The sequence below is a fragment of the Onychomys torridus genome, chromosome 2 (genome assembly GCF_903995425.1).
Source record: "Onychomys torridus chromosome 2, mOncTor1.1, whole genome shotgun sequence".
NCBI lineage: Eukaryota > Metazoa > Chordata > Mammalia > Rodentia > Cricetidae > Onychomys > Onychomys torridus.
In genome coordinates, this window is record NC_050444.1 from 8,865,767 (window position 1) to 9,154,124 (window position 288,358).

The window sequence follows — 288,358 nt, forward strand, 5'->3', positions numbered from 1 at the left end:
CCATGAATCTTGTCAAGTCTTTTCTACCATCATGGGCTGAATCTTTTCAAACTATGAGCCAAAATAAGGCCTTTCTCACTTACGTTCTTTCTTTCAGGTAATTTTTTTCTCACAGTGATGAGAAATAACTAAATGTACTAGAAAAGCCAGTTACATGATAGTATAGTTCTATTAGTGCAATAGCCCTCGTAATATGTTTATTTCCTCTGAGTTAAAACAGTCTCTCCTAGAGGGATGCCCATTAGTATTTAAGAGGAAGATAACATTTAGAAGTCTCAGAAAGCTCCTGAAACTTATAAGACACACAGGGTCCCTGACCAAGATTTTATAAGCAGTAAGCAATTGCTGAGGAGGAGTCTCTCTTATCAGCTAAGATGCTTAAAAGTTCTTCAGGGATCTACAGGGATGCAGCTTTTATGATTTACCACCCTTGCTTGTACCAGTTTGTTTTTGTGTGTATGTGTGTCACCATGCTTTTTAAAATAACCCTCATCTGTGTTCACTCTTTTAATTAATCCTAATAAACTTGTTGGTTTAATCTAGAATTGACTGGGCTTGTTTGTTTGGTATCTCAATGGCATCCTAGCTGGGGTTTGTAAATGTTTGTTCATATCTCCCTAGGAAAAGTCACATGACAGTTCCATTGATAGTTCTACATGATGACATATGGAGACAAGGGAGAAAAGGATGGGTTCCTGTGAGATTATGGATGAGGTTATATGAAAACTATGGAGGAGAAGAAAAATGCTGAGACTCTGTGTTCCCATTGGGCTCAACTTCAAAGTTTATATTTAACAATAATGAATTTCAAGACAATGACAGGTCACACACACCCAATTATGCTCTTCTAAGCCTGAGGTCTTTTAGAACTGCAAAGGGCACTTGCCTGTGAAGCTGGTGCCGTCTGCTTCTTTGTGCCTGACCTTAGTCCTTAGTGCTTCCATGCTGTATGTTTATTATCCATCCTCTCCAGTGAGAAGTTAACTCCAGTGAAGAGAGGATTTTGTTCTCTTCTTTATGTGTCCTTAGTGCCAGTAGGATAAAAAGGATGATCTTCAATAACTCCAGACCATGGAGTAAATAGTGACTGCTTAACTGAACCTCATAATACCAAGAGTAGTTCCCACTTAGCCTAAAACACCCAGTGGGTACTGCAAATCACAGATAGTACTGACCCATGTTTATACTACATGTAATAAAATTTAATTTATAAATTTTGCATAGTAAGCTATGCCTCATAACAAAATAAAGAAATTATAGAAATGCATTACCATAAAATTTATGTGAGTGTAGTGTCCCTTTCCTTGCCATGGAGAAGGCAGTGTCAATCTGTCACACCAATGACACAGCAAAGCAGAGGGTGGGAGAACTGAATAATTTAAACTTTAGAAATCGTTTATTCTGGAACTTCCTATTAATCTCTTTAGATTGTAGTTAACTGTGGGCAGCTGAAACAGTGATATGTAAAAACATGAATAAGAAGTGACTGATGTATCTGAAACCTAAAAAAAAGTCTATTCAGATCCAGCCTCAAAACACTTGTATGAAATACCATGAAGGTGGCAAGTTGTTAAATGAATAAACAGCATTAAAAAGCACTTAGATAATTTCTGGGAAAATGTATCCATGTTATTCAGAAATTTTAAAGTAAAATAAGAATGTTTAAGAGACTTTAAGGGAAGACTCATAAGATAATAGCATTTAAAGCTCCATAGAATTCGATCAGTGTTCAAACTCTATGCTGGTGGCATGGTCAATCAAATCCGGTCTTCTTTCAGGCTCTGTTCCTTGTGTTCTACTGTGGAGCATTCTTTAGTACCCTGATCTTGGAAGTCTGAGAACATACAAAAGAAACAAAAGACCAGAATTCCATCTATATTAACTTCAAAATGTGACTTTGAATAGATGCCACCTATAACTTTTAATTAATTTCTACAGATATTAACTCATACTGGGAGAAGCGGTTTCATTTGGAATAGCTGTGTAGAGCACTTGAATGAGATCCACAGTTACAAAAGTAGAACAATTCACCAAAGAGAAGTGAGCACAGCTTTCCATTCTAGGGAGGATCCAGGGTCAATGGATGAGAGATGTCTATGGATGCCTCCCTGGAGATTCAGTGTTACCCACCCTCTGGTTCAGTGAGTGATCTGATTCCACAGTAAAGAATACCTTTAAAGCCCAAATAAACGCAGACATTGGAATAAATTCAGTTTTTAGATTTATAATCAGATTGATGTTTTAGTTCCTAAAAATCTGCAGCATCATGGAGAAATTAAGACATTGTGCTAAGTTGGAGACAATAAAGTTGACTTCTTCCCTTTTTAATAATTTGTACAAATGCCATTACTAAAACAAATCTTAAAACAGAAAAAATTTCCATCATATTTTTTCTGGAAAATCTTGTTTATGTTATGAAGATTGAAACACATGCTGCTGGAATTAAGATGATGTTCCATCCTTATAAATCCTCTGCAAACTGAGACTATCATAGCTGAGAGGATGTTATCTGCCAAGGCTCCAGTACATCAGAGCATAGAAGCACATCTGCTGCAGAACATCTGTGGGTCCCTCTCTGATGGAATTACTAACTGGGAGCAACGACTTTCTGCTGCTGCCCAGAATCATAAGAGAAGATTCTCCCACATTATCGCAGGCTGGGAGAAGATACCTACCTATTCAAAGCTGAAAGATCATATTCTATGGGATGCATATTGTCCTTACACTATCATAAGTTTAAAAAAGTGTAATTTGAACCATAATAAATTGGCAACCATTTGTACATTAATTGAAGTTTGTCTATGATTTGATTATGAAGTGTCCTCTGTAGGATATATATGAAAGGCTGGTCTCTAGCTAGAGTGATTATTTTCGAAAGTGGTGGAAATTTTAGGAGATAAGATATAGTTAGAGGAAGTAGAACACAGGGGTGTGTTTTGGGGGGGTTGTGTCTTGTCCCTGGCACCTGACCCCTGTCTTTCCTTCTGCTTCCTGGTTTCCTGAGGCTTGCAATCCCTTCTTTCACATGATTCTGTGCCATGATGCTGTGGCTCATTTCAATCCCAGATCATGGAGCCAGCAGGCTTTGGAGTGAAACCTCAAGAACCATTAGCTGTGGTTAACCATGAAACAGTTAAACGATTCCCCTCTTTTGTCTTTCTCAAGGATTTGTCACAGTGACAGTGTAACACAGAAAATGTGTTGCCTGAATAGGGCCCTTACAGTGACAATCTGACCATGTGCATCAGAGGCCTTGGGTTGGCTTACAGGAGGAATTTAGAGGAGTTTAGAGATGAAGCTAGAGAATCTAGAACATAGTGGGGAGTTCTATTGTATGCACTGAGGACCAGAATGCTGGTAGGAAAGTGGACAGTGAGATGGCACCCCTGAGGTTTTAGGTGGAAATGGGGACTATATCAGAAACTGGATTAAAGGCCATTGGTGTTTCATTCTGGCAAAGAACTTGGCTATATTTTGTCCATGCCATGAGGCTTTAAGTGAAGCTGAGTTTAAATGTGATGAACTAATCAATCAATCCAGAAATCTCCAAGAATCCCAGCATTCAGGCTATATCATAGATTTTGCTGGTTCCTTTTAGTCAGGTATATGGGTAGAATTAAGAGTCAAAGGCAGAGTAGTAAGTTGGAAAAGCTGGCATGTTGGCCAGAAAAGACTTGTGTGCCAACTCCACATCTGAGGTCCAACATAGTTATGATTGCTGTCATCACCCATGGGCTCCAAACCCCTATTCTTCCCTCCAGTGCAGACTCACAGCAGGGCTTCTCTAGAGACCTCTCTGTACTTTTATTCAGCTTTGGACTAGAATTATGTTATTGTTCCAATTTATTATAAGTATTCTGGTTTCTTTGATGGAGTCATTCCTGGGTTCTTTTGATCTCCAGTGCACAGACAGCCATTGTGGACTACCCAGGAAAAAATTGAGGAAATTAGTTCAACCAAGTAGACTAGTCAACAGCTTCTAGCCATCTCAGTCTTGACTGAGTTAAACAACTTAGATGCTTTCATTTCAGTTCATTGCTATTTCCTTACTCAGCCATCTTCTTCTATGATGTTCTTAAAACTTAGAACAAAAATTCTAAGAATTCTTATTGACAGATTCATAGGAATGCTCCTGGCACCTCCATGATGAACTTAGCTGTGTTTAGCTTATTAACTGTTTACTACAACCAACAAGAGAATTATGGAGGTTCATTTATTTCATCAATCTTTTGATGTTTTTCCAAACGGTAGGATTAATTTTGTATTAGATTCTGAGATTTCATGTGGACGTTACATCTATTTTTACATCTACTTACCTATTCCTGTAAATTCTATAGTAAGTTAAAATAAAAAAAGAATGCCAGACATCAGGCAAAACATTGAGTTTAGCTAGAAAAACATTATAGAAAATAAAAATAAATGTACTTACTAGGACAGTAAAATTTTTACTTTAGATAAAATCACTAAAGATATTGTTCAGCATGTGGATGTAGCTTTACTTCATGAGACTATCAGAAAAATTATTTTGAACATTTTCTGTATTGTAACCATGTAGCTTCTCCAGGAAAACCTTGGAATTCCTCTAGAACACCCACAAGGTATTCAGAATCACTGGTGAAGAAAATAAAACAGGTAAAGGACTGATGACTAAATTCACTTTGAATTTAATGAGGAGGGCTTGGATTTATGATTTAGAAGTGTGTTCCATGTTCTAAGATATAGCACAGGAGACATAGAGAGAAGAAGAAGAGGAAGAAGGGGAGGGAGAGAGGGAGAGAGGGACTAAGAACAGGCTGGTAGAAGCCAGACAGTGGTGGCCAATGCCTTTAATTCCAGCACAAGGAAAGCAGAGGCAGGTGGATCTTTGAGTTCAAGTCCAGCCTGGTCAACAGAGTAAGTAACAGGAAAATACCAGAGCTACACAAAGAAACCCTGTCTCAAAAACAAAACAAAAACAAAAACTTTAAAAAAGAGCAGGCTGGTAGGCTGGAGAGCCAGGGAACATCTGATGTAGTCTAGAATCCGGAAACTGAATGGAACCAGAACCCTCATGCCTCAGGGACCACAGTTACTTGTCTTAGCATCTTCACCAGGTTGGATGAATCCTACTCAGATTATGTGGAGCAGTCGGCTTTGCTCAAAGTCTACTGATTTAAGTGTTTATCACTTCAGACAGATAGCTTTGGGTCAACACCAGACTAGCATTTGGCTGAAAACAAAATTACAGCTTATTCAAATTACTCCATGAGATACATCTTCACAGGCTATAACTTTCCTTCACTAGTTATCAAGCTAACAGGAGAAAGTGATGGTGCCTTCCTGCTGCACCTCTATAGGGCTCAATTGTATATAACAGCAACAGTGTCTATCATACTTCTGACTGGACAGCTTAAGAGAATCAAAATGGGGGATGGAGAGGTGGCTCAGTGGTTAAGAGCACTGGCTGCTCTTCCAGAGGTCCTGAGTTCAATTCCCAGCAACCACATGGTGGCTCATAATCATCTTAATAGGACCTGATGCCCTCTTCTGGCATGCAGGTATACATGCAGAGAACTAATACATAAAATATAAGTAAATAAAAAAATTTTAAAAAGAGAATCAGAAGGGATATATGTAATAGGCCTCCAGACCTTTGCACAACTGACGCCATGATGGAAGTACAATTTGGGCCATGAAACCCGGCACATTAGGCAGCACCACCTGACAAAACAAGAACAAAACCCTAATCCATCAAAGTCCACAGTTCTGGGAAAGTCCCTAAATGTACTAACCTTGCTTTTTGGCTTCTATTCCTTCTAACTAAGTTGTCTCAAGCCAAGATGTGGTTTTTGTGCTTAAAACCTTACCTGAGGAAGGCTCAAGACTGCACTGGAGTCTTTTAACATCCAGTATAGTCTCTGGCTAGTTAAAGAAGACTTTCTATTGGCTTGAACCCATGTCCAAATAGTCCTTTGTGGTGGATACTCCACAACAAATGAACACTAGAAATTATTAGTGGGAATGCCCTGAACTGAGGTTGAAGACACTAAACATCCAGGAAGAGAAGACAAGCCATTAGAAATGAATATTAAACAATCTCATTATTATTTCAAAGCTGCAATATCCATCAATTCATGTGAGTCAAACAGAGGGTCAGTGATTTTTATAATATCCAAGCTGTGTATTTATGATGAAGCAATTTACTTTAAAATATGTGTATATGTACACTAAAATATTAGTAATCCATGTTCCACTAATCAAAAGAAATAACATTGCTGTGCTTTAGTCTTCATTCTTTTCAGAAATGAAAAATGTCCAGCTATACCTGGTGGTTTAAGCCTGTTGTATTAACTACTCAGAAAGTTGAGGTGGCAGAATCACGAGTTCAAGGCTTGCCTGGGCGACAAGGTGAGATAAAGACAATCTTGAGTAAATTAGTGAGATCCTATATAAAAATTAAAAAACACAAAGGGATGCGGACATAGCTCACTCATGGAGTACTTTCCTAGGATTCACAAAGGATGGAGACACAGATTACTCATAAAGTACTTACCTAGGATTCACAAAGGATGGGGCTACAGTTCAGACATAGAGTACTTTCCTAGATGCATAAATGATGGGCTATAGCTCAATCATAGAGTACTTTCCTGGATACACAAAGGGATAGGACTATAGTTCAGTCATAGAGTACTTTCCTAAACACACAAAAGGATGAGGCTATAATTCAGTCATAGAGTACTTTCCTAGATACACAAAAGGATGGGCTATAGCTCAGTCATAAAGTACTTTCCTGGATACACAAAGGGATAGGACTATAGTTCAGTCATAGAGTACTTTCCTAGATACACAAAGGGATGGGGCTATAGCTCAGTCATAGAGTACTTTTGTAGACACACAAAAGGATGGGCTATAGCTCAGTCATAAAGTACTTTCCTGGATACACAAAGGGATAGGACTATAGTTCAGTCATAGAGTACTTTCCTAGATACACAAAGGGATGGGGCTATAGCTCAGTCATAGAGTACTTTCCTAGACTCACAAAAGGATGGGCTATAGCTCAGTCATAGAGTACTTTCATAGATACACAAAGCCTTGGGTTTAGTCCAGTGTTGCTCACATATACTACTACTGGATATTTATCCAAAGGGCTCCAAGCTAATGTGTCACAGAAATACAGGCACATCGTTGTTTATTGCAGCACTATTTACAATTTCTAAATTATGGAACCAATTTATTTCTCTAACAACAGAGGTCTGGATAAAGATATACACATGTGATAGAAGTTCATTTAGCTATGAAGAATAAAGTTGTTATTTGTAGGAAAATGGATGAAACTGGAGATAATCCCAAAGTGAAATAAGCCAGTCTCAGGGACAAATCTTGCATGGTTTTTCTCATTTGTGGTTCCTACATTTTATATTACACATCAAGTGTATGTGCTTATATAATTAAAATAGAAGACAAATTGTTTAAAGGGACAAAGTATAGTAATAAGAGGTGGGAGGGAAAAGAAAAGGATATTGAAGATAATAGAATCAAAATATAATATATACTTGTATCAAAATTTAAATTTATTAACAAATTTAAATTAAAATTATTAATGAATTAAAAAAAATCTCTTTCAGGTCAAGACTTGAACCTCAAATCAAAGTCAAATAAAGTACTGATGATCTGGCTCCAAAGTGAGCATGAGTGAATATGACTTTTGATTTCTGTAATCCCAAAGACTAAGAGGGAGCTGATGAAGCAATGCCTAAAGCTAGTCAGACAGACAGACACTCAGTCTGTCATTTGTCATTTCTAGAGAAGTCCCCCTTATTTCAGCCTTCCCAGTAGATTATCTTCATCAGGCAGTGGTATACAAGCTGTAATCCTGTAACTCCACCAGAGTGAGGTTAACTCTTTTAATTGGACTCTGGACCACACACACTAAGTTAAACAATAAGTTATTTAGGTGAGGCCAAGGCAGTATGCCTTAAGTTTCACAGAACAGTATCAGTTCAAGAGTTGCGAGATAATAATGAATGGCTTCTCAATTAGAAATATTAAAGTAGGTGGGCTTGTATTGAATTTCCATCCAAATCCCTTTAGGTATTTATTACAATGCACATAAATCTTTTACTTATTTGTGTGGTTTTGATGGTCTGATATTCTTATTAAGTCCTCATTAGTGACAAAAAATAATGTGATTCAGATTCTAGAATATGTGTAAAGATACAAATATTTATTGTGCTGTCAAAACAAACGAGTCCTTTTTGGAAAACCTGTGGGAGAGATTAGAGAGAAACATCAGAAAAGTGTCACTTTAGGTCAGTTGTCTGTAGATCAGTAGTTCTTAACCTGAGGATTGTGATCCCCCACACAGGGAATGCATATCAGAAATTCCATATATCAAGTATTTACATTATGATTCATAACAATAGCAGAAATACCATTATGAAGCAGGAATGAAAAAATTTTATGGTTGTGGGTCACTACAACATGAAGAACTGTATCAAAGGGTTGTAGCATTAGAAAGGTTGAGAGCCACTGCCACAGATGATGGAAATGTGGTTACATTGCAGATTGTGTCTACACACAAAGTTCCAGAGAGAAGAATATATGGAACAGAAATCACTAAAATGCCAAATGCCAAAAGAATAAAAGAAAGAACAGGATTTCTAAGAGGATTGGGTAAAAGATGATTCAGGATGAAAGAGATGAATGTGAAGAATGATTGCAGAATTCTGTAAAGAACTAACACCCCATTGATCAGAATGCTCCAGAAACAATGAGGAAGACAATTGCTATTCTCTTAGTCTTTTTTTAATGAGGAATTATTAGACATGTAAGTCAGTGCTATATACTAAACAAAACAGTTCCAGATGGTAGCTTATCTTTGGGAAAGTCACAATATGGTGCACCAAAGGAGACATGTAAATAGTTCAGGAGCATAAGGTCAATGGTCTACTATAATTATATGCTGAAGAGAAGAGCACAAGAGCTGGGGGAACAGGAATGCTCAGAGCTTTCTTAGAGAAGGTAATGAGGAAAGTATTCAAGTGGGAAAAGTAGGCAGAGATATTACAGATTAATGAAGAACATGGCTAACAGAATAGAGATATTAGATTGCAGTGCTTGGGGGAAAGACAGATAAGCATGGTTCAAGAATATACATGTGTAGAGCTGAACACACACACACACACACACACACACACGCATGAACACACATGTGAACATACATTGACACATGCACACACATGAGCACACATGCACATCCCATGCCTCCACACTCATATACACATGTACTCACACACACTCATACATGCCTAACACATATACAAACACAGAGGCACACTCACTTACATGTGCGTGCGCGCGCACGCGCGCGCATACACACACACACACACACACACACACACACACACACACACACCTTCAGAGCACAGGTGAAAGTGTCATAGATATGTGCTATACGAAGCTTGAATTTCATCTGCACTATAGTAAGTCACCATTGGAAGATTTTAAAGCAGGATTGGAACACTTTTCCTACTTTGAAATGTCTCCTAAGTGACATAAAATGATGGACAATGAATATGAGGAGCATTTGTCTACAAAGGCCCAAATAATAAAAATGAGGAGTGGGACAGAGGGAGCAATGGTGGAAGGGAGGGGAGAGCAGACCGAGGAGATCTTCTGAAGGGTTTGTGATAACCTCACTGCAGGGGAGAAAAGAGGAAGGTGGCTGAGGAAGCTTTCTGTGTTTCATCTTGGAATCAATGGGAAGAGATGGAAGGACAGATGTTTTCCACTGAGTAGGAGCATAGTAGGAAATGACTTATGGAAGATGGACAGAATGAGTTTAATTTGGTCCATGCCACAAATACATTACCATTGCATCCATTAATTGGGAAAGCCTTTGGTGGTGATAGAGATAGATGAGAGAACAGAGCAAAAGCTCTGAAAACAGAAAAACAAGACAATGACAAACTGGGGTGTGGTGGAGCAGGTCAATCTACTATCTTTCTGTGGTTATTATTAGATCTCCAACTGTAAAGACAGTTCATTCTTTATTGTAACTATAACTGAGAAAGGGTTAATTTAAAACAATCAGGAAGACAGCTGGAAATATTTTTCTACAATTTCATTCATGCTAAGTGACTACTCAGGGTTATTATGGTATAATCCTTTAGGAATCACTCTAAATAAGTAAAGCACAAAATGAAACTTGGAAACTAAAGAATGACTCTCTTGCCATTATTTCAATGCTGTGATATGAACAGGACAACACAGGTAATAATTTTGTTGTGTTTTCTAATGAATGAAGGTTGAAACAAATTCATTGTGTGGGAGCTCATAAGGCCTACACAGACAGCTCTATCCTTGAATTAGAAGCTGGCCTTCATTTTAATGTCAAAGTAACTCAATTCTCTGAACAAAATGGAACAAAAAGTCCATCTCTGAGGTGTACATGTTCTTAACAACATGTTTCTATTGGCTCCACACCCCAAGCCCTGCAGGGGTGGGAGGACTTGTCTTCCATAGCAGATTTTATCTACTAGAGAAAATGAATAAAAAAATAATGAGAAAATCAGGCACAGTGCCCAGAAGTTTCCACACCAGCAGAGGCGTTCTCATATTTTAGGAAGCTGAGAGAAGACAGACATGTAGAGCATCATTTGCAGGAGTAGAGCTGTCTGACTATATTTGGTGGAATCTCCTTAGAGTTCAATGGGATTGTTCTCTGTCAGTGTATCTCAAGAGATAGCATCCTAGAAAAACACTGCGATTTCATTTTATCTTACTTTGGTTTTGTTATGTAGTCTACATTGGCCTTGATCTCAAGATCCACTTGCCTCCGACTCCTGAGTGCTATGATTACAGGAAGGTACCAGATGGAGAGCTGAAACATGGTGGCCAGCTTGTGGACTCGAGTCAGGTGATAGAGAACAAGATAGGGCTGTTTGGGTTCAGACAACAACAAAACAACAAATCAAAATTGGAATTTGTGAGCCATAGTCTCTGCTGTGTCCTTGGTGATTTGTTTTGTGTTAGGCAATGGATTCCATTGGGATGGATGGGAAAAATTAAAGAGAAGGCTGTGTAGATTTCTCTGTGTGCCTGTTGTAAAAAATGATAACCTAGGTAGGACAGGGATGGTCTTCAATTCAATTTAAAAGCTCCTGTCAGATGCAGAGAGGAGGCAGGGGCAGCATATCAAAGGATTAGAAGTCCCCAGAAAGTGGAAATATCTGGCAGCTTTATTGTATTTCTGGGTGGTTTGAAGTAAATTAAGTGGTTTTTGGATGACTGAGATGTCAATGGGAAATTGTAGATTAATTTGGGAGAAATCTATCATCAGGGGACAGGGTGAAAACAGATTTAGTGTTTATGAAACTCCTGGCTGGTTTGCATTGTCTTTTATTTTTTCCAGAAAATTCTTTAAAATTCCAAAGTCCATCTTTCAGTGTTTGTGTTCCTTCATCAAAGTACTAGTTAAGTTGTTTGGAAGCTCTAGACTGAATGAAATCAATCGTGTGAACTCTTGTTCAGCTCTGGACTGCTTGGGTCTCCCTTGATGTTGGATGTAAGGGAGATCATGTGGCAGATAAGGTCACCCTTCTAATAAAAGGCCCATGTGGAAAGCAATTGTTTACCTTAGACAATGCTCTTTCCAGAATGATCTTTGATGAGATTATATCCACTCACAGTTCCTTATCACTTTGGCAGCATCTTATACCAAATGTGACCCAACTACACTTATAGGTGGCATCTTCTGGTCTTTCTTTGGGTGGGACAGCCTATGGGCTGGACAGCCTTTTTGTTGCTAAATAATTAGTTACATGAGTCACCAGAACACTTGCTTGGACTCCTCGCACAAAATATGTCAACCAGCTTTTCTTGCTTCTAACAAATGCTTTTCCAGTCCTATTTCCAAAGAAGGCATACTATGGACCACTCCTTTATTCTATTCTTAGGGACACTCAAACAACTCATCTTATTTATTTGTGATAGCAGACTTATGGAGACAATGATATCTCTTATCTTTGGCACTGTCACCTGTGACTCCTAGGGTTCCACTTCTCTGCCTGTTGAGGATGGTGTTGGCCCTTTATTTCCCTGCACACTTCAGGATAGTGAAACTGTGCAAGCTCTTGGGCTCCTGTCCCTAGAACTCAAAACCACAATCTGCTAGTAATTTCCGTATTTCACTTCTAATTTCTAGTTATAAATTTTAGCCAGCCCTTAAACAGGAGTGCACCCTGCAGAATTCTATTTCATTAAAACTGTGAGAGCTGGATAGATGGAAGCCCATTATTTCCTTGATTTATGGATGAGAAAGAATGACAAGTCTTGGAGTTTCCTTTTTCCGAAATGGCATGCCCATATGATGTGAGGTGTGTGAACAATGTGTTTTCCCTGTGACTCTCTTCCTGAAGATGGGATATGACTTCATAAGGAGGCTTCCTAACTTCAGTGTCCACCAAAACTTCTGGAACAGACCCAGAACTTCTGTCTGGCATAATGTATTTTCTAATCTTATCTATCTAATCTTAAACAATAGTCTCCTCTTTTCTCAACCCTTTACACACACACACACACACACACACACACACACACACAGACGACAAGCTGTCATCATAAATCTAAGTAATATGACAAAGTAAGACATTAATTAGAAATTATTTATTGCCACATAATTTATGTTGAACATAAATTGAAAAAAATGGTCCTTTTCAGAGTGTAGTGTAGAACTGTGATGTGATGATACTGCAGCTTAATTGAAAGTCCTGCAGCTGATAGAAGTTGCATTGGGCAAACCCACTCTCCCAGACAGACTTCTATGCTCTCAGATCCTCCCTCTCTCATTTCACTCTCCTCTATCTTTCAACAGCATTTATTAGGGGATGCTACCAAGTCCTACTGATCATTCATGAGCCACCAGCTTCCTGCTAAGGCACAATGTGTTCTGAAGCTCTGGTGTGAATGCAAGATGTTTACCTCCTGCAGTTTGTACAGTCTCAATTGGGTGAATTAAAAAGGAAAACTAAAACCAAAAACGTTCTGCTTTCAGTGGGATGCTGCCAGTCAGAGAATGCCTGAAGAATGAGCAGGAGAAGGCCTCAGGGTTACTTTAAGTGTTTTAGTTGAAATTTCTGCCTTTCCTAGTTGGAGTTCATTTTATTTTACTGAGAATAGATTTTTTTTTCAATAATTTCATCAATGTAGTCTGAGTATGCTTCCCTACTCCTCCCATTTCATCCCAAACTCTCCTCCTATCTGGATCCATACCCTTTTTGTATCTTGTTAGAAAACAAGCAGAGATCTAAGGAATAATAATAAAGTAAAATAGAATTAAAACAAATTAGAGTAGAACAAAACAACCAAACGAAAAACGAGCCAAAAGTTCAAGAAATGTATGTAGACACACACACACACACACACACACACACACACACACACACACACACACTTGCACATACAGGACTCCCTTAAGAAGAGAAAACATGAAGCCATAATATGTATGCAGAAGATCTGTAAGGGGTTTATTTCTTTGTCTGTTTTTTGAGGCCTGAAACAACATCATGAGACAAAGCCCCTCTTAAGATGCTGTTGAGTTTGTTGGGATTTGCCATCTACTGCTGGGGATAAGATCTACCCCTAAGGTGTTTTGTTTTCACATGAAACTCCCCTGGACAAAACTAATTTTTCATTTGCAAGTGGCTATCGGTTGTAGACAGTTTCTGAGTTATGGACGGGGGCATGGGTCCATTTCTCCTTTCCATACCAGGACTCTGTCTGTGAAGATGTGTGCATTTCCTTTTTATGCTGTCATAGTGTCTTTGAATTCATGTGTGTGCCAACCCCGTTGCATCCAGAAAACCTTGATTCTTTAGTGTCCTTCATTCCCTCTGTCTCTTTCCCCACCTCTTCTGCAGAATTCCCTGAGCCCAGAGAAGAGGGATTTGGTGAAGACATCCCTTTCAGGGCTGAGTGTTCCAAGATTGCTCATTCTCTTCACATTGTCCAGCCGTTGGTCTCTGTATTTATTTCCATGTACTGCAGGAGGAAGCTTCTCTGCTGATGGCTGAGCAAGGCATTGATCCATGAGTGTAGCAGATGTCATTAGGAGCCATCTCACTGTCATGTTTCTTTAGCAGAACAGTAGTATTTGGTATTCCTACTAGGTCTGTGGCTTATCTAGTCTTAGGTTCTTGGCCACACAGGCATCAGTGGGTATGGATTCTATCTTGTGGAGTCGGCTTTAACTCAAATAAATATTTGTTGGTTTTTCCCACAAACTTTGTGCTGCTATTGTACCAGTATATACTGCAATCAGGTCACCATTGTAGACTGAAGGGTTTGTAGCTGGGTTGGTATTTATCTTTCTCCTTTGGTACTGTGAATAGTACCTTCCAGTACCATGAACACTAGTCTGTAGTAGTGGAGGCTCTAAGTAGGTACCAGCTTGAGTTCTCTGTGTTTAATGAGTTTTGTAGATGTTGTCTTCCACAATAGGGCCTTACTGTCAGCTTGTGGAGAAACACCGAGAGACTTTGGTAATAGCCTGGGTTCCCATGGGACTCCTTTGGACAAGAGCTTGATCAAATGTAACCCATTCCCAGTGCTGGAAGAGTCATTTGGTGACAAAAGATTTCCAGGCGTAGGCTGTGTTTCCTCTGTTACTTAGATATCACACACACACACACACACACACACACACACACACACACACACACACATGCACGAAAGCTTGTATTGTATTAGGTTTTCATATGACCCCTCAAGTTGTAGGTGTATCTCCTATATTTCACTTCCTCACCACTCGCTGTTTGATCCTCCTATTCCAGGGGTTCCTGTCCATCCATAGTAGTCTGTAGTCTGAAGGATTCTCCAGTCCCACCAAGCCCCCACAGTCTCATGGCCCCCTTATAAAATAATCACTCAGAGACTTAATATTATTTATAACTGCTTGGTCACTGGCTCAAGTTTACTACTGACCAGCTCTTATACTTGAACTAACCCACAATTCTTATCTATATTTAGCCACATGGCTTGGAACCTTTTCTCAGTTCTGCCTTGTCATTTTGCTTCCTCTGTGTCTGGCTGGGGACTCATGACTCAGCCCTTCCTCTTCCCAGAATTCTCCTCATAGCTCAGTCAGCCTACTGGCCAAGAAGTGTTTTTTTAAACCAGTGTACAAGAGCATTATCCCACAGCATTCCCCCTTTTCGGTCTCATCAAATAGGAAGGTTTTTAACTTTAACATAGTAAAATTACATGTAATGGAACAGTAGTCAAACAGGAATATACAGTTACAATATCAAGTCTATTTATATTTGGCAAAATTAAAGAAAATATTCTATCTAGTCTTCAACTACATCAAACATCAAAAGGATATAATATTACCTAAGTAAACAGGATAGCATTGTAAGCAACTTTTAAAAATCTAGAATGACAGAGACAGCTGGCTTCCTGGATAGTCACGCAAGTTCCTCTGTAATGTTGGGGCATCCATCTTCAGCCTATAGGTCTAGAATCTCTCAGTTTGTTTCTCCCTATGTCTGGCAGTCTTCTCTGCAAAGCAGGAACCTGAAAGATCATTTCATCTTGTTTTGGCAAATTCAGTGGTCATTTTTCCATGGGTCCTGCATATCCAGTCAATACAACATATTGTCAAACACTCCAGGCAAGAAGAGTCTCTTGCCCAAATGGCCATTTTTGCCAAGAAGAAGATAAACTCAATATAGAATGTCTTTGATGCCCATTTTTCTCTTTGAAGTAAATTGGTGCTGCCAGGAGCAGACATGTCTCACTGTCCAGAAAGTCTAAGATTTTTAAACATTTTAAATGCCATATTTTGTAGGTCTTTGAAGTGTTGGAAGATTATTTACTGAATTGAAATATAGCTATACATGCCTAGAAAACTTAACTAATATGACTATAAGTTTGATCATAGATGACTAATTATTAATCTGTATTTCTTAAATACACATTACAATTTCAAATGAGCTGTACAAACGTAACACTTTAAACAAGATTAGAAATAGACATACAGTATAACAAAATTAAAATCCATAGCAACATAAAACATTTTAAACAAGTTGTTATTCTTTATCCTATCATATTTGAACTATCCCCCTTTCTTCTTTAGAAATAGAAGGACATCTATGTTGTTTCCAATTTCTAGCTGTGGTGAGGGAAGCAGCAATAAAATGGTGGAGCAAGTAGAAGGATGATGTGTCATTTGGTTAGATGCCCAAAGATTGTATAGGTGGATTTTGAGGTAGATCAATTCCTAGATGTATAAGTTTGTACTCCCTCCAGCAATGATGTGTGTTGCCCTTATTCCAATCCTTACCAGCATGGGGCATGATTCGTTTGTTTTTTGTTTGTTTTGTTTTTTGTTCTGGCCATTATGACTAGTTTACGATAAAATCTTACAGTGCTTTGATTTGCATTTCCCCAATGACTAACTAAGGATGATAGACATTTAACTGCTTCTAAGCCATTTGAAATTTTTTTTTGTGAGAATTCTTTGTTTAAATTTGTATCCCATTTTTTAATTTGGTTATTTTTTCTTAATGTTCAGTTTTTTGAGTTCTTTATGTATTTTGGATATCAGATGTGAAGTTGGTAAAATATTTTCCTATTCTGTAGGCTGCTGCTTTGTCTGAGTGATGGTGCACAAGCTTTTCAGTTTCATGAGGTCCTATTTATTAATTATCCATCACAGCGCCTGTGCAATTGGTGTTCTGTTCAGAAAGTTGTCTCCTATGCCAATGAGTTCAAGGCTATTCCCTCACTTTCTCCTCTACCAGGTTCAGTGTATCTAGATTTATGTTGAGGTTTTTGACCCATTTGTAATTGAGGTCTGTACAGAGTGATAAGTATAGATCTATTTGCATTCTTCTCTATCAGTCATCCAGTTTGACCAGCATCATTTGTTGAAGATACTTCCTTTTTTCAGTGTGTATTTATGGCTTTTTTATAAAAAAAAAAAAAAAAATCAGGTGTCCATAGTAGGTATGTGGATTTACTTGTACGTCTTCATTCAGTTTCATTGATCAATGTGCCTATTTTTGCCCCAATACTATGCTGGTTTTATTATTATATCTCTGTAGTACAATTTGAGATTGGAAGTGGTAATACCTCTAGCAGTTCTTTTATCATTAAAGAATATTTTAGATATCATGTTTTTTTATGCTGCCATATGAAGTTGAAAACTGTCCTTTCAATATCTGTGAAGAATTGTATAGGGATTTTGATGGGGATTGCATTAAATATGTAGATTGCTTTTGGTCCTGCTGATCCATAAGCTTGGGATATCTTTCCATCTCTTGATAGCCTCTTCAATTTCCTTCTTCAGTGTCTTAAAGTTTTTAGTCATGCAAGTTTTTCACTTGCTTGGTTAGAGTTACTCCATGATATTTTATATTTTTGCGACTATTATAAAAGGTTTTTTTTTTCTCATCTTTCTTGGATCATTGGTCATTTGTATATAGGAAGACTTAATTTTTGTGTATTAATTTTATATATTCTGCTACTTTGTTGAAAGTGTTTATCAGTTGTAGTAGTTTTAAGGATCACTTTGTGGAATTTTAAGGATCACTTATGTATACTAGTATATCATCTACAAATAAAGATACATTTAGGTTGATGTTAGCTGTGAGTTTGCTGTAAATTGTTTTTATTATGCTGTATTTATTATTTTATTATGTCCATTGTATCTATAACCTCTCCAGTACTTTTGTAATGAAGAGGTGTGGGGTTTTGTCAAAGGTCTTTTCTACATCTACTGGGGTGATCATGTGATTTTTATCTTTCAGTTTATTTATATGGTGGCTTTGTGCATGCTTGCCTCAACCAACTAATCTACAGACCTAATCCCAGGAAATTTTAATGTTAGAAAATGATTGAAAGCAAGTAACTGAAGGTTAGGTCACTCATGATTGTTTTGTGTTGAGTGACAGACCTAAGTCGTGTACTGACTTCTGTTGCATTGACCATTTCCAGAGAAATTTCTCCCTCCTCCTTCCAATGGCTTGGCATGGAGGGTGGATCCCAAACATAGTCTTCAATATCTGTCATGCATCTGGGAATCTGCCTGATTTCTGATCACAGAACACTATCTCCTTGCCACCACCCTCACTTTGACTGAGACCACTTTTCAGCTAGGATATCTTGAACCTGTTTCTCAAAAGGGATCCATTCCTTGAACAGCCTTTCTAATAGTTTGGGAGTCAGGATTTCCATTTGCTGTGTGGAGGCATTTAGGAAGATCATGTATCCATAGTCAAGAAAGGCTAGGCACAGAGGAAAAGATTTATTGCAAGTAAGCATGTTAAACTTTCCATTTCTACAATTTAAGGCTTCTTCTGCATGTTCTTTCTAAGACCTTTTTCTGGACATATATCTGTAGGTCCCATGAAGGGCTTGTGATCCATGTGCTACTTTGGTATATGCTATAGCATGATCCTTCTTTAGTTTTCTTTCATGCCATTTAGCAAATATGAGGATTAAATGCAAAATAGGAGGAGTGTGCTTATTGCTTATATCATTCTTATAGGAAGACTAGAAACCTGGAGTACTCTAAATACCTGGGAGGAGGGGCTGGTATCTTTCTCCATTTTGCAGCTCAGCTTGGAATTCTATAGTACTGACTTGTGAGTGCAAGGAAGTGTTCTATGTCTGCAGATACAGAGTCTTATGAACACAAGCTTATTTCTCTGCTCTTTAGCTCTTGTTCATATTTCTTCAGGTCTTCAAGATAGATCATGATCCTAATAGCAAATATAAATAATTTCTTGTTCTGTGAATTTCATTCACCCAGTTTCAATTTTACCACTAATTTACTATGGTTCATAATTTAAAAGGAAGGATTTATGTGCATATAGCATTTTCAAAAGGGAACTCAGTATCTATTACTCCATAGTGTCTTTCTTCCCTTGAGCTTACTTTCTTTATAGATGATAAGAGCTACATCTTAAAGGGTATTTTTCTGACTTTTCCAGAGAACTTCTTTTCACACTGACTTGATTTAGAGAATTCTTATTATCAAATCGAGAAACATTTGTATAATTAGAAGCTGGAGGCTTTCCCTCCAGCAAGTCTGTAGAGAGCTCTATACAGAAAGAAGAAAGGTCAAATATGAGAGGGATTTCCCTTCCTTGCATACTCAGCCAAAGAACTGAGCTATGAGCAAGGTCTTCAGAAGAGAGATGCATTGAAACTGAGGCCCAGGGTCAACATAGAACAGCCCTCTGATCACCAGAGCCCAATGGAATTTATCCCCTCCCTCTTTCCCTCTCTTCCTCTTTCTTTCCTTTCACATCTTTTTTTTTTTTTTTTTTTTTTTTTCTTGAGACAGTGTTTCTTACTTGCCTGGAATTTGCTAACTAAACTGGAAAGCTCCAGAGACCCACCTGTTTCTATACCCACAGTTCTGAGATTATGAGTGTTCCAAGCATTATTATTTATTTATATAATTTATTTATTTTATGGTAGATTCTAGAGGTTAAACTCGGATCCTTGTGATTGAAAGTACTTTACCAACTAAGCTTTCTTCCTAACTCTTGTGGTTTCTTTTGCTCCTTCCACACCTCCATAGAGGGTCTTTACTCCTCGGACCCACCAACAGTTCAGTAGGTTTACATGAACAAGTTGATGCAAACAAATGAATGTCTCCCCCTTCCCAGAATAAGTAATACCTTATCAGATGTTTGAAAAAAAATAGGCAATTTAAAATATGGATGTATATAGAGAGGAAGGTTTTTGTTTTTGCTTTTGTTTTAGTTTTTGTTTTGGTTTTTTCCTTTCTGGTTTTTCATGACAGGGTTTCTCTGTGCAGCTTTACGCCTTTCCTGGAATTCGCTTTGGAGACCAGGCTGGCCTTGAACTCACAAAGATCCGCCTGGCTCTGCCTCCTAAGTACTGGGATTAAAGGCGTGCACCACCACCACCTGGCTTTTTAGAGAGGAAGTTTTAAGAAAAGTAATTATTAAAATAACAGCTTAATGGTTCTGTTCTCACTGGCAAAATAAAGCCCATGTCCCCCAGGCTAGTGTGGCTCTGAGTTTTCTGAGTCATCATGGCTGGAGGTTGGCATTGAGTTTCTCATTAGCTCACTCTAATAAGAGACCTGCCTTATTCATATTTGGGCATGTTTAACATATACTTTATTATTATTGCTTGCTCTTTTTTTCTGAAGAAGCCAAATAGAGAAATAGCAAGTTGTCTTAAGTTGGATTTGCCAGGAAACAGACTCTAGGATGGCTAATATGTTTGTAAGAATATGATTAGAGAACACACTGGGCATCATTTCTAAGGAAGGTGAAGGAATGAGGAAAGTAACATATATAGAATGACCTCCACATGGTTACCTCTAGCTGAAACTGGAGAGCCCTGGGACTAGGATGGATATGTGGCCCCTGAAGACAGGCACAACCATGGAAAAGGCAGTTTTTGAGTATGCTGTCTATAGGGTTAGTGCTACTGGAAGGTATGGAACATTTAGACTATGGTGCTTCCTGGGAGGTACTTAGGTTATTGGGGCATGTACTCAAAAGGACTTGTGGACCCCCAGAACTTTTGCATTCCTCTTAACTTCCTATATTAAGATGGGAGTGTCTTTGCTCTGTCACACACTCCTGTGCATGTTCTACCTTCTCAGAGGCTTTGACAAATGGAACTGCTTGATCATGAACTAGAAACCTTAGAAATATGAGCCCTTCTAATAAGTTCTACTCAGATAGTGCCATATAATGGTGAAAACTGACTGATACTCCTACTAAACTGTTTGTCTGATTGACTTTGAAATTAAAATTCTCGTATGTAAAGTGCATATGAATATGTGCACTTGTATTTTGACATACATAACTATATGTATTATAATATCTGCATGATCTCTATCCATCTGAGCATATTCTTCTAGAATGCTCAGAATTTATGGGTCTTCAAGGATATTTGGAAGTATACAAAAGACCAGAGAGAAGAGGTATGTCTTAGTTTCCTTTCCCCTTGCTGGGATAAAATATGAAGACTAAAACAACATAAAAAAGAAACAATTCTTTTGGCTCAAAATTCTATGTCACAATCTACCATTGAAGGGAATCCTAGGTAGCAGGAATTTGAAGTAACTGGTGACATCACATCCATACACAAGACCAGCGACATTAAATTAATGCATACATACTAGAACTTAGCTCCATTCTTATGCAAGCCAGAATCTCCTGTGCAGCAAATGATGTCACTTATAGTGGGCAGTTCTTTCCATCTTAAGGGAAATGATCAAGATAATCCCCTATAGACATGCCAACAGGACAATTTAATTTAAATAATTCTTTATTGAGACTCCCTTCTGTAGGTGGATGTTTTCCTTTTTGATTAGACAGGAAGGGGAAAATGCTGTGGGATATCCTTCTGTATGCTGTGAATGTGTGTTGGTTTCATTGGTTTTGATTGGTTTCCTAAAGCTGTTTTGGCCAATAAAGCCAGGCAAGAAAGGTTAGGTAGGAAAACCAAACTAAGGAGGGGATAAAGAAGCATAGAGTTGGAACAGTCACCAGCCAGATGCTGAGGAAGCAAGATGAGAATGCCATACTTAGAAAAGGTACAAAGTCATGTGGCTAAACATAGATAAGAATTATGGGTTAATTTAAGTTAAAGAGCTAGTTAGTAATAAGCCTGAGCTACCGGCTAAGCATTTATAATTAATATAAGCCTCTGTGTGGTAATTTTGAAAGCAGCTGCCAGGTACTTTGGAGTTGCTGGCAGGACAGAAACTTCTGCCTGCACCTTTTCCAGGTGACTCTAGACTTTATTTAAAAATTGACAATCAAAACCAACCATTTCCAGGTACTTTTGAATTAGTTTTTAAGTGTATGAGTTAAGAATCATATGCCAGATATAGGTTTCTAGGACAGAGTGTGCAGACCTAGCTACTGGGGTGTAGTGACAGGGTGACCAAGAAAGCATTTCCCTTAGCAGTTCATTGACCACTCTGGAGTTTGGAAAGTGAAACGAGTTCTTAGATCAGAAAAACACAGTCTTCTTTGCTCAGAGGTCTTAGTACATAGAACCACCAAGTTCTAGGGAACTGTCTGTGTGGAAAAATTGGAGGCAGAAAGCTGCTCGACAGTGGGTGAGTTCCTGCCATTGAGGGACACATTTTCATGTATGTAAGACCTGTATCATGCTCCCTTATCTTTCATGGGTTTGCTATCAATCTCTTATGGGTCAGAGTGTTTCTGATTTGATTTTAGAATGAACAAATAGAAACTCTATGAAGTCATAAATGGACTATGTGCCTCAGAAGAAGGGTGTGCATATATCCGGGTTGCTCAGGGTGGTCTCACTTCTGCTTTTTCAGTTTCTTGGTAGTACCCTCTTCTTCACAAGGGACTCTTATTTTACATTGTACCAAATATGCTTTTGAGCTCAGGCCTCTTTTAATAAATTTTGTTCTTTGACAATTATATAGATGTAAATAACACATTTTGGGCCATCTCTTCCACCCTCTCTTATTTTCCTTCTAATCCTGCCAGCTTCCCTTTTTCTTTACAAATATCTTTCCCATATTTTCTAGCTTTTTGTTGTTGTTATTGTTTTAGTGTACTACAGAGTAGGGTCATCTGTGTGACCTAGAATTTTGAATGTTAATTGGTTAGTCACATCAAGCCTGGAGGGTTTACCAGAGAATGAAGTACCTCTCCAAGAATCTGTTAGTTGCTGTCTATATAAAGGAAAACATTTAATTGTGGTGATTGGCTTACAGTACAGACATTTAGCCCATTATCATCGTGGAGGGAAACAAGGCAGAATGCAGCAAGACAGGTGCTAGAGAAGGAGGTGAAAGTTGTTACATCTTGACTCACAGGCAAAAAGAAGTGATCTGTCTCACTAGGCATGGCTTGAGCATATATGAGACCTCAAAGCCTGCCTCCACAGTCACACACTTTCTCCAACAAGAACACGCCTACTCCAACAAAGCCACAACTTCTAATAGTGACACTCTCTTTGGGGGCCATTTTCTTTCCAACTACCAGTTGCCAATAGATCATTGGCAAGTTGTAGATTCCTGTGAGCCTTTTCTCCATTCATGGCTGACCATTAGGAGGTTCCTAATTATATGGGACAAGTGCCAGTAGGCACAACTGCTGAGAGCTTTTGATTGCCATGGTGATGTCATGCTAAGATGAAGATATTTTACAACCCTTCACCCTATCTCTTAGCCCTTGGAGTCTTTCTTCCTTCTCTTCCACTGTGTTTACTGAGCCTTAAGGGAGTGGTATAAATGTCATGTCGAGGGCTGAACACACAACTATCCTTTATTTTCAGGGTCTTGTGCAGCCATGGGTCTCTCTGTGTTTACCTCTTTTCAATGCAAAGAGAGGTTTCTCTGATTAAAACTGAAAGCAGCCTTTGGCTGTAGGTACAAGCATTGGTATTTAGAGGGTGACTTGACAAACAGGGAGGAAGAGGAGAATGAGAGAGGGGCGGAGGGGGAAAGAAATCTGGAGAGAAGAGAGCAGGAGAAAGAGAAATGAGATTGGGAAAAACTCATATTTATAACTTGTGGGAGAACAGCAAGTCTCTTTTGAGCTTTCACTTTTCATTAAAACACACAGATGAATTAGAAAATGACAGTGTTCCCACAGGAAAACTAACACATAAATCTAAAGCAAAGGCAGAGCCAGGAAGGCCCCCCACCACCCCCAGTAGCACAGACAGCCTGCACAGGCCTGGCTGCGCTTCAGCACTGAGCAGAAATTGGAGTCTTCAAGTAAAACTTTCTTATACAGCAGCAGGGGATAGAATTGTCAGTTAAAAAGATGTCTCAGTGAAGGAGTAAAAGCCTTGGAAAAGGCAAAGAAAAATTACAAACAAACCAGGAATCAATGAGTTGCTGTTATTCTTCTCCTGAATTACTTCCCTGGGAGATTTAGAACAAACTTGAAGTTTCAAGTTAAATATGGCCCCTATTTGGAAGGATCACAGGGACACGTCTCATCTTCCAGGGCTCGATGGAGTGAGGATAGCGAGGTCAGCTCCACTTCCACCCTAGTTTTTGGGATTTCTGTCTTCAGAGGCATGCTCGGGATTTCTTTTCCTCTTTATATTCCCATGGGACTGTGGGATAAATTTAGTTGAACAGATCATGTTTAAAAGAGACATTTTTGTAGATCAGTTGGTAGAGTGCTTGCCTAGCATGCTTAAAGCTCTGGGTTCAGTTCCATGCCCAGCACTGCACAAACTATGGGTAATAGTGTAGATGTAAGCCCAGCATGGTATTTAGAGGAAGGAAGATCAGAAATTCAAGGTCATTCTGGACTACTTTCTAAGTCCTAAGTTAGCCTGGGACCTATGAGGCTCTGTTCCAGAACAAAACATTATAAAATGCAAACACATCACCACAAACAAACATCCTAAGATGAGCAGGTAACCAAGGAATCCTCCTTTCATTTGGGTCACAGATTTTACTCCATTCTTTACCCACTTTCTTTCTGGTTCCAATCTTGGTAAGACTCAGGAATGGGACAAATGTGTATATAGTTACCTGAGTTAGTGTGCTAGCAATTAAGTATTATATCAAAATACCTAAGGCTGGTATCTATGTTAAATAAAAGGGGCTTATTTAGTTTGGAGGCTCAGGAAATGGTACCAGCTCTTGTGAGGGCCTTGCGTCCCATGGTAGGACCCCGTGGAACAGGAAGCAATCACTGCACCAGGCAAGAAGTCAGAGCAGTTTTAGAGAGGTAGTTGCAAATGGACTGGGTCTCAGAACTGTTCAATGTTTTCTAATACCATACTCCAATGACCTAAGGCCTCTCTCAAGATTCCCCTCTTTAAAGGTCCCACCAACACAAGGAGGCTTAAAGTCAAGACACATTCAAATGTTAGTGATGGTGACCAAGGTTTGCTTTTATATTTTCTGTTACCTGTTATAATATTACTGCTTTTAATTATCTATCCCAGAAATGCTTGGCTTGAAAATAAGTCAGCTCTCAGCTTAAAGAAAAAAAAAATGTGTGTGTGTGTGTGTGTGTGTGTGTGTGTGTGTGTGTGTGTGTGTGTAGCAGGTACACTTGCCCATGTGTACATGAATATAGTGGTCAGAGACTGACACCACATGTCTTTCTCTACTGCTCTTCACGAGCTCACAGTGCACAGTTTTAGCTATTGGCTGGCCAGTGAGTCTGTGGTGGGATCTACCTTTCTTTGCCTGCCTCCCTAGTGTTGCTTTCCAGATGTGTGGCACTGCATCTTGCTTTTATGTGGGTGCTGGGGATGCTAACTCTGGTCCTCATGCTTGCACAGCAAGTACTTTTCCCACTGAATCATCATCTCCTCAGCCCTGAATACATTTATTAAGAAATAAAATATCACAGAGACAGCCAACATTGCTATATAAAGTTCTATGACTCTTCCTTGCCTTCTGAGAGAAAGAGGCTTTCAGAAAAAATTCATTACTCTCATATATGTTTTAATACTTTGCATATATATGTTGCTACAGTCAATATATATTATTGTATTATATGCTTTCAACTTTACATAACTGATATTGTGTATGTGGCTTTATTATCTGTATTTTTAAATTCAACATCAACACACATAGTGCTGGATTACTACCCAGTATATTTTATTGTTGTTATATGAAATAAGGTTTTGTTATAGTGCTCAGGCTGGCTTGAAACCTGTCATGGCCTCCTGGAGGCTTAGATTATAGGAAAGCATCTCTATGTTCAGTGTCTAGGTCATGAATAATTGACTACAATGAACTGTATGAACATTCTATATTTTGTTCACTTTCCTTGTAATGAAAATTTAGATTGTTTTTGGTCTTAGCAGTCATATGCAATGCTGTTATGAGCATTTTTTCCATTTCTCAAAGTTCACATACCATTGTATTCTTAAAGAATATATGTAAAACAACAGAGGCTACTCTATCTCACCCAGAGCCAGCCACACACTCACACTGCTCACTATTGCAACTAGCCCTTCCTTTCTCAACCCTCTTCATCACCCCATCTGATGTGAAACCTCTCCTTCCACCTAGAACTATCAACATTCATTATTTTTTCCCTCTGGCCAAATAGTTCAGCTCTTTCTTACCCTTACTCTTAGTTCCTGGTTTATCTTTGCAAATACAGTTCCACTGTGACTGCAGAACAGAAAGCAGAGGAAAACCAAACCATGTCTTTTCACAGGATTTACTTAGTCCCTTAGCTGTGAATGTACAAAGCATGTTCCTCTCCTATTATGTTTGCAAAAGGACTTCCTGCATCATTTGCTGAAAAGGAGCCTGGAAGAATAAAATGTAGCATTCAGTCAATACTTGATGTACATGTTTACCTGGAACTGGACTTATGTATGCTGGAATAACCACAAAGCTGCTGTGGAATTAAGTAAGCAGCTCTCAGTCTAGTGGAGGAAACAATCCAGAAGCAAATATTTATGTTTAATTTTTTTTTCCAAAAGAGGAACAGTGTTGCAGAAATGTTAAAAGGGGAATGTGCAATTCAACCAGAGAGGAGAATTCAGAGAGGAGACACAAGAGAATGATCACAAGGTGCCGTATATTAGAGTCCTGAATACTCAGGACTGACAAGTAGTTTAATCATCGAATTCTAGAATTTTGGGATGTACAGTTGAAGAACAGATGCAAGCAATGTGGATTGTTGCCAGAGTTTGTGAGGCTGTATATACCTGCTTCCTATAAACAAGGGAGGAGCCATGGGAATTTGAATAATGACTCCTTGTATTAAAAAACACCAAAAAGCTGGGTGGTGGTGGCACATGCTTTTAATCCCAGAACTTGGAAGGCAGAGGCAGGAGGATCTCTCTGACGTAAAGATCAGCTTTGTCTACAGAGAGAGTTCTAGGACAGCCAGGGCTACACAGAGAAGCCCTGTCTTGAAAAACAAAACAAAATAAAACAAAACACCAAAAGCTGTCTGCAAGCAGAAGTGAGGCCCCATATGTCACCGTTTTGAGGGTCCAGAGGACAATGCAGAGAGATGACCCAATGGTCCTGGGCAAGAACAGACAGACAATAAATACTTGAAGAAATTTAAGAGCTGAGTAAAATTCCGCGCTTAAATAGCATCTCACCTCTATGAGACGTGAGCGTAGGAGGAAGGATCCTGGTTCAGAGACGAGGGGTTTGACAGAGTCATCATTCAAGGATCAGGCTTTGGGAGAAGACGGCACCATGACTGGAAGGTTGTGAGTTTGTTCTAGACAGATCTTCATGAGGCATAGAGTAGTGTTGTGCATTTGTGGGCCATTGAACTGTAACTGAGTATTTAGAACAAGTAAGACAGAAACCTTGTAGGAGGGTTTCAGCATTGTTAAGAGCAGCAGAACTGGTAATTAGGGATGCTCATTGGTAGTTTTAAAGAACGGAGTCAGTAGGTTATCCAGAGGTTGGCGTGGTGGGTGCTGGCAATTACATTGGATAGTGATTCTCTCTGCCTTCCTTGCCAGTAGAACACTAGTTTGACAGAGCAATGAGCAGTGAGTGATGACCATGTGAAACGTATAAGATGCAGGATCACCTCTGTTGGGGATTTCTAGAAACTTGGTGGTTTTCCCACAGGCAGTGATGCTGTTCATTTGCCCTCTCTGTTCTCCTTTCGCCTTCCTAACTAGACACATCAGGAGCCAACCAGGATGAAAGGGATGTCTGATGCAGGTTGACAGTAACAAAAATGGGTTGGTGAGTACCCTCTCCTTCTCACCTGTTTAGCTCTGAAGGTCTTGTTATGTAAGACAGCTGAAGTATTTTAACAGATGATCTAGCCAAACAATAGCGGAGCATGTTTTCACTGTCAGTATACAATTCCTCATGTTGATGCTGACTCTGCATCAGCATCAGAGAGTCTTCACAGTTGATGGCAAGTTTAGTTTGGCCTCTTCTAATATAACTGTCTGTGGACTCCTCTGTAGGGATGCCCTGGTGGGAGCTATGAAATTGCAGGTGTAAGCACATCCTTCTTGGTTAGATGCGTCACACTAGTAGGAAATGGAGCCAAAGAATCTACTAAAGTTTGAGAGGTGAAATTGTAGTGTGTGATTCCTCTACAGCACTTTCAGAGTCATGCATGGAGGCATATAGTTTACATTTATGGGCAGCAGCTACAAGTAATCTCATGTCCATTACAGTGAGGGTGTGTGACTATGCTTATAGCTGGAGGAGTTTAAGGAACTCATTGAAGAGCTAATTCTAAACCTAGTGGTCAGCAACACCAGGCTTAGATGCCAGCACTTGTTAGGTTGCTCTTAGTAACATCTTTCAGTCTTTAGTGCCTTTAGGTTTTCTGAGGGATTTGGAGATAGTGCGGCATGCTTGCAAGCCTAGCAGCCAGGAGGCTGAGGCAGAAGGATTGCAAATTTGAGGGCAGCCTGGAGCAGGTGATTCTTATTAAGATCTTGTCTCAATTGCCTCACACCTCTGCCAAAAGTGTGAGAAAATGGGAATTGTCTGGGCTACTGATACCTGAAGGGGAAATAATCAGTAATGTCCTTCATTTTCCTTAGCACCAAGTGCACAGGTGAATATAAATACCTCTTAGGACAATAAAGTCAGCAACTCCACCAAAGGGAGGCTGGGAAGAGGGACTATGAGTTGACAGTCAAGTTGGATCACTCATTCTCTGTGTTTTGAGAAATTAGTCAAGTTTTCATGCTATCCTATAGTTCTTACTGTGTAGGTGACTAGAGTCCGTCATTATACAGTTCAATGCAATATTTTATAATTTAAATAACTTAGAAGATCTTTTTTTTCTTCTTGTGCTAATACAAGAACTGAGCCTAAGGTGACAGCAAGCAAGCCACTCATGAGAGGGCCAGGCAAATATCATGACAGGCCCATAATAACTCAGTTAAGAACTAGGCCCTTAAGTACTAGGCCACAGTTCCTGAATGTACTAGGTCTGGGCTAACCCCTCCCTACTATAGGAAATAACCAAATAAGGACAGAGCCTGGGACTTGACCAGGCCTGCCCCAAAGTGGAAAAGCTGTAGCTCTGATCAGTCCCTAACTAGCCCTGGGCCAATTTGAAGATACTAATATGACTGTCACTTGCTTAAGCCAATCATATCAAATGACCTATTTGCCCCAGGTCCTCCCCTTGGCTGTGCTTAAAAGAAGCCCACACGACCCTCTCAAGGTCATCACTATCTTGTTGGTGAACAACTCCACATGCATGTGGTATAATAAATGCTCTTGGTGATTGCATTGTGACTAGTGGTCTTTTGGGGGACTTCTCATGGACCCTAACAGTTTACAGCTCTTCACAACATCTCAAAATGGTAAAGATTTGAGTTGCTTATCTGGGCTCTCTCTCTCCCTTTCAACATACATTCTCTGAAGTGTTGTTTTCTATTCTCTCTCCAGGATAGTATGTTGTCCAAATGGAAATATTCTCCAAGTAATGACATCAAAATAAAGTGAGAAAAGGTGCCATATCTGACAGAGCCTGTGTGGGGCCTCACTGAAATTGAAATGATCAAAACTAGCATCACAGAGAAATGCAAACTCTCATGAAAACGTGCATAAATCAAATCTGTCCAGCAATTCTTGTGCCGTCTTTAAAAGTAAATCACCCTTAGAGAACCCATCAGATCCATTGAAGTCCAAGAGTTTGCTGGGCACAAGAAGAGATGATCAAAGCCAGAGACACAGCAAAATTCTTTACACGTACCAAAAAAAAAAAAAAAAAAAGAAAGAAAGAAAGAAAAAGAGAAAGAAGAAAAAAATGAAAACAACCCTTTAGGGAAAGTGCTAAAAATAGGCTCATTTTGGTGCAATGAAGCTGTTTGAATAAATGAAACTAATAGTTTTTATCTAAACCATCTGTGGTGTGAAATGGGAAGTCATATAGAAAAGTCCTTGGAGACTGATCACACTGCATTGTAGGAAAGGGGGAGGAAAGAAAACTGCTTGTTCTCCATTTATCTGGGAATTAACAAAGTGATCAGCAAAGGGAAGCTGGGGGCCAGTGGGAGCTAGTGGGAGCCTGAAGAAGGCAGTCTGGCTCCTCCAACTGTGGATGCCTGGAAGCTGTATGTTCTCAGAAGCAAAACCAGAATCCTGTCAGGAAACTGACACATTATGGAGAGTTGCAGATTCTGTCTCCTGCAAGGAAAGTAGATAAACAGAACGAAAGGAAGGGAAAGGAGGAGGGGAGGAGGGGAGCAAGAGAGGGTAAAGAAGGGGAGGGGAAGAAAGAGGAGCCGGAGACACCAGGATGGGAAACAGCTAATCAGGGAATCTTTCAAAAGAATTAGGGAACTGGGGTTGAAAGGACTTCATCGATTTTATTTTGGTTTGCTAGAAGCATGTCATGAAGGAAGAGACCCACTCAGGTAGGTAGAGTCCATGCAGCACTTGCCTTGTGAGCAAGAGGATCTGAATTTTGAATCCCCAGAACCCAAGTAAAAAACAAAACAAACAACAAACTCTTTGTGGTGGCATGCACTTAGAGTCCCGTGACAGAGTGTGCAGAAAAAGAGATGGCTGGGTTCACTGGCAAGCTAGCGGGGCAGCCTACTCTGCTTGGCTAGTTCTAGGCCAGCAATTTTTCTAAAAAAACAATCCTGAAGAAGGATGCCTGAGATTGTCCTCTGGCCTACACACACACACACACACACACACACACACACACACACATACACACACACCCCTCTCATACACACTCACACAAAATCTCTCATACATACTCACACCCTCACATTCACATACAATCTCACACACACATTCATACACCATGTCTCATGTACAATCTCTCGAAACTTCACTCAATAACTAGAATGGCTTTGTAGGCATATGGTTTTAAATGTTATCTGGAATTGAAGTTCAGTTTAGAGACACTGTTCTTTCTTGTTGTATAAATCTCTGGCCAGATTCAAGTTTCTGAGTGCTACCTTCCTTTAAAAAACAAAAACTAAAAACCAAAAATATATCATGGAAGTGGTATAGTCTGTGGGAGTGAATTCTGAGGCTTTCTCTTAGGCTGAGGGAATTGCACACTACTGCCAGATAAATAGAACAGGATGAAAGTGTGGGCTACGGCCAGCCTGGGGCAATCTCTACATGCACCTCAGCCCAAGAACGATAGTTTTCTAATGGAACAGCAATGGAGCAGTAGCTCCTGGTGAAAGTCAAGAAGAGATTGAGGTGATCAGCTGTTGCTTTGGTGTGAGGTTCAAAGAATCCTTGTACAAAGTAAGTGGGTGCATATCTGCCCAGCCCATTCTTTGGCCAGATTTCTCTGAGGGATGAAGGCCCTGGGGATGGCTCTCTCCTCAGGAAGTGGCCACAAGTATCCACACATCCAGAGTTATGTTAGGACTTAACTCCCCACTTCCCCTCCACAGTTGATTATTAAGTAACTTCTGCATTTGTCCCCAGGTTGAGCTTTGGCTGTAGAGCCAGACTCATCCTGGCTGATGCACCTGGTGCCTATTGTGTCTTGTCACTATATTTCTCTCATCCACTCATGGTGCGAGGTGAGGTCTGAGTAGGCACACAAGCACATACTTGGGAGTTAGCACCATGGCTCATTTGTTTATACTTTAGGTTCTGTCTAGATTTCATCTTCATTTAAACATCAAGGATCTGACTGCACCAATAGCTGGCTTCAAAATACAATTGCGTGGGATTCAGTGAAGTTTTAGCACCTGTTTTAAAGTCCTTTTAGAAAGGTCATCTCTTAGTTCAATTCCTCCTTGTGCTAACGTGCATGAGAAATGCCAGCAGAGGAATATTAGGGACCGCCACCTCCTCTTGAGTCTGCTCTAATAGCTCATCAAAGCCCAATGCATAGAGTGGTTGAAATGAAGCCTCACCACAGCCATACTGGGAAGGCTGACATGGCTTCCACCACTGTGTTGGATCTTTGTGGTTTGGTGTTTAGAGTACTGCAATGTTGTTTTTTCCACCTCTTGTGAAAGACCTTGGGTCTTGGCCCGGTACAATTCTCAATTTGCTTTTTCTTTTATAGACATCAAGTGAAGTGGCCTCATCCTGTAGTTTTCCACTGAATGAGAGCAAGGAATGTGTTTGCCAAAGGGCTTGTCCTTATTGGGAGTCCCAGAAGGCACTGCCCCATGCCTGTGCTGTGGACTGATGGGTACATTCCAACATAGCCTCCATTTTTCTTGGCTGGTCTCTTTCAAGTGATGCAGCCTATTGCAAGCTGGGGAAATAAGATGGTGACTTTTGGAACTCCAATGGCTCTAAACCTTTGATAGCACACCTCCTTTTTAAAAATCTTTTGTCCACAGCAGTCGCAGGCTGTGGTTTTCTTGTCTGTGTGAGGTAACTAACAGGGCAGCACTTTACAGGGGAGCTCTGCTCACCTAGCACCCAAACCACCTACTGGTTTCCTGCTCCCTTTATCAGCTAAATCATCAGGCCTGAGCTGACATTTCAGCTCTGAGTGGCTCCCAATCCCCATCAAAGAAAAAAAATGTGGCAGGAGGAGGGAAAGCTCATTTGGCAATACTTGTTCTTGCCGTTTGGCCTGGAGAAAGACGTTCAGAATGGAGGAAGACTGTGCAGTAACAGCTGGCGAGCACCGGGGTGTGGGGCTGCTTTTCAGCGATGACAGCCACTTACAGGAATGCTGCCAGATACAGCTGTTTAAAAGCCTTAATAAACAGCAAGTCAATACTAATCTTTGCCAAATTAATCTTTTCCCTGACAGCCCATCACAGCAATTATGTTTGGGCTTATTGTAAACACACAATTGTCAAACAGGGACATGGCAGACTTTAAAAATACTGTAGTTTTGTTCACAGAATGTTTAAAACGATATTTTTATTTTCCCTGTAGAGTTGTCTTTCCATTTTATTGTCTGGTCATCCCCCCCCCCATCCCCAATTTCTGGCTTCATGTCAGTGTGAGTGAAATTTCACTTTTCAAAGCTTTTGCTGGCAAGTTGTTGATAAATGTGAAATAATCACGCAGGTGGGTTTCTATAATTGGCCCAGGCTATAATGATGCTGAAATACAACCCATCACTGCTTTGTGTGTCCATCAGGGGGCAAGGACTTCAACTTCACTTTGCATCTCCTCTGAGGCTGGATACAAAGGTTTAGCTAAGTATAAAACAGCCAAGGCTATCTGTACACACTAGATGCCACTGCCTCTAAGTCAGTCCTGAAGGTGTTTCTTCTCTTGGGGTCCCAGCCTCCTTCCCACTCTTCTTTCCCAAGTACCTGGAGATATATTTGTTGGGAAAGGTTTTCCCACAGAGAAATGGTGCCAGATGAAAGCATGAAAATTGTCTTTGACTATCTTTTAAATGTAGTATTATTTCTTGTGTCATTTAGGTAGGATCCAGAAAATGAAACTTTCTTTATGTTCCAAATCTCCCCACAGTGTCCTGTTCTTCTGTCAGTGTTTGGATTTAGCATCCATACATTCGTTTCCTGAGATTTCTCTCTCATTCTCAGTACTCCTACGTGTCTAGCACCTTTCCTTCCCTTGCATTTTCCGGTGTGCTAAGGGTGTATATCTTCTGCTTGTCACGACTAGAAAAGAAGTCCTTCCTTCCTTCCTTCCTTCCTTCCTTCCTTCCTTCCTTCCTTCCTTCCTTCCTTTCTTTCTTTCTTTCCTCTCTTCTTTCTTTCTTTCTTGTCTCTCTTCTTTCTTTTGTCTCTCTTTTTTCTTTCTTTCCTTTCTCTTTTTTCCTTCCTTCCTTTCTTTCCCACCTCCCTCTCTCCCTCCCTCCCTCCCTCCCTCCATCCCTCCCTCCTTCCTTCCTCCCTCCCTCTCTCCTCTCCTTCTCTCTCTTTCAGGAAATTTTATTCTTTAGTCCTTGTTGGCCTGGAACCTGCTATGTGAACCAGGCTGACTTTGAACTCCCATAGTTCCTCCTGCCTCAGCCTGCTGGGATTAAAGGTGTGTGCCACCATGTTCCACTTTTTCAAACTTTTGTAGCCTTGGATTTCTTGATAAAGTATTTCTATCCTTTCCCTTCATAATGCTTCCCTTTAAGCAAATATTTAATTTGTTTCTATATTTAAAAGGAAGTATCATACAATTTATGTTGATGTTAATTTGTGCTATTTTCTTGTTGCTGTAACATTACATTTGCTATGCAATATTATGTGCTATTGTATCCCTGTTAGAGATATGAAAACCACTTAATTTCAAAGTCAGACAGACAGACAGACAGACACACACACACACACACACACACACACACACACATACACACACACTCTCACTCACTCATACACAAAGAGCAAGAGAGAGAGAGAGAGAGAGAGAGAGAGAGAGAGAGAGAGAGAGAGAGAGAGAGAGAGAGAGAAAGATATTACTTGACTGTGAGTGACTTACATACTTAGAGGCTGAACCCACTTCACTCTTGGCCTTGCTTTGCCACCGTTTCCATGTCCAATCACAAGCAACAGACTTAGGGCGTTTCCATCCTCACTTTCAATGAGAATTAACAGTAGAATAAAAATGTAGGCCAGTTCTACAAACAATATTTTGAGAATGACTATGTGTAACATGTTTTCATGTTTTAGTAGACTGCTGTATATCATTAATTTCTACATACAAGTTCCCTCTAATAATGACACTGTGATCTACTGGAATCTCTCAGTTCACTACATTCTTTCACAGGTCATAGATTTCTGAAATGGATTCTAAGTGGAGTAATGTATAAACAATCTGTCAGTTACTTTTTGAGTGTTTCCCACTTAGTGCTTTGTAAAGTACCTCAAATTGCCTTAGAAATTATATTTAAAGGTACAGCTGAAAGCATAGTTATCTCTAGTTCCTACATCATCTTCTGGTGGACCATATGAAATGGCTTCTTGTGCACGTAAAAGGGTGAAAACTGTCCATGTCACATGGGTCAACTAATGACTTTTCATTGAGTGGGGTAATTCTTGAATGGAAGATGGAAATAGATGGTCGCACTAATTCTAAGTTTTGTGTTCTTAAGTTTAAAAAATTTCTTGGCAGTGAATCTGAGCTAGGACAGTACACATTGCTTTTGTAATCCTGGTATTCTGTTCATAGTTTATGGCCCATGTAGAAGGGTTTCTTGACTTTAAGAGGCAGATAAAAATTATCCTAGAAGACAACTTCATCTTTAGCTGTGTTCCCTAACTGGATCTCTGGCAAGTCATTATTTGACTCATTTCCCACTGTCACCTCTCTCTGTTTCAGATGGAACTCAGGGTTTCAGAGCATCATTCCTTCATTCTGTTAGAGATACAATCCAGTCCTCCTGCTGACATACGTCTCTTCCTCTGCTTAGCTAGAATTCTGATTTTGGATATGCTTGTGAACACACTTTATGTTCAGTACCATTGCTGAATCTTAGAATGACTTTGCTCTCTACTCAGGAATCACTGCTTCTCCGGGTAACAAGTTAAGTGAGTCTAAGATGTCTGTGTCTGAAGAAGGCAGAATTAAAAGGAGTGGATTTCTTTGGTTGGTGAGAGACACTCATGGAATTTTGGGAAAGAACCTTTGAAGCCATTACAGCTATTAACACCTATTGTGCTCAGTCACTTCTGACCTGAAATGTACGTGAGATTCCTCATTTGACTAGGCATGTCCTTTAGAATACGAGGAATCTCCAAGTAGAATACTTCATATGCTGTAAGAGTTTTACTGAAAATAGATTTTCTTATTTGGTATATTTGTTCTTCTTGTCTTGATCATGTGCCTGCTGGGAAAAGCTGCACACAGTTTCCTGGACAAACCTCATGGCTTAGCTGGTAGGATTTCTTTCTCAGTTTACACTCAGTGCAGGAGAAAGCTGTACTGTTTCATAATATAATAAATAAAAGACATTAGTTAATTAGTAGTGCTCATATATTTCTAAAATACTAAACAACCAAACAATAAACTGTGAACTTAATCACATGAGTTCTTATACAATATCAAGACAGGAAAATTTGAGCTCTCAGCCCCAGTCATTTTAATGATAACATTGGATCTGCATTATTTATTAGTTATTACATGCTGAGTGATTCTATGTTGTACAATGCCCGAAAATCATTCCAAAGCAAGCAAGTCTTTTGTCTTTTTAATTCTGACTGGATTACAGAATGTATTTGTATTTAAATTGCTGAAGTTATCTCATACATTCCACGAAACAGCTCTTCCCTTGATTTCCAACCAGATTAATTTACGTGATACAATCCCAGTGGAAGGGAGACATTTGTTCACCCTCCCTTTTGTTGTAAAAGCTATGCAAACCCCTCTTAGCAAATCTCAAGTAGGTACCTAGGGTGTGTGGAAAGGAAGAAGGGAGTGGAGGCCTGAGCGATAGCAGGACTCTCAACTTCCAGCAACTGCTTCCAGTTCTGGCTGCTTTTCTGATTTCTTTGGCTGTCTAGTTACTCACTCACCTTTCATTTCTAGGTTGATTCTAAAGACTATGCCTTCTTTTGATCTTTTCCTGAGCCCTTGGTCAATTCTTAAATTGTTTTCTGGATGCTGTAAAAAGCATGTGGCTTGAGGAATTTTTGGTGACTCAACTTGAATTTGTTTTTTAATGGGGAGATCATGTTTTAGAATTGACAAGTGAGAACCCATTCATTTTAGGAAGAGGGTACACTGGTATTTGTTTAGGCATAGAGTGTGGGAGGCTTCTGGGGCATTTTTCTGTTGTATTGTGCAAGGAAAGAAGGTTGCTAAGTAGAATTGTATTTCATTTATGTCAACAAAAGATATGCAGAAATATGGATTCATTACTCTAATTTGCTACTAAATGAAAAGCAGATTTGGTTTTATTCATGTCACTGTAAGAACTAAATAATAAGTATTCACACCAAGCATGGATTTTTTTGCCAGCAAAAATTAAAACATCAATGAAACCTCTTTCAAATACTAACAAATTTACTTACAAACACCTATATTTATTATTTCATAAATAGGCGCAACAAGTTCCATAAAAAAAAAAAAAAGATTAAATACAGACACGGTATGAGGAAACAATAATACAAAGCCATAAAGATGATCGTTTAGCGCTTTCCAACCTGGTTCTGCAGCTAAGATACCGGGTGAGCATTTGGCAGCTTTATACATAAAATGACTTAGATAGATGACATTTACTAACCATTACACAAAAGTGATACAAAAAAGGATTTTTTTTTTTTTTTTTTTTTTTGCAATACAAAATAAATGTGTTTGCGCTTCCCTCCCTCCACACTAAGTTCTTGTCTGATCAATAAGACAAAGCCAATTTGTTTTTTAAATTAAAATCATTTGGGAATATTTTTTCAAGTATTTTGAAAATATAGAACTATTAGTCAGTTGTTTTTAAAAATGAAGTAAAAATATGAATGTTTGCCAATTTAACCCCTCTGTGAAATAAACAAACTGGGGTGTAAGCCAGTTTCAAATTACGATTTAGCTACAAAAACATTCACATTTTATACTCTAGGAGAGTGTAACATAGATGCTATTTACAAACTTGCTATGACTGCTACATCAAGCCATTTAAAAAGTCTTTAGTAGTTTCATATAAACACCCATTATGAAAACCAATGAAAACCCAGGACCATTACCCCAGACATCTACCGTAGCTAAGGCAGTTACTAGAGCGCAGTACTTCACAGCAAACCCAACAGAAATCAGAACAGTCCATACTTCCTTCACGGAAGAGGAACAATGTCCATAAAAGATTAAAAAAATAATAACGAAGCATGACTATTTCTTCCAGAGTGGGTGACCCACAAGCTCACATGGTCCTAAGTGCTTAGCAACTTGTATTTTCTAATAAAATGAAGAATTGCCTTGAGTGCACAAAGCAATCCATGATGAAAAGACTTCCCTGAATTCCTCAGTGGAAATGAGACATGTTGAGATTTTTCAGGTGAGGTACAGTGCTTTGTCCCTCTGCATGCCCCTGTGTGGAGAAAAAACATAGTTACAAGAAAATCAGAACCGCAGTGGGTGGGGGCGGGAATGGGGGGTGGGGAGTGGTGAGGGTCGTATTATTTGTTCTAGCTACGGGGAGGGAGATAAGACGGGCGCGGCGGAGGCACACAGGTAGTTGACCTAAGTCCACAGCAAAGAGAAACGTGAAGGCATCTGCTCTTGGAAAGGCTAGAAGATGGCTCCACGCGTTTTTGGACCTTACTTTCCTGAAGCCTTCCTGGCCATGGAAGCCTTGCCCATGCTGAGTTCATGCTATGACACCCTCCACCACCAGGTGGCGATGGCCGGCTGCTTACCCACTACTGCAATAGTCGTTATTCCAGTCCACCGGCTGTGGGGGAGGGTTTCTGCACCCAGAACGCACATACTCCATTGCTTGGGTGACAACTTGTGCGGCTGTGGATGTAGGGTTGATAATAGTCTGATAGTCGGGTTGAAGAGTAAATCCCTGAGGGGAAAGCAAATCCACACTTGAGAAACACAGTGCCTTTTAAAAGAAAGCAAGGACATAGTTAGCCACGCCTGCAGACATGGTAGGCCCCCACACTTCTGCAGGAACCCGCGGAAGCAACCCCCTCCCCCGACCTAAAGTAGCAAAGAAGCACCCACCACGTCATTATTCTTACCTTTCCTTCGTTTAACCACGTGTCAAAGTCCTTTCATTACACCCTTGGGCAGATAAACTGAGTTGGGAACAATTTAAAATATAGAAAAGCCAACTCAATCCAAGCAAAGGGAGAATGACCTTAAGCCCCTCACGGTTGATGTTTTCTATCAACCTAAAGATACATTAATAGTTAATCCTCAGAATAAGCAGCAGTCTTCCTGAAGGATTCAGGCAGCAGGTGGCTGAGTGTTTTATTAGACTACACCTATTCACATATTGTTCTCAAAACCTCTTTCTTCATTCAGTCACAATGGGGCCATCTGCTTCTTCTTTTTATTTGTATTTCTCTATTGGCTAAAAATTTCAACCAGAGCTTTTTTTCATATCGGTTGTTGGGCTAATACAGGGAAAGAGATGAAAAACAACTTGCCATTGGAAAACACAGGGAATAAGTAAAGACAGCAAACATTTTTAATTGAAAAGTCTCTTAGCTGGCAAACAATATTCAAATTTCCAGAGGATTTTTTTAATGCACTAGTATGATGAAGTGTTGACTTTTAATGCCAGTAAAGCTATTAAAAATTCAAGGACAGGCTCTCTGAAGCATATAGCTATATCTAGTAAACAAAAAGCATTATACACAATTTATTTTTCGCTTATCTGGTGAATTGAGGAGCAGCAAAAGCAGGCTTTGCTGGAAGTGACCACAGAAAGCAACTTAATTAATCTCATGGTTGTCTTTGCAGCAGATTCAAGCCATGGTTTTTAACACCCAAGAAATCAAGATTACGAATGCAAGTTTACTTGCAAGCAGCTTTGGAGGCGAAATATTGTTGATGACTTTCCTTACATGCAGCATGGGGGAGAGAGGGGGTGGATTTTTAACTAAAGATATTTCCTCAGATTTTTACTCATGTGTTGTTGGTCCCTCACATAGTGATTTGAAGACCACATCTCAGATCAATTTGCCTTAACCTTCTGGTTGGCTTTAAGGGGTCCATTGATTTGCTGTTCCAATGATAAAGACTGCAGACTCATGTCCATGTTTACTCTCATGAAATTGTGGAGAGAGACAGAATTCAGGATGATGTGAAACAAGTCACCAACAAGCCCAGAGTTTAGTCATACTGGTTGTGGCTTCAGTGCAGATTTAAAGCAATAGATTTCCTAAGTAATAACTGCCTTATAGGAAGCATTCCTGAATAGAGACCCCTGTAGCTCAGGCTGAAAGCATCTTCCTGGGGGAAGGCAGTTTCACCTTCCTACAGGTCTTCCTGGATTTCTAACATAGAAGGAGGCTCACTGACCTCAGTGAAATACCTTCACTCCTCTGGTCGTGTCCTGCTACCCACCTTCTCAGTTTCTCTCCCTGGTGTCCTGTGATACCAGGTGGAGAGCAGGGAAAGGTTCTGAGAAACCCTGTATTGGTTTCTTTCACAATTGTGCCCATCTCCAGGGTGCCTGGGGGGACACTGTGATCAGTGTTTGTAGTGTTTACTAGGTCATCTCAGGGCATAGCCTACAACAGTGGCTCAATAAATCATGTTTTTTGAGAAATAAAGACCATTTGATGCTACTGTAAGAAAAGCAAAAATGAACATGTAAATGTCAAGGCTTATTTGTCCTTTTAACTTAAAATGCTCCATTGGATTTTCCACACAATTGACAAAATGTAAAAGCAAACAAGGATCAAAATAAAAAGTAACTGGAAATATCCAAGTTAGATGAAGGTCGGACACATGGAAGACTAATACACACAGTGGAAATAGTTCCACAGACTAAGTCAGAATGCAAGGGAAACATTTCTAAATCACTAGCTTAATACAAAGCCAAGTGTTATCTATAAAGCTCCAAGATGGAGAATTATGCTACCTTCAAAATCTACATTTAAATAAATCACTTCTGCCCAAATAACAAAGGACCAAGAAAAATACAGGTATAGACCAAATTAATAGTATTAACATTATTTTACTTTCAAGATAGAAACATTCCTCAGAACAATGTATAAGGAGATGCTGAGGTCAACCCTTGAGCTAAGTACACTTCTGTTATGGATGTAAATAGAGAACAACAATATGATATAAATTTTTTGAAAAATGTTTGCTTAGCAGTCTAATTAAACGAGACTGAATATTTTGCATTTTAATGCTCAGGAGAAAAATCACCAACTGTTTTGTAGCATGCCTGGAATTTTAAATTTCATTTTCTGGTGCCAGATTGAAATAAAAATAGGAAACATGATAAAGATTAATTTGATGTCAGAAGGGACATTTGCTCTTTAATTAGATTCCTGTAGCCCTCACAGTTTTGTTTTGCTGCATAGCAAGTCTGAAAAGGCCTGTAGCACCACCAAGCAGTGATCCTCATAGTCACACTTTACTGCAAACTAATTCCATTTCCTGCCTGTCTGGAGAGGTATTTTCAACAGGCATCAATGTTTTGTCTTTATGACTGATTTATTCATCAATCTCAATGTGATTTAAAAAAAAAAAACACCTTAAATTACACCCAAATCCTACAGCAGCTGTTTATTACACAAGGAAATTGAAAATCTGTCTGTGATACCTTACAAAGATTTTTTCTTAAGGTTATAAAGGAAAGTGACAGATATTAATGATTTTTTTCTCTTGACCTCATTCCACAATAAAAGTGCACTGAGAGACAGAAAGAAAGCTGAAACAAATAAAGTAGGACCATCGACTTAGTGTATAAGATATTCTTAAGAAAATCATGAACTACCATTGCTGGTACACTAACAGTCATTTTTGTTGTGGTTGGAAACATTCTTTTTCAAAGGGATAGGACAGTATCTAGAGTAACACTGAAATGTGAGACTATCTTTAAAAAGTAGCCAACAGCTTTCTTTTCTCTCCTTCTTTTGGCACTTAGGTAGGAATGTGGTAAATACACTAGGAAACAAAGGGCTTCAGGTTGAAGGTGGATTGGATGATGAACCCGGCAGGTCAACTTGAATCTGCAGGCAAAAATCTCACTCATGACATGAATAGCGGGCCCAACAAACTGTTGAGAGTGTACTGCATCACATCAGTTGGTGCCAACTTTTCCATCTTGACCTTAGGAAGGCCGGCTGACAGTCCCTCTGCTCTGCAGGCTCATTGCTCTGTTAACCTGCCCACAATGCAGATACAGCCCCCGTCTTTTTCATCTCCTGGGACCTACTTTTCTGCTTACTAGTCTTTGCTGGAGTGTCCTCACACCCTTCCTACCTCACCACCACCCACAGTGTTTAAATGTTGCTTTTTCTTTGCATTTGTGGTCCCTGAAGCTGTTGAGTGGGCTGTGAAGTGCCCTCTGCCATTCCTCCATGAGCTGGTGTCTTCCTGTATCTTTGCCATTGGATTTTGATTTATTGTCTTGTTACCATCACTTCTCATGCTCCAACTCCAGGAAGCATGAGTCTCTTTCCCTGGATTGCTAGATCAGTTAAGTTTAGGAGTCCAGGTGATGCCTGGCACATGTTAGGATTTGTTTAAATTATTTTTTACCATAGTAATTTTTTTAACTTCCAACTACAGCCAAATATACAATTTCTTCAAAAAGTATAGCATACTAATCATTTAATTCATTAGAGGTCTATTATTCCACAGTTATTTTATTAACTGCCTATATGTTCAAGGCATCGTTGAGAGTGATTTTAGTAATGCCGTCTTTGTAGCTATTTTTTCTTCATGAATTCCGGCCACTATCTTTTATTATGAGCTCTAACCCCAGACACTTTTTGAGATATACTAATAAAGCTGACTTGTAGATCGATAAATACCTCATTCAAAACAATATGAGTTATCCCCCATATTTAGATTCTGTATAGTGAGATAAATCTCAAGGTTTTATAAGTAGCCCTTTAAATTCTCAAATAGCAGAAAACTATTTATGATGGACATTACCTTATCCAAGGTGTCAACATAAGGAAAAGAAGGAGCTATTCCTGAGTAGATAAATTAGGAAAGGGTCTCCCTTTTGGATTGTCTGTCTCTTTCCCAGCAGGACTCTTTCCCTTAGGAAGAAGTAGATGTACTACAGCATAGTGATCAGCACCTGCGCCTGGAGCCCACAGCACCTGCAAGCTGGTGTCAATCCATCCAAGTGAAGGTGACAGCCCCACACTGCTTATTCTTCAAGCAGATACCATTGACTCACTAAAATACAAAGGCATTCAGTACTGTTCATTCCCTTGTGAGTAGTGTCTGATGCACAGAGTGAGGATTCTGTCCCATGGCTATCTCTTGGTCATAAATGCATTGTGAGACAGGACCAGAGGTTGGAAATCGTTACCATTGTGGTCTTCCTTCCAAGTGACTCAGCTTCAGCAACAGATTGTGGTGTGTAGGTATGAAAGTTAGCTACTCATATATTTGCTTTAGGAGCCAAGAAAGACAGTGAGATGATGAATTCCTTATGTTTTATAAAAGATTTGACTTTACAAGTTCCTAAGATTAAAAAGCCCTCTAAACTCTTAGAAGACACAGGCTTTCTGAAACAAATCTGTTAATAATCTACAAGAAAGTATGAGGCTGAGAAGTAGTCACTGAACATTCAGAATGATGCTTCTGAGTTCTGGTCTGATCTGGATTTGAACTCCATCTCCCAGCTTGTGAGTTCAGTACTCTTACATGCCTCAGTTTCCTTACCCACCAAATGAATATCAACACTGTGAGTTTTCTGAAAATTTAAGTGCTAAGTACTGGGTTTGCTGTAGTCAGCTCTTAGAAACCTGTCTGTAATAATCATAATAAAATACGTTTTAGGCCTTCTAGACATGGTTCATATTTCTGCCTCCCTATCCTTACTCTTCCTAGGGTAAGCATGCATTTTTGTACAAACAAGATATGAATTTTGCAGGAGACTGTGCTTATGGGTTTACTCAAAGCTCTAGGAAAAGCATAATTGAATAGTAAAGATGGTGGTTAAGTTGGCTATGACTGGTAGTTTGTCTATTTTCTAAAGGGAGCTTTCAGGGTTTTTTAATATTTTATGTTCCACTGAGTTTATAGATGCTCCTAATTCTCAAATCATGAAAGAGCATTAAAATCTAAAAAAAAAAAACCTGAAAAGAAAATTAGATTTCAAATAAAAACTAAGCAAGATTAGCCAAATACCTCTCCTGTTTTCTTATTTACTCAGACACACACACACACACACACACACACACACACACACACACACACACACACACACACTTGCAATGGTAGGGATTAAATCCAGGGCCTGTCACATGTTGGCAAAATACTCCTCTCACCCCAGGCTCCTTGTATACATTTCAAAATGAAGCTCCAGTTACTATTGGTTCTTAGTGTTTTTAGGGCTCTACTAAATTTGGTATTGAATCTGATTTCATTTATACCAATTATTGAACTCAAGGGTCATCCTAGTCAAGAAAGCCTCATTTCCTAATGGCATGAAGAAGCAATTATAGACTCTGTTTCAACAAGAGCCACGATACACATGGCATCTTAGCACATGTTATCACTACAAACAAAGGACCAACTGGCAATGGAACACCCAGTTAATATATCTTGGGAAAGAAAGAGGTGATTAGAAGGAAAGTGCTATCAATGCCTGGGATGGTGATCCTGACAATTGCCACTTGTAAATTACACTTTCCAGAAGTAAGTCTGTCAAATGCCTGCAGTTCTCTCTCCATTTCAATAGAAAAATCACTCTTCCCTCCTTTGCTTGACAGACACTCTTCTGTTCCCCAGACCTCCAGAGGTTTACAGAACCTAAGTGTACACACTTACTTGTTGCATGGTGGGCGAGTGTAAGGCAGACTGGACCTGCATGGGAAGCTGGCTCCCAAGCGGCTGCTGCATGGCAAGCGGCTGATGCTGCTGCATGCTGAGATGCTGGTGAAGAGGTGGGCTGATCTGGAGGGGCGGTGGTGGGGACACAGCCATGTTGGCTATGGACACAGTCACTGGCATTTGGTTATTCGGCTTGGGTGCTATGTTTCTGGGGAGGCTTGGGTGTATGGCGGTGAGGTGAGGATTCATTCCTGGTTGTTGGTGATAGTGAGAGCTTAGGTACAGAGCTGAGTGGGCCTGGCTGGGCCCATGGAACACTGACGGCTTTGAGTTGACCAGCTGGGGTGGCTGAGATGTTTTCACATCAACAGGATCACTGTAGCTCTACAAAGAGAACAAGGAGAGCAGCGTTAGGAGACAGGTCTCTGAGCACAGAGCTTTTCCCAGGATGTCTGTGAATTTTCTCATGGACTTTCATGAGTATCAACATCCATGACTATTCCTGTGGCTTTTATCTAAGGATTCTTCCATCATTATTTTTAACATAACTTAAACAACACTGAGTTTCTAACTCCTTTATGAAATCTAAAGCATAGTGTAATGACATTTCATTCCTTTGCCTTTGCCTGAATGCTCTGCTCTGACTGACTATTTTGGTCATCCAAAGACAGATAAAAAGATGCAGGAGGACACCATTATCACCTTAAGTTATCTCACTTTCAAGGTCATTCAGTTCAGCTCTCCTACCGATCACATGCTTGATATCTTCTTTTTGTGTTCTCGCAGAGCTTTGGCCCTAGATATTTCCACAATGAAAACAAAGCTGGATGATAGCAGTGGCTATGGAAGAGGTCTAAAATACCTTCCAAAAGTCATGGAAAATCATACTAATATGTCCTCAAAGGAACCACAGAACTTACCTTGATTTTTTTTAAAAGGAGATGGTGATAAATTATTCCTACTAATGAAGTGGATAAAAATAATCTCTCTTTGATAATTTAGACACCATAATAAATTAATATAATCTTGCCCTAATTTTTCCACACCTAATAACCTTTTAATTGACTTAAAAACCAGACATTTCAGTGGAAGCTGAAAGGAATCAAAGATTAACCCTATGGGATTACCTCCTGGGGAAGAAACTAGCTCTTCTTTTTCTGAGAGAAGAGATGGATGGAATAAGTGCAGAATGTGAATCCAACAGGAAGGGAAAGGGTCGATTGTGCTTCCAGAGAAGAAGGCCACCCTTGCCAATTCCCAGTCTTGGGAATTTACATATACTTTTACTTTGTGACCTTGATGTGGTGCCTCTTTGGTTCACAATTCAATGTCGTGCTTAAGCTCTCCCCATCACCAACAGCCAGGGACGAATCCTTGTTCAGCAATGCAGGGACCATGTGTCCATGAGGGCCTTGATGTCCCTCCTGCTCTGACAATGCTACCCCTAATCCATAGCCCATACTGTCTATGGAAGTCAAGTTAAGCTTCTGCTTTTAAATAATTGTATAAAACAGTTAATGATGCAAAGCAAAGTTCAAAGGGTTAACTGAAATGAAATCATGACATTTTCAGGTAAATGGATGGAATTGGAAAATATTATGTGAAGTGAGGTAACCCATACTCAGAAAGATAAATACTGCATGCATGTTCTCTATTTGTGGTTCCCAGCACTGAGCCTTATGTTTGGGTACATGACCAAAGTGACCATGGAGGCTAAGGAAGCAGAGGTGCTGTGGATATGGATCTGTGTAAATAAAATTCTGATTGGCCAGTGGCCAGGCAGGAAGTATAGGCAGGACAAGAGAGAAGAGAATTCTGGGAAGTGGAAGGCTGGGAAAAAGAGACACTGCCAACCACCGCCATGATAATGAAGATGTAAGGTACAGGTAAGCCACGAACCAAGTGGCAAAGCATAGATTAATAGAAATGGGTTAATTTAAGATAGAAGAACTAGATAACAAGAAGCCTGCCACAGCCATACAGTTTCTAAACAATGTAAGTTTCTGTGTGGTTACTTGGTTGGTTCTGAGCATTTATGGGCCTGGCTGGTGAGAGAGATTTGTTCTGACTGTGGGCCAGGCAGGAAAACTCTAACTACAAATGGCGCCCTATGTGTTGGCTAGAGTTTCCACCTAAAACCTGAGAAAAAAAGATTCTAAAATGGAGCTAAAAACAGCTTCCTAGTTGTCTCTCTCAAGTTAGTGGCAGCCTGCTGGTTTGAGCTACTATGGTGGGTTCCTGGCCTGCAGTGTGGAGGGAATGAGGAGTCTACAAGCGACACTTTACTCTGCTGCATGGTGGATTTAGTCTTTGCTAGTTAAAAAAACAAACAAAAAAGTTTCTGGGCTATGCACTACTTTGATAGAACTGCTTCAGATAATTGATGGTACACATGGCTCCAGACCCAGATCTGGTGGTAAACTGTACCACCGCCATGCTGGGAAGCTGAGTTGGGCGGAGCCAGCAGCCACAGCAGTGTTTCAATCTTACAAAGATGGATATTACACAGAGAATCTGGTTTGTGTTGTCTTTGAGATTTTTAACTACAGAAAAAGATTTGATTGTAAAAGCTGTTGAGTTAAACAAATATATAAATTTTAAAGGTAACTTGACTTCAAAATTTAGATATAAGGATATGTTGCTTTGGAAAAGAGTCTCTGCTTTTGTTTCCACAGAAAACCAGAGGCTGTGGATTTGTTCCAGATTAAGATACATCAGGTTTGATCAGCCAAGACCACCTGAAAGGTCTCTGATGACATCATGGCCCAGATGATCCAAAATCCAGAATGGTTTCAAGACAACTGGCTCAGAGGTTTACACTCATGGACTACTCCATAACCCTAAAATTTTCTTTGTGTCCCCATAAGATACAGCGCCCCCCTCCAGTAGGAAGTAGTAAGAAAAAATATGCCCAATTTCCCAAAATTATCAAGCTGGCTTTGGAGATAGAATTGGTTCACTCCTTCTCTAAAGCCAGACATACAGCTAAAAGAAAAGGTTAAGAGATTTTTGTATCCCAAATCAGAAGAGCCCTCTGGTGTGGGACAGAAAAAACCCAATATTTTTATTTAAAGCAGGTTGATTGTAAATGCGATCTCTTTCTAAAGAAGAAAAAGGGATATGATATAGATATAATAGGATGAAAGGTAGATTAAGGAACGTACTTCTAAAGAGCAACAATTTGTTTAAAATGTTTTACATTAGTATAGATTTTAGTCTATTGATACAAACTTAAAGTTAATTTTGTTATACTGTGTGTATATTTCTACTTGTGTTTAAGGAATTATGTTTGAATAGCTCATTTTAAATTGAAATGGATAATTAAAAATACATTAATAATTAGTCATCTATGATAATCATACTCATAGCCATGTTAGTTATGTCTTCTAGATATACATAGAGAGATTTCAGATAGATAGGTAATCTTCAAATACTTCAAAGACCTACAGAATATGGCAATTAAAATACTTTTAAAATTGAGACATTCTGGACAGTGAGACATGTCTGTTCCTGGCAGCACCAATTTACTACAGAGAGGAGGATGGGCATTGAAGACACTTCATATGGAATTTATCTTCACCTTGGCAAAAATAGCCATTTGGGCAAGAAACTATTCTTGCCTGGACTGCTTGATCAACTGGACATGCAGGACCCATATAAAGGTGACCACTGAACTTTGCTTGACAAAATGGTCCTTCAGTTTCCTGCTTCACAGAGAAAACTGACAGACATTCTACAGGACACTGAAAAAAGTGACCAAGAGACTCTAGCCCTGTGGGCTGAAGACAGATGCCCCAACTTTACAAAGGAACTACAAAGGACTATCCAAGCTGCCATCTACCTCTGTCTACCCTGCAAGACTCCCAAAAGTTGCTTGCATCCTTCTCCCGGTTCTCAGGTAATATTATATCCTTCTGAGGTCTTTGATGTGGTTGAAGACTAGATAGTTATAATTTTCTCAGTTATGATAAAAGATAAGTTAGATATAAAACCTTGGACTCACAAATATAAGATAGATAGGATATCTTCTTTAATATTGTAACTGTAATTCTTGCTTGATATTGTTTCGTTATATGTAATTTGACTATGTAAAAGTTAAAACCTTCCTTTAAAAAAGAAAAGAAAAGAGGAAGTGCTGTAGATATCGCTCTGTGTAAATAAAATTCTGATTGGCCAGTGGCCAGGCAGGAAGTATAGGCAGGACAAGAGAGAAGAGAATTCTGGGAGGTGGAAGGCTGGGAAAAAGAGACGCTGCCAACCACCACCATGACAATGACGATGTAAGGTACAGGTAAGCCACGAACCAAGTGGCAAAGTATAGATTAATAGAAATGGGTTAATTTAAGATAGAAGAACTAGATAACAAGAAGCCTGCCACTGCCATACAGTTTGTAAACAATGTAAGTTTCTGTGTGGTTACTTGGTTGGGTCTGAGCGACTGTGGGCCTGGCTGGTGAGAGAGATTTGTTCTGACTGTGAGCCAGGAAGGAAAACTCTAAGTACACAGAGGTACCATGTGGATGAAGGTGAAAAGGAGTTCTAAAGAGGGGGATAAAAAGATACAGGTGTTATGAAAAAAAGGAATAAATATGGTAGGGGTGGGGTGACAGGAATGAACTGAGGAGGCAGGGAGGAAGAGTAGCACAGAGGGAGTGGAAGGACAGAGAGAGGAATACAGATAAGCAAGCTGGACAAAAAGTATGAAAATTTATAAGCTTACTTAAAATGCATACATAGTGTGTGTGTGTGTGTGTGTGTGTGTGTGTGTGTGTGTGTGTGTGTGAGTGTGTGTGTGTGTGTGTGTGTGTGTGTGTGTGTGTGTGTGTGTGTGTGGTTTAAAGGGAGTTAGGCCACATGAGGACATAATGTTCCCTCTCTGAGCTATAGATTATGGAACAGAAACTCCAGAACCAGGTATAGAAACCCCATCTTTGAGTTGTTATTCAGAGGAGTCCAAGAGACGCCTCCAAAGAATGAAGGCTCCTGCCATTGCCCTCTGTTGCCTCCTAGAACTTGAAAATAAGACTTCCATTGCTCAAGACAACATATATTTGGACATAGGACTTAGAGGAATTGAACTAGAACTTTCTGGAGGTAACTCCCTATGGGAAAGCTTTTAAGTATGGGAGGGTTCTTCTCCTTATGGATATCTAAGTGCAAAACATTATCAGCCATTTGTCGTTTATGTTCTTCACAATAAAGAATGTAAAGTCCAGCTTGTATCATAAAGCTACTTTGGAATACTAGGAATATTTACTCAATGTTGTTTTCTCAAACTAAGTAGATTTCTAAAAACAATTTGCACAACACTTGAAATACGATTTTTGACACAGAGGGAGAACATTAGGAAGCTACATGTTGCTGTTATTGTCATTTTTCCTTACTTCATAAGCAGTTGAATTTCACATAGTAAGTAACATGTTGGGTCATTTCTGTATCCACCACAGACATTCAAATATGAGTTCTCTTACTAAATTGCCATTGGACCATTCTTGTATCTACCACAGACACTCAAGTATGAGTTCTCTTACTAAATTGTCTTTTTACTAAGATGTCATTGATGAACGAAGAGATCGTTTCAATGATGGGGACCTGCTTCTCTATGATTCATGCAGCTACAACAGCTTAAAGAACACACATTTGCTGAATGAATGCATGACTGACTGTTCTTGGGCAGTAACCTTCTCAGGTGCTGCTGTCCTTGCTGAGATCTCTTACGTAGACATATCCTCCTGTTTCCCAAAGACTATAGAAGAAAGGCTTGAAAATACCACCATATGTCCAATTGCTCTGCTGTGTTTGCTTTTTTACTTTTAGCATGCACTATATTCTGCCTGAGAGAGAAGAAATGCCAGTTCTTCATGCTGTCCTTTGTTCAGACACACCACTCTTCTACTTAATTGTTGATTATTAAACAAATGAATACAACTTGCTCAGTCCATATAATCTTACTTGTATGTGTGTTTTCAGGGCTGACAATTGGGTATTGGGTAAACAATAGGTGTGCTGTGTCCCAGGGAACAATTCTCCTGCCCTCAGCATTCCTTAGTGGCCTGCAGTTCTTTGTCTGGGGTGTAGGCTTGTGAATTTTCCCCTTCAACATTAGCAGGTCTGTTGGAGTCATCCTTATTCATGTTATGTTTGGGCAGCCATGGGTCATGACAGGGATGCTTGCAATGTCCCATCCAGATGTGGAGAATTTGTGTCTTTATGCAAAGATTAACCATTTATAGATGGGGGAAAAGCCACATTTTAGCTCCAATTTCAACCAATTATTAATTAGACCAGTATAACTGCCATCCATTAATTATAGAGTGACTTGTGTTAGAGATGGGTAGAATACATTCATTTTAAATAGCAAACACTCATGAATTCATATTGTCACTAAATAGAAATATGATTAAATCATATATTTAGTATTCCTTCACTGTTCTTCCAATCAAAATGCAAAAGCAATCCAACAATTCTGAAAATCAGGTGCACACATATAGGTCTCCATACCTGCCAATTAGAAGTCAGAATTACTCTCTCACATGTGTTCAATACTTAAGTTTGTTTCTACTTCCAACCTTTTTCATTTTTCACTGTTTCACCGTCATCATCTGAGAAACACAGTTGTTACTAGTGTAAACTGCAAGTCAACCAAAGAATTTGGTATTTTTAGAGGAGAGATGTGTTCTTTAAACATTTTTTTTTCCGTGCTGGGGATTGAACACAAGACCTCTTGCATACTAGGTAAAGGCTCTACCACACATCATGTCTGAACTGTCATTCACTATGGGTGTCTAACGATGCTCTCTGTCCTCTTTGCATTTGAACCACAAGATCTGGTTGACACCTTCTTTAGGGAAAAAAAAGAAAGCTAGTAACAACAGAAACTTCTAGGCCTTATCATGAAGACTTCCTTTGATATGTGCAAAACGCACAAAGAGTATAGCACTAAATGCCTTAAGAAGAGTTCTTATTAAGCAAGTTGATGACCATCTAAGAGAACTGCATTCTCATTTACTTTGTATAATGAAGATGATGCTGCAGAGTGTATAAATGCCCTCATTCTGGCACAATGTTTGCTATAAAAATGAACGATTGCAAAAATAATTGTTATTTAAAATAGCGAAGTATAAACACAAGACATAAAGCTCAGTGGAAGCAATAATATAAGAGTTGCTGGACCAAATCAAATTAATTGTCCATCTAATTTGATTCTTGTTTTCAGTACTGACCAATACTTGATGCATTGACAATTAAACAAAATTTATGCACCTCCTCTATTGTACATTGTTACTTCTGGGAAGCAAATCCTCCTTGGCCCTTGCAGGTGATTAACTTACACCCTGAAGCATGAGATTTTATTATCTTTAAATCATGATCTTGGCTCAGAGCTTCAAATTTTATGTTAACAGTCATAAAATGATCCATCCCATTTGCAAATTCGCACTTCCTATTTGTATCAATTGTTCTCTACAGCATGATTTTTGTGTGTTTATCTCATTCTCCCAAAAGAAAACATTTCTTTGTTTCTAATTTACTCTCCTTTAATTGAAACCAGGTCTTGACTTTCTTTATTATTGATGATAGCTTTAGATAACTTAATTAACTTACTTAAATACCATCCTGTTCTATATGTTTTCTTAAAGAAGTGTTTTTACTCTGCTTTCTAAGCTTTGACACCCAATCCTTCTTAAGGTAGAGAGGAAATCTCACTGGTTGCAGCAACAGCAAGCACCTATTTTCTCAGTGCAACTACAGTGTGGTGGGCAGAGACAGGAGAATCCCAGAAACTCACAGGCCTGGAGAGTCCAGCAGCGAACAAGACAGCCTGTCACCAACAAAGTGGCTGGGGACCCATACTGAGATTGTCCCCTATAACATGCATCACTGTGACATGCACCCCCTTATACAAACATGCACACATGCACATTGCAGGCACACATGCACACCACACACACACACACACACACACACACACACACACACACACACACACACATTGATTTGCCCCTTGTGCTGCCTAGTTTTGACACAAGCTAGAATCATTGGAGCAGAGGGAGCCTTAGTTGAGCAAATGCCTCTATATGATAGGGCTCTAGGCAAACATGAAGGGCATTTTCATAATTAGTGACTAATCTGGATGAGCCCAGTCCATTAACCCTGGGCTAGTGGTCCTGGGCTCTATGAGAAAGTAGGCTGAGCAAGCCATGTGGAGCAAGCCAGTGAGCAGATCTCTTCCCTGGCCTCTTTGTCAGCTCCCACCTCCAGGACTCTGGGTATGTAAGCCAAATAAACCCTTTTCTCCTCAAATTGCTTTTGGTCATGGTGTTTTTTCACAGCAACAGTACCTTTAATGCCACTTTTACATAAAAGAATGTGTCGCACATACTATGGGTGGCCTCAAACAATGAAGTGACGACTTTTACTTATCAGCACAAGGTTCCCAAATACTTTCTCCTGAGCTGGCATCTGAGCCACCTTCTCATCTGGGACAGCCACCTTCTCATCTGGGACTGCTGCTTCTCTTCAGAGTCTGGGGGACACTATTTTACATATCCTCACACAGCTCTTTTGTTTTTTAGTAGTGAGTTCAATTTTTGGAACTAGCTAAAAGTGAGTTGAAGCCAAAGCTGTGGGCTCTATCTTGGTGATGTTTGGAGAAAAGAATGAGGTGTGAAAATAATGTAACAAGATTGATTTTCTAGAGAGTTTCATAAACGTTTCCTTACTGCAGTTCTACACAGGAGTTTCAAAAAAAAATCTCTGGAACCCTGGGAGCAATAAAAAAGAATGAGTTTCTGGCCTCCCAAGGTGACTTTTTTGAATGCAACACTCACTTGGGGAATATAAATCCTGGTCTACAGTGAAATGAAAGCATTTCCATTGCTTTAAAGTTCTGTATTGCTTTCAACATAATGATTTAGACTCATGTCTAGGAATTTCTTAGTCTATGGAAAAACTATATTTCCTTAAGCTGTACTTAATAGTCCAATTCAATATGACCTTCCATTGTGAGCAAGGCTGACTAAGCTCAGAAGAGTCCACTCTCCTCAGGGTCTTCTTCACAGGATTCAAAAAGCCTACTTCAGTTAAGAAGCCGACACAGACAGATGTATTTTTGTTTATGTTTATAACATTTTTTTAAAATCTTTGTAAATAGGATGGAGCTACAGACCAAAAAATTAATTAATTGTGGTGGTATTATGTTCCCCAAAATATTTTGCACCCTAATAAGCTTATCTGGGGTCAGAGAACAGACAGTCACTAGATACAGAGGCTAGAAAATGGTGGCATTCACGCTTTTAATGCTAGCATTCCAGAGGCAGACATCCCTCTGGATCTCTGAGTTCAAGGCCACACAGGAAACAGCCAGGCATGGTGACACACGCCTTTAATCCCAAGAAGTGAGCCTTTAATCCCAGGAGGTGAGGGCAGAAAGGAGAAAGATGTATAAGGTGTGAAGACCAGAAACTAGAAGCATTTGGCTGTTTAAAGTTTTTAGGCTTTGGAGCAGTAGTTCAGCTGAGATCCATTTGGATGAGGACTCAGAAGCTTCCAGTCTGAGGAAACAGGATCAGATGAGGAACTGGTGAGGTGAGGCAGCTGTGGCTTGTTCTGCTTCTCTGATCTTCCAGCATTCACCCCAATACCCAGCTCCAGGTTTGTTTTTATTAATATGAACCTTTTAAGATTCATGCTACAATTAATATTTAAAAATAAATTTAAATAATTAAATTAAAATTAATAAAAATTATGTTTGTAACCTTTAGAGTATCTTTATAAAAAGGTAACTTTGCAACCAAATTGAAACTATGCTTCAGCTAACTTTTCAACCAAACACAGTTCTTTTTCTACTACTATGCATACTTAACAACAATATTAAAATGTAGTTACGAGTTATTTGCATTTACTAAGAATTTCCCTTGCTCAACATCCTAAACCAGGCCCTGACTTTTACACTAAAAATTTATTTTACTGTGGTAAGAGTACTCACCATAGCTTCTACTCTTTTCACACATTTTTATGTGGGTGAAAGTTACTGTTGCCCATTGCAGGCACAGCTAATTCATCCTGCTAGCTGGAACTTTATGCCTGTGGGCTAGCAATCCCTCGCTCACCCACGGCAACTAGCAACCATTTTTCTTACTTTTTAAATCTATGACCATGACTATTTTAGATCCTACTTGTGGTGTCATCCAGAACTTGGTCATTATGTCGCCAACTTACTTCATTTAGTATAATGTCTTCAACTGTAACATTAAGTTACGTAGATTTACTTATTTTATTCTGGAAAGTTCATTTAAAAGGTCCTGTGATCTTCTCTGCTTAATACTGGAGTGAGCTAAACCTTGGGATGTCTAAGTAACCGTCTGAGGACAAGCAGATAGGAAATGGTTAAGCGGAACTGGAACTCAGGTTCCTTTGCTATCAGTGGCTGCTGACTTCTCTGCCCTTTTGCCCCTGAAGTTTTTTCAGATTGACAATGGTGTCCTCTATGAAGTCCTTTAAAATTGTTCCTTTAATGACATATAGAAAAACAGATGGAAGTACCTTAGAACCCCCTCAAGCTGCTTAATCACAACCTTCACTTTTGCTTGTAAAAAGTTTCAAGGAAAAGAGATAACTATATCTAACACTTTGAGACTTTGACAACCACCCCTGCCCTGGGGCCTCTCCTTTAAAACGCTCCCTCACTTGTTCTACAGTCAAAGCAAATGCAATGTGGGTAGCGCTCTGCCCAGTGTCCTGTGTGAACTCAAACATCCTCACGTCTATGTGCATGAGTATAATAAATGTAAATCGTCCTCTCTATTACTGTTTTTTTAACCCCAGGCCTTCCAGTATTTTTCCTTTTAAACTTCTTTTAAATAATAGTGCTTACATTAATAATTCCTGGCTTTCCCAGCACTGTTTGCACACAGAACTCAAGTTGAAGCCCCTGTAGTTCTGGCATACTTGGGCAGTAGGAAGAGGCTGGTCTTATGGTTCTTTCACTGCCCTGCTTGATTAGGTAAAGCACTACTCATTTGGAGTACTGTGATGCTGGGTGGGGATTCCAGCATTGTGCAGGTCTCCCTTCCTCAGGCCTCTGGTTAGACTCTGACAGTGGTGGCATAGTGTTGAGAGGAGATAGTCTTCAAGACGCCAGTCTTGTTTGAGCCAAGGCAGCTTCCCTCTTAGTAATAGATAAGAGCTGGCATAGAATTTTTTTTTTTTTTTAGGAACAATGGAAGAGGTATAGGTACTAAGAGAAAAGCCTAGAAGCTCTAGAATAAGACTCCACTGTGAGTCCTCAAGGTAGGCAAGACATCTATCTGATTTCTGCTTGGAGTGAGACCTAACCCTACAGAGTATGGTGGTTCTGATGTCAACAGGATTCTAAGAAAAGTGCCTAACATGAGTGGCTTATGAAGGGCTACTCAGCAGCAAGGAGCCATTTCTACTTAGGTTATTTTGGGGGGGAAGTTCCAAGGATGTATCAGGACTGTGACTTTGAAGAACAGAGGTGAGAATAGTCACTTACTATCCTTGGAATATTTTCTTTTGGGTAGACTTCAATTTCACTCAAGCCTGGGGCAGTATTAAGGGGTATGTGGATACATTCTATGTCATACAAGTAACCTGAAGACTAAGAAGTGCCATTGCCACAACTCAGCTCACTGATATTTCTATTTTTGATTGTATTCTGTTAGAAGCAGCAGCTAATTTTAGAGAATAACTTCAAGTCTTCTGAGTATCAAGAAACATTCCACAGGGACCTGCCTATCTGTGTTTGTCTTTCAGCACCTTCCAGTGAGCATGACATGCAGCAGCATTGTGCAGGCTTGGGCTGGTACACAGTTTGGCCTGGAGTGGAAACAGTATGCAGTAGCAGACTTAGTTATGGCCACACATGAGAGAGATCTATCAGCTCAGCATGCATGAGGAGTGGATACACTAAACAGAAAATAACCAGGCCTAGTGTGGGCTTGTGGAGATGAGAAATGAAGAGGCTGGCAAGGACTCAGGAAAGCAGACATGAAGCTAACATAGTGATTCATGGATGGAGAGAGGGAGGGAGGGAGGGAGGGAGAGAGAGAGAGAGAGAGAGAGAGAGAGAGAGAGAGAGAGAGAGAGAGAAGATGCCATGTCATGTTCTAACTTCAAGACAATGGGGACTTGGAGGGTGAAGGACAGTGGTGTGTTTTGGGCCCTGAGTAACATGGCACAGAGAAAGACAAGGATCAAACAGAAGCAATGCTGGCTGTCTTTACATGACTCATTGTTTTCATCTCCAGTGGAATGCTGGTAATTAAGCCTATTCCAAGGAACAAAACATGTGGATTAAGGGAGCACTTTCTCATAAAGGGAGCTTTTAAATCTCAGTTCCCTACCAATGTCCATTCAGCCACTTCCCTTTGCACCCGAGAACAAGTCCTACCTCCTTTCAAGGTCTTGCATAGCATCCATTCAGTCCCTCTAATCATGCAGGTCTGACCACACTAACCTCCTCTGAGCTGCTATCCTCCTTTCCCATTGAGTATTTTGTTTCTGTGAGGTCTAGTCTTCTGTGGACCCTCAACTCCAAGGGCAAATTTTCCAAGAGGTCTCTGCAAATCAGTCTAGCCAAACTTTTGCAATGTGGCCTTGTAGTGGCCTTCCATGACCAAAACATGTCTTTTATAGAAAGAGTATAGGTTGCTTGTTGTCTACTGCCTGTCATAAGGTTACATACACATGATTGGGAAAATTTGCCAACATATCCATGAATTAGTGGACAAAAATGAATGGAGCCTGACTGGTACATGGTGAGTTCTTGGAATTATAATTACCTGTTTGTTGCCTTAAATTTATAATATGGCACAAGACTATAACATGGAAAGACAGATGTTTCCATTTGAGTGGTCCTTCTTTGCCTCACCATAATTAAACTGGAAAAGCACTAGATTTTTACACATGATGCCATGTGCTCTGGGAGGTAGGCTGTGGATTTTCTGTAGTTGTGGAGAAGGCTATGTAGCAAATATTTGCTCACATGTGGCATTTCAGGGTCATCTCTCTGACCCATGGAGACCAATTGAAACTTTCCTTCAATTTGTACACACATCATAGAGAACCATATATAAATAGAAATTCAACAGCTCCAGCAAAATTCCTAAAGAGAGGAAAAATGTCAGAGTAAGCGGTAAAAAAAATGTGCTTGTTTTCTTAAATGTAGAAATGGCAATTTGTAGCATTTATATAAATTGCCATGTTCGGAGACTGAACAGGGAGTAAAGCTGCAGCTAACAGCAAAGCTGGTGATGCATGCTTTAGAAGTGAAGGCTTAGTCAGTACTGTGGCACCATTGTGGCAAGATGCATGTCATTAGCTAGAGGGCTTTGCATGAGGACTGACACGTCTCATGTTGATTTTCTCTAATGGAAAATCACTCCAGCTATATTCTCTTATATTTGGGGCATATGAATTTGCTAACATCACTGTGGCTAATGGTGAGATGGATCCCACATGTGATGGGGGCTTCCTTAAAAATTTCTGAGTGGTCTCTGATTTCTGCATGTACACTGAAATGTGAGTTCAGTTGAATATACAAGTAAGTTTAAAAGGAGTTAGACAAATTACAAAGTGGGGATCTGGAATGGCACAGTAAAAAAGAAAAATCTCATTTAAAAACATACACAGTAAGTTTCCTGCAACATCACTGCTTTGATGTGAAGCAGATTGGAGAAGAGCAATACGGTGCTGGTGTCTTTATGCATTTGTAGTTTGCCTTCTTTTCTCCTCCCTGCACCATCGTGTTCAGTATTCTGTTGATAAACACCTAGTGTGTGTGCCTTTTAGAGGGTTGCGAGAACAGAAGTGGATACTTGTGGATGAAAAAAGGAAAGCATTTTTCGTGGACCAATGCAATGAAGCCCAGAGCCTATGGCCACAATGAACAAAAGACTAGCAATTTGAATCTTGACTATGCTATGTCAAGTCCTAGATGCAGCCCTGTTGCTTTGTAGTCACCCCCTTCCCCCAGAACTCTATGAAGGGAAATGTGTTTTTAGCATCATGAAACCGAACACAGTCAACTCTCTAGTACTGAGTAATAAGCAAGGACTGACATATAAGATATTCTGAAGCACAAAGTATTTTTCAGTACACTCATTTAAAAACAGAACGATAGGACTTGGTGTCCTGGTTCCATTATAATGAGACTAGAAATAGAAGTTGGTGGTATCTCCTCAGGAGAGGTCCACACCGTGGAAGGAAGGTATGGGTTAGACTAGGGTCAGCTCCTGATTAAGACTGTGCTGTGTTTAACTGCAAAACCAACAGTCTACAGGTAGACGTGTCTACCAAAGCTACAGCTCTGGTCTTCCAAGGGTGAAAGTATCTCCACAGCACAGAGGATTGTTTAGGAGCTACTTTTTTTTCTAAAAAGAAAATAGTATGGAAATGCTACTATTATCATTTATGCTTTTAAGTGACTATTAGAGTCTGCGTGGAGATGGCCGCAGTCTGTCACAGTGTCACCCAATCGCATGTTACCTTGGACACGAGGCTGGCTCTGTATGCTGCTAGTTGCTTCAGGTACTCCTTCTTTGCAGCCTCGGTTTTCTTCTTATAGACCTGTGACAGCAGCAGAAAGTCTGAGTTAGACCAGGCATTTGCTTTTGCTTCGAGGGACGGACAACACAGAATGGTAATTGTACACACATACAGATAATTTTACAATAATATATAGCTCCCAAAGAGTGTGTTTTCTTCCTGAAACAGGTTGGAAAGGAGAATAGACTCTGTAAGAAAAGAATCAACAATTGTAAAATTTTGCATTTTTCAGAATGTGTATGAAAGGATCTGTGAGCATGGAAATAAATGGCAGCATTGATGAAGCTTCCTGAGGAGCCTCGCCCAGGAATATTTATACAGCAGGCAGTAATTCAACAGCATAGTCATATTCTAACACTTGTGCTCCATGCCAAACACAAAGCCGAAATGGGATTCAAGGATGATGTGTCCTACTTAGTATGAAAATCAACAGACAGGTATTGGCAGTTGTGGGATCATCACAATTTTAAGAGCCTCTAACTTATATTTCCAAGGATTTGGGAGTCAAGAGTGGCAGGCAAGGGTACAGTAGGATTGGAATGGGATGGTGAATGGCTAGGGACACAACCTGCCATACCGTGTGACCTGCACATCATGTACTTTCCAACAGGAACATGGATGACATAGATGACAGCTGTGTGGACCTCACAAAAGTCATCTGCAATAAACAGACACTCATAGAGGCTTGAAAACCAAAGTAAAAGCAGTGGAAACTGAGACCTGAGAAGTGACCAGCCAGAGGTTACTATGCTTTACTTAAACAGAGGATACACTGGGGTATAAAGGGGTTCATCTTCTTCCCTGAGGCTGTTTTCAAGGTTCCGAAGTTCTGCAATCTTTTAAAATCAGCCTAAATGAACAAAATCCTCATCAACATTTATCGTGGAAATGGAAATGTGTTCCCCCTGCTGTGACTGTTAGCCAGACTCAGTTTAATATTGAGAAGTGGTGTAGAATCTGTTGGGGCAGTTAAGGATGTGCCTAAGGCCAAGCAGCCTGCAGTAGAGGGCAACCTTTACTTTCTAGAGACTGGGTTTGCTGTGCCGGACTCTGAAATTTGACATGTGAGAAGTATTATTTACTCATGAATTTATTATTGTAACTCCAGCAGAACATTTTGCCCAGGTAAACAAATAACTACACTTGCAGCCAAATTGTAACAAGACCTACAAAATGAATGTGATTTTTCTTCTTAATAGGGAGGGGGAGCCTGCAGCTTTGACTTTCACATCTACAGTTTTACATAGAAAAACTAATTAAAGCAAAGATGCATTAATCAGTGCAATATTATCATTTGGTCATCCTACTATCTTTACTAAATAAGAAACCAAAGAAGATCAGAAATCCTATTTAGGAGTTTTCTTATTGTTTGTAATAAAATAGTTAATGTATCTTTTTATTGAAGCATGGGAGTGTCGTAGATTTACAGGACGATTGCAGAATTCAAATTCCAAATCTTGTGCTGAAGTTCTCATGTGACTGCTAGAGTAAAGCATTTGAACATCATGACCCGACTTGGTCCAGCCACACGAGAAAACAGAGCACTTCTGATCTTTATTGATTGATTCCTGTTCTTTTCTGCAAGAGAGATTCCTCCTGCTAGTTTTTCCTTAAGCCCATTTCTCCATGACACAATTTGTAAATAATGGCTTTAAGCACACTCTTTACTCTTATTACCTTAAAGTGGTTCTGAGGGGGTTGGAGTGATAGCTCAGTGTTAAGAGTGCTTGCATACTAGTATGCGGGCTTGCTTTTGAATCTCCAGGACTCTGTAAATCTCTCAGCATGTCTGTGCATGCCTGTGACCTCAGAATCATGGGGTAGAGACAGGGAGATCTTGACAGCAGAGCTTGCTGGCCAACTGGCCTAGCAGAAATGGCAAGCTTCCTGTTCATTAAGAGACCTTGTCTCAAGGCAGTGAAGGAAGAGGTGCAGAGACCTTTTCTGATTTATGCATGCATGCATAAGGGTATATGTGCCTACACACCCAAGTGCATGCACGAATCACACAACACACACACACACACACACACACACACACACACACAAAATGGTTTTGAGAGCTATTTTCTCCCATACATACAGACAACTTAGAAACTTTGGAGAAAAATATTTAGTAGACAAATCTTTGACATTTCCAAGTGTCCTAAATAATTATATTATTATTCCAATTAATATGCTATGCTGTGTGTCCCATTAGCTAATTAGCATTCATTTAGCTTTTAGAGAGAATTATAACATATGTTGGTTTCTAGATGAATGCAATCCCAAAGTATTGCTTGCCCAAAGTATTGTTTCCTAAGTAGTAAAGGTAAGATGGCATGATTCTAGCATTTCCTGTCTTTCTTTCATTTGGTTTCTATTGGAACCACAACAGTGTAAGCATCCAACAAACATCACACAAAGTGTTAACATTCCAGCAATGTGTTGATGAACAACTCAGACAGAGAGATGTGTAACTCCTCCACTTCAGGCTGAACATACGGCGTGGTTCCATCCAGGATCAATGCTGTTATGGGATACCTGACTAGCATTCAGAGATCCCTGTTTCACAAATGGCTCCCCATTGGCTATTGATGATTGGCTATGTTGGGATCACTGTGTAAGTGCCTAAACACCACTTTAGGGACATGTAAGCTCATCACTTCACATTATGTGGATTGATGGGCCCACATGCTCCCAAATAGCTGCAGATGTTCAGAGGGAGAATTCAAAGGGGGGTCATTTCAGGAAGTGTATTTCTGTAATTATGTTTAAGGGAGAGTAGCCCAGATCAGAGTGAAAATCTGAGGTTGTCTACCCAGTAATAATTAGACCCTCCACCTTCGAGAACTGCTTAATGGTTCCAATACTACACACTGTGTATGCCTCTGGACTAGGGTGCTGTTTGAATCCTATATTAATGGAAATGTCCAAAGACCTAAAAAAAATGATATTCATATATAAGAATTTCACATGTAAAGGAAGTGGGGGAAATTCTCACTTTAGAACAGAAATTTCAAGATAACCGGTAAAATGTTCCTAAAAGATGTTTCAAACCTTCAAGTTACAGATGGAGAAAGCCCTTTATTTGCAGAAACCAAAGGGGTTGTAGGATTGTATTCAGCAGTGAGCAATCACCTCAGTGATCAAGTACACAGGCCTGATCTGCGAGAATGGATCTGATTTATGTCAAAGTTAAGTTTGGGAAAGACACAGTTTCTCTCAGGAAAGACAAATATTTTAAAGGTATGTGCTTCATACAGTAAATATTAGTGTTCTGCTGAGCTACAAAATGGCTTCCAAATGGGCCACAGCTGTTTGAAATAAAGTCCAAAGTTGGCCAGAAGTAGATTTAAAAATCATAATACATCATTTATCATTTCCCCAACTCATCCAAACACTTTTGAATTCATCCTGCCTTAACATAGTTATATGCTGTGGTTTGTTATTCCAAGAAAGCCACCATTTCCTATCTAAGGATTGCATCTTGTTGGTTAAACTAAAACATATATAACAGCTAACCCAAAGCACACACAGATAGACATCAGATAGCAGTTCTGGAGAACTCAGATCCTGTTCACATGATTCTGTGTCTCACCGAATGCTCTAAATACCACTGAGTACATGTGTTTTTATAGGCTGATAATCCCTAATTAAAATCAGCGGTCCAATGTCAGTGAATATGACACACTTAAACAGAAATATTTTATGAAATCTGTCAGTTCACTCTTGCATTCTTCCACAAACAATCCCCCAGCTAATGGAGAAAAGCAAAATCTTATACATACCAGCTAATTCCCTCTTCCTTCCTTCTTTCTGGCTCTGGCTCATAATCTCTAGTCAGTTTACTTCAACAGTTGTTATAATCATAGAAGAAAAGGTGCAAAGTCCTTCTCGCTTTGAATTCTACTCAAACCCCGTTTAAAACTGACAAGGTGTTGTCCTTTTTGGATGAGCACAATTGTCTTTTTGTTCTCCTGCTACCATTTCTTACTTATAGAAAATGCTTAGCAACAGAATTATGTGTGAATAAGAATAACGTCATCACAATGGCAGAAACACAGTTCAGAAACCTCTCGTGCACACCCCCTTTCGGGGATGCCTTATTTAGCTCAGTCGGAGAAAACACATCAGTACTTTACACACAGCGTGGTCCTAAGTATGGACATCTATCCATCTGGTCTAACTTGCTTACATTTTCTTAAGGGTGCCCTAACTAGAAAGGCTTGAGGTAGTCTTCAGAGGATGGAAATATTACAGGATGTGACAAAAATCTTGCTATTGATTCCTTCTGAAGATGGTCTGATACAACTGAAGGGTCACGGCCATGTTAATGCCACCTGTTCCTGGCTGGTAGGGATCAGAAACAGGCAGTTTGGCTTTAGGGATGGCTATAAAACATATCTGCTGATGTAACCAATGAAGATGACTAGCTGAATATCATGTTGCTCAATTACTCTTAATCAATAGACTGGCTCCTATGTGCCTAATGTATTGTGAAGCGCTAAGGGTACAGAAACAAAATAACATTTGAATTTATGCTTTGGTTACATATTTCTTGTTTTTGTGATCAGGCACTTTCATTTATACATCATCATTAGTTCCTCCAACAAAGATGTTGCCTTGGTATTATTTTACAGAACAGGAAACACACACACACACACACACACACACACAAAAAAACAAAAAAACAAAAAAACAAAAAAAAACAAAAAACAAAACAAAACCAAAAAAAAACCCAACAAACCAAAAACAAACCCCAACAGTGAAATACGGCAGAATCAGAAGTGAATCAAAGAAATCTGGTGGCAGGCATTTGTGTTTGCTCACTGTCTCCCCCTAGCTGTGAAAATACCCTCAGGTACTTCTTGAAATTAGAAATTAAGAGAGTCTGGTCTCTTTCTCATGGCAGAAGCCCAGCATGCAGGACAGCATCTGATACATAATAGGTGCTCAGGAAACACAGTCAGACAGGGTTCTGAGAAATGTGTCGGCAGGTGATACTGTCACAGTGTTGATATAAAAGGGTGCACTTACATAAGATATGACAGCTGCAATGGCATTAGACTGTATATTACATAAGACCACTGCTGTCCACAAAGCCCGTATCAACAGAAGTAGTATTATCCAGCCCGTGACATTATTTGTTGAATAAAAGTTCCTGCAGTGAGGTTTCACGTTTTATGAGTCAGCATAAGTTTGGATGGTAATGATAAGTTACTAAATTGCATCTTCTAAAATAAAACATACCTCATTGGGAACAGAGAAGTTAATAGACAGCTATATGACCTATCCCAAACATATGTACAAGTGATAAGTTGTAACAGACTTGAATGGAATGAATATCATGTTGGAGTTATCTCCTCACCAAAGCTATGAAAATTTTCCAATGAATTATTAGCTCTTACTGTGTATAGCGTATAAATATTCACACACCTGTATTACTCATGTTTATGCCCACAGTGCTGTGAAACATTCTCATTAATGTATCAGCATGTATATGTATATTTAAATACTTGGCTTTAGAAGTAAAATATGCTTAACATTTCAAATTATAATCTAATTGCTCACTTGCAAATTTCTATGAATATAAATTTTTCTTACATGATATGGTCTTTATTTTTTGCTAATTAAAATTTTCTTCATACATTATTTGAATAGTATATGTTTTTCAAAAATAATTTTTTTTTATATTTTATTGTTTCTTTCCAAGACTATCATATATGAGTACAATGTATTTTCATCATATCTACCTCTCCAAATCCCCTCCAATTCCTCCTGTGTCCTTCCTGACATCTCCCTATCAAATTCATGTCCTCTTCCTCTATGAAAGTGTGTGTGTGTGTGTGTGTGTGTGTGTGTGTGTGTGTGTGTGTGTGTGAAGTCCTGCCCTGTATACTTGGGTGTAGAGCCTAGGTTTCTGAATGAACAATTGCTTTATCTATGCTTTATGCTTCATCTTTTAGAAAGTGGGAAAACACAGCATGTTTACAAGTAAATGGCCAAGATAAACTTACACATGTGCCAGTGCTATAGTGTGGTAGGGTTTTCATTAATCTTAAGTATGGCTGGCATAAAATCCAGACTTTGTCCTAAGATAAGGAGCAAAAACCACAGCAGCATTTATATAGTGAGTGTCTGAGCACCAATGAGGAGTAAATGATTTGATTCCGAGGGCTCCAAGAATTTGTCAGCTGCTTCCGAAGTATAATTCTGGCTCTTCATATCCCTGCTGCTTCTAATTTAGCAGGACAGGCTCATAATTGAAGCAAATTAACTATTTACACTTGCCCATCTACTGGGGAAGAAGACACAGCAGCAGGAAGAAGAAGGAGGAAATTACATTCTCCCACTTGTGTCAGATCTGCCCTTATATAAACACATTAACAGTAATTTCATGAGGCGTCAAACATAGGAATAAATACTGAGAGATAAAATAATGAGGTGCTGCTATTGAGCTGAACTGCTGGGGCTAATATCCTTGGATATGAATTATGCATCCCGAAAGAAGGCATATGCTACAATATTCAAACGCCTTCCCTGCAAGTGATGTCTGCTCGTTAGGCTGTGCAACTCGAGGTAAATCCACTCTCTTCTTCCACAACAGGAGCAGCATTTACAAAAAATACCCTCTCCAGGCACCGTGGGCTGCGGTTTCCCTTGAATACCATGAGCTCAAGCAGGCTTTCCACTCCCTTTTTAGCACAACAGCATGTTTATTTAGCTTTTGGCTGCAGCTTTAAAGCCATTTAACGTAACGTAAACAAGAACATTTTGTTTGTAATTTGCTAAATGTCTTACAGCCCGACTGTGTCTCCAATTAGGAATGTAAGGTTCATTTAGTAATTTACATCTGGTTCTGATTTAAGGTGGCTTTCTCTGACTTAAAGGAACTCAAGAACCCTTTCCAACTCTCTGGGCCAATCTGTTCTGTTCAAAGCTGACCAGCCCTTTTATTTTATAGACTTTGAATTGTCTTACATTGTCGGCATAAGCTCGGGTCCTATACCACAGTGATCAGCATCAGAGCGATGAGAAATTTAGATGGAGCCTTATAATAAAGATGTCGAGGGTTGCTGAAATTCCAGGGAGCCATGATTCAAGAGGATGATATTGTTTACTTATTTTTTCTTCCTCTGCAGGTTCCAGTCAGGGAAAGATAAGTAGCAAAACCCGGCATCACAGCAATACTTGTGTTTTATCCCCTTTCTCCATCTGGTGCCTTTTAAACAACTTGGTATGCTTCTGTAATGGGTTCTCCATTGTCTTGCAAGTCATTAGCATTTAAAACCCCCAGTTGGAATCCCAAGCACAATTTTCTCTGCATTCCAGATTCAGTATTGTCTTCCCAAGTATTCAAAGGGAGCCATCTCCCAGTGTGTTCAGTGTCTTTGGAGGTAAAGATTCCTGAAGGAGGTCCTGTGTTCCTTGAGAATTGTTGTTAACACTTCTATTAGCTTTCTTTTGATTTCTCCTCTTTGCAAGAGTATTTGTGGAACCAAAGTACCTACAGTTTCTCACTCAGCATGGATTCTAAAAACTAAAGACCTGACCTCCGTGCTGACTTTTCACTCCTGCATGGACTCCACACTGAGCAGGCATGCAATGGAAACACATTAGGCATGTTCCTACTGGTTGGCAGAAAATTATTCAATTATAATCTCACTAATGATGTTTTCCCATAAATATTGTAATTTTCTGAGTCCCCAATCAGTCATAGATAACTGTCCATTTCCCCCAGTTTGTGTTTATATTTGAGGCCGCTCACGGTTTTGGGTTATTAAGACAACAGGGTTTTCAAGCAACTAAAGCACAAGAAATCTCCACCTCCTACCCAAACTGCCTACACAATGCAAAACCATCCTGTGGGCTTGTCCAAACTAATTTAGGAGTGTTCCTTTAAAAATACAGAGTATTAAATGAGAGTTAAGTACAGTTACTTTAAGTTTGAAGCAGATACTACAGTGTGTCGGCACAATGAGTCAACATAAAGGGAATGGACGGGTGGTAATGCAGCAGATGTAACATTTTGGGATAATTTTGACATTTTTTGGAATCTCTAGAGTGCCCTTTAGGCAGGCATGTTTGCCTCGCTGGCATCTCCTGCAAACAGTCTGCCATGGTGCAGCAGAGCAGAGGCTGGACCAAAGGATGCCAATGGGCCTGGGCCCTATGTGTGTTGTATGTAGTGTTGTAATCCAGCAGTTTGAGAACAATGTGCAGTCTGTGTCTTTATTAAGCAACAGCATCTTTAGATGAAAAGAATCAGTACTTCTGAATTCCTGTTACATCAACAGGGAACATCAGGCATGGCCACAAACCATCTTGGGGTGACCTAAATCGCTTACAACACCCAATTTGGATAATTCTCAGACAAGTACTCAAATTTCAAAATACTTGTATCTTTCAAGAAACATAAGATAGAAATATTTTCTTAGATGATCTTGGCATAAATCTGTTTTAGTCAGTAGATTTTAATTCTAGGATATGAATCATGTTGTCCAACTATTATGTAAGTCTGTTCTTTATTTACTAAATACAGTTTCCTTCCAACACTCCTCCATAAACCTCAGCTACCTCTATAAGCAAGAACCCCGGGGGAGACTCATTTTGAGTTACTTATAAAGTGAGAAGTAAAATGCAAAAGAGAAGGAAAAACATCTTGATGTTATAGGTGTCTGATTAAGGAGTCTTGTCTATTACATTGTAACTATAATCACATGGGAGTAATGTCCTCTTTTAAGATGACAGTTGATCATAGCAATTCTAATCTCTCTCCTCTCACTCTCATATGCATATCTACAGCTATAAAATCTCTCATATGCATATATATATAAAATCTCTCATATGCATATATGTAATCTCTCTCTGCACATGACACACCACACACACACACACACACACACACAATTAATCTTATACAGCTAGGCAAAAAGAATGTTGAAAGATATTTTAATAATCTTCTCTTGTTATAGTCAAAAAACAAATCCTCACTGTAATCAGTGGATGAAACTTAGCTCTGTACACTTGCTGTCTTTTGGAATTATCTGGTTTTGACTGCATGAACATAATTTTTTTTCTCCACCAGAAATAAGAGTGCAGACAGTTATTTTTATATTGGAAATGCAATAGCTCTCTCTTGAAAATCCCAGGTTTGAACCTAGGTAAGTCTTAGGACAATTGGGACCACAAAGATAGGTAGGAAAGGAGACTAAGTGTTAGCCTGAGAAAGGGACATTTTTGAAAGAGCAGAACAAAGGGGAACCATGTATTCCTTCTGATGAACGAGGGTTGCTGTGCACAGTCCCTGGGGAGAAGGCACTTTCTGGAACTTCCTCCAGGAAATTTAATCTCAGAGTGGAAGAGGACAGGGGTTGATGCTCAGGACTTCCAAGAGTATGTGAGGATTAGCAAAGCAGCAGAATAGGTAGGCATGGGTGCGACATTGTTCAGAGTATAGGGACAGGGCTGGGCTCTCTCATCCATGTGTGCTTTGACCATCAGTCAGCAATCCCTGCTGACAAGAGGAAAGATATCTGTACAGCTCCACCCTCAACTGGAAACCTCATCTAAGATCTGGGAGTACAGAAGAAGATTGAACTGAGTTAAGGACCATCTAGAAACTGGCTCCAAAATCCTGAAATGATCATGAGAGGTTTCAATTCAAATTAAACAATACAATGTTACCTGCTCTATTTACAGTCACATGACTGCATTAATCAAGTGCACAGAGTTCTTACAGTATATTCACCACCATTAAAGGTGGCTCTTAGCACCTCTTACTCTACAGGGAAGGTTTTGTTGGCATTCCCTCTGCCTGACAACCTTGAAGACATAAGGAAATGTGTAGAAATTTTGGGTTGTGACAGCTGTGGAGCCTCCATGGGACTGGACTAGGCCCTCTGCATAAACGAGACAGTTGTGTAGTTTGGTCTGCTTAAGGGACCTCCTGGCAGTAGGATCAGGATCTATCCCTGGTGCATGAGATGGCTTTTTGAAGGCCATTATCTATGGTGGAACACCTTGCACAGCCTTGATGCAGGGAGAGGGGCTTGGACCTGCCTCATCTGAATATACCAGACTTTGTTGACTCCCCATGGGAGGCCTTACCTTTTTGGAGGAGGGAATTGTGGGTGGATTGCAGTGGCGGGGAGAAGGCTGGTGGGGAGGAGTAGGAGGAGGGAAGAGAGGGGAATCTGTGGTTGGTATATAAAATGAATAAAAATTTTCTTAATAAAAAATGAAAGGCAATTTCCAGTCATGAAGGATAACAGACTTAGCAGTAGTTGGTGATGGGAGGTTAAATTCTGTTTCTTGGCATCTGCTTTTATCACTGCAACCATCATTGCTACTAAGTTTGTCAGGAAGAGAACTGTACGTTAAATGGCAAGTTCTCCTCATAGTAGCTATGTCCCAGATATGTAAGCTAGAGATATCAACAGCAGAGTGGAGATGTATTTGTCTTGCTTATTGCCAAATCTATTTTATCTGGACAGTGCTTGGTAAATATATGCTCAAAAATATTTGTTAAATAAGTGAGTGAACTTAATTTTCCAGGCTCTATTTAATAGATTCTGGACAATTCATTATTCTACTGTGAGTACTGAGTAGAACAAAGGAGATTATGCCAAATGTCTTTTAATAGTATAAATCCTACTTATAATATATACTAAGATTCCTATAGAGCCTGTAAAGTTTTCTTTTTTAAAGTCCAAATCTACTCTTTACTGTGTGTGTTTGTGTGTGTGTGTGTGTGTGTGTGTGTGTGTGTGTGTTGTGTGTAGGGAGGGAGGGAGGGAGGGAGGGAGAGAGAGAGAGAGAGAGAGAGAGAGAGAGAGAGAGAGAGAGAGAGAGAGGATCTGTATGAATATGGTCCTGTACATGCCAGGCACATGTGTGGTGGTCACAGGACAATTTCAAGTGCTGGCCATTCCCTTCCATGTTGTTTGTGGCAGGGTCTCTTGGTTGTTATCTGCTGTGAACGCCAGCCTAGATGATCCCTGAGCTTCCAGGGATCTCCCTATCTCTGCCTGCATCTTACTGTAGAAGTGCTATCATTTCTGGCTTTATATGAGTCCTGTTCTTTACTGGTTTTGAACTCAGGCCTTTATACTCGTGTAACAAGTATGTCAAACATTCTTCTCTGGACATGGTGAAGAGCCACAAACATTTCTTTCAAGAATCAAATGTGACCCTAAAACATGATTAGTGCAGTAATTTTCATTTCACAATAGCTGTGTTTATGTTGTCATGTTGATAATTTATTCATTATCATACTTATTTAATGTTTGTGGCAATAATTCTCCATTTCAACAATGGCCATCTAGCCTCTAGTTTAGACAGAGGATTGGTATTGCTTCTTCATGTGGGTAAGCTCCATCTACTTTTTGAAATTTTATGCCTCACCCACTTGAAGATCTCCTACGTGACTCATGGCACTGCTGGTATGTCTCACATGTCCTTCCCTAAGCATGGCCCTCAGTCACACCATGGACATCCATAAGTAAAGACAGGGAAACCAGCCATGGAGACAAGGGCAAAATATAAGTGAGGGGTTGAATAACATATTGGGGTGGTCTTTAGGGAAGGGTGGAGGCTCTTAAACTTTAGGTCCATTTTGCAAAGAGCACAAAGAGTTTGATGATAGGGTGGATCTGAGTGCTGAAGAGAGGCATGGACAATTTTCAAAGGTGAACTTTTAGTCTCTATGCTCACACTGCAGCATTAAGATGTAATCCTGGCTGGGGTAAGTGGAAGTCCTTCCAAAGGTAGCTACTCTATATGAACTTTGAAACAAGGAAACTAACATACTACTTATGAAAGAGTATAAAGAGAATATAAGATTAAGAGCCCTCTGTTAAAGTCTGGTTTAGGTAGGGACATTTTCTGAGTCACACTTATGGCATCTGACCATTTTCCCTGATGCTCACCAAAGCTCTTGTTTGCAATCAAACTGATTCAATCCATTTCAAACCCTTCTTACCTGTTTCTGCTCTTCTCCAAGGCCATCCCACATTGAAGCCACAATCTTAGAGACTTCACCAAAGGTAGCATTTGGATTTTGGCCCTTGATGGCAGCCTGAGTATCACGAAAGAACAAAGCATAGGCAGACACAGGCTTTTGGGGTTCATTAGGGTCCTTCTTCTTCTTTTTTTTTGGAGTTTTTGGTTTTTTTCCCATATCAGAGGCAGGCCGCTTCTCTCCACCATTGATCTGAAATAAAAATCAACACAGATTATGGAGGAACTGAGAAAATTGTTGGCTGAATCATATTTCTATTCCTCCTTGACACAGACACAGAATGCCACCCAGACAACACCCACACACAGATATTTCTACAAGGATGGAGGGAATTGCTGGTGTCATTTTACACATAAATCTTCATATTTTGTTTGGGGTAGAACTAAATGGTAGAATGCTTTTCCAGCTTGCTCAAGTTCTTAGAATTGATCCCTAGTGTCACAACACAACAAAACACTACAAACAAAAAGACAACGTATACATTCATGTAGTCTCCATACTCATCCTTTTCTCAGTTCAAATGACCCAGCTCTAACATCTTTGAAGCCTTTTGTAATTTTCACTGGCTATGCCATGCCTAGCTGAGGCATCTGTAGTTTTACCTAACTTTGCTTTCAATCTTACTGTAGAAGTGCTGGGGTTACAAACCTGTGATAACACTTTACATGAGTTCTGGGGATTTGAACTCAGGTTCTCGCATGTGTCAGCAAGCACTTTACTACTGTTAAATGCTGCTCCTTCTCTCCCTTCACCCTTTTTCTTTCACTGTAGCTGTGACAGCAGCAACCTGCTCTTGTAGTGATCTTATTGGGTTTACCTTCTTCTGTGGAGTTCTGACTTAGCTTCCTAAACTTTAAACATTGGGTCAGCATCTCTAACAAAGCTTAATTGTTCTTGATTTTAACTGAGGCTAATGGATGTGGTTGGGGGTGGGAATCCAGCAAAGCTTATGGTTTACAGAGTGGACAGGCTCTAGGATCTAGAACTTTCTGCAATGATGGCAAAATTTATTTTTTTATTAAGAATAATTTTTTATTCAAAGATCCCCTTCTTCCCTCTTCCCACCTTTCTAGCCTCCTTCTTCCAACCTACCTTCCATTCCCTCCTACAAGAAAGTAAGGCCTCCAATGGGGAGGTAGAGGCAGGTCCAAGCCCTTCCCCCTGCCTCAAGGCTCTTTGAGGTGTCCCATCATAGATAGTGGGCTCCAAAAAGCCTGCTCATGCACCAGGGATGGATTCTAAGCCTACTGCCAGGGGGCCCCTTAAACAGATCAAGCTACACAACTGTCTTGCTATACAGAGGGCCTAGTCTAGCCCCGTGCAGGCTCCATAGCTGTTGATCTAAATTTCATGAGTTCCTACTATTTTGGTTTGGTTGTTTCTGTAGGTTTCCCCATCATGATCTTGATGCCCTTGCTCATAGAATCCCTCTTTCTCTCTTCGACTGGACTCATGGAGCTTGGCCTGGTGTTTGGATGTGGATCTCTGCATTTGCTTCCATCAGTTACTGGAGAAAGGCTCTATGATGATGGTTAGGGTATTATCCCATCTGATTATTGGGGTAAGCCAGTTCAGGCACCCTCTCCATTCTTGCTAATAGTCTAAGCTGGGGTCATCCTTGGGGATTCCTGGGAACTTCTATAGTACCTGGTTTCCCCCTAACCCCATGATGTCTCTCCCTATCATGGTATCTCTTTCATTGCTCTCCCACTCTGTCCCTGTTCCAGCTTGACCATTCCGTTTCCTTATGTTCTCATTTCCCATCCACTACCCTCCATTGCCCACTGCTCATGCCCAGTTTACTCAGGAGATCTCATCTATTTGTCCTTCCCAGGGCGATCCATGTATCCCTCTTAGGGTCCTCCTTGTTCTCTGGAGCTGTGGATTGTAGTTTGGTTATTCTTTGCTTTACATCTAGTATTCACTTATGAGTACATGCCATATTTGTCCTTATGAGTCTGGGTTACCTCACATAGGATGATATCTTCTAGTTCAGTTTGCCTGCAAATTTCATGTCATTGTTTTTCTCTGCTGAGAAGTATTCCATTGTGTATATGTACCACATTTTCTTAATCTATTCTTCAGCTGAAGGGCATCTAGGTTATTTCTAGGTTCTGGATACTGTGAACAGTGCTGCTATGAACATAGTTAAGTATATGTCTCTGTGGTATGATTGAGCATTCCTTGGGTATATACCCAAGAGTAGTATCATTTGGTCTTGAGAAAGATTGATTCCCAATTTTCTGAGAGACCACCACACTGATTTCCAAAGTGGCTGTATGAGTTTGCACTCCCACCAACAGTGGAGGAGTGTTCCCCTTGCTCCACACCCTCTCCAACATAAACTGTCAGCAGTGTTTTTTATATTAGCCATCCTGACAGGTGTAAGGTGGTATCTCACAGTCGTTTTGACTTGCATTTCCTTGATGACTAAGGATGTTGAACAATTCCTTAAATGTGTTTTGGCCATTTGAGATTCTTCTGTTGAGAATTCTCTGTTTAGCTCTGTAGCCCATTTTTTAATTGGGTTGTTTATTATTTTGATGTCTAGGTTCTTGATCTTTATATATTTTGAAGATCAGCCCTCTGTCAGATGTGGGATTGGTGAAGCTCTTTTCCCATTCTATAGGCTGTTGTTTTGTCTTATTGACCATGTCCTTTGCTCTACAAAAGCTTCTCAGTTTCAGAAGGTCCCATTAATTAAGTGTTGCTCTCAGTATCTGTGTTACTGGTGTTATATTTAGGAGATGGTCTCCTGTGTCAATGCATTCAAGACTACTTCCTACTTTCTCTTCTATCAGGTTCAGTGTAACTGGTTTCATATTGAGATCTTTGATCTACTTGCACTTGAGTTTTGTGCATGGTGATAGATATGAATCTATTTGCAATCTTCTACATGTTGACATCCAGTTAGATGGCAAAATTCTATAATCTACACTGTCCTATTTGGCTTTCACAAGCCATATGATGGCAATGAATGCTTAAATGAATGATATGAGTTTTATCCTTTCTCAAATTCAACTGGAGACCAGTATCCAATGGCTAATACATTGAAGGCTTCACTTGCAAAATTTAGATTCCAGAAATTTTGGAACAACTTAGATCAGCATTTTACTCTGTTTAAAAATAGATTCAATATTTCTCCACTGTTCTGAGATTATTTAAATTGTTATTCTGATACAATCAGAAAAGATACACTGAGTGTGCTTAATGTACCTAGATGTGAATAACATATTTGTTGCTAAGTAAAGATGATGTCATTCAATTCATCTCTGTAAAATAAGGATTCTAGTGAGGATTTCGTTCCAGCTCTTAAGTCGTATGACTTGAAAGGAATATATAATGTTGTTACCTGTGAAGATCCCTGCTTACAGGGACCTGTCCCACTGACCTGAATCCTGTTTACACAATCTCCCAGCAATGGCTACTCTCACAGCTGTTCTGACCTGTATCTTCTGTGGTTGTTTTGTACTTTTCCTACTTGTGGATACTGTATGACTTATTCACGTAACATGATTGGTGATACAGGTGTGTAAAGCCCACTGTGCACAGGACACACATTCAGTCAAGAGTCCTATGAATATGTCAGAAGATCTAAACTCACACCTTCCTTCAGTTAACCATAAGCTCTGTTGTCTTTCTTAAAGCAATTTTCCTGAGCTCCTGTTTTTCTACCATAAGTTAGTTCAGATCTATTTTTTATAATTACTGTAATGTACATATTTATATATTTTAAAACTTTAAAAGCATATTCAAATACAGGTGATGAAACTTTAAAAAAATTAACTCATCAAAGAAATGCAACAACATCATCTTTGTTTTTGATAATGTAAAATTAATTTAAAAGATTTGTTTAAGTTCCAACAAGAAATATGAAAAAAGCTTAGCGAATTATTTGGCTTGGTTTCTATTTGAGAAAGACAGAGACCTGAGAATGACAGTTAAGATGACAATTATTGACAACTGATGATTGCTGTAAGTGGGACAGCTGATTTTCTACAGGGATTTGGTACTGGGTGGCTACCTATGCTCCACTACATGGTCCTATACCCTTGTGCATACACATAACACTTAGTGGACCTAGTGGGTTTCAAAAGAGTACATAAAGTTGGGAGGTGTGGTGGTTTGAATAAGAATGACCCTATAGGTTCATATATTTGAATGTTCAGTCACTAAAGAGGATAACTGTTTGAAAGGATGATAAGGTTAGAAGGTGTGGCCTTGTTAGGGGAAGTGAGTCCCTGGGGGTAGGCTTTGAATTTTCAAAGCCCATTCTAAGCAGGAGTCTCTCTCTGCTGCCTGTAGACCCAGATGTAGAACTCTCAGCTACATCTCCAACAATATGTCTGCCTGCATGCTGCCATGTTTCCTGCTGTGATGATAATGATTAACCTCTGAAACTGTAAGTCAGTCCCCAGTTAAGTGCTTTCTTTTGTAAGATTTGCCTTGGTCATGGTGTCTCTTCACAGCAATGGAACAGTGTTAAGACAGGAAGGAGAGTGAGAGAGGGTACAGGAGAGGAATTAGGCAGAGAGACTGGGGGAGTTAATCACTATACATTATGTGAATATATGAAATTATTGAACAATAAAAAATTGTTCCACTTGAAAAAAAAAAAGAAATTGGCTACTCTGAAATTGTCTACTCTAGGAGATCAAGAACCCCATAGTGACACTATGTTCTGAATCAAGTTAAGATATTCCAGATTACATTAATCTGAGGAGTGATCCAATGAAACTGTGGAGCTTCCTATAATTCTGTCAAAAGAGAAGGTCAAACATGGCTGCCCATGGAGAAGCTTTAACAGTACACCTAGGCATGGGATGCTGATCTCATCCAGAACATCTCAATTCCATTTGACTACCTGACACATAAATGTACTGAAAGAAAAATAAGCTATCCCTTTTGTCTCTGCTAAGACTACACATGCTCATATTTTTCTCCTTTTTATAACCAATTCCTCAAAGTACTTTCCTGTGCTGGCTGTGCATTGTCTTTTATCACTTCCTGGTACCTCCAACTCTCGTAGCTTATCATAAAGTCACCATTGCCTTCACTGAATAACCCAAGTTCCCTGGGAAGGTGCTTCTCTTAGTCTTAGGACACCAACCCTTAGGTTCTTCTCTTATTTTGCTGGCCTTGATGGTCTTAGGATCATTTCTTTGGCTCATCTTTTGTTGTATGGTCATTTTGTAGTAGCATGCTTTACTGAGTTCTGTGCTGTAAACTCTCTCCCCTTATGAATCTTATAAGCTCATAGGTTTCTATTACTATCTGTGGTTGGATGATTGTGAGGTCTGGGCTTCCCTGATTTGACATGCATATGAGCAACTATTATGTGATGTTGTTATCTGAAAATCTTAATTAATTGTCAAACTCAAGTCAGGCTCCTGTGTTTGCTGAGTTACCTAGGTTTCTATTCATAGCATGTAACAGACGTCTAATTACACAACAATGTGCACATGGTTGCCATGCTTTTTTCCCAGCCCAAGTGGAAGTGTTACCAAGGTAGGGTCAGTTTTGCTTATACTAGCACTTATGTGATTCCTGAAACACACAGTAAATACTTAACAGTGGCTATAGTACCAGTAAATAAAATAATATAAACTAATACTTTGAAGGAAGGATGAATTAATGTAAATACAAATAGTTTCTGTTACAGGAAATTACTCACAGACTTACTTGAGCACTTTAGGCTAATAAACAAATATGCATTAAAAGAAAAATCATGGAAGGTTTTATTTTAAAAGTATTTGAAATATTACTAGCAATTTCATTTCATATAGGATGTATCTTTGTTACTTTATTCTTTATAGTTTTTATAATGTCTAATTTTATAAATTTTATAATTTATAAATATAAAAATTTATATTTTTTGTCATTTACATTCATAACAATACAATCTTTAAAAAATAAAAGGAGTCAATGAGATTGACAATGAAGAATGTTAAAGCTGAGTGTGTGAGCCATCTTTCCTGGAGAAGTGTAGTTACCACTCCTTAACAAAGAAGTCACTCTTTATAGCAAATGGAGACCAGCATATAAATCCATAACTGCATACAATGTAGAGATCACCAGATCATGGGGAACCCAGGCCCAACAGATGCATCAACCTCACAGCTCCTGCATCTATGGCTCAGGGGACATGGAGGAAGAGGGAGCCGAGAGCTTGAGAGAATCACAATACCGGGAAGTCTGCTGTGAGCCAGTCTTTCCTAAAAATAGCTGCATAAACAAGACCAGAAAAATGGCTATTTCATTGACATGCTTATGTGAAAGAAGAAATATATCTCAGGGTCCCACCCCTAGACAAAGAATTATAGGCAACTAAAGACAGCTGAGAGAAGAAGAATTAGCCTCTCCCAGGGATGAGCCCCCTTACTACTTGTCCAATGCAGAGTGATAAGCTCTAAAAATCTCAGCAGGTTATATCGATATATTTGTGCATACACATATATATATATGTCATAATCAAAGAAAAGGAAGCTATAAACTTGAGAGTGGAGGGGACATGGGAAAGCTTTGAAGAAGGGTAGCTGAGAGGGCATGGAGGGAGAAAGAGAGAGGTGAAGTGATGTAATTCTATTTCAATTCAAACCATATTTGCAAAATATGATATTAAAATGGAGTAGTCAAAGTAGATAAGTATTCAACTATGGATGACTGTTGAGGATATGGCCAGCAGCATGGTCATCCCAGTAAGCAAAACTATAGTATACATTTAAAAGTTGCTGAGAGTATATTGTAAACATCCTCATTAGCAACAAAACAAACAGCAAAAAACAAAACCCAGTAACAAGAAAACAAAAATCAGTGACCAGGTAAGATAAAGTGGTGGGTGTTAATTAATTATCTTGACTGTTATAATTATTTCATAATATACATATACATCAAATAATTATGTTGCATACCTCATATATAATTTTATTTGTCAATCACAGCTTAATAAAGCTAGAAATAAAAGAGGTGATTGTGACATTTAAGGGAATATTTCATCAATGGTGGGAATAATTAGAAATGGAACAAAGCACAGATAAGTCCATGCTTATTCATAGAGAATATTACCTATATCATTTTAAAATTTAATTAAAATAGTAATGATTAGACAAATTGAAATAGTTACAACTGACAGTTATGCCACTCTTCCCAGAAGATAGCCAAATGTCAAGAGATAAACCTATCATGTAATAAATTTTTTATAAAGGATATCTCCAAAATTATTTAAATAATTTCCTCCTTCCAACCACAAAAATTCAGGCTCATTTCATTGTAGTTTTCCTGGGTTCCATCTGGTCCACAGCTGCTTAGACCCAAGTAAACACACAGAGGCTTATATTATTTAAAACTACTCTGCCATTAGCTCAGGCCTTCCACTAACTAGCTCTTACACTTAAACTCAGCCCATTTTTGTTAATATATATGTTGCCATGTGTTCCATGGCTTTACCTGACTGCCATTACATGCTGCTCCTTGGACAGCAGGCTGGCATCTCCTGACTCAGCCTTCCTCTTCCCAGAATTCTCCTTGTCTGTTTATCCTGCCTAAACCTCCTGCCTGGTTCAAACTTGTAGTTATATTAGGTGTGTTTTCAAGGTCAAGCAGATATATATTTTAGATAGACAGGTCATCTTCAAACACTTCAAAGACCTACAGAATATAGCATTTAAAATGTTTTAAAAACTTAGACCTTTCTGGACAATGAGACACATCTCCTCCTGGCAGGACCAATTACTTCAAGGAGAATGATGGGCAATAAATAAACTCATTATGGAGTTTACTTTATTTATGGCAAAAATTAGCCACTGCACAAAGAAAAATGTGCCCTTGCATTGACTGAATGATAATATGGTGTATAAACTGGACATGCAGGACCCATAGGAAGGTGACCAGTTAACTTGGCAAGACGAGGTGGTCCTTCAGGTTCCTGCTTTGCAGAAGAAACTGCCAGATATTCTACAGGACATAGAAAAAAGTGTCTGAGAGACTAGGCCTATGAGCTGAAGATGGATGCCACAACATTGCAGAGGAACTTTGGATGACTATCCAGGTAGCTAACTGTCTCTATCATTCTAGATTTTTGGAAGTTGCTTACAACATACTTTCCTATTTACCTAAGTAATATTATATCTTTCTGGGGATTTTGATGTAGTTGAAGACTAGATAGTTATAATTTTCCTTGGTTATAATAAAAGATAAATTAGAAATAAAACTTTAAACTCACAATTATAGGATAGAAAGAATATTTTCTTTAATTTTGCCAAATACAAACAGACTAGACATTGTAACTACAATTCTTGCTTGATAACTGTTCTATTATATACTTTTACTATGTTAAGAGTTAAAGCCTTCCCTTTGTTTAGAAAGAAAATGGGAAATGCTGTGGGATAATGCTCTTGTACACTGATTGGCCAGTAGCCCATCAGGAAGTATAGGCAGGGCCAACAGAAGAAGAGAATTCTGGGAAAAGGAAGGCTGAGTCAGGAGTTGCCAGCCAGACACAGAGAAAGTAAGATAAGACAAAACTGAAAAAAGGTACCAAGCCACATGGCTAAACATAGAGAAGAATTAAGGGTTAATTTAAGTGTAAAAGCTAGTCAGTAATAAGACTGAGTTAATGGCCAAGCAGTTATAAATAATATTAAGCCTCTATGTGATTATCTTATAGAAGGCTGCAGGACTGTGAGTGAGAGATTTGTCCTGACTGCAGTGCCTAGGCAGGACTGGAAAAAATCTTCCAACTACATTGCATTTTAAAGTTGGTTTTATAATAATTCTTCTCTTTGTTTAATATTAATATTCTATTTTTTGGATGACTGATGTGGTAGTTTGAATATAGTTGGCCCCCATAATCTCATAGGGAGTGGTACTATTAGTAGGTGTGGTATGATTTTATTGGAGTAGGAAGGGGCTTTGTTGGAGGAAATGTGTCACTGGGGGGCAGGCTTTGAGATTTCCTATTCTCAGGATACCACCCAGTTTCTGAGTCTATTTCCTGTTGCCTTCTGATGAAGATGCAGCCAGCACCATATTTGCCTGCACACCAACATACTCCCAACCATGATGATAATGGACTGAACCTCTAAAACTGTAAGCTCCTACTTCAACTAAATATTTTCCTTTATAGAGTTGCCATGGTCATGGTGTCTCTTCAAAGCACTAGAAACCCTAAGTAACACAACTGAATAAGGAAAAGAATCTGTAACAAAAGACACTGAGTGATGTGTAATGAAATACAGACTATAATTATGAAGCAATGCATAGCACATTCTAGGGAACCTTAAACCATCCATGCAACCAACCTTTCCAGTTAGCTGTCTGGAGACTTTCCAGACTTTATTGGCTTGATTTTTAGGGTTGGGCAAACTTTTTGTCTTAATGTCATTTTGTCTTAATGCCAGAGTTTCGTTTAATAGAAGGAAGCATTTCATGATTTCTGATTCTGTATTCTGAGGGTACAGGAAATATAATCTATGTGCCACAGGTATTCCTCTGAATCTTTGGGGACGTGTCTGGTATTCCTAAGAAACAGCTAGGAAGCTGTGATGTCACTCCATCTTTAAGACCAGGTACCTCATATCAGTACATCATCTTTGTTTTTGCTCTGGCTGAAACAAGAGCATAACCATCTTTCAGTTACCAGTATGCCAAGCCTTCCCCTTAGAAACATACTCAGAATTATCTTCCATGCATGAGAACTGACAGTCATATGAGAGGACCAATCTAAAAGATAGCCATTCATTACTCATTACTCATGATTTACTGTCCTTCCCTCAATAATTAATCTAGGCCATCAAAGCTATCTTGGGTGGTAATCTTCCAACTGCTTATAAAATTGCCGGCATGTAACTCAACCTTGCTTTGAAATAATGCCACATTTTTCACTATAGATGTACATGAAGGAGAAAAAAGGTATGCATGAAATATCTTCGCTTTTATAAAAAGAAAATGCATTTTAGAGAGCATTGCTTGTTGTGTTGTTCAGTGTTTTTGTATAAATGATTATTTCATGGACGTGATGGCTTTGCTTTTTAGGATGCAATAAAATAGAATGAAAATTCACTGTCATGGCTTGATGTCTTCTGTATTCTAGTACTTGGGCAGTGATTGGTACAGATATTTGCCTCACAAACACAAGGCACAGTCCTCTGATGTGTGGTTTGTATTGTCACCACCTTTTGTACATGAGACACATGCAGAAATGAGTGACCCTCTTAGAGTCTCTGCTTAATGAGCAGGAATTTGCAAGGCCTACTCTCCAGTGGTAACTTTGTTCCTCATGTGAAAGGCACATGGTCACTGTCTATATGCAAAGCTTGCTTGAAAAGGAGCATTGCTTCAATTTGGAACCACTTACACACCAGTAATGGATTGTGTTTTGAAAAGTACCTGACTCTTTTGACCGCAACTATTTAGAATGAACATAAGGATGATGAATACAGTTGAGGTGAAAAAAAAAATTAGCTAAATGGATTTACAATATGTGCCTAGGTATTGTCTGGATTTTGGCTTCATACATTTATGGATGGAAGCCTGTAATTTTATACCTTAACTTTATAAGAAGTTTTGGGTTCTATAGTACCACTGTCTCATAGAAATTTCTAGAACAATAAGTATGTTCTTTGCCATGTCCAAAGTGTAGCCACTATCTACATATAACTGTAGATCACTTGCATAAAGTGGGTACAACTGAGAGTTGAAAGACTTTGCATTGTAACTCATTAAATATAAATCTAAGCAGCCACTGATGACTAGTGGCTATTATACTGGATGGCACAGAAGTAGGCACTAAACACTTATTCTATAGTATTTATCAAGTTATTGGCGTTCTGCAACTAGAGAGTAAAACTCAATTCCACTGTGTTCCATTTAGATCAAGAGAAACCTAACTATTATGCACAGAATAACATTCCACAGAAGACAGACACACTGAAAATAAGACATCTTATGAATCTTTGAACCCTCTTTTCCATTATATGGTGCTTTTCAGTAACTCACCATACATTTCTGCTCTACATTATATTCTACAGCACTGGGCAAAGGTTTATCATTGCAAAGCAAAGCTTTAAAGTACATTTTAAAATTGTATGAAAATGATAACAACTAACAATATGGCTGAATTGAAGCACTAAATGTAGCTGTGAAATTACAGAGTTATTTCATACTCAAGTAAAGTAATATTGAATAAATACATTCAAAATACATATACAAAATACATATTTACAAAATACATAAATAAATATTACACAAAAGCTTTCTTCAGTTGCACATGCTTCCTCTAACTTACTTAGAGAAAGATGTATTCAACATAATTCTACAATATATTTAGGCTTTTGACAACCCACCTCCTGTCATGTATTATTGTTTCAATATAATAGTGCATTTAACTTACTTATTACCAGGAAATAATAATCTTTTAATTTAAAAGAAGCATGTGCTCAGAATATTGCTTCAGAATACTTTTTAATCTAGAGTTCAAGACTTTAGCAATATCAGGGAAAGAGAACCAGTGGTGGGGTTAGTGTTGGAGCACTTGCCTAGTACACAAAGCACCCAGGGTTTAATCCTTAGCAACACACACACACACACACACACACACACACACACACACACACACACCCCAAGGAAAGAGAATCATCTATATTGAAACATCTCTGGAGAAGTTAGAAATGTCTATAAGCATATTTAAAATAAACTGCCATGGTCCCAAAGCCTTTAATGGAGCCAGGAGAGCTCTTTAATGCACACTATCTTGCAGTAATTACTACAGTTTAAAATAGATTTTAATCAAGCACCATCTGCACAATAGGCTGAACAACCAGCATAGAACTTCACTTATAACTCTTAACATCTAAGGTAAACATTGTAAAATCTTCACCACAGAAATGGGGAACACCACAGCACTTTTGTGATGTCCTGTTTCTAAAAGGGAAAATCTGCTGCTTATGTCCCTTATCTTCTCTTTCTCAGCAGTGCCATCTTATCCCTTATGAGAATGAATTCACATAAACATGGAAAGTGAGCCATCTAGTTACCGCAAAATCAGCAAACCTGTAGCACTTCTTTTGCTTTATGGTTGGGTTTATTATCATTATTAATAATACCAGCACATTCAATGAATGACTCAACACATCAATTATATGAAAACGTGTATAAAGGGCTTTAGTTTTGAAATGGTTCACAACCATGGGGCATTGTAGCAGTACTGGCTTATAAAGGAAATTCATTTTTAAGGATCCTTGATTCTAAAATAAAACAAAAAATAAAACCCTGCATATTTTTTGGATGAGTTTAGCAAAGACACTTAGTAGCCTTATGTAAAACATAAACTTTGGGCTACTGTCCAGCAAAAACTATTCTAAAGCAAGAAAATGGTTGGTTGTAATTACACATACCTACTAGCTTTTTGTGTCAGTCTCTGGGATCCACTGGATCTTTGCTAAATCTGGCTGAGTAGAGCAATATGCCTACTTCTTACTCCTCTGTACTGTGGCTTTGCCTTACAAATAAAATAACACAAGCTATTGAGAGAAGGGTCAGAGGAGGCAAATGCCAGGTGGCTAACACCAAGCCTCATGTTATTTTTATTCCATGAATTATCAAATGTTTTCAGTCATCTAGAATATGTCTAAGAGCATATGCTCTTTGAAAATACTACATCCTAGCATAATTTGAATTGATTTTAGAAACGATCATTCAAATGGCTGAATTTTAACATCTTCCCTTTGCTGGTTTATTATGGACACCATTGATGAATGTGTGTGTGTGTGTGTGTGTGTGTGTGTGTGTGTGTGTGTGTGTGTGATATGTGCATGCATGTGCACACACATATAGATGTGACAATGGATCTAATGACATTATTTAGCATATGGAAGAGGAGAAGGTCAGAAGATCCTCACTGAGGCTTCCAGAGATTGCTCTCTCCTGTGCTTCCCTCAGCTATAAGTGGTCTTTGGTGATGACAGAGTATATGGAAAACAGAAAGCTGAATGGTGCAGCTTCATTGAGGTTGTTATACTTGGTGGAATATGATTTGTGGTAAGGTAGCTATTTGGAGTTCTTCCAGGCTTTTGTAAGTGTAACCTATTCATTTTCTTTAAGGAACCTAATCTTACTTTGATCTGTTAATACCCTATCTAGAGTGAGTAGATGTTTATTTGCCTCTCTCAATATACAGTTAACACAAGAATATATACATATAAAAATGAAGAAAATATTTACTAATTTAGTGGGCATGAGCCTAAGAACTTTGGATATATACATATTATCTCATGTGAATTGTTAATGAGTAATCGCACAATAAAAACACATCAATATGGAAAGTATTTCACTTTCAAGCCCAAATTTTAAATATTATAACCCATTTCTTGATAAAGTAATGTGGCATTTTGTTCTAGCACTGTTTAGTTTTATTTACTGTGTATAGTAGACTTTCTAAAAATTTTACTGTAGTCTAGAAGTCTCTTGCTTCTTCTAGAATACTGCTTAAAAACTGCTCTGAAGGCTTGCTTGCTAATGTAGTAATTTACTTTAGTGCATGGATAAAGCATGTGAAGTAGACTCACCAAGTACCTGATTTTCTTAGTCTACCTGGTATGGCAGAGCACATGCACTGAGAAATCAACAACTTTGTAAGAATGGTTATAAGCAAAAGTTCTAAGTGGAAATAGAGAAGCATGAAGATGATGAAGTGAGCTTTCATTCAAAGGTATTGCTGAACCATCCACAGAAGACAAAGCCCAGGATGTCTATAGCAATGATCTGTTAAAGACACGATGTAAAAGAATGACAATCATTCATCTCAAGGCTGGAGCAAAATAATTCTCTTTGCATGTGTTCTCTCATACCCTTAGGATGAATGCTCTGAGAAGAAAAGTTTCTTGTGATAATCTCTAAACAGAGGCCAGCACTTGCAAGGGGTTTTAGTCTTAGCAAGGTGTTTAGTTAGCAAGGTGGTTGGGTGGTTGGGAGAGGTCAGAAAGCTTCAAGTTAAGTATGGTTCTATAACATAAAGACCCAAGAGACTCAGCAGAAGCAAACTAAAACTCTTTCTGGAGGAATATGTTTTCAAACCATGCCTAAAATAAGTTTCATGAAGTTCTAATGAGTAAAAACCCATACTCTAAAAGCAGAAACTAAAATAAGGCAAGATTAAAACCAGAAGAAGTAGATCTCTGACTTCATGAGTAAGAATTAGACACGGGAGGATGTGGTGGTTGAATGAGAATGGTCCTCATATATTTGAGTGCTTAGTGCTCAGTTAGTGGAACTGTTTGGGAAGGATGAGGATTACCTTGTTGGAGGAGGTGTGTCACTGGGATCTGTTAGGAGAGATGTGTTTGTGTTGATTGCTCTGAGACCTCAGTAGAGTCCTACCTTGGTTTGGGGAGCAGAGATTGTGTTTTGGTCGCTCTATGGATCTCTCAGGTTTATTCTCTAATATTTATCCCCAAGTTTTATTTTTTAATAAACAATAAAGGAATCTTAATAGGGTCAGGCTATCAATTTTTAAAAGCTCCCACTAATCCTGGTTAGCTCTCTCTTTCTGCCTCCTACTTGTAGATAAGCATGTAGGTTCTCAGCTACTGTTCCAGCACCACACCTGCCTGCTGCCATGCTCCCTGCTACAATGGTCATGGAGTTTAAACCTCTGGAACTGTAAGCCCCAATAAACTCTTTCTTTATAAATTGCCTTAGTCATGGTATTTTGTCACAGCAATTGGAAAGTAACTAAGATGGAGGGTATGCAACAAATATATGAATACAAGAGATTAAATATAGGATAAAATATTAAATAACTAAAAATATTAAAGAAAATGTTTAGACATGAGAAAAATAAAGCTAAAAATACATTTGAAATTGCAATCTCCAAAGATCATTTTAATTTCAGATTAGATATATCTGAAAAAAAACCAGTTATCAAGTAAGATATAAATGTATATAAATTAATCAGAATCATAGTGTAGCAGGTAAGGAAGTTGCACAAAGCATGCTGGGGGTAGGCTGTGGAAGATGAGAAGTCTAGCACTAATCTTCTCAGAATTACAAAATGAGAAGGGAGCAAGAGGCACTATTTGAAAAAAAGTGGTTGAAATATTCCAGAAATGATGAAGTACAGAGTTAATTAAATTCAAGATAAATGTGAAGAAGCTCACATACATCACCCTGAAGCTGAAGAACACCAAAGGAAAGAGATTTTCAAGACAATTAGAGACAGTCAGGTTACTTTCAAGGAAAGATGGAGACAGTAGGTCTCAAAAGCAACAGTGGAAGCCAGGGCTCAAAAGACTAATACAACAGCCTCCAAGTGCTGAAAGGCAGTAACTGTCCATCTAGAAATATACTCAGCAGAAAGGCTCTTTAAGGTAGGCATGCTCCAAGAATACCCATGCCAGAAGAATACTTTAAAGCTAAGACAAAGTAATGCTAGATGTAAATGATACATATAAATAAAACTGGAGGAAAAAGAACTACATAAAACAATGTACATGGTATTTTATGAATTTTATTACATTAAGGAATTTTAAAAATTATAATTAAGATGAACCTTAACAAACATATAAATGTATAAATCAGAAAGAAAGTATTTGGACTTAAAAATAACCTAAATAACAATGTAAAGACATCAATTAGTTTACACCTTTCATGTACAAAACCTGTGCAAGCCCAAACCAGATCAAATCTCAATGTAGAAAGAGGAGTTGGGCACACAACCCCACTCTTAGCTGTGGAGCTTGGTACTTGTTAGCTACCAGGAAAGGGAGAAACAGTTTTCTCTAAGAGTGTAGCTACTGACTGGTAAGTCAACCATAATCCCATGGAAGACCACACAGCCAAGAATATTTTGGGAGGACAATTGGCATTGAAGGGATTAATATAAAGGACACAAAGTTGGTAGATATGGAAGGGGCAGGGAATTTGAGATGGTTTGGAGAAGTGAACATGAATAAAATATGTTACAGAAAACTCACAACTCTCAGAGAACTAATAAAAAAAGGAAGAAAAAGAACATCGAGTTTCTATTCTTAAAATCAGAAATAATTGGATGAGAAAAATAAAAATTTTAAAGAAGACAAAACAAGTAGTATAAAATGTCTATGGGGCAAATAGAAAGTAACACACTGAGAAGGCGCTATAGGTCCACATGTTTGTGTAAGTGTTGTAACTTCAATTTCAGAGTATAAGATCATCAAACTATGCATCATTTATGAAACACATATAAGCATTTCAATGGAAAAGTGAAAATAAAAGGAAGAAATGTATCTACTGTGATTCTTAGTGTATAATTAAAGGAACAACTATATTCAAAATACACATGTAATGCTAGATACTTGTCTTGTAGTGTCTGTTAACTTACAGGACCTGGATTACAGACGTGGAGCCACAAGGCTGAGTTTTTATTTCTTTGCCATTTCTCTGCAGGTCTCATTTGTGACTCAAAGCTGTCAATGCCACTTCAGAGCAATCAAAGCCATGGGTGGTGTTTGTAAGGTGATAATTAATTCTACTGGTATATTTACAATATTTTTTTTTCCTGTCAAAACAGACTTATTACATTTAATTGTTCAATTAGATAAACTAGAATCAATATGTAATTGCTTAAAGACAGCATGGTGTGCTAAGAGGGACTCTGAAAGGTGCTTTCTCTGGGGTGGAACTCAATATTCCTGTTTGGTTCACTTGTTAGAAATGATTTCAATGAACTTTTTACTCAATGCTATTTCGCATTTAACTAGATTTGTCATAGTACAACATTGCACACAAACCCTACACATACATATAAAGGTAAAAAAGTAGTATTTAATTCTTAATTGTCATAAAAAATGCCTAGGTACTTTCAGCAGAGGATTTTTCTAGCAGTTTAAGACATGTAAGTTGAATAAATGGCAAAGAATTCTGAATCCATAGTGAGCAACAGCATTCAGAATTGTAATAAGGGGCTGAATTTTCTTAAGATGTGTAAAAGAAAAAAAAGCCATTAAAAACAAAACAAACAAACAAAAAAACCCAAACCAGGAATGTTGATGAGAAATCCATCTCTTCACCCCCCCATACCAAGAGCTCAAGTCACTGCTAAGAACCATACAGGCTTATTGCTACTTAGAGACATTTTGAGATGTAGATATTGGGTGACTAGATAGGAGACTCACTGGTAAAATTTCACACCAGCTTGGAGGTTTATAATATACAAATCCATGCACTGGAACAATTACAAGCTGTATTCCTAGGGGGTTAACAGTGAGTGGTGTGATGCATTTCTAAAAGTCTCAGGCTCCTGTCCACTTGACCACCAATGTAAGTTGAGGCCCCTATAGAATGTTACTGTAATAAAGACATATCCTGTATACCATTGATTATTAGAAGATGCTACAAATTTTGCATTAATTATTTGAATTTTCAGGAAGGAATTCTAGTAAAGATATAGCCCTGATCCACAAAATGGTCATTACTGTGAGCTAAACATTGATCTAACAGTATAATACAACATATATTTCTGGCTAGGTGATTGCCTAGAACCCACAAATCTCTGGCCACAAGCATATGATTGGTGTTCATATTTGGGTCCAGGCAACCACTGGTTGTTAGGTACTAGTAGAATAATCCATATTTTGTTAGAAAAACTGTTTTTGTCATCTAAATAGTCAGTTGATGTTCAGGCTTTCATGAGCCCAGTGATTTATTTATTATTAATTAGAATTTTTATTAAGAGATTTTCTATTAATTTTACATACCAACCACAGATTCTCCTGTCCTCCCTCTTCCCATCCCCAGCCTTTCCCCAACTCACTTCCCATTCCCACCTCCTCCAAGGCAAGGTCTCCCATGGGGAGTCAGCAGAGCCTGGCATTTTCAGCTGAGGAAGGTCCAAGACCCTCCTTCCTGCACAAAGCTTGAGCAAAGTGTCTGGCATCTAAGGCAGCTCACAGATGCCTGTAACTACAGTCCCTATGAGATCCAGAACCTCTGGCCTCCTGGGTTACCTGTACTCACCTGCATATTGTCCACCCAATGCCTATTTATAATCAAAAATAAAGTAAATCTTTAAAAAAAGAATGTAGATAGAAAGACAGTATTTGTGTACTGTTGGACATTTCCACAGTTGGTAGACACACATCCTTCTCACTAGGATAAATCTGGGCAAGGTTTCATTGGTAATTAGGGAGGGAGGGAAGAAGACGGGAGGGGAGGGGAAGGAGTGTTTAGTGTTTTGGGGTAAAAACATTCAGGGTTTTGGTTCAATCATTTATTTTTCTTTTCTCTCTTTAAAATATTATATTTTAAACAAACAATTCCCTTAAACAACTTTAAAGAAATTTAAAGGAAAATTCAGCCAAAATTCATGCCCTCCAAGGGCATTTGAAAAGCAATTTCCCACCCAAGTGATTTAAAGAAAGGCATCGAGTGATAAAGCCAAAAGGAACCACAAAATGTTAGCACCCAACATAGTCTCTGTTCTGCAAAGCCATCTTCTACTCTGTGGGAGAGTTGGGTCAGGTCTTCTGAGGCTGATCTAACAACATTCCAGCATGCATTCTGATCCCCCATTTGCACTCCCTACATACACCCTGCAGGACTTTCACTTCTTACAGTGCATTGGAGCTGGAGAGACAATTTAGCAGGGTGCTTTCCTAGCATCAATTGGATCTCCAGCATTCCACAATGGTGCACACTTTTAATTCCAACACTCAGGAAGTGGAAACAGGGCCATCAGAATTTCACGGTCCTCCTAAGCTACACAGCATTTCAGGAGTTTGAGGCTAGCCTGTGCTACATGAGACCCTTAAAAGGAAAACAAATGGTCCCACAGAGAAAAATGTTTTGGAAGGCAGTAAGGTAGGCTTGGTTGCAGAAGTCAAGTACAACAGGATTTCTTTAGCCCTATTCACTATGTGGACCATACATTTTAAGAGCAAAAACAACCTTTCAACCTTTGTATTATATATATATATATATATATATATATATATATATATATATATTTAGTTTGTGACCTCATGCTTCATTAACCAAGTGTATGCTCCTCACCAATGTTTCTCAATGGGAAGATATGAACATGTTCTCAAAGTGCAAAGGCAGTTGAAACACAGACCATACCTTGGAGGCATCATCACCTTCATCTTCATGCACTGAGCTAGAAGGCGAAGGCGTTGCTGACTTGCTCCCAGGGGGAGAAGGGGAGTTGTGGACAACGTTGCTGCCTCCCATGTTCAAACCCAGTTGTGCACTCAGCTGGGACTGGTTGATGGTGGTCAGCTGACCATGCGGCATCATGCTCGCCTGCTGCCTGATGTCTGTAGGCTGGCCTCTTGGCCTCATGGCTGCCATCTGAGGATGGGAGCCGTACTGAGCTCCTTCAGTGGTCCCGATATCTTGCATCTAAAATAGATGAAAAAATAGACACATTTTCAGAAACGTGCTTCTTAAAAGGTTCTTTTATTTTTAAATTTTGACTTTCTGACAACACCTCTCCCTATGTAAGCCCAGGACGGCTTGGAATTTATGGTCTTCCTTCTGCAGCCTCTTGAGTACTGTGCACATTATCATGCCCAGCCGAAAAATCTTGTTCTTTAATCTGTAGATGGAAAGATGCCCTATTAAGCTGTACACACAGTAAGTTTCTCTGTAGTATAACAATTCTAATATATACATTACCCACCAAAGAAGAGCAAAAGTTAGAGGTTGGATATAGCTTAGTGGTAGAGGTCATGAACTGGCATGGGAAAGGCCCTGGGTTTTAATCTCATTACCACAACCAACCAGCCAAAACCAGAATTTGATAATTTGGTCAACATCACATTTCATCTACCAAGACCAATTCATTGTACTTATACTTTTGTTCTGAAAAGTAGACATCTTATTAATTTATATTCACACATTATAGCATTGTATATATTTATGTGATGAAAATGTCAACATGCTGGTGCTTGTTAGAGTGCCATCCAAATTACAAAATCATTAGTGATTTTAGCATCACAGCCATCCATTAAACCCTGCATTTTAATTCTGATCATTTAAGAAAGTTTTAGGAGACAGTAAGGGAATGAATGTTCTTAGCTTAAATATATTTTATATTTTTGCGGGTTTCACATGAGTTCACTGTACTTGCGTCATTTCTACTCCTCCTTCTCCCAACTCTTCTCATACCCCCATTCTGTATTTATTATATATAATATAAATATATAAATATAAAACATACATATATAAACATGTATACTTACATGTAATATAAATTTATATAAACACACACACACACACACACACACACACACATATATATATATATATATATATACCATACACATATAAAAATGTGTATATTTCTAAAACCTGCTTAGTCCATTTAGCATTGTTTTTATATATTTAGGGCTGGCCAGTGGGGATCAGTGTGGTTATCACTTGAGAAAACTGATGCTGCTTCCCTCACACCCATTGACTATCCACAGCTCCTAATCTAGGGTTGGGGCTTGTAGAGTTTCCTTCATCTTTGTTGGCATGCTGACTGCTGTGACCATCATTCACATCTTGCTTAGGCAACCATATTGTTGAGATTTCAGGGGTGCAGTATCCATGTCATGTCTATAAGACACTCTCTCCCTGCAGGTGCCCTGGTTCAGTTTAATCCTTTATTGAGTATCAAGAACGCTCTCCTAAATACTGTTCTTAGAATGCTTATCGACAGTATTAACCAGCTGATTGACTATAGCAGTGACTTGGCTGCAAGGACAGATTTGAAAGCAAGGCTCTAAAACTGCAAGGTCTCCATATTAATCCATTACGTTATCTGGGTCACTGCTTTTCAGCCTTAACGAGACTCACTCTTGTAATTCAAGCAATGACTTTCGTCTCGGCAGGATTAAAATTAAACGCATTGGGGGATGAAGCGCTTATCATTATCTGGAGGTTAAATGCATTGTGTAAGAGGAGTATGGTGGATTTCACTGAACATTTCTCCAGCAGTTCCAAACCTAAGGCAAAAGGTCCTGGTCTTATTGTTATAACTTGTTTAGCTTCCTGTTAGAGGGCTTGTTAAAAAGTGCTCAAGATAAGAGAACAAGAAACCAGAGGATGGACAAATGTGCAGTGAAGGACTTTATAGCTAAAAATACACATGGAACTGAAAAATCTAATTAATGCTATCTGTTGTTGCATAACAAAAATATTCCACATAGACAAGATGCTTAGTAATTACCCATCTGAAACGTCATTACAACCTGGAAAAACATATGAGGGCTAAAGAACCCAGTCCTGGTCTTTGTTTTTGTTTCTTTTGTATAGCAGTGAAATTATTTCCCATCAGTGTACACAGCCATTTCACAACACTGTTAGATCCCGCTGAACAGAGAACGTAGCTCTGCAGGTCCGGAGCCTCTGGTCCTGCTTCCTAGCAGGCCTCACATTGGCCACTTCATCATGGAGGGCATTCTCCAGCTCTTGGGCAGGCCCCACCCCAAAGTGGCTGCACTTTGGCTTCCTGTTGGTGAAGTTTCCCAACTTCCTAGTCCAACCAACATATTTTTTTAAAAATAAACAGTATTGCTCTAATTATTTAAAGGTAGTTTTATAATTCATGAAGCACTCCCACAGTTATAGGAGAGATGCAGCGTTCACAGATACTCTGCCATTTTTAGAGGGTGCCTTGAAAATCAGAATGGGCTTTTAGAAGAAGAGGGGACTTAAACTACGGTTTCTAAGGCTTGCTCTCAAGTGTATCAAATGTCTATGCATCTTAGCATTTAGAAGAGCATGGAGAAGCATGGGCATGGAAAAGTGGCTGCCTATGAATGAACTCTGCCCTATTGCATAGCCCACTCTATCAATCCTGCATGAGGTAAAGTGCTCGGGTACACATTTAGACTTGGGTATCTAGAGAACACCTTCCTAAGTTCAGAAAATTAGAAGTATTTGCCAGCAGAGTCCGACTTGACCTAGTCATCTTTCTAACACTATGGAACCATTTGATACCTCAATTTCTTTCCATGCATCTCTGGTTTCAAAGCACACATCTGTGTGGCATGTTTTGAGCCCATTTTAACTCATCTACACAGAAATCTGGTAGTTTTAACCAGGTGTTACAGGATTATGATTTCAAAATTGATTTTCACACAGAGCCTCTGGATTTGTGGCAATGAAGTGCTCCTTAAAGAGGTTTAATCTCCCTTATCAGCACCAATTTCTTCTACTATTTTGCAAAAGACTTGTTTTCCCCCCTCATGTTAATTTGTGTTATTGTAGGTCTATATTCCTGCCCCTTCATTAAAGAGGAAGTAGCCTTGGCCACAGTGGAGCAAGGGATCATTGGGTAAGGATGGTGAGATAGATGGCCAAGCAGTGGCCTTTCCCAGAGGTTCACTGTGTCCCCAGTGATGCAGATCAGGCAGACAGCAGTTTTGTTGCTGCCCCAGGAGACAGTTGTCCCATGCAGAGGGTGATAAGCATGGGCAAGAGACCATCCTCAACTCTGCAAGGCCCCACATGCTCATAACACAGTTGAATCCTAGCGCTACCCTGACATTGCTGGTCTACAGAAATGCATGAGTGTTACCTTGCTCTCACGGGAGCCAGTGTCAATTACTAATGGTTAGTATGGGCAGAAGGTTACAGTGAATGGATTCTAGTTATTGAAAATAATAATTAGTAAACTCACACAAGTAAACAAATGCTTTCTTTCATTACCAGTTTCCTCCTGAAAGGCACTGGTTGATTGTTACTCCTTAATGTCAAATACAGAATTTGAACTAGCCAGATGCAGTTTTTGGTTATTCACCATATTTTAAGTTCATAGTGAATAATGCAGTACAGTCACACTTAGTAGTGACAATTTTTTCTCTGTTCTTTCTTTGTTCCTGCTGGTGAAAATGTTGGATGAAAACATCATTAGAGTTTGGAGTTGGAGAAAACATCAGAGCCAACGGGCAGTTCTGTGAGGTGCCTGGAGAGCAGGAGCAAGAGGGGCGCCAGCCTTGGATTCAGTGTAACTTCCTGGCATGGGGGTCTTTAATGTGACCATCTCTGCTGAAGTTTTATTACTATCTTTTGTATGCCACTAAATGTAATTTTAACATACACCATAACTGGGTATAGACTAAAGGATTCATTTCCTTTACCATTGTGAAGAATCCAGCACAGATCTTGTTACCATAGCAGGTATTCATTGTGTTTCCTGAACTGGAGTGAGGAGATGGTGTGGGCAGGCACTGTGGCACTAACAACGCTGGCTCCATAGACATGGCCCAGCACTTCCTCATCACTTGGGGATATAATTTGCTAAGCCCTAGTGCCCAAATGTATTAGAGGTAATAGTTCTCACTTTTTTTTTAAGACTAGCAAGCCTTATTTTTTCTAATGTGACAATATTATATATCATTGGCATATTAACTTCCTGTTTATCTCATCATTTGGGAAATATACTTGATCTGAGAATGGGCTAGATTTCATTCATTCTATATTTCATTTGCATACCTGATCTGTTTCTTTAAATTTTCCTAGCTGCTGTTGTACAACAATCTCTTCCATACTTATGGGAATAAAAATGCCAGTTAAAGTAATGGAGGAAGAATACTATAATGATGAAGAGGAATTTCATATGCTTTCCTTCAAAGCCTTTTCCCAATTAATGGAAATCCAAAGTTCCATTATGATCAATTAGGAAAGAAAAGTAGACACATTCCCTCTGCCTGATGCCCTGCTCTGTGATTGACCTCCTGACTTGCATGGCACATTCCTTCTCCTATGCCCGAAGAGTTCAGGTTGAAGATAGTGTTCAACTGGGAAACAACAGGTACAAAATTTGACACACATTTCAACATGTGTGTATCCTTTGATTTTCTTTGAAAATGGAAAGAAAAACACAGGTCCATGTTGCCCACCTAAGACTATAATTTAAAAACATTATTTTGGTGTGACTCCCAGGAAACCCTTGTAATAGTGTTAGCTATATAGTGACTAATGGTGTTGAAATTGCACTCTAGAATGACATGGAACATTGGTGTTCAAAGCTATGTATGTATCACAATTCTGTCTGCTGATTCTTTGAACATCAGGATCCTTCCTGGTCCAATGTGGGAGCCTGGAAAGCTATCATTATCTCTGCCTCTAGCAGACAATCTATAGTGAAACAATTGTACACATAAGACTCTAACGACACCTTGTCTCTCTTTGCTCAGATCCAGCTGTTTAAGTGAACAGCAGTTGGTGAGCAGAGCTCAGGAGCAGGGCTTGCCCTGAGGCCCTGTCTGCTAATATGGCTCACCAGCTGCTGCATTCTGTGGTCTATGCAAGCAACTCCTGGATTTGTGCCAGATCCAGCAGCAGCAAGAGAACATGAAGAATCTCTGAAGCTCTTATGCTCACCCCTGTCTCAACATTTGACACCCTTCGCTGTGGAGTGCTTTCCCCAGGGCCATGAAAGAACCTCGTGGCTTTGGCTGTGACAAGTGCTTGCTCTCAGCCCCTTTTATGTGCATCATCAAACACATACCATTCTTAGCAGCTAACAAAAAGCTTTAGAGCCTTGCTTGGGGTTGTCCACGAAGCCCTGCTTGATTAATTAGAGTTAGAAGGCCAAGCAGTTTCAGTTTTGATTCCTAAGGAATGATACACTCTAAGAGTCTACAAGAAGAATGTAGATGTTGATATTATTTAAGTCTTCAATTTGATTATGTATTTTACCAAGGATTCAATTAATATGTAAATGTGTATACCAGAACAAATGTATGTATAAATATAATAATCAAATTTTATTTATTATTTTCATAAATACATTTCCAAGAGAGAGCTTAATTATTTATTATATAAACAAATTAATTAAATTATCCTAATGTGATCTCCTTGTGTATTCCATTTATTATTTGTAAATACATAATTTATACAAATATCAGCATTTTGCTATTAGGTGTTTGACACTGAACACCTATTGTTCAAGTTGATATTGTCAAAAGAGACAAAATACTTAAATATTACACAAACTGTATTTTTAAATATGACCAAAAATGAGTTTTGCTTTATTTTTTAAAGATTTATTTATTTTTACTTTAAGTGCATTGGTGTTTTGCCCACATGTATATCTATGAAGGTGCCAGATCCCCTGGAATTGGAACTACAGACAGTTGTAGCTTCCATGTGAATTCTGGGAATTGAACCCAGGTCCTCTGGAAGAGCAGCCAGTGCTCTCAACCACTGAGCCATCTCTCCTGCCCGTGGGAAAAAAAATGAGTTTTAGGAAGGATAGAACATCTTAATGAAAATATTTTTATCTATAAAGTTTCAAGTTTGGATTAACTCGATTTCAACTCTAAATTTCCAAAACCAAATTTGCTTTTGAATTTAGTATTTTGTATTCTTTCTTTTCTTTCAAAACACATTAGAAACTTCTAGGGTTCGCATTTCTTTTTAGTGAAATGTTACCTAATGTGCAATATTTGTAGCGAGGACAAGTAGCTACTGGGAGAAACCCAATTTACTAGACGTTATGCCACTGACACACAATGCTCTCCAGAACCACTGCCCTGGTTTCTTCTAAACTACTTCAAGAAACACAGGTCGATGCTGATGCTGTGGGCCTCTCTAGTTCTCACCCTCCTGCTTCCTCAGCCCAGGTCAACCCCAGACATGGAAGGGACCCTCATTATTCAAGAGATTTTTGCATGTGAGAAACAAACATCACTGATGAGTATTACGCAACTGAAAAGAGTCTCCCACAAGATGACCCAAATAGCATAGTAAAAGGTACAAGTAATTGTGGGGGACCTCAATACTCTCAGTGGCTTCAATGGGCCCTGGCTCTTCTCTCTAGAGTTTGACTTCTATTTCTCTTACAGGGAGCAAGTATGGAGAGAAGACTCTTTGTTACCCTCACAAATATGTCCAGATTCCTTGCACAAACAAGTGAGAGGGCACTCCGTTAGGGTTTACAAATGACATGTCCTCTCAGGCTTATGGTTTGCATGCTTGAGTGTCAGTTCATGGAGTCATATTGAAGGCTGAAGAGCCTTTAGGAAGTGAGGACAAACTGCTGAGGTAGCTTGGTGGAGACAAGCCTTAGATGGTGATGCACACTTCCAATTCCTGTCTGCTCTCCCCATATCCTGGCTGCCACCATGTGAATAAGCCTCCAAAGAATGCCTAGCCACTGTGACCCCTGCCATGCTTTCCTACCACGACATACTGTGCCCTCTGAAACTGTGAGCCAAAGGGAATCTTTCCTCCTAAAGATGGTGAAAGGTGCTTGTCTCAGAGATGAGAAAAGTAGCTGGCACATGGCATGACTCCTTTTCTTTTTTTCTTTTTTTACTTTTCTTTTTCAGATAGAGGTGGACTGCTGTCATGGAGGTACTGCTCATCCAACCATACTGCCTTTGTTTCCAGTCATCTCTCTCAGATCTTATTTATTTGACTATTTTCCCCCACCTTTAAAAAGGGAAGACTTTTCAAATTCTTACTATGCCTACCATGTGGCAGGCATTGGTCTTGGTTCCCAGCAAACTGAAAGTGGCCAACCTGATGGAAAGCTTTGCTCTGTGCAGCTCAGTTTCTGGTCTGCGAAAAACAATGCAACAGTTGAATGTTGTTGATGTGATAGTGATGAGTTTCATAAAGAAATCAGGAGAGGGGGGCTGGAGAGATGGTCCAGTGGTTAAAAGCCCTGGCTGCTCTTCCAGAGGACCCAGGTTCAATCTCCAGCACCAACACGGCAGCTCACAACTGCCTAAAACTCCAGTTCCAGGGGATCTGGCATTCCCACACAGACATACATGCAGGCAGAACACCAATACACATAAAATTAAAAAAAAAAATTAAAAAAAGGAATCAGGAGAGAAGAAAATGGAATATTTGGCATTGAGTGTCTCGAAATAAGGATTAACTAAGATAGAAGATTGTTTCCCTAAGATTGAAACTAGCTTCGTTGTTGTGGCTCATGCTGACATTTTATTTTTGTTATTGTCTTGGATGAGTTCTAATTCATGGAGAGCTATTGACACAGACCAGGAATCCATTCATCCAAGAGCTGCATCTGTGGAGACTGTCTCTGGAATAAGTGGGGCAGCTTATTGCCAGAGAGCCCAGGTGCCACTGGGAGAAAGTACACAGCCTCATTGAAGGCTGGGTTTATAGCCTGTTTTAAACTGCTCCCTGATAAGGCTAAAAGGGTACCTGGTCGATAGACAGTTCAACAAAACTGTAATGTAATTAAAGGAATTATGATTCACAATACATCTTTCTCATTCACAAACCCTAGCCATACACTGTTTCCTGTGCAACATCACCATGGGGGTTATGGAGCATGCCTTTTAACCCTTCAGTTATCAAGTGTTTTTGACTTGGGTTGAGAAAATCCATTTCTGAATGCATCATTACAATACTAATGTGATTAATTAGTAATTGTCCCCCAGTGTGATTTTTAAACTATTGACAGTATTGTCAAGCTTGACCAAACTTTAATAGGCTTCAGGGCTCCCACAAAAAAGGGAAACATGCCAATTGCAGTAGCAAAGGTTTACTTTACATCACCAATGAGTGTTTCTTATAATTCCAATTCATGGCAGGACATAATGGCTCATGGGTGAAGTGTTCTATCTCATCTAGATAATTTAGGGGACCATGTGATCTACCTTCTGTTTCCTGAGACTTATGAATTAGTAGTTTCTACAAAGTTGTATCACTCTGACAATAAGAATCTATAGATATGCTCTTGGTACTCCTGATTAGTCATGAAGCTGTTCTTTTGTGTATCTTGTGACCTTTGTATGTGTATTACAATGTGGATAGTGCTTTGCTCACAAGAAGTGCTACCCCACAAGCCTACCCCACAATGCTGATGCCTGTTCACATCTTCTTAACTTTAATATGCACAGAGACAGGGTAGAATAATGTGTCTTTTTTATTATTATCAAGAAATTTCCTATTCATTTTATATACCAACCACAGACTCTCCCCTCCTCCCTCTTCCCACACCCTAGCCTTTCCCCCTAACCCATCTCCTATACCTAACTTCTCCAAGTCAAGGTCTCCCATGGGGAGTCAGCAGAGCCTGGTACATTCAGTTGAGGCAGGTCCAAGCCTCTACCCTCTGCACCAAGGCTGCACAAGGTGTCACACTTTAATGTCAGGATACATCCTTTTGAGGACTGTTGCATTCAAACATAAAGAATAGCTTGGAAGTGCAAGTGATGAGGAATTGTGCAGTCCTCTGAGGTTCTGCTCTATGAATGGTGGTTTACTGACCAGAACAGGATCTGCATCTTCACAGCAGCCTGCACCAGCCACCACAACACTCCACACTATATTTAGACCCTATTAACTTGTGTTCTCATCCTTTCCACTCGAATGTGGATGGGATTCTGGTAGTAATGGAGATATGAGTGGCATGTTGACCTCTTCACATCAGTTCAGAACAGGGACATTGGAGTTCATCTGGAGGCTCTTAAATCACTGGCAACACAGGGCACCCAGTCAAAAGCACATCTTAGGGAGCATAATTAACACTTTGCCTACATAAAAGAGTTTCCTGGGCAGTTTTTGTACATTTACAGCTTATTAGAAATTTGAAGAAAAGTATGGCTTTAAATTAGACTTTTATTATGTAACTCATCCAATAATCCTTTTAATAATATATTATAAAACATTAAAATAGCATGAAACCCAGATAGGAAAAGGCTAGGAATCTTGTCCTGTCGAGCATAGTATTAATAACTTGGGAAAATCAGTCCAGGAAAATTATAATTCATTCAGTTTCTTTAAAGTGTCTGACTCTGTAAGTGACCTTAAGCTCCTTTAAAACAATTATGTTTTAAATATTTGTCTGCCAAAATTTTATAGCCTGTTAGATAATTGCATGAACATAGTTGTGTACAGTCTCTATGTTCTTTGGTATACCTGATTTAGTTAATATTACCATTCCTCACTCATTTATGGTTTTACATACTTTGAGTCATATAGAGTCAAAGTCTCAAAACTAATCATAAAAACTACTGACTGCTATTCATGCTAACATAATAACCCTTTCTTTAAAACAACCGCCAATAAATTTCATTATAAAAAGTTATTAAAAGGGTTAAAAACCTATTAAATGTCAAAGAATTTGCTTGACTCAAACTTCTAATAAAGAAAAGAGAATAGGCTTTCTTTCTGAATTATTTAAATCTTTACTGACTGTGCATTGAACCATGAAATTAGAAAAGTGTTATTAGAATTGTTCACTGGTTTTTATAAAAGTTGGAGCACAGAATGTATCAAACCATATTCTTTAACAAGACGAGTTAGAGCACTGAGTTCCTAATCCTAAGCACACGGCTTCTCCTGATAGAAAAGTCATAATTAAAACTCTATCCTGTAAAATGGTGATAATAAAATTATGACTAGAGAAGCTCACATGTTCATTTAGAATATGGGATATACATGCTTTAAATTTTAATTTGGGCAAATATCCTCTTTTTAAAAAAATTTTCCATGTTCAGTAAAAAGACCCTCTCAATTAATGCTTAGATTTTAATAGTAGTTAATTTTAAACTAGTGTTAGTTTGGATTTATAGGTTTATCACTTACCAAAGGCATACTAAAATTAGACACTTATGATCTAAAAAGTTAAAAAATCATAATGATATTAATCTTGTATGCAGGTTTAAAAATATATATGATAGCAGTTCTTTCTTTCTTAACTTTTATTTATTTATTCATTATTTATTTATTTATTGAGACTTGAGAAAGTTTTTGCTATGTAGCTCTGGCTGGCCTGGAACTTCCCACATTGACAAGGCTGGCCTCTAACTCACAGAGATTTACCTGTCTCTGCCTATGGAGTGCTGGGATTAAAGGTTATGCCATAATACCTGGCCCAAATAGCAATTATTATTAATAACACAACAAACATCTTTTTTTGATTCCCAGAAAACAATACTTAGCACACACATTTAAAATGGTATGGACCCAGCAAGCAGTTTCCTATCCATTATCTGTTTCCTTGTTGGTACATTCTCAACCTTAAGTAGTTATGGCTCTATGGTCTTTTATAAGTAAAGCAGATAGATATTATATTTTATATATTATTAATATATTTTTAAATACATATTTATATTTTATACATAATACCTATAGATATTCATTGCATACCAAGCACAGTACTCAATGTTGAGGTGCACCACACTATTGATCTCTGTAACAACTAGGGAGATTACCACCAGTGTCAGTGGTACAGTACCATGGTAGTCCAAAGAGGCAATTCTGCAGCCCCATAGAAAGTGAAATTAGTCACAGGCTGTCTGATCTGTAAGCTCGATCACAACCATGACACCTGAACTAGTCACCTAGTATATGATCTCATGGTCACATCTTCTTGTAACAAAAGATGTCTGGAAGGACTTGACAGTGGGGTACATCTAGGACTCAGGGCTACCAAAATTAACATACTGATTCCTTGGTAGGAAATTCTATTTAAATTTGTTTTCTTAACATTCTCTGCTTGGTACTGAAGGGGATCCTGGGAAAAAATGCAGATAGGAAGCATCCTGTGTTCAAGGGTCTCCTAGGCAGCCAAAGATGTACAACAGAGGGGTTCACTGCTGTGATCAAGAGTATGCCATAATAGACGTGTGGAGAACACTGCTCTGTCCATGAAAGAAGTTCAGAGAGCTCTGCTGTGGCCATGATACAAGTGCAGAGAGGTCTGCTCTGGCCATAACAGAAGTGCAGAGGGCATTGCTCCATCAGGGAAACTGCATTGCAGTAAGACCCTGGTAAGCATCCTCTGAAATGAAGAACAGTGTTGAGTGTAGGAGAATCCATTAGAATGGAACAAGTGGAATTTAGCCTATACATGTGGATGGTTACATTTTCATAAAAGTAATGCTGCCTATGAAAATATGAAACATAGTTTTTAAAAGTTCAATGTGTAAAGAAACCACTTAGAAAAAATGTGACTGAGAGCTGTCAGGTAGGGAATTGCATGTAACTGTCAAATGTCACACCTTTGAAGTCTTTGGATATCCTCTCTACACAGTAATAACCGATGTTACTTTAACAGGAGGACATTTACTAGTTCCTAATTTGAGACTAAATGTTCAAAAATAACACAGGGGTTTTTTTTTGTTTGTTTGTTTGTTTTTGTTTTTGTTTGTGGCAAAGCCACCCTGATTTACCCAGATCTATACAACACACAATTATAATAGCTAAAAATGTCACCACATAAATTATGTTTTTATAGACTGTCTGACTCAATCATTTCAATAAAAATCTTTTCATTTTTTTATTTACCTTTTATTTTTATTCTTTTAAATTCATTTTTCATGTGAATGGATGTTTTGCCTGCATGGTTGCCTGTGCACCATACCTGTCTAGTGCTCAAAGAGGTCAGGAAATGACATCCAATTCCCCGGGACTGGAGGAACAGACAGTTGTGATCTGCCATGTGGTTGCTGAGAATTGAACCCAGGTCCTTTGGAACAATAATCAGTGCTCCTAACTGTGGAGCCATCTCTCCAGCCTCCAAACCCTTTACAGTTTGGTTTCTTTTGTGACTCATGTCATCCTGTAATTACTTGGTAGAGTATGTTATCAAGGCAAAAATCAAGCAAAGTGCTATGTAAAGAAGAGTGAAGTGTCCCAGCCTCCATGTGGCTCCATCTGTCTCCTAGATTCTTTGTGAAGCTTTTGAGCACTCTGGGACACAGGGAAACAAGTGTTTAATCCAGATCTATTGTTAGAAATGGACACTCAGTGTGTTGTTTGCTTAGAAGAGATTCACTGTCTCCTTAACAGTAAAGACTAAGTAGATGCTTCCTAGGTTTATGCCACATGAGGTTAATGTTTGAAAAGAACAGGTCTCCAATTCTATCCTATCCTGGGGCTTGGTTGAGAGTTGAAGGAACTTTTGCAAAGATTGGATTTGGAGGTCTGAGACCTAGTCCATGGATTCATAATATTAGGGCGTTATTGGGAGCTGGTGAAGAGAAGAAGGTGAAGGCTGGTGAGAGGAAGGATGGCACTAGGGGATCATCTTGATGGTGACAGCTTGTCTTTTTTTTTTCTATGATACTTTGGCCCCATTTTCTTGACTACCATTATGTGACCTGAGTTGCTTTGCCATGCCCCTGCCATTGTGATGGACTGAAACTGTGAGCCAAAGAAAATACCCCCCCTCTTTAATTTGTTTTCTCAGGTTATTTTGGTCACAGTGTCACAAAAGCAAGCAACTTTTAACAGAGAAAATTTTCTGAACCTATTATAGTCCAACTTTGATGAGTGTAACTCTAGGCTTAATCATTAGGTATCTTCTCCCTATCTACTCTTGGTGAGGAAGTGCTTGTGGGTGAGGTTAAAGAGTTGTTGACCTCAGATGCAGGGAAGCCTACAAAAAGCATTTCTGTACCTCATAAGCTTTCAGAACTCTATAGCAGTTATACCAGAAGAAGGGATAAATACAAGTGTTAGTTATAAGGGCTTTCAGATGTGGTCTGTAGTGGGTAGCCATTCCAGCTTTGATCTGGAGGTTCCAAGCCCCATTGAGGCTTCGGGAACTGTCATGCCTACAAGGCGGGGTGAAGGGAGGACACTGAAGACCCGGGACCTGGATGCAGCACCTCTCTTGGTTCCTGGACTTTGGATACTGGAGGTAGACTGAGCAGAGTTCTCCAGAGAACACTGCCGGACTGCGCAACACCTTTCCCAGACCCTGTAAACTATCCCTTCACTTGTAAGTTATCCCACAAAATAAACCCCCCTTTTAACTATGTGGAGTGGCCTTAATAATTTCACTAATAGTGGTCCCTGGTGCTCCATGGAAGCTAACTCAGAATATGAATGCAGTAAAAGCAAGTTACCTCTAAATGTCCATAAAATATCTGTATCATCTGAAATCACAACTTTAGTAAGATACTCAAATTTTCCCAGAAAAAAAAGGCATCTTCTTCAATGGAATTTGAGTTAAATTGAATATTCTAGTATCCTTTTAGTTTTTATTGCCTGAAATTGTTCTTAAATAACTCTTCCTATTTTTCTGACCCAGCAAATCGTCTGGTTTCTAATAAAGCAATGGAGCTGTGCCATTTTCCTGTGTCTTGAATGAGTTTAAGAGTAAAGTGGGAGGTTCCAACTGGAATGGGAACACAGTGGGGGAACAAGGAAAGAGGTGCCATGATGAATGAAGGCACTATGAGAATGGGGAGAAGCAGAGTGCTAGGGAGGTTCCCAGGAATCCACAAAGATGACTCCACCATGGACTACTGGCAATGGTCAAGAGGATGCCTGAGCTGACCTACTCTGGTAATTGGATAGCCAAACACCCTAACTGTCATCATAGAACCCTCATCCAGTGACTGATAGAAACAGATGCAGAGATCCATGGCCGGGTCCCAGGTGGAGCTCCAGGAGTCCAACTGATGAGAGAGAGAAAGGATTCTATGAGCAAGAGATATCGAGACCTTGACTAGAAAAAGTACAGAGACAACTAGCCAAACTAGTGGAAACACATGAACTGTGAACCAATGGCTGAGGAGCAGTATGGCACTCTGGATAAGTGAGACAATTGTTTAGCTTGAACTGTTTAGGGGGCCCTCAGGCAGTGAGACCAGGAACTGTCCCTAGTGCATGAGCTGGCTTTTTGGAGCCTAGTGCCTATGGTGAGACACTTTGTGCAGCCTTGGTGCAGGGAGGGTCGGGGGCTTGGACCTGCCTCAACTGAATGTACCAGGCTCTGCTGACTCCCCATGGGAGACCTTGCCTTGGAGGAGGTGGGAATAGGGGGTGGGTTGGGATGGAAGGCTGAGGGGTGGGAGAAGGGAGGACAGAGAATCTGTGGTTAGTAAGTAAAATGAGTAGAAAATCTCTTAATTAAAAAAAAGGGTAAACATTATCATCTCAATCGACCTGCAGTTCTGTGGTTATGAACATGGGACAGACCAGATTAATTATATGAAGATATATGGACACATGCTGCCCAATAAAGTTGTTCTGTGTTTAAAGCATTTTGTAGAAGAAAATGAAAGTGTGCAGGAGGCAGTGATAAGAGAGAGGAAACAGGGCAACGGTGAGGGAGGAGTCTGTTTGTCTGGACTCATAATGGATTATTTTAAGTTACCAAGGAAAAATATTTACTCAGAAGTACCATTAAGTTAATTTTATTATTTTCTCTAAATTTTAATAATAGCAAGGACATATTTAAACACCATAAAAGAACTGATATCACCTTGGAGGAGGTCTAATGTCCATTTGAGTTTAAATCCAAATCATGTCCCAACAGTTTGGACTCGGGCATTCAGAGCACTATAGAGAGGGGACAATCATCACGTGCGAGGTCAGCAGTAAAGCCCAGCAGGGGCAGAGCCTTGGCCATCGAATAGGATGTCGTTAGTCCAGATTCTGAATAACTGCTAGACTGATATACCCAATCAGTTCAAAGTCATAGGAATACAAAAGGCATTACTAATTATTATGAAAACCTAATTGCAACAAAGAACAAACAGGAAAGAACGTTCCATTGTGTGTACATTTTGGACACGTCTACATGCTTTCTGTCCTTTTCATAAGCAATGCCTTGAGGTGATGTCAACTTAAGTGAATTTTTCCTAAATGATAACCTACCTCCTGAAAAAAAGAAGTCAAATGAAAGAATGATCACTTATAATAGAATTGGAGTCTTAGTAATCAACTATATATATATATGTATATATATATATATCATTTAACAATTGACCATTGTATATAGTATATATACTTGCCAAGTTCACTGTCCTTTTATTCCTTTAAAAAAAAAATAAATAACCCAAATACCAATGTCAAATTGAGTGGCCTTTAAAAGAATGTTAACTGTATGTTACTGCAAGGCAAGGCATTTCTTGTAAGTTATGAAAAATGCACTTTACTTGTGGGTAACATGTGGTTTAATGACATGGAAATAAGTTCATGGTTCCTCTGTGTTGTATTTACATTTTTTGTTTCTAAAACATATTTAATATCTCTACCTTAATTATATGACCTCTTAGTGACAGCTCCAATAAATAGGAAAAATCTCAACTGATCAACTGAAGGGAAGGGGAGACATTCATACCATTAAGAGCTGGAACTTATCATAAATAACAAGAAAGAATACCCACCCAGCAGTTTTTAAAATTAAAGTCATCTTATCGTTTATCTGCATCTACATTTACGAAAGCTAATAGAATTTCCAGCACCTATTTATTTTCTGACGGAAAGAAAAGAAACGCTTTCAGAAAAGACAAACTCAGACCTTTTGGAAGACAGAGCACATTGTGTCTCATTACTTCTTTCACAGGCCAGGCATATCCTAGTTGAAGACTATTGCTGCCAATTTTTTTAAAGTTATATCCCTTGCTTCCATCTTTCTTTGGCTACTTTTTAATATGGGTGATGGTCAGGTCCCAGAACAGATGGGGACTAGCAGAGTGGAGTAAGTCCATCTCCTTGGGTCTCACCCAAGGGCAATCATCTTGGGGAGATTTTCTCTGGCCTGCTCATCAAAAGATCTATTCTTTCCATCCTAGCACTTTTTTTGGTGGCATAAATACAATCTACACTCATTTCAGGGCTCTGAAACTTTTAAGATGCACCTAACTTCTTGGGGATCCAATTAAAATATTGATGTGATTCAGAAATTTCAGGGAGGGATCTGAAGTCTACATTTCTAACTGACTCCAAGATAGAGTCCAATTGACTTTTTTTAGGGCAGGGGTAGGCCTATCTTATACCTACTGGATGAATAATGGATGAAAGAGCAGTAAAGCGCAGACCAGTGTGGTTCTTGACTCCCCTTTGTCAGCATTTTGTGAACACCTACGGGAGCTGTCTATTGCCCAGGAATTTCTTGTTAGTCTAGATCATACAGAATTGTCTGCTGATAATATGGTACTGTAACATATCTATTTTGTTGGAGGTATTAATAGGAAATTATCTACTTTTGCTACTGAGTTATTATTTTATTAACAAAAACAAGTGATGAGGGGTTCTTTGTCTGGCATGACAGTTCATTGCCTAATGTCAGAAATTCTTCTTTTTCAAAGTATTTCAGTACTTCATAGTACTGCTTTGAAGGTCTATAAAGTTATTTAGAATTTCTCAACACTTTCATAACTTCAGAAATAATTAATTTAAAAAATGAGACAATTTGCAGGATACAACCAAAGGAATGCTTAGAGAAAAAGTCATTAGACAAATCAGAAAATAAGAAAAATACAAAATCTACCACCTAAGCTTTTGCCTTGAGAGGCTGGAGAAAGAAGAGCAATTTTACAGCAATAAGTAGAAGAAAACAGTAAAAATCAGAGCAAGAAGCCAAGAGCTGGCCTCAGAAAGTGGTGGTTGTGGTAGTGGTGGTGTGATGGTTGGTGGTATGGTAGTGGTGTGGTGGTGGTGGTGGTGAAGGTGGAGGTAGAGGTGGTGGTGGTGGTGATGGTGTGGTGGTGTGGTGGTGGTGGTGGTGATGGGGTGCTATGGTGGTGTGGTGGTGGTGGTGGTGTGGTGTGGTGGTGTGGTGGTGGTGTGGTGGTGTTGGTGTGGTGGTGTGGTGGTGGTGGTGTGGTGGTGGTGGTGGTGGTGGTGGTGGTGGTGGTGGTGTGGTGGTGGTGGTGGTGGTGGTGGTGGTGGTGGTGGGTGTGGTGGTGGTGGTGTGGTGGTGGTGTGTGGTGGTGGTGGTGGTGGTGGTGGTGGTGGTGGTGGTGGTGGTGATGGTGTGGTGGTGTGGTGGTGGTGATGGTGTGGTGAGGTGGTGGTGAGGTGGTGGTGATGGTGGTGGTCGTGGTGGTGGTGGTGGTGGTAGTGGTGGTGTGGTGATGGTGGTGGTGGTGAGGTGGTGGTGTGGTGATGGTGGGGTGGTGGTTGTGGTGGTGTGGTGGTGGTGGTGTGGTGGTGGTGAGGTGGTGGTGTGGTGGTGGTGTGGTGATAGTGGTGATAGTGGTGATGGTGGTGATGGTGTGGTGGTGATGGTGGTGTGGTGGTGGTGGTGGTGTGGTGGTGGTGGGGTGGTGGTGTGGTGGTGGTGTGGTGATAGTGGTGATGGTGGTGATGGTGGTGATGGTGTGGTGGTGGTGGTGTGGTGTGGTGGTGTTGGTGGTGGTGTGGTGGTGGTGTGGTGGTGTGGTGTGGTGGTGTGTTGTTGTTGGTGGTGGTGTGGTGGTGTGGTGGTGTGGTGGTGTGGTGGTGGTGTGGTGGTGTGGTGTGGTGGTGTGGTGTTGGTATTGGTGGTGGTGTGGTGGTGTGGTGTGGTGGTGTGGTGGTGGTGGTGGTGTGGTGGTGTTGGTGTGGTGGTGTGGTATGGTGGTGTGGTGTTGTTGTTGGTGGTGTGGTGGTGTGGTGGTGGTGTGGTGGTGGTGGTGTGGTGGTGTGGTGTTGGTATTGGTGGTGGTGTGGTGGTGTGGTGTGGTGGTTGGTGGTGGTGGTGGTGGTGGTGGTGGTGGTGGTGTGGTGGTGGTGGTGGTGGTGTGGTGGTGGTGAGGTGGTGGTGTGGTGGTGGTGTGGTGATAGTGGTGATGGTGGTGGTGGTGGTGTGGTGGGTGTGGTGGTGGTGGTGTGGTGGTGGAGGTGGTGATGATGGTGGTGGTGGTGAGGTGGTGGTGTGGTGATGGTGGGGTGGTGGTTGTGGTGGTGTGGTGGTGGTGTGGTGGTGGTGTGGTGGTGGTGTGGTGATAGTGGTGATGGTGGTGATGGTGGTGATGGTGTGGTGGTGGTGGTGGTGTGGTGGTGGTGGTGGTGGTGGTGTGGTGGTGGTGAGGTGGTGGTGTGGTGATGGTGTGGTGATAGTGGTGGTGTGGTGTGGTGGTGTGGTGGTGGTGTGGTGGTGGTGGTGGTGTGGTGTGGTGGTGTGGTGGTGGTGTGGTGGTGATGGTGGTGATGGTGTGGTGGTGGTGGTGGTGTGGTGGTGTTGGTGTGGTGGTGTGGTGGTGGTGGTGTGGTGGTGTGGTGGTGTTGGTGTGGTGGTGTGGTGTGGTGGTGTGGTGGTGTGGTGGTGGTGTGGTGGTGTGGTGGTGTGGTGGTGTGGTGTTGTTGTTGGTGGTGTGGTGGTGTGGTGGTGTGGTGGTGGTGGTGGTGGTGGTGTTGGTGTGGTGGTGTGGTGTGGTGGTGTGGTGTTGGTATTGGTGGTGGTGTGGTGGTGTGGTGTGGTGGTGTGGTGGTGGTGTTGGTGTTGGTGTGGTGGTGTGGTGTGGTGGTGTGGTGTTGGTGTTGGTGGTGTGGTGTTGGTGGTGGTGGGGAGTCAACAAGGAACTGGCCTCAGTAAGATGTGAGTGGGAGTCAAGAAAGCAAAATAGGTTCTTCGAGAAACTAGTGATGTTATTAATGCTCACACAGTCTAACCAACAATAAGGTGAGAAAAAATCCTGCGAATACCAGAAACAAAGAGGGGCCCTCACAACTGATCCACAAAGAGGGTGATTGAAAGGGAAATGTCAATGGCCATACTTAAAATTTCACATCTCAGAGGAGATTAAAAATGCACTAAAATTAGCTAACCAACAAACAATAAACACAAACTCACACTAAGGGAAACAGGTAAGATGAAGTACCCAACACCCATCAAATCAAGAGAATCTGTAACCAACAATCTCCCAGAAAGAAATCACTGTTCCCAGAAGTTTTTACCAAATTTTATGGAAGAAATGTCTCAGAGCTCTCATAATGCCCTCTCAAATTAGAAGCAAGTGAAAGACTTCACAGTTCATTCTTTGAGAACATAGAGAAGGAAAATTACAGACCTTTTTCTATCCTGTTCAAAAATGTAAACTCAACAAAATATTCACACATTTAACATGAAACAGTTATATGCCACAATCAAGTGGAATTTTAAATCTGTAAGAGTAATCAACATTCACATATCTCTCTATGAAATCTAATGTATCAGTAAGACCAAAATGTATGATCACATCTATACAGAAGGAAAGGCACGTGGCAAAACCAAACATTTATTGGTAATTTAAAAAAAACGAAAAACAAAAAACAAAAAAACTTCAATAGGAAGGAATTTTCTTAGCCTTATTGACAACATGGTTAATAAAAGCAATATTGATAGAAACTCTCGAGTTAAAATTACACTGGAGTTGAGAAACTGCTTCCCCTGTAAGAGCAGAAACATGCCAAGAATTCCCCTCACTACCCTGATTGAGTACAGTATTGAATGTCTGGCCAAATGTAATAAAGGAGAAAGTGATTACATAGATGGAAAAGAATGAGTGAAAATCCCCTTCTCATCACAGATGAATTGCTTTTAAACACAGAACATCCACAAGAACCCTCATCAACAATACCCACCTGAAAACGATAGCAAGTAGAGCAGTTGTGGAGGGTGTGGTGCCTCTTTTTATGCCAGCCACAAGAAACTGCACACTGAACATTTAAAAACACCATTTATAAGAGTCTTCTAAAAATACAATACCTTGGTATAAGTCTAAGGAAACATGTTTAAGTCTTACAGAAAACTACAAACCAATGATGAAAAAAAGGAAACTCAATATTGTCAAGTTCTTTTCAACTTCATGTATGGGACTCAGTGAAATTCCAATGAAATCCCAGAGAGCAGTTTTACAGATACTAGAAACTGAAATGACAGGGAAAGCAAAGGACCTAGATCAGACAATGAAGTCTGACGAAGAATAAATTTGGATCCACACTGACAGACAGAAAGATTTGCTGCAAGGGTAAAATAATGAAGAGTGAACCTATGGTAAAGAGCAAACACAGATCAATGGAGAACAGGAATGGATCCCAATAAAGCCCTTCCTGGTCTTTGGAAAATGATCAAAGGGAATTCAAAGCAAACGACAATTTAAAAAAATGGTAATGACATTGTGTAGGCCTATCCAACATCAGCACTTTCTTCTGTGGTCTTATCCACTTTGTACGCTTGCATACCTTGTGATGGCATAGACTCACCATCTGTGGCATTTTTATCTTGACCATCCCCGTATCCAGTTGAGAATCAGGTAGATAGCACAAATGGTATATCTTTACTGTACACATTACAGGACCTTATTATAGATTAAAAATACTAGTGATTCAAAAAAATACTAGTAATTTCTTAGTTATCCTATGATTTAACTCACCATTTGATTTAACCTTAGCCCCAAGCACTTTAGGTAAGATACTGTCACAGTCAACAAAATAGTGGACATTACATGAAAATGGTCTAAAAATTTCAACTAAAACAACCATGTGACAGTGGAAAATTCTTTAACCTCTCAGCATATTAGGTCTCCTGTGTAAACAACATACAGGTCACACAAAATGTCTATATGTTTGAGTCTCTGTTGTTGCCATAACTAATAATTCTGGGGCTACAGAGATTGCTCAGCAGTTAGGAGCAACCACTAGTTCACAACCACTAGTTCCAGGGAACCTGAGGGAACCAGACATGTACGTGCACAAACATACATGCAAGTAAAACGCTCATACACATAAAATTTAAAAAATAAAGCCTTGCCAGGTGGTGGTGGTGCACTCCTTTAATGCCAGCACTCAGGAGGCAGAGGCAGGTCAATCTTTGTGAGTTCAAGGCCAGCCTGGTCTACAGAGGGAGATCCAGGAAAGGCACAAAGCTACACAGAGAAACCCTGTCTCAAAAAACCAAAAAAGATTAAAAAATAAAAAAATAAAAATAAATAAAGTCTTCACAAAAGCAAAAAAAGGTAATGAAATAATTGGATATTTGTAAGCCAAAAAAGTAAAATAGAATCTTCCATTCAGTATTGATAGGATTGCAAATTGGTGCAACTATCCTGGAAGACAGTTAGGCAATCTTATAACAACTCTTGGTGATTTACTCAACTTACTTGAGTATGTATCCACATCAAGACATCCACACAAATGTTTAACATAATAGATTTAGCTATAAGCACCCCAAAATCCTAGCATTGGTGAATAGATAAATAAGCCATGATGAATCTTACAGTTAAAGTTATTCAATGACAAATATAAAATCAAGCCTCAACAAGATGTGGGGGAAATTTTGATGTATACACCAAGGTGAAAGAAGCCCATCAGAAAAAGCTGTGCAGTACTTTATTCCAAGTGTGTGACATTCTGGAGAAGGCAAAGATTGCTGAAGAAACACTGGCTGCTAAGAATCTGGGGAAGGAGAAGTAATTAAATAGGTAAAGCCAAGAGGTTGTTGTTACAGCACAGCTATTCTATAGCTATTCTGCAGCGGTGAACACAAAGTATCAAATATTTGTTGGAATTCATAGAACTCAGCTTCATGAAAAGTGAATCAAAATGCACAAATTTAAAAACTACTTAGGGGTTAGTAAGTATCAGGATGGGCTGTGTAATGCAATGAATGTATCTTCAGGTGTTGCAAAAATATAAATCTCATTGAAGGCATAAGCTACTAGGGTGCTGATCTAAGTCACTCAAGAAATGCTTTCCCAAAGTCTATAGGGAAAAGAATTGTCCAAAAGTACTGCACCAACCTTCCTAAAGTTATTTCCTGTTTGGATACTGAGTTACAATTCTGATATCACTACATGTACCATGGACTGAAACAAGGAAATAGTCAGGGATGAGGTTGGCCAGATTTTCCATTAGAGTTTGGAGAAATTATAATAAGGAAAGCAAGGGAAGGAAGCTGTGTGGTAAGGATTGTTTAGCTTAACTAGATGGTTATGATTGCATCATGATTTTTTAAAGTATTTTTATTTACTATTTTGGGAATTCCATACAATGTATTTTGATCATATTTACCCCTAAGTCCTCTTCATAACTTTTACCAGGTCATTCCACCTCCATACCTCCTAATATTCACATCCTTTTTTATTTTAATAATCCATAGGCTCTAGTTTGTGCTGTCTCCATATTCCTGGGTGTGTGGCCATCCACTAGAGTGTGGTTGAGCTACTTGAGCTACACCTTAAATACAGCCGAGTCTCCTTCCTCTAGAACCCACCAACTTTTGGACATCATTCTTTAGGAATAGGACCCAGGTTTCCTCAAAAAATGTCTGGTTCTAGGCTAGGAGCAGAAAAGATGTAATAAGCCTGGAGTCATTTGTAGCATCAGACTAAAAGTTATCAAAATACAAAACCAAACTACACATAGAGATGTGCATTGCTGAAGGGACATAAGAGCCAAGCAAAAGATCTCCCATTGGATGAATGTAACAATTTAAACAGAAATTATTTCCTCAGTATTAGTGAATCATAATGCAAAATATGGATTTATAAAGCCTAAACGATTAAAGTAAATGGTTGAAGAAATAGATATATTAATGTGGTGGGGCATAGAAGAGAAGCCTTCAGTGCAGAAGAATTCAAACAGTGTATGTAGACATTCACCTCTAGGGAGGGGAGTGTAACCCTACATGTCTTGTGGGTGTGCTGTACAAAATGACTTTCTCCCAAGAGGATGGGGACACATGAAAGAAAATTGATAAACCACACAGTGGAGAAGCTCAGCAGATACTGTTCTGGAGGTGAGCAGGTGGGTATATCAATAGGGATCCACACTGATATTGATGTGTTGTAATGAGGTTGGCGGTCGTCTATGGTTTTCTTGTCAGAGATACATTATCTCAGTCTAACTGTTAGAAAACAACAGACAAATCCCAGCAGTGGAACAATCTAGAAAATACAAGAACTTCTCAAAACTGCCAAGGTAATTAATACAAGACCAGTCATGTACGCAACAAGAAGTAATGAAACAGAAGCTGTGGATTTGAAAAAGAGCAAAGAGAGGTATGTGGAAGGATTTGCAGGGAGGACGGGAAAGGAAAAATGCCATGATTATATTCTAATCCAGAAACAGAAAAGAAGTTACTTAAAAAACAAGGAAAGTCCGAGAAAAGGTCATAGCTTAGAGAAGTTTAATGATATATGAAGAATCCTGGATGGGTTCCTGGGACCAAAAGGAGACATTTTGGGGAAGCTAAGGCTACCGAAATGAGGTAGGACTTTAGGTAACTGCCCATCAATGCCAGTTTAAAACCTTCACACATGTGACTTACTAATTAATGTGAAGTGTTAAAAACACAAAGCTAGGTCTAGTGTGTGTGGGAACTCTCTGTAGATACGTACAGTACTTTCTAAATGGAAACCTTCCTGAAGTAAAGAATTCATTTAAAAGAAACCAGCCCTACTTTTACTCTCCAAAAGTTGAACTGTGAACTAATATGAAACCAAGTTAGTTTCCAAACATGTTTATGACTGCTGTACTCTGTGATGTGATTAAAACATGTATTCAAATCCCATTTAACTAGATTGAAACAGACTTCATGCAAATTGGATTTCTATATAATTTAGCTCTAGGAAGACTGAATATGGATATCTTGCTAGTAAACTTGTTTAATTTTGACATTCAGCTATAAAGGAGAGGAAATCATGTAAGACTTCACGACTCTTCTTTCAGGTTGACCAGTAAGAAACTTTACGTTATTTTGTACCACTGTAAATAAATCTAACTGGGAAAATTCTCAAAGTCACAGTTTTAGAGATGTTGCTCATTCAACAATGTCACAGAGAAACCACTAGTAACTGGATATTCCTCTGCATAATTGCCTTTTCTACCCTGGTCGTTCTGATCTTGCTACTACATTAGATTATTTTCTAGATTTATTTACTTGTATTTTATGTATATGAGTGTTTGCCTATATGTACTGTGTGTGTACCCTGTGCACGTGGGAGACCACAGAGACCAGAGGAGGGCATTGGATTCCCTGGGACTGGAGTTACAGGTGTGGTGAGCCCCCATGTGGGTGCTTGGAACCAAATCTGGGTCCTCTGCAAGAGCAGCAAAAGTTCTTAACCTCTGAGACATCTCTCCAGTTTCTTATATCAAGAAATTTAATTCTACATAGAAATAAGCTCTCCACATACTTTAATCTCATATATTTGAGTGAAACAGGGCTTGCACTTGAGGAGTTGGTACTGTTGCCTGTTACTGAGCAGGCCCTAAACTTCAAGTACATATCAGTAGATGATGCTTAACTGAACATCTGACAACCTTTGAATTTGCACAGGAGGGAGACTATGCGGCTGTCAGGAGGTCCTTAAATCCCGAAGATTTCTCCTCCACATAAAAATAGAGAACAGAGGTTCCCTGAGTGACTCCACCTTACCAAAAGAAATATAGGACGCCAGGAACTTTCCTCTTGGTGATAGATGAGGGCCTGTTGTTGGCCAGGCATGGCAGAAAACTGGGTCCTATCATTAATCACAGAGAGAAAAATGAAACAAAACAACCCCCCCCCCCACACACACATACTAAGGTGTTTCCTCTAACCGATAGGCCTCCTGTGTGGGGATTCATGCATTTGTACCTTACATCAGTTCTACCAGATCTCTGGGGACTGGCACTGTGTTAACACTAATGCATGGTTTTCTCTTTCTACCCTCCACTCCTTGATTTTCTTTTTTAATAATTTGTTATTAAGTTTCTAGTAAGTTTTACTCTTGGTTTTTGTTTCTGTTAAGTATGAGTATCTGTGGTGGTATTGTGTTCCCCGAAATATTGTGTGTTCCCTGAAATAAACTTATCTGGGGTCAGAGAACAGGATGGCCACAATATTAAACATGAGGATAGGCAGTGGTAGCACATGCCTTTAATCCCAGCACTTGGGAGGCAGAGCCAGGCAGATCTCTGTGAGTTCAAGGCCACATTGGAAACAGCCAGGCATGGTGACTCACACCTTTAATCCTGGAAAGAGAGCCTGTAATCCCAGGGAGTGATGGCAGAGGACAGAAAGATATATTAGGCATGAAAACCAGGCACCAGAGCTCGTTAAGCATTTGGCTGGTTAAGCTTTTAGGCTTTGGAGCAGCAGTTCAGCTGAGAGCCATTGGGATGAAGACACAGAAGCTTGAAATCTGAGGAAACAAGACCAGCTGAGGAACTGTCGAGGTGAGGAAACTGTGGCTTGTTCTGCTTCTCTGATCTTCCAGCATTCACCCCAATAACTGGCCTCAGGTTTGCTCTTATTAATAAGACATTTTAAGATTCATGCTGCAAGTATCTTTTCACAATAATGGGATTTTTATTTTGTTTTGGGGCAAGAAATGGGTAAGGGCTATTTTGCGTACGTGTGGGTAGACAGTGGTTTTAAGAAAAAATTGGCTTCCTGAGACTCTGTGAATATGAAGGTAATGCTGGCTCTAGATTCACCCACTCAAGGCATTTCTGAGCCAAGATGAGAAAAATCAGAGCCAAGGATGCGCATCAACCACTATGTCTTCTTGGGAGAGGAGAGTCTGTTCGTAGTGGACTCCATTTAAGAAGGATGTTTGAAAATCTCAATAGATATTGCAAGATGCAAAATGAAGGCAAGTTTAATTTTAATCTACTTTAATTTAAAACACGATACCATGCTATGAAAATCTTTCAGGGTAGAAAAGTAAGTTACTAGGGGTATAAAAATATACAGTCTAATATAAAAGGCTGGGATTCCTGCTATTGCAGGCAGCCCCTCAGTGGCTGGAGCAGAGCTGCAGAAGGAGAATCTTTTAAAAGTATCTTAGTTACTGTTTTTGTTGCTGTGACCAAGTAAGTGTCAAAAACAACCTAAGGGAAGAAGTTTTACTTAGGTTTTGTTGTTGTTGTTGTTGTTTTGTGTGTGTACATGTGTGTATGTGTGTGTGCATGTGCGTGTGTGTGTGTGTGTGTGTGTGTGTGTGTGTGTGTGTGTGTGTGTGTGTGTGTGTGTGTGTGTGTGTGATACAGCCTATCACATCCTGGAAGTCATGGTGACACGAGGAAGCCTCACTGTATCTGCACAGTCAGGATGGAGAGAATACACAGTAATTAGGGCAGGGTTAAGCACCCTCAAGTCCCACCCTCAGTGGCTCACATCTCTCTGTCTTCCTGTCATGTTTCTCAAGGGACACCTGAGCTGGGGACCAAGTGTGGGTATTTCAGTTTCAAACCGCTACAGACAAGCAAGAAGCACTGAATGCGGTGGAAATTTGTCTTTTCCAGGCAAAAGTATATATATATATATATGAATATCCCATAATCTTTTTGTTGTTCACATGAATGCAATTGGCCCATTTAACACTAGAGTTGTAATACATTTTGTGTGTTGTGTGACTTGTCAAGAGTCCAACAGTCAACACAAATAAAATGTGGCATTTGCTTCTCAGAAGACTAACACACACCCAAGCTCAAGGGTTCCAGAAAAGCTCTGAGTTCCCTGGAGCACACAGAGGAGGACTCTTGTTCTAGAAGTGAGGACACATACCAAGGTGTCTGAGTGCTCCCAGCATTTGCGCTGACCTCCACCATCCCTGGCAATGTTGGACAAGCACAAGGCCTTCCTAGTGATGCCCTGGTCACTCCTTCTACAGCACAAGGGAAGGCAACTAAAGAAATCTTGTTTTGTTCTGTATTTGTCATCTTCTGTGAAGGCAGCAGCAATGGTTTATGGTTTGGTGAGCACACCTGTACCTTACTGTCTCAGGTAAGTCAGCTAATGAATCTTTATAGAAACACATCTTAGGTCACTAAAGAGCCACAGTCCATAAGGAGACCGCATCTATGTGTGGAAACTACTACCACTCTGCATCTCCCTTCTTCCCATCTCCCTCAAGAGTGATTCTCTGAGTTCAGAGATCATTTTGTTCAAGCCAGGCTCCAGAATTGCCTCAGAAAAGTTACTACTGCCAGCTAGAAGAGCTAGAAAAGTTACTCTGGAAAGCAGATTCCAATGCTGTGATTTATGGTATTCTAGCTACACACTAAAATAAGTAAAATAATTATGTTTAAATACATGTGATATTTTGGTGTCATTCCCCATCAATGTGTTCTGTATGAAGTGAAAGAAGGAGATCATGTTCTAGCAAAATTTCTGGAAGTGTTTAAAAATCTTACACAGCTTACTCAAGGTCAGTCCCAATGGACAATACGTTTTATGCCCTGTGTTTTGTCTTTAATTGGCTGAGGGCCAGCGAGATGGCTAAGTAGGTGAAGGTGATTGCTGCCAAGTCTGACAACCTTAGTTCATTACCCCAAAACCACATGGTGAAAGGACAGAGCCGATGCTGGAAAACTGTTCTACACCCCCCGCCCAATACACACATATACATGCACACATACCTATATACACACATATATGTATACAAACATACATACATATGCATACATGCATATACACACAAACAATACACATACATGTGCACAACACCCATGTACACCCACATAAACATACACAAATATACACATACACACAAAATATAGACATGCACATACTTACATATGCACATATACACACATATATACACATATATATAGATAGATACATACAAACACATACACACAATACATGCATATACATGCACATATATCTACATATACCTTCATACAACCACACACACAAATATACAAACATACATACATATACACACATACACACAAAAATACATACACATACATACAAGTATTAATGTTAAGAATTTTTCCTAAGATACAGGGTAAGACATGATGATACTTGACGCTTTGTGGAGACCTGTGGCTCCACAGACAGGGTAGTACTGATTCCAGAAGGCTGTGCAAATAGGAGAATGTGAGCACAGTCAGGTTGAAGGGCAGATTGAGGCTGGGCATGTAGCTCAGCAGTTGAGCACTTTCATGGCTGTGTGAATTTTGGGGTACAAAGTTCAGCTCCTCATACCATGCATACCTCCACACAACAGGACCGATCTCCACACAGCAGGACAGACCTCCACACAACTGGAAAGACCTCCACACAACATGGCAGATCTGGATTCTTATGTATGCATCGTTCCTTTACTTTGTATATTCAACAGTAAATATTAAAGGTATTTCACAATGCCTTATCTGTCAATTGTGGCTATTGCATCAACAAAATACTTTTATATCCTGACATTTTAGTAACAGAAGCATTTTCACAAATCACTCATTAACATATAATATAGCTTCTTTTTGCTAGTCACATGTTTTCCAGCTTTGTTGAGGTGCTACTGATGTGTGTGTGTGTGTGTGTGTGTGTGTGTGTGTGTGTGTGTGTGTGTACATGAGCAATTTCCTCATGTAACTTTTCAAGACAGCCAGATCTCTTACCGCAGATTTCAAATATACAAATGCTTCACAATTTTTTAAAATTTTTGATTGTATATATTGGTTGTGTGTGTGACACAGGGACATTTTATACAAGTATGTACTGTATGTTCAGCATATTCTTCAATATACTTTTAGTTGGTAAGATTGTAGTACATGACATATTTAAGGGAAGTAATGGATGCTCTAAAGTGCTCTGCATGCCAATGTCTTTCAAATGTCTGTTATATGCTTACTTTGTGTCTTTCACAATATCAGAATTTGTGCATAGCCTGTTTGATCCTGAGAGTAAGGTTAAGTGGGCCTCTTTGGCTATCAGAGCAGAACACATTGTGTTCTGTTTAGAGGCTGTCTGCATCAGCTTTGTCACCTGCAGGTCTCTTGGGTAGAGGCTACCATTAGGTGCTCATTGATCTGGGGTCACACAATTTTCTGAAAATAAGTGGAAAAGACAATAGTGAATGTGGGGAGCCAGTCACAGCCACTCACACTTCTCCTCACATCATCTGCGACGATGGTAGTCTCATTGCTTCCCTTTGTTTATGTGATCTGTTTCAAAATGTGGTGTGAAGCAGGTCCGAGTCGACATGGTATTTCCCAGGGAGGCAGAGGCTGGTGGGTCCTATCTGTGTGTATCCAGTGGGTAGCCAGGAAAGTCTCCGTGTCTACAGAGCAGCAGAGAAGGACACTTCAAAGGTTCAAGCAAAACCTCATGCTTTGGAACTTGACTATTCTATAGTTTGAGGAGTGCCCATGACATGCCAGCCACCCTACTTCTTGGATGGCAATACAGACAGCTTTTGTCTAGTGGATGCAATTCTTTTCTCTTCAAGATGCAAATGCACACAGAGGATGTTCTTTTAGACCTTCAAAGGACTCTCTGAATTCTAGTTAGTGTGGTCTCATCAGTATACTGTATTTTGAACTTTTAGGTTGAGGTACATTAATAATTTAGCTTTGAAGTGAACTCAAGTGAAATGACGTAGAATTAAAAGCATCACAAATGCTGCTAAAATATTTATGGAGACTGCATTTAGACTAAAGGACTGCATTTATGGAGTGATTTATGCCCTAATTCCTGAGATTCCCGCTTACAAAAGGAGCCAAAGCTGGGACCAGATTTCACGACTGTGCTTCCACATGGAAGGACTGTGCATGCCGTGATCTTTCCTTAGTTCTGTAAAGGCATGACTCGGTGTGCTACGTCTGTTTTTATAAAAGTACTCGACACACATTTCATTTTGCCACTGTGAAACAGAAACACCAATGTTTTTCGGGAACTAGGAACAGTCATGAACTTTACCACAATAGATGCTGTCAACAAAAAACATGTGTGAGCCAGATATGGCAGCTCCTGTCTGCAATCCCAGCAGTAGGGAGGCTGAGGTAGGAGGATCCCTATTAATGAAAGTCAGTTTGTGCTTCATAGTAAGATTCAATCCACTTAAGTAGTATGAGATCCTATATCAATCAATCAACCAACCAACCAATCAATAAGCAAATAAACAAACAAACAAATAAGGAAAAAGGCAAGGTAGAAAAAGGCAAGGTAGAAAAAGGCATTAAGAACCTAAAATGGTAAAATTAGGTATGAAAGAAGGATGGCTAGGCAGGACACAGGGGACAAGAAAAAGAAAAGAAATGGGGAGCTAAAGGGAATAAAAGGGACAGGGAAATTGGAAGATAAAGGAAGGATAAACACACTAACGCGCTTTGTTAGAAAATATCACATGCTGATTAAAAGGAAGAGGAAAAGCTGGTTGTGGTTGTTCATGTTCATAATCCCAGCACATGGGAGACTGATGCAGTGGGATTTTCATGAGCTCAAATCCATTATGATGTATGTAATGAGTTTCAGCCCAAATGGAATTACAAAGAAACATGCCCTCACAAAATCCCTAAAAATGTATATATACATATTTGTATGCATGTATGTGTATTATTGCCGTGAATGGAACTTCGAACCTTATTTATGCTAAGCAGGCACTCTGCCACAGTGCCATACTCCTACCTCAAGAAAGACAAGAAAGGAAATGCACATGGTATTTGTGGTAGTGTGAGAGGCAGTGCAGGGACCATCACACCTCTCCTTGAACCTCCTTCATTCTCTGTGGGTTCTCTGTTCATTACAAATGTATTTTCTTCCCCAAACTGTGAACTACAGAATCAACAGCCTTCTTAATAACTCTCAACATTGCACGCTGTGCACACACAGTGAACCACAGCCTGCACATATTCCAATAAAGCTCACACCAACCAAAGACCTGTGCAGTCAAGGACCTGAAAGAACATTCTTCAGGTTACAGTTCAGTATCTTTTAACTTGGCTTTCACAAAACAAACAGATTCTTCAAGCAGAAGGAAATGCTTGTTGCCCAATGCAAACATGAAGTGTGGTCTATGAAAAATTTGCAGGTGAATCAAATTTGTGCAATTCCCGCCCAGGCCTGCCTCACTGCAGAAGCTCAGAGACCTTAGGAAAAAGCCTGAATATTAAAAATTAAAAGCCTTATAAATTTGATTTTTTTTCTCAATATATGCTCTGATTGCTTAGGGTAATGAGGATGCCAGAGAGGCTGTCTTAGGTCACCCTTCCTGGTCAACAGAACAGCAACCAAATGCCAATGCCAAGTGTTAAAGGTTCCCAGAATCCAGGATCCACAGGCTCTTTCTGGAGTGTCTGGAGTCAGCTCTGAGGTGCTTCACAGAGAAGGCAGTTTTGCAGCTTTCAGTTCATCACATTTGATATTTTCCTTCCTTCTCCTTCTTTCTTTTCCTTTTTATTCACACCTTTCTTCTCTCTCCTTTTCTTTTTTCTCCATTTCCAAACTCCCCCTTGTCTCTTCCTGATCTTTATTTTGACTTTTAAAAAGGCAGTCTTAGAACTCACTAAGATTAGCCTCAGATTTGCAGTGATCTTCCTGATTCTGCCTCCCAAGTGCTAGAATTGTAGATGTGTACCACCACAACCAGCTCAGATGATCACACCTTGACAATCTCTATCTCTTTATAAGAAGTTGGGAAGAGACAATAATTCAAACTTAGGTGGTTGTTGAGAACACGAGAGCCTAGCATCATTTGTCTCCTAAGTTCACACCAACATCCAGGGCATGGGCTAGTAGAGGAGGAAAGCAGTACTGTACATGTGTCTTCACATGTTCTCCAAGTCATGTTGTTGATGGGAAGAGAGCAGAGGTTGGTGGAGGCCAAGGCCATGCTTCAGTAGCATCCCAAAGAATGTGCCTCAGTAAGAGTCTCCTTTAAAATTCTAAACAATATATGTAATTTTTTTTTGCTTGCCAAAAACCCTTTGGAATCTTCCACCTCTCATCCTTCTCAATCTTCCTTAAGATCACTATGGTTTATTCACTTTTTCCTTTTAGTTGACTCTGAAAGAAGAGGTCAATTTGAGAATAAAGTGTATCATTTGAGAGCAGAGAAATCATCAGTTAAGCTCTGTTTCACAACAACCCTATATAGCCTATATTCTTGGCTCAACACAGTCAGCTTGCTTTGTCATTTATAAGAATTCTATATTTCCAGACTCTTCATGGGTCCTATAACACCCCCATGGCCTTTGTGTAGCTTCCAGCTATCATATAGATGAAAATAAAATTTTTCTTTTCCTCCTTCTTTCCTTACTTTTTTTGCCACTAGACAGGCCACCATAAGAATTGTATAGCAGAAGAAAAGTGAATGAAATCTCATTTCCATTAAAAGCTACATCCATGTGCAAAGCCTTCTAATTAGAATTCTATAAAACTGATGATACTTTGATATTTGAGACACAAACTATATTAGACTCTTGGTGTGATAGCTAAGAATTTTTGTGTTTCTATGGTAATTTAGTTTAGACAGTTTTGCCATAATGGTTAAAATGAAATACCAATTAGTGCACATAATTTAGAAAGTATACTCTAGCCTTCCAGAATTTTAACTAAAAGGCAGATGCCCTTCCAATAGAGTAAAAATGGATTTTTTCTAAAGGGGCATTACCACAATTCAAGAACACCTTTCTAGTTTCTACATAGAGATCAAAAGGAATTACCTAGTCTTATGACTTGGAGAACATGTGAAGAAACAGTTTTTCAGTACTGCTGTTATGTCAAGCAAAAACATTTTATTATAAGTGATAAAAAACTTATATGGCCCATAATGCTCAGCCATGCAATCTAGTCATCTAAGAAGTTTCCTACAGCAGCTGACTAGTCCCTTGGTAATCACCACATTACATTTTGTGCAAAAATCAAGGAACTGCTCTGTGTCAAGGGAGGCAATTTTTATAAACAAAATCAATGCAACAAAAGTAAATCTTGGGTTTGTAGTTGACTAAACTGCAAAGCAAACCAGGATCTTCTGTGACTAACCACAGGACACAGAATTTAATCATTTAGACCTATGAATTAGAAGCAAATGTTTTCTTCACGTACCATACAGCCCATTTCTCTATTTGTGTGTGTGTGTGTGTGTGTGTGTGTGTGTGTGTGTGTGTGTGTGTGTGTGTATGTGTGTGTGTGTGTGTGTGTGTGTGTGTGTGTGTGTGTGTGCTTGTGACCAAAGAAATTTTTATTATGTTTTGTTATCATCAGTGTCTTTAAAACTATTGGGCTACTTTACAACTATACAACTTTAGAACACAAAGACTGATCCTTCAGGAACTCCATTCCTAGGAATCCTCAGCAGTCTACCCAGCTGCCCAACTAGAAGGGGAGACTATTCTCAGAGCACTGAACACTGTAGTCCTGTAGACCAGGACACATGCAGGACTGTGCAGCAGGGTACAAGTTGGTCTAGTTAGTGGATGTAAGGAGCCCCAGGCAATGGCCAGGAGGAATGTGTGGGCAGGAACTTCAGTATCCCATGTGTGCTGGGAACTGAACATGGGTTCTCTGCAAGACAGTATGTGCTCTTAACTACTGAGCCAACACCCATAGTTCCTAAAACTGTAAACTGGAATTAATAAGCCCCAATACTCTGATGCAGTTGTAGGGATTAAAAACAATCATGCTGGAGTCTGAGAACTGTGGTGTCAGACATTTTTGTTATCGTGAGGATACTGCAGACAGTAGGGAAATCACTTTATATGCCTCTTGATGTTGTAAAAGTCACGTGTTGTGGGACCACTTGGGGGCAATAGCAAGACATTCTGAGTGGGTTCAAAGAAAAATAAGCTACAAAGATTCAGAATAGATACACAAACTTTAGGATGTCCCCAGGAACAAAGTGTTTTATGATGGAAGTCACAAAGATTTTCCAACTTTAGTGTTTCTAAATGAATACATTGCAGATAAGGCTACTTACTGTCTTAGCATAGCTGTTTCATGAAAGAAATTATTTCACACAGAGATTCTAATCCGAGGATGACCTTCAGATCCTTTTGTCTCTATATCCTGAGAACAGGAGTTCAGACTTGTGCCGTACCTTGCTGAGGCTCATATAACCTGTGACTGACAGACTCCTGCATTCTACCGTACACACCTCATGGGTCATGATAACTAGAAATGTAACCCCTTTCCCAGCTACAAGAGCCATTATTTTATTAGGGTGGCGTGCTATGGGAGAAAATTGACCTATCACATGTCTCTGGTTGAAATCTTGCTTTTCTAAACTTGCTGACACATCCCCTGCTGTTTTCGATGCTGACTTCATCTTCCACTGGACAGGCAGCCACAGCAGAAGACGATAAGAAAATAAATGCCAATGACACTTATGAGGCATTTTCTAGTGGTCCAGCTTTGCTCCACACTACCTTAGCTGTCTCTGGGATTTAACAAGAATTGAGGCGTACGTACATACAAGACCACAAGAAAATGTGCTCATGAAGGCTCAGATCTGCTTTAGTATGGAATTATCTAAACCTGAAGGTAGCTCAGTTCTTACAATCAGAGTCATCCCTTCTTAGAACACTAAATGATTGTCAACTAAAAAACAAACTATGGTTTAAAAGGCAGGATCAAATACAAAGAAGAAGGGAAGTTCATTCCCACTATTGTCAGTGTTAATGTCACAAACTGGAAAGATGCATGAAGACAGAGTGGTGGTTGGTACTGTTTCACCAGGGAGAGGTAACAGAGCACTGTCAACACCAGAATTCTTCAAACTGTTTCAGAAAAGTTTTACTGGGCTATGAGATTTAGCATACATGAGATAACATATCCACCCAGTTGGTAGAACCATTTTTAAAGGTACAGGGAAACCATAAAATTCACTTCCAAATAAAATCAATAGATAAAGATAAACCCTTAGATTGAGGTGAAAGTTTTTTTAAATCAATTTTTTTATTATGATTGTGTGTCTACATGAGTGTGTACATGTGTAGGGGTGGATGGAAGGAGGATGCACATGATAAGATCAGAATACAACTTTGAGGAATGGATTCTCTCCTTCCACTTTTACGTGGGTTTCAGGGATTGAATCCCAGATCATCAGGGCCTTTACCCACAGGACCATCTCACAGGCCTCTATGTGAAATTTCAATATGAAAAAGAAACCAAGAGACACACAACAAGGCTGGCTCTGAGGTCAAATGAGAACCAACTTGCTTTGTGTTTATTATTGAAACAAATTTTAAAGTTATGTGTATGTGTGGAGATATGTTCACATAATGACAGATGCCCATGGAAGTCACAGACATCCATCTGGAGCTGGAGTTACATGCAGTTTTGAGCTGACCAACATGGGTGCCAGGAATGGAACATAGGTCTTCCACAAGAGCAGTATGTTCTCTTAACTACTACTGAGCCATGTTTTCCTTCCATTCTCTTACCATTTCTTCAACAAAGTCCATAGGCACATTTGCAGAGGTGAGAATGGTGCTAGACTCTCTGGAGTTAACAATCACAGCCTAAAAGTGCCTATTGACGTTCCAATAGCTTGCTCACCACCTGACTGTCCAGCACCCAGTGGGTCACTGTCACCCATGACTTGTGAACATTAAAATCTTTGGCCCCACTTTTCAGTCATATAAAGGATTTTAATTTAGGGACTTGCTTGGTTTTTATAGCTAAGATATACTTAATATTGATTTTATTAGTCTATGATATAGTCCATCAAAAGCTTCAGATGATGCATTCAAAATGATATACTGCGCTATTTCACTTTCTCTGTGGCCGATGATCAAAATGCTGAAACCAAGGCTTCACCCGGCTTTTGTTCTTTTAAAAGCACTTTCTGTGTCTGCAGTGGTGACCATGACATAGTCAGTTACCTCTCCTGCTCATAGAATTTGTCTCCCAAGCTTAAATCTTATATTGAAATTCATCACTGTGACAGCCTTGTAGAATCAAAGCTACATTTTAAACCCAGGACTTCAGTTTCTGATCAAAACCTGTTGTTTTTGAGACACTTTTTTTGATTTTTTTTTTTAAATTTGGGAAAGTAACCCAAGTACAAAATGTATGATTTCTAAGGAAATCATTCATTTATATTGCATTTTAGGGAAAAAAGTACCACCGAGTTTAAAGAAACTGTCATCATGAGAAATAGTGCACAAAATAAATTGAAACTTCCAATAAGACATCTGATTGACTTGAAAAATAATTGGTATCTTCCTACTTAATCTACATGAATGTAAACAATAAATCTTCTCTTAAACAAAGACTGTGAATCTTCATTTATCTTTTAGGACAAGAGAACAAAGGTTGTGGTCTAAATGGAAAGAAGCAACAAGGTCAGGTTTAAAAGCCTCACAGGTCAAATGTCTGACATCGCTGAACATTCATTCTTCTGAAAAGCCCTAACATAGTAATTTCTATTTTAGTCAAATCTCAGGGGTCCTGCTGAGGCTTCTAGTAGGGAGAAAGAAAACACCATAATTTAGTAATGTAGAGACAAGCAATTGGAATGACAATACCCTCTTAGGATGCATTCAGCAGCATCTTAATAGGTTTGGATTAGGTAGATTTGAAAATAATTTTGAAGCTTTAGGCTTTGAAAGCTGACAATTCCTTGTGTTGATAAAGGGAGGAGGAACAGCATATACTTTTATTTTGCATATTCATCAATTTCCCCCCCCCCAAATGGATGACCTCTGTCATCTAGAGAGGTTATTCATAGATCCAGAGAGCTGATCAGGGTCATTAGTAACAATAGTAAACTGATCATCATTGCAATGGGACCTGACAAGTTTCTTTTCAAAGTAGATTCTAATGTATTGATGCCTGTGAAGTTCATTACAGCAGTAATAAATCATTAGTTTCCACAAAGTGATTTATAAGTCTGTTGAAGTGCATTATAATAGGCTACCAAAAAGCTTTGCAGAACTAAGGAAGTCTTCTCCCATGCTCTAGCCCATACTCTTATAGCTAGGAGTGGCCACCAATGACACAGCCAAGGTTATGGTAAGCACAGTAGCCTCTTGTTTGCTTAAAAAATATTCAAATTTTAATTTATCATATCCTTAGTCCTGCTTTGAACTACTACTGTCTTAAAAATAATTTTAAATTCCTTTTTCTCCATTTATTCCATAAAGGTGTATGGCAACCTTTCCTTAAATTTCAATTTTTCCTCTAGTCAGAATTAATTCTGTAAGGTTATTTGCATGTATGATGATATGCAAAGTAAATACATTCAGAAGCATTTAATGTTCTGAGCTGAGATTGTAATAAAGCAATTCAAAGTGCAGCATGAGCTGAAATGCTTATCTATAAACATGTCCAGAAGTGTTTCTCCATTCCTGTAATGGACTGGCCATGCGCTGCAAGTGGCGCCCAGCCTGACCCTCTGCGTGGCACTATGGACCCACACCAGAAGGAGAGCATCAACTCCCTCCAGTGGTCTCCTGATCGGCACATGCATTCTGTGGCATGCATGCAGAGACCACCATGAAAAAGATTAGTAAAAAGTATAATAAAATATCTCTATTTGTTATAAATGAAGATATTAGGTAATTTAATTACAAATTGAATTTTAATCTTATATTTTTAATTTTCTAACATTATAAATATTTTAATTGAAAAAATAAATATTTTAAGCAAAAAAACCTTTTATTTATATAGGAATAAATATTCATACTAAGATTTCAACAGCATTAGATGAATTTTTCAGATACTATGTACTTGTCAGAAAAAGAGGAATAAGCTAAAGTTGAAACACTATTCAACTACTACAGAAAATAGGAAGGTTTTCTCACTATAAGCACAGTTAATTATTCCAGCAGACAGTGCACACTTAAGTCAGGTGTAGACCAAAAACAACAACAACAACAAAAAAGTATTCTCTGTCATTTGTGAGTAGTGCAGTAATAGAAGTAATTTTGTGGCTATTAATACCTCGTTTTAAAGACATTGGTCATTAAGTACCATCTTTGCTCTTAATAGTCGGATGGAATCCCACCCGTTGCTGGTTCTGGTTGAAAAGCTGACACAGACATGCTTATTTCCAGTCTCTTTCTGGCTGGTAAGCAGTGAGGTAAAGTTGCCTCTTGTCCTCTCACCTTCCCCATGCAGGCTGTTGAATGTTTCTCCAAATGAGCCTGTTCTAACAGGAGAGCACCACAGTTCAGTATCTAGAGTTCTCTGTGTTGGTGGGAAAGCAAACCCATATCCCTCCAAATCAGTTCTGACTTCAGAATGACTTGCTGCTTGTCCTTGCCCACGATGTGTACAGCTGAGTTCAAGATAAAGCTGCATGAGCTTGTGGTAAACAGGGGTAAGCAGGAGCCATCTCTCTGTGATAGACTTCCAGTTAGTGAAGAGCATCGCCAGATAAACTGCCTTTCAGAGGTTCATTACCGTGCAAGGACTCCTGAGTTTGTTCTTCAGTGGTGACTTGCTACATTGATCCTATGAACATGGACTGGAACTTCCTCATTGCACATGCATATATATTTGGATATATCCCTTAGGTGCTTCCTAAGACAGGGAATTGGGCCACTTTGGTTATGCTTTGCTATCAAACCTTGACTCCATCTACAACCTGCTCTGGAGATGTTAACCTTGAAGATAATTGCACACCAAGAGTCCAGTGTTTTCACATTTTTGTACACCTCTCATCCTTTATCCCTGATGACCACCCCAAAGTGCATTCTACCAATTGGTTGCTACTGCAGTCTACTGCAGAGCAAGCGTTTGGGCTTGTCAGCTGAGACGACCTCAAGACTCTACATCACAAATAAATTCTCCCAGTCTCATTCAGCAGAACGCAGTCACCAGCCTGCTACTGCCACCTGACACATCCTAAATGTCTATATGTGGTGATATTGTTTTCCCCAATATATTGTGTACCCTAATAAACTTATCTTGGGTCAGAGACAGAACAGCCACTAGATATAGAGGCCAGAAAATGGTGGCACACATACCTTTAATCCTAGCATTCCAAAGGCAGAGATCCATCTGGATCTCTGTGAGTTTAAAGCCACACTGGAAATAGCCAGGCATGGTGATACACACCTTTAATCCTAGGAAGTGATGGCAGGAAGCAGAATGGTATATAAGGTGTGAGGACTAGGTTAAGCTTTAGGCTTTAAGCAGCAGTTCTGCTGAGATTCATTGGTGTGAGGACTCAGAGGCTTCCAATTTGAGGAAACAAGTTTATCCGCTGAGGAAGTGGTGAGGTGAGGTGGCTGTGGCTTGTTCTGTCTCTCTGATCTTTCAGTATTGACCTCAATACCTGGCCCTGGATTTGTTTTTATTAATAAGACCTTTTAAGATTTGTGCTACACCTACACTCTCATTGAAGTGCCACACATAAAAAAAGGTCACAATAGATATGGGGTCAAAAAAGTTTTATTCCAAAGTGCAACCAACTCAACTACTTTATCAAATTATTTGCTTGATTTGTTACTTTTTGTTTTAAAAACAACTGGAATGGCTGACCCCACACTTACATCAGAGGGGAATTCCTGCTAAGGCCCAATGTATAGACTTCACATACCTGAGTCTGAAGAGGGTTTCTAAAGTAGGGAGACTAGTGACAAAGAGGAGCATTTTATTAGCATCCTTTTGTTGATATTCATCACTGAGACTGTCTCTTATTTTAATTTTTTTGTCCAATGATTGTCAGATTTTTAATGGTCCACTTGTGGAGAGATAAATGTCTATATACTTAGCAATTATAAATAATCACACTTGGTGTTCAAGTGTTGGTTAAGTGGCAGGACAATGAAATGTATTCATCAAACAGTTGCTGTGCAACAACTATATGTGAAAAACCATTTCTTGGTACCAATTGTACTAAAGCTATCTGCTGTTTGTTGGAGGTTTGCAACAGTCTTTTGTGTAGATTTTTCCAAGCACCTGACAAGATCATCATCAAGTAAAAAGTTTTGCCTCTTCTTCCCAATTTTTCTCATTAGTTGATTTCTTTTGTGATGTTTCATTGTCTTGTGTGTTAAATGCAGTTGTTGAAAGGGGCATCCTGGCCTGGGTTATTTTTACTGCATGAGATGATCTAATCTCTCTCTTGTAACACAAGGCTGATGCTGTGCTCAGATAAATGTATTTCATTACATTAAGGAAGCAATCAATGAGTCCAATTTTATGAAACTTTAGAAATAAAGAACTGGATAATATGCAGAGAGTGAGAGATTTTGGAGTACCCAGTTCTAGATGGGAAGTCTTAATCAAATCCCTCCTCTCAGGGCTTAGGGAGCTATGTGGAAGAGGGAGCAGGAAGGTGATAAGGGCCAGAGGCAAGGGAGGACTCCAAGGAAACACGCAGTGTCTTCCACAGACAACAGGACTGATTCACAGTCTCAAAGACTGTGGCAGCATGTACATGGCATGTACAGGTTCCAGCCAAACAAGGTCTTAGCACTTAGGAGTAAACGCAAAGTTCCATCCCTAACCAAGACACTATCTGCAATTCATACCTGCAGCAAAGGGAAAATAACTTTTCTTCAGTGGAGTTCTATCAACTAACTCTAAGGCAAGCCTGGTGCCCTAAGCAGTTGGCCAACACAAAATGAACTCCACAGGGCTTGCTTTCTGTGTGTGAATGTGTGGGATTTTTGTTTTGTCATTTTTTTTTATTTGCCCATTTTTTTGTCTTACTGTTTTTTGTTTGTTTTGATTTTCTTCTTTTTCTTTTTATTACTAATTTTTTGATAAGGAGAAAGACTATGTAGTTGGGTGGGGAGAGAGGAAGGGAGGAATTAGAGGAAGAAACAAACAGGATCAAAATATATTTTATGAAAAAATATTTAAAGAAAAAAGTATTAATGTTTTCTAAAATGACTAAGTATTTAGTGTGTGAGTACTATGGTGCTAATGCTTTTTCTAATACTGAGTCCATCCATGCAAGAAACCTTTCTTAGTCTAAAAGCATTCTTATTATTTATTTCTGTTCATTAACATTGTACTTAGCCAAGTTTGGTGGCACAGGTCTCTAGATCAAGCTATTTAGACTTGAGACAGGAAGACTACCATCTCAACGCCAGCCTGGACTACAGAGCACTCAAGGCTGCCCTGAGAAACAGAGGCTTGGTCTCTCAATAAGCAGAGAAGGCAGGGCCAGGATGGAGCTCTGCATCCAGTGCCTGTCCAGTCTGCACAAGGCTGAGCACTCAATTCCCAGGCCTGCCAAAAATTAAAAGCAAATAAAAGTTTTACTTAGGTTTTTCTGTTCATGTAGGTTGGTCCATCATTTAATATCTTTTGTTCCATTATGGTTATTTTAAAAACAATGCTATACTTCTTTCAAACAAACAAACTAAACGTTGCAGTTTCCCTTGATGCTTTCAAGTAGCTTTGACAACTTTAAATATTTGTCACTGCTCCTCTTTAAACCTCATTTTGTGAACGATGCTATTTTTATTAGTAGGAAAACAATTTTGACAAATTATTAGTTTTTAGCTTTCCCTGGGGGAGGATGAGTTTTTAAATAAATTGTATCCTGATAGATATTCAAATCTGTTTATCAAAAATTAAGCAAAGTAACCTCTTATGGGTCTCTCAGTTTTCTCCTATCCTCTGTTTATTTTATATATATTTGATTTTTTTCTTTTTATAATTTTTAAGAACTAGAATTTATTTTCCAGTTCTTTGTTTTTTATTCCTAACAAATATTTTCTGCTTTTATTTTTAATAGGCTTATTTGTTTCTTAAGCTTACTTTGTTCCTTTCCTAATCTCCCTAACTTTTAAATTTAACTTTATAATTCCATTTTATGAACTTTATGTCCATATTGGTAAAAGTATCCAATGCCACAAATCCTCCTATAAATAGAATATTAGCTGCATTTTCTAAATCCTGCTCTGTCTTATTACATTTTCTTAATTTTGAGAAAGCCTCTATTTACATAGAAAAGCCAATTGTAACAGCAACATAAAATATAACTGTTAATAAGTAGCTAGTGATAAGTTTCACAGAACTTGTAAGACATATAAAGAAAACTAATTATAACACTGTTGAAGGTTATACCTGCGCTTCAAGAGAAGCTTGAATAGCACCCAAAACCGTATTCTACAGGTCAGTTTGAAAACACAGTGTGGTGCACAGTGTGGTGCCTAGGGGACTGCGGGACTGTTTTGGTGTAGGGGTTGGGTCGTTGGTCAGAAGGCACAAGCAGCAGAATTTACAGAAGTAGCCAAGAAGAATAATGGACACGGGTTAGGACTAACAGATAATAAAAGCATTAAAGTGCTTGAAGGAAACCACAAGGGTCGAGTTAGAACAGGAATAAACAACGTGGAACAGAGTCCCAAAACAGACCCAAAGGTGTTACAAACCCAACTAGACACCCCGCTGGCGCTCAATTGCAGAACCAAGGCTGGCCTACTCAAGGAGTGACATGGAGTTGGCTGGGGAGCCTACAGGAAAAAGGTTAATTAGTGTCCTTACCTCCTCCTCAACACCAAGCTACCCTTTGAACCCGTTTGCTCCCAAAGACTGCTTAATTATATGAACCAAGTTTGAATAAGTATAATTATATAGCCAAGCTTGTGTGACCAATCAGATTGCCCCAAATCCAAAATTTGATGACGTGAGGGAAAGCAGAGAGCCAGCCTACTGACAGCGTCAGTGGAAATCAGTAGGGCACAGACAAGATGCAGTTAGGTAAACCTATTAGAGCAACAAACCGACATTTTAAAATCCAGAAATCCCACGGCTGTATTTGTTCTCTCACACACAAAAGTTTACACAAGCTCCCCTTGCAGCTTTGTGTACAATAATAAAACACAGAGAAAAAAAGATGTTTTAATAAGATAATAACTAATTGAATTGTGAAGAATTCACACAATGGGAAACCACAGAACAAAAACAGAAGATGAAGTAACCGCTGTCATTTCAAAGTCAACCAAATAAAAAAGACAGGAATTAAAGGATGGAGAGACAGCTCTGAGTTAAGTGCTTGTTGTGTAAGCATGGGGACCGAGTTCAAATCCCCAGAACACGTAGAAAAGAAGTCACTGGGCTCAGTGGCAAACGTCAATAGCCTTTGTCTCTGGTGGAGCAAAGACAGACGCTCCCGAGGCTTCTGGCTAGCTGTGCTAGGAAGACACCTGACATTATCTGGCTTTTCCATTCCCAATCTTGGGTGTATGTGGCTCTGCACATGCGCGCCCGCGCAACACACACACACACACACACACACACACACACACACTTAAATTTTTAAGTGAATAAGAATCAACCAGAATATAATCTAATTTTGAATTTTATTTTCGATTTATTTATGTCTCTGTGGGTCTAGGCAAGTGACTGCAGTTGCCCTCAGAGGTCAGGCAAGGGTGTCAGATCCCCTGGAACTGTAGTGACAGGCATCTGTGAGCTGCCCACATGGTTACTGAGAACTGAACCCAGCCTCTCTTCAAGAACAGCAAGCACATGTAACGACTGAGTAGCTCTTCATTCCCAGAACATAATCTTTATTTTAAACATGTGGGAGCCGGAAGAAGAAAGCACAGGCAGGGGAGACGTGGTTTCTTTGTTTATGTGGAAGAGGTAGACATGGGAGAGAGGTAGAGAATAAGAGAATGTTTTCTGGGTTGGGTTAGGTGACTGGAATTCCTGTAATTATTAAACATATACACATAATTTATACATAATTTTTAAAAGAATTGAACAGAAATATGACATTTATAATATGCAAAAAAAGTGAGTGACAGAGAACTCTTCCACAGCTGCCTTCGGTGATTTCTTATCTTAAGGCATTTACACAATGGGAGCTGGGGCTCAGGAAGTGAATTACCATGCCCAGAAAACTTGTCCCAGGACAATTCCAATGTGTAGATGCTTGAAAATCCCTGTGATACTGCCAACTTTGTATTCTAACACCAACAAAAAAGTTCCTCGTTGATTATTAAGAGTTTAAGATTCAAAAACTATGACTAAAGTGATGTTTTAACATTATAGAAATGAGGTTTCTGATTAAGAAAACCCTAGAGGCTATATATGTTATGACATATGACTCACAGTTTTCCAGATGGATATGTATTATTCAGAAAGGATGGGTGTGAACACGGAAAAATGGGTTTTAAAAGTTATGCTGGTGGAAAAAGCTGACAAGTAAGGTTTAATCATTCTTCACTTTTTACAAAATATTTAATGTCTATAATTTTTATAAATGTCTCTGGCTATTATTAAAAAATATATTTGTTGACATATATCAATTCATTAAATAAATGAACGGGACCATGTACGACAACAGTTAGCATTTCACATTGGCAAGAATTCAAACAAGGATCCCATGTAGCTGTTCCATGCAGAGTGCTTGTGATGGGGTACAGAATGGAAGGCGAGCCTCCACAACGAAGGCAGGATGTAAACAATGGAGGTACACAGTTAGAGCCAAAGATCGAATGTAAACAGTGGAGAGAGGCACACAGCTAGGAGTCCAACTGGGAAGAAACTTAAGAAGTAGAAGAAAGACAATTAGAAATTTCCAAGTCAAAATAATTACAGGTGGGTACACAAACACAGAGAGGGTTTTAACATGACAAGGTGTTTAATTTTCTTAATATTATATTGATTATAACATGTGCAAAGCAAGACAAATGATCTTCATTAATTCATAGAAGTAGAATAGGGCCATATGTGAGATTTTGGAAGTAGAGAGACGGGGCAAACAGTTGAGAAAAACCATAATCTCAGGGAGTTACTAGTATCCATTTAAGAATAAGAGTCTTAAATACAATTGTAAGTAGAAGGAAGTTAATCCAAATTAAAAGGCCCAATACTTAAAGCTGCTAATTTAGACAAAGAAAAATAAACAGGAAAAAAGGAGCAACATCATCATCATCAACAACAACAAAACCCCCCAAAATGAAGTAAAATGGCCTCTTTGTCAGATGTTAAAGGAAAAGAATAGCAAGTCAGTGTGGTGTGCCCTGCATACTCTGTGTGACATGGAGGCAAAGCCCACCCAGGAATGCTGTGGTCATGAGAGGTGGTGAAGGAGTAAAACCACATCCCAATCCTTCCACAACCCTGCTGCCTTCCATATTGCTTATGTAAAAGTGGGGAATGGGCGAAATCTGAGTATATCAGGACAGGAATACTGAAAACAGAAGGACATCTCCCCAGGTTACTCTGTTTCCCTTGTAAGGTGGAAGGTCAGCTCCACTGTGGAGCTGGGAAGCTAAGTGTCTGGAAAGCCTGATTTGAACATGATGCCAGATGCAGGAAGGATGTGAAGTTTATGTGACATTTAAGTCTTATCTGCAGACTTTCCTTGGGGGGAGGTTAGAGTCTATGTTTTTAAACTTTCACACAGAACAAGGCAGTTTCCTAAGTACACAGGATTCTCCCATTAGTGTCACTAAGACTCTGCTGCTCATTTTCAAGACTTTGTGTGTTTGCATTCAAAGCATACCATAGTTGAAGGGTGACAATAAGCCAGTCATTTCAGCTATTTATCATCATCAAAACTGCTGTGCCTCACAGGATTTTACATTTTCACTATGGAGTGTATTTCTATGTACTTGTTCATTACTCAAACTTGAAAACTCTATGCCAAAGTTAGAACTAGAAGAACAATTAGCTTTATATTTGCATCCCTTCCTTGTAATAGTCAGTGTTTTGGTTCTCACTGTTTCTTCATTTTATGACATGCATGCCTGCAGGAATGACGATTGGTTCAGTTTTGAAAAGTACAAAAGTCTGCAGGAGGCAGCAGTGAGGACGGAGGTATGCAGGGCGAGAGAAAGGGGGAGGTAAAGATAGATCTCCAGGCAATCAATCAATAAGAGCTGTCTTCTTCTCCACACAGAGCAGTACTACTTCTCTGGTGCCTCAGTCTAACTGGTTAATATGAAAAAACAGCCTTTAAATGCCCCAATACTGGATTAAAATGTGCTTGGATTATAGTTGCATGATAGATGCTAGGTGTTTTGTGTCTAAAACAGATAAAGAAGAATGTAATCTGATTTGGGGCTCCCTTAAAAGTATCACACTACTAGAGAATTCTGCCTTTGCAGGATCTTTGGTGAGGTACTGTGAGCTAGATAAAAATCACACCAATTATGCCTGATTCAGACTCAGGTTGTATGCGTCAATGTCTTGGCTAAACCTGTGGATTATATAGTTCCCAGAAGATCTTAGGAGAAGTACCATGTTGCCCATCAATGTCTCATTATCTTCAGCCTTTTTACTTCACCTATCCTGCACAACCTTGGCCAGTCACTTAATCTTCCAGCTCTCCCAGTTGCTTAACTAACACAACCCACTGATGCTCCAGAGAGTTACAGAAGCAACTGTAGGGGTTAAACATCAGAATTACAAGGATGTCAGCAACACTATAGGAAATGTGCCAGAACTGTGTGATTGCCTGCTAGCATTTTCAAAACTGAAAATATAATTTAGATTGTATAGCACATATACCTTTTAGTGTATGTGCACAAAACAACTTAATTTGCTACAAATAGAGGCAATTACAACCTTTTGGGGGCTGAATTAGTAGCTCTCTAATAAAATAAATTAGCCCACCCACGCTTTTTTTTGTTTTTGTCTTTTGAGACAGGGTTTCTCTGTGTAGCTTTGGAGCCTGTCCTAGATCTCACTCTATAGACCAGGCTGGCTTTGAAGTGCTGGAATTAAAGGCGTGCGCCACTTCCCAGCTGACCTTAGATTCTTAGAGTAGGTTGGTTATCTTGCCTGATGAACACCAACAAAGTGCTTCATAAGCCTAAGTTGGTTTTCCACAGAAGAAAATAACAAAAGCCTTCAAACACTTCACTTGAAGATACAGCTGAAAACTGGTCTCAACTTCAAACCTGTTTATAGTGGAAATGTGAAGGCTACCAAATGAAAAGAATGAATTGTAAGTACAGACAACATTGAGTTCAGCATGTGCCCCTGTCCCAGTTAGCTGATGGAGATGGGGCTGCCCAGGGTCATGGCTTGGAAGGCCACTTCCTCTAGAAGGTAACTGCACTAGCTTTAAGAAAGTCAGGACTGAGCAAAAAAGCCTATTTGCCAGCATTACCATAGGCTGTTCCATGATACTGGTAGCTTGGTCTGAGAGAAGGGCATCCTTTGTTTTTAAACTATGCTAAGAATCTTCCTAAATTGCACTCTTGTGCTTAGAACTAATAGTGAGCTAAGGGCACTGCTAATGTTTGGTGGAAACACTGCCATGCTGTGAGACCATGGTCAGATTAGGATTTGGGGAATTCTCAATGATTATACATGCTGCTACAGGCAGGGTTTGTACCAGTGTTATAACATTTAGCCCCAGACACCACTGAGGCTCAGCAGAGAACACCTGTGTTATCCTCACTTCTGAGATGAATGAGTAAAGGACTCTTTGAGCTCACTGTCACCCAGTGTTAAGAATGTACTCTTAATAGCATGGGAGTTTTCTTCACTCTTGGGATCACCATTTTTCTAAAAAAAAAAAAAAAAAATCAATCATGATGTACAAGGAATAAGAAAAAGAGCTATGTTTCATGTTTCTTTTGATGTAATGATTTATTCCTAAGAATACTGCTGCAATACTTCACTTGGGAATTACCTTCTCTTACATGTGCATTATTAGCAATTCTGGTGATTTATTTGGAATGTGACCTTCCTATTTTTAAAGAATAGTATTTGAAAAACAGAAAAATATGACTCTGAATTCTGTCTGTATAAACAAAAAGATTATAGTTCCTTACACATAAGCATTTTATATATAGGTAAATTCACAGGATACCGAAACCTTCCATTTTTACATATATATTATGTAAAAAAGAATCTAAACACTGAAATCAATGCACACTGCACAGAAGATGGAACTTTGGAGAAGTGTGAGCAGTTGTGTAGGGTACTAGTGACTCAGGGGGATGTTATTACCACCCAGATTGTATTCATGGTAGATACAAGGCCCGGGAGTTCAGGCAGTTTCTTTCTGTGTCTTGTTTAACTTTTGTGGACTTGAAGATCCAGTGACCCTGCTTCCTTCTGTGCTAAAGTACTGGCTGCTCTCTAACTGTGATTCCCTTTTACCTCTGAGTAGGTTGGGATACTCTGGAAAGAATACTCGTAAGCAGATAGATCTTCAGTTTGTTTGTTTTGTGGAGTTGGGAATGAACCTAGGGTGATATCTACAGCAGACCAACAATCTACTGTTGAGCACCATTCTCAGCTAGTTTTTACATTTACTTTTTGGAGACAGGCTCTCACTAAAGTTCTCACCCAGCCTGTCCTGAACTCAAGATCCTCCAGCATCAGCTTTATTTGAATTGAGTTGCAAGCATGGCCATCAAGCCTGGCTCTAGCCTAGTTTTTAATGCTTGCTTTAATTCCCCTGAGCACCAGTTTCTCTGTCAACAAAACATGGCACTCCTGCGCCTGCCTTTGAGAGATGTTGTGAAGACTAAATACTGTAATGTAGCCATAGAGATCCCAGCATGAGCCTGAGCTGCAGTTCACGACTTCAGTGTATAAATTATTTCACAGAGGATTTGAAGAATATCCTGTAAGTCTGAATGAGACATTTTGTTCACTCTAATTTTTCCTTAGCCCTAACGTTAATAAGATTCTAGTGTCCACATAGCTCTGAGTCCTTATATTTCATTTTCCCTCCATTTGCCTGTGTCAAAACCTTGAGTATAAGTGCTGTGGTCTTTATTTCTTCTGTGATCTGGGCTGTGGCTACATGGAGGCTACATTAGGATGTTGATAACATGTAAAGAAGGGGAATATCATCCTCAACTTGTGGGCAGCTAGTTCTGTTGCCATGGCTCACATAATAGATCATAGAAGAAACATTTCTGAACTGGCCTTTAGAATTTCATATTACTGCAATTACGTTTTCAATTCATATTTAACCATGAGAGGAGATGCCAATGCAGTAAGTCCCTCTGCACCATGTGTTGGCTTAGCACAGCTGTTGGGAGTGAACAAGATGATAGGTTGCATAGAACAGGCAAGGCACTCACAGCTACTCACTCACTTGCATCATACACAAAGACATGCTGAGACTTATTTTAGCACATAGTCGTGAATCACGGATGAGACATATATATTCTGTCTCAAGAGGCACAAAGGCATGTGAAACATGTCTTCATTTTTTTGTTGTTGTTGATTTTTTGAATTTTTTGTTTGTTTATTTGCTTTGGTCAGAGTCCATTTCTTTTCTTAGACCACAGCTGTGAATGCTTAGAATAATACCTCTGAATTCACAGAATATTACCTCTGGATGTAATAAAAATATATTTCTAATAATTGCATCCACCTTCTAATATCACTACTGACAGTGTGAAAAATCAGGTCAATTAAACCTTGGATTACATAATGACTTCTTAGAGATAGAATACTCTAGAATCAAGTTCACCTATATGAAATCATATTTTCCCTAACTTACGACTACCATTTTCATTAATTATCACTTATTTCTTATTTTATACACATTTATTTTATTTTCAATTAATATTCAATTTATTTTTATTACCCTTTCCATCTACATGGCAGCATTCTAGAATTCAGATGCAGAACTCCTGGATACTATAGAATACATTAACATATCAGTAAAACAATACCCTGTGAAGACAGTGTCTTTACAGCACGTTCCATAGGACACAAGCCATATATCACAAGAGCATGTCAACCACAGGGGTGACAGGAGCCCATCCTATGGAGAAAGGCATCACTCAGAATCACACTGCAACACCAAGGAAAACTCAGTAATGTGTCTCTGCTTCTTTTTGACCTTCTGTTGTTGCTTATTTGAAGATCCTGGCAACTGTCAGTGATGGAATATTCATGAGACTATAGTCATTCCAAGACTAAAATGTTAGATTCTGCCACTTTTTCATAGATGGCTGCAGAAGTGGGATTTCATTTAAATAGAAGTCTTTAAAAAACACATCCTACACACATGAGTCAGTAAGAACTGTGGATGAACCATGAATGTGATTTCCATGAATGATAAATCTGCTCGCCTGCCTACCTGGGACATGTCTACTTCTGTTTATAATGTTGGTGGTTTGGCAATCTATCAAAAGATTGGGAAGCTCTTCATTGTTCCTACAGAGAAAAAAATCATTAAATATTTCATATTAAATTGAATAATAATTTGCCATAACCACATGTGATCTAATAACAGGGCCCTAAACTGTAGTAATAGTAAAACAATTGAGAATAAATAAAAGCATAAACATACTTTCAGGCATCTTTCTCCATTAAAAATCCTTCTGCTTGTAAGCACATGGTAAACACACACAGGCAGTGCCTCATAATTCTATGCAAATATCAGCAAGAGTTTTCAATTTGGCTTCCTCAATAGCTACATAGGATTATTATGAGTGTAATAGTTTTATGTTCAAGTGGGATTCTACTTTATTAAACTCATTGTTAATCAAATCAGTCAAGCTCCCTCTGGAATTTTAATTTACACCTTTGCAAAATATTAGTAGTGATTAATGTGTGATTTATTCACATGTTTGATTATTCATATACAGCTTGAAAATGCAGCTTTCACTTCTCCAAGCTGTCTTGATTTATCTTTAGTCATGCTTGAAAGCTATACATATAGTCCTTACAGGTTACACTTAATTTTAGTAACATGACTGTTAATACACTCATGATCAAAACAAAACATACTTAAATATTAGTTTTGAGGAAGAGACTGTTACTGCCTCTGAATTTCAAATGGTTGAGATATTGTAGCAAAGTAACACATGGAGAATTTCAGTTGGTGCAAGCGGGGTGCCCATGAGAACAGTTTCTAACACCAAGGACACAGGGGGCATTGGGGTTACACCTATGTGTGGCACACCTATCTGTGTTCACGCTTTGCATGTGTCCAAATTGTTCTGCATCCAGTCCAGTTCTTGCTCAGAAACAGTCCTATGATTCCCTTGAATGCCAACCACAGGAATTGAAAAATCTACCACCACTCAGAATGGCTTTTAAAGACCTTCCACCCCATGTGTGACTTCATAGCTGCTTTTCCACAGGAAACTCCCTCTCTACTCCAAGGCTCAACACTGCAAATCAACTCCAATTCACGTTCTATCTGTGTTTATTGAGCATTTATAACATTTTTGATTACGTATCTGGTCTTGGGGTTGACACACTACAATGAGCAATACAATTTCCTTTAGAGGTTATTGAGGTCCTGTAGGCCCAACATCGTGGCGAGAATCCACAGTTAGCTGCAGCTCTGATCTTGTCCTGTCACTCCAAACCCACTGCATTTTGCTTGAAATCCTGCCTGTTTAGTTACAGCTCCTGGACCCCTTCCATTAGAGTCTGGATGTGAACATTGAATGCAATCATGTACATGGACTTCTTGGTCAGCTTGATGAGATGAAAGGTGAAGGCCAACCTGCTCTCTACTTATCTTTATGTCTTTGCTTTGCACTGTCTGGTTAATGAGAGTTCATCTGAGCTCATGCTTCACCAGAGAAAGCCAGTCCTAGCATAGCATCATTTTAGGAAGAACAGGCAATCATGGATGCAGGTAAGCACCCTCATTTTCAATTCTTATCAGAATCTAGGCATTAGAAACAAGTTATTTTTCTTTTCCTTTTCCTTTTTTTCTTTTTTGGTTAAAGATAATACTCTTCTCTGTTTTTGCTGCATATTTTGAGACCCATTAAGCAGAGAATGATGTCTGAATCTCACACACAACTGTGGCAGAGTTCTTAGATGAGAACTTCACCTTTGAAAAAGAAAGCTGAATCAGTTGTTTAATTCTGAAGGGGGAAACCTTACTATCTCATTTTAGTTAAGGTAGAACTAGCTAAACACCCTTTACCAAGTGGAGCCAGGAAGCTGTAGTGGGAAAGTCTGTGCTCTCTGATCAACGTTACTGGCTGAAACCACAACCATATTTACCTACTTGGAAATGCTTCAGTGAATATAGGTTAAAACCCAGTTGGACTCTAAAGCTGACTCCAAGACTGTCATTTCAGAATCTGGTCCTTTCATTACTAATCTATATGTATGAATTATTTCCATTTACAGTGATCAATATTATTCCCATTTGTCCCTTTCTCTCAGAGTTCACTTGCTCTAGACATGGTTTGAATAATCCATCTTCTCCTGGACAAAGAAACATGGGTGGCATAAACACTGGAACAACACACCCCCTTTTCCAACCAGAGGTTAGGTTATCATAATGAATCATGTACACACCATTCATGAGCAAGATGTTACATAAAACAGCCACTGGACATGTAATGGTTGTCACTTAAGAAATACAATTTCTAGGCACACAGAAGTAGATGAATAAATGTGCTATGTTTGGCCCAGGCAGATAAAAATACACTATAAAACATCCTAGGTATATATATATTAAGACTATAGTGAAATGAGGAGCCAAAAGAAAATTGTAAATGAGTATGCATATTAAATCTTGTCTAACTGTTTCTTCTTTAAGCTATTTTTTAAACTGCTTTGCCAGCTCTAGGATGTTTACAGTTTCTAGGGACCACTTTAAATTATAAAAACAATCATACCCTATGTTTTGAATTATACTAATACCATCTATTCATGTTTTCTGGGTGTATTTCTTGGGACAAGAGATTTGCAGGGCAATACTACATAAGGCATAATCTAATCACTGTAACAAAAGTGCCTAAGAATGACACTCAGATTATATGTATATATACACATATGCTCACACACACACACACACACACACACACACACACACACACACCACACCACACAGTCAATGTGTATAGCATACCAGATAATGACCACAACAATAAATAAAGAATAAAGACAAACAAAGGAAAATGAGATAATATGTGACTAGTAAAGTTTCTGATATTTAGATTTTTGTTGAAGTGAATTTTCACACATACCAAAGGGAAAGATTTAAAACAATCTATTCTTCCTATGTGCTTCATACACTACAGGATGTTTCGGTAGCTCACATAACTAAGAATCCATTATTTCAACCTTATACCTTGGAAAGCTTCAGCAGGATTATGAATTCTATCAGAGACTGTTCTTAATTAGAAACCAATGTAGAATAGCTCATCAAATATTTTATTTCTTCCATCAAAAATCCACACAGGATTGTTTGGTGACTTTGCTTTGAAGAAAGTGTCTTTTATTACTTATTTTAGTACAACACATTAAAATCAAATATCTCCTGTAGCAAAACGATTCAAGTCCCTGAAACTCAAATAATTTTCTAATAAAAAATGCATGAGACAAATAAATGCACTTTATGTTCCACAAGAAAAGGCAGTTTCAACAGGCTAATGCTCAGAGAAAATTCATTTTATCAACCAGCCATTTCATTCTTTGGTGCTGTTACAAGCTCCTTCCAGTTGCTAGGCAACCATAATTCATAGTACCTTTTAATGGATACTCTGCTACTGCTGAGAACATTAAGGTGAAGAGAATAAATGCCTTGGGTGAATCTTGAAATCTTTCATTATGCATGTCATTCTATTCCTGTAATGCTATAATGCTGAAATGTTTCTGTGGCAGGAAGCACAGTTGCAGTAATTGCATATTCCACTCATATGTGTTTTGTAAGCAGAGCAGCACGTACTTGTCTGAAATGAGTTATTTCAAACATGATTGAAATTGGACTTTTCTACTTCTAAAGGTAGTAAATAAATCTAAAGAAAGAAAGAATGGGTTTAGAGTAAAATGTCTGGAAATTTCCAGGAAGAATAAAGAAATCTTACAGCACGAATCAAAAGTAATCAAGCTGGTTCAAGCTTGATCAGGGTGGTTTATAAATATGTGGCACATACAAGTTGAAATGTAAAAATACAACAATAGGCAAAAAATAGCTTGCAAGCCAGGAATACATAGGCAGGTTTCACAATGAGGTGTATGGATATAAGAGACATTCTGAGTCTAAAGTTTATAGAATAGAGCTAGCATGTACCAGTGTGTTTGCTACAAGTCATGGCTATAACACATTGGGAAATATATTATATGTTAATGTAATATTTTGTTGTTTGTAAAATATACTATTTTGGTTTAACTCATTTTCCTGATATTGATGCCTTATCTGTATTTATTTATACATTGGTGCATCACATACTATCAAAACTAAACCTGGGTTTATAACTCACATCAATCTTCCTTAGAATGCATTTCACTTTCCACTCCATGGCTTTGGTCCGTACTAGCTGCATGTATCCCTTGCAATGTAAAAATACTAGTCTTTATCTGACAGATTCCACACTGAACTCTTTCTTTCTTCATTTCCTTATTTGCCACCATCAACCTCTGAAAAATGAAAACTGTTGCTCTGTCTTTATGCATGAGTGACAAGTGAATACTTTAGTCACCATCTACCTGCTGATATGGATCTTCAATGGTCCAGCTAGAGGAGGGCTATAGGGCAGGTTTGTTTTTGTTTTTTGTTTTTATTTTTTTTCCTTATCCACATCTGTGGAACCAGAATCTTTGGGGATGAGCATCAGCAGGGGAGGCATCTACTTGGGAACTGAAATGCAAGCTCAGAAAACAGTTTCAAATCTGGTGGCTTCTCCCAGTCAGAATCCTGGTATTGCTTCTGCTCCCATCATCTCTGCAGGGATGGAGCTTCCTTGTAAAGATGACTTACACATTCTGGAGAGATGAGGGCACTGATCATTCTATTTGTTAAAAGAGGAGAGGGTAAGATAGAAATATTCCTGTCCTCTGGACACTAGAATTATTTAAATCAATTTTTTCAACAACTGATTGCATTATGTGGTCTGTTATTTCTTAAACATGCTGCTATACTTAAGGCTAGAGACTTTTTATGTGAAATTTCATTGTACTTGATAATTCAGGGGAACTTCATGAACATCTACTTGCTTAGAATAATGCCAGCTCCATTAGTCCTGGATAAGTGTCCTTGCTGTCACAGGGCCTTAAAATTACTTTAAACTATCTTCTGCCATCTACTAAGTGCTGGCTGGCAGCCCAGACTGAACTCTGGAAATGAAAGCAGCTGTCCCAAATAAGAATAATACTGTTTACACCAAAAAGTGTCTTTGGGTAGAGCATAACCTGTTGTGAAAAAATACCAGCTGAGTGACAGGATTCCTATAGTCCACTGTAAGCAACAATCATAGGAATAAACCACTGCAGAAGTGAGTCAGAGCAAGACGACGGGGTCAGGACAGAAGACAGTTGTGTAAGTATGGGAACCATGGAAACACAGCATTAAAAATTGTTCCAAAATGGGTGCTGAGGGAATTGACTGTGTCACACCTGACTAGTAGACTTACTGCCTTTGCATTTGGTGTTAAAATTATAGGTCTCACTCACATGCCATTGGCATCTCATGGCAAAAGTATTTATAGAAAGGGGTGGTTACTCAAAAGACTTTGGACAAATTCCAACAGTGTAATTATATCCTATCTAAATTCCCCCTGTAGCTTCACCTGGATAAGGCATTTTTCATTTCTCATCCAAAACCCATGTGCAGTTTTTTTCTGCCCTGCTAACCAGATGTTGTGTTCCAGTCCCTGGTGGTATTGGAAGTGGAATCAGATGGGCTTTTCCATTGACTCCAGGAATTTTCATCTTGGCTTTCCAGCCTTAATGAGGATCTTTTGAATGATGGCTAATACTTGCATTACTGAAAGCCCCACTGAAGCAGGGATAGAAGGTAAACTGAGAAATTTCCAACAGGACAACCATGGTTATCATCTGCTCTTGTGTCCTTCCTTTGAGGGAGAAAACTGAATTGTTAATGAGCTCACACTGATCCAGGGCCCATTATGTGGACTACAAATATTTCATTAATGAGCTGTACAAAGTTCTAGAAATGAGTATTCTCAGATGCAGAACTCTTAACCTGGATTCCAGTCTGCTGACCCAACACTCTCATCACAGTGTTACTATGATCTCTACATGTTTCTAATAAAATGGATTGTTTTATGCTTGGCCATAACATCTAGATGATCAGGCAGTATAAAAATGGCCACATAGGGGCTCCTAGAAGTGGGATAAAGACCTTTCCCTGGTGCTTAAGCTGGCTTTTGGGAACCCAATCCCCAAGCTGGGTTTCCTTGCACAATTTTGATGCAGGGGGAGGAGCTTGATCCTGCCTCAACTTGATGTGCTGTGCTTTGTTGACTCCCATGGGAGGAGTGAATGGGGAGTGAGGCAATAAGGGTGGTGGGGGGAGGAAACAGGAGGAAAGGAAGGAAGGGAAATTGTGGTTGGTATGTAAAATAAATGTAAAAAATTAATAAAAATAGTACTGTAAAAAATAGCCACACAGGTAATTCTAAAACCATACTCAAGCATAAGAAAGATTATAGGGGCCTAGTAGTTAAGAGCTCTGGCTGCTCTTAAGAGGACTCAGATTCGATTCCCAGCATCCACATGGTGGCTCACAACTGCCTGTTACTCCCATCACAAGGGATCCGACTCCCTCTTCTAGCTTCTACCAGTACTATATGTAAGTGGTGCTACGACAAACATGTAAGCAAAACAGCCTACACATATAATGATGATGATCATGACCTTGTGTTTAGACAACGGGGTACAGATCACACTCTAGAAAAAGATGCCAGGTGTTTTCTAGTGAGAAAAGCATTAAAAAATACTGACTTGACAGATATAAGCAACATACTAAAATGCTGGACCAGTAGACTGACAATATAATAAAATGCAGAAAATGCTTTTATGCTGTTAGAGGTGTGGTTTGTGGTTTTGTTTTTTGTTTTTTGGTTTTTTTTTTTTTTTGTATTAGTTAAATAATGTCTTTCATGCCTAGCTTTACATGGAGGAGGACGATCAACACACACACACACACACACACACACACACAGAGAGAGAGAGAGAGAGAGAGAGAGAGAGAGAGAGATTAGTTTACTGCCCCAGCATACTGCTGAGATGCAAGCTATAGTTCCCAGCAGTCCACACAGTACAACTGTCTGTTGGATCACTTGCAGATTTTCCAGATCACAAAGAAAGTACATCACTCTCCACTCCTCGCCTCGGCCTCCTCAGCCTGCTGGGACTTGCAGAGACACTGTGGCAACACTGCTTCCACCCCAGCAGTCTCTGAAATGCCACAGTTGCCTGTGCTCTGTTGACACAAAATGACAAGCCCTTCCAGTTGATTCCAGACTGGCCTAGAAACACTAGCTACCTGCCAATAGCCACTTTCATTTTTGCTCTCAGGCAGTGGCAGCAGGCGCCTGACTGCGTTAATGATCCCATTGTCCATGCTTCCTGTCCCCACATGGCATGGGCTAAGAAGGAATTCTATTCAACGTTTCTGCAAGCTCACCATGCCTATCCCAGGGGAGGAGGCCTTTGAGCATTTACTGAGTGAATAACTGAAAGTACCCAGAACTGGGTGGATGGAAGGAGTGAGCACTTTGTGGACCAAGCAGAAAAGGCTTAGAGTGTACACCTGTTCTCATGGTTTTCCGTCAGGAAATCACATCAGGTAATGTGGTGATATGAATGAGAACAGCCCCCACAGGCTCATATATTTGAATGTGTAGTCCCCAATTGGTAAAGCTGTTTGGGAAGGATCAGGAGGTGTAGCCTTGGTGGCAGATGTGCCAGTGGACTTTGGTGGGCTTTGAAGTTTCAGAAGCCCACTCCATTTCCAGATAGTTCTCTCTGCCTCCTACTTAGGAAAAAGGAGGCAAGCTCCCAGCTACTGCTCCAGCATGCCTGCCTGCTTACTGCCACAATCTCTGCCATGATTGTTATGAACTCTAAACTTCTGGAACTGTAAATCCCCAATAAACCCTTTATACTATAAGTTGCCTTGCTCACAGTGTCTTCAAAGCTGTGAAAAAGTAGCTAAGACAATGCATAAGCATCTCATACCCCAGTGTTGGGGTTTGTTGGCCAAGGAAGGGGTTGATGAGATGGTCAACAAGGTACTTCCAACATCTGAAACACATAAAAGGTTCACTTTTCAAGTCCTTTTCGTATTGCACAGACAGTGCCCAGGGAGAGAGAAGGGGTGAGGTGATGGAAGGGTAGTAGTTATGTAAGCAGTGAGACAATCCCTCAGGGACAATCATGTTTATTAATCAAATCTCTGCTTTTCTAAGCAGCTATCTCACTGAAGTCTCACTGTCAGACAGACAATGTTTACTGGCTGAACATTTTCTGATTTGTATAGTCTTTATTGGAAAAATAATTACGGTCTACTTAGATAAGTCTTGCTCTCTTTTGAAAATGGAAAGTTCTTGCAGTACTCATGCTGTGCAAGGGTGATGTCTGTCATTTCCAGTGGAGTTTGTCCTTGTGAGCAGAACATGGTAGAGATTGAGATATCTGCTATTGGCTCTGCCGATCTTCCTTCTGATTCTAGAAATTGTTCCCACTTTCTCGCTGTTATGTGCAGTGGATCTCCAGTGCATGGGAGCCATGCTCACACTGCTCCTCTGTGTTGTCAGAAGTGTTCAGGTTGTAATTTGGAGTGTCTCTCTTTCATTAGCCAATCATCAGTGCTGGCATGGTGGCAGCTTAGTTGCATGTTCCTGAGAAAGATCAGGCTGCCTTGTCACAGCTCCAACTGAGAATTCAGAAGCAATGTATAAGTTTGTCTAGCATTTTCAGACCATTCTCCTTTTAATTACCATCAAATTCAATTTCACCACTTTTCATTCTTTGTTTAAGAATGCACTTTCCTAGAAATGTAAAATATTAACTGATATTTACAGTCTGCAAAACCTTCCTATCAATCCTCCCATGAAACAAATTTAATTGTAATCTCAATATTAATTTGAACTTGATGGGGATGACTACTACCTAAATAGAGAAAATGAATTTCCTGAAAGCAACAGTGCTTCCTTCAGCCCTCTGTCTGTTCCAGTATATCTACCGAGAGGATCATAACAACCCAAGAAGAACATGCAAAAGTCGCATTTTAGTTATGCAATGAAAAAATAGTGGCTGTCCAATATCATTTGTCAAAGTAAGAAGAAAAAATGGAAAAACAAAAACAGAGACCCATCCAGTGAAGGTCACAGCCAATAACATTTCAGATAACAGAGAAGGAAGCTGGGGAATCGGATGGAAATTGCCTGCCGTCTGCTGGAAAATGTTAATGGAGTGCTACGTCACATTATAAAATGTTTAATTGTAACCCCATTTTAATAACAACATCTGATTAAATGAAAAGACGCCTTGCTGATCGCAATTACAATCTGTCAAACTGCATATTTATTTACAGTTTGGTTTTCTAAAACCACAAGATAAAAAAAGAAAACTCTATTCAGCTTGTCAGGAAACTATAATTATTGTGTACCCTTCTGTCAGTTTCTGCATAAAACTTTTGGTCCTAAAATGGATCTAATTATATCTACATCAACATTTTTATAAATGCAACATTTTTTTCCTCATCTCAGTGAAATCTTTGTCATTAACTAGGAAAAGCATATTCTCTCTTTTAAAAAGGCATTAGCTAGGCTTGTTTGCTTTCTTGCCTTCAAGATGTTATGAAATAAAACATCCTTTTCAAAATACAAAAATATTTGCTTATGTCTCCTTTCTTCTGGCATGAGATTATGAATAAATCCAACAGTTTGGGGTTTCCTGACAACATGAGTTTTTATTGTCTAGGGTACCATGAAATTTTTTCAATCTGTAGCAACAAAAATGTAAGTCTTTTCATAAACATAACTGAGATGCAAAGCTTAGAAATCTACAGACACCAGCAGAAGTGAGATACTGGGAGCCAGAAGGGAAAGATTGTTCAAATGGGACATTTGAGGTCTTCCTTTCCACAGTAAGCCTTCTGTCTTTCCCTGCTCACTGACTCCCAAAGTGCCCAATGGCTGCACTCTTAGTTAACCACCTTGCCACAGAATTAATGAAATGGTGGGTATAGTGGTACATGTTTATAAACCCAGAATTTGGGAAGTAGAGACAGGAGGCTCATCACAAGTTCAAGGTCAGCCTGGGTGATGAAATAATACCTTGTCTTAAACAAATAAGCAACAAATAAACAAACCATAGACATGTCCCAAACATTGAACACATCACATCACACACACCTGCCTTCTGGCACTTGCACATTCATGTAGATGAAAGAGTCACTAATGTGGTCCTTGGTATTTGCACCCAGATGTATATGAGTGATGATGTGCAGCTCATTCCAGGAACTGCAGCTATAGGCTTTATTTTTTTTTTTTAAGTGAGTAAATTGGTTTAAAGAAGTTCCAGTAGTATTGTTTGTGGGAATGGAGGTGTCACACATGATATTTCAGAATAAGACTGGACTCTTCACCTGTCTGACCACTTAATGCAACATCTATGATGTCCTCTAACAGACTGTTGTATTAGTCCAACCTAGCGTAACTAAGTGAAGATAGATGCGTTAGGCACTTTTCTGTTGCTGTGATGAAACACCATGACCAAGGCGATTAGAAAAAGAATGGTTGATTTGGGTTTACAGTTCAGAGGATGAGAGTCCATGACAGCAGGGAAGCGCAGAGGCAAGATGAAGGCCTGTCACCAGAGCAAGAAGCTGAGAGTTCACATCTTGAACCACAAGCATGAACCAGAGAGAGCCTTCTGAAGCTGTGAGTCCTTTAAGCTGTATTAGCCAACCGGTTTAAGTGGTGAGAGAAGTAAGCAGTGTGCCCTTTGAACTGGGTTGTCAGTGGTTACTCCAGTGGTCTAAAGTCCCACATCCAAACCTCGCACATGTAAGATGTTCCTGACAAATGCTTTTTAAATCTATGCAAATATTAACCAAGACTCACAAAATACAAATGCATTCAGGAGCAGCATTACCAAATCCTTTGGAAGTCAGGCTTAAAAACTGATAAATCTTGAAATTTCAAAAACTATTAAGTTAGAGGACTTAGATAAACTTTAGAAACCAGAATGTAAACACTAGACAGGTTCAAGGGCAATATAACAAAGAATGCACAGACATTTCCTGGAGCTTGTGTCTGTGTCCAGCTGGCATATTCTTGTAGCATAGATATTCTTAATCTAGCACGTGGCACAGCTTGCTGAAACACGTTGTGACAAAATTACCCGGGAACTGGTTTCCTTTTTTTTTTTTTTTTTTTCTGAAATACAACCCTGAAAGCTTCAAGCAAGTTAAAGAGTATGGTTTGATTTCCCAAAATGTATGTTACAATCACCTTTTAAAGAGGTCATTTCTTCCTTAGTGGCCAAACCCTTTAAATTCTAAGCACAGAGAAATTAAGCCTTATAGAAAACTTATTCCTATTCTTCAATTTCAGCTGTCTCCATCCTCTACTCTAGGCCTTATCTCCAATCTGAAGCTATTGTTATTGTTTACCAAGGAGATTAATAAACAGTTGTACATTGCATGATTCTGGTTAGCAAGGACCCCAGACACCTCTTCTCCAAAGAGCATTTTTATATATGAGATTTTGCTAAACATTTCCCAGTTTACCCTTGCCCCTATTCTTTTGATCTAGAAAAATATTCCTTAATATGATGTATTTTTAAGTCTTTTTTACCTTCACTGTCAAGTTTCCTGACCTCTTGGATATCTTCCAAATACTTTGCGGGAATTTATTACATGGTTTAATATGGGGTGAACCATTTCAAACAGCTCCCTTAAAAAGGCTGATGGAGCCTGTTTTAGGTGAGCAAAAGTTAGTTTGGGACAAGGGTAGTTATTGACTTTAATATCAGGTCCCTAGCTGCAGAGGTCAATATAAATATCCAGACACATCAATGACAATACTTGAAGTAGAATGGGGCATCTAAGTACCATCAGATCAACTGGTTCTATCTTAAACATTGCTTCAATGATGTACTGCTTCACTTACTATAATTAGGGATGTGTGTGTGTGTGTGTGTGCGTGTGTGTATATATATATATATAATCTGTATTTTCTGATTACATTCAGTTACTATATTTTAATAATGGCTTAAGTTAAGGAAATGAATCATTTAATTATAGATGAGCCTCTGAGCAAAATGCTGCTGTTCAGAGTTTATTAGATGATATACAGAAGCTGACACTGATCATTTTGGACTTTAGTATAGGATGACAGAATCATCTTTAGCAAAACATGGAAAAATAGACATAATACTCAATTACTCTTCAGTGCAACATCCTATGCTGAGCTGACTCCAGGCTTCTGTAGAAATAAAAATAGAGTATTCATGATCTAGAAAGTGACACTGAAATGGAATTAAATGCTTTCTTCATTTTTCCAGATTTTTATGGTGTTTTTTCCTGTATATGCTATTTTATTTTGTTATTTTAATGAATTTATATATTGGAAAAAGAAGTGCTTTTTTTTCAATTTTTTGAAATGGTTTTAAATTAGGTTTTTGCACAGTCTGATTAGTCTTATAGGCATATGGGAATACGCTTAGGTAACAGAACCAAATTTAATTATTTGCATCTGTCATTATTGGGTTATATCTTCAAAAAAGACTAGATCATACTCTGGCTACAATTCTTCTCTTTGCAGAAAATGGCAGTATTTTTTCTTTCTTTTTTAAAGGGTAGTTTGATTACATCTGGGTTTAGTTCTATTCTGCCTAGGAATAAAGTATAAATAGCTTTTATTTCACCTTAATCCACTCTTGAACAATGATCCTCAAATTTGGGTGGGTGACCAATCACCTGTATGTCTCTGCACCCACAGTTTCTGATTCAGAAATCTGGATGGGGCTCACAAGTGTACATGGAATAGGGTCTAAGACATTGCGGATGCTGAAACAGCCATGGTGTTTGGACAATGAATGCTCCTGGACCCAGCAGGGCAAATGGCACAGGGATTTCTGGCTTCCTTTCTCTTTACCACCGTCATTTTTATACTAAATGAACATTCCTTCTCTTTTTTACTCCAATGAGGTGGCTATGATAACCTTTTGTCCTCAAGGTTGTGATTTAAGGTATGGCTTCTTGCTCCAATCACACTTTGATTTTATGTCAGAGCTAACATTCAAGTGTGAATTCACAGGAAGAGAACAGTTAATGGTACAACTCTAATCACATCTCTCTTATCACAAACTGCCCATGGCCCCCACTGACTACCAAATGAAGCTCACATGTCTTGGTCTCACATTCAAGGTTCTAAATCAACTGACGCTCATCTAATTTCATCTTCTCATCCACATCCATAGAATTGGTGCTTGGTGAGATTTCATTTTTGTTCCCACTCGCTGTATGATGCAAAGAAATGGAAACTTTCTTTGGTCAGTGTCTCTGTCCTTTTTATGTTCTTTCACTAGCATTGCTTACAAGACAAAGTTATTTTTGCAAATGTCCGATATCATATCCATTTCAGAGCATGAAGATGCAGGACGGTGTTTCTAAGAGGTGCGCAGGGAGGCAGCCCAGTGTGCAGGCACAGTGCATTTTCTTTTTCTATTGCACTTCTTCTCTTCTGTGTCACAGTATTTTACCTGGAGGTCATTGTAAAGCCACCTTCTAACTGCTTACTGCTGTAGATGGCATGTTTATGGACCACTTCCCTAGTGTCTGTTGCATAGACTGTTCACGCTGTCACAAGAGCATTATAGCTCCCCTATTTGTATTATAAATGTAGATTCTTACAAATATAGAGTTCTAAGTATTTTATTATCAATACTTAAAATTATGAGGGCATTTTACAAAGCTCTACTCAAAATGCAAGAAATATTTATTGTTTAATTATTAGATGCTTGCAATAAAATACACATTGGATTTATTTAATTTAGAATTTAGAAACCACTGGCTCAAAGTTAGTGTTCACTTAGTCACTTTTCAAGAAAAATATAAATCACCTCCTAGTTCTTAGAATTTTAGGAAACAGACCAGTGAATTGAAAGTGTGCCTAGTGGGGTGGACAGAACTGCAGTGTCAGGAAGTCCACCTGACTTCACTTTGCAGTTGACTAAGCCACAGAAACCAGCATAAGCACTGTCAGAATGGTTACTTGCAAACATGGTGGAGGTCACATTTTAGGTGTTGTGCTGTCAATGGCTGTACCTTTTTATAATCTAGAAGCAATGAGAAATGATGAGAAAAATCCAGGAAGTGTTAGGAGGTATGAGTCTAGTCCTTCCTTCACTAACTGTACAATCTGAGGCACTTTTGATTATCCTAAGAAAGTGATGCACTGGGCTGGGGTGTAAAAAATTTTTTTTAGCAAGCTGTAGTCTTTTGAATAAGAATGGCTCCCCCAGATAGGCTCATATATTTAAATGCTTAGTCACCAAGGAATGGTATTATTTGAAAAGGAAGGAGTGGCCTTGTTGGAGGAAGTGTACCATTGGCCATAGGCTTTGAGATTTCAAAAGCCCATGCCAGGCTCAGTGTTTCTTTTTCTTTCCCTCATCTGTCTGTATGTCTGCTTGAGGATAAGGATATAACTCTCAAGTAGTTCTCCAGCACCTTGTCTGCCACCGTACTCCCTGCCATAATGATAATGGACTAAATCTCTGAAACTGCAGCAAGATTCCAATAAACTGCTTTCTCTTGTAGAGTTGTCTTGGCCATGGTGTCTCTTCACAGCATTAGAACAGGGACTGAGACATAAGCTTAATGATTAGATCCTACTTTTGTTCCTGAGAGACTTGAAACATAAAAAGAAGAATTTCCATGTGTTCCTGAAAATTCCTTTTAGAGACAGCCTATGCATGCCTCTGACTAAATTCTATTCCACATGGACTAAAATGTTCTAACCAGAAGAGTGGTTTCCATGCATACACATTTTTGCCTCAAACCTTTCATAGTGTCTGTAGAGTGCATTGTTTTTATCGCTATGGAGTGAACCTTGATGGGTTCAGGCCAGCACTGCAGCTAAGATCCTACAAGGCAAAGGCTCTATCCCACTCCATCCGTATTTATGAGATTATTTAACCCAAATGAAGTACTCAACCCCAAATGCCAATTGTGCCAAGTCAAGAATTTCCAGCCTATGTATTAAGTTGTATAACACCTCGGTGAGAGTTACTTTGAGGATATGTGCATGTTGCAAGTGGGTGTCTTCCTCAATCACTTTCTACCATATATTTTGAGACAAAGTTTCTTCCTGAACTGTGAGCTCAACAGGACTGGCTGGTCAGGGGAGGCCAGGTTTACCTCCAGTGCTGGGATGAGAGGTGCAGACCACCTTGGCTAGTTTCAGCATGGGTGTTAGGGATCCAGACTCAGGCCCTCCTGCTTGTTTGACAGCTCTCTACTTAGTGAGCCATTATCCCAGTCCCTACTTTTTAGTTTCTGTAATAGTTCTGGGAATATAAAAAGAATTCAATATCAGTTTATTAAATCTAAAAAGCACTGCCTAGTTTAAAAAGCATGAGATATTCTCAGCTCATTAGTCATCCCTTTGAGATAAGATTGTACAGATCCTTGTAGAGACTCGTCGGTGACTCATGGATGGATGACGCATGAGCTGACTGATTAAGTTAAATGTCTAGTCATTGGTGAGCACACATCCTGCTGTGTGTAGAGGCAAGAAGCCTAGAAGGGAAACAGAACCATGAGGCAGTGCTTATTGAGAAGCCTCAGCACACAGAACTGCAAATGAAAATGCAGTCTGGGATTCAGCCTTCTCAACATGTCACATTAGCTATGCTTAATTTTTAAATAAAAATAAAATTTTATTTCTCATTTGCTTAATTTAAAATGGTCAATTTTGGAAGTCCGTTATTGATCTATTGACACCAAGCCTGAAATAACAAAAAAGTCACATAAAAATCCACAAATAACTACAAAGAAATACAAAGTTGATAGAGGAACCCAGACAGGAATGGATAGGACCCGTGTGTCACTAACACTGCTTTTGTAAATTTATATGATAAATTTACCGGTAATAAATCAGTAAATAGAAAGTGTTGTAACAAGAAAGCTATCTACTGGACTGCAATGGGTCCAGGAAGTCAGGTGACTTACCATAGGCTTTGATCCATCCACTCATTCAACATGGCTATCAAACCCAAAATGAATCATTTCACCACTCAATCAGCATTGTTCTCCAAAGCAATTCCCAAGGGCCGAGGTTAGAAAAGCAAGGAAAAGACTTCAAATATTTTTTGGACTTTTTCTATATATTTTGCAGATACTCATGAAAACCATTTGCCAGTCTATCAGAGCTCATCAAAACTTACTAATTTGAAATTTTTGTCATAAAAAAACCAGGTAATTAGAGTAGCTCTTAACTTCCTTTTAGACTCTAAAAGATTATGGCTTCAATTTTCAAAGCCATTTTTTACCAGATACAGTCATCTTAACATTTATTCTTTAAAAGTGCACTATGATTCTACTCAATAGCATCTCTTTTCTTATGATTACATAGACGGAGATTTGTATTATTAAGACTCTCATCAGCTACCTTTGGAATGGTAAAAAGAGTTTTGTGCCAGTGGCTTGGTCCTTGGACTTCCCTCTATGCAAAGATACAGATGCTATTGCTGTTATCTAAGGAATGGAGGCAGAAATAACAATTTTTCATTTAAGTTCTTCCTAAATGCAGGCACTGTACACAAATAAATTCACAGTGGAATAATTAATGTTGTTTGTGGACAAGCCCCTGGATGTTGCAATCATGTTTACAGGTTTTCTTGGAAAGTCCTAAGTGTTTTATTGTTTGTATGTCCCTGGGAATGAAGTTTAAAAGTAAGAGACAAGAGAAAAGAAAGGCAGGATCATTTAAACCAGTATGTCAGTGTATTTGCACAGTTAGTGTGTGAGTGTGTGAGTGAGTGTGTGTGTGTGTGTGTGTGTGTGTGTGTGTGTGTGCAACTCCTACATCTGCTTTTGTGGTATCCATTTTACTAAAGTATAAAGAATGAGTTATCTTATAGTACATTTTTCAAGGACTCTTTAATCCATTCAGAGTGACATTCAGTATACATGTTATTCAACCTGTACCATGAACCTGACTCTGCCATGGCCCTCTTAGCTCTGAGGTCTCTTCAAGTTTACATAGTCAAGTTCTTACCTGCCACAGGGCTTCCCATCTAGCAGTGGGAGGCATATAACATCCTCTAAATAAACCACATCATCTCAATTGTCAGTGTTTCCATTGGTGGGTATGTATGCATTTCTGTCTTACCACATGTGCTTTACAGTGTTAACCAACATCATAAAAAAGGACAATGTGATGAGGTGTGAGCGGCAGGGCAGGGGTAAAGTGCCATTGTAGACTCATTTTTCAAGGGCTGACATTTGAGTGAGAACTAAACGTGATAATCTTAGGCAAAAGTGTTCCCAACAGGGATGAGCAAATACAAATGTCATCAGGTGGGAGGCAGGAGACTGAGAGCCAGGGTGGTGGCTGTGCCTCTTAGGGACACAGTAGTGTGAATCAGATTGGAGATTAGAGGACCCAGGAGAGCCTGGAGATCCTGTTCAGAAATATGGAAGATTTTTCTACTTTGTTCTTGGTGCAAGAAACGAAAATCAATTGCAACCCATGCTAAGAAGGTCATAGTAATGTAAGTGGAAGATGTTTGTGGAAGGAGGAATGTGAGAAGAGCAGATCAGTTTGGGTGCCATGACACAATTCACCAAGAAGAGGGTGATTTGGACCATGGTAGGAACTGAGAAGAAGGCACAAAGAGGGCAGACTCCACCCATTTTGGAGGTAGATGTGCCAAGTCCTGTCATGATCTGGTTGTCTGGACTTAGGCACAAAGAAGAACAAGGGATGAGCTCCAGGTTTTTAGCAGAACATCAGAAGTAGATGGTGATTCATTTCATATCATCACTCAATAAAACTTCCTTATTTCAAAATAGGTTCTCCATTTCTTTCGGTCAGTAATCAAATATGCCTTGCAAACCCTGTTCAAAGTCTATCTTCATTAATTAATGTTTCTACTGATTACCCAAACCATATTTTAAATTCTATTGCATCACAGTTTGAACTGTTTGATAACTTAAAAAAATTGTATTGTTTTATTTTTTTTAAATGTGTTTGTGCGTGCGTGAGCGTACGTCTTTGTGTGTTTGGTGAAGCCTATGTGCTTATGAGTGTCCATGGAGTCTAGATGAGGTTGTCAGACCCCGGAGCTGGAGTTACAGCCAGTGGTAAGCCATCTGATGTGGGTGCTGAGAATTAAACTCAAATTCACATGCTCAGAAAGAGCATTAGCTGCTCTTACCCACTGAGCCATCTTCACGGCTCCTGTTGTTAGCATTCAGCCATCATGCTAGCTTGCCCTTGAGGATCTAGCAGAATACTTCAGCAACCATAACTACTCCCTATGCGCATGCGTTTGCTAGCATTTCAGGCATCATGCTGGCCGGCCTACAGGGTCCTCAGTTGTTAACACTAAGAGCATCCCCTGAGCGCATGCACTGTCAGCTTTCAGACAGATACCTGGACAGCTCCAAGTCTTACAGTTACTGTGACTACATTGTCTGTGCATCTGTACTAAGCTTCCTTTAAAAGCTAGCTCTGCCTGTTCCTCTATCTCTTTCCATTCCTCTGAAAAGGCGGGCTGACCTTTGCCCCTCTTCCTTCCAACCTGCCTCTTCTCTTTCCCAGTAAACTTCTGTTGTATAGTGCTCCTTCTAACTGCTGCCAAACTACACCACCTGTTCCATAACTTCTGAGTCTATACCTTTTGTTTATTAGGCACTTGAAAGCAGAAATGATTCCCATGTTAACTCTTCTGTTCACACCACTAGTCAGCACAATGTCTACTATGGAGTTACTGAGGCATGATTCCATTTCCCTCATGACAGTCCTAGTTGTAAGCCTGATGAGAATTTAGCGACTTATCTCACTCATTCTGTGTTGACTTGGACAACAATACTACATATAGTATATGCCCAATTGCCTAGTTATTGTGAGTTACAGCCCCAAAAGGAAAACTGGGGTTCAGTTTTGGAGTCAATTTTGGAAACTTTCACACTAAAAGCACTATGGAAGGACTCTGTGAATGAAGAACTCAATGCAGAAGCCATGACCTGCTCTCAGAAGTTCATGCTCTTCGCAGGTGGAAATGGAGTACAGAGTAATGTATTGCAGATACTTGATGAATTCTTTGCTTTGAACAAATCTTTGTATTTAAGGTAAAAATAATTTATTGTGGGATATTTGATTAACTATGCAAAAATGTGTTGCATTTGTTTGTGCAAAAATATTGCATTTGTTTGTTGCAGGATATTTGTTTAACTTCGTAAAGATGTGTTTCATTTATTTAATTATGTAAGATGTGTTGCTGTTTTAACTTGCCTGCCTAAGGCACCTGATTGATCTAATAAAAAGCTCAATGACCAAGAGTGAGGGGGTAGGTATAGGTAGGACTTCTGGGCAGGAAGAGTAAGTAGGAGGAGGAATTAAGGCTCAAGAAGAAAGAAAATGAGATGACAGGGAGACACCAAGGTCCAGACATTCAGACATGAAAGAAGCAGGAAAGTAGAACATACAGAATGAAAGAAAAGTTAAAAATAAGCAAACCCAAGCTGAAACATAGATGAATAGAAACAGGTTAAATTAAGTTAAAAGTGCTAGTGGTACAAGCCAAAGCTAAGGCTGAGCATTTATAATTAATAATAAGTCTCCATGTCTTTATTTGGGAACTGGTTGGTGGTCCAAAGAAAATTCCAATTACAATAATTGATAGGAGTGTAATTTCAGTGACACTGAAGTTTATAGAACATATATGGAGGGATTTCCAAGATATGCAGTAAATATGAATTGGCTCGCTTCCATATTTTTACACTTAGTAGAAGTAGAGAGGATTTGAAATGGAATGTCCTGACTACTCTCAACAGAACTGTTGTTACAAGTGTTAGCTCAATGATTATTAAGGAAAAGCACCTGTAACGAGGCCTATTCCATGTCCAAGCATTTAATTGCTTTCTTGGGGGTATAACCCTAATCACTTTCTCTTTTTGTTCATTTATTCCTTAATGGTATCTCTCCAAGAGCCCTCTGGCCAAGATTCTTTCTCCCATGTATAGTACAGCCCTGTGTTCATGGAGGTACTTATCCAATAACTTGTAATAGGGGGAATCCACTATTTTATGCATCATGAAGTTGTCACTGAGGTGCCTGAGGGAACCCTTTTGTGATCCATGATTTAGTTACATGCATTTATCTCCCGATGGGTGTTTGATATTTTCTCATTACCAATGTATTTTTCTCAACATTTTGATAGATTGCCCTGGGAAATTTAATGCCTGTATTTTTTTTCTGAACTATTCAGAAAAGCACTAGTTATTTTCTTTCTTTGTATTTTTGGACTAGTTCTACCTCTTACATTTTGTTTTTTATAAAATCATTCCAGAATGTGAGACAATGTTCCAGGATATAAGACAATGTGAGGCCCAGGACCTCTTCTTTGCTAGAACAATCAAATTTCAAAGACACATCTCCTGTTACCTTGGCATGCCCTCCCTGTCCCCACCTAAGATTCCAATGACAAGAAGAGAGCTTATATTTAACCCAAATGCTTCATTCAATAACCCTGATCTTTCATGTGTTCAGAAATTTGAATCTATTATCTTTTAAATTAAAAACACCAATAAATTTCCAATAAATCTGGGTAAAAACCATTACTGTGCAAATTATTTCAGTATAATTCTTACATTCATATATATGTGAATTTCAGTTTTTATAAGTCTTCACATTTATAAATTACTGGGTATATTCTTGTTTAATCCTCATTGAAACAGGGTAGGGGGAAGTACCACATTCCAGGCATTTCTCCCACTTCGCAAACAGGAGACTAAGGAATGCTTTGCTCCAATTTCTGAACCCAGGGAGGCTTCATGTTTCTAAGCACTTGGAATGATGGTTGGTATTTTTGACACTGTTTGCTAGAAAAATGCCTCAGAGTAATCAGCTTAAAAAGAGGGAAGTTTTATTTTTGGTTAACGGTTTTAGAGGTTTCATACCATGAGTGTTCTGCTCCATTGCCTCTGAGCTGTGGAGCCACACTGAAGCACAGTAGGAGCTCACAGTGGAGTGTGTCTGATCATCCCAAGGCAAGAAGCAGAGGGAGAGAGACAGAAGGTTATCAGCTTCCTATTATCCTCTTTAAGGACATGATCCCAAATGACCTATCTTCCTTCTGCCATGAGCCACCCTTGTAAAGCTTCTACCACCCCCCGCAAACCAGCAGCTGTGCATGAGACTTCCACACTGGGCCCTTGGGACACTGCAAGCCACAGCATGCACCACTGTGTTGTGTTTGGGATTCTATATCTTCAGGCATACAGAGTCTCAATAACATTCTCTTGAATTTTCAGAACATATGTACCTGCACTATGACTCCTCTCTCTCTCTCTCTCTCTCTCCCTCCCTCCCTCCACCACCAGTGTGTGTGTGTGTGTGTGTGTGTGTGTGTGTGTGTGTGTGAGAGAGAGAGAGAGAGGGGTTCAGGGGGTGAGAAGCCTGCACATGCCATGGCATGAATGTGAAGGTCAAATGAAAATTTGTGGGAGTCTTTTCTCTTCTTCTACCATGTGTGCTTTGGGGACTGAACTCTGGTCATCAGATTTGATGAAAAAAATGTCTTGAAGCATGGAGAAATCTCTGCATCTCACACTGAGAAGTATCTTTTAAGTTATTTGAGAAGTAGATTTTCCATAGTTAATGGCACCTGGTATCATGCTGTCATTTTGGTGTGCATTAGCCTGTCTTTTAACTTTAATTTAATTTTATTGTTTATGGAACAGGTTAATCCACAGCCAACAATGGCTTCAATGTCACAGCATTCCTCCTGTTTCTATTTACCATCTGCTGGGATTACAGGGACACGCCAATGTAACTGGCACATACCACCAGAGGCATTTAGCAGGTATTGACAGGACTCCACTTGTAATTTAAAGTGTGTTCCTCCATACTTGAGGATTTGATCTCCCATAGTCCCACATTCTCACCATGTCTTATATATAACCCTCACCTTCCCACATGAATCACCACGGTACCTGATAGTACTTATTATTCTGAGTCAGCCAAGATTCCATTCTTGGAATGGAATTTCGTCATCATGTGGGGAGTCTATCCAAGACCAGATCCTACTCAAGAATTCCCCACAAGCTGCTGATCTTCTGAGCTGACTTTGATTTCCATTATTGTGAACATCTCACAAAATCTGACATGTCTGGCCCCTAGAGTTTCTCCTCTAACTAAGCATGGACTTGGCAGGCAGCTAGCTTCTGTTTGGTGGGAAGACACCAGTGGAATGTTGCTAGAGTGGGATGTTGTACATATGGGATGTATGACATGCAACGTATAGAGTGGGATGATATATATATATATATCCATATATAAGATTCCATATCAGGGATGTTCTGAGCCCTTGAGAAATACTTGATTTTAAGATTCCAGTCACAATATGTATCATTATTGGATAGAATGAAGATTATTTAGCTAAAGTTCATTCATAGGACATCATTTCTTTAACTTTTTATCAATTCCCTGCTGCACATAATATTCAAGTTTTTGAGAAAACTCCAATTGGTAGGAACATATCAGAAAAAGTAGCAGAATTATAGGCAAGTTACCTAGTGTTTTCTCCTTTTTGCTTTTGGAAAAAAATTAGATGCCTTTTGTACTTTATTAAATTTCTTATAATATGACGAAGGGGAAATAATCCCTCAAGATTGTTCAAATACAACTGTGTAGTGCTGGGCGCCATTCCAACTCCTGGCTTGAGGCATAGCTAGCTACAAGAGACCTTGCCTGTGAGCAGAGTCTGCTGATAGTTTAGATGGCACTGCCTTACTTGAAGAAGAGTGGGACAATTTCAGTCCATGGATGTGTGGTCAGTTATCCTCAGCTACAATGCTAATGCATTGTATGTAGTATAGAGAGAATATCTAATCCCTACAATATCAGAAATTCCTTTCTTGTATCTCAATTCCCATAGCCACAGAGAAACCTAAACATTATTGTTGTCACATGTCCCCCACTTCTTTTACAGATAGAGGAATTAAGATTCAGGGAAATCATGTGATTTGCCCAAGTCCCCAGGCCAAACTCTGTGCATATCCTTTAGTCTCAATGGAATATTGGACTGCTCTTCCTACACACTCATTACTTCACCAATGCAAAAATAATGTGAGTTTATTTAAAGAAAAATGTATGTGGCATCTGGGTTGTCATGTTTAGCTTAGCTTGAGCAGCCAAAGCACCAGCTTCATCAGGACTCGTTTCTCAAGACTCAACACAAACTCACTACACTGCTACCATGTGTGAAGCCAGGTCTTTACACGGTATACATGTGAGGATATAAGCACTTGCCCATTTGCCCTGACTAGGATATATCCTGTTCCTCTAGGGCAGGATAAAGATCACATCACCTACAACCTGGTGTGATTGGGGCAGGGAGGATTTATGAGGAACCTGTAGACTCACATCTGGCCAGACTGGCTAGTTTAGCCAGATAGCTGTCCATCTTGTCATTGTAACAGATAGCAGAAATATCAACTTAGAAAGGGGAGGAGCTTATTCTGGCTCCTGGGCTCTTGGTCATATTGCCTTTATACCTCTGACAGAGACTTATGGGGACTACACGGCAAAGGAAACAGCTCCCCTCCTGGTGGCTGAGAGAAAGCAAGGGCTAGGATCCTGATATCTACCTTCAACCTATGTCCCCAGCATGTAATCTCCTTTCACAAAGTCTCATAGCTTAAAGACTCCACAGCCTCCTAAGAGCTCCTAGACTGGCAATCAAGCCATTAACACACGAATATTTGTGGTGCATATGGCAAGAGGTTATGTCTCCAAAGAGTGAGTTGAATAGTTAGTTCACAGCATGTTTAATGGAATATGGAGACCAGTAACTACAAGAAGACTGGAAGGAAGTGTGTAAGAAAAACCTAGGCCACCAGAGATGGAGATTTGGATGCACTGGGGTGGGCAATAAAGCCAGTGGCCCAAAGTTTGCTGTTTGCCTGGTGCTGCTTCCAGGGCTTCACACATACATACCCACTCAAGCCTAACTACTGAAGGAAAAACTGAATTGCCTGCCCAGGCTAAGACACCAATAATGAGATGCTAGACAGGGTTCCAGTGTAGGTCTGTAGGTCATCTTCCTTACCAAACTCTAACTGCTTCTTATAGCTCTGCTGCCACAGGCAGTATTCAGTAGGTGCTGGTGAGATACCACTGGTAATTTAAAGTGTGTTCAGCTATATTTGAGGATTTGATCTCCTGTGGTCCCACATTTTCTCTATGTTTTATGGATGTAACTCTCATCCTCCCAAATGAATTGTCATCTCCTGGATTTTAACATATGCTACATATAACACTTAGCAGATCCATGGCAAAATTAAGACACCAAAAACATCCAGTGAAGGGAAGAAATGATGTAGTGAATCATGGGCTCAAAGAAGACCAACTCCTGACATTTGCTGGGCCAGCTTCATGTAGTTGGAAGGTTTCTCCTCTGGTCCCACCAAGCCCACACAGTCCTGTGGCCCGTTTATAAAACAATCACTGAGAAGCTTATATTAATTATAACTGCTCAGCCAATAGCTCAGGCTTATTATTGACTAGCTCTTATACTTAAATTAACCTATAATTCTCATTTATGTTTAGCCACATGGCTTGGTACCTTTTCTCAGTTCTGCCTTGTCATCTTGCTTCCTCTGTGTCTGGCTGGCAACTCCTGACTAAGCCTTCCTCTTCCCAGAATTCTTTTTGTCTGCTCACCCCACGTATACTTCTTGCCTGGCTACTGGCCAGCCAGTGTTTTATTTATCAGAGGAACACATATTCACAGCATACAGAATGACATCCCATAGCAGCCTCAAGTGTTGCTATAATCAGAAATATGATAGCTTCTGGGCGAGCAAAACCAGGTAGATACTAAGAAAAGAGTATATAAAACAAGGAGATGTTAACCAAAGGTGACATGGCTATTGATGACCACATCACAGTAGCTGGGTTAGCCTGATAGTTCTTTCTTTGTTTATTAATTCTTGTGGGGTGTGTGTGTGTTTACTATATACTATATATATATAATATATAATATAATTATATATATAATTAAAAAGATGCCTCAAAATGCTAACATTATTACTGGGAGTTTTATTTCATTTTTTAATAGTTTTTTTAAAGGAAAATCACTTGTATGACTCCTTATGACTTCTTCAGACAGCTTTACAATTATTTTACTTTTTTTATTTTTATCTTCCTCCTCCTCCTCCATACTAGAGCCTCCCCATTTTTCTCATCTCCCCAGATGAGATCATGTGTGCCCAGCTATTCTGCTATTGTCCCCAAAGCCCACCCCAGCATTTTTTTTATTGAAAATAGATTTTTCCCCATGTAATATCATGATTATGGTTTCTGTTCCTTCTTCTCCTCTGATTTCCCTCTCACTTCCTCTCCTACCTGATTCTACCCTCTTTCTATCTTTCATTAGAAAACAAGCTTCTAAGGGACATTCACAAAACAAAGTAAACAAAACGAGAGGAAACAAAATAACATATGATAAGGAAGAAACAAACACACTGGAATAGGACAAAACAAATAAACAGAAGGAAAACAAAACCAAAAGAGACACAAGAAACTGATACAGACACAGGGACTGCACACTCAGGAATCCCATAAAGAACATAAAACCAAAAGCCATAATATATATGCAAAGAACCTGTAGGGTAAAAAACAAAACAGAGAAAAATACAAAATAAAAAATTTTAAAGGATATAATTAAAAAGAAAAATGCCTGATAAGGCATTATGAGACAAAGAACTCCCCCCACAAGATGCCCATGAGCTTGGTTTCTGTTGGAGGTCTACTCCGCTGGGCATGCGGCTGACCCTTGAAAGTAGTTTGTTTCCCTAATGAGACTCCCTTGGAGAAAACTAAATTTTCTTTTTCAAGTGATTATCAATTGGAATAGTATCAAACATTCAGGGTTAGGAATAGGGCCACATGTCCACTTCTCTCAGCTCTAGGATGCCCATCTAGTACAGACCTGTCCAGGCCTTGTGCATGCTGCCTCAGTCTCTGTGAGTTCACATGTGTGTGTTGATCCTGTTGATTTGGAAGGCCTTGTTTCTCCAGCCCCTCTGGCTCTTACATTCTTTGCCTCCTCTTCCACAGGAGCCCCTGTGCCCTCAGGGGAGGACTTTGATGGAGATAGTGTTGGGAGTTTTATTGAGGTATGTGTGTGGGTAAGTCCTCACATATTCTTAACCAATGTTTTACCACTGAGCTACATATCCAGCACTCTTTTGTTCTCTTTTAACTAAGTTTTCAGCTGTGTATTAACTGTATCCAAGACAGGCCTTGAATTTGTAATTCCCCTGCCTTAGCCTTCTAAATTGGGCCTGGAGCCTGCACCTCTAGGCCTGCTTGGTTTGATTTTTGGTAGCCTTGGCAGAACAGCATTTTTTATCAAGAATCTTGAAGAAAATGCCATCTGGAGAATGGCAGAATTGTCTCACTCACAGAAATTGCAAGTTTCAGTGTAGGAGGGGATGGTCCTATCTCTGCATAGAAACCATCAGTCATATCTGTTGTTGAGTAGACAATGTGATTAGATAGACAATTGAAATACACGAAAGGAAATTTTTTTCACAGTATAATATGTTTTCAGGGTCGGATAACTTTTTATTAAAGATTATGAGGGTTGTTATTAGAGAAAACAAAACTCCCCGAAATGTTGAATATAACATGTTTTGATAAAGTATGTTGCTTATCAAAACCAGAATGCTAACCTGAATTGTAAAGAGGAGTTTAGTGCTTTCTGTTTAAATAGTACTTCTATTTCCCTAGGGAATCTGTACAGTGATTAAACTCAGAGATGTTTGACTCTTGATTTTATGACTACACATTTATCAAGATGTTCACTATACTTATTAGATAAAGAAAAAAAATTCTGTCCTCTGGATGACTACAATATCTGCAACCTTTTAAGGGATCAAAACCATGAGAGTCAAATCTAACGTCCTTGTGATTCAAACAAATGTCCAGTCCCTGCAGTTCTTTGTACTTTTCTCTATAAGCATGTACCGCTGCAGGCAGAGTTAGAGTATAAATGGCTAATACTCAAAGACAAAGATTATTATGTTCCTGCAGGTAACACTTGTCCACATCAGAGAACATGTAACTTTCAAACCAGAAAAAAAAATTAAAGTGGAAAGAAAAAAATGAAAAATGTAATAGAAAAGCAAACCTGATCTTAAAATACTCCCATGTGCTCTGGATAAGAACAGTCAATGAATAATGAAGGAAGTAGTGCTTTGAAATGAGACTTTTTCATTGAAAACACATAGAATGAATCTTCCATGACTCCATGACAAAATGGTTTTATAATGCAACATTTTAATGCCAATAATCCACTTGAACAAACCAAGTTAATGGTAAGTTAAAGAAATAAAGAAACTGTCAACACTGGACATCCAGGCAAATCTCTCAGATATACTCATTTTCTACATTCCTATTTCTCTCCCTTGCCTAAGATTTCGGGGAACCTGAGAGAAATGAGTTCCCTTTAAAGTTATAATTTTGTAGGTAATATAATATTTCTCCATAATACTACCTCTCCTCAGAAAATAAAAGTATTTATCTAAAAAGAAGGATGAACATATATTGTAACTGATTGACGAACACATCATTTTAATTGTTGTATGAGTTAGAGTAACTAGCAGTAACCAATTAAGACTACAAAGCTGAGTTTATGTTTAGGGATGAAACTGACTTAATTAAATGCATTTAGACCCCATGAAACATGCTATTAGTTTTTTTAAACACTGGACTGTTTGAGTTGAGCATGATAGCAGATGCCTATCATCTCATCTGCTTGGCAGGCTGAGTAGGAGGCTCTGATTTTGAGCCCAGCCTGGCCTATAGAATGAAACAAATGAATAAACAAAGGAATATTTATATCATTTTAAAAGACTGAATTGCCTCTTAGAGACAGGTCCCAAATGAGTGCTGAAGAAAAGACCTCACATGAAACGTCACCCAAAGTAGTAACTGCCCTGTAGGTACCTCAGAGAAACACAGCTTTTCAATGGGAACCACTGGATTCATTCATACACTTAGCTAGAAATAGTTGTGCTAGGTTTTTGTTGTCTGTCAACTTGACGAAAGTTAGAGTCATCATTTGGGAAGTGGAACTCTCAGCTGGGGAAATGCTTCCCCAGATGGGACTGCTGACAAGCCTATGGGCATCTTCTTGATTAGTGATATGACTGGGCCCATCCCACAGTGGGCCAAGGGCAGAGTGTGTCCTGAGATTTGGTCAGCAAGGCTATGGACACAGAGTAGCAATCTGTGACACAAGAGGGTTACAAATTGCTAACTTGCACTGTTATGATTTAAAAGAGCTAGAGAACGGAACATTTCTTGGAGACCAGAAACAGTGAGCAAGCAACATGTCAGGAACCCAGTTCTAAAAGCAGGCACTACAAACAGAACTACATAATCATACAGGGACTCCACATACAGCACTGTGGGCTTGCTGGGGTTTTAACCCAGAGTCTTAAGTCAGCTAAGCACAAGATCTGTCACTGAGTTACACTCTGAGCCCATGGTTCTGTTCTCTGATTTTGTACTTAGCTATTTGTGATCTCACATCTGCTGCCTTTCCCAAATACCCACAACAACAAGTCAGAAAGCATTCTACAACAGCTTCAAGGTGCCAGGGAAGGAGCAAAAGCTTGGCTCAAGCCTAGAAGTTCCTTTATAGTGGCCTACTTAGAAATGTTTGTCCACAGTAATTCAGTAATGCCATTTTCTTTTTTCTTTATTTGCTAAGGGCTATTTAAGTAATGGATGCCCAATGAGGGTAGGATGTAGGAGGGAATTCCTTGAAGAGCAACCCTGTGAAAGCTTTCCCAGATATTTGCCTTTAGGATGTAAAATGAATTAAAAAACATAAGATACTAGATACCCAGATACCAATGCTGCAAAAGATACAGCAAATAAGAGTGATGGATGAATCAAAAGTGAAAACATCAGCAATCAGGATGCTATTTAAGACCCTGTAGAAAATCCTTGAGGTGGCAGAGAAGAATTTTAAAAATTCTGAAATTATTCTGTAATCTCTATAAATCTGCCCTCCATGGCTGTCAGCATTCTCTACAATTATAAACATTAAAGGGAAACAATAACAAAAAAGAAGCTAATTTGATATACATGTGGAAATACAATGACCTTTGAAGAGAAGTTGAAGAAATTGAGTTTACTTGGCTTAGGCAAAACTCACCTACCAGAGAGACTTAATAAATGCCAAAGACTTGGACTCATCTGCTCTCCAAGCATTTTGATAGGCGGCCCACAGAGTAAGCAGAAACTGCACCAAGAGATTTTGGGTTAACTTTAATAGGTATTTCCTGGAAGGGCTCTAAATCTCTTACTACAATTTAACATAGTGTTACTAGGTTAATCAAACACAAACAGGCTACCAAGGAAAGCTCTGGAATCTTGGCTCTTGGGTAGGAAACCACACATCTCAACTGGTTTAGGTTGACAGCCGCTCAGACCGAACAGACTGTAGCCCCCTGTTTGCTCACAGAAGATCAAGTAACTGACTTTATAGTTTTTTTGTCTTCTACTACATATGAATGAAGTGCAGATTCATGTGAGTTCCAGAAATGAAGAAAATGTGTAAGGCCTGGACCCCAGTAAAATCTGACTTTGATTGCTTGGTCTACAAGGGAAAATGTTGTTTCTAAATTGGCTCCTTTTCCAGATACTATTAATGACAGCCCCAGTTTGGAATATTTTATTGTAACACTAAAAGACAGCCCAAATCATTGACATACTGAAGCCAAAGAAGTGCTTATCGGTCCCACATTCAAAATGATCTGCTTTGAACAGAGAAAAGGCTTGCGTGGAGCTTAGCATTTAAACATATACACATCTAGTTTGGGTCTTATTAGGAATTTATCAAACACGAAAATGGAAAAAGGAAAAAAAAACACTCATTCCATAAGTGTGGTCAAATATAGGAATAAAAAGGCAGACATTTTTTCATGGTATTAAAGGAGTTTAGGAGACTGCTCTCTATTCTTAGATACTCAAAAAGAATAATTCCTGTGTGGGGGCATACTGTAATGAATAATTTTGACAATTTATGGCATAATTCTAAGTAATTATCTCTATGCTTTTCCTCCAGTCATGATGGGCAGCACCTTTTTTTTTTTATTGCCCTTCTTGTATTTTTTTAGAGAAAGAAACAAACTTCTATGACATTCCCTCCATTATAAATGGATGCACTCATTACTCCATAAGGACATGGGGTGTCCTGAAAGGTCTTCAGCTCCATTCACATTACATACTTTATGCATTACATGAAAGAAAATACCTTAAGATTTTTGAAAATATTTATTTTTAAAAAACAGCAATCAAATTGTCTGTAATCACATTTTTTTTTCTGCCTGGCTTTGAAAGCTGCATTATTCAATACGTCAGTGGTCCTTCCCATAATGGCAACATATTAGAAAGCCATGCTGTTCTTATGCATTTGAACTCCTTGATGCACGACACTCCCCATGGGCCCAGAGGAGCACTCTTGCTTCCATTTCATGAGTCCTGCATGGTACCTACTGAAGTGATGGTTGTCAAAACAGTTGTGCAGTGGCCTTTGAATGTAAAGTCTGCCATGACTGCATGCTACAAATGACAATAAATCTGAGTATATACATTATGCTGGCTTTTGTTGCCTAGAAAAAAGAAGGCATTTGGGAAATAAACCCCCCAATTTTATTGCCTTTTAACATCTTTTTTTTTTCCATTTTAAACTCCAGAACTTGAAATTTGAAGCATTCAAAGAAACTGAAATCTCCTTTGTCGCTTTTTTCATTGTAAATTTCCTATAATGTGCCATTAGAAACTACACTCCACAAAGCCAGGCTTCTAAATGAATCCTTTCTGTGAGGCCATTTGAAAACTTCGCACGGTTTTTCTTTGTATGAAAGAGCTTCTGTTGACTGCACAAAGAATAAGCAATCGCCACATACAGGCCAGGCCAAGCAGCCTAGATGACTTTATACAAGGTTGCACTTTTCGCTTCCACCAATCCATGATTAAGCTCAGCAGTGACTGTTATCAGGGTGAGGTGCAAAAGAGGGGCTCTTGGTTTTAATTTGCAGAAATCAAGGGATTTTTTCTGAAGTCATGAATATTTACCAGGGCCATTCATGTACTTACTTTTCTTTCTCCCAAACTAGTTTCTTTGTAACAACATGAAAACCTCATCTATCAACACAAAGCAACATCACTTCCTTTAAAAAGACTTTATTTATTTTATGCATATGAGTATTTTGCTTGCATGTATGTCTGTGCACCCACAGGCATGTATTGCCCCTGGAACCCAGAAGAAGGCACTGGATCCTGTGGAAACTGTAGTTACAGACAGTCTTAATCAATCACGTGGGTGCAAAGGATCAAACCTGGGTCCTCTGTGCTCCTGACTGCTGAGCTGTCTCTTCCATCACTTCATGTGTGACAGTGAAATGACGTTAGCCACTGCTCAATATCTTTATAACTGAGTGACCGTGGAGGGGAACACTTCAAACACTGGCCAAAGCCAGAGCAAGAAGAAGTGGCCAGATACAACAGTGTGCAACTGCTATCTCAGAACTTGGAAAGGAAGACTTCAAGTTCAAGGCTGGCCTGGGCTACACTGTGAAATCCTGTTGGAAGCTCAACAAGGAAAGGGGAGGAGCAACAGTGAAGTCACTAAGTAACTGTGATGTTCAATCCTGATATTCAAAACTGCAGACTCTGGAGTCACCTACAAGACAAACCTCTAGACAGTGGTTCTCAGCCTCCCTAACACCATGACCCTTTAATACAGTCCTCATGCTGTGATGACCGCCAACCATAAAATTATTCATAACTGTAATTGTGCTACTGTTATGAATCGTGGTATAAATATCTAATATGTGGGACATCTGCTGTGTGAACTCCCATGGGTTGAGAACTGCTGTTCCAGGAGTGTCTGCAATGGACTTTCTAAAGTGAGTTAGCTGAGGTAGGAAGACCCATCCTAAATGTGAGAGGCACCATCCCATCGACTTGGGTCCTGGACTGGATGAAAAGGAGAACACAGCTGAGCATTTGCATCCATTTCTCTATTTCCTGTCTGGTACAGTGTGACTGGACTTTCATGTTCCTAGGGCTACACCTCCCTCACCATGATGGACTGTGTCCTCAAACTGTGAGCCAAAATAAACCTTTTCCCCCATTTAAACTGTGTTTGCCAGGTATGTTGTCACAGCAACAAGAAAAATGAGGTATTTAGTAACTAACTACGCTAGCAAGTCTAGGGAATCGCAAAAGTCTGAACAAGGGGTATGTGATTTCAGAAAGAATCAGGAAACTGCCAGTCTGGAAGGGATCAGAGCCATCAATCAGTCAGTTGTGGGTTTCTGCCTTGGAGAGAGGATCTTTTGTTCAAGGATGCTTTTATAAGAAATGAACCTAAGAGCAACACCAGGAAAATTCTGCCTTATTGTTGTCCTTCTAGGCTTTAGGGAGCTGAGTTTGTGCCACTGAGCAAATCCACCCCTGCTGGTATATAGAACACATCGGGTTTCTGCTGGTTAACATGCCTGTCTGACACTCCTGCTCCACTACATTTCTAACCAGACTTCACTTTGCAGGAAGTGCAGACAGATCAGCTCCCCACTATCAAAACAACTCAGGGGAGTTTTGAGGAATTGGAGCTCTTGCATATTGGGTCATGAATGGCTGTTGAATTTGAACATAGAGAATAAGAACTAATTGGCACCCACCCACCAGTGTGTACTACAGAAATTCTACCTGCTTTATAGCCTGTTCTTGGAACAAGGAGACTTTAAGAATATGTAATCTTTTTAGGAGTGACAAAGACTAAGTTGTTGCTGGAGTTCTGAATAACTACTCAATAAGGAGTCCCAGTAGACTATAAAACAGCACAGACAAGAATTTACAATAAATAAATAAATGGAGGAAAATGTTAGAAGGCTGAACCCTCACCTTGTGTGTGCTGCACACTGTACAAGATTATGGTAAATTGTAGAAGGCAATACACATTTTCTCTGGTAAAAAAAAGTTTTTAAACTGAAAGGCATTCTGGTAGAACAGACTTAAATCTATTGTGAACCAGGCACCATTTAATGGTTATGATCTACCTTAATGATTAGCACATCATGCAATTTAATATTATATTATGTCTTTCTAATTTTATGCTTACTGTTTTAAAAAATGAGGTGTCACTGCACTATTCAGGCTGGCTCCAGCCTTTGGCTATACATCATTCACCTTTCTCAGCCTCAGAAGGACCCAGGGCTACAGCTACAACTATGCAATTGGTGAGGATGCTGGAGTACCACACACAGCTACAGCCATGTGATAGAGGAGATGCTGGAGCACCACACCCAGCTACAGCCATATAATTGGTGAGGATGCTAGAGCACAGAAAGTTTATTAAGTGGCTCAGTGTTATATAGCATATAGGTGGCAGCCCCAGGATTTGAACCAAGGCAATCCAGCTCAAAGACAGCAATGTTAGTTGTGGTAAAACACAGGGGTACTCCAAGGAAAGAAAGGCTTCTTTAGTTAATAGCAGGCTTACTGCTGTCCTTTTGACAGATGTGAAGAAGATTAAGGATCAAAGTATAAATAACTCTTGAAAAGTCTTCACTCTTGTGCATCTTAACTTCCCTGAAAGAGTCACACAGGCACAGGCTTGGGAAAACCATTTTATCGAAGCAACACTTACATAATGCATCCTATGTGCCAGCTAGTGAGTGGTCTTAGCAATCTGTCAGACTCCTTTAACCCCACAAGATAAGGCCTATAATTGTCCCTATTTTCCCAGAAAATGAACCTAGAATCTTCACTGGCTGGGCCAGTGATCAATTGCTAAACTACTTTGAGCCTCCATTTTTCATTTGTAAAACTCAGATACTACTATTTCATACAGATATATATTTTTAGCTGTGGACTAAATGTTTTATGTCTGACATGCTAGATGCTTATGGGAAACTTATTAACAGTAAGACTGTCACTTCTGTAGCCAGTAGCAATAAGAAACAAAATATATACAAGAAAATTTAACTTTAAGATAAGTTTCCACTAAAAATGATGTATTATAACATATCTATCAGTAATATACATAACATATTAATATATTTATAGTAAGCATCATAATATTTAAAATATATGCAGTCTCTAACTAAGAACTAACATATTTTAATCTCTTCCATTCATTCAAATACTAAAGTTCTAGAATGGAAAAACACTGACACAAAGATGGAATCACAACTGTAAGAACAACAGGTTCCATGTGTTGCATCTGGAAATACAGTTGGGGCTAGTTGACTCTATATCTAAAGCGCACTGTGTGGCTTCCAGTCACAGGATTATCACAACTCACAGGAAATTCCTCACTGAGAATCTGTAAATGTTGGCTCTTATCAGCTGTGTCAGTGTTGGAGAAGAGCTTGAGAGATCTCCAAATGAACATAACAATTTCTAGGACTTTAACTCTGAAAAGTTTTTCTCTCACATTCATTTTAACCTCTCCAAAAGAGTCACACAAGAACAGGCTTATGAAGCCCACAGTCTCTGATTTTTGTAGCTATTCGTGTCCTTAACCCAAGCTGCCCTCACTTGTAAACATATGACCAAGCCTGGAAAATCAACTAAAGTTCTGCTGTTTCTTCACTTGATTTTAAAATCAATTTTCTAGTTGGCACATGAAGTTTGTAGACTACATGGGCTTCTCTGTGATGCTTTGCAACACGTGCTCACTTGTGTGATGTTGAATTATATGCTTGGTTTTTTTTTTTTTTTTTATTTACTTTTGTCCATGAATTTTTCTAGCTGCTGTACAAACTTTGTATAGATTTTTTTTTTTTTTGGGGGGGGGGTTTCTGTGATGCATTGCTGTACATATGCTCCTATGTGATATTGAACACTTTGGTGGACTGTGAACCTATGAGCAGGAGCGAAGTTCTTAGGAAAGAGTTTTAGTTTTTTGCCAGAAAGAATGATCATGTGTGAAGAGATAGCCTTAGACACAAAGTCTTTTCCAAAGAAAGTGACCCAAAATGGGGGCTTATGAGAGCTGTTAATCTTGAATCCATACCTACTTGTGGATGATATAATAATGGTATAGTAGCCCCCAAGCACATCCCCTGTCCTCACTACTATCCCAGTAAAGTTCTTCCTCATTTCTCATGTGATCACCAGATCTATACTGCATAAGTTAGTGGTCGCCAGGTACATGTGGCCTATGTCAAGATCATAAAATCAAAGAAAATAAAAGTGTTCTTGTAACTCTAGACACAGGGAGTCTGATGCCCTCTTCTGGCCTCCTCAGACATTTCACACACTTGATACACAAACATTTATGCAGGAAAACACATGTACTCATAAAAATAAATAAATACATATTTAAATAAAAAATTAAAAGATGATCTTCGCACACATTTTTTCAGATTTGCATATTTGCATGCAGTGTTAAGTATTTAACTTCAATTTTTAAGAGGGATATAATCTAGACAGTCTAGCGATGGTGATGCTTTTGACTTCTGACAATACTACAAGAGTTTTCTCTTCTTGGCTGTGCATGTGGAGGCTGAGCTCAGGTCTATCCGCTGTGTGGTGCTACGTTTTGTCTCCCAGAAAAGCCATATCAGGGTTTCTTTTGAATGTCCTTTCAGCCATTCCAATTCTCTTATGCTCATGTTCATCACCAAAATTTCTGTGAAGCTACACAATAGTCATTTCTGCACACATCAGGGTGAATGGTGGTATGGAACACTCTTTCAGAACGCAGAAACAAGGTTATCAGTTTGTTCCTGTGAACCTGTGATAGTGCTGGTTAGTAACAGGAGAGTGACGGCACTTAGACTGTCAACTGGTCAAACAATGAAAGCCAAGGAGTGTGAATGAGAAGTCACTGTTAGCCTGTGAGGGAGGCGGGTGCTTTGCTCCAAATTCCTCCCAAGGCCGCACACCACTGACCTTCTTTGTTCCCACTTCTTGGAGTGTATACCAAAATTATGTTTGTAGATAACATTAAAATCAGAATGAATACTTTCTTGATAAGTTAGTGTTTCTTAATTATGGGATGCTCCTTAGAAATACAGATGCCCAGACTTTGCAGGAGGGCCTGAGAGCTTGGCTTTTTGCTAATTTTCTAGGGGATAAGATTTTCATCTTTAGACACTTCAAAGTAACAGAATGTCCCATTGACTGAGACACCTTAATGGAGATCATTTCAATCAGCAGAATTCTGCTCCCAAAACAACTGTTTCCTTGCTACTGTTCAAAACAAATTTGTAGAATTTCAGGGAGCAAATAACAAAATTGAGGCTGACATAAAGCACTGCTCAGAAGAGACAGGGATCTTACTTGTTGCTAGGAGCCTACACAAGCCCAGAAGCAATACCATTTATAGTGATCTTTTATCTGAATCAGGCCAGCCATTTTTTCCTAATAGCATCATCAACAGTATTTAGTACTTTGACAAATATGAGTGATTACACAAGTTAATTCACTGATTTAAATGTAAAATAAAAATGACTTTAGGAAATTACAAGATCTACAGAGACCATTGCTATAGCTAAAACCTCTCCCTGGTTTTAAAAGGCCATTCACACAAGTTAAAGATCCTTTCATGGAGCTGTCCTTTGCTTTTCCTGAGACTTTCAAGCCCAGCACATTAGACAAGCCCATCCTTACCACAGAGATAGAGTTGGAGAGCAGTGTACCATCCTGGCTCAGCATGTTGGACACGGTGATCTCTGGCAGGTCCATGTTTTGTGGATGGAACGGGAGCAGGCCATTGTGGTTCATGGGGTGACACAGAGAGTGGTACCCAGACTCCACCTCATTCAGGTGCACCAGAGAGTGGTCAGGGAGGGAAGGAGGTGTGATAGGTGGGATGTTAAAGTCTTCACTTTCCAGACTTGGGCCAGGGTAGGACTGAAAAGACAGGAGTGACAGAGATGGTAATTAGCATCCACTTGTTCACTATTGTCGAAGACAGGAACACAGGGCCCTGTGGATATATATACCTACTGGAAGCACTGCAGATTTGACTAGCAGATTCAAACAATGGTTCACCCTGGTGCTTGTCTCCCTTTCGTATGGAAGCAGATTCCCATGAGACATCCTCTTCCCGTGAGACATACTCCTGTTATAATACCTGCCTCTGTAATGTGGCTTTGTTTTCCTAGGAAGTTGAACTCAAACAGATTTCAATGATCTCATTAAAATTTTCTAGAGTATTAATCTGCCTGAATACCCTTTTTCATGAGAATTGTGGGGAAAAAGGCAATTTATAAAATTGTTTGATCAAATATGTTTCGTTAGATACCCTACTGCTAAGATTATGGGATGTAGTAAAAGTGAATCCCACAAGTCCGGGGCAGTTGCTTTTCAGTTTGAAAAACCTAGCTGCTTATAATTTTTTTTAAAAAAAGTTGTTAGTTAAGAAGTAAGTTAAGTCTGTGCTGAAGTGTGTGTTCACAGAAAGTTTGGTACAGTTTTAAAATGCCATTTCATCATCAAAAGAAAAATGAAGATTGCTTTCAAAACTTCTGAGAACACTTAATTGATTTTATCCTAAAGGCTAATACCACTGCAACCATTTAAATTCAGTCCCTTCCATGGTGAAAGATATAAACAATATTAATGTTATGTAATACTAATTGTGAAATAAAAGTTAATCAGTAAGATAAACAGCATTGGCACACCAGAGGCTGTTCTTTTATAAAGTAGCTTGAACACAGGAAGAGATCGAAGAGGAATAGAAAGATTATACAAACATAAGCCTATTTAAGAAGAGAAAGTGGTAAAACTTGAAAATGGTAGAAAGAATAAACATTGTTAGCAATTAGCATCAATACACAGGGTCAGAAAGAACTTATTTTGTTAAACAGGTGTCATAATATGAGAAGAAACATTTTGGCTCAGATAATTCTTACAAGTCAATCTTTCAAATTCCAGGGGCCTTCAATGTTTGTGTGCATGAGTAACAAAGATTCTCTTGTCTAACTATACAGTGACTGCTACAGTGTGTAAGATTTGAAATGAACAGGCAGAGCAGAGGAGCCAAAGAAAGTAGTGTTCTGTGTTCTTTGGGTGTTCAGCCAATAAGCTTTATGCCTCCCTGTCCAAATGCCTGGGGTTATTTTTTCCAGATGGTGTCTATTTGTCTAACAGAAAGAAAATCTTCAACTTGCACTTGCTAAATGTTGAACAAGTTCTGATGTGTTTGTTTAGGTGCCGTCAGAAGGCACAATTAAATGGAGAGCTACTTGGAACATCTGGAGTCTGGAGGTGGTCACAGAGAAGAACGCAAAGGTATCATCTGAAGACTCTGCACAGGAGAGATTTGCATCCTTTCTTACGGATATTTTTTCTTAAATATACAACATTCTGCTTTTTAAAAAGTCACCAGCTCTTAACGTTTAGTCACTACTAAAGTCTTTTATTAATAGTGTAAATTTTTATGTTCAAAAAGCATGTTAGTGCCCTGTGTCCAAATTGATTACCCTGGACATACAGACTTAGCTTGAAGTTCATTGTAGGAGTATTCAATATAAGATACAAAAAGGCCCGAAGAAAAAAGAATGTGCATTTAGTCACTACTATCTCATAGAAAGTACAGGGACGGACTTTTCACTATCTTGTCTTCATGCTAACCTTGTAACTACTTTCTCTGTATGTGGCTGTTATTACTCCTTTTCCTGATGAGGTAACTGGAGTCCAGAAGTTCCTCAGTGATTGACTTAGTCCATATGTGGGGGATGAATAGAAAAGGAAAGAGGCCATTTGTATCTCTTCCCTCCCTCCTTTCTCTGTCTTTGTTGTGATCCAACCCAGGGCTTTGCAGACGTGAGTGTAGTGTACCTGAGCTCCACAGCTAATCGGTACTATTTTATCTGGCTGAACGATACAAAGCACCTTTGTTATACAAAATTTCATATCAACAGCATGTTTTTCCTTATCCCAAATCCTACCCACCAAGATTAAATATTTACTTGACATAAGCACAAGAATTCACAATCTGTGTCTCCACCGGCACTGCAGATAGTTTTTGCAATACAGTGTTTAAGAGGTTAATCAGTGCCTGTTTGAAACTTTCCTCAATAAGGCATAACTAATACAGAGGTAAAGGAAAAAGCTGGCTTTAATTTCAGAAGTGCCATTAACCCTCTGAAAATACTCAGGGATATTTCGCCCAGGGTATACCATGACTTTACATTCTAGAGTTTCTTCAGTAGTTAAGTCTTAATTTGTGGAGTTTTAAAGGAAGGTTTAATTGGTATCGACTTACACTTGGTGATAACAATTGCACTGCAATTTAGCTAAGCTACATGGTTTATTTTCATGTAATTACACATTAAGGTTATTTAATCCATACAATTATATGCCAAAACCACAGACTCCACAACTTAACTGGTAATGCATAGTTATGTGGGTCAAGAATTTTAACAACATAAAGGTTACTTAGCAGTTCTGTCCCTTACATTAGAAGCCATGATGTGGTTATTTGCCATGAGCCTTTTAGAAAGTAATTGAAGCCCTATAAAAGTACCATTGTAATTGTTTAAATGTCCAAATGTGCCAGAACTTTTAAAAAGTGCAATGAAGGACTAATCTCTGTAAATGTGGAAATGAATTAATCTCCAACACTGGCTTCTGTGACATGACAGGTGTACCCTGATTCCAGACCTTATCTGTGATATGTTTAATAAGTGAGATTTGTATTATACCCAGTTTGCAGTTTGAGAGGATACAGCACTATAGGGTATGATTCAGTATTTATTCTCACTCCACATGCAGTGCTTGTTAGAATCATCATTGAATAGTTGCTGAATGAGTACAGAAGAGGATCACCAAGTGCAGCGTTCATGAATCAGTGGATGAGAGAACAATTACTAAACTCAGTCTTTAAAAACAGGAAGTTTGTGAATATATTGCAATTTTGCAGGCTTAAATAACTATTTTATATTCCCAAGACTGCCCTGGCCAGTTCATAGCACATAGGGCAACAGTCATCTCACGCTGTGCCAAGTAGCCAAAGTGTCCTGTGAGAACAGTGGTAGGTTCAACAGACCAAGGAAGGCTGGACAGAGGAGTCTGCAGTCTGTGACTGCACTGTCCTGTGTCTGAGTGTCCTGGGACCTGGTCTGCAAGTGGCTCCCTTGCCATTCCAGAGTTACACAAATGATTCATAATGCAGCGTTTATGATCTCTGGCTCTCAGAGCTGTTGGAACCTAATTCTCTGCTTCTCATGAGGGCAATTGGGGTGACAGCTAGGGAGCCTGGGGTCAAGTCAAGGCAAATCTGATGCTCCATCGTCAGAGAGGGTCTGCTGAGAGGAGTGAGAACTCTAATCATAGCACAGAACATCCCAGAAAGACCAGCCTGAAAAGACTAAGGCAAGGCCACCCTGCTGACACAGGGCGAGCTGTGGCACTTGCACATTAATATGGTCATTTTCTGTTTCCTACTTACTTTTCTCCTCACATTGTAGCCTGGATTTCAAGCAAACAACCATTCTAAAACTCTCCCAGCAACAATGATCATGTGATCCTTTCTAAGGTTTCCAGATTCCTATAAGGTGACAATACCATTTTTTTTTTTTTTAAGCTTGAAATAGAGATTACCTAAGAGTTTATCCCATGTTCTAGGAGGGTCTGTTGGGCTGGGGCCTGGTACAGAATGCAGAACAAGATAGGTTCGGAGCTTCAAAATGATATTGACTTCTTGGTCACATCTATAGTCTTGTATCAGAGGCCAGAATCTAAATCATTTGTCTCCCTTGTCCCCAACAAATGTGGAAGTCACTTTTATGAATAGAAGAAAGTACTTAGGGATAATGAGGGAAAATGCATTCCTATACTTTCCATTTTAGTGTTGAAATTTACCTTGATAAAAGGTAAGTTGGAAATAGGCATGCAAATAAACTAATATAAACTCATCTATGATGATCCAGTGATGCAAAATAACTCAAAACTCCCTTGTTCACAGGCTTTTCACTGTGTACAAACAAAAGGAGCTCTCATGGCAATGCAGGTGCTGGGCTTCACTGTGTCCTGCAGAATCCAAGCACCATCAAGTATGGGGTGGGACAGGGTGTACTAGCATGAGGCTCAGTTAAGTTTGAAAAAATAGATGAACCATTCAGGCTGCAAGGGGATTGTTTGAATCACTAAAGTAGCAATTTAAAAATGGTATCCTCCTCAAGAGAGTAAGTTTGTAGTTGTAAATAACAGAGTCCATGGCTATTGCAACTCATTTTCTTAAAGCCTCAAAAAGGGTATTTGCACATTTTAATTAGAAAGTGCCACCTAGCTCTCTGATAAGAAGTGGACGGGTTTCTTATGGTAATGATTCCTTCAGTGACTAATCAGAGTTGTCACAGAATGTTGGAAAGATTGGCAACTATGGAGCCCAACAGGTAAGTTTGCATCTAAGGTCTTTAGAAGCACTTAGAAGTTTGGTTTCTGAAGTTTTCTATTCCTCTTGAGCCTATTTTAAAACTCAATTCATAGAGTTTTTAACAGCATTTAAAATATACATTAAAAAGTCCAATAATCTATGTTCTCCAGATAAATTGTGCCTGAAAGGGGTTGTTGTTAAATGGATTTATAAATGTGTTAGACTTGGTCATGTCTAATAACAAACACTTCTATACAGTCTGTTGGGGGCTAGATGTTTAACACACTGAGATCGTATAGGCATTTCTATGGATTTGCCATTGGTAAGACCTGATAATGGAGAAAAGTATACCCCATTTATACATAAGGTATTTAAACAAACATTAATGTATTGAAACAAACAGCCAAAATCGTTTCACACTTAGTTGAATGAAATTAGATTGCATGTCTTTCTTGTCATGTGTGTGTGCTTGCATGTGTGAATGCATGCTGGTAGTGTATGTGTGTCTATGGTGTAGGCATGTGTTTGTGTGGACGTGTGTGTGTGCGTGTGTGTGTGCATGTGCGTGTGTGTGTGTGCATGTGTGTGTGTGTGTGTGTGTGTGTGTGTGTGTGTGTGTATGTGTGTGTATTTGTAGAGGCCATAGATCAATGTAGTTGAATGAAATTAGGTTGCATGTCTTTCTTGTCATGTGTGTGTGCTTGCATGTGTGAATGCATGCTGGTAGTGTATGTGTGTCTATGGTATAGGCATGTGTGTGGACATGTGTGTGTGTGTGTGTGTGTGTGTGTGTGTGTGTGTGTATTTGTAGAGGCCATAGATCAATGTTGGGTGTTTTCTGCAATCATCCACCTTTACAAAAGGATTTATGATTTTTAGTTTATATGTATGGATTTTTAGTTTACATGTTTTGCCTACACATAGGTCTGTGCAACCTGTGCCAGCATTGCCAGAGAGGCCAGAAGAGGGCACAAGATACCTGGGAATTGGAGTTACAGATGATTGTTAATTGTCACATGGGTGTTAAGAACTGATCCTGGGTCCTCTGTGACAGCAGCCAGTGCTCTTCAGGGTTGAACCATCTCTCCTGCTCTTCCAACGTATCTTTTGAAACAAGGTCTCTCACTAAACTTAGGGCTTACCTATTGAGTTTAGCCAGTGAGTTTCCATGATTCTCCGGGTTCCATCTTCCCCACTCTAGGAAACACCCTGGCCTTTCCATGGACTGGGGATTCAACTCAAGTCCTCATGCATGTGTGGCAAGCACTTTACCAACTGAGCTATCTACTCAGTCCCTAAATTGCATGTTTTAAATCAAAGGATAAAATAATAGGGAACAGAGAGTATGCAAAGAAAACTGAAATGCTGGGGTTGACTTACTGGGAAAAGGCCAACAACTTGGTTCCTTAAGGAGCCCTGCAGCCATGCAGCCTAGGACTGTTGAGTTCCCATCCAGGTCAAAGGAGAAGGAATTTGTGAGCCAAACTGACCATGCCAAATATGCACAAACATTATATTGCCAGCCTCCTGGTTGTGTCCTGAATTCAGGGTGTGTGTGGAGGTCTTCCCAGAGCAGTTTTTGGCAAAGAGGCAAATTGCTAAGGAAAGGGTTCAATTCTAAGCCTACAACCAAAGAGACGAGGGTCAGGAAAAATCCAGAGGAACTTTCTGATCAACTTTGGATTGATCTGCTCACATGCCTTTTTAGTTATTTAATTAGAGCCAACATCCATCCACATGTGCAGCCTTCTCCAGCCTCCATTTCAGTGCAACAGGAAAAGAGTTCTTGCCTAACTTCTGGAAGGTCTCAATCTCCTGACTGTTTAATTGCATAGGTGCTCACTTGTTGAGCCACTTTGCTTTACATATTCCATGCCCTAAGTATCCTGTTTACATTATTTTCTCCATCTGCAGCCCACATTTCCTTTGCTACAGCCTGGTCTTTATTCTGCATTCCCATTCCACATCATTGCTTCTGCAAATGGAATGTTAATTTCACTGACTTTATTTTGGACTGCAGAGAATTCAGGTTTTCATATCGTCCAGCTAGAGAGCTAATTCATGCCAACCAGAAACAAATAATAAAGAGTTTCTTCCAGCTTTTGTCTTTTCTTCTCTTTGCAAAATCTAATTCTCTACCAGTGGGGCATGGTATTTTGTGGGTCCCTACCACATATTGCAATCATTATGCATAGCATTCAATCTTTGGAGACAAGAAGTCCCATAACTCAGAAGAATTCAGAAGATAGCATCTTGTACACATCTTTAAATTATGTGATGGACTCATGCAGTCATGCAAACACTAAAAATATGACTATAGTTATAGTGCTGTAAAATATGGTTCTCATATAGAACTTTATTTGAAAGATAAATAAATATGACTGCCATCAAATGTATACAGGATGCCTTAATTTTTAATCTGTAACATAATTCCTGAAAGTCAAGGACAGAAAAAATGCCAATGTTTAAACATGTTTTATCTTCTATTACTGAGTATTATCTCTGTGTAATTCAAATAACTCAGTGGAAAGCAAAGTGAGCTGATACATTTAGCAGGACCCCCCCCCAAAAAAAATAAGCTAAACCAAAAAAACCTCTAAATATTCTCCATTTACTTTCTGAAGTTAAAACACTGCATTGCAAAGGTGATTTTCCCCCAAAGGCTTTGAGCAGCATCAACTCAATCTCTAATTTCTTTTGAAAAGACCTTCAGAGTTAGATCTTTTTTTCTGATTCTTTTGTGTCTGCATGAACAAGGGTTGATAGCTTGAGACTATAATGTATTACTGTGGAAAGCTTTGGTCTGTTACATAAATCATCTTAACACTCAGCAAGAATTGTCCAACAGTGCCATTGATGTGCTCAAGCCAACGATCCTGAAAACAATTTTTTTGTCTTTCTTCACGTGCTAGACAATAGCAATAAATCATCTTCATTGAAAAACACACAATTTACTAATTTTTCAAACAATACTTATCAAAATAAAATTTTTGGCAGAAAGCATAACATTTATTTTATTTCTGTTCATTAATTTTTAGAACCTTGTTAAAAAATAGTTAATGCTCATTCAGTATAGAAACATTTGCTGAATGCCTATACTGATGTTTAAGACATTCTCAAAAAGCAAGTTGAGCTACCAAAAAAAAAAAAAAAAAAATCAGAACACAGTCTGTAGGAAGGAGCAAATTGGGAGGCAGAATAGGAAATCCAAGCCCCCTGTAAAGGCCATATGCTTGAAATGTCAAACTAGGTGATTACAGAAGGCAATGGAAGGGGAATTATGCAGAGCTGGAATGTTGAAGTGTTGCTATCAGTAGATTACACAAATCATAGGGCCTGTAGATCAGATATTTCTGTCCAAATGTGATGATGGAGGATTATGTCATGGACCCATGCCTGAACAGGCAGCAGCAATGAGGCTCAAAGTAAGACTTTCACCAGCAAGGCCAGTATCAACAACCAAAACAAAGTGGGATATGGGCTCAGTGCAGAGCTCTGCTAGCACTGGGGTATAAGATCAAAGCTTGTTTATGGAAAAATCAGGATGCAAAGCCTGTGTGAAACCAGAAAATGGGATCTAACTAAGCACACCCAGAGAATCTATGAGCTAGGACTGAAAAAGCTGAGGTCGGATTAATAAGCTGCAGCTTCAAGAATTCTGGGAGTCACGAGGCCAGCACTTACACCAGATGTACATGGGACGTGGTTGCCTGGCCCACGTCTGTCTCTCATGGATGTTACTGGTAGCAAAGGGCTTCTTATGCCATTATTTATTAAAGATCTTGGAATGGGAAAGAGAATTGCTTCCTCTTAGTGTGTCCTCACAGTATGTTAGAGGACATTTTAAAATCAAGCATGGGGTGTAGTTGTCATAAATAATGGAAAACAAAAGCAAAAACAATAACTGTTTTCCTGACAACAATGTGTTCCTACTACCCACGTGGGTGATGAGGGAAAGCAGGCCAAAGTGAGGAGTTACTACAAGACCCCAGTCAAGGTCACACCTGATTTTCAGTGACAGGTTTCCATGTTTCCCGTTTACTGGGCTAAATGAAGTATTTAATTTCAATTTTAAATATATAATCGTAGGTAAAATGCAACCTACACTTTTTCAACAGTTTTTTTTTTTTAGTTCTTATGACCAAATACACTCAGAGATCTTGTTTTACAAATTGTTTTATTTTATAGTAATCTAAGTAAATCAAGTTTTAAAAAAGGAGAACAGTCCTGAAATGTATGTCTTCCCAGAGCCTTTTTACTGCACACTTGATATTTCATTTTGACCTTTTGTTTTCAATTTTACGAAGGAAAATCCTATCACAGGGGTCTGATTTAGGAGTTAGAAACACCAGACACAAATCTCAGGTCACCTCTTAGCAAGAACAGTCACTTTATTTTCTCCTCAAATCCCAAGTCTATACAACAGAGACAATAGTGGTCAACTCATGAAGAGGTTGTCATGGTGAAGTAAGAAAAACGAAAGAAATGTACAGGCTATGGGTGATGCCCTAGTCCACAAGAAGCAGTCAGCATCTGTAAGATATATTTATTTCAACACTGTGTAATTTAGCCTCTTCACATATAACATCATGAATGATTTTTAATGCTAATGAACATTATTTAGACCATTGTTCAAATCTATGTATATTATTCATTGTTCTGTAATTTATTTCATCAGGTTTTAATTTTGAATATTTAGACTGTTCTCAATTTTCCTGTTATGAATCACTGTGATGAATCATATCCATTTATTTCCTTAGGAGAATATTCTAGAGATCTATGTTTATGCTTAAATGTAATCACAGAATGCTACAAAAATTTCATGTTTAAAATAGTGTGTTGAAATCTAATGAATTTTGTTCACTTATTAAATTTTTTTAAAAGTATGGATTTCTCTTGTTCCAAAGTATGTGTAAAACAAGCAAATCTGTCAGCATTTCTGAGCTGCAGTCTCCTTGTCCGCAGTGCATGTCTGTAGTGGTGCAGACAAAGCTTGTCTAGTGAAGAGGAGGAGGAAGCAATTACTACCAATGATAAACCAAATCCTGATGCTGCAGATAGCCACCTTACAGAAATAGAATTCTATGTGAACAAAGATGCATTTGCTGATTTTGTTGCTTAAAAATTCAAGTAGCTACTGTTTCACTTGGTTGAACCTAGTAATTCTCAAAGCACCCCACACATGTGACACTGTGCAGCTCTTTTGATTCAGGAAAGGACTGAGGCTAACATGTCAGCAAGTGACACAATTTTCAAATGAAATGAAGCCTCATCCAACAAAGATGGAAGCTAACCTTCCCAAGCCCGAGGAGCTCATGTGAAATTTACTTTTTGGTGTTTTCCATGTCACTTAAACTGTCTCAGCACCCTTGAGTGATTGTAAGGATTGAAGGAGGTGCTGGCAAAGCTTCACCTCGGTTTCACTGGCAGAAAACGTAGCTGACAGTCACTTTCATTTTTATGAATTTAATTCTTTCTTGACGTGAGGAAGGGGTATGCTAACTTAAGCTTCCAGCAAACTTAAATGTCCTACTAAAACTCATCATCTGCTTCAGAGCATAAGAAATAAAGAAGGAAGTGAATGGAACAAGATGGCAGCGGAGTAAGATGGTCAGCCTTGCAACTGTCTTCTCAACAGAGAGGCTAATGTGAACAGCTATGCATCACCAAGCTGCCCTCACGGAGGAGCATGGGACCTGGGAAACTGGCTAAGTCCACAGTTTCAGAAGTAAAGGCCTCCTTCCAGTATAGATGAGGATGAGTTCAACTTCCCACAGGTGAGTAGAGCCACTGGCACTCACCCCTATGTTCTCCAAAACCTTTCTGCTTTGTGATTTCAGGACCTAAGAACTCACAGTAGGTTTGGCTCTTAAAGAATGCCCTCTCGCTGTATCCAGAAAAGCCCTCATTGTTGGTCTCAACCTGGGACCCTCTGAGATCTGGTGAACTACCCCATCGAAATAATTTGGTGCTGGTCTTTGCAGTCACTTATTTGGTTTTCCTGTTGATACGGTCAGTAGCCAGAACCCACAGACAGCAAGGTTGCTGTGGAGAACACAATCCAAGACATCCACCAACCAATGCCAACCTATTAGGGTTTCTGCAAAATATTTTAAGTATCTAAACTATTAAATAATATAGGTCAGATGAAGTATAGAAAAAATAAAGAAATAAATAAAAATTAAAGTGAAACCTCTGAACTTCTGGGAAGTCTAGCTGCTTCTGTTTCCAAACCCAGGAACTGAAACTACTTAGGGAAACTTAACACATCTGAAAGGTGTTTGGGGTGGCAGGTAAGGGGACAGCAGAAAGTACCAGAGACTGGGGTGGGTGGAAAAATCCCTCAGGCCTCAGCATTGTACTTGTACTAAAAATGAGCATACTCGTTCCTACTTGACATATTAAAGTTTTAGTGATTTTTAGAACAAAATTTAATTGCCTTGGAAACAGTTGGTATACACAGGCATCATGACTCAACACACTACTGTTCCGACACTGAAATGCCACTATGTTTTTAGGCATTCTTTGGTGACAAGTTTATTATGAGTGTCCAAAAGTATATTGTGTTATAAACACTGATTTTATCACAAAAGTCATACTCATCTATGTGTCAAAGCAAAAGAAATTCAAAGTATAATTGTGAGCAAGGCAAAGAAGTAGTTTCAAACTGTACCAGATACAGGTGTGTGATGGGCAGCTGTGCTCTACTGCACAGGCCTCTCCCACCGCCTGCATGGCATGCAGTCTCAAGAGCTTCTCCCACGGAGAAAACCTACTCCAAATGGAGCTTGGCATTCCCAGGATCTGTTTTTACCACTAATGCTGTTCCATTCATGTGTTTTCATAATTTTTATCACTGAGATGCATTTCCCTAATGCCTGAAAAAACAGACTATTAGACAATTATAATGAAATGCTCAAGCATGCCCAGCAACAAACATTCATTTTTTGAAAGTAAAAAATGAGTCTTATATTCACAAATCCCACCGCTTGGAAATGTATATGATACACAACATTTAACCTGTCAGCAGCCTCATTAGTGTCAATGAGTAGAAACTGGCAATCAGGGGATGGAGAGCTTCACATGTGTTTATGTTTTAAAATGTTCCTGAAATAGCTCTGCTTGCAGGGTTGAAACACAACACTTCTCCAGGACAAATGGATTTCAGTTTACATTTTATGGTCTATCTACATTTTAAAGAAATTTGTATTTCACACATGGATCATCATTTGTAATTAACAGAGTCAATAGTCCGCAAAATAATAATAAAATGAAATAAAATAATAATTATTATTAATAATAAATTTAACTATACTGGTACATAAATGATCCAGAAAATGCAGGAATATTGATGTGTCTTTAATGAGCATGAGCTTAAAGATATCTATTTGTATGGTGCCTGTATTCAGTATCCATAGAACCATTAAGACATTTTCATAAAGTGGAAGAAATATGTGAGTTATTTCAAGATATAATGCAGAGAAACAGACTTCCATGTAAGAAGCCAATTTAGGAAGAAAACAACATAAACAATAGTAACTTGTGTATTCAAGTAAGGCATCTTTTAAATTTTGAGTAATGAAGATGTCAAGTCAAATGCTAGAGTAGTTTAACTTAATTAGGTGGCCTATTTTTCCAGGCATCCTTTCATTTCCCATTGAAAACTCAGCTTGTATGCAAGGTAACAGGAGCAATTTTGTCTTGTAATGAATACCTCGGGGACTGCACAGTAATCATGTGAATGCTATACTGAAGACTGGTTTGAGTAACTAGTCTGTGCTTGTTAAGATGCCAGATTCTATTGGCCGAACTAGATTACTCAGTGCATGCAGCTTCATTATTTTATTGGGCCAATGGTCAAAAAGTCAAGCCAACTTTACTTCAGAAAAATTTCCAAAAGGAATCAATCTAAAAGTAATCAGTCTAATTTTTAGTTCAAATTTATGTCACAATTATGGGATTTTTATGGCCCATAATAAAGATTTTTTTCTTTAAAAATACCACACTTTTTAGGTTCCTTTTGCCATGTCTCATTTACACTCTGATCTACTACAGTGTTTTCTTATTAGGAAAACATATAATTACAAAATAGAGAGTCATTGGTATGTTTGAAAATTTTAGAACATAATTCTAAGAATATGTTTTGAGAAAATATTAGTGCAAAGATGAATTTGGAGAGCCAAGTGGCTGCACTGCTGTGGGGCTGTTAGCTACAAATAGCAACAAGTTGCTGCAGTGTGGGTCTAGTTATTGTCTACTCACTGTTATGTTAATATTGCAAGTCTTGTTCTTGAAATGGCTCCCCCAGGAGAAGGGGACACTGGCATCCCAGATTAAATGTCCTAGCTTATCCCCAGATAAGTGGTGATACAACAATAAACCAAATAATTTGAGGTATATTACGTTTCCACAATACAAGGTTGAGAATCTTTGCAAATGGAATTCTCAGAGAATCAATGTGACAAAAACACACATAATATGCTTACTTATTTACTTATCTTTCAACAAATGGTGCTGCATAACTCAGACAGTTCAATTATTATTCCAGGCACAGAAGACTCAGAAAGAAAGAAGAGCAACAAGTCGCACCCTCCAGGGTTCACAACCATACAGGGAAGACAAGGCCAGACTCTGGGAGCTGTGTGCCACAGAGTGAGGAGCTTGCTCCTCCACAGCAAAGATGTGAGACATTGCCAAGACCTTGAGGTCCACCTCCCAGTAACACTGAGGAAAAGCGGAAAGGTGAAGGAGGTGGGCAGGTTAGATGAATTCATGAAGGATGATGATCAGAGCACAACAGTGTGGTTGAAAGGAGAAGAAAGACTCAGAAGTCATGGGGAAAAAGTAGAGTCCACACTAACTGGGTAAGTATGGCCCAAGTGATGAGGAGACTATACAGGGCTGTGCTCACAGACTGGGTAGTGATTTTTGTCAGTATGAGAAAAAGAATTTTGACGTGTGAGAATCGGAAAGCTGGAGAGGATGCATTGCACCTTGAAGAAATGGTAAATTGGAGTCTGCCAGGTACAGTTCCCTAGAAGAGTCAGAAACCAAACCTGGGGCTCACAGGGAGAGTTTTCCCCACATGCACAGATGCTTCTGGATTTTCGTTTGTACTTGAAACGTAGTTTGAGTCAGGAAAACAGTGCTGCTATACTTTATTATTTTGGCTAGCCTCCTGAATAAAGAAGTATGTAAGGCAATTAACTTACAAAGAGAAAGGTTTCTTTTGATGCATAGTTTCAAAGGTTTCAGTTCATGGCTGACAGCATTGTTGCTTTAGGCTACTGGTGGGCCTGCTAGATAGCAATTGTAATCAAGAGAGAAGGAGCTTATGGTCCCACAAACTGCATTAAGGGTGTGTCCTCTATGACCTAAGGATCGCCAGCTTTGCCATATTTCCCTTCCACATAGTACCATTATGCTGAAGAGCATGGAGGTGATGTTTGGACCTCTAAGGACAGTCATCTAAAGCATAGCTTTTACTCCTTGTTTGAGATCTTGAGACTTTGATAGCAGATAAGAGACAGAATTCTAGTGCAGATTGGAGATTGGAAGGAAGCAGAGAGAAAATGGATCAGAAACTGAGAGTAATGTAGAGTATGCTCTTAGATCTGGGTGCTTAACATTTATGGCTCAGTGTTAGACTCTGAATTAGTATAAACAAGTCATTCAAGCAAAGCATAACTCCCCAGAGAGGGAGCAGCCAATGGAGAGGAAGAAGAAATGGTAAAGAAGGAAGGATGCTGGAAGCAGGGTGGATTGAATGGGAGTGGTGCAGACAATCACACAGAAGAGAAAACATGTAGTGTTTTGAAGGTCAAGGGCAGGGATGAAATAGTTTCTAAAGAAAAAAGGCTTTAACCATGAAACCTAAATGCCTCCATTACTGAAAATCAGAAAAACAACTTTGAGAACCCCCCAGCAAGGGACTCTTCCTTGTATAAAAACCCTCATCCTCCTCATCTTTTCATACAGGCCTGTCACTGTAAAGAGCAGAAGCAGGGACCTGGAGCACACACAATGCTGTCCCTAGGAGTGGACACCAGGGAGCAGAGGATGAAGATGTACTGTGAAAAGGAATATTCTTGAAATGCTTGTAGAAGAAGAAAGAATGGGAAGAAATGATGCATGGCCAAGGATAGACTATCTCAGGGGCCACAGAGGGCACTGATGAAGACAAGTAGGTGGCCCCCATCCCTGTGATGCACTTAATTCAGAGGGCCACTGACACGTCAATCAAGGCACATCTAAGATGCTGTGGAAGGTACTGCACTGCAGCTGGGAGCCAGGGAGGAGCTTCATGTGGTAAGCAGTAAGGAACACTCCACAGAAGGTGTATCTGAGAACCCGGAGAAGATTCTAGTAGAAATCCAGCTCAGGCAGGAAGCCCAGTTCCCACCACCATGGCATGCTTTCTGGTGTAGCAATCTAGATAAATTTTAAAATAAATTTTGTTGTATCTATTCAAGATTTGCAGCACAATGTGGGGCATTGACATAAAATGATGGTTACTGCAGTGAAACAGATAAATGTGGCCATCATCACAGAGGAGCACTGTATGTAGCTGGAGACCTTCTCTCCAGCCCCCGCCAAGCCCTGTTATTCCAACAGCCCATTTATAAAACAAACACACAGACATTTATATTATTTAAACTGCTTGGCCATCAGCTCAGACCTACCATTGTCTAGCTCTTACTCTTTTATTCAGCCCATCTCTATTAATCTATTCTTTGCCACGTGGCTTGTGGCTTACTGGTACCTTACATCTTCCTTGTCCTGGCGGCTGCTGCAGTGTCGCCTCCTGCCTTCCTGTTCTCTCTATTCTCCTCTCTCTTAGTCCCGCCTATACTTCCTGCCTGGCTATTGGCCAATCATTGTTTTATTTACCAATGAATCATCCACAGCAGAGCACTTATCCTTGTGTGTGACAAGAATATCATCTATTCATTTGGGAAGATCTTAAATATGTTAACAACAGTTTTCATGTTGGATCTCCTGACTTGTTCTTTCTATTTGTCTGCTCCTTTGTGTCTTAGTCTAACTCTATTGTCTCTCTCAAGCATGACAAGAAGGCTGTTCCCTTCCTACCTGGCTCTCCTATAATCTCTTCACATCTTCCCTCAAATTGGACAAGCCCATCTTGCAAGATCAAGAGTTATCCAGCAACAATGGTCACTTTGGACAGGGTTTGGAAACACACAAAAAGAAATATTGCACTGCATGAAATATGATGATTGCATTCAGGATTAAAACAAGTTAAATGGTGTTTAAATCCAAGTCCTGAGTGCCCAGAACAGTTACACCTGTTAGAGCAGAAAATAGTTTTCCAAGCATGGCACCAGGGTGCAGTGGCAATGTTATGGGCTTTTCTTACATACTTGTCAGTCTTATGATCCTGGTGTATTCAATTTAAGACCTATCAATTACCAAGCCATATGCAAAAAATTTTAAGAGTCTGTATATACTAGCTTAAGAGGTAGAGATCACACTCAGCAGATAGGGCAAGGAGCCCTTTGAGACTATCTGAAAGAATATCATTAATTTTTACAGTGTACTTTCATTTCTGGAGCAGCTCCAGCATAGGCTTTCTATAAAAATCATCTCAAGTTCAGGATTATGCTATATGCTTGCAGAAGCATCCCAGCAAAAACACAGTTCCATATGTTGCTACTTAGCAACGTAGTCTGTAAGTCCCACAGCAGGCACCAAGCTGAAAACTAAACAGGAATTATAATGTTGAGTGATGCAATGAGGCAACTTGTCCTGGATTACTAAACTACGCAGCTGTTTGATGTTAGGTAGGAACTGGAACAAAACTCTTTTCTTTCCTACAGGGTGACAAAGATTCTATTTATGGCTGCCTAAAGGATACTTTGGTTAAAATACCCAAAAGAATACCAGGTAATGAATTCTTGAACACAGTATATTGCAGGAAACAAAAAGAATGTTAAGTGTAAAATTTATCAAAGGCCATTTGACTTGGGTTATATGTGAAGTTTATTTGCATCTAGGGTAGGTACTGTCGTTCATTGCTCTAATTTTAAAAAACAACTCATTCTAAAAAAGAACAAAACAAAACATTTTCATACATCCTGCATTATTAAAAAAATACTTTGCTCCTGGCTCACAAAGATGCCATGTCTTTAGAAAGCACAAAATTATTTGGATCTCTTTATTCCTTCATTATAAACAGTCACTGTATTGGAAACATTCTTAAGAACTCCTGACCAAAATATTAAGAGAAATAGTGCTGGTTGTTTGATTTTGGTAAGGGATTAATATTCTGCACTATAGTCAAATTTAGAAACCTAAGGAGCTGAGTTGCAAAGATGCGTATATTCTGAAGTTGCCATCCTTTATCCAAAACTCCTTAAGACGGACATAATGGTTCTCTGCGAGCGAGCAGCTGCTTTATAACAGTAATCATTTATTGAGTTTGTGTTTCTACTGTTTCAAACAAATTCAATTAGCCTTCACACTTCAAAACCCTAAAGGCCCAAAGAGATGGTACTGGCTTGCTTTAATCTAATAGTAATACTAAACTTGTCAGTACAGTTTTGGGATTGATGGTTAGAAGCAAATTAATAGTAACATTTTTCATTTTTTAATCAAACAGTCCTATTCAGAACTACCTATGGGTCCTGGAGGGTACTTAGCAGAATGAATTCAGTAAAGGAAGAATTCTACATGCAAAGCGTGCCTTTCAGAGAGGTTCTTACATTGATCTTCTCTATAGAATGGAAGCCAACAGAATCCAGGTCTTTGAACTTCATGATGATCTTTACGGTTGGACAATGCAGGAGAGTGTCCAGAACGTCTGCCAGACAAGGCAGTGGTCATAATGACTTCTAAATAAATTCTGAGTTCATGGAGCTATATGCCTGCTTGTTTTTAGTTAAGCAGAAGACATTTACTCATATAACATTGCTGTTATCTGCAGTAGATTGTGTTTTCTGACAACAACCATGAAAGAAAATGGCTTTGTACACAGCCACTTTGCACCCCTCTCCTCTCAGTGGTCAAACAAAGTCAGGCAGATAAATAGGTATTGAAAACTACTACCTGGGAGTTTATGCTTTCAGTAGCTGGCTTTTGAAATCCCAGGCAAATGTAATTTTTACCACTGAAGAAAAAAATAGGTTCATGTCCACAAAATGCTCCCGTGAACTCTCCCTACTCTCATTTATTCATTTATTTATTTTTGCTTATAGTGTTCAGATATTCTATGTTATCCCGGCACCCTAGGGCAGTTATAATTTTGCTTTAACTGCCCTCTCTGGATTAGAGGGCCCGGTTTTAAGTATCTGAAAATAAATAGGCAAGCATTTACTTTTATAAATGTAACCATTTACATTCCCATTCCACTTTTGTTGTCACTTCTCATGATTAAATACCTTGTCAACCTTTCCCAGGGAAATGGACACAAAGGTGCCCTTGAAAGATTTCAATCATGTTTGTGCTCGGGGACCTAAAAGCCACTCTCTCCCCTGCCCACCAGAAAGTCTTAAAAGCAGCCATCCAGGACTCACCAGCCATAATACCTCAGTGATGAACATAATGCGTGTTTGAAAATGGCCCTAAACAGTTGATAATTGAAGCTATTGGTGGCATGTGTCGCTTACAATGATAAACTCATCCACGATCAGAAACACAAATAACTTGCACCTGTAAAGACTTTATTTCCTAAAGGTAACACAACTGTTTAGGAAAGCTCATGCTGGCAAAACAGCTGCTTGCCATTCTGGAGGGGAAGCAAGGTAGCATCCTCCAACAAATGCCAAAGCTGGTGCTTTATCAGCTCCATCTCATTAACTGGAAACAAGGCTTAAATGCTTTGTTTATAAATTATGATTATTCCTGATTGCGGCAGTTACTGATAGTGCTACTCATTTGCAATGCAACTCTTTGAATTTGTTTAATTACAATTTGAAACAAGGCAGAGAAGATTAATTAACCCACCTGGCTGGCTGGCACATAGTCCTGGCTCGGCTCTGTCATGCTCATGTACATGTTCTCACCGTCAAACTGCGAATGAAATAATAGTAAACATTGAGCAATCTTGACGTGTGTGTGTGTGTGTGTGTGTGTGTGTGTGTGTGTGTGTGTGTGCTTCTCCACCCCACCCCCCACCAAACTGGAAAACAGTAGCCATAAAAAATAGCATGGCTGGGAATATGAAAAATCTGTCTCAGTCAGTGAGCCACATCTTTCCTTTGATGCTTCTGTTGTCATCTCCCCTGACCCTGTGTGTCAGTGATTTGGAGTAATTAGTACTCTAGTAATTACAGCAAGCGAGCAAGAAATGAATGGTTTCCTTTCATCTGCAATCTGTTTTAAAACAAAATGGCTCATTTTGCACGCCATGTATACATACTGCAGTTGGGCTGTAATGAAGTATTAAATGAATGGCATGCTTTCTGAAAAGAAAAAATAATGGAAAATACAAGGAGGCGCAGCTCCGTGCATTCTGAGTTAAGCTCTCCAAAAAGAAAAAGTGCAGAATTTCATAATGGACTAATACTGGCTTCACTCTAACAGTCTTTGATTAGAAAAGCATTCTAAATTTATAGTAATATTTGAAGAAAGCATGTGCCACCATGCTAACCGTGGCTAAGAACAGAATATAAGAATAAAAAGAAAAACCAAAACTTACAGGTACCATGATCAAATTTTTTTCCTTAAATTTTTCAAGTACATAGAATGAATATAAACAGGCCAATGCATACAAATTGACCCATATATTTGCAACAAGAGAAAAGGAGGGTATTCACAGGGCAGCCCTGTTGCAGAAGTATGAAACAAGCCATAGCACTGACAGAAGCAGAGTGCACTTGGTGACACTGGGTTTAAATCGCTCCATTCAATCTGCTTCTATCTGGAGTCTCTTGGTAAATGGGGAAAGTATTCCTCTTCAGTTAAAGGAAGATTTTTCCTAAGGCAATCATCAAATGGACCAATATAATCAGTTTCAACACTAGGTCTGGATATGTGCTTAGTGACTGGCTTTTTAGACAGAGGAACTTGCAAATGTGAGAATCTACTTTTCAAAACAAAATAATCACTGATAGAAGTACAAGTTAATGGCAATATGAACATTTTTACATACCACTAAACTGATAAAGGCAAACAGAAAGCCACGAGTCAGAGACATTCTATTCCATTACCTATGGGTTACTAGCCCTATAAGAAGGTTATACAGGCCCACCTACAGAGTTATCAGAGCCTGTACTATAGTCAGCAATAGTGAATTGTAGTGGTGAAATGCCCCCTAATGAAGCACTAATCTTCAAAGGTCTTATTAATAAAAACAAACCCAGTACCAGTTATTGGGGTGAACGCTAGAAGATCAGAGAAGCAGAACAAGCCACAGCTAACCTCACCTTGCCAATTCCTCAGCTGATCTTGGTTCCTCAAACTGGAAGCCTCTGAGTCCTCATCCAGAACGAATTTCAGCTGAACTGCTGCTAAAAGCCTAAAGGCTTAACCAGACTCTAGTTTCTGGTCCTCACACCTTATATACCTTTCAGCTTCCTGCCATCACTTCCTGGCATTGAAGGTGTATGTCACCATGCCTGGCTGTTTCCAGTGTGGCTTTGAACTCAGAGATCCGGATGGGTCTCTGCCTTTGGAACGCTAGGATTAAAGATGTGTGCTACCACTGCCTAACCTCTATGTTTAATATTGTGGCTGTTCTATTCTCTAACCCCCAGATAAGTTTATTGGGGTGCACATATATCAACCATACCCTAATGACACTGGAGCACCCATCAGGTTCATCTCAAATACCGAAAGGATTTCTTCATGTATCACCCTAAAAACACATTTCATGTCTTGCACACTACCTATCTTCGTGGTCACAAGGTCCTTTATTGAATGACATGGTTGTTGTGCAATCCAGAGAATAGCACAAGTAGAGAGGAGAGTTGTGTGACTCAGCTGCTCTGTCCACTGGCTCAGAGGTTTTGATTCCTAATGACTTACCAAAGGATGATGTTCTGCCAGTCAGGTGAGTTCCACTAAACACCAGTCACACCACATATCAAACACTTCAAATTCTGACAAAAACCTTCACAGGGAATTCTCCAACATGGCCTGCTGTGAGATACACTGGTTTGTTTGCAAATGTTTTCTATGTTAAAATGCCAAAGAACCACTTAAAATATGGACAGTTTTTTTGACTATGACAAACTAAACAGAACAGAAGTAGTGAAGTGAATCAGAGCTTTGTGGTCCATGCATATTCTAGAATGTGTTACTTTCTATTTCATCTTCTCAAACTCATTTTCTAAATCTGGTATCATCCTCAAGCCAGCTAGAGCTTTGAAGTTTTGGTTTTAGTCTATCCAAAGTGTAGGCTAATTGAATATGTTCATGTTACTGTTCTGGATGAACACTTTCCCCAAAATGTACCAAAGTTAAGTGATTTTGAGCCAAGGCTGAAATAGCATCTCGCAATAAAAAAGTATGCGGTTATAAACATTGCATTTTTTTGTATATTCCATGTCCCTTCTACCTATAAACTTATCTACTGACATGCATTAACTAATTTAATTTTTTTTACTACTAAGAGTTACGTATTATTATTAATACTTTAATATTATAAATGAACATAGAAAGAGGCAGAGCAGGTAGACTAGACACTGAGTTATACAGCTTCTACCAGGCATGTCTGGTATTAGCCATGGCTGACTCACACATGCACTCACCCGCTAGAGCAGGTCAATATATTCTGAGTCATAATGGTAAGTCAGCCACCAATTCTGAAGATAGTGTTACGGCAACTGGTGACAGTTCAGGTTGAATGTCCCTAATCACGAAGTTGGAAAGCCAAATTGCTTTTAAATTTGAGATATTTTAAGCACCACCATTATGTCGCAAGTATAAAACTCTATATATCTTTCTACAGTACAAATAATGCAGGCACATTAAAAATAGTATATGAAATTGCCTTCTGATTATTGATATATAGGTAAATGAAATGTGAATGTCTTGCTTATATTTAGGCCATCTCTCTCTTTCACACAGACACTCACTGACACACACACACACACACTTCAAAATCTGAAAAAAAATGGGAAAGTTGGAACACCTGTTATCTCAAGATTTCAAATAAGAGCTATTTAACCTGTATCTCTACAGTCTTGAGACATCACCCAGCATTTCCATGGTCTAATGGGGAGACTTTTGTTAATGTCCCAGAAGATTGAATGTTTACTGTTAAGCTTGTTGGAATGTCATTGGATGCTCAAAAGACTTTGGAGGTTACAGTGGTTAATTGTAGGAGTTAACTGCCTGGGCCTAGCGGTGCCCAGGGATCTGGTAAAATGTTTTTCTGGGTGTGTCTCTGATATGTGGTAACATTTGAATAGGTAAACTGAGTAAAGCAGACAACTTCCAAAATACCTGGGCCATATCCAACCTACTGAAGGCCTGATTTCTCCAGTCTGGTGCTAAAATGTGACACTGGTGTTTTTCTACCTTCATAGTCAACAAAAACACTGGCTTTTTTAAAGTCTCAAGCCTGTCAGTAGTTCTCTCAGGCTTGCCAATTGTTAGATTTTAGAGTTGCTCAGCCTCTGTAACTAAATGGGTCAATTCCTTATAATCTGCTCCTTTACAAACACACACACACACACACACACACACACACACACACACACACACCCCACATGCACGTACACTATCTATTCATCTCATCTCTATCTGTCTATCTATCTATCTATCTATCTATCTATCTATCTATCTATCTAGCATCTATCTCTATATCTATCTGTCTGTCTATCTAGATAATATCTACTACTGATTTTATTTCTCCAGAGAAGAGTTAACACAAGTGGCTTCTTTTTATCACTACATACTATACAGAGCTCTTCAGGACTATATTTTTCGTGGGCATACTGACACACATTTATTGTCTCAGCACTCAGGAGACGGAAACAACAGGATCTCTAGTTTGAGGCCAGTGTGGCCGATACAAAAAGACCTTGTTTTTATTTGGGAGGGTAGGGGGAAGAGACAGAGTGGGGAAGGAAAGGAGTGAAGAGTGTGTGCAGTATTTCTGTAGAGCATGCCATACAGAAACACGCAATTCTTAGGAGCAGTTGTTTTCTTGAGAGCAGGGCCTGGTTTGCTAGCAGAGTTTTATGCTGTTTGGCTTGGACAGTGGGCAGACAATGGAGAGTCCCTGGGTCTCTTTCCCACCATGCTACTTCCTGTGCATTCCCATGCCCCATACAGTCATTCCCCTTTCCTTCTACATTTGGAAGTATTTCCTAAGGACGACTACTCCCATAGTCAGGGCCGGCTATGCTTAGTCTGTTGGCTCCCTGGGTAGGTCTGGGTTTCTGGGCAAGTGCTATAGTTAGGGATGGATTATACTAGATAGTGGGTGACCTAAACATACCCTGGTTACTCTCTGGTCCCCTATAAGTTAGGATCAGCATTAGATCATCAAAAATGTTTATTATCTAATTAACAAAATACAAATCATACTTGCTTCATTAAGTAAATTATCTTCCCAAAGAAAGTGACAGAGACTTTAGAAGAGGAAGGAGATTCAGTTTTCAGACAAGGTTTTGATGATTTTTGCTTGTTTTTTCTTTGAGTGGAATCTAGGACTTAGGGCATTCCACAAATACACTACCAATGAGTTACACTCCTAGCCCTCATGAGTGCTTTGAGGGTGATGCACTCAAAGTTTGCAGTGGGTTAAACCGGCTAAGGGACTGGGGAGATAATCTGGTCAGCTAAGTTCTTTCCATGTAAGCATGAGAGCCTGAGTTCAGTCTGCAATGCCCACATAAATGCCTGCTGAGGTGGCGTGCACTTTTAACTGGTAAACTCCAACTCTCAGCAACAGACTGGTCTAAACAATAAAGCAGATGACATCTGAAGGATACATGAAGTTGACCTCTGGCCTCCACAGGCACACACATATGTACCTGCACATATGAAAACAAGTATGTGTGTGTGTGCCCATACACATATACAACTGATTAAATTACAAACAGAGCCCTAAAGAAGAAAAGAAGCAAAAGTACAGACAGGAATGGTAAGGGCACCATCATCCAAATGCTGTCTCCAATTCTTCAATATTCTGATTTGTAAGACTGTATTTAATATAAGAAACATAGGTTGGCTGGGAACCAGGAGCCTGACCCTAGATAAGCAGGCTCCCTCTGTATTAGTTGCAAAACAAAAATCTGTGCATGTCCAAACAAGCCTCCTCCATATCCTTGTGGTTGAAGGCTTGCAATTGGACCCTGGCTGAGATGGGGAGAGGCCAACAGTATCCTGACCCAGCTCTTCCCGATCAGGCTGGATTTTCTTAGCTCACCACACCCTGTCCTGGAGCTGCTGCCAGGGTCTCAGCAGGCCTCCCACTACTCTAAGCATCTTAAAAGGCATCCCATGCTATGGGCTTAAGGCCAGTTGTCATTAGAAGTAGAATTATAGCTCAGAGTCCTAGAATTTTGGGTTTGGAAAGCTCCCTAAAGACATTTATCTGAATTTCTCACATTGTGATGGAAGAAATAGATGCTTTGTTAGTCACATGAACCATCTGGGAATAGAACCAAGGTCTGGATTCTGAGTAGAAAAGCTTTCCACTATGATATACTGCTTTATTTTCTATTATCCATAAAAGGTGGGAATTGGACTGTACTGCTACAGATGTTCCACAACTTGTGATGGAGTTATGTCCTGATAAAATCATTGTCAACTGAGTAAAATAATACATGGGATACACCTAACCTACTAAACATACCAGTTTAGCAACAAAACACACTGCAGAGTGTTGATTGCTTCTGCCTATGATTGCATGGCTGACTGGGAGCTGTAAATTGTTGTCACTGCCCAGCATCACAGAGAAGACTGAATTGCATGTTGCAAGCTCAAGAAAACTACAATATTCAAAATTAGGACTAGGGGGCTGGGAATGCTGTTTAGTAACAGAGAACTTGCTGAGCATACACAAAATCCTGGCTTCTATCCCTGGAACCATTAAATAAATAAATACCACAATTCTAGTGACTACTGAATTGATACTGCTTCTGCATTCTCATAAAGCAAAGAAAAAAAGTGTTAACTTGAACCATCGTAAGTCATGGGCTGTCTTATATGTAATGTATATTTGTGTATTCACAGATCTGAAGGCACAGCAGGAGCATTATTACACTCTAATGACCCCAATTCCCTGTACATGGATCACATATTAGATAACCATTATTAGATTATTAGTAATTACCACAATAAAGTTGTTTCATTAAACATAACTAACTGCATTTGCCCATAACTTATGTTTATCACAGTTAGTATTCTTGGAAGTCAACTGAATTTAGGCATTACAACTTTTCACAATGTGTATGACCATACTAGGACTTTTAATTTCCATGTGTTCTCAATTTAAAACCTGCAGTAATGTTTGAAAGAATAAATAGACTGGCTTCTTTAAATCTAAATGTAAATGACATCAACTCAGGATTAGCTTTTCTGACCAAGGGCTTTTATATTCTTTATTGTGTTTTCATTTCAAAGCACCAGGGGATGCAATCACATAAAAAGTCATTTATAATCTTCTACTACAGTTTTTGGAAATTGTTTTTAGAGGATATTAACCAAACCCATAATCCCAAAGAGCCTTTCAAACTAGGTGGTCATTATTTCTTCTATTTAAAAACAGAAAACAGGCATCTAGTGCTGTGTGAAGCTGACCAGTGATGAGCAACAGTGGGCAATGTGAGGCTCTCCAAACAGGGACATAAGAGACCTTTGAGTGAGAACATGAAATGCACACCAGTCACTGGCTCTGGACCAGAACATGGCATCTTTTCTTATGGCAACCATAAAAAGAAAACCAGAAAACTGCTCCTGAAAGAGAGAAGGAGATAGGGGAAGAGAGGGAGAGGGAGAGAGGGACATGGGGGGGAGAAAGAGGGAGAGAGAACCCCAAAGAATTCATGCAAAGTTACCACACTGTGTCTGTGAAGAAAAATCCACACATATCTAGTTTTCCATAGAGACCTTTGCTTACCAAAACAAACAATGGAAATGTTTATCATACTGATGGGTTAATATGACATTTTTAAGAAAATCCATTATATTAATCATAAGAAGGAGTAATAATTTTAAAATTAAAATTTCCATTTCTGTATTGTTTGGTCCAACATTAAAAGCTGCATTTCTTTCTTTCTTTACTGTAATGACAGAAATAACAATTTTGGGCAGCTATTCCGTCTTTTTACTGTTTTGTCTGAATGCAAGCAGAGCTGGAATTTAGGTGAGTTGTAAAATGCTTAGATAGCAGGTACAAGACCTTAGGTTCAATCTCTGAGCCAGAAAGAAAAGCCCATATGGAATGAAACACCTTAAAAGCTAAGCATGAAACCAACGCATGGAGACAATGTGCACAGTTATAAGGCTAGTCACATGCATAGCCACAGGGATCCAGTAGCATCTCACTCTTCCACAACCACAGCATCCTCTTTTTCTCAGGAGCGACTGGAGGCACTAGATGGGGAACACTTGTCTGTTATCTTCCAGGTTCGAGGTTGCACCTGCTAATGTGCAGCGGTTCCCCTGTGTGCTGAACCCTATGAATGCATTGGAAACACGCTTGAACAGGCAGAGCCAACCTATGACACAAGCAAGGAAAAGAACATAGCTTTTCTGCTTCTGCTTTCTAAGTCTGAACCCAGAGGTTGAGAGAACTGAAGTGGGAAGGGGGACCACTGTCACCTCCAGCTCCTGTGACTTGAACTGGAGTGGTAAAGAATGCCTTGCTGGAATAGCATGGCATTGAGTAGGGGAGAAAGAACTCTAGACAGACCACAGCTTACAACCTGGCTTCTACTTTGAAGTCACACATATGTTCTCATTGTGTTTCTGTCCTAGCAGAACATTTACTTGGGGACTAATTGCCTTTGATAATGCTGAAACCTGAGATTTTAATTACCAGCCTAACCATTTATCTAGACCATGTCTTGTCATACATCATGTCAGTGGTTTGAATCTTACAAAGAGAGGCCTCTAAATTTCAGGGTATGGCTATCATGCAATGGTTTTGATACCCTGACTACTTACAAACAAATGTACTATGCTCAGATGTTCCGATCATCATGGGATTCTTTTAGTAGTACCCTAACAAGCTCCACACGGATGACAGTAATGCCACTGTGGTTTAAACCAGTTTTAACTACTTCCTTTGCAAGCACTTCTAATCTCATCAAGTACATAGTTCCCATCACAGCTGTACAGTGACTATTCTAGCTCCTAGTATATAGATGAAAAGGAGTTTGTGTACTTCTCTGAGATGGATTGAATCGCAATCTCCTATATACTTGGTCTTCCTGCTCCTTGGGCCTTAACCAGTAACCTTTGCTTCCAAGAATAGCTGACACCAACTCCATAGTCATAAAGCATACAAAGACCCCATTCCTAGCCACAGAAGCTATGTGTCCTAAAGCAGAATACTAACTTATGTGGAAAAATTCTGCCTCTGTGTGGGATGCTGACCCACAGCATCCACAGGCATGGATGCAGTAGCTTAATGTGTAGGGATATTATGAAAGAGAGGAAATGATCTTTTGTGTTTCCTGTGGTCTTCCTAGAAATGGATCTCACACTCAAAAACTAGTGAGGAATTGATTTAAAGCTATGGCCACTTGGAAATATGTGTTGTGTGATTTGTTCCCTTTATCTCTTCTCAGACTTACCTTCCATCCCATCAGTCAGGCTGCCCAGGGCTTTCGTTGCCAGGGTTAACCTGAGAGCTTGTATTCACTACAGGGTGGGGTACAGCGCCTTCTAATGCACTAACAGTTAAGTGACTGTTTTGCAGGGCTACACTAATCTCACCCAGTGTCTGTTCTGTTTTCATTGTAATATGGGTAAGAGTCTTTAGTTCTCTCTTCCATTCTTATGCAAAGACAGAAACCAGTTTAGAAGCCCATAGGTAGAAGAAACAAGATCACCTACATCATGAACAGCACTCCACCATTTAAAAGCAAAAAGTTCAAGTTTCTAAAAAAAAAAATGTCATCTACCTCAAACCTACAAAACCAAGCAATCAGTTTTCATTATTTATTGTGTCAGAAAGAAAAGACTGTGTGGATGAAAGCTTAACTACCCAGCTATTCTGCTGAGTTTAATGAAAAGTCATTCAATTCAACCAAAATACTCAGGATACACTTGCACATCTTTACAAAATATGCACCTTAAACCTTCAGGATCAGCTAATAAGGAGCAAATGTTTTCTAATACTACTAATGGGCCTAGTCTCATAAGGAAATACTCATGTAATTCTGAAATTCTATGAAGCTTGAAGTGGTAAAACTATGCTGCTCTGAGTAAGCACAGAGCCAAATGGTTGCTTCAGAACATTCCTTGGCCTCCTCATCTTGTTTTAGGCCGATTTTTCTGCATCTATGAAAGGAACACTTGAGAAGTGCATCAGACTTGCTGGCAACTTTTTCCTAAGCTAACTTACTTCCACATCCTATCATTTATCACCAAGTTTGCCATAGAGCCTAAGTACTACTTCAGTGCAGAACAAGAAGCATGAAGCCAATTAGCCTAGGGTGGTTGGCTCCTGCATTGTCAATTTCCCTCTGAAGCAGAGGACATTTTCAGATTCTGACATGTAGAGGAAAGGATGTGAATGTTTTTCAACATTCGTCTGGTCTGGAGGAGTTTGTTCACTTCTGGGAATCTCCACGCAAAAGAATTGTAAGACTGAAAGAAATTCAGGGTGTTGAGAAAATCATGGGAATTGAGTGACTGGATGCACATGAGTAACAATGAGGTTCTATTCAGACTGGTTTAGGGACAGTGAAGATATGCAGCTTTTTAAGAATGCTGAGGACAAATAGTGGCTGAGTAGTTTTGAGATTAAAAGTGATTCTAAAGAGTATCTATGGAGGTTTAGGGTTATGAGCTGGGTAGTTTCATCTCTCTGTAGTAAGGACTCAGACAAACAGCATTTAGACTGAATTGACAATTACATTACAGGAACAGACTCAAATATTTAAATCTAACAGCAAGGGCAACGTAGGAGTGTATTTTGGTGCACCCAGGAAGAATCTGGCCAGTGGGAAATGCAAGTGGTCCCACTGTGACACGTTTTGGACACTCCTTCTCTTTTGAGACAGTCTTTGGTATTTCTTTAGTCTGGAGTTCCTCTATTCTAAGTAAAAATCCAATATTTTAAAAATACTACAGGAGAAAAATTCTCCAAGTCACTGGGTTTGAGGATGGTTTTGTTAACCCCTTAAGGGCCACGTTCTTCTTGGGAAATAGGAAGTCATGGACAGGAAAGGAATTGTATGTTTTTCTTTAACATCTTCAAATATTATGTGGTTCCATACATTTCTGCTATTTCCTTGGATGATCTCACGACCTTATAATCCAATGTGATTTTCTTTGATAATTTTTTTTTTATTAAATAGAATAGAATCAGTTTTATGTGTTTCTGTATAAGTTTTATACATCAGGTATCCTCTCCCCAGGGTACGCTCATTACAGATGTTCTGAATTCAGGTCTGAAGGTTCCCTGTGCCCATCCCCTTGCAGAAGATCTAATTATTCCACACAGTTATTCATTCATCCCCCTGCTCTCATTTCACATTTTTGGGGCTATGTCACAAATATTTTAGCCTCTCCTTTGCAGAACATGACACTTTGTCTGGGACACACTCCAGCATTTGCTGGAACTCCTGTGTGAGGCAACGTGGGTACTTCCATTCAAAGCCTTGCTTACTCTATTGTGAGGGGCAGTTGGTTTCCTGTGTCTTATTTCTGGAATGGCACCTTTTGTGGAAAAACTGAGACTGGAAGATAATCCCATTTGATGCTGCTGCTTTCTGTCCAGACAGTTGGGCTTCTATGCCTTCCCAAGAGCTCCTCTGCCCAGAGTATCTCCTCCAGCTTCTTATTCTTTCTCTCCTTATTCCTAATTAATGCAATGATCATTGAATTTATCAACTGACTTGGAATGTATCAGAGTGTGAGAGATGATACTACTACTAATTATTAGCAACTGAGCATAAACTTCGATTCTCCTAACCAGGGACAAGTTTCCTACCAAAAGGCAAACCTTGTAGATGTCATTGATGGTGTCCCTTCTCTGCCCTTGTGTAAGCACTCTACAGCACCCTGTGCTTATGTCAGCCTTATGTCAGTTTTCTATTGTAAAACTTACTGTTCTACAGAGATGAATTCTCTCTCCAGACACTCTATAGTTGGATTATTTGGGGAGGGAGTTCATTTTGCAGGATCTCAGACAACAGTTACAAGCTTTGTGGTAGAGAGCTGTCCAGGCTTCAGGTTCCTTGATCCTGGCATTAGCCAGAGATCAGACTATGGCCAAGTTGCTCCAGATCAAACTGATGTGTGTTTTTACACTCAGCATGCAGCCACAAATGAGCTCTTCACTACAGCTAGACTAGCATGCTGATGACACACTGGTAGGACAGGCAAACCAAGGGTGTTTCCTTCTTTTCTTCTCTCACATGATTCAAGGGTAATTTGTGGATTTTACCCGTGTATAGGTATGGCATGACTCACCCGATAGACATGGGAAGAGATGCCATCTTGGAGAGATCTGAAATCAAAGACCCAAATGGGACTCTGGGCCTGGTGTTTCCTCTGATTGGCTTTGGAATGGAGAGTGAAAATTATAATTTTCTTCTGTGATTTTGTCAGATTCAAATGGCATGTACAAATGTATTTATGAATTATAAATTCTATACCTACATGTACTGTGCTCTGTTGTGGAAACCATGGGACTTCCCCACAGGCAAGTTTGTTTAACGGTTTCCATCCGTGATTGGAAATGTTAATAAGAGTAAAGAGGTAGAAACAATTAACTCAGTGTTCCTAAATTTGTCTGTAGCAGATCTTTAAGACAGAGAGTTACATGTGGACCTAAGTTTATTGCCATATGTACAAATTCAGTCCAACATTAAATGACATGATTGCGGGAAAGTAAAGGGAAGAAAAATAAGTTAATAGTGAAGTCATCAGATCAATAACAACTTGCGGATCACCCCAGGTGTGCATGTGTGGACAAGGAAGTACATATAAACATGTTATTCACACTTGCACATACTTTCCTCCTGTGTGCACAAAATGTTTTTCTCTTATAAGTTTTTAATCAGCTAATACTTAACTCATTTGTAACTGTGTTTGAGTGTAGCACTTGAGGTGCACTGCTAAAAACCTTCATGCAAAATTTCAGAAGTCTAGAAGGGCAAAGGCATGCATAACTCTTCTCTTGTAAACAGGAAAATTGCTCACTTATAGCAAAAGTATGTCATATCTTATCCACGAAACTAATTTATCCATTAAGCTAATTCATTTACATTCAAAATTAAATTTTAATTCTTAAAATTCAGGATTATGTGCCTCCATGCAGTGGTATAATGTGGGATGGCATAATTGTTCTATACATTTTATTTTTCATAGCTTAGTAGTTTTATGCATGAAACTACACACAAGCTAGCGATAATTATATGTCATTAAACTGTATATCCACCATTTGATTTTCTAGTTCAACAATGACATGACCTAGCTAGACCCGAAGGTGTTTTAGCTACCAATGACCACTCTTCAGTGACCACTCTTCTATTGCTGCCATAGAAGGAACGACATCACATCTAACCATCTCTGTTCTATTATTCACCTCTGCAAGAAGAGATGCATTATTAATATCTCTTTCACATTTCTTATTTGCTGTGAAAGATTTTGACATAATATATTTTATAGCCATTAAGTAAATTAATATTAATGTTAGATTAAGTGGTTTCCAGATTTTTTTTTCTAGAAATGCCTTCTGAATAGTTCTGGGCAGAATGTACATATTTTAAATATGTCTAATGAGCCTTGTCTCCAAGAAATTCTTCAGTGTTACTTAAGACATTAAACTTGAAGAAATAAGTTATACACATTGAAGTAAGAAGAGGATAGAAACTGAACACTAGAGCAGATTAAATGATCAGAATGAATGTTTATTCTAAAGAGCAGAACAATGCCGCCTTTTCTTCAGAACTAATATACCTCTCCTCCAAAAGTCATCGGATTGTGTCTAATCCTCACTTCACATAATTTAAGAGCAAAGAGCTCTGGACACATGGCAGGAAATAGGTCCACAGTGATTATTTAAAATCCGTATTTTATATTACCTGCTGCATTCCATTTTCAGGCAATGAACCCATACATGTGAAGGTACATCTGTATTAATGCTTCCAAAAGCTAATGTGTTTCTCAAAACTCATACTATGCAACCTTGATGCACACTGTAAACCATGTTTTTTAAAACAGTGCATTTCACATTGTTAGACTGTTGATGGAAAAGAGTTTATGGATATGCTTTTGCAGAAGTGCCTATGAGGCACCAGACATCTGCTATTTTCTCCTTAAATTCTCTTTATCTTTTCTCCATTAGCAGCCACTGAACACTATATTCAGTCAACTATTCTTTGACAGTTAGGCTTACTAAATATATGGTGTAAGATGTACAGTTATTTAAAGGGTTATTAGTATTTGCTTCTTTTTTAATTTAAAGTTTGTTTTGATTTCCTTTTTAGCTGCTTATCCATAGATGTATTGATCCTTAATGAAAATATTGTGAGGGACGTACAATGCAACTCACACCTTCCATGGAAGTGATTCTTAAAAGAGATGATCTTACTCCACTCTGAGAGGGCATTAGACATTTGCTAATGCATAGAGACAATTTTGATTGCTGAATAATGGGTATTTCTACAATTAGGAAGCTGATGTTTGGGGGTTATATTCTGCAGTGCACAAGACAGCCCTCCAAGAATTGTCTAGCCTCATGCCAACAGTGTTGTTGCTGTTGTGAAAACCTGGTCTACATTGAGTAGCTTGTAGGTTGTGTCATTTTCATGACAAACCTAGAAGAAAGATGGAATGAACTGTGAAATGTCTCATATGAATAACAAGGGTGGCTGCTTAGATTCTAGACCAGACAATATGTCATTTTTAAAAATCACACAGACATGGTTCTAACAATAGGATATAACCACAGAACTCTCACCTGGCCTGCAGCTGTTCCAGGTCTTTGGGGGATGGTGCTCAAAAGAATTATAGAGCCTTGAGGATCTTAGATATATAGTCCATCATTTCAAGATGAACAGACATTGTAACACATACATACCACAGTTACAGATACTTTGAGTAAATATAGAACAAGAAAATGAGTTCTTCAAACTATACACAAAACTGTCACTTGTCATGGTTAAAACTTAAAGCTCTTAGAAAAACTAGTGATTTGTTAATTAGGATTCTATTTATTCTTTCCTGTGCAAATCTAATCATTTGTTTGCAAGATGCTGCATCTTCATTAAAGCTATTAGTATTCCAAGTAGATAGTTGTACTAATTTTCTAAATGGAACTGGAATTTCACTACTGTGTTTCCAGAAGCTCTTACAAGTAAATATTCCCACATAATATAATCTGTTTCAAATGAACAATCTTGCCAATAGGTATGTGAGAAAATAGGCAATATCACTAATCCTGTCAGGCAGGCACAACAGGAGCCCAGCGAGGTAGGTCTTTTTTTTAGTTAGAATAGCTGTTACCAAAATGAAAAAAATGCAAGTGCTAAGATGTGGAGAAAAAAATATATTCATTTTATATGTAATAAAAAAACCACAGTATTTGTCAGAATGGATATTAGTTCAGCCCTTATAAAAAAGCAAGATGTAGGTTGCTCTAGACACCAAAAATAGAACTAGCCTATGTTCCAGAAATCCCATTCCTGGGTACAGGGACAAAGAAAATGGAGCCACTGTGTTGAAGAAACAGCTGCACTGCCTGTATTTTTCAGCAGATTAGTAATAGCCAAACTGTCCATCAAATGAAGATTGAATAAGGAATGTGTCACACTATGGAATACTATCTAGTCATAAAAAGGATCTCATCATTTGTGACAGCATGGATGAACTGGAGATAAATAGCATACAAAAAACAAGGACCTCTTGATCTCACTCATATGTAAAGTCTGAGAAAATTGATCATGAGAAAGGAATGATGGGTATTAAAGGCTGGGAAGGGTCAGGAGGAGGTGATGAGACAGATCAATTAATAGAAGAATTGAGTTTCTGATATGCAACCATATAGAATTGTGACTTAGGATGATAGCATTCTGCATGCTTTCAATAAGCTACAAAAATATTTCACTACAGAAAAATGACAAATGCTTTAGGAAATAGCTGTGTTTACCCAGATATGACGACATGTTTTGGTGTATAGAAACATCATATGGCAGCCCATAAGTTTATCAGTTAAAAATTGAAAATGGGCAATTCCTTACAGCAAACAAAGACAGTTAAATTCAACTCATACTATCTAGGAATTTTTCAAATGGTCTTATTATATATGGCAAACATTATATGTTGCACACATACAAATATATGTAAATTTTATATGTAATAAACTACTGAGAGGGAATATTCCATTTTAAAGAAATAAAGTCTCTTCTACTTTTCTAAGGAAATCTATAATCAAGTTGTCTCCTAGAAGAGCAGGTTTGGGACACATTCTACAGCTTTCAGGCAATGCATTTGTCTCTGCAGCTATGACTAAATTAATTGGTAACATTATGGGTGTGGACTTCTGTTCATCTGCTGGGTGGGTAGAGGAGGAATCTCACAAGTAGGTGGCCATGGCTATGGAGGGAGCCATTAGCTGTCCTCGAGCAAATTGGTGAGTAGAGGATCCCTCTGTGGACAGCCAGAGGTGAGGAGGAGTGCACAAGGCCACTTTCGTCTGAGCAAAGCACAAGGCCAAACAGGTGGGAGTGTACAGAGAAAAAGATGACATCAAGACTTCTGGGAAGGGTTGATCTGAGTTCTCTTAAATGTCTTAACCTCTCAGGCACTCTCTATGCTTCTGGGGGCAATCTTTCAAATGGGTCAGACAGTTCTCATTAAAAAGACCATGAATTTGTTGGTAGATTATGTTGGTGATCTTAGGGGACATAAGCAACTTAGTGCTTGCAAGTATTCAAACCTTCTTAAGTAGAATGTCTTATGTATATTTTATTTTTAAAATAGCTAAAAAAAAATCTTAAGGAGCAATTATTTGCTTATGGCAACAGTGAACTACATACAGCAAGGATTAAGGATTCCTATGCACCATTGTCTACACCCATCACACTCCCATTAACAGCATTTTCCCCAGGGGTGGCCATCAGTCTACACTCACCTGCTGTCACTCTAAGCCCACAGTTTGCACAGACAGCTGAAGCTGGTGCTGTATATTCATTCTATGGGTTCTGAGAGATGGAAAATAACACGTGTCTGTCATGGTAGTGTCATACAGGAAAAAAGCTCTGATTGTGATTTTCAGTTTAAGTATTTTTGTCTACACATCTTATGTTTTGAGAATTCTTCACAGCCAGTCCTTCCAGCTCTGCCTCCAGTAGGTGCTGGAAAGGAAACATGAGGTCTAACTCTCTGTATACATGCTGCGGCGTCTGCCAGTGCTGAATATTCACTGAAACATTTACAGACTAACAAGAGGGAAGGGCTATGGAAATGGCCCCCCTTTAATCTCTGCACATTTAACAGGATACCTTTCTAGAAATACATAACTCAATACAGAATTTCACGTGGATTAGTATGTTGGAGGGTAGATTCATAGAAGCAACACTATATTAGTCACCTCTCGGGCTGCTCACACTTGCACTGAATTTCCAGGAATATTTCCAGTTGTCCCCAACAATCATTCTAGGTTAGTGTCCAGGCATGTTCACAAATGACTAAATTTGGATAAAAATTTCATTTGTGTTTCAGGAAATGTGGATACAGAACAAAGCAGAGTAGAGAACTGCGATCATCCTATTAACCGGATAAATGTGGACAACAGACTTAGTCCTTCAAACCTCCAGATAACATTTTCTCTTCTCCCTGACCCAGTTTGTTAATTAGATAACTGCCAAGGCTCCCGTTTCATTCTGTTTTACAGAAAATTATTTAAAATTATCAGCACCTTAGCATTTTAGCACTGAAGTTGTGTCTCTAATTCCGTGTTAACATGTAAATGGAGGGTGGAAAGGAGAGACCTGGTCACGGAAACCTGCTCTTTGTCTCAAATGGCTGGCATGAACTGAAAACAACACTGCCAAGCACCCAAGCACAGGGCCTAGATCAGCAGCCTCGAAGCAGGATGGCAACTCCTGGTCTGCCTTGTTTTGTGCCTTTTATGACTTGTCAGTTATCAGTCTTTCTCTTTGTATAGTGAGGAAACAACACTGCTGATTTGTGGGTCACTAAAAGGACCAGAAAAGCCAGCATATATCACTGCTTTGAATGGATCTCACTTGGAAGTGCTCTCCCAAATGCAGTCACATTCCATATAAAAATATTAATAAGATTAACCAAAGCTGGTCTAGGGAGATGGCCCAGAGGGTAAAGTACTTGGCACACAGATATGAGGACATGAGTTTGAATCCCCAGAAATGACATCAAGCCTGATGCAGAAGTGCCTATCTGTGATGCTGGTGTTACTATGGAGAGATGTGAAGTGGAAACAGGAGAATTTCCAAGAGCTCATGAGCTGGATAGCCTGGCATGTGCATGGCAAACAAGAGACTCCCTTTTAAACAAGGTAGAAGGCCAGGACTAACAGTCAATCCTGTCCTGACCTCTACATGTGCACCATGGCACATGCATGGCACACACACACACACACACACACACACACACACACACACACACAGAGAGAGAGAGAGAGAGAGAGAGAGAGAGAGAGAGAGACAGAGAGACAGAGACAGACAGAGACAGACAGACAGACAGACAGACACAGACAGAGAGACGCAGAGAGAGAGAGAGAGAGAGAGAGAGAGAGAGAGAGAGAGAGAGAGAGAGAGAAACAATGACCAAAGCTATAGAAAAAATTTGAGATGATGAAATTGTTCTTGAAGATGGGTTCATTGCCATAAATTTAACAGGAAACTCCTTAACTGTTTACTTAGCAGGGAGGAGGGTATTTTATGTTAAATGAACTATTTTAAAGAAGAAGACTACTCAGATAGATAGCCTTGGGCTCATAGACTATAAAGACAGTAAGACGTGCAAAGGAAATATGCTCATAGATGGCAGTCAAGTGTCTTCCCTGTCTCATCTTCCCTTGAGTGATGTCCTTCATAATTTTGGGTTCAGAAAGAATCTGTAAAACATCTCACCTCCATATTGGTCCACAGCCTGTCCTCCCACATCCACTGAGGAGGTAGAGATTATTTATGCCACACTGGCACTGGCATCTTAAAAGGTCTAAGTAAGAGGCTAGAATGTAGCCACATTTAGGATGTCTCAAGACTAGTCCTAAACCTTTTGTTTTCTCCTTTCTGTTCCTTAAAATCAAGTCCAGTGAATGGGCTCACCATATGATCCAGCAATCGACATGCTGGATACACAGTTAAATTCAGAAAATGAAATCAGCATCTTGGAGAGATGTCTTACTTTTATTCAATGTAGCTCTAGTCATGGTAGCCAATAAATGGAATTAAGTGTCCATCAGCTGATGAGGAGATGAAGGAAATAATGTACATATGGGAAACTGTGAAGCCACAAAGAGATCAAACCTTGGCATTTATGAGAACACTGAGAGCTGGTGGACATAAGAGTGAATGAAGTAAGTCAGAGACAGGAAGACAAGCACTGCATGACCTCACATACAAGTCTGAGCCTCAGAGATGAGAGCAAAGTTGTCTTTATCACAGATGAAGGCAGGAGTGAAGTGGAAAGGCTGACCAACAAACAGTGAATTGTAATAAGGCAGAAATGAGTTCTGGTATTCTCTTATACAGTAGGGCGACTAAAGACAATAAAATGTACTGTAGTCTTTTATAAGATACAAGAAATGAATCTGAGGGTTGTTACCACAAAGAACAAATGATTTAGGAAATATAAATGCTACCTGTTTTAAACATTACACAGTGTCTGTCAGTTTGGAGACAATACTAGTCAAGGACTGTGTTCTATTTCTATGTCTCAATAAAGAAAAATCAGGTTCAAGCTGGAGACGTTGCTCAGTTGGTTGAGTATTTGCCTGCTATGTATAAAGCTTGGAGTTCAATCTTCAGGAACTCCTACCACTGGCCATGCTGACATGTGACCAATCCTAGCATTCTGGAAGCAGAGACAGCAATATCATATGCTTAAGGCCAGCCTGGAACACATAAAAACCCTGTACTAGATAAAACAACAATGATGAAAGAAAGAAAGAAAGGAAGGAAGGAAGGAAGGAAGGAAGGAAGGAAGGAAGGAAGGAAGGAAGGAAGGAGGAAAGAAAGAAAGAAAGAAAGAAAGAAAGAAAGAAAGAAAGAAAGAGAAAGAAGAGGGGAGGGAAGGGGAGTGGGAGATGAAGTAAAGGGAAGGGAAGGGGAGAGGAGGGGAAAGGAGGGGGGAAGGGAAAGGAAAAGAAAGGAAAGGAAAGGAAAGGAAAGGAAAAGAAAGGAAAGGAAAGGAAAGGAAAGGAAAGGAAAGAGAACTAACCTCAACCCACAACAGCCTGGTTATTGTTTTTTTCCTCACTCTCACTGTCCACTGACTCATAGTTTCTTTTTAAATATCTATCCAAAAGCTGAGTGGTGGTAGTGCACGCCTTTAATCCCAGCACTCAGGAGGCAGAGGCAGGTGGATCTCTGTGGCTTCAAGGCCAGCCTGGTCTACGGAGTGAGATCCAGGAAAGGCACAAAGCTACACAGAGAAACCCTGTCTCGAAAAAAAAAATCTATCCAATGGTTTACTTTTTAATTCAGCATTGTATTACCAGCCCATTTTTCTATTCTCATAGAAAGCAGAGGGGGAAAAAAAGCCAAGACAATTAAATCTCTTTGCTCCAAGGTTTTATAGCTGTTTATTTGGTCCAGTCTATCTGGTTTTGCCCATCTTCAAGCTTATTCACTATTCACCATTAAAAAGAAACGTTTTGATGATTTATCTCTATTAGTACCTTCTCAGTTTAGCAAATCCCCCAGCTCCTTCAAGGTGTGAGTTTTCAGGGAGAGGTTAAGGCTGATTCTTCCCAGAAGAATGTTCCACTGCTTTTCTCAACTGTTCTTCTATAGTTGCCATCTGCTCATCCTGTGTATGTCTTAACGTTACTACTTCTCTACAAAAACACCTCTTCTTTCCACACCTGCTCTTGATTGCCACATTTCTGTCACTGGTGTTTGCAAAAGGAGCTTCTCATTTTGTGGCTGCCCTAGTGTTCACTAATGCCTGTGTGTGGACTTCCTAAAACACAGGTAGAGGTACAGACCATGGTCATGTAAGAAGAGAAGCGTCTCTGTTGTAAAATTCCCTGTCTGGAATAGGATTCCTTACCTTCCTCCTCCCCTTTGGTAGCCACACAAGAATCTTCAATCTTCCCTTTCATTTGTCTATAATGTCATCTCTTCTGAGTCTTTGCTCACTTGATCTGGGATGTGAACTAGATTCCAGAGTTGGTCATTGCAAGGAAACTTCCATAATCCTGTTGTTTTGATTTCCAGAATAATGCTTTATTAATTCTTTGAATGCTTCATACAATGTGTCTGATCATATTCACCCTCTCTGTTCCTCTTCCTAATTATTCCCAGACATATCCCACCCTGACTCCCTGTCCTCTTCTTCTATGTGTTCTTGCAGTCAAGTCCAGTTTGTACTGCCTATATAATCCTAGGTGTGGGGCTGGACACTGGAGCATGGTCAGTCTAATAGGGGCCACAGCCTTCAAGAGAACTGATGTTCCTTGCTCTAGAAGCCATCAACTGTCCATAGCTTGTTTGTTTTCAACATCCTTGGCATTTTGGTTTTGCTTTCTGGCTCTCTGAGTTTGTTCTCTTTACTCTCTTACCCTAGCATCGTTGCTGTCCCTAACATCACCCTCAAGTTTAGTACCTGCTTCAAAGACCCAGTGCAGAAGCAATCAACAGCCTCAGCTGGTTAATTCCTCTCCACAGTCATGTTTTCCACTCTCATCTTGGCTCAAATACCATTGTTCACTTTTTCCACAGAACTGCCACCACATGTTCCACTTTGTCTATTCCAAATTTCCTGATCTTTGCAAGTCCCATCTAGGTGACCTCTCTGAGGACAGTGTACTCTCTTAGTGCACTGAAAGGTCTATCTGAACAAACTAGCAACTCTGCACAAGGTCTCAAAATTTTGTTTGAACCCAAAGTCTTTTCTTTGCTTCTCAGTTTTAGCCCCAGGAATGCAATCTTTTCCCATTCTAAGAATAATATCCCTCTTCCACCCTTACCTGTCTTCCTCGATGGGCGTGCCAACTCAGTTGTTGCTTAGCTTTCTTTACCTCTTCTGCACAAAAAGCCTTGGATATTCTTTTCCTCTGACACAGACCACCAGCTCATCCCTATACGTAACTACTGCCTCAACCATTTCTCCACTTTCTGGCATCACAGCATCACCTAAAGACACTGCTGCATGTATTTCCCCACCACACTTAAGTTCTGAGGACTTCTCTGGTGTCTTTACTCCTTGTAGTCATTTGTCATTCTTTCTCTCACCCAGAAACCAAAGCCAGCCTTCCTGATGAGGTCTCTCTTGTTGGTTCTACTACACCACCATTTTTTGTCTTTACACACAGTTCCCCCAGATCAAGGGCTTATCACACCATCTTTAATTAAGATGAGTTTCAGAGATATCTTTGTAGAAGTAATACCTTGCCACCTCCTGTTTTCATTGTCATCCCTTGCTGAATATCTTCAGCAAATAGATGTGATAGAATCCCAATCTGACTGTGTATACAGCTCAGTTCTTCTTCCTCATATATTGTTTGTATTTGGAGCCTGCACCTGCTCCTAAATCCTTTAAACATCTTGTGAAAGTCTTTCTTCCTTATATAATAATTTGTAGCAGATAGCTGCCAGACATCCCAACCTCTTATTACCTCTTGTTTAGACTATTGCCATCCTTAGCAATATCATCATCTAATTTTTCTATAACCCTGCCTGTCCCCCATCCCTATCATCTCTGTCTACTTCTTTCCTCTATCTGCATCTTCACCTATATTTCCATCTCTATCTTCATCTCCATCTATAAATACCTCTATGCTAGGCACTGAACCCAGGGCCTCATGCATGCTAAAAGTGCATACTACTATTGATCTGCATCCCTAACCATTGCCAGTTTCTCTGATGTAATCTATCAAACTAAATCTTGAGGATAATTTTCTCAAATTTCAGCCTCGATCATGATTTCCTGATCAGAAGTGTGTCCTTCCTTCTCACTGCCCAGTAAATAAAAATGAATTCTTATTATGGTTTCCAAAGCTTCTTGCCATTGACTCCCTGCTTAGTGAAGCTGGTACCACTGCCAAACCAAGCTGTTCCACGTGTCCTGTGAAGTCACCATTGCTCTTGCCTCAACATCCATTCATGTGGGCTCTCCAATTTGAATGTACCCATGTTTGACTATCATTCTTCTGCATCTTTCCCTTATCCTCAGATCACAGTGATATTTAACTCTCTTCTAAACGCAGAAGATGTTATATAATATATTCTGTGATATTGTCATCACTGTCTCTCGACACATGTGTGTGTCTCACTCCATCTATTTTCTTGTAAGTCAGCCTGTAGGACTCAAGAATAACTCAGTGCGGTGCCTGTGTATATGCCATTATGCAAAGTGATGGTTCCTACACATGACAGAAGGCAGAGCTCCCAGGGAGCCGAGTCAAACACAGATGGCTGGACCACTCCTGTGTCTGAGTCAGCAGGACAGGGATGGGGCCTAATAATTTCCATTCTTTGAAGGTTCACAGGCTGTACAGCTCCTGCTGGTCCAGGGACCACAATTTTGAGAGACTGGCAAAGACTTCTGAGTCTGGGTTAAATGTAGTTTCTATCTCTTAGTTTCATGGAACGTCAAATAAGTGGGCATGCTTTCTCTATGCCAAGTTCCTTCTATGAAAAAGTAAAACCATGATACTGCCAAATCCACAAACATCAGCAGTGGCTGTTGAAATCCATCACTGAAAGTTTGTAGAAATCCACATAATCAAATGTCAAATAAAGAAAAATAATTAAGCCATCCACACTGGAATGTCAAATCCGTTTTGGTGACATTTCTCTATGTGCCTTTCTTCTTGCTCCAGGGTATGTTTTTGAGTTTTATTCTCTAGGGAAATAATCACTTGCATTTTTCTCCTATACTGCTGCATCTTTTTTAAAAAACGGGCTAGATAAACCAATGATATATTTAAAACCAGATACAGCAATATATTCCACAAATTTCCTTTTGTGTCTACAAAATGCCTATGAAGACAATTTGGCCCATCAGTTGAAAGGCTGCCTTCCCCACAAATGAATGACATGGTTCCCTCTATATGTGTTCCTTAAATTTAGGAAATATGGTTAATACGAGGATGAATTGAATTTGTCTCAAGAGAAAAACTCAAGAGAGTGCTAAAGAACTGAATGGCCAAGATAAATGATAATTTAAAAATATTTATGAAAACTAAATTCAATGTAAAATATCCATCATGACAGAAGAATGTGTTGTATGTAACACTGGATTTTGCAATGGTTTGGATATTTACCCCAAAATCACCGCTAATGAAGAAAAAAAAACATAAATTGGATAACATCATACTATAAATTTTTATGTTCTTAAGGATACAATAATATGAGGGAAATTATTAAGGAGTTCATGTGAAAGATGTAAAAATATTTCTAACAACTCAGCAATAACAAATAGCAAACAAATGATTTTAAGTTAGAGACTTTATCCATTGAAGAAATAGAAATGAACAAAAGTACAAACAGTAATATCCAACACTAATCAGTAGGCATCCTCCTCTTGCCTCTGCAAGAACATAGGCACACATGCACACACACACACACACACACACACACACACACACATCACACACTATCACCACACATGGAGAAGTGTTTCTAAATTTAAAAAAGAAAGAAACAAAGAAAAAGAATTGCAGGCATGGTGTAGAATATATACATATAAACACCTATGTTCATAGCAATAGTATGCATAAGAGTCAAAGGGAAGGCTGTCCAGGACTTCATTGATGAACAGATAGATACACAGAATGTGGAATGTAAGGAAATATTACTGATATATGAAATGAAAGAAATTCTAACACATCCTTATTAGGAGTGAAACCTGGAGGCCTTCTTCTAAGTTAAACAAGCCAGTTACAAAATGTCAGATGCTGTGTGGATATACTTATATGACATTTCTAACTAAATTTATAGAGACAAAAGTATGTGGCAGTTACCAGGAGCCTGAGGAGGAGGGAATAGGTTTACTATTTAAGTGTGGAGTGTCAATCATGTAACGTCTAGAGTCTGGTGGCCCAACAATGTGAAGTACTTAGACAGCAATTTTAAAAAATGAATCGAATGGGAGCTGGAGAGATAGCTCAGTGGTTAAGTGTCCTGGTTGCTCTCCAGAGGACCAGGATTCAATTCCCAGCACTCACATGTCAGCTCTCAACTGTCTGTAACTCCAGTTCCAGGGGATCTGGCACCCACCCCCCACAGATAATGCATACAGGAAAACACAAATGCACATAAAAATAAATAAGTCTTTAAAAAATTAATAAGATGGTAGATTTTTGTTACCTGTATTTTACCATGATTTTAAAAGATAGTTGAAAAAATCAAATGAACCAATTATTAAAATGTTAAATAAGGAGGATGCAGTAATGGCTCAGGGTTAAGAGCACTTGCTACTCTTACAGAAAAGCAGAGTTTGAAACCCATAACCCATGTGGCAACTTAGAACTGTCTGTACTCCAGTCCCAGTGGATATGACACCCTCTTCTAGCTTGGAGGGCACTGTATAGGCATACATGCAGGCAAAACACACAAAATATAAAACAGTTTTTTAAAGTTGAATGACATGTTGTGTGGTTTGATGGTAGAGATCAACTGGCCACAGAGCCTCTTGCCTTGCTGGGTTCTTTGAATGGGGTTTTAGCAAGTATCAAGTATCTGGGGTGTCAGGAGCTACACAGCAGACTGCTCTTAGTCAAAGCCATCGATCTTCTTCCTTTGAGAGAACAACAGGGTCTACAATGACCCATCTAGGCAATTCATCTTGTAAGGGACAAGTTCTGACTGTTGATCCACACTTTATGGGCTCTACTTACTGCTAAATATGAATCCTCATAATGATAAATGGCATATTTTAGTTTCAGCATACTTCAATAGCTCATTTACAAATTCTCTCCAGTCTTGATAAATATAGTACTTAAGGTTCATCATGAAAATTTCCTGATGGGGAAACAGTAAAGCCAGACCCAGCACTTGAGCCAAGTACTCACTGTTTTGCTAATCAGAGAAAGCATTGGAAGCAAGAGGAAGACCTCACCAGGATGAGAGCCCAGATTGACGTCACCAAGGTGTGGCCTGAGAACTAACTCAGGCTTTAGACACAGAGTCTCAGTGCATTCTCAAACTTAAGTTTGTGCCATTTGAGTCCTTTGGTTGCAAGAGAAACCACAGCAAAGCAAGGGAGAATGTAATTTGCTGCTTCCTGTATGCAGTTCAAAATAACTCGGAGCAGTACGGATTGCATGAGCCTCTGGAATCAGGAAGAGACTTGAGGAATATACTTTCTATATAAATATCTATCTATCTATCTATCTATCTATCTATCTATCTATCTTTAGTTTCAACTCAAAAAGAAATCTGAATTACATCTTCTATTTTCTTCTTCCTGTTGAACACAGACACTGAACTGTATATCCAAGGTCTTTCAGGGATATAGAGTAAAAGCCATGGCATGCATTGTGCTCCTGCAGGTAATTCAGAATTTAAGCAGCAGTCAAGAGATTTATCAAAACGCCTCTGAGGGAAGCAGAGTTCATGTCCTGGCTCATCAATAATACATAAATAAACTAAACAATTAGGTACAAAGTGGCTATCTTGTCAGACAACTTATTAGCCGATAAATGATACTCTCACTCCCAGCCCTGAGTACTAGGAGAAAAGATGAATTAGGACAGGAGAAGTGTTGAACTACAAAGAGAGAACGCGAGCACCTTAGACTTGTCAGGAGCCTTCAGGGATCCTGCCTGTCTCTTATCCTGTTGTGGAGAAATGAGACCTAAATGTGAAAGGAGGGGGCCTCTGCCAGAAGCCCATAACCTCAGTCATTTCCTTCTATAAGGTGATGGGAGAATCATTGGTATATCATGGTGAAATGGGTAAGTTCTCAAGTTGGTCTCTGAGACAGAAAATGGAAACATTGAAATAATTTTAGACAATGACCTTAGTGAGGCAGTGTCCCTCACTTCTGTGAGGGTTTAATGAAACAGAGTGCCTCTTAATGGCATGGTATAGCAAAGAGTCAGTGCCACACAGACCTACCTGAGTACCAGGGAGGGAAAGGCCCAGAGGAGAGGGAGCTAAGTACAGGCACCCATACTCTACACAGGAAGGGTGTGCACAGACAGAACCCCTCCCACCTAGTTTTGCTTTTGTGCATAACATAGTTGAACTTGTGTTCCTAAAGCTAGTTTCCTCTATAAATACAAATACCCAAAGCATCAATTTTGAGGTCAGCTGACATTCACTGATGTGAAAAAGTGGAACACTAAGTTAATTGCTGGACTAATTCTGACTACAGCTGGCAGAGGGCTTGAGAATCTCAAGTAGAGACTCCATGATGGAACATTCATCTAGCCTGTGCAAGTCTGGATTCACCCCCTAAGCACAGCAGAACATTGTGGGGCAGGGGCGAAGGTAAAGTAAAACAGAAAATGAAATAGAGGAAGAAAAGACAATCCAAGGTAAGTTATAAATCTGTGTTAAAGGAAATGGCACAGTGTGAGAACTATCCTCCAGAGCCCAGCCTCCAGGTGGGTGTAAAGGTGGCCAGCCTATCAACATGTCTGCCTACAGAAGAGAGCATCAGATCCCACTGTAGATGGCTGTGAGCCATCATGTGGTTGCTAGGAATTGAACTCAGGACCTCTAGAAGAGGAGCCAGTGCTCTCAAACTCTAAGCCATCTCTCCATCACTGATTTTGTCCTTTTTGTTTATTTCTTTTGGGGTTTTAAGACAGACTCTCACTCAGCTCAGACACGTCTTAAACACTAATGCAGTTGAAAACTGCACAGTCAAGTACAGCCTTGAACTTCTTCTGTTCCCACGAGTATGTGGTAGGATAACAGGTATACACCAGGATGTGTGGCTGGGAAATTTCCTCAACTGTTAGGATATTGGTCAGCTTTGGCATTACACTCCTAGGACCAGAAGAACAGGCATGGGAGAGGGGCAGAAACCAGCTCAGCCAAAGTGAGGTTTATTTACTTCTTTCAAGTCAGGCAAATCATGCAGTTCGTGCCTCCCCACTGCTGAATATTAATGGAGATTTCTGCTTCTGCCCTGAAGGGTTTCCTGATAAATATATGGCAATTAAAACTCAAAAAGAACTTGGTTTCTCACATCCTTGGTAGTAATTCAGAAATCCTACCTGAGCCAGGCAGTTGGAATACCCAGAGCCTTACTGATCCAATTCCATTGTGCAGTGTGATTAGTCATAGCAGGTGAATGCAATGATGTACAGATGTTCTCTCTACAAGCACCTTTGGATGACTTGTGATCCGGAACTCCAAATGATGACCTACTCTAACAATTGTACCATTGTGGAGACGGAAGAGAGGTGGCTAAAGGCTATGAAATTAACAGGTTTTACCAATAAAACTAGAGGATTTGTGTGTCTGCTTGTACCATGCTGGGAGCCACAACTCCAAGCCATCCAAATGGGTTCAACCTCTGAATTGTTTGGGAGGCCAGCTATGATGTTTGGGAGGCCAGCTTTAGTGAGCACGGTTTTCATCTTTTTGTTTTGTTTTGTTTTTTGTTTTTTGAGACAGGGTTTCTCTGTGTAGCTTTGTGCCTTTCCTGGAACTCACTTGGTAGCCCAGGCTGGCCTCGAACTCACAGAGATCCACCTGGCTCTGCCTCCCGAGTGCTGGTATTAAAGGCGTGCACCACCACCGCCCAGCTACGGTTTTCATCTTAAATGCTTTCACCCGATGACAAGTTCATGGTGCCCCTTCCTATATATGTACCCTATACTGAACTTTATATGCTCCCAGACTAAAAAGTAAGCATATTAATCCATCTAAATTAGAGACCCATCAACTATTGTGCCAGCCAAATCTGGCTTGCCACCTGTGTTTTTGATTGCCAATCCGATTTATATTTTATGCCACAATACCTATGCATCTTCACCTCTGGCGCCTCCATAGGTGCCTTTGGACCACAGTGGCAGAGCTAAGGTGTGGCACAGCAGCCATGGAACTTGCACAAGCACTTACCACCTTGCACTTTTCAGGACATTTGCCAACTTTCCAGCCAGGTCAGGCTGAAGCCCTCATAAAGTTGTGACTAATTGTTGTGATTAACTGGTCACCCTTGTTCATCAGGGTGCAAAATCCTTAAAGTGGGACTCACAAAACCAAGCCTGCTGGATATTAGGAATTATCTTGTAAGAATGGATACAATGAACCAACAAATTTGGGAAAGGCTGAGAAAACGCTGGGGAATAATCCCAACTTAAAAAAAAAAAAAAAACCCAAACAAAAAACCCTGTTTACTATAGATTCCCTAGTTTTCAGTCTTCCAATATGCTCCAGGGATATTCAAGATGAGGTGAGGCCACCATTTCATCAGCACCCCATAACTCAACTTAGGAATGGTGCATAGCACATACTGAGAGCTGATTCTGTGGTCTCTATAAGTAACTTATAAGGCAGGAATTTGAAAGGCAGAGCAAATGCCAAGGCTGAAATGCACATATTTCTTTGCCTGGTCACTGGATTCCTTATTTACAACATGGAATAAACCAAGTTCGTCTCCAAGAGCCCAGCAGAGATCAGTGAGTTGATCCTAAGCTGAAAGCATCATTTAAGATGAAGCCTGCCCTTACTAAACTGGCCTTCCAAACATCTTAGTTCTGTAAACAACACAGCAAGATATGGCTTGTATCCACCTGGCTGACTCGGGGCTGAAGTTATTCTGTCCAGTATCAAGAATTTGATTTAATACTCAACAAAACAGAGCAAAAAAATTTTTTAATGAAAAAATTTTAATTTACAACATGAAGTCCAGTTTCTACAGAATGTGGATTTTTGTTTGTTTAAGCAATTAAAATAAAATAAAATAGCATTAATCTGAGCCAATGAAAACTGGGGACCAACTCTATTAAGCATCACCATGCTTTAGAAAATGTAACTCTTCAGACATGCTGACTGTGTGGTGCAATGCATGTCTATCTGGGACTCCACAGAGGCCAAGTGGGTGCTCTGGTGTGGCGTAGCCACTTAGAGAGGGAGTGCCCCTTTGTGCAAGGCTGTGACCCAGATTTGGTATATTTTCTTTGCAGCTTTACACACCATGCCTTGAATGTTTTCTTGCCATTAACTATGAGCTAAATGTCCGCTTGAGTCATTGTTTCTCTAGTGTTAACAAAAGAACATATGCTGTTGCACTGGAATCTCATTAGGCCCTCCTAATATTGGAGCTGCAGAAACTTTGGTGTTTCTTCAAGAAAAAAAATTACGTGTATTCTCATTAGCTGCATTTGACAATGTGCTAGTTATTAATATAAACTGTTTTCAAATGAAATGTTCTACAGCCATTCATCTATTTGTAGTCAGAAAGGTGGAAGTACATTGTGGCTAGTATCTCATAACTAAAGCCCCAGTAAGGTACCAGACCCCCTCGTAGCTGTGTCAGCTTCAAGGATATTGTCCATATTTCAAGACAATAGAATCAGCTTGCTTCCAAATCAAGAATAAGCAGAGGCCAGCCCAATCAGATTTGCCTCAGTCCTTGGCAATGAGTCCCAGAAATGGCTGTCTCTTACTGGCACCCATGGTTTAAATTAACCATGCCATATTCAATTCTTAATACTTCATACTGTTTCAAAACCTAATAAAGACACTATAATGTAGGTGTTAGTTCTATGTGCATTTTTTCCAAATTGGGGAACTGAGACAGAGAGCACATAAAGAATTGATCTATAGCCAGGCCTAGTGATACAGTCTTGTAATCTCAGCTCCTTGCTGTTACTTGGCATCTGAGGCAGGAGGACTGCAAGTTTAAGAACTGCCTTGGGTACAGAGTGATTTCGAGGGCAGCTTTGGAACCCCATGCAACGCTACCTCAAAATAAAATGGGAAATGACAGCTGGTAGGCTCAGTAGTCAAGTGCTGCTCCAATAGTGAAGGCTTGAAATTAAGCATTCAACACCAATAGAAAGAAAAGGGGAAGAAGAAAATGGGGAGTAAGAGAAGAAAAAAGAAGAGGTCTGAGTCCTATACTATCCAGATAAAGAGCTGAGAGTTCACAGGCTTGTGTCTAGACTTTGTGCTCTAACTCCCTGGTCATGATCTCAGGGTCTGCTTGTCTTTCCAGGACTTGTTTCATTTCCTCGATTCTGTGAACTACTCCGGGGTCCTTCTTCTGCACTTTCATTTTTGCTTGAATTACCTGCAGTTGGTTTCTAGGCCTTGCAATCAAAGAACCAAAGAAAGCACTCATCTCTTTCCCAATGAGGTCTCTTCTATAAACTGTGTGTGAAAGATGCTGAAGTCCAGACTTACCCAGTGCACCTTCAGTGCTGTTATTGTGACATGAGGATAAAATACAGACTAGTACTGATGGGGACAAGGATGGTTGCAGAAAGCATATAGGAGCATCCTACAGACCACAGCTCCTTCCTTTTCACAGCTTGCCAAAGTACCTTTAAGTCATTCAGCAGCTTAGTCTGCAGTTGAACAGATACAAGTCTCCTAACACTCAGGACATCCTACAGTTTCCTCTGTCTACACAGGGGTCAGCGGCAAAGCTGAACATGTATGCTGGCTATTCCTTTAGAACAACAGTGCTTTTTAAATTTTCCTTTGTCCAGTGGTGTGTATGTTTTTAATCTGACATATATTAAGGGCTTTAAAAAAATGGAGTACATTTCCAAAAGAGCCCCACAAAAGATCACATGAAACATTTACACATGCTGGATATTGAGGTAGAATGAGATGCTAGGCTCAAATTCCGGTGTCATGTCCCAGAGTATAAATACTTACCTCCACCCCACTGTTCTATTTCCAAACCACAGAGATGTTTCTTAGTTGCAAGGCCAAATGGTCTTGTTTAGTAACTTTGAAGGAAATTTACTAACTCAGGACCCAATCAGTAAGAAAACTAAGCAGCTAGAAAAGAGATAACCCCTACCTCACAAAGCAACTGGGGAATCTTGTTGCCCATGTCCACAGCACCACGCTTTCTCAGGAACACCCAACAATGCATTCATTGACTGTTTCATTTGTGTCTAAGATGTCTCCCAGAATCCTTCACCAAATGTTTGGTCATTACGTTATGCTGCCATTAGGGGGTGGTGGAACCTTCCAGACATAGGCTTCATGGGAGGAAGTTAGGTTGCTGGAAGTATATCTCTGAAAGCAATATTGAGAACCAGCTCCTTCCTCTTCCTGCTTCCAGCCACCACAAGGTGCATTTACCTATTATACCTAAATAAAGCACAGGCCCAAAGATAATGATGCAGTGCAAATGGAGGCCGAGACTGCTGAAACCCTGAGCCAGAGCAACACTTTCTCTGTTGACTTGTCCTAAGTGCTTCATCCTGGTGACAATAAGGGAATGTAACTAAGTGAAGCCTTGGGCAAATTCACATGGCTATTCCTTATCACTTGTTTCCTTGGAGTGTTTTCTGAGCCATACCCCTCCCCCATCCATAAAAGGCTCATTTGGTTCAATGTTGTATCTTTCATCTGTAAAGTCTATCTTTTCCTACTGGCTTCAAAAAAGTGTTCACCAAGACTCAGTCTACAACAATGGTTTTCAAATCCCCTGTCAAAATTTAACAAATAAGATCTGTTGAAAACAATTTTAAAGAAACATGCAGGACCACTCTCCAGTATGTTCTGGGTTCTCTTCTTATTTTGGTGCAGGTGTTTCATCTCTAGCAATGAATGTATCTAAAAACTCTCCTCTATCATGTGTTAGTGTCACAAGCAGACACTCGGGGAGACGATGCATCTTGGGGCTTAGGGATAGTTAAGGCTCTTGCAGGCTACAGTTCAGGCTGAGGGCAGCATTGGTGTTCCCTCACTGCAGAGCAAATGTTGCAGCAGGCGCAGATCTGAGCATGGCAGGGCTGGTAGCAAGGGGCTCAAGCTGTAGCCCTGTTACACTAGTTGTACCTGGCAGGCCATGCTGGCTCTGGGCAAAGATTAAAGAAAAAGGCCCTGAGCAACCTCAGGCTATCTGTCTCTGCTACACACGCTTCCAGCTGTGACTTTGTAGTTTATGTAAAAATAGTTGTTTTCTGAAATGTAATGAAAGTGAGTCCAAGGGTGGCAACTGGAGACTGCAAAAAGCAAATCACCTTCCAACACAGATGCCTAAACCCACATGAATTCTAGCATTGACTGACAGCCCAGAGGCAGCCATGTGATGGTCCCCTTGATGTCTTGGTCAGTCTTTGTACAGAAATGGTTGCTACAGGTAGGAACTATCTAGGTGTTTCCAGTGGGAATATTGTTAACATTGTGCTTATTCTTTTTTCTCTCTTTCATAGTGGCACAGAATGTCTGCCTCTGCAATGTCCAGGATACCCTCATTCAGATGTAGCCAAACCTTTTTTTTCCTTCTGAAGCACACACACACACACACACACACACACGCACACGCACACGCACACGCACACGCACACGCGCACACGCACACACACACACACAGAGAGAGAGAGAGAGAGAGAGAGAGAGAGAGAGATGCTTGTGGACACAGCTGGGTCTCAGGGCACGTCTCAGGATTCAAGACAACACACCTTCAACTCCCAGTTTAAAAACAGCAAAACAAAACCCATGCATATTTAAACTGCTACCATTATTTCAGGGGTTTGATAGCAACTCTGTTTTTTTTTTGTTTTTGTTTTTGTTTTTTTTTTTTTTTTCCTCCCAGATGGACTCATGGTCATCTACTTTCTATAAAATTCTGAACTAACATTAAGAATCTTGCAAAATAGCTTTTTTTTAGGAAATTGTGGTTATTTCTTCTCAAGAAAAACAAACAAAAACTTCTAATTGCAGTTACTTAATATATAACAGACATTCTCCTCTTGGGGAAAACATCTAGAATTAAATACTACTTATCTTTTGTGTGTATTTGCACTTGCACATTCGTGTGTATGTCTCTGTGTGTATACTCATGCATGTGACATCCAGGAGATAACCTTGAGTAGTGTTGCTTGATGTTATCTACTTTTTGTTTTGCTACATTGGTTATTCCTGAAAGAAGATCTCTCACTAACTCTGACAGTTGCCAACCTGACTAGTCTGGATGGTTAGGAAGACCTGGGATCAGTTTGTTTCTGTGTCTCAGGCCTGGCATTGCAAGTATGGACCATTAAGTCCAGTTCTTTCTTTCTTTCTTTCTTTCTTTCTTTCTTTCTTTCTTTCTTTCTTTCTTTCTTTCTTTCTTTCTTTCTTTCTCTTCTCCTCTCTCTCTCTCTCTCTCTCTCTCTCTCTCTCTCCTTCCTCTCTTCCTCCCTCCCTCCCTCCTTCCTCCCTCCCTCCCTCCTTCCCTCTCTCCCTCCCTCCCTTCCTTCTAAACAATTCAGGGGATTGATTTGGGCCTTCTTGCAAGCACTATACTGACTGAGTTGTCTTGTGTGAGCCTTCATTTTGTTGTTTAAGCCAATGAAGTAGAACTTTGGTCACAGCTAACAGCCTGACATTTTTCACTTTCTTTGCTTAGAAATAAAAGTTTGAAGATGAAGTGTTGGTAAACTATGGTGAAACTTTCTTTGTTTTTTACTGCATTCATTTGAAAACTCTTCTGCTGGATACTGAAGGTATTTTTGCACTGCAGAGCTCCTACTATTGGATGATGACCTGTTATAGGAAGTAGAAAAGGGAGCCAGGACACTATTCTATGTATGGGTTGAAAGTGGGGGTGTCACCAGGTCTGAGAACAGGAACTAGGTGCACACATTGGAACTGGAACCTAAGTGAGGGATCTGTTTGTTGACAGGACAGTGAAGGACTAGCATTGAGGACTTCAGTATTTGCGTGTGAGAGACCCAGACTGTCTAGAACTGACCACTGATAGGAAGCACTTGATATTCATTAGAGTTTGGAATCATTTGGGATGTCAGGCAGGTGGTCAGGGACAGCAATAGCTAGTCCCACTCCACAGGCTCCCTGCCTTCTGTGGGTACTAATAAGCTATTGCTGTAAGCTTCCACTAGGGTTCACATAGTGATGAGCCTACCATGTGCTCCCAGGATGTCCAAAGCACTGGCTAGGAGTAGATGGGGAAACCTCACTCACATGCAAGAACAGCAGAGCTGTCATGGAGAGAAATGGAATGCCTAAGTGGAGGCCAGGTCTCTTCTGAGAGAAAATGAGAACAGGATGTCACTCAGAGGGAGAAAAGATGGGCTTCTGGGGCCAAGACTGCTTGTCCTCTGGTATGGCCTAGGGGCAGGGCAGGGGGTAATTTGAGATGCACTCTAAATCTAGGGTCACAAACCTTCGTTCTTGAGACACTAAGTGTGCTCTTACATACACTTTGTACCCTCAGGACATTAAGGACAGTGCATCTGACAAGCCTGGTATGGTCTATGATGACCTAAGGGGAAAGGCATCTTACCACACTTCCTTCTTTATATAGAGATGAAGGTTCTGTGCCTGGTTGGGTGATCAGTTGCCATGGTAGCAAAGTAGTCTCTAAGTATAGATTTCACAAAATGTTCTACCTATGGAAAGAGTTTTTAAAAATAGAACACAGTCTATAGTAACCTAGATCCACATTTGCTTGCCAACACATGTGAGAGATTTCCAGAGACCTGAACTGAGACTGGAACAGTGAGTAAACATAAAAATTCACACTGGGAAATGGCCTCTCTTTCTGGTCAGCCCTCTAGGAAGACACATTCAATTGATCATCTTTTTGGTGGTTTATATATCCTGGTTGAGAAACTGCAACTCTGGAAAAAGACTCGCTAAGTGTGTATGTGTATGTGTGTGTGTGGGTGGGGGGGGAGTGCTGCAGAAGAATCCATTCTATCTGCACATGAGGACAGGTACAACAGATGAGCACACACACATTTCCACGAAGGCCAGTAAAGTTATTGTTCATAAACTGTACCTTCCAGATATTAATGTGCATATGCATATACACACACATTTCTTTTTATTCTTTTCTTTTAATTTCGTTGTTTTAATGAAACACTAAACCCTGCTATGCCCATTTGGAACACTCAGCCTCTGTGGTAGAAAGTTTCTGCAGTATAGACCTCAGTGTTTCTGGCCCAGCTCGACTGCTAACTCCCTAGCTCACTTCTAAACACACTAGTGAAAGGAATGTTGTGGTAGTTTGTGTTTTAGTTGTAAGAGCACATGTGGAATGTAAGGACATGAAATTTTAAGTAGATATATATCAGGAAAACTCCAAAAGCACTACCTAACCACTCAGAGGGGGCCTCAAACTTGGTTGCTTTGAAGGAAGCTATCAGTTTTCCCTGTTTGTCTGGGAAGAGCTGATGGCTCCCTACTACTTCCAGGTCATGTCCATGAAGAGCTGATGGCTCCCTACTACTTCCAGTCACGTCCATCAACCGCTTCCTTGCATTCTCCCATCTGCAGGTCCATAGTCCCTATGCATCACGCCATCTTATATAACTTTATACATCATAGTTCTACTTAATAAGTAGATACAAAACTATCCCTCCTGAGAGACAATTGGCTCTTCAATGGTGGGGACATGTCTTACATTTGTTTTAGTGTTTTATCATGTCCACCATCCTTTGATACTTCATTTATTTAATTATCAAATAAAGAATAATTGCTATCTATACAATTCGAGATTAAGTCCACGTGTTTGGCATTTCTTACAGGTACCCATTTAATCTCTCTTTTTTTCTTCTTAGTATTCATAATTGAAGCTCAAATAAGAACTTTTATCATAGCAGAGAGGCTTGGGAGTTAGTTTCCAAAGATTAAATTTCTATTTCAATTTCTCAAATAAAAAAAACTTAGTTCTTCTCAACTTATGTTTAAGACAACAAACAGCAAACTGACAAACTTGTACCTTTCAAATCCAGACTAAACATGATACAAGACAACAATTTTGTTTGTTTTAATGTCACTAAAAGTGCTATTTATTACTGATATCAAATAGAGTCAAAACAAAACAAAAACAGCACATCTACTCTGTTGGTAAAGATCACAACACCCCTTGCTTGACACAGATGATCAAAGTGCATGATTTAAACAATAGAGCTATGGACACATAACAAATTTTTTATCTCCAAAATGGAAAAATGAATTAGTTCATTTTATGTGATTAAAAACATGGTGGATTGGAGCACAAAAACCAGGCACATCCCTTCCTGCACTGGTCATCTTTTCCATCACAAACAATACACTTTAGCAACTGGCACAGCAGTAAGGCACTTGCCTGAATGAATCCTTACCAACAGGTAAAATATCATTTCCATTACTCGGTGCCATTTCAAACCTGAGGTGACTCACTCAGTAATGGGGTAGAGTAAAAAGCAGTTGCTTGCAGTGGGATTTTTCCTGGGACTGGGGAGAGTTTTAATTTACTTGTCCCAGATGCCACATTTCATCTGGTAGGTATTCCCTTCATTCTGGAACCCTTCTCCCCTTACTCAATAAATATGGAAATCTAGTCCTCGTCCAGTTTGAACATTGTAATTTTTAGAGCAGTTTTAGTCTTCCTGACAAACATATTCCCCCTTTCCTTGTAGTCCTACAGAACGTGAAGGAATACATTTCTTTCCTGAAAATGCTCTGCACGTGCAACACCCATTTCTAGGTTTAAATTGTGAGTGGAGCATCTTCTTCGTCTTCCCCACAAGGCCTCCCAGTGTCCTCCCACACAAGAAGGTGAGCAGAGGTGAAGGCTGTGGACAGACTGAGCCAGGGATGGCTGCGTGCAGTTACAATTTCTACGTCCAATTTTTAGTGTTCTCCCTCCCAAGGTCTAACTTTATACCACATCAAGACATAATCCCTTCTACCACAGTCACTCAGATTCCATCCTGTACACAGACTGTGGCACCTCTGCCTCCACCTTCCTTCCACCCTCTGCCTGCTCCCTCTGCCCCCACCCTATCACCTGCCCCCTTCCCAGGGCTAAGGGAGGAACTCAGGGCTCTTTTATGATTGGCATGTGCTACGTGATCAGGCTGTACCCCAGACCTGGTTTGTCTTTCTTGAAATATTTGCTGGAAAATGAAGGATTTAATAAAACAAGCAAAATAAAACCAAGTAATTTAAAAAAATAAAAATAAACAAATAAAGACAGTGCTGCTAATGTTATCTGACTTCTTTGTATCTTTTTAATGAGGAAGTACTGACGAGCCAGATATGGCTGATGCTTATTCTTAAACCCAGCACTTAGGAGGCTGAGTGAATAGAATTTGGAGTTCAAGGGCCGCCAAGACTACAGAAGAAAACCCTGTCTCCAAGGAAATATCTGGTACTTTTACTTAGAAAAGAATATTATGACATGAAATAAACTTTATAGGTAAATGATACCCATGTTTGTTCCCTTTGAGAAAACTATTCTTGTTTGTTTAATCAAAACAACACTGAAGTGGCCAAGGCAAATTTCTGAAGACCATGGTCTTTCCTGGAGTTAGCAAAAGCCAGTTCCAGAGGCTGCTGCAGTGGCCTTGACCTCAGCCTCTACCCTGCCTGTCCTTAAAACCTCCACTCTGATATGCCTCGATCCTGCCCTGACCCTACATCTTCCATCTTAGCCTCCACCCTGCCCCGGAGACAGTGCTCATAGGGATTGAAATCTGGCCTGATGATCCAGAGTACTGAACATAGCTCTCCCCAAACATCCGTGGGATGAAGCTGGATCTGTAGGTGTCCAGGAGGATGCCTGGTGCAGGGCTGACAGTGTCTATGGTTACAGATGCAGCTTGGAGAGCAGAGCAAGCAAGGACACAGGCGGGCTAGAAATTACTCTTAGGAGGAAGACTAGACAGGCAGCCAGTTCTTCGACCATCACATTCTGTTGACCGAGTCTTGGTCTATGGCCCTAGGACTTGATGAGTCTTCAACTGTTCCAAAGCCTGTCGTTAAGTCTAGAGCTTAAGCCAGGGATTTCGCATCTGTGTTCATCCACTGATTCTACTGGGCACCTGTGTACTTCAGCCTGCCTCTGTTTAAAGATGCTAGGCAAGTAAATTATTTGTCTGTCCCACTTAACATGTCATGTTTGCAGATGACAGTTTGACAGTATCTTGCTGAGCATGCAGAGTATATTTTTAAAACTAAAGATTGAAGCTGGGATTGTAGTTCAGAGGTAGAACAGTTGACTAGCTTGCACAAGGCCTTGGGTTAAATCTTTAGCACTACAAAATAAATAAAATAAAGTTTCAGAACCACAGCAATTTGATCATTAAAGTAATATTTCACAGGCGATTTCTTTGGGCCCTCCCTGCATGGAGTGTGCATTGTAAGTATAGATATTATTTATAGTAAGAGTATAAATTTTAAGATTACTCATTCCCTGGAGTGTAAATATCACATAAGTAGACTATAATGCCAGATATAATATTTTGATTATTTTAATGAGGTTATCAAAGGTAAATATGTACATTTAATTTAACACAAAAATATTTCATTGAACATGAGGATGAGAATTCATCTCAGCCCAGTGAAATAATAAGGTAAGATTTTCAATACATACTGTTATTAATTACTAGCAGCCTGAAGGGCATGTTTGCCTCAAACTAGGCACCTGTGATAGAAGTTCACAGCTCACACAGCCTCTGCTAGCAGACACACAGGACTTTCTGTTTTGAATATGAAGGTCCAGAGACTGAACTGGATCCTTTGCAGCCTGATGGCCTGGGGACAGAGGAGGAGGCAAGCTTCTGAAGGGAAGCTTCTGAAAGTCTCATTTCTTTGGAGAGAGTGCTCTAAGAGCATCAGCTACTAATTCTCTTATTAATTCAGTTCAATCTGTTGCTTTTGAGACCTACCAAATGTTTTCTTTGGCAATGTGTTTATAATCAAAATGTTTGCTTTAAAATGAAAACATTTGTGTTGGTGAAAGGAGTTTCCAAGAGTGGCTATAATTCCCAGTGAAAGGAAAAAAAAAACCAAATTCCAATTGTTACAGTGGGGTTTTGTTCTTTCTCTTCCCTTCTCACTGGTAGACCAGACTAGCTCAAAAAGGAATAATGTGTTTTTGCTTTGGAGATTACAGAAAAAAATAACTGATTTTAAGACAACTCGCATGTCTGGTTCATTGAAATTGAAACTAATGGAGGAAATCTAAAAACACATGAAATGTGAATTATTTGATCATTGGAACATAGTATATATACATACTCCTCATGATCAGAGGAGAAGAAAAAGATTAAAGCATAGGATGGGTGTTGGTTGTGCACACTTTTGATCCCAGCACTCAGGAGGCAAGGGCATGAGGATTTCTGTCAGTAGACAACAGTCTGTTCTGATAGCCAGTTCCAGCTCAGTTAGAGACACAATGAGATAGATCCTGGCTCAAAAAAATTTTTGTTAAATACTCTGACTTGAAATATACATTAATTTAATGTGGATTTTCAATTGATTAGTAATGGCTGATCTGAATGTAGTGATTTATCTCAACTGATTATTCACAGTCAGTTACAGATTGGTTAATAAGAATGAAATATCAAGGAAACTGAGAAGTGGAAAAAATTCTGAAAACTGAAACCCAGGGGTTAGAGGAATTGTCCAGATTATTGTGAAAACTTTGTAGACTCTGAAGGATGGCGTAGGAATGGAATGGCTAGGATCGGTGGCTACACCCAGCTTACTTGAATGTGTAGTTGAGATGGAACAAAGAGATGTTCCATTATTGGAGGTAAGGTGCTGCAGACAGACTGTGTGACAGAAGACAGACTCATGCCTTTCTGTAAAGGGCCCTATGTGTATGTGGCGAAAGCTAGCAGAGCACATCAGCAGAGGCAACTGTGCCTTCCCTGAACAGTTCCTCAAAGGGAGTGGTAAGGGCTCTTCACATCCAAGTCACAAAGTACTTTCCTCTAGAGGAAAATCAGACCTTTTGAACTAAAATGAGTTGCTATCATACCTTGAATGCAAAAAGACACAGCCAAGCCATTTTGTAACATCAATATATACTCTTATATAATAGACACAGGTTAGACTGGATTGATTTAAAACTCAAAATAGACTCCTAGCAATGGTTGATACATAGCCTGAACTGGCCATCTCCTGTGACTAGGTTGGTGCCTAGCCCAACTGTCATCAAAGAGGCTCCATCCAACAACTGACGGAAACAGATGCAGAACAGACCCAGAGCCAAGCATTAGGCAGAGTTCACGGAATCCTGAAGAAGAGGAGGGAAAAGGGTTGTAGAAACCAGAGGGGTCAAGGAAACCACAAGAAAACTCACAGAATCAACTAACCTGACTCATAAGGGTTCACAGAGACTGAACCGACAACCAGGGAGCCTGTATGGGACTCATCTACACTCTGCGTATATGTTACAGTTGTGTAGCCTGGTCCTCTGGTGGGACTCCTAACAGTGAGAACAGGGGCCGTCTCCAATTCTTTCATAGGCCTTTGGGACCCTACTCTTCATACTGGGTCTTCTTGCCCAGCCTTAATACATGGGGAAATGCTTAGTCTTACTGCAACTTGATATACCATGTTTTGTTGATACTCATGACAGACCTGTCCTTTCCTAAACAGAAGGAGAGGAGGGGTGGGTTGGGGGGCAGTGGGAACAGCATGAGTGGAGGATAGGAGGGAGGGGAAACTGTGGCTGGGATGTGAAATAAATAAATAAATAAATAAATAAATAAATAAATAAATAAATAAATAAAACATAAAATTATTTCCTTAGAATTCTCTAAGTACAGAATTTGAGACAATAAAGTGAAGGTAAAATAAGAATTGATATTTAGTTTGAATCCTAGTAAAGTTTTCTTTTCTTTTTTATAACAATTAGGTACCCTTTTAAAATGTTGTCTTTATGGGGAAAAATTGATCTAAAGAGATCAACTACATACATTTTAAATAGTGGGAAACCAATTGGGGGAAATGAGAAGAATGGGTTCATGTATTCAGTTCTTACAGATACTAGCTGGGGGGTTACAAAAATAAAGCAAAATCAAATTGATTGGCAGCAAGGGAGAATGATATTAAAGAAAAAATTATAAGAAGGGAAAATTGTGTCTATGGTTATACACTCTAGAAATAATAAAGTAATTACAGTGAAGACCCTGTGGGATAGAAAGGAGGTGCTAGAGGCTACATGGCTATTATTTAAAGTTCATTGGGAAAATGAGCTAGGTGCCATGCAAAGCTGCAATTACACATTGTCCCTTCTAGAGGATATATAACTGACTCCAGAATTTTCCTTAAAATCATCCTTCAGATCAACCTAACAATATAAGTTAGCCTTGAGAATCTTTTGAATTATTACTAGAATCTGTAATGTAATTTACCCAGGTCACTGTATCACTGGATGGATAACCTGCTTCATCAGATCTGTATTTCCATGAACTCTTTCAGGGTTTCCACCTATATGGAAGCTGAGGATCTGTCATATTTGATTTCTGTATAGCAATACTGGTTCAGTAATCAAACACACATGTTAAATTGCTCCAGACCACACAGTAAAGAAATCTGGTTTTGTCAAACATCTCAAATCTCAGAGTAAAATTTCAGATCACTAAGGGAAATATGAAAGAATTTAAGATATTAAAGTCAAACCAGCACTTTGGTTATGAAATTGAAAAGTGATTTCTTATCTACTCTGCATGTCTGTCTTTCTACCCATTTTACCACTAATCTACTTAGAGTGTCTTAATGAGAAAGAGAATATGGACTCACAAGAAAATGATGACAGCAAGCTTTTGTGAAGATAGTGGCTTCTGCACAAAACAAACAAACAAAACAAAACCTTCTCTGATAGTCTCAGGTAGCAGTGAATCTGCTCAATAACTACATGAGTAATGCTGCTCTTCTTCAGCCTCGGTTATTCACTTCCAATTTGGCATCAAAGTGCTCACCCTGGCTAAAACAATGAGGAAAAATACCAAGGTGTTATCTTTTCAATGGAGACTGTGATGCTAATAGATCAAAGAAGCAAGAAATTCACCTAACAGCTATTTGGTATTTCTTTTTCTAATCATATACTAATAATGCTATGTTCTACATGGCTTCAGGGATTGACATAACTGAATCAATATGGAAATGAAGAAAAGACAGACACTCAGACACTTGAAAAGAAAAGCTGGGATCTGGTGGGGTGTGCTCATTCTGAAGGGAATCACCAATTGCTACGTGGGAACTTATCACCTTCATATATATATATATATACATACATGAATTCAGGAGGAGAGTTTATGGTGTATAGCTGAACAGAGAGATGGGGTTAGCTAATCTTAGTAGGTGGTTCTGTAGAGGGGTAGTCTGACTATAACCATACTGGAGGAGGTAGCTTTTGGTTGATAGTTTTTGCACACACTGGCCTGTTGTTCATAAACTCTGGCACTTGGACCAGAGGAAGGCATTGTCATGCCTCTGAGCTTCAAAGGTTTTTTTTTTTTTTTAATTATCATTTCCATGGGCCCGAGACATTGTAGTCCTTGACATATCTACGTTCTCATCAAACAATACTCTTAGGATGGACTTCATCTGCTTTACACGTAATAGTCCCAACTGAGTTATGTGACACTGAATATTTATCTACTTTACTTCTTTCTGAGACACAGTTCCCTCTGCCACTCCAAGAAAACCAAACTCAGACATAGGCAAATCTGTTGGTAGAAAAAGTAAAGTCAGTAACTCAATGTGGTCTGTCAGTCATTTCTTTTGATAGGTCTTCAACTGATAGGCTGGTCATGATTAGATACATGGTAGTATATGCCTGACACTGTTCCTTGGGAGTTCACAGATGCAAATAAGAGGCAGCTGTGGGCTTTAAGGATACACTTGACTTTGCAGGTGAAAATAAAGACCTTTAAACACATGAAACCATTAATGGAACAGAAAAAATGAGATTTAGGAACATTATTCTTTTGAATAACTTTGGCCTGTTTTTTTTGTTTGTTTGTTTGTTTTGTTTTTGTTTTTTTTTTTGGTCAGAAGTTATTATATTCAGGAAGCAATTAAAAAACTATGTCAGTCAAGATACAAAATGATATATTAGAACAAGTTGAAAGAAATTGGGAGTAATAAGGGATAAAATTCTCACAGGAGGAACATATACATAAATAACCGAGGTTTCTTTTGTCCATAAAAATTGCTTTCATTTTTAAGAAATTTTAAAATCACCTTATTTAAAATGTCAAAATACTTTATTTTAAAATGTAGGTAGACAATGAGACCTCAACATTTAAAAACACCACCTCATCATCTAGTATGTATATTATATCAGGTAAATGAAAATTGTAATTTTTTTTTGTTTCATCAGCTACAAAAACCAATCAATAAGATAAATGAATTCATCTTTTTTCAGCAGGAATAAATTAGTCACAACTTAAGCAATTTAGTTGCAGAATGAATAAACCATAGTTCAAGTCAGCAACTGTCCCTCCTTGACAGCATTTGATGGTTGGAAATGGTGTCTCAAAGGAACGAAAAGGGACATACACATATTAACCATGCAGGTGAGGAAAGATCTACTTCTTCCACTGAGGGCTGGGTCGTATTGATGTTTAAATGAGTTTGCATATTTTAACTGAAAGTCTCTAATTACATTTTGATAAAATTGATCCTTTGGTTCATCTTCTTCCAAAATGAAATACATCTGATTTGTTCTAAATCAACAACAGTCAGAACAAACTCCAAAGTAATTACACTGTTACTGGGTAGCAAAATCCCTCAGCTGTATTATTTCAACATACTTGAAACTAACCACTTATACGCCATTATTTTCAACATCCTTTTCTAATTTGCTGATTTATTTATAGCTGAATAAGAATTGAATTTTCTTTTTCAAATCTGATTGAAGAGAACATTGAGTTCCTATGACTTGTCTCCAACTTGTACTATGTTCTCACCTGGGCCTGGGGCACTGTCAGAGTCCAGTGATAGCTTTCTAGTGTGAGGAGGAAGGGCACTGTGGTCCATGGAGTTCAGAATTCATGACAATTATGGAAAAGCACAGTGCTGGAATCTCTTTTTCAACAATGAAAGGCAAGAAAGAAAAGAGAAGACGAATGAATAAAATGTTTAGATTTTGAGATGTTAAATGATTGAAACAGTTTCTATTTAAATGCAAATTTGACTTTTTAAAAGATGAGACTGCCAGTAACTGCACCCTAAATGGTAAAATGAAAATCAATTTGAAATATGAGATGAATAACGTACATGTGGACTTTCTGAGAGTAAATTTTATTATGGAAACTCTGATGTATTTTCTTTTCCCCAATCTATCTCAGATTTTGGACAGCCAGGTCTAGGATGAAAGGCAAATATTTTTTAATATGTTTAAACGCAAATGTGGTCAGCTCTTGGATGCTTTTTCATTCACTTGGATTCTACAAAGTGATGATCAGCATCATGATGTATATGAAAATGGAGGACAGGAAGAAGAGTTTAAGGGCAGCATTATAATCACCAATACTCACTACATGTCTTTTACGATGTGGGAAAAGTCACTTTTAAGAAATGGAAATCACTACATTCTATTGATTCAAGGGCAGAATCTTGAGATATAAGTCAGAGAGCTGACACCTTCAAATACATAAAATGTGACATCTGCTCTTACAAATGTACTATATAGGCCATAAATCACCATAGAGAAAAACAGTTCAATGTCATTTCAGCCTCTGTAAGCTATGGTTTACAGCTGAGAGATAAAAATAGTCAGACTGTCTCTATGACATCTAAGCCACTTTTCTGTTGCAGTATCCCGGGTTCTAATTTATCTCTGTGGTTGAACAACACACAATCAATTGTGAACAACTAGTGTAGTTTGAGTCCAGTCAAGTGCGATTTTCTATGGCTTTATCTTTCCCCTCACTGAGGTGACTTTTAGAACTACCCACAGCACACAATCTTAATCTGTGGTTGTCTCAGTTTGTCAAGCTTTTAGTTGTGATTCTAAGTATCGAATTATGGTACTAATCCCCATGTCACATTTACATTTCATGAAATAAAAACCTTACCACTTGCATGCACTATAAAATTAAAGATCTATAATCAAGAATGCTTTATTTGACTGAATCTGAGACCAGGAAGAATATAGCATTTCTGTAAAGAGTCTTGGCTTCCCCACTTAACTACAGAGATTTGAGAAGATATTTTTTACAATTTCAGAGAGATGAGGTGCCATCTGAAAAAAATTAGATAAAGCTCCTGTCTTGCAGGAACAGCTTTATGAGACCTACTGCACTCATCAGTACTTGGCAGATAGTACAGATGTCACAGTCAGCAGCCACTATTACCATTAATGCTGTGTCATTTTCTACTATTTCCTTATTAATATAATAGAATAGAAGACTTTTCAGTAAACAATAGTCTTTGTTCACTTATTCTAGTACCCAAAGAGATTCAGCCCCAGCCTATGCCTGGAATGTATGATTGTATTTTGATTCTATTATGCTTATACTTCATTATTTTCAGAAACTACTTAGTATAATCTTAACATGAAAATGATCATGGGTAGTTTTTAAATTTTTTTCTGTAATGAAAATAATTACAGCATGTATTAGAATCATCATTTTTTTAAAAAAATATACTAGATGTTAAATTGACTGAAAAAGACAGCACCTTCTAGAAATCAGTTGCTATTGAATGGGCAGTGAAGTGCTGTACCCATGGTGGTATCCTATGCTGATGAATAAGGGCTTCAAGGACCGCATTGTTGAATTTGATCAGTAATATTTCCTGAAAAAAAAATTGTCACACTAAAATGTAACTAGAAGGCTTTCTAGTAGAATTCAACATAAATAGCACAATTTGTACCTTCCAACTTGTAAAAAAAAAAAAAAACTCTTTTAATCAAATGAATCTGAATCTAAGTGAAGACCTGCTGATCAGGTTGGCTCAGGATAGATAGGTTTGAAACACAAGGTCTTTTCCAGTATCCTGGGCTGGGACAGAAAGCACCCCTGTCCTGGTGGGTCTTGGGCCATTTGCTGAATTGTAATGTTTCTTTCTCAGATCATTCTATGCATAAACCCAACTCTACTACAGGCCCAGCCCTTGGCTGCCTTCCTTGCCTTTGCTGGTCACAAGCAGACACAATGATTGTGGAAATCACTATCAGTTGATTATGTCCACAGATTCATTTTGCACAGATCCTGCCTAATGTTTGAGTTAGTATGGCACTGTGGGCCAGGGCCACTTTCAGTCCATGGGAAACAAGAGGTCTCAAATGTTCATTCATGCTTTAGATCCACTGTGCCTCGTGTTCTCTTCCTTTTTCCACTTCAACTCCTAAGTCTCTAGTCTTGGCACATGTGTAGGAACATACATTATGTGGCCACTGAGAAGGAATAACAGACAAAATTTCACAAGAAGCTGGGCTTCTGTTTCATGAAGTGTCTAGGTTACTTGGCTGGCATTTCTATGGAATTCTGTGCTCTAATGAATTCATTACTTTGCCTTTGAGGAAAGAAATCTCACCATCATGAGGCATGCTGTGACAGAGGAACCAAAAGAGAGACAGAACAAGTTAGAATTAGATACATACATGCACAGTGTTGTCCTAGTATGTTCCATAATTCTACCCATAGTCAATGACTGCTAGATTAGAAGTGTGTCAAGGACAGGGGGTCTCATCTCTTTTGTCCTTTACATTGCTCACAGGAGATCAGTAACATTCACTAATGTTGACAGCAATACCTGCAACCTTCCTTTTAAGCACAGTCATTAACTTTGGTCTGAGGTAAAGGCCTAGCCTTTAATTCTGGAGCTATACATTAAAAGCTAATGGCAACAAATGAACCAGAATTTAGAATAAATGGATGTTTTTGTGCATAGATCTCCACATCAAAAAATATTTTTTAGAGAAAAGGAAATATGTTTAAATTCAAGAATTTCTGTTGGCTCGCCTAATGCTCTAGTTCAATTTGCTTCCTCACTGTGGGGGAAACAGACTTTCTCTTGTCTCAGTTTTATGAAGTCTAATGCTAAGGGTCTGAGTGTGGCTCAGTGGTAAAATGTGCTTATCCGGTACTAGGAAGCCATGGGTTCAGTTCTTCCTCCTTCCCCCAAACCATAAAACCACTAAAAATAATGCCAGCTATGAAATGCACTATGTACATAGCTGTTGGTGGAATTGGGAAGTAAAGTCTGGGGCTGCTGACACAAGAGAAGCTGGCGGTTGCTAGTCCACTTGGTGGTGCCTAATAACAGTGAGTTTCTTTCTCTCAGCACCTACAGAAGAAACACTGCTCCCTCTGTGTCCTCATGGTTGGCAATATCTCCAGCACTTGGCTAGAAATATGGAGCCATCATCTTTGCTTGCAATTACTATGATGGTTTGAATGAGAAATGGCCACTATAGTTTCAGGCATTTGAATACTTGAATACTCAGTTGATGGCACTGTTTGGGGGATCTTAGGAGGCATGACCTTTTTGGAGGAAGTATGCCACTGGAGGCAGGCATTGAGAATTTTAAGATCCATGTCATGCTCTCTGCTCCTGCTTGTGGTTAAGATATGAATGAGCCTCCAGCTCCAGCCACCATGTCTACCATGATGGTGGAGCACCATCATGAATTTTTATCCTTCTGGAACCACCAGAGCAGCCCAGAGCAACCTTTCTTTTTCTAAGTTATGCTGGCCCTGGTGTTTTATTACCACAATAGTAGGCAAACTTTTTCTAGGATGCTGTCATTTGTCATAGAGTCAATTCCTTGAAAAATCTCTCTCTCTCTCTCTTTTTAAAGATTTATTTATTTATTATGTATACAGAAGAGGGCATCAGATCTCATTACAGATGGTTGTGAGCCACCATGTGGTTGCTGGGAATTGAACTCAGGACCTCTGGAAGAGCAGTCGGTGCTCTTAACCTCTGAGCTATCTCTCCAGCCCGAAAAATCCCTTTAACCTACTGAAAATATGTCCAAATTAGAAAGAGGGGAGAAAAAGAGAAATGACATTTAAAATAGAGAGGTTTAAACTTGGAAGCTTTCCATGGAAGGCTGTCTGTGTAGCTGTTTAGGAAGGACACAGAGTTATGAGGCATTTACTAAAATTGAAAGACTCTAAACTGGCAAGTGTAAACCAAGGACTCTGGGGAAAGTCTGACTATGAAGTTGAACTGTTACTAGCTATAGCTGAGGTATTTTCTTTCTTTAAAAAATTCTACTTGCTTTCAAATTTACGATGACACATCTTTTAGTTATTATATGTCCAGTGAAATTAAAATTAAACAGCATTAATTTATTTTATGAACTAAGATTTTAAAAACTCATATCCATTTTTTTGGTTTTTTTTAGATTTACTTTTTTTTGGTGTGTCGTGTGTGTGTGTGTGTGTGTGTGTGTGTGTGTGTGTGTGTGTGTGTATGTGTTTGCCACATGTGTCCAGTTACAAGTGGAGGTAGAAGGCATCAGATCCCCTGGAGTTATAATCACGGATAACAGTGAATCATTAGACATGAATGTAGGGAACCAAACTTCAGTTATTTGGAAGAACAGGAAATGTTCTTAACCGCTGAACCATCTATTCAGACCTGTTTTTAGCTTTTATGGACAGGGTGTTGCCCTTACATCTCAATCTGGCCTGACCTCACTTCCCACCTGTCGCAACCTCCTGAGTACTGAGGTTATAGGTACACACCTCCACGTCCCAAAGCTCTTTCTAGTTGCTTCTTTCAGTGAATGAAAATAGCTTTAATCAGCAATTATTTCCAACTCCTTGGGCTAACCTGTAAAATACTGGGTGAACTATCTGTGTCTTTGTTTGGACAAGGGAGCTAAGTCATATCTAAATGTACAAGTTGTCTCAGCTGTCCATATTCTGAGGCCAATGCAGTTGTAGAATGAAGTAGCTTGAAGAAACTGTACAGGTTTGAGTTGCTGCGTGAGGAGATTAGTAACAGGTCAGGGAGGAAGAAGAAGCATTGAAGGTTGCTTTGGGTGCACTTTTCATGCAATAAAGAGGGAACTTGTGGCCTGAGGAGATGGCTCAGTGGATAAAGCATTGGTTGCACAAACTTGAGGACCTGAACTGGAATCCCAAGATCTTATGCAAAGCTCATCCTAGTAACGCATGTCTGCAAACCCATGGTTCCTGAGGCAGAACGGGAGGTAGAAACAGGTGAATCCCTAGCTGCTCACAGGCCAGGTAGCTCAGTGTTTTCAGCCACAAAGAAGAGACCTTGTCTCAAACAGGGAGGAAAGTGAGGACTGACAGATGAGAGTGTCCATTGACATCTACACCCATGCTCTCTCTCTCTCTCTCTCTCTCTCTCTCTCTCTCTCTCTCTCTCTCTCTCTCTGTCTCTCTGTCTCTGTCTCTGTCTCTGTCTCTCTCTCTCTCTCACACACACACAAACACACACACACACACACACACACACACACACACACACACCATGTCCATGTTATAAAAAGGCAAAAAGTCAGCAGTTCCATATCATCTGAAGAGGAGCTGGCTGGGTTTACTTCACTGCCAGGGGCTCAAATCTATTGAAGACAGGTGCCATGTGACAGGGCCTCTTTAGATTGCTGCAAGGCAGACTTTCTATACAGAGGCCCCACTTATACCTCCTGTAACAGTCACTGCTGGAGAAATCACTGGTTCCTCATGTTGATCTGGAGTTTTACTGGTAGCCAGATGCCAGCCAGGCAAGGTAGGAAACAGACACAAATATGCAGAAAAAGTGGCTAAAAATCTGACTAGCTCTAAGTCGTTTGTAACCAGGTTTTAGAATAGATGTGGAAGGAGAGTGGGGTGGCTCACTTAATTTTGTAGGCTGTTGACTTGGAATATTGGAGTATTGTGGAGTTTCCCTCCAAACTATCTCTTCATTTTAGAATGCTCTTCAGTTTATGTCCAAACACAACTAGAAGAAATCTGATGAACACCAACCAGTAGGTGGTTTATTAGATCACATCAGTGGAAAATTTTGACTCAGAGAGTTAAAATCTGGAAACTCGATGGTTTTTGTGACTAAAATGAATATACAAGGCATACTTAATCAAAAGATTATTGTAAACATTAAAGAAAACAACACAAATAAAAATGCATACTAAATTTCCAATGCTTAGGCAGTCATAAGTATTGGAATTATGGTGGTGGTTATCACTATTATTCGTCTATTAACAAGGCCATCACAAAAGAATTTAAAAACTGGATGATATGGCTGAAGTGTTTTAGGGTGGAAAGCCATTGGCAAGAGAATATGAAAAGATTAGAAGTAATTGTAAAGAGTAGGAGACCATTCAAATTGAAATACAAATTTTCCACAGTGCCATCACTGGGCTATCTCCCACAGTACCATGGATGGATTCTGTGGGCTGTGATCCCAGCCGTATCACCTGTTCACTGCAGGAGATCATGAAATCCATTTAACCTCTCAGAGTCGAAGTCCTCACAGGCCTCTTCAATGAAACTGGGATAATAATATGTACCACATAGCATTATCAAGAGGATCAACTCTAATAATGTGTTTGACAATGTTCTATAATGAGTCAAGTGCTATTATTAGCAGTTTCTGCACCCTGAGAACACATGTATAGTCCTCCTACCATCACAACTCCCATTAAAAACAAACGGGAGCTAATTGAAAAGACTGGCAGGGTTTTTGACAAAGGATCATGGTACATGTCAACTCCATTAGCCTCTCTGATATGGTTCAGGTCACTGGTACTTGTGCCCATTTGCATAGTGGCCTCAGCATCTGAATAGCCCAGATAGCAAGAAAGAGTGTTACTCATCCTTGCTTTGGGAAATGAGACAAAGCCACAGCTCTGAGAAAAGAAGTTTGCCTCGGTACTAGACAAACTCATGGAAAATCGTCAGGTTAATTTCAGATGTGACATATTCTTAGATCCCTCTTCACTTGGCTCCTGAACAAGATTAGGCTTGACAATCACACATGATTTATCTAAAGCACAGGTGGAATCTGAACAGTGTGACAAAGGCCAAGATAATAATAAAGAGACCTAGGATTAGTCTGTCACCAATGTGATTTCAATCCATCGAAAACTCTTTCTCTTGGGAATAGGGATCCTATTTAGTTCTATTCCATCTTCTAAGTACAATGAGCAGCTTTTCTGTGCAGAATTCACCCCCAAAAGAAGCTGTGTTCCTCAGAAAAACCTGCAAGCAGCACAATTAAACCTCACAGGGACCAACACTGGGAAAAGCCTTTGCAGGGAGAAGAGGCAAGGAAAATTGCTGTTTGTAGGTTTAATTCTTAAGAAAACCAGAATTGGGGCTGGAGAGATAGCTCAGTGGTTAAGAGTACTGGCTGCTCTTCCAGAGGCCCTAGGGTCAGTTTCCAGCACACACATGGCACCTTACAACTGTCTGTAACTCCTGTTCCAGGGACCCAACACTCTCACACAGACATGAATGTAGATGAATACCAGTGCACAGACAATACAAACAAACAAACAAACAAACAAATAAATAAATAAATAAATAAATAAATAAATGGAAATTAGAACTTCCATGGACAGCTGGGTTGGCAGACCTCAGTGAATTCTTTTTCTGGTATCCTGAAATGTGATGTCCATGCTTGTTTAGCACATCTTTCAAGCTATGTTTCACTTTGGGTTGCAGGGTTAGTATTTCTATCTCTTCCAGTCTGAACTTCCACCAGGTATTCAACCTTTCCCCATTCTTCCTCTCACGTTCCCAGCTTGTCTGATAGGAATGACTGTAATAAGGTCTCAGCACTGTTCTGTGTTTACTTTCCGGTGAGCTGGCATGCAAAAGCTCCCATCAACTTGCTGAAAGCAGTCGTTTCCAAAGCCTCTTCAGTTTCTCTCCCCTCTCCTCTACTCAAGAATCTACACATACCAGCTGCTCTTTGGCAGTTAGTACTGAAGATGTGACCTAATGGCATACCTTATGAATATATGTTCTGTACAAGATGAAGGCAGATAGGACATGCAGAGGAACTTGTTAAAGAACAAGATGCAGCTTCAAAAAACTTCAAAAGGGAAGGTAAACAACATGGTTGGAACTGACATTATGCTGGGATCACACAGGCCACTAAGAGTGATTGCATTCTCTCTTCCTTCCTGCCACCTACTCCCTTTCTCCTCTCAAAAAAAGAAGCAACTAACCTTTTGTTTCTCAAAGTGGCCACAAAAAGCATATACAAATGACCTAGAATCCAACATAAAAATTAATAATGTGATGGTGCACTGAGCCAGCCACCCATCTGATACCTGGAGCATGCAGTGGAGGAACTGGGATCCTCAGTTTAAAAAACAAACCAAAGAACATGCTTGGGGAAGGAGAGGCATACTCAGAATGCAGATGGCTCAACTCCAAGTTCTGAGCACTTACTGTGAGTGTTGGAAGTATGTGAAGAAGAATTAGGCCTAGGTGGCCTAAGGCACTGGGTGTCTGGAAACTGGGCCATAGACAATTTTCACCCACCAATGCTCAGGGACCTGACTCAGTGTCTTGGCTGTAGTTGGCAGATGACTAAAGCCACTACTCAGAGAAAATTTTCATTTTTGGAAAAATAAGACAATACTTAGTCTTGGAGCTAGAATCAGGATATTGTTTTCTCTCCAGGAAAGACATCTTGCATTGACAATGCATGGTTCTCTAACTGGGAATTTAGTTCATATTCATTCTGTAATGATATTGTTCACTAATTTAATGTTGATCATGATCACAACACATTTTTCAAAGCATTGTCTTCCTGCAAACACCACACTTCCCCTTTGATTTAGAAAGTGCAGAGTCTGAGCAAGGCAGGAGAGTTCACTGTCTCTCACCTTTCTTGAAAGGAAACAGAAACTGGAATGAAATGACTGCCTCTGGCTTTTCAACTGGCTGCCAGAGGCCTCCAGTTCCCAGGCACTGGACTCTTTCCCCACCCACCTGTGTCTCAGAGGTTAAAAGCATCCCAAAATAAACTGCTCAGGAAACACAGGTGACAAATCACACAAGTCCATGGCTCACACCTGCATCGGTGTTCTCTCAACAGACCCACACTCTGCTTCTCTTGGTGCCAGTGGCTCCAACTATTTTCTCTTTGCTTCATATTCTTCCATGCAGTTATTAGCGACCAGCATTGCCTCAGTTATAGAATTTCCATCAGCCCACTGGTAAGACTTGCTATTCCTTATTGATACTTTACACCCTCTACTCTGGAGTACCATTCCCACCCAGCCTGAGTCTAAGCGATGGTGAAAGAACATCCTGTTTGGGATTTTCTTGAACAGGGCTTCTATCAGTTATATAATGTATTCCATTTATAAAGGTGGGAAGTAAATCATTTTAGTCTGGCATGGTGCCATATGAATACAATCCCTACTTTTGAGAGGCTGAGGGGGATAAATCTTGAGTTCCAGGCTAGCCTGGGCTATCCAGACTATCTCAAAACAAGACAAGACAAAATAATTCTGTCGTTTAAAACACTATAGGCTTTGAGCATTAATGACTAGCTAAGCAACTCATGTGTGGGCCTAGTCTGCCTCCAATTTTCTCCATCTGACTTTAATTGCAACTCAAAACATTTGTATTTAATTCAATTTAGTTAAGTGGTTTAAGCAGGAAAAGGAAGTTGTCCTCTTCCTTATTTGTGAGTAGAAATTGGGAAATATTTTGCAGGATCATACCTCTCTCCCAAGGAGTGGAATATCAAAGCTACCTTGACAAATCCAGTAGGAATCTATTTCTAAATTCATTGTCCCAAGGGACTAGTTCTGTCTTCTGAAGGTTTTATTACAATTGAGTGAGGGGGAAAAAGAGAATTATTGTCTACAAATACAAAACACACAATGATAGGTGAATCTCAACCAGGTATCTTGGAAAACACAACTTATTAAGAATACATATTTAAAGGTAGTATTAGCATATTAAAACAAGACCCTGTAGGATCCTCAATAGAGTACATAATATGTTAATTAAAGAGGTCATAAACAAAGCAAAGACAGCAGGAGTTGTTGCTGTGGCTTCCCCAAAGTCCCTTCTCATTCAAAGCAAGTTAAAGGTGGGATACCACCCTGTGAAATGGCCAAAGTCACCTTTTCTCTCCTGACTGATCATGGTACATTGTTCCTGACTTTCTGCTTCTCACACTCAAGTGTAGTGCTTGTCCACTCCCTCTGGGAGGGAGAGGAAGAATGCCTATCCTGACAGAAAGAACTAACAGAGCCGCTGAAGTGAGGGCAGCTTCCCTCTGCAGATTGCGTCCCAGTCTAGCAACTGTCCACATCTAAACTCTTGGAGATCACATAGAAAAACCCAGTGTGATAGACACTGACAGCCCACTCCAAAGCATCAATGTCTTGGTGGTAAAGACAATGATCAATAGAGAGCAGTTAAATGTTGCCTGGAAGACCCCAACTTCATCCTACTACTGTATTTATGTTTAGTATTTATTAATATTCATTAAGTATTTCTCTAATCATGGTGGTGTGATTGTGTACAGAGGAAAAGCATGAAGGAATTGTTTTTATATGTTTATAATGCAAAATTTACACACATGGAGAGAAATCAGCAATACTGCAGTTATCAAAGAAAACAAGCCCAATTAAATAGCTACTCCAAAACATATGCAACTCAAAGCAGAAAAAGACAATTCAAATTTAATGAATGCCTTTAATATTAATTACAGAATTCTTAACAATACATTGGGACAGCTCTCTTGGAGAATTCGGCTTACTGTTTAACAGTTTCTGACTAATTTTATTAACCTGTACATCTGAGAGGATCAACCCCCTCTGGGTTTAATTAGAAGGAAATTCAATTTGGATCTAAATGTCAACAGTGGTTACTAATTATGGCAACGCCTGGGACAGGACAGCCTGGCTGCAATCAGGCAGATCCCTGGTAACATTAACACCTTTCTGAGTTCCGAGAGAGTTCGGATGTTTTAAAAATAAATACAATTCAGCATGGGACATTGCTAATATCATGAGCCCCTACTGCTAGGTGCAGACATGCAGAAGAGGATGCCAAATTAAATTACAGGGATCTCTCAAACATATAGCTGAATAATAAGCAGCTACAAAACTAGGTCAGGGTTGAAAAGCTGGCTCTGAATGCCCCTCCCCCAACATGCAAAATAAATACCCCACTATCTCTGAATAGAAATCATTCTTTTGTTATGCCCTTTGTCAAGAATACATTATTGCAAAATGATATTTATTTCCACAATCTTCACAGCTGTGAGCACGACTAAATTAATCTTCCTAGAACTGATTTCATTTGCAATTTCATGATTACGATTATAAAATGTAAATTTATTACTTAAAAAAGAAATGTTTATAAAAGACATAGATAGAAAAGACAGTTCTTTATCTGTTAGCTTGTTTCGCATGATACTAATGAAATAAATAGCTGACTAACCCTGGAATAAAAACAAACAGTATAAAGATGATTTAAAAAAATGTGAAATGAAAGCTAGAAGATAATTTTAAAAATCAGCTCTTTTAATGGAACACATACAGGGATCATGTGGCTCAGGGAGGACCAGAACATGCCTGTTTGCCTTAGGAAGTCTGAACACTCATGGTCAGATATCTAAGATGTTGGTTACTCCACCAGCATTAAAGACAATACAAGATTTACTTGGGTATTACCGATCTCACCCCTCCCCAGCTTACAGTTTTATGTTTTTAAATGTTATGTTAATCACTAAAAAACAAAAACAAAAACCTTTTTCAGACTGTTTAATATTGATGACCCTAATAACAAATTAGTTTACAGAAATCCTTATTTATAAGACTCATTTATTTTATTTTAATAGAATTTAGTCACTAAATTAGTCTTTTCTTTTTTAAACTATATTGTTTCTTATAATTAATATATACATGCCTACTGCATGTAGGGAATTACTTTGGGTGCAAGGACATACGAAAATTTAAAAGTAAATAGTATTCAATTACTGCTAGTTAAAAACAATAATGACAGGGGTTGATTTTTGTTTTATTTGGTTTTCAATATCCAGGGCAAAATAAACCATGGAACTTATGAAATGTTTTCATTTACATAACTACTTTCCCAAGCTGAAATGATCCCTTTCTTAAAAATATCAATTTAATTTTCCCCGTTTAAAAACACGACTCGTGAATCCAGGCAAATACAATTAACATGTGCATTTTATTAAATATATTCAAGTGTCAAATGCCTCTTTACAGAAAGACCACTAATGACAACTTAGGCTCAACTAAAAATGGATGTCAATAAATGGTTCTATAAGCACTTACACTCATATTAGATGCAATAGCATCTCTGAATAAATATTAACATGTAAAACTGCTATTTATCATGTCAGTGCAATCAATAGAGACCATATTTCTGGACTAGGAATGCATCAGTAATCTTTCTGCATTGGCTGGAAATCACAAAGCAAAAATGCAAGCACTGTCACAAGACATTTATTGTATTCAATTGGATCCAAACTAGCTGCTAAGGAAAAGGCAATTTAAGCTTGTGCAACAAAATAAGCTATGTATATATGAATAAATTATTTTTTTTTTTTACCACAATTCCTTTCTATTTGCTTTACCTGCCTAAGATGCTGGGTTTTTAATAAAAGATTTCGGCCTATGGCTTTCACAGCGTAGTAGAGTGTGAGTCTGGCAGACCTTCTCCCAATCCAAATACTTCCTATCGCCTCCTCTATGATGAAGGCTAATCAACACTGGCTGAGGGTGTCTATACTGCTTCTTTCCTCTTCACAGCCACAAACACTTCATGACTTCTTCCCTTAAAGAGTCTACTTTTCACTTATGGGAGGCGTGATGCCTCCATCAGTTCCCGTGGACCAGTATCCTTCCATTAGGAAGTCACTGCCTTCTGCAGTAGTTGTAATAAACACATGCTGCTTATCCTACTGACCTGCTTAGAAACTCATACTACCATGTTGTTTAGAAAGAAATAAATTTGAAAAGGCCATGTCCATGTACACTGTGCTTTATCCTTCTGTCTCCTTCCTCCCAATCCCCTTCCTCTCTCCTCACCCTCTTTATTTCTCCATCTCTCCATGTCTCTCCACTCTACTCACACTCTACTCTCTCTCTCTGTGTCTCTGTCTCTCTCTCTCCCTTTCTCTGCCCGCCCCCCCTCCAGATGGCACTCAACACCGATAAATCTTTTTTCATCTTTCTCCATGTATCTCAAAACACTACCACATTAGCCCAGGCACCATATCACCCCCTAGGGGAGAGCGACATAACAAGTGAGTTTTGCTGCTTAACTGTAAAGCTTCAAGGTCACTCTTAAACCAGTATTTAATGACTTTCTTTTCTTTGCTAAGGTTGCCTTTGAGATAATTTTCATAGAGGCACTTTGTTGTTAAACACCTGTTAGGTGCCAGATCTCTCAGAAGAATGAAACACACTCATTAAAACTTAAGTAAAAGAAATAAAAGAACAATGGCATTAGATGCATGATAGACAATGTAATAGACATGCTTCTTATACTGGCTTTAAACTGTAATTTATCAGGTCATATTATTCTGAATATCACATTACAAATTCGGAACAGGTGTTTAAAGCTATTTTCCTACACAATTAGATGTTAACTCTTTCTCTCTGAATTAAACTGAAGGTTCACTTAAGATCTGATAACGAAAACGGAAGTTGTAGAACCACAGCTCAATAATAAGGTAAATGGAAAAACAGTTGGTTTCCGTCTCTCTCAACTGCTTTCCTTGATGTGTTTGAGTCAAAAAGAAAAAGAGAGAGTGTGCCTTCTCGATGGTGCCAACAACCACAGGGTAGAGGGTAAACACATTCTGCTGTTTTACACTCCCTAGTGGCACAAAAGCTTCATTTTTGAAAAGTTTTCAGGTGACCTAATTTTTTTCCCTTTTTTTTTCTCTAAGATCCTAACTTGCAAGCCAAAACTATGTGAACTCAGGAAGCTACATGGTTCAACAAAATTGTTTCCCCCACTAACATGGCAATGCTTTAGGGAACTCTGCATGATTATTTGTTGTCAGATGTCATCTATGGCAGCTTTACATGCTCCTCTGAGAAGTTGACCGAGTTTCATGGACAAAGGCCCAAGTGAGGGGAAGAAATCTGAGGTGCCTGTGTAGGGACGGGCAGTTGGGGCAGGCTCTGGGAGGATCCCCATTTTTGCCCCTACACTTGACTCCTAGCCCTTGGGTTCAGTGACACAGAGGAGCCCTCATGCTTCATTTTAGGATGAAGAAGATTCAAGAATAGCAATTCTCAAAGTGGGCTCCACTTATGTTTGAACATAATTACTAAGTTGGGGCTGAGAGGTTGAGACAAGGTAAATGGGCATGAGCATTTCCCAGGAGTTCTGAGTAACACAAGAGATCTAGATCCACATCTGTGACTCGCTACTCTCCTCTCCCTGGTGTTCCTGAATTGTAGGAAGTATTAAGGCTGACTTCGGGTGGACTCACTCTCCTGAATTCCAACTCTACAAAAACAAATGTGTTTTTTTTTTTTTTAATTTTAAATAATGTCCACATAACTAATAGACTTCTTATTAAAAGGGCACTGAATTACAACCAGAAAGCCTATAACCATTCAAGACTGAAAACAAATTTGTAATTTTATTACTTTTTACATAGAAGTAATTTTTTTTAAAACAAATAGATCACCAAGTTTTATCTGGTCAGAGTTGATTCTACTAGATAATTTAACTTACCAAAAACAGTTCCAAAGACTCCTGAAAATCTGTTTATATTGTTAAATCTTGCAGTGCACTAAACCACTATTACTATGTTGTTTTGGTTCCTTAATATATGGTTGGGTAACTATGCTTCATAATTTTTTTCTCAGGTGAATGCTGATTAATTGTCTCATCAGGATGACATTTGTTGCATATTTTTTAAAGTAAGCACCCATTTGCTTCTCTCAGTATTAAGAACTTGAACATTATGCTTCTTCACACAGAGGCATTTACATGATCTGTTAGAAAGCTAACGACAGACTACAGGCTTATAGCCACAATAACTTTCAGAGTTCTGCATCTCCAACATGCCTGGTTAAGAGATTTGTTAGTGTTCAGCACTAAAGCTGGGTTATTAGCAAATAAGTAAGTGGAACAACAACCAAAAGACCACAGCCCTGATCTTATCAAAATAATTACAAACCTTTAATGTCCCACTAGGGACAAAGAGACAGAATGTGGCCCAGAATGAGTATTGTAATGGAAACAGACAGAAGTAGGGCAGCCGCTCTGCCTTTAACAGGAGACACAAACTACTGTTGAAACTACAAGGAAATGAAAGACTGCCCATCCAAAAAAGAAATTTTACTTCGTGTCTCAACTGGTAAAGTTTTATAGTATAACAGAAACAAGTGATCATTTCATAGGTGCCTTTTCCTACAGGTGCGCTATCACTTAAAACAGACATACAATCCATACAGAGGTATGGCTCATCAAATATAAGGAGAATGTGCTTAATCTGTGTGCTATTCTCTTTTAGAGTCATGGCATATTACTCCCTCACTCAACAGTTGGTTTTTTTACTCTAGCTTGTAGGTTGGATACTTAACATTTAGGAGATCCATTTGCCATATAAAAAGCTTTCATTCTCATAAAACTTGGCTGTATCTCTAATGAATCTTCTTTTACTCTTCAAATTCAAGTGAGAAGTAGATAAACATAAAAGTGCATAGTAGATGCTGTTTGTGAAAATAAAAAGCAAATGAATGCACACATATTTATTTAACCATGAGTCATTTCTGCAATAGTAATTTTCACCACAGCCTGGAAGGTTGTATAGGCTGAGCTTCCCTAATCTGAAAATCCAAACACAAAATACTCTAAAGTCTAACTGTCTTGAGCTCCAACATGAAATATGTAGAAATTTCATACAGAGAAACCTTGTTTCACATATAAAATTATGAAAAATACTATAAAAATTAACTATCCATTGTAAGGAATACATAAAATATTAGTAGATGTCGTATTTAGACTTGGGTCCCAATATGCAAATATTGCAAGATCTGCAAACATTCAGCTGACTAAAACACTTCTAGTCCTGAAGCATTTGGGTAATGGATACTCAACTTAGCTAAAAAATTTTACAGGTGGTTTAAGGACTAGCCTTCAAAAGCAAATACTAACTTTGTTTCAGTTACTTCCACTAAAGTTACTAAAGTTTGTTTCAGTCTTCCACTAAAGAGTTTATGTTATATTTTTAATTATGTGTGTGAGTGTGTGTCTGTGTATGAGTGCACATGTCCACAGAGGCCGGAGGCCAGAGATCCTCTGGAATGCAATTACAGTTAGTCGCCTGACTTCAGTGCTAGCAACTGAACTCAAGTTCTGTGCACAAACAGCAAATGCTCTTAACAGCCAAGCCCCCTCTCCAGCCTTTGAAGTTTTATTTCTAAAAAGAACACATAGCTTTTGTTTGTAATGTGAAAACTGCCAGTCCGTGAAGTAACACAAGGACCTTCACGATCGGGAACAAACCCATTTTCATTGCATTTGAGACAAACTGAACTATCTGCCACTGCTGTGGCTGTTTGTCCTTACTTGTTTGTCCTGACTGGGACACCTCTCCACTGAGAATGTTTCTTTTATTTATCCTCTCTGTGGGTTCAAAACTTAATTCTATTTTCTATACCAGCCAAAAGTTAGTGTTTCCCATGGCCACAGCTACATTGCACTAAATGAATGTAATGGAGGATTTAAGGTATAGTTCCCTTCAAAGCCCTCAATGCCAAGTGCTTGTAGGAAAAGGCATCCACCAGTGACATCTGAAGAGTCTTTTGTTTTACCTGAGAGTGTTACAACCCAAGTCCCCAGTATACACATTCATTGAACTCATTATCAATTTACTTTAAAAAGGAAAGGCCAAGATTCAGGTTATGACAATTTACAAAGGAAGCCATTCCTTTTACTAAAAAGAGTAAAATTGTAAAGTATAATATTTTGAATAAATATTATATCTGAAAATGTATCTAAGACTTCCTAACAAAAGGATAATTCATTCTGACCATTTTTATCTAATGAGAAAAATATTTCATGAAATCCACTCTGCTTCCCCCATTATATGAGCAGCTTTTTGTAGGAGGTAAGGCACTAGCAGGGGTTGGGGGTGGAGAGAGAAATTTAGTAAAAAGATTCTTTGGTAGCTAATAAACACAAGCCTATTGTCCCTGAAAACACTGCCATCTGTTGTCAGAAAAAAAGGTCACTTGTTAAATTTTGCTAGGCAACAGGTTTTCTACAAATGAAGAAAAAACTATCTGACAGTTTTTCTTAACTGAGCAGGTCATCCTGGGGAGGTGGGGGAGGGCATGGAGAATACAATTGGAAACATGTCCATGTTCCAAACCAGCTCTCCAAAACAAAGTAACTTTGTGTTCACACACCTCTGAATAATCAACATGCACTGGTATATGCTATTTAAACTTCCCTTCAAATATATGCAGAACATCAACATTATGATCAAAATTCCAACCATCACAGCTGTGTTAATATTATCTTTTTATTAACTTTTCTTAAAAGTTTCCATTAAATTTTATGATGTGATAAATGACACAAATATTACCTTGTGGATCCATCATAAAAGATAAAGGAGAAAAATCACCCAAACCATCATCCAGCTGATCCGTAGTAAAGAAGTTTTAAAATTCTGTATGTAGCATATTATCTTCTGTTAAAGACAAGCATATTCCTCATGGCGGAATCACTACAGAATCCATTTGTGAATCACTAGTCTCTGAGGTTTCCACATTTTTAATTAGAAAATTTTAAGTTGCACCCTGGCTTAAATGGAGAAGCCATCATTACATCAACTGAGTCTTTAAATTAGGCTGAATATTTTAGCTATGACTTAGAAACTCTAAGCAAACAACTAACTGAAGTTAATCAATTTATGAGGTCAATCAGTCTCATCCTGGCCTTTAAACTCACTAATTCACATTTTGGTCACCCAAACTATGTCATTAGTGGAGATAGGATCCAAATAGAAGGTTTAAGGGATACTATTCTAGAGCTTATGTACCCTGTTTGCACATTACAATTCTACATGGCCCTTTCTAGACCTCAAAGGCAAAAAAAGGGAGGTTATATCTTGCCAGGTCCCACTAGCCAATAACAATAAAGCCAAGATTCAACAATCACTCTGAACTCACAATGTAGCTTTGCCCTCAGCCTCACACCATCTCCACACATGTGGATTTGGGCATGGTGGTAGAGTGGCCTTTCTTTAATGAATTTATGCCCCCACAAAACACAGAAACTGTACTGTAAACTCATGGTGAAAAGAGAGGTCATACGTGCTGTCTAAGTGGGAGGTGATCATGAAAATGAAATTTAATATTCATCATGATCCACAATGGTTCATAAAGTAGAAACAGAAAGTGGAGCACCAAGGTTAGGCAAGAGAAGGAGCCTGAATAGCATACCAGCAAACTTAGCTTGTAAGGCTTGGAATTGAGATCTTGACTACCCAGTCAGATGAGAAAGATTAAAACAAAATGTCTACAAAAGCACACATTCATGTGGAAACAGTTAAACACCAGCTACCAAATTAAGTTGAAACTCTCCTCAACAACAGTGATGTTATGGCATGAAAATCTCAGTGGTTTCTGAAAGAGACATCTATTGTGCATCATTTTTCTAGTGTAGAGAGGGAAGTCAGGGCCTCACTCAGTTGAGGTAGGTGTTCTACCATTGAACTACACACTCAAGCTTCACATTCTGAAGCTCACTCAGTGTACCTGCTTAGCCATCCCAATCTGCTGGGAAGGCAAACATCTTTGTGAAATTTTGAGCCTGTAGCTAACTGAGCTATTGTGTGTTCACTGCATCTTATACACTGCTAAGGATAACGCACGAATGTGACTTAGTAGTTAGTGTCCTACCTGTGCTTGTGGCTGTGACATATAAACCTAACATGGTGTCACACACAGATCTTCTGTACTCTCATGAACTTGGAAAATGCTTGAATAGACTATTTTTATTGCAAGCCATTTTAAAGGTTTTTTCTGACTCTCGTTTTCAATATTTGATAATTGTATAATACATAAAAATTATGTATTTTGTCTCATCAATCCCTTAATCTTACAGCTAGAACATCCTACTTGGGAAAGTGAAGAGTTTTGCTTGAAATACCACCTTTACTTTAGTAAGAAAACGTGTCCTTAGAGTCTCAGGCCACAGCTTTTTCCAATGTCTAAGGGCACTATTGTTTTTACATAGTCAAAAATTTCTAGTGGTTACAAATGTAAAAACTTGAGATCTCCTTTACAAGGACAGGCTCTTGGGATTCTAACATCAAGGAGGCTGAGCCAGGAAGATCATGAGTACAAGGTCAGCTTGCATTACATTTTGAGCTCAAGGCTAGTCTGAGATACACAGTGAGACTTTGTTTCAAAAACAGCAAGCACACAAAAAAGACTTATTTTCTAGGCTTGGAGTTTATTGCTAACTGCTAATCTAACTTAATAGCTTTGGAAAATAAAATAAATTGGTTTTAGTTCTTTGGAGCTTGATATTTCCATCTGTGAGACAGAGTAACTGTATTAATTCTAATGTTGCACCAAGTCAATAGGTTCTGTCCCTCCAATAAAGCTGTGTCTGAAAGTGATTAAAACCATTCTCCTGGTCACAGCTTTGGCTTTAAGAAACAAAACCAAACAAAGAAACCCCATGAATTCTACATGTTTCTCACTTTAGTTAAAAAACAAGAAAAGTGGAGAGGAAAATTCAAGTTAGGCATAAGGAAGAAAGGGGTTTAGTTTTTATGGTAATCAAGTGCTTGCTTGGGCTGTGAGTGTGGCTCAGGGACAGAATATTAGTCTAGCACACAAAAGGTTCTAGGTTCGATCCCCAGCAGAGACTATACCTAAAAGAAAGAAGCTGCATTTGGAGAAAAGAGATCTCACATGAAGCCATCTCTGTTTTGAGGCCTTTCTCCTGCCTACCTCACCACAGCCGATTGTAAACTGCTTGAAGACAGGACACAGGTCTCTTCTTCAGTGTATCCGCAGTTGTGAACACAGGGTCTGGGGAGCACGCAGCATGTGCGTGTTGACACTGAGAGGCAATTCTGAAAAGCTGACTTGTGTTTGGCATTCAGAAAGAACAGCAATTCTGAAGTACCTGAACTATGCTGAAAAGATACATTTCTAAAGGCATTACATAATCACCACTTTAAAAAGCTTATGGATTTTTTTTTTTTTTTTTTTTGGTAAATCTGGATCTTTTTTGGTTGGAGCCTTTGCTAATCTAACCACTGAGCATTGTAGTAATGCACCCATGCCTCCCTGCTGCTGCAGTCCTTAGACATGAGTGTTTTGAATCAGGTTTTTCAGGAGCCCATGAATTTGGCAAGCTGTCACATTTCTGTGGTCAACTAATGAAAGGCCTAATGGTAGTGGCCAACAGGGTTTTATATTCTGCTGTTTCTAAATGCAGTAATGTAAGGAACCTCAGAGACATGGCCCAACTTACATAGGCACAGTGTCAGGCACCTGAGCTCCCTCCATTCTGGCTGCTACTTTCAAAAAACTAATTTATGTGTGTTGATCCCTTAAAGGGGAAAAAATAAGCTAGAGAAACAGAAGTGTTAGTGTCCCATACAATTTGGAGCAGTTGTGTCCAATGAAAGTAAAAACATAAGTGCATAAAAATTCCAAAGCTAGTCCAATTTGTCAAAGTGGAACTATTTACTATAATGCTGAAGTATCTTAAATATCGCTCTCAGCAGAAACTGAAAGTAGCTACTGGAATCCCTTCTAGGCTTAGAAACGTATGTCAAGCTTACCAGAGTCCACTAGCTTCTGAAATGGCACAAAACATGGGTCATACTTTATCTTCTTTCTATTCTTTTTTTGCCAGTTCTTGGGTTCAAATCCAGGCCTCATATGTACAATGAAAGTACTCTATCACTGAACTTTATCACTTCAGTCTGTTTAAATATTCTTTGATATAAAAATATTGTCTTTGTGGGAAAAATGAAGCAATATGATTCATAGTGATAATTCAGAAAATTTTAGTAAGCCCATAGAGTGAAAATAATTGTAACTGTGACTTAGAAGGACCAGGCCCTTGTAGTTCAGCCTGGACACACCAGTCACAATCTACATCTGACTCACATTCTGCTCAAAATGTATGTTAGTTAGGATCTTTAAGGGTGAAATACCTGATTCTATTCCATTCTGATAAACAATATTCATTATAGTATGTATGGGTGTGAGATGATGTTTATACAGTTAAAAAAAAAATCACTAGCTACCTATTTAGTTCAGTTCTGCAGGCATTCACTAAGCATGTACCCTGCACTGAGTATAAGACTAGGTCTAATCTCCCCTCACAAAGCTGCAAAGTCATATCCCTAGCAGGCAACCCATAAGACCTTCCTAAACACACTCTCAACCCTACATTCTGACCCACTCTGTGGCCACTGGAAGCCTGTAACTGCAACATTTTAAGCATACCAACCCGGAGTTCTCTTGACAGAGAATGAGAATCTCCAATACATTTTCTCTGTGTCTCTCTGCCTGGTTCCCAGGGTCCTTCTGATTGTCATTAGTCCCCTCAAAGGGGACTGAGGATCCACTCCTTCAGGCCCAGTTCCCCAGCACAGGTCTTTCCCCAGGGAGGGAGGCTCACTCACTGTGCTCCCTTTCACTCTTCCCACACACCAGAGAGACTGTAGTCACTGCACCTCTGTAAGGTACATTTCAAGAGTGGAAACAATAAAACAATAAAGACTGTAAAACAGCCTCACCCACTCCAGTCTTTCAACAGCATTGGTTGCACATAGTTTACCATAGTTTAACAAGCTACACAGTTCTCCACACTGCCCATGGCATTGTAAATCTGTACTGGAGCCTGTCACCAAGCCTGATGACCAAAGTTCAATCCCTGACTGCAGTCCATATGGGAACTAATTCCTTCAAGATATCTTCTGACTTCCACACTCACACCTTGATACACACACACACACACACACACACACACACACACACACACGTACACACCCCAGAGAGAAAAGAATGGAAAATTCATACTGTCCATGCACACACTACATTTTGATGCACAGTACGCGATTCATTTCTTTCTCTGACTTTTCTTTAGGGGGTCCCTTTGGGTCTCCAGTTGGTCTCATATTTCTAAGCTCAAGCAATCCCCATGCCTTGGCTTCTGAAGGTTCCAGGACTGCAAGAACATGCCATCATGACTAGGACAGTCTGAGATTCTGTCACTGGATGACTTATATCCAGGTTGAGAGCTGAACAATCTTAAATTGCAGATTTATGGATTAGCAAATCAGCAACTAGTGAGTAAATTGTATAAGAACATCAGTGGAAGTGTGAAGTTTTGCAGGTAATGGACACACATGCCTCACTTTCTGAAGCTTTCTTGAACTACATGTGCACACTTCACTGTGACATTCTAGAGACTGCCAGGGTGACTTTCAATCTGATAGGTGAGCTCTTTTTCTTTAGCAATCTGGGTTTGGATAAGGAAGCTTACAAGATCTAGAATCCACTGTTACCGTCAGTTTCATAAGCCTATAACCCTCGGATGGTGAGAAACACATTAACAGCACTTGCTGTTTGAGTGACATTCAGATACCTACCAGGCCTAAGATGAATGATTGTATCATTTCACTTCTCAAAGTTATAAGCTACAGAAAAGAAATAATGCTTTACTCAAGTCTCAAGTGAAAAAAGTTGGCTTCTGCCTCTGTTTACTGAAGAGCATCAAATATTTGGATGCAAAATTTCCATGTGAACATCAGAAAATTAAATGCAGCTACATAATTCCTATAGAAACAACAATAACTCACAAAAATAAAAATAAATAAATATCCTTGTACTGCAAACAAAGATATAGAGGCATGCTTGAGAGCCAGCCTGGAGGAGGAAGAGGAATTCAGAATCCTTTTATGATTAGAAAAGTCTGAGACTACTGTCTTGTTTGTAGATTTTGTTTGGGGGTCTCACCAAGTAAGCAAACCTGCTCAGTAACAGACTTGGTGTGATCTTCTAGTGAAACCCTTTTCTGGTTTATGATGGGCTGTTCAAGGAGGCACAGCAAACATCTAGTCCTTGAATCCTGGATACTATGTTAGTAAAACACTACATTACATGGGGGAGGTGCTCCAAATGTCATATCTCCATGCACAATCTCCACTAGGAAGAAACAGCTATCTATCAAGAATTACACACCATGAAATCATCCTTCGATCACACTTCAATCAAAGACTGCCATCTTTGTGCTCTGCACACATTTTTTGCAGTCTACTATCTTAGTTTCTATATCAGTCACATGACCTGCATCTTTATGAAACCTGGTGAGTTTTGTTTGGTTTTTAAGTTTTTCAGTGACTTAAAGATGGTTTAAAATATGTGAATGTTTAAAACCAGCATTTTGGTCTGACAGCATCAACTAGCTGTGTAGAGTCTAAGCACCTTTCTAAAACATTCTTGATTTGCTGCTGAGATTTATCTTTTCATGTTCTCTCTCATCACTAAGCCAGTGATGAAGGAATTATTGCCATTGCTCCATCTGATTTCTATGGACTTCGTTAAAATCCTCTCTTCACTCACAATACACGCATGAGATCAGTACATGGCCAAGAAGTGTACAAAAGATATTTCTGGGGATCTCCCATCAGCCTTATGAGGAGTTCCCCATGCACATACGATCCTCATCAGGGATGAATACAGACTTCTCTGCATTTGAATGGGGTAATAGATCCTGTGCTGCATATCTGTGACCCTCTGCTCTCTATTCATGTGTTTGTAGTCAGCTAGATGTAGGAGAGTTTCATATTTCACTGCTCCCATGTGAATTATTAAGCATCGTCTCCCAACATCAGGTCTTACAACTGTGTTCAAAGTGAGACATCTTTGAAATCTTTTGAAGCATGACTTCATAAATAGATAATACACTTCCCATTAGAACTAACCGTATGGATTTGTATTTGTTACTAGATTTTATTTGTATAAACATCAATGAGTGCCCCATAATAAGTAATTCTTTTTCATAATGCTAATCAAAATATTTGTGTTTCTGTTATTTTTGAATCAATTAGACTGTCTTTATCATCTCTCCATAAAATACTTTTAAATATCTTGCTAGGTATGCTGGGTATATACTTACAACTCTATATTTAAACTGACGGCAGCAATGTGGACCACAAAAGCTAATTGTTCTTTGTTAATGCCACAGTTCAGAATTCTTTTCGGGTTTGTTTTATGTCCAACAAAAACTTGGGCACACAAAAAAATGGATTGTTTGAAACAAAATATTTATTGTAGACAGGTCAGACTATTTTAACAAATGAATAATATTAGAGAAGTTGAATATATCCATACATGAGTATGTGTACATAATGTACATGAAATGCATTTAATATGTGCATATAATCCATGTGCACTTTTTGAAATGATGTCAGAGGGACAAATCAGTCTAGAAATCTGACCAGATCAGTGCCTTCACTTATCTGCAGCAGTCCAAACCAAAGTAGAGCTTTTGAAAGAACTTTGCTACAACAACAGCAGGTTTCATAACGTGCCTATGAGCAAAGCCTGCTCCAGTTTTCAAAACTGTGCTGGAAAGACAGAAGTTTGTGCTCTACCGAAGTTTATAAGTAGTTAAGTTTAGAAATATTATACTAACCCTAAAATAGCTTTTACAAATAATTTGTATCATTCTGTCATTTTCTGCTTGATCAGCCAGCAGCTTGGAAAATCTGGAGATTCACAAAGTTGTAAAATTGTGAATTGAGGTTTTAGGAATTTTACTTTGTTTTCATCAGCATAAAATAGATAATTGCTCATGAGGGAGTAGAAATGTTTTCTAACTAAAGTACTTTCCCCTGGAGGGAACTGTACTGTCATTTGTTTTTATTTTCAAAATGAAAACAAATAGAACTCCAATTTCCGAGGACAAGAATGACTTCAGCCCATTACTTTCCCCCAAACTCTCATATATTCATTTTTGGTTAGATGGAATATAGATCTAGTCCCCGCCCTCCCCCTCACCTCCATGACTTCTATTGCTGCAAAATGTATTCACTTGCTGTACAGTAATTAACAGCTCTTGACTGGAAAACTGCCAGCATGTACAATGTGACACTCTTCCTTTGAACACTAACAAAGTGCATAAGTAATTTATGTTGGATTAAATATCCCTAACAGGGACCCTTAAGTAACCCAATCACTTTAAACAGGCTCCACATGCATGCTCCTGAGCAGTGAAAATGTCAGACACTGATAACCCACTAATAGCACAATTCTAACTGTATTCCAGCCATTAGCATTTTATGACATCAATCCTCATTAAACCTGGCAAGGAAAAAGATACTAATGTTTCCCAATTTTACAGCCAAGGTGGAGAGAAATGGAGAAAATGTAGACAGGTGCTGTCTCCCAAAAAGGATTAACATTTTTTAAAATGTGGTAGCAATTTTCTGTTAGTACCTTTGTTTGCATTGAAAGGGAGACAACAAAGAGGTAATGGCTACAAGGACCTCGATGGAATCCAGCCAAGAGTGAGAGAAAAGACTGGTATTTCAGCCATTGTGCACACTGCTAAAGCACTGTGCCAACTCATCTTCCAACCCATTATATGAAATTTAATTTAACCTGCTATGCAATTAATTCAGATGTTCAGCCTATTTTTCTCATGGCAGAATCCCTCACACAATGCCTTATTTAAATATTAATCAGTCCTCTTTCAATTAGGACTAATTTGCTTCACAGGGTTTCTCTCATCTTCTGATTGCAGGAAAATGGAGGTAACTTGCAACGTTTGAGGATAATTAACATGGTATTTTTATAATACTGATACATCAAATGGGACCTTAATGAACCCCGCTGATTCCATTTAGTAAAGCATGCCTCAAAGTTATAATCAAGAGGGAAGCCATTGCCATCTGTTTAAAATACTAAGGAGCACAATTTAAACACAAAATGCTTATTTCTCTAAACTGTCTATTGGAGAGGTCTGCAAAAGTCATTTTTCTAGGCAAACTAATTGTACAGTATTTTAATTTGAACCTTTTATTGCACATATACAAAACAGTGACATCTTAAGATGTAGGGGCCCTATTTAATTAAATGTTGACAACCACAGAAATAAGTAATGTTTGTTAATGCTACTTTTTAAAAGCAGGCTATACAGTTACCGCTAAAGCAATGGCAGTCTGTGCTCACAAGTTGTATATTTCTAATGACTCTAATATTCCACAGCTTTTCCTTTAATATTTGAAGAACTTTTCTGAACAAAAGTCACCCCGGCATTCTGTGAAGTGGAAAGACAGCACATGCTGTTCTTTGCTTTTCATGTCACTAGGTAAACAGGTGAATATTTACACATGGCCAGTTGTTGTCAAAGTGTTCCATCTGCTTCCAGGCAGGTTGAAGGTCAATGTTTTAGGCTTTGCACTGTTGTTCTGGTGTTCCTTGGTAACATCCAGGTCTGTGAGGCTATTGGCTCCTCAAGTCATTATCAAAGCACTCAGTGTGCTCCAATGGCAATAAAAGGGATCAATAACAGATTGCTTCTTTACAATGTTGACACTGGCCACAAAGATTTCCTCTGTTGACACGGGACAGCAGGCAATGCCTGTATGTGTTCTACAGGGGAATCCTCATTTTTCCTCATTTTTTCCTCTCAAAACAGAAATATGTTAGATCAGAATCTCTGCAACCAAAGTATCAGTTGAGTGTGTAAGATGTACTCACAACGTACAAGATCTATTAAGAGTTCTCTACTTACTGGCCACCCTACAGTACAAAACACATCCTATTAAGAATGAAAGATAAGCAAGACAGCCAACAGATATGGAGAGAAAAGAAAAAAAAAAAGCACACATGCACACACTCAGTGATTAGCTAGATTGGAAAAAGGAGACTAGGTTTAGGCATTATGGAAAATAAAACCCATAACTAATGTTATGATATTTCATCAGTCTTAGTAGTAAATAAAAACAGAAACCGAATGTTGTTTTTTCAGGTCTGAAACCTTTATGCCAAGTTCTAAAAGCTTATCATCCCAGTGTAAGCACAGCAGTGGTCATGACTCACCTAGATCAAACACCTCAGCTATTATGTATTTCAATAAGATCCTTATGCTCATTCATTCCATACTCCACTGCATGCCCTGTTATGGGCACTGTCTACACACCTATGAACTGGTGAACACAAAAGAGACAGCCCCACCTCCCAAACCCCAGATTCCCACCCCCTGCACCCCCAGCTCAAGGAGTTTAAATTCTAGTGGTAAGCAACTGTTGATTCAAATAGTAAGTGATTTATGGGCTATCTTCCAATCACACAGATTCAAAAGGAGTCCAAAGTTGGCATGGGGTTTAAATAGGGAAGGTTCAGAAATGGAGAGTCAAGCCAGGTCTCTCTGAGAAAGTTACATTATCCAAAAAGTAAAGTCAAGGAGCCAGCCTCATGGAAGGCAGTGATTGGGTGGGGAGACTGCAGTCTTGCAGTTGGATGAAACAAGCCAGTCAATGTAGTTAACATCAAAAATGAATGCATAAACAGACCAGAGAAAAATACAAAGGGGGATTGGAGGGATAGCTGGGGGCTACAAAATTCACAGGCTTGAGTTCAAGAAAACAAGTTGGTCTCCAGACACACAAGTACAAGGAAACTGAGGCCTGAAATTCACTCAGCAATTCCATCTGTTCTTCCCAGCATACAGGGGATACAAGAAGAGGAAGAGGGAAATCAGGTCAAGCCAGGAAGCTTCTGCAGTGAGCTAGGCAGGTTGTGCTCTAGGCTAGACAAGCAGTATCTGAGAAGAAAAGGAGGTGCATCAAATATGGCCTTGAAAGTTTGGAGAGGTGCCAAAGGTCTTCCAAAGATTCTTAAGTAGTTGAGGGTGTTTGAGCAAGGAGCAATTCATAGGAAGAATTTGGAATTATCTTTCAAGCTGATATGTGGAGATGAGACTAAAATCAAATCTCTCAAAAATAATACTTGTTTTATATAATATTTACTGTCAAGTTTATGCTATGACGAGATATTTGTGACTACTAATGATTCTATGAATGAGATAAGAGGGCAAATGAGACAATGATCTCATGGCTGGAGGTACAGGAGTGGGTGGAAAACCAATGATCACCTAGACTGAAGGAAGGGGATTCCCAGTCTTAAGATCTGGCCATGGATACTTCCTCGAAGTTTCACTAACAGATTTTGCAGTTGGAACCTTGCAGCACCTAGCTTCTGATCGCCTTGGCTTTTGGTGCCTCCATCTGTCTTAATAATAGCAAAGCTAACAACTGAAATTGCTTAGTGAGAGTGGGGATTCATTTAAAATTCACCAAAATTCTGTGAGGTAACTACTATCCCAATTTCATAAAATAAGGAAAGAAAGGCTGAGAATAGTTAGGACTCCTAAGCCATCCTTACCAAAGGCTGAAGGTTTGGCCAAGCCCTTCTGCTCCAAGTTTTCTAGACATCTTGTCTTTCATGTCAAAGCACCACAGGATCTATAATCCAAAATTCTTTGGTACTTGTGAGACCCTTGAGGGCAGGCGTCATATCTGACTTGTCCTCTATTTGTAGGCTAGTAGTACTAGAAACCATTAAGCACTCAGTAAAAATGAACTTAGTAAAAATGAACTCTGGTGTTACCAATGGCTAAGAGGAGAAAGAATGGGAGGTATTGTTTAATGGATACAGATTTCAGATTAGGTAGTGACGGCTGCACAATAATGTGTGTATGTAATGACACACAACTGGACATGTAAGAATGGTACAGATGGTGAGTGCTATTCTAATGTGAATGTGATAATAATATTTTTTTTATTAACTCTCACTGCCCACATACCACTATTGAATGACAGAAATAGTCTAGGCATGAATGTAAGTGTCTTCTCTTCTCGGGAAAGAAGTAATAATTACATATCCAGCATCTCCACTAAGTCAGCAGAAGAAAATTATTTATGTCAGAGCCAAAACTGATGTGTTTTCAAGTAGTCTGTGTAGCCTCTAGAGCAGTGACTCCTCAGCCTGTGGGTCTTGACCCCTTTGGGGGTTGAATGATCCTTTCACAGGGGTCGCCTAAGACCATCAGAAAATACAGATATTTACATTATGATTCATAACAGCAGCAAAATTACAGTTATGAAGTAGCAGCAAAAATAATTTGATTGTTGGGGGTCACCACAACATGAGGAAAAGTATTAGAGGCTCACAGTGTTAGGAAGGTTGAGAACCACTGCTCTGGAGGGATCTAGTGTGCATGATGCAAGGAGAGCAGGGTGGGGTTACTCCTCACCACTATCAGAGTAGGTCGCTCTAGCAGAGATTTCTTTAGTCACCTGTTAACATCTCTTGCCCTCTCGGAAGAAAGCAGCTGGGCTTCCAAGAGAAACGAACAGAAAGAAAATGTACAAAACTCTGAAAGCAATCAAGATTTTGACTCATGCAAGAACCATGTGTAAAGAGACTTTGTAGGGATGTGCCACAACCGCTGTTCTGTCTGAGAGACAGGGCTGACTCCTTGCAAATACCCATGACTTCTTCAAGCTCTCCCATCCAATTACTTATCCCTCACAGCCGGAGAGATGGTATCTCCTCACAGTTTAAAGACAGAATGGCTGCCAACAGGCCAAAGAGATCATTAATAAGTTAACAGTTAGCAGATAAGATTGAAATCTAGGCCAGTCCTATTTTAAAGTAATCTCTACTATCATTACTAATACCAACTGCTGCCAAGATGCAAACTGACTCAAGGGAAGGTGAGGCTATGGATCCACTCTCGTCCACTGGAGTTCACAACTGATGCCTGCCTCCTTCCCTGTCCCCATTCCTCCTCGACCCTCTCATTTTTACCCAGAGCAATGCAGAATGCTAAATCGAGTTACAAATGGAACTACATTTTATAATATTCCACCCCTTAAGAATGAAAACTCCCAGGCTCAGTCTGATATATAATCTAAGAGCACAAGTTTGGTGTTCGGCATGAGACATGAGGAAGAGAAATCTACAGCTCTCTGTACTCTCAATGTAAACAAATCTAAGGATGAATTCATAACCAGCATCCATCAACACCCTCATCCCATTCTCCAAATGACTGTTGGAGCACAAGAAGAAAATGATTAAGTAAGAAGCAAACACAATAGAAAGTCAATACACACATACATAGCTCTCATGCATTGGAAACCTCTCAGAGGGCTAGAGTATGAACTCATTTCATCCACCCACAACCCCAAATGTCCTCTATGGCAAGAATACTCTGAGCAAGTTTAGACACAAAGTTGAAGATCACTGAAGTCCTTCAAGAGTGTGGCAAACACCCTGGGGAGGATGTAATCCTTCCACATCCCCAGCAAGAAATACAGCAGGCAGAAAGAAGTGGCAGGCCTTCCATGCCAATAGCTCAAAGCAGCCATTCTATACTAGTCCACTCTACTACTAAAGAATTTAAATGTTTTCCCAACTGACAAGTCTATTGAAGATTTCAGAGCACTAAAGAATATACATCCCACAATGTCACACTCTATAGATTTAGTTACCCAAAGTCATCCATGGTTTCAGAAAACTCTAGAAATAAACAGCTCACATGCTTTAAAGATCCTTTACTACAATATATTGCTATGTTTGTCCTATTTTTATTTGTTATTGTAAATATCTTACTGTGTCAAGGTACAAATTAAGCTTTAAAAATAGAGGTATAGAGAAAATAATTGTGCATGTGGACTCAGTACTGTCTATAGTTTCTAGCATTTATGTCTTGGAACATATCTCCTATAGATAATGGGAGACTACTGTACCATAAAAACACATTTTGGGGCTTAGGAGATGGCCCAACATATAAAGTGCTTGCTGAAAGCATAAAGATGTAAGTTCAAACCCCCAGCACTAATATAAAAGCCAGGCAAGAGGGTGGCTGCCTGTAATCCTAGTATTTGGGAGGCAGAAACAGGGATCCGTGGACAAGGTGGGTAACTAAACTAGCTGCAATCCGTGAGCTCTGGGTTCAGTAAAGACACTGCCTCAATAAATAAAGAAGAAAGTGATCCAATATCAACCTCTGACCTCCATGCATATCCATATTTATGTACCTATTTGCCTATATGCATCCCAACACATGTAAATGCATGCACAACACACACACACACACACACACACACACACACACACACACACACACAGAGAGAGAGAGAGAGAGAGAGAGAGAGAGTCCTACCTATATCTTCTGGAATGTCAACCTGTATGGACATTGTTCTTGGTGTCCTTAACTAATTAATATTTCTGAATGCTCATTATACTCATGTCTTGGTTAAATGAAAAAAAAATTATGGAATGTTCTCTACCTTTAGCTCTTATGGCACACTTCCTGTTGCTCTGTCTGCTGGAGAAACTAACAGATTAGTACTATCCATTAAAGTATGAGCCCATACATTCCACCTAATAAAAAGATAGGTTTCTATTGCTAAGCAGCAAAAACATGTGTACAGCTGGAACCAATCACTTAATGTGAATTATGGTGACTTCAGGAAAACAGTAATTCCTGGGTTATGTCCATTCCTATTTTTTTTATTTCCTTAAGCAAATAAACAAGAACCATGCACTCCATGGCTGATCTATAATGCTTCAGAGCCTACAGTCACTGGCTTTTGTTCATTCATTCATTTACTCAATAAAATGTTTACTGAAAAATGTGGCCTGCAGAGGTTTGAGTCCTTTTGTTGGAGGATATAAACTGATATGACCCAAAATTTTTCTTCTGTGATCAGCCATGATAGCAGTATGACTAGTACTCCTAACAACAGTGAAGAAAGGATGGCTGTTCACACAGAACATTGAGGACAGTTGGCCTGTGGGAACACCATGTACAACCATCCAGCCATCAGGTACAGTTGCTGTTGCTCACTGGAATTCTCTCAGGCATTATAACAACACCCTTAGACTGTGCTGTGGTTTGGTTCTTAGATGTTTCCCAAAGGCCCATACTAGAGGCTTGGTCCAAGCTTCTGCAATGGAGGAAGTGATGGGACTTTGAAGAGGTGAGGCAGAGTGGAAATCCTAAAGGTCAGAGATGGGCTCTAAGAAGGTGTGAGACATCAGCCCTCTTGCTATTTTGCTACTTGAACAGGAAGGAATTAATTTTGTCCTACCACACATTCAACTATGAGATACTGCCTTGACCCAGGTATAAAAGGATGGAGCCAAGTAATGATGGGCTGTGAGAGCCAGAACAACCTTTGCTCTGCCAGTCAGCTTTCTCATGGCTTTGTTGTGATGGTGGAAACCTGACTAGTACAGAGGGTCACCATTATGCACACTTCAGAGAGGAATAATTAGCCCAGGGAGGTAAAAACTCAGTCATGCAACTTGCCTTGGCCACAGCTGGCAAGAGTTCAAGCTGCCCTTGTTTGCAGCATGGGCTTTCTATTTACCCATATCAGTTATAATCAGAATGTTGTGGAAGCTAGGGAAACAGAACACAGGTCAGAATTGAAGACAGTGAGTATTGAAGCAGTTCCTATGAGGGGGTTCTCTTTGAGTTAAATGTTAAGTGCGAATGAGCCATTTAGTGAAAAAGTTGCAGTGTGTAGCACGTTCCAAAGAGGGGGCATTCTAAGAGTATGGAGTCCAGAAGCAGCTAGGCTCTCTTGGAAAGCACAGACTGCCAATGGCGGCCTGCTGCTTATACTGTGAACAGTAGAGGGAGGTATAGAGAGCTCGTCTTCTAATAGGGGCACTGGCAGGCAACTTGTCCAGGAGGCTTAGGGCCTCTGTGCCTCTACTTATGTCTCATCCTGAATTCTGCAGAAAATGACTTCAATTGTTAATCATTTTAGGACCCTCCTCTTCTTAGCCACCACATTTTTTTTTTTTAAGTCCTAAAAATACTGCATATCCAAACCTTTACCTTACAGCCATCTCTGGATAAACAATGAGGTCCTTTCTTAGCTTGTCAATGAAAACATTGTATTGACCGATAAAGCTAAAGTGCATTCTGCTTTTTAAAGTGGTAGATAGTAGTATTTCTAGCATAAAACCACCTTACTTGTCACTGATTTTATTAGTGGTATAATTCGGAACTTATTCTTTTTTGGTCTGGTGTGTGTATGTGCCCTTCGGTGTACATCAATGAAGGAACTGGCTGTTATATGTGGTGATAAAGCTATGTTCAGTCACTTATTTCATCAGGTTTGACAGATACAGAAAGACAGAGCCAAATTTTCTGTCTCCTGTGGAAGTCTAAAGAAAAAAAACCAATGACCTGTACATGAATATTGACCACTGGCCATTGAGAAGAGATGCAGGCCCAGGGTTGACTTACAGGGCAGCTGGCTTTGATCAGAACATGCTACAAAATCACACTGAATTGCAGTGACATACATGCACAGTGACAAAAACAAAGATAAAATTAATCAAACATGATTTTTAAAATGCTAAATGAAAAGAATAGAGACATTGATTTATTTTTGTTTGTGTTATCTTACTATCCTTTACAAATGCATGGACCCTTGGTATGGAGAGATGGATCATCCTTGGAAGGACAGGCTCATAACTTAAAAGATAAGACCATGGGCCCTGTGTGCCTTTCCCAAGGTTTTACCCACTGTCATCTCAAGAAGAGGCCTAAAACAATCATTCTTTTTATAGGGGTGTAGCCCAATGAAAGAAGCCCTGAGTCTGATCTCCCACAAACAGAAGGATGACTTCTAAAAAGCATGTGAAGGCTACTAAGATGCTTGTCAGGAAGTGATCACAGTTGGCCACATAGACTCTGTGATCACAGAGGATAAAGTCCTTGCTTGGCAAGTGTTGAGACCTTAGGTAGAGTTCCTAGCCTTGCCCCCTCTCCTCAAAAAAAAAAAAAAATTCTGACAGGGATTAACAGTTAAATTTGAATAATGTGGATGTACATTTGCTTTAAGCATATCTATAGTTATAACCGTAAACTCGGGCAGTTTGTTTTAATTGAAGTCTTTAAAATATTAAAGCTTCAGGGGGCTGAGGCTGTCACTCAGGGGCAGAGAGGCCCCAGGTTTGACCTTCAGGACTGAACTCTGCCATAATGTATCATGTTGAGCATATTATTTTGCTGCAGATTTTAATACCTGTCACTGTGTATGCAAGGTAAGAGTTTCTAAACTTTCAGGTAACTGGAAGAAGTGTCTGGGTAAAACTAATAGGACAGGTGGCCATTAAGCAACAAAGTTGAAGTTTATTTTGTTTTCTTTAAATCATTAAGTTTTGATTAATCATTTTGTCTCATAGTCATTTTGGTTTTGTTTTGAGTAATCATAATCATTCTCACTGAATCCACCAAGTTATCTTCTGACCTCTAAATATTCAAAGCTCTACACACACACAAATAATAAAATATAATAAAAATTAAAACAAAAATACATTTAACAAGAAATATTTTCTTTGCTTCAGATATCTCCTCTCCTATGTAGAACTGAGTTATCAATGTTCTTCTTAGTCCATCGAGGCGTGGGGGAAATAGTATCATTTCAAAACAAAAGTAGCCATTTCAAACAGATTACAGGGCTTAATTTTGCTCACGTTGATAAAGCAGAAACCATAGTGTCATTGGAAGTTAAGATTATCATGGTACCAGTGACTTTGTATTAGAATGTAAAATGAGGGAGGAAGCTTGGTTGGGGCAGCATTGACCTTGACCTGTTAGAAACCGAAGAAACAGTTCTTCCGAAGGAGTCAGTGCTTTCTTATCTTCCGAGCTCTCAGATCAGCAGGGACTCTGAAAACAGGGTACTTGGTGCTTGGCCTCCAGCCTCCTCTCACTCTCTGACACTACTGGCCTCTCCTTTCATGGGCAGTTTGGACTTGTTCTTTCAATTTTTATGTATTTCCCTTCAGTTGAGCCCACTGGAAAGCTAAATCTAAAGTGACTAATAAGACGGCATCCAGAAAAGCCAGCACCTTGGCTCTCCTGTTGTCAGAGATCCATGTCCAGAATTCTTAGACTGCTCTTAACCAACCTGGAGTCTTAGGCAAGTGCATTGACATTCACTAGTAACATGCTTTCTCTCTTGATCAAACGACAGTTGGGTTAAAGGACATCTGACCTCCTTTCCCAGTTTCAGAACTAAAACAATATTCTCCAAATACCCAGAACTCACTTAAGAGCTGCAGTGATTCGTAAGCCCACATAATGTCAAGTCACATCAGTCATCTGATTAGGGGGACTCATCTAAAATGTGTGAACAAGCCTTATTAAGCAAACCATGTCAAACTCAGCCAACCTGAATCAAATGATTAGATATGAATTTGCAACGACTGTATTGTTTCTGTGCCTGTTATGACTGAAAGGAATGATTATCAAATATTTTCTGAGTTGTCTCCTAATGAATCTCAAAGACTATTGTAGTGGGAAGAGTGATCATCATGTTTCTCCCTTTCTTCACCCAGTTGCCTTGGGGTCGCTTGTTACCCATAAGTGCCAATGCTCCCTGCTTGATGAAGGAGATCCCTAGCCTGGAGAAATCGAAGTCTTAGGATCTTGTTTATAAAGTACCGTTTCCCCACGTGACACATTTTCTTGCCCTCTTCCAACAGTCAAAGACCCTCCACTGTCCAGTTTCTTTGTCCTCACAATAACATTCAGCCAAATTTAAAAAACTCGTATGTGTTTCCACTTGGTTTCAGATAGGGAAAATTAACGTAAATACAAATCTTTAAAAGACTGTGTTCTCAAAGAAGAGACAACTATTGTTTATTGAATCAGTGCTTTGTAATTAGCATCTTATTCTGTTTGCTGGCATAGATTCACTCCAGTAATGTGGAAATAAAAATGAAGAAAAAAAAAGACTCAACTCATGACAGTGCAGCCATTTTGATATTTCTGCTTAACAAGAATTCACAGAGACTTCCAAACAGCTATTTGAAAAATAATTAAGAATTAATAAAAATGAGTTTCTGTTACATGACCCATCCCATACTGACTTCTCTCATGAGCACTAGAACTGGAGAAGGGCTCAGGCTGCTGCCCCAGGTCTTCTGCAGTTGAGACCTACTACAGACTTCTTTCTCCACAGTGAGTGTTGAGTTAAGTAGCACTGTGGAATGTAGGCTTATAAAACAGTGTTAAGGCTGATGCAAGCTTCGTCAGAAACCAAATTTGCTAGCTGAGTTAAACAAGAAATCCCATTCAGAGGCTTCTGAACCAGTTCATTTTAGAACTCTCTCATATGCTTCTTTTCACAAAGGGAGTATAGTGTTTATAAGCACTCAGCAAGGTAAAAGAGGAAAGCTGGTCTCTGGAAAGTGTCGATTTCCTTCCCTCTCAAAGATCTCTGAGGTGCCTGCCATCTCAGACCCTCCTCTAGCCTCAGTTCAGACCTCCAACCCTGCCAATGATAGTGTTTTGTCAAGCTCAACAAACACTAATTTGAGTGCTAATATTCAGTGCTAAATAAACAATCCATTTGGGTGTACAACTGTCAACAGGACCATAATCTGCTCACATAGGGATCAACTTCATATACATGGCCCACATGACTGAAAGCCAAGAAACTCAGCTGCACACTGCCACAGGCTTGGAGCAGACAAAGCCTACTTTGACAAAACTCTGAGGTCTTTGGGGAGAGATATCGAATCAGAATGCCTCTGGAACCCATATGTCTGAGCAGAAGCTCCTGTGCTCATTGCTCTGAGGAAAGCTGAGGGGACCTGTCATCTCCTTGGCCTTTCATGGTCCACTCTCCCAGCTCCTCTGTCGTTGCAGAAAACCAGACATGCGAGCAGCAAGCATCATGGCTTCAAAACCTGTAGGCTTTGTGCAATTAGGGTGAAGCCAAACAAACTTGGATGTCAACTGCTACTGTCCTATTCTCCAGTCACTCCCTGGCAAGGACACTTTCTGTATGAAACACCAAGGAGACCAAAGTGTTGCCTTCAATTATAGGGTGTTAGAATGCTTCATTTGCTGCCACATCTGCTTTAACACCCCCCAAGCACTGACACAAAGGGCTAAAGACACTCCAGAGGTAACCAAATCAAAGAATTCCTGAGGTCAGAAGAAACTTCAATGCTTTAAGGTGAACATTCTTTGTTATAGCCTAGCCACCTATCCTTAGAAACCCATAATATGAACAAGGAAGGAGCAATTGAGACCTTTGCTACAGCAGCTACTTATTTGTGCACTCTGATGAAATGGCATTGAGGATCAGAAGCCCCACACATAGGTGTTCAGTAACTCCATCAGACCATCAAGCCTGTATACCTGTTCTTGATGGTAGAGCCCTAAAATAAGTCTATATGCTTACTGATGTGTTTGTGCATCCATAAGACACACACACACACACACACACACACACACACACACACACACACAATCAGTCTCGATAGTAGAACCATTACTTGACTTAAACCATGGTTGGTGCATGACTCTGTAGTAACATGGCCATTTTCCAAACAAGCATACTAGAATTTAACCATAGACATGGCTTTTCAAAGTGAAGTTTTCTTGATAAAATTCTGATGACTTCAATTGCCTAACAAATCCTATTTCAGAATTACCTCCTTGAGTGTATGTGAACTTTTTAAAGATGTATTAAATTTAAAGAAATCCCCGAGTCAATCAGATATATGCTAGTATAACAATATGTCATCTGGGTAAAATCCATAGCTTCATTTTAAAAAACTTCTTACTGTGTTATATCTTTGAATATTTTCCTATTGTTGTGCTCCAGGCCAAAAAAAATTTCAAAACTAAACTTAGTTAATAGAATAGGTTATTTATTGGACATTAGACCAACCTCACAAAATAATGTGAACTAAATAACAAAGCTAATTTTTTAATATCTTCTGACTCAAGAATCCTTTCTCTATAGACAATTGCAGAGGAGCTATTCTAAATGGCTTCAAAGAACAACGATATTTTTATGGCTGTTGTGCAGTGTTTTTTGGAATCCAGAATCTATGCAAGGGTGTTGGCCATAGTGTGGGCAGGTCACTTCTGACCTTCCAACTGCACCTGAACAATCCCATTACTTCTATAACCAAGTAGGGCAGTTCTTTTTCTTTCTTTCTCATTTGCTTATGGTACTGGGGCTCTGAAAGAACCATGTAGGTAAGAATGGAGTCTTGGTCAATCACGTGAAACTGATGGATGCTGGTATTCAAGCCTGAATTCACTTAAATTCTGATACCAAATACAGTAGAGAGGGCCTGAGATGTGTGAATGGATACTTCCTGTCTGTTTATGGCACTGAACCCCAAGGGATGCCCTAAACCATAAGTCTTACAACCACAAACTCTACTCTTCCTTTTTTCTGTTCCCTTTTCTCTTGGGGGCCCAGCAGATCCTCTCTGTACATAGCTATTTCCCTGAGCTGGTGTTGGCCAAACACAAATCACACAATTATGTTGAGAGGTTCACACTCATTCCACGATAAAACTGTGCGGCTGTGTCATATGCAGAAAGGTTACACTGGTATTGTTAAAACTTCAGAGGGAGGAAGGAAGGTCATTTTCCTTTTTATGGCATGAGGCATATGGGGCTGGGGTGTTGGTGGAGAGCAGCCATCAACTCTGTGTGAAGAAACAGTGATGACAAAAATGTAAATAATTCACAGACCTGAAAATACAAGTAGCTAAAGCCAATGCCACATTTGGCAGAGGTAAGAGCTGACCATCGTAACTTGGCCCTACAAGTTCAAGCTTCTTCAAGAACACTGTTTCCTGCCTGTCTAGGGTGATACTGACCAAGGAACATTGATTCTCTGTCTGGATTGGCATAGGCCAAATCAGAGTGTTTCTGGGATAGATGCAAGGTACATAAGTGGATATTTGTAACATTTGATATTCAAAGCATTTCAGCTAGTTTCCTTTAAAAGAACATTTTATGCTAAAAATAATTTTCCTGGATATATACAGTCTTCTTTCATGTAGAATTGATGATAAAAATAAATCTAAATATCTTTTTTATTGTGCTATAATAGAGTATTTTAAAATTCTACATTAAGACTCTCTCGAAATGCAAACATAAAGATTGGGCTAGAAGTGGAAGATAAGGGTACCTGGCATCATGTTTTCTTCAAGGAAAAAACATACACCAACTGCTTACCAACACACAAAAACGTAGAGAATCAAAAGCCACAGATTGGTTGCATGAAGAACTGGCTAGCTACAGGTTTGTTTTCCATTTTTTTAAAATTTAGGTCATAGGGCCATTTAGCCCTACACATAGCATTCTTCTGAGGAAAAATAGTACACATTCATTCACCTTTGAACTGAATTTTCTTAAGGTAATAAAGTGTGTAGGACTCTCACTGTTTTCTTGCTGATGGGGCAAAACAGCATCTCAATTTTCTCATACATAATTTCATTTATCTTTCAGTTTACCTTTTATCTACTTTTATATGACTTGCCTTTTTAATTCCTCTTTCAATCACCCACAGATATGTATTTTCTTAGTTATTTCAATGAGCTATATTTAGAAGCTAGTATGCTAAATTTCATTAAAATACTTAAGAGCTTTGACTTCCTAGCACACATATGCTACTTTCTAAGTTTATATGATGTGGTAATAAAGGAGTTTTCAAAAACTTCTTGGAAGGTGAGATTTTATGTTTTGAGTACTTAACAGACAAGCTTTGTAACTGGTATAAAAAATCACTTTGCTGCTGAAATGCTTGATATTTAATGCCCACAACTCTGCTTTAACAGTGGCATGGACTGGGTACATGGTCATTAGGTACAGAATACCATAAGGTCACTATGAACAACACTCATGGTGATTCCCAACCTGCATAAAAACTAAACACAGTAATTATTCAAAAACATTCTACTAGATTCTCACAGTCTGGGGTCCTGTGCTATATTCTCACTCATTTTCCCACCTGGAAAAAAAAGTGGTCACTTCTAACATAAAGAGTAACCAATAATTTAAGAAGAGTTGACTTTTACAGAACTCAGATATATATATTTGCTGGTTGAGTGTCTTACGTTATCATGGAATGAGGCCAAAATATTTAAAGGACTTCATTTGCATTTGAGCTTCAAGGATTTACCAGGAAGTCACTCAATGCATTCTAGGGTGAGTTGAGCCTTTCCTGGCACTCTTGACTCTGTCCTGTCTTTGTGTTAGCTGACATTTTCTTCCCCTCATTGTTATTCAATCTCATTTAATCATGCATGGAGCAATATCACTACAATACCATATTTATGGATAGCTCAGTACATACTAAACCATTTTCTACTTAATAAATATATCATATGAAAAAAATGAGAAACCTAATTCAAAATCAGTAATAACAATAGAGAAACATGTTGTAATATTTAATTTAATGTTCTTGTGCTACTTATTATTTATTTCATGATAAACAAATTCTGCTGATGCACAATCTAGAGCAACACTGTGGGTCCTGAGGTTTTTACTGGGTAAGCTGCAACTTCAAAGAAGTAAATAGTAACATAGTGCTGATGAAGCTCAGAATTGCTGGAGGTTGGTAACTTACAGTTAGTTACAATTAGGAAGCAATCAAGGAAGGAACCAAATCATCTGCCGGCTGGAAAAGAACATTCAGAGCTTGTGACCCCAATAAACTGGCTCTATGTCCACATTCAGTAGCATGCTTTCCAAAGCTCAAAGAAGAAGACGCAGTCTGCGATTGCTCACAGGTGTGATATCCTGCACTGGGGCATGGCCTGGGATGGAAAGCACTAGCAGAAGAGGTGGCAGTAACTGCCTGAGCTTCAGGTGTTTGTCCACTGCTAACAGCTGTACCTAGGAACACTCCCTACAGACCCATCTGTGGGCAGCTTTTTAGAAACAGCCAGTTTTCACTGAACAATTCCACAGCTAACACGAGATCAAACTCAGAATTGTATTTCCAGTAAAAGTAGAGGTAGTTCAGAGAATTTTAAATTGCAAAGGGACTAAAAGATACCACCTAAACCACTGTACTCAAAACATTACTGAGTGACATCTAAATAATGTTATTCAAATCATCAGAAAGGCAACTGCAGACCTTGATTCAAATTTCTCACTTTGCATTATAAATTTTTTAAAAAAGAGTATTCTGTCCATCAGCAAGCTAAACTGCAATATGTGCAGTTTTTGAATGAGTTTCATGGTACTTTTAAAAATCCAGCCAGAGCCGGGCAGTGGTGGTACACGCCTTTGATCCCAGCACTCAGGACGCAGAGCCAAGCAGATCTCTGTGAGTTCAAGACCAGCCTGGGCTACAGTGTGAGTTCCAGGAAAGGCACAAACCTACACAGAGAAACCCTGGCTTGAAAAACAAAAGCAAAAACAAAAACAAAAACAAAATCCAGCCCGAATTTAAAATGATACTCAGGAAGATATTAATAGCAATTAGGTACTTATACAGTAATGTAGCCAGAATATTTTCTGAAGTAATCAGTAGAGAAAATAATTGTTATTTTACTAAAGGAGAAAGAGTTAATTGTCTCCTGTCCACAAGATAAAGATGAATGTGATGTTAAAGATGCCAGGTATAACTATTCAACACCATAGAATTAAAAATCAAAATCCTCAAACCATCCCACCTTATAAACTTTCTCTTTCATCACAATGAAAACATTTTAAGTGGTAAAGCAAGATGGTGGCCAGGTGCACCCCTGTGGTAGATACTCAGCTCCCCACAGACACAAAGTGCCTTCACAGAGGCTAAGATATCAAGTGACAGACCACACTACCTGGTGTAGAAATTGTCTTTACATATTGGCTGGCCTCAAAAGGTAGCTAGCTAGTCCTGCTCTTGACCATTCTGCAGTAATAACTAGAAAGGTGCTGGGCTAGCTAGCTGCCTGTCTGTCTCCTCAGATACTTCCCAATCCTGCACACTCAGCTCCACCATCTGTGAAGACACTGAAACACTAAGAAATGCATAGAACTGCAAACTGCACAGGGAAGTTTCTGTCTGACTTCAAGCCCATGTGCCTCCTCACAGAGCAAAGGAAGGAATTTTGTTGGACAGATTCTCCTTACTTACACTACTTGGAGGGAGCCATAAAAGAAAACAAGAGAATTTGCTACCTTCTGATTTTCCCCCAGGGGAATTATTTAAACATTTAAGTAAAATCCTCTACTAAAATTAATTTCTATTTCTATCATGTAGCACATGACTTTTCATGTTTATATAAGCCTGGGTAGCAACAGAGGCATTAACACATGAAATAGAATTATTTCAAAGAAATTAAAATGTTTTTATTATTTCTTAATTTACTCAAGGACATCATAAGCAATCCTAGGGTAGTTTGGATTCTAATTTGGGAGTTTATTTTTCAATGATTGTATAAGCAAATTAATGTAGCAGTTACTATTTGATCAAGTAATGGGATTTTTTCAAAGGGAAGGAAGAATGAGTTGTATAAGGGAATACCATGCTGAAAGCATCTCCTGTATTTAAACCTATAGTATAAATTAAGATGGAAAAGCAGTATTCACTTTCAAGTTATAAGAACGGTTAATTAATCATTCAACCACTAACAAATGTGATCAGACTTCACTTGGCAATTATGTGGTTATCCGGAGAATCAATGGCAATTAAGCAGGTAATCAATAGACCTTCTCAATGGGTAACAATGACCAAAGTTTAATACAGTTCGTCTAAATAAGCCACAGAAAATATACATTTTTATCAATATACTAAGCTGAAAAGACTTGAAAATCCAACATCATGCTCTACTTTCTGATAAAAATGGAATCCAGTGATCATATCTTGGATATATCAAAGTGTTAATTATTAAAAGCCAGATTTAGAAAAAGAACCCCTTGACTGAATAAGATATCTAAAGCAGGCCAATAGCTTAGCAATTATTCACCCTGCTGAACACTCAGTGTGGTGGGCCTCCCTAGCTCTTCATTTTTCAAATCTATAAATTATTTTAAATCCCTTGTTATAAAAAAGGTTTCAATAGAATTTCAAACAATGGATTTCAAACACTCAGGTAGAAGAGCATTTGCTGCTGGCCATGGGTACCTCTATGAACTCCTGAGTTAAGCTGCTTCTTTGGATCACAGAGTGCTTTATAGTTTCTCCAAAGAAAACGAATCTGTTTGAAATATGAGTATTTAGAAAGTTGCCTCTCCTTTGGAATGTAGTCAAAGGAGAGAAGAGTGGAGTGGCAGGGGTTTCTATACTAAGCAGGCTTTGAAAATTAAAATCAGAGAAGTATATGTTCTTGTATTATATAGTCACAAATGGAAATGATAAAACACACCAATGATTTCAGAAGCCTGGTATCGATCCTTGGATGCTTTTCAAGTGAGTTTGCTTTGCGTCACCTGTTTCATTATGACATTCAGCCTTGTGCTAATATAGGAGAATTTGGGATGTGTGTCTTCTGACACTATATTGTCACTGCTGTCCCCCCTGAAGGTTTTTGATACCTGAAGCATACTGATCCATGAGAACATAGCAAAACCAGGGAACTGACAAGGCAGCTAGACTTATTGAAACCCACATAAAGTTTTATTTTCTCTTCAGTTATTGTTGGTGGGTAATGTTTGTGAAAGTGCTGCCAAATACTCAAATACGGAAGATGATATACTATAATGAAATACCCATGGGTACCACCATCTCAATGTTCAACACTGGGAATGTGGCTCGGCAGGACAACACTTGCCAACTATGTGGGAGCCCCCAGTTGATACCCAGAAAAACCAAAGACTTTTATGTTTTGGTCCATTTCTCTAAAAGTCCTCACACCAATAAAATAAAGTCAAACTTGCATTTTTTAAGTTGTTATTGTTCCCTACCATAATGTCAAAACTAGTTTAATTCACCTGTATTATCAATTCTTCAGCACCAACAAAAAGAGGAAAATCCCACACTTTCACTCTTAAACTGACTGTGTTATAAACTCATCAAAAAGCTCGAGTGTATCTTCAGCCTTTTCAGCCTTTACAACCTCATTTTGACACAATTCAAATGAGTTTATTTCAGACATGAAATATGCACCCCCTTCCCCCCCCCCTCCCCCCCCCCCACCCCCCCCCCCCGCACACACACACAAAACCAAAAGCCTTTGGTTGCCTTCTGCAGTCGAGTGCTTACATTAGTCCTCACAAAGGCACTGGAGCCCTCCCTGTTGCAAACATCAGTCATTCATTGCCCAATGCATATGGAAGCCTATGGTACAAGAGGCTCTGTTCTCTTGGTTGATTTTTTGAAAACAGGCCAAGCATGCACCCACATGGTTCAAGGCATCAGTAGCTGACACCCCAGACATTGGACATCAATGTAGAGACAGTGACCACAGTCAGAAAACAAGTCTTTGAATGAAGGACTGGTGCATTAAACTAAAATCAATGAAATGTATTTGGTTCTGTTTGTAAAAGAAAAGATTTCCTACTGTCTGATAATGATTAAGTTTTCTTAGTTAATGTATAAAAAGTAGGTGAGGTTGAGAAAATACTGTAAAAAATGAATGAGTCTAAAGAAATCTGTAAAACTTTGGGACTATGTTAATCTTACAATTGTTACCAGTACTGAAGCATCTTCAAGATACAAATAGAACATATAACAGTAAAAATAAAAACACAATTTGCATTTTGGTATAAACTTGGACCATCTAACATTATAAACATCGTTTTGTTCCCCAACTCGTCTTAGCAAACAAATAAAGAACATGGCTTTTGTTTGTTTGCCTGTTTTAGTCTTAAAAACTTTTACCAAACTCCTAGATATTTGAACTGATATTTTAAAAATACTTGTTGGGTGAAATTAAGTCTTCAGATTTCCCATAGAAATAAGAAAATAGTGCCACTGATGGAAGAAGCAGGATTAAGAAGTAAAGACTCAGTAACACTTGGACTTAAATTTGCCTTTATTATAATTGAAATGGAGATTTTGATTGGCACTAGTCAATGAATAAATCCAAGGAGCAAATCTGAACAGCCATAAACCCATTTCCTTTCCAGCAGGTGTCTTTGTCAAAAGTGTTTATTCTTTTAGAGCCTTAACATCTCTTCCAGGAATAAGAGGATATTACATTTTGACTATGTAACAAGAACATCCCCTAGGATCATTATAACATTATTATATATGTATAAATGTTTGCTTACAAGTGAATGAGACAATTATGCCAAGAAGGCATCTCCTGTGTTGATTTATAATTTTCTGAAGTCACTTTTCAATGCAGTTACATTTGCCAGGCATGCACTCAGCTCCCAGGTTCTGAGACAGATCATTATAATCCAAATTAAGCATACGAAGTGGAGACAAGCTACATTAATTTTACTTACACTTTCCTTGTTTAATTTTAGATAGCCTACATCTGACTTGGTATAGTATCAGAAATTTCGGAGATTTAATTTCAGAATTAATTCAGACGTTGATTTTAGTTGACTATTCTTCAGACAAAAATTGCCATTTTGGGGCCAGGAATTTAGCTCAGTGGTAGAGTGCTTGCCTAGCAAGCACAAGGCCCTGGGTTCAATCCTCAGCTCAAAAAACAAAACAAAACAAAACAAAACAAAACAAAACAACAACAAAAAAAACCCCACCCACCTGAAAAAAATTGCCATTTTACCATTTGCTAATAGGCTGTAAGGTGTTCCCCTGGCAATTGTCTTCTTTCAATTGCATTTCCATGTTTTTAAAAGAGGCATTGTAATCTGCATCAATAAGCTGACTTCTGCAGTTAATAAGTGCACAGTACTAGGCAAGCCAGCTACCATCTCTGCTACCCGCCATGTCTTCTCATTAGATTAGCCTGGGCATTATAGCACTGAACTGATCTAGGTTAGAATACATGATAGGCTTCATAAAGGCAATATGAGATGAAGTATATTAACATCTGGAAAGTTCTGAGTAACAGGCCTGTCATATAGCAGTTTTCAAACAGGACTGCAGGGAGCTGGAGGTCTAGTTTAGTGGTAGTGCTTGCCAGGCATGGGCCCTGTGTTCCACTCTCAGCATCAAAGAAAAATATAAGGAATTTTAAAGGTACTCTACATTTATGTCCCTTTTATTAGAGCAAAATCCAAGCCCAAATAATGAAAAATGTAGTTCTAAATGATTCAGGGCTTATGTCTAAAATATTTCTTTGAAATCCATATGGCAATAAAACTAATGAGAATTATGACTTCGAAAGGAAAAAACATCATTTATACTATCAAGCCAACCATTGTTGAGGTAAGTGATTAAAATTTTGCTCATAATTATTTTACTTAATGTGCAAACATGTTCTCTTATGTTGTCTAAGCTATTCAATATTAAAATAAAAACATCATAAGCAAAATTCAGGATTTCCTTCGCCCTTTCAATCTCTTCATGTATGATAATGAAAAAATGTTATTTCCCATTGAACTATAATGATCTCCCATCCCTGGCAAATAGATCAGCAGAACACATGCTCTACTTGCCCAGTCTGCTCTGCCCTCTGTCTCTATTTGTCTCTCTGTGTGTGTGTCTCTCTGTCTATGTCTATATCTCTTTCTCTCTCCCTCTTGCACACACACACACACACACACACACACACACACACACGTAGGTACACGCACACACACACACACATTCATAGTATTGCCTCTAGAATCACAGTAGGTTTGTCTGAGAAATATATTGGTCTGTGTCAACTAGGAAAAAAACATAAAACATAATCTTGACTGTTGTTTCATTCCTTTTATAAGACCAGTAATTCAGTTGTTTGATATCCAGAAATGCCGTCTTTACAGCACTGTCTGTTCTGTACTGACATTTTTATACCAGTTTTTTTTCTGTAAGTGTCATGTATTTCAAACAGTGTTGTGGGAAGAGTTATTGCCCAGGACCCCCTGCATTCCTAATGGTATCTGGAAAATGTGGAGCAATGCATACACGGTACTGAGAACACGTGCTCAGTGTTTCAGGCTTTAGACCTGATCAAGAGCTTTGAGATATTCAAGTGTTCAATGTATTCCACTGAAAGGGAAAATAAAAGGATTTCTTAATGATGATTTGGATAACAGTTTTCTTAGTATTGCTATCCAAAACCAAGCAGTACTCTTGCCTGCTCTACATAAATTGAAATGCTATTCTATGGTTTTAAAAAGAGCCTATGTAATTTGTGTTTTCAGAAAGAAGATAGGAACAGTTGTATTAAGAACCACTTTCTTACTCTGCATTTGAAGCCTTGGACGAATTTTAATCATTTTGGGGTGAAATCAAAGAATGATGGGACAGTGGTAAGTTCAATCACTTGAAATAACTTGAAAATCTCCCACTCAGTGTTCGTGGCTCAATATATGAAGACAAATGCCCCAAACATCTAATAAACTACCACATGTTAAAGCTGCAAATGCACAATAGAAAAATACTTTAATTATTAATCAAATGATTATATTGTAATACCAATAAATAATTCATGCTATAATTACATCTATTATAAACAAGTCATGAATAGGCATGAGGACAGGGATCATTAGCATATAAGGATCATCCTCATCTTTGCTTATCCTCCTTCCTCTGGCAGAAAGAAAACATTTTTACTTGCAGGTCAAGTTCAAAGCCTCTTCCAGTTTTTCACAGGATAAACCCGCTTTTTTTTGTCCTGACCATCTATCTTAGAGTATGCTGCAAACTGCTTCTGTGGTTTGTTTCATGTAACTTAAAATTGTCAGGATCAGGATTCAATAATTAAAAGGGAAGAAAAGTTTAGAATTTGGTATTAAAACTCTTACTGAGACAAATGTATGGTTTCAGAAATATATTTAGCAACACTTCCAAGAACAATAAAAAAGGTAGTTCTGAGAATCTCTTAAAGGTTAGCCCATTGTAACTTTGAAAAAGGAAGTTTCCTCACCACAAACCAAATACATTCCTCTAAATGTACACTGTTTCATAAATTACACAAATGTTCTCTGCCATGTACCACTAGCCACCACAACTCAGACAGAAAAAGAATGAGGCAGAAACAGAGAATGAAAAAAAATGAAGAATGAGGAGAGAGAGAGAGAGAGAGAGAGAGAGAGAGAGAGAGAGAGAGAGAGAGAGAGAAAAGAAGGGAAGGAATGGAGGAGGAGACTAATCCAGCTGCCTTCATTTTCAGCTTGCACTTTCCCAGGCTCTCTTCTCAGAGCTCATGTGCCCAGTGCCTGTCTTACTTTGAACTCCATCCTGAAACTGAAGCTGACAATGGGCTGGCTATGCTATCAAAAGGAGAGGGCTGCTCAGATCAGTGCAAACAGGCCTCAGGGAACAAGTTCTTACAAACCAACAGGAACATACTCTTGGATCCCACCAGCTTGTGGGGACTCAAGGAAGGCTTTTCATTGTGCGTCCCCTCAAAGACAAAATTTTCTCATGCTTGGGCTTACAAGGGAAGTCCAAGGTCACCCATGTGCCACCATCTCTTCTGTTTGGCCTGTTATCATCTTGCAATGCTAATGAGAAAGGTGGCAATCCTCACTAGAAGGTGAGGATCTGTACTCAGCTAAGGTGGGTGAGTGAGCTTTTGAGCCTACAACCAAAGGTAGAGAAAGAGAAGTGGGGCCCCTCTGGATGGGAAGTTCTTCTCTTGTTAAGGGTGCCATTGGGATCTGGGGTTGGGATGGATGTGATAGTCCTATCTGACACCATAGTCAAAACCAAATCCATTAAAGAGTCAAATATTCTAAAGGGAAAAGTAAAACCTCTACAGTAGAAAGTGCTTCAGTTTCACAGTGCAGGAGGTCTTCCTAAGCAGAACACACAGCTCTACAGAGCTGTGGTTCTTTCCCAAACCCACATGCTGGATCTACAATTATTATAGTACTCATTGGCTTTATAATGACTTTCTAATCACCAGACTACAACTCTCACCAGCCTACAGGGTAGAGGGGCAGTGTCTTTAAACCGCCAGCAGAAACATCCAGGTCAGCCTGTAGAATTCTTGAAAAAGCTTAAAGTAACTCAGAGTTACAACCTGAACTCACAGCAGTTTG

At 39.3% G+C, this 288,358-nt stretch overlaps 1 protein-coding gene across 1 annotated transcript; it reads right to left on the reverse strand.

Annotated features, from left to right (window-relative positions):
* Positions 1-37,225: 37,225 nt before the first annotated feature.
* Positions 37,226-195,389, reverse strand: Tox (thymocyte selection associated high mobility group box). The gene is made up of 8 exons (XM_036179883.1): positions 195,328-195,389; positions 176,652-176,894; positions 89,913-90,194; positions 70,782-71,012; positions 58,757-58,837; positions 44,246-44,632; positions 38,176-38,327; positions 37,226-37,847 (listed from the first exon to the last, which is right to left on the reverse strand). Exons 1-8 carry the CDS (start codon positions 195,376-195,378, stop codon positions 37,811-37,813), a joined length of 1,464 nt encoding a protein of 487 aa, XP_036035776.1. The 5' UTR covers positions 195,379-195,389; the 3' UTR covers positions 37,226-37,810.
* Between the last annotated feature and the right edge of the window lie 92,969 nt (positions 195,390-288,358).

What these genes read in the sequence shown, in the direction of transcription:
- Tox (XM_036179883.1), bottom strand. Translation starts at nt 195,378, where the DNA reads ATGTACATGAGCATGACAGAGCCGAGCCAGGACTATGTGCCAGCCAGC. An exon ending in TCTCCAACTCTATCTCTGTG is followed by an intron (nt 90,195 to 176,651) that starts GTAAGGATGGGC and finishes CATCTATTTTAG; the next exon opens with ATGCAAGATATCGGGACCAC. An exon ending in ACTCGCCCACCATGCAACAA is followed by an intron (nt 38,328 to 44,245) that starts GTAAGTGTGTAC and finishes CTTTCCCCTCAG; the next exon opens with GGATTTACTCTTCAACCCGA.